The sequence below is a fragment of the Pseudophryne corroboree genome, unplaced genomic scaffold, assembly GCF_028390025.1.
Source record: "Pseudophryne corroboree isolate aPseCor3 unplaced genomic scaffold, aPseCor3.hap2 scaffold_237, whole genome shotgun sequence".
Lineage (NCBI taxonomy): Eukaryota > Metazoa > Chordata > Amphibia > Anura > Myobatrachidae > Pseudophryne > Pseudophryne corroboree.
The window spans coordinates 595181-863301 of NW_026969024.1; the positions used below are offsets into that span (position 1 = coordinate 595181).

General features: G+C 43.9%; 152 non-coding genes and 9 pseudogenes across 152 annotated transcripts; 89 read left to right on the forward strand and 72 right to left on the reverse strand.

The window, feature by feature from the left end:
* Nucleotides 1-10927: 10927 nt before the first annotated feature.
* On the forward strand, nucleotides 10928-11091 carry LOC135010706 (U1 spliceosomal RNA). The gene has a single exon (XR_010210001.1). It is a non-coding gene; the product is annotated as a U1 spliceosomal RNA (small nuclear RNA).
* Nucleotides 11092-11243: 152 nt separating this feature from the next.
* LOC135010757 (U1 spliceosomal RNA) lies at nucleotides 11244-11406 on the forward strand. The gene has a single exon (XR_010210050.1). It is a non-coding gene; the product is annotated as a U1 spliceosomal RNA (small nuclear RNA).
* A 674-nt stretch (nucleotides 11407-12080) lies between these two features.
* LOC135010631 (U1 spliceosomal RNA) lies at nucleotides 12081-12244 on the forward strand. The gene has a single exon (XR_010209927.1). It is a non-coding gene; the product is annotated as a U1 spliceosomal RNA (small nuclear RNA).
* Nucleotides 12245-12395: 151 nt separating this feature from the next.
* Nucleotides 12396-12559, forward strand: LOC135010832 (U1 spliceosomal RNA). Its single transcript, XR_010210118.1, has one exon. It is a non-coding gene; the product is annotated as a U1 spliceosomal RNA (small nuclear RNA).
* A 13230-nt stretch (nucleotides 12560-25789) lies between these two features.
* On the forward strand, nucleotides 25790-25953 carry LOC135010605 (U1 spliceosomal RNA). Its single transcript, XR_010209901.1, has one exon. It is a non-coding gene; the product is annotated as a U1 spliceosomal RNA (small nuclear RNA).
* Nucleotides 25954-26105: 152 nt separating this feature from the next.
* Nucleotides 26106-26268, forward strand: LOC135010856 (U1 spliceosomal RNA). The gene has a single exon (XR_010210137.1). It is a non-coding gene; the product is annotated as a U1 spliceosomal RNA (small nuclear RNA).
* A 9806-nt stretch (nucleotides 26269-36074) lies between these two features.
* On the forward strand, nucleotides 36075-36238 carry LOC135010632 (U1 spliceosomal RNA). The gene has a single exon (XR_010209928.1). It is a non-coding gene; the product is annotated as a U1 spliceosomal RNA (small nuclear RNA).
* A 151-nt stretch (nucleotides 36239-36389) lies between these two features.
* LOC135010722 (U1 spliceosomal RNA) lies at nucleotides 36390-36553 on the forward strand. The gene has a single exon (XR_010210016.1). It is a non-coding gene; the product is annotated as a U1 spliceosomal RNA (small nuclear RNA).
* A 14173-nt stretch (nucleotides 36554-50726) lies between these two features.
* Nucleotides 50727-50889, reverse strand: LOC135010846 (U1 spliceosomal RNA). The gene has a single exon (XR_010210131.1). It is a non-coding gene; the product is annotated as a U1 spliceosomal RNA (small nuclear RNA).
* Nucleotides 50890-51041: 152 nt separating this feature from the next.
* On the reverse strand, nucleotides 51042-51205 carry LOC135010693 (U1 spliceosomal RNA). Its single transcript, XR_010209988.1, has one exon. It is a non-coding gene; the product is annotated as a U1 spliceosomal RNA (small nuclear RNA).
* Nucleotides 51206-51879: 674 nt separating this feature from the next.
* On the reverse strand, nucleotides 51880-52042 carry LOC135010726 (U1 spliceosomal RNA). Its single transcript, XR_010210020.1, has one exon. It is a non-coding gene; the product is annotated as a U1 spliceosomal RNA (small nuclear RNA).
* Nucleotides 52043-52194: 152 nt separating this feature from the next.
* LOC135010647 (U1 spliceosomal RNA) lies at nucleotides 52195-52358 on the reverse strand. The gene has a single exon (XR_010209942.1). It is a non-coding gene; the product is annotated as a U1 spliceosomal RNA (small nuclear RNA).
* Nucleotides 52359-53032: 674 nt separating this feature from the next.
* LOC135010736 (U1 spliceosomal RNA) lies at nucleotides 53033-53195 on the reverse strand. Its single transcript, XR_010210029.1, has one exon. It is a non-coding gene; the product is annotated as a U1 spliceosomal RNA (small nuclear RNA).
* Nucleotides 53196-53344: 149 nt separating this feature from the next.
* Nucleotides 53345-53509, reverse strand: LOC135010803 (U1 spliceosomal RNA). The gene has a single exon (XR_010210090.1). It is a non-coding gene; the product is annotated as a U1 spliceosomal RNA (small nuclear RNA).
* A 670-nt stretch (nucleotides 53510-54179) lies between these two features.
* On the reverse strand, nucleotides 54180-54342 carry LOC135010708 (U1 spliceosomal RNA). The gene has a single exon (XR_010210003.1). It is a non-coding gene; the product is annotated as a U1 spliceosomal RNA (small nuclear RNA).
* Nucleotides 54343-54494: 152 nt separating this feature from the next.
* Nucleotides 54495-54658, reverse strand: LOC135010719 (U1 spliceosomal RNA). Its single transcript, XR_010210014.1, has one exon. It is a non-coding gene; the product is annotated as a U1 spliceosomal RNA (small nuclear RNA).
* Nucleotides 54659-55332: 674 nt separating this feature from the next.
* On the reverse strand, nucleotides 55333-55495 carry LOC135010744 (U1 spliceosomal RNA). Its single transcript, XR_010210037.1, has one exon. It is a non-coding gene; the product is annotated as a U1 spliceosomal RNA (small nuclear RNA).
* Nucleotides 55496-55644: 149 nt separating this feature from the next.
* LOC135010804 (U1 spliceosomal RNA) lies at nucleotides 55645-55809 on the reverse strand. Its single transcript, XR_010210091.1, has one exon. It is a non-coding gene; the product is annotated as a U1 spliceosomal RNA (small nuclear RNA).
* Nucleotides 55810-56479: 670 nt separating this feature from the next.
* Nucleotides 56480-56642, reverse strand: LOC135010709 (U1 spliceosomal RNA). The gene has a single exon (XR_010210004.1). It is a non-coding gene; the product is annotated as a U1 spliceosomal RNA (small nuclear RNA).
* Nucleotides 56643-56794: 152 nt separating this feature from the next.
* Nucleotides 56795-56958, reverse strand: LOC135010637 (U1 spliceosomal RNA). The gene has a single exon (XR_010209932.1). It is a non-coding gene; the product is annotated as a U1 spliceosomal RNA (small nuclear RNA).
* A 972-nt stretch (nucleotides 56959-57930) lies between these two features.
* Nucleotides 57931-58094, reverse strand: LOC135010718 (U1 spliceosomal RNA). Its single transcript, XR_010210013.1, has one exon. It is a non-coding gene; the product is annotated as a U1 spliceosomal RNA (small nuclear RNA).
* Nucleotides 58095-58768: 674 nt separating this feature from the next.
* Nucleotides 58769-58931, reverse strand: LOC135010873 (U1 spliceosomal RNA). The gene has a single exon (XR_010210145.1). It is a non-coding gene; the product is annotated as a U1 spliceosomal RNA (small nuclear RNA).
* Nucleotides 58932-59083: 152 nt separating this feature from the next.
* LOC135010617 (U1 spliceosomal RNA) lies at nucleotides 59084-59247 on the reverse strand. Its single transcript, XR_010209912.1, has one exon. It is a non-coding gene; the product is annotated as a U1 spliceosomal RNA (small nuclear RNA).
* A 671-nt stretch (nucleotides 59248-59918) lies between these two features.
* Nucleotides 59919-60081, reverse strand: LOC135010710 (U1 spliceosomal RNA). The gene has a single exon (XR_010210005.1). It is a non-coding gene; the product is annotated as a U1 spliceosomal RNA (small nuclear RNA).
* A 152-nt stretch (nucleotides 60082-60233) lies between these two features.
* On the reverse strand, nucleotides 60234-60397 carry LOC135010729 (U1 spliceosomal RNA). The gene has a single exon (XR_010210023.1). It is a non-coding gene; the product is annotated as a U1 spliceosomal RNA (small nuclear RNA).
* A 674-nt stretch (nucleotides 60398-61071) lies between these two features.
* On the reverse strand, nucleotides 61072-61234 carry LOC135010835 (U1 spliceosomal RNA). Its single transcript, XR_010210121.1, has one exon. It is a non-coding gene; the product is annotated as a U1 spliceosomal RNA (small nuclear RNA).
* A 152-nt stretch (nucleotides 61235-61386) lies between these two features.
* LOC135010610 (U1 spliceosomal RNA) lies at nucleotides 61387-61550 on the reverse strand. The gene has a single exon (XR_010209906.1). It is a non-coding gene; the product is annotated as a U1 spliceosomal RNA (small nuclear RNA).
* Nucleotides 61551-61694: 144 nt separating this feature from the next.
* Nucleotides 61695-61810, forward strand: LOC135010910 (U5 spliceosomal RNA). Its single transcript, XR_010210177.1, has one exon. It is a non-coding gene; the product is annotated as a U5 spliceosomal RNA (small nuclear RNA).
* A 270-nt stretch (nucleotides 61811-62080) lies between these two features.
* Nucleotides 62081-62197, forward strand: LOC135010953 (U5 spliceosomal RNA). Its single transcript, XR_010210220.1, has one exon. It is a non-coding gene; the product is annotated as a U5 spliceosomal RNA (small nuclear RNA).
* Nucleotides 62198-62483: 286 nt separating this feature from the next.
* LOC135010951 (U5 spliceosomal RNA) lies at nucleotides 62484-62596 on the forward strand. The gene has a single exon (XR_010210218.1). It is a non-coding gene; the product is annotated as a U5 spliceosomal RNA (small nuclear RNA).
* Nucleotides 62597-67409: 4813 nt separating this feature from the next.
* LOC135010956 (U1 spliceosomal RNA) lies at nucleotides 67410-67572 on the reverse strand. The gene has a single exon (XR_010210223.1). It is a non-coding gene; the product is annotated as a U1 spliceosomal RNA (small nuclear RNA).
* A 144-nt stretch (nucleotides 67573-67716) lies between these two features.
* Nucleotides 67717-67832, forward strand: LOC135010920 (U5 spliceosomal RNA). The gene has a single exon (XR_010210186.1). It is a non-coding gene; the product is annotated as a U5 spliceosomal RNA (small nuclear RNA).
* A 270-nt stretch (nucleotides 67833-68102) lies between these two features.
* Nucleotides 68103-68218, forward strand: LOC135010933 (U5 spliceosomal RNA). Its single transcript, XR_010210199.1, has one exon. It is a non-coding gene; the product is annotated as a U5 spliceosomal RNA (small nuclear RNA).
* A 286-nt stretch (nucleotides 68219-68504) lies between these two features.
* Nucleotides 68505-68620, forward strand: LOC135010897 (U5 spliceosomal RNA). The gene has a single exon (XR_010210163.1). It is a non-coding gene; the product is annotated as a U5 spliceosomal RNA (small nuclear RNA).
* Nucleotides 68621-68895: 275 nt separating this feature from the next.
* On the forward strand, nucleotides 68896-69011 carry LOC135010936 (U5 spliceosomal RNA). Its single transcript, XR_010210203.1, has one exon. It is a non-coding gene; the product is annotated as a U5 spliceosomal RNA (small nuclear RNA).
* Nucleotides 69012-75636: 6625 nt separating this feature from the next.
* LOC135010938 (U1 spliceosomal RNA) lies at nucleotides 75637-75800 on the reverse strand. Its single transcript, XR_010210205.1, has one exon. It is a non-coding gene; the product is annotated as a U1 spliceosomal RNA (small nuclear RNA).
* A 671-nt stretch (nucleotides 75801-76471) lies between these two features.
* On the reverse strand, nucleotides 76472-76634 carry LOC135010866 (U1 spliceosomal RNA). The gene has a single exon (XR_010210142.1). It is a non-coding gene; the product is annotated as a U1 spliceosomal RNA (small nuclear RNA).
* A 152-nt stretch (nucleotides 76635-76786) lies between these two features.
* LOC135010657 (U1 spliceosomal RNA) lies at nucleotides 76787-76950 on the reverse strand. The gene has a single exon (XR_010209952.1). It is a non-coding gene; the product is annotated as a U1 spliceosomal RNA (small nuclear RNA).
* A 668-nt stretch (nucleotides 76951-77618) lies between these two features.
* LOC135010815 (U1 spliceosomal RNA) lies at nucleotides 77619-77782 on the reverse strand. The gene has a single exon (XR_010210101.1). It is a non-coding gene; the product is annotated as a U1 spliceosomal RNA (small nuclear RNA).
* A 152-nt stretch (nucleotides 77783-77934) lies between these two features.
* On the reverse strand, nucleotides 77935-78098 carry LOC135010601 (U1 spliceosomal RNA). The gene has a single exon (XR_010209897.1). It is a non-coding gene; the product is annotated as a U1 spliceosomal RNA (small nuclear RNA).
* Nucleotides 78099-78768: 670 nt separating this feature from the next.
* On the reverse strand, nucleotides 78769-78931 carry LOC135010858 (U1 spliceosomal RNA). The gene has a single exon (XR_010210139.1). It is a non-coding gene; the product is annotated as a U1 spliceosomal RNA (small nuclear RNA).
* A 152-nt stretch (nucleotides 78932-79083) lies between these two features.
* Nucleotides 79084-79247, reverse strand: LOC135010621 (U1 spliceosomal RNA). The gene has a single exon (XR_010209917.1). It is a non-coding gene; the product is annotated as a U1 spliceosomal RNA (small nuclear RNA).
* A 702-nt stretch (nucleotides 79248-79949) lies between these two features.
* LOC135010849 (U1 spliceosomal RNA) lies at nucleotides 79950-80084 on the reverse strand (annotated as a pseudogene).
* A 152-nt stretch (nucleotides 80085-80236) lies between these two features.
* Nucleotides 80237-80400, reverse strand: LOC135010690 (U1 spliceosomal RNA). Its single transcript, XR_010209985.1, has one exon. It is a non-coding gene; the product is annotated as a U1 spliceosomal RNA (small nuclear RNA).
* Nucleotides 80401-82761: 2361 nt separating this feature from the next.
* Nucleotides 82762-82917, forward strand: LOC135010881 (U1 spliceosomal RNA). The gene has a single exon (XR_010210149.1). It is a non-coding gene; the product is annotated as a U1 spliceosomal RNA (small nuclear RNA).
* A 674-nt stretch (nucleotides 82918-83591) lies between these two features.
* Nucleotides 83592-83755, forward strand: LOC135010702 (U1 spliceosomal RNA). The gene has a single exon (XR_010209997.1). It is a non-coding gene; the product is annotated as a U1 spliceosomal RNA (small nuclear RNA).
* Nucleotides 83756-83907: 152 nt separating this feature from the next.
* On the forward strand, nucleotides 83908-84070 carry LOC135010817 (U1 spliceosomal RNA). Its single transcript, XR_010210103.1, has one exon. It is a non-coding gene; the product is annotated as a U1 spliceosomal RNA (small nuclear RNA).
* Nucleotides 84071-87376: 3306 nt separating this feature from the next.
* LOC135010609 (U1 spliceosomal RNA) lies at nucleotides 87377-87540 on the reverse strand. The gene has a single exon (XR_010209905.1). It is a non-coding gene; the product is annotated as a U1 spliceosomal RNA (small nuclear RNA).
* Nucleotides 87541-88232: 692 nt separating this feature from the next.
* LOC135010825 (U1 spliceosomal RNA) lies at nucleotides 88233-88374 on the reverse strand (annotated as a pseudogene).
* A 152-nt stretch (nucleotides 88375-88526) lies between these two features.
* LOC135010852 (U1 spliceosomal RNA) lies at nucleotides 88527-88690 on the reverse strand. The gene has a single exon (XR_010210133.1). It is a non-coding gene; the product is annotated as a U1 spliceosomal RNA (small nuclear RNA).
* A 692-nt stretch (nucleotides 88691-89382) lies between these two features.
* LOC135010778 (U1 spliceosomal RNA) lies at nucleotides 89383-89524 on the reverse strand (annotated as a pseudogene).
* A 152-nt stretch (nucleotides 89525-89676) lies between these two features.
* LOC135010898 (U1 spliceosomal RNA) lies at nucleotides 89677-89840 on the reverse strand. The gene has a single exon (XR_010210164.1). It is a non-coding gene; the product is annotated as a U1 spliceosomal RNA (small nuclear RNA).
* Nucleotides 89841-91144: 1304 nt separating this feature from the next.
* TRNAN-AUU (transfer RNA asparagine (anticodon AUU)) lies at nucleotides 91145-91218 on the forward strand. The gene has a single exon. It is a non-coding gene; the product is annotated as a tRNA-Asn (tRNA).
* Nucleotides 91219-96584: 5366 nt separating this feature from the next.
* On the reverse strand, nucleotides 96585-96700 carry LOC135010948 (U5 spliceosomal RNA). Its single transcript, XR_010210215.1, has one exon. It is a non-coding gene; the product is annotated as a U5 spliceosomal RNA (small nuclear RNA).
* Nucleotides 96701-96975: 275 nt separating this feature from the next.
* On the reverse strand, nucleotides 96976-97091 carry LOC135010891 (U5 spliceosomal RNA). The gene has a single exon (XR_010210157.1). It is a non-coding gene; the product is annotated as a U5 spliceosomal RNA (small nuclear RNA).
* A 274-nt stretch (nucleotides 97092-97365) lies between these two features.
* Nucleotides 97366-97481, reverse strand: LOC135010917 (U5 spliceosomal RNA). Its single transcript, XR_010210183.1, has one exon. It is a non-coding gene; the product is annotated as a U5 spliceosomal RNA (small nuclear RNA).
* A 275-nt stretch (nucleotides 97482-97756) lies between these two features.
* On the reverse strand, nucleotides 97757-97872 carry LOC135010927 (U5 spliceosomal RNA). Its single transcript, XR_010210193.1, has one exon. It is a non-coding gene; the product is annotated as a U5 spliceosomal RNA (small nuclear RNA).
* Nucleotides 97873-98146: 274 nt separating this feature from the next.
* Nucleotides 98147-98262, reverse strand: LOC135010895 (U5 spliceosomal RNA). The gene has a single exon (XR_010210161.1). It is a non-coding gene; the product is annotated as a U5 spliceosomal RNA (small nuclear RNA).
* Nucleotides 98263-98526: 264 nt separating this feature from the next.
* LOC135010928 (U5 spliceosomal RNA) lies at nucleotides 98527-98642 on the reverse strand. Its single transcript, XR_010210194.1, has one exon. It is a non-coding gene; the product is annotated as a U5 spliceosomal RNA (small nuclear RNA).
* A 270-nt stretch (nucleotides 98643-98912) lies between these two features.
* LOC135010913 (U5 spliceosomal RNA) lies at nucleotides 98913-99028 on the reverse strand. The gene has a single exon (XR_010210180.1). It is a non-coding gene; the product is annotated as a U5 spliceosomal RNA (small nuclear RNA).
* A 144-nt stretch (nucleotides 99029-99172) lies between these two features.
* Nucleotides 99173-99300, forward strand: LOC135010878 (U1 spliceosomal RNA; annotated as a pseudogene).
* A 593-nt stretch (nucleotides 99301-99893) lies between these two features.
* On the forward strand, nucleotides 99894-100057 carry LOC135010651 (U1 spliceosomal RNA). Its single transcript, XR_010209946.1, has one exon. It is a non-coding gene; the product is annotated as a U1 spliceosomal RNA (small nuclear RNA).
* Nucleotides 100058-100209: 152 nt separating this feature from the next.
* Nucleotides 100210-100372, forward strand: LOC135010766 (U1 spliceosomal RNA). Its single transcript, XR_010210059.1, has one exon. It is a non-coding gene; the product is annotated as a U1 spliceosomal RNA (small nuclear RNA).
* A 675-nt stretch (nucleotides 100373-101047) lies between these two features.
* LOC135010685 (U1 spliceosomal RNA) lies at nucleotides 101048-101211 on the forward strand. The gene has a single exon (XR_010209980.1). It is a non-coding gene; the product is annotated as a U1 spliceosomal RNA (small nuclear RNA).
* Nucleotides 101212-101363: 152 nt separating this feature from the next.
* Nucleotides 101364-101526, forward strand: LOC135010821 (U1 spliceosomal RNA). The gene has a single exon (XR_010210107.1). It is a non-coding gene; the product is annotated as a U1 spliceosomal RNA (small nuclear RNA).
* Nucleotides 101527-110739: 9213 nt separating this feature from the next.
* LOC135010697 (U1 spliceosomal RNA) lies at nucleotides 110740-110903 on the forward strand. Its single transcript, XR_010209992.1, has one exon. It is a non-coding gene; the product is annotated as a U1 spliceosomal RNA (small nuclear RNA).
* Nucleotides 110904-111055: 152 nt separating this feature from the next.
* LOC135010797 (U1 spliceosomal RNA) lies at nucleotides 111056-111218 on the forward strand. The gene has a single exon (XR_010210084.1). It is a non-coding gene; the product is annotated as a U1 spliceosomal RNA (small nuclear RNA).
* Nucleotides 111219-111873: 655 nt separating this feature from the next.
* LOC135010618 (U1 spliceosomal RNA) lies at nucleotides 111874-112037 on the forward strand. Its single transcript, XR_010209914.1, has one exon. It is a non-coding gene; the product is annotated as a U1 spliceosomal RNA (small nuclear RNA).
* A 9617-nt stretch (nucleotides 112038-121654) lies between these two features.
* On the reverse strand, nucleotides 121655-121817 carry LOC135010822 (U1 spliceosomal RNA). Its single transcript, XR_010210108.1, has one exon. It is a non-coding gene; the product is annotated as a U1 spliceosomal RNA (small nuclear RNA).
* A 152-nt stretch (nucleotides 121818-121969) lies between these two features.
* On the reverse strand, nucleotides 121970-122133 carry LOC135010686 (U1 spliceosomal RNA). The gene has a single exon (XR_010209981.1). It is a non-coding gene; the product is annotated as a U1 spliceosomal RNA (small nuclear RNA).
* A 672-nt stretch (nucleotides 122134-122805) lies between these two features.
* LOC135010827 (U1 spliceosomal RNA) lies at nucleotides 122806-122968 on the reverse strand. Its single transcript, XR_010210112.1, has one exon. It is a non-coding gene; the product is annotated as a U1 spliceosomal RNA (small nuclear RNA).
* A 152-nt stretch (nucleotides 122969-123120) lies between these two features.
* On the reverse strand, nucleotides 123121-123284 carry LOC135010662 (U1 spliceosomal RNA). Its single transcript, XR_010209957.1, has one exon. It is a non-coding gene; the product is annotated as a U1 spliceosomal RNA (small nuclear RNA).
* Nucleotides 123285-123877: 593 nt separating this feature from the next.
* On the reverse strand, nucleotides 123878-124005 carry LOC135010879 (U1 spliceosomal RNA; annotated as a pseudogene).
* A 144-nt stretch (nucleotides 124006-124149) lies between these two features.
* Nucleotides 124150-124265, forward strand: LOC135010915 (U5 spliceosomal RNA). The gene has a single exon (XR_010210181.1). It is a non-coding gene; the product is annotated as a U5 spliceosomal RNA (small nuclear RNA).
* Nucleotides 124266-124535: 270 nt separating this feature from the next.
* Nucleotides 124536-124651, forward strand: LOC135010929 (U5 spliceosomal RNA). The gene has a single exon (XR_010210195.1). It is a non-coding gene; the product is annotated as a U5 spliceosomal RNA (small nuclear RNA).
* Nucleotides 124652-124915: 264 nt separating this feature from the next.
* Nucleotides 124916-125031, forward strand: LOC135010902 (U5 spliceosomal RNA). The gene has a single exon (XR_010210168.1). It is a non-coding gene; the product is annotated as a U5 spliceosomal RNA (small nuclear RNA).
* A 274-nt stretch (nucleotides 125032-125305) lies between these two features.
* LOC135010905 (U5 spliceosomal RNA) lies at nucleotides 125306-125421 on the forward strand. The gene has a single exon (XR_010210171.1). It is a non-coding gene; the product is annotated as a U5 spliceosomal RNA (small nuclear RNA).
* A 275-nt stretch (nucleotides 125422-125696) lies between these two features.
* On the forward strand, nucleotides 125697-125812 carry LOC135010918 (U5 spliceosomal RNA). The gene has a single exon (XR_010210184.1). It is a non-coding gene; the product is annotated as a U5 spliceosomal RNA (small nuclear RNA).
* A 274-nt stretch (nucleotides 125813-126086) lies between these two features.
* Nucleotides 126087-126202, forward strand: LOC135010892 (U5 spliceosomal RNA). The gene has a single exon (XR_010210158.1). It is a non-coding gene; the product is annotated as a U5 spliceosomal RNA (small nuclear RNA).
* Nucleotides 126203-126477: 275 nt separating this feature from the next.
* Nucleotides 126478-126593, forward strand: LOC135010942 (U5 spliceosomal RNA). Its single transcript, XR_010210208.1, has one exon. It is a non-coding gene; the product is annotated as a U5 spliceosomal RNA (small nuclear RNA).
* Nucleotides 126594-131958: 5365 nt separating this feature from the next.
* Nucleotides 131959-132032, reverse strand: TRNAN-AUU (transfer RNA asparagine (anticodon AUU)). Its single transcript has one exon. It is a non-coding gene; the product is annotated as a tRNA-Asn (tRNA).
* Nucleotides 132033-133336: 1304 nt separating this feature from the next.
* LOC135010622 (U1 spliceosomal RNA) lies at nucleotides 133337-133500 on the forward strand. Its single transcript, XR_010209918.1, has one exon. It is a non-coding gene; the product is annotated as a U1 spliceosomal RNA (small nuclear RNA).
* Nucleotides 133501-133652: 152 nt separating this feature from the next.
* On the forward strand, nucleotides 133653-133794 carry LOC135010779 (U1 spliceosomal RNA; annotated as a pseudogene).
* A 692-nt stretch (nucleotides 133795-134486) lies between these two features.
* On the forward strand, nucleotides 134487-134650 carry LOC135010627 (U1 spliceosomal RNA). Its single transcript, XR_010209922.1, has one exon. It is a non-coding gene; the product is annotated as a U1 spliceosomal RNA (small nuclear RNA).
* A 152-nt stretch (nucleotides 134651-134802) lies between these two features.
* LOC135010780 (U1 spliceosomal RNA) lies at nucleotides 134803-134944 on the forward strand (annotated as a pseudogene).
* A 692-nt stretch (nucleotides 134945-135636) lies between these two features.
* Nucleotides 135637-135800, forward strand: LOC135010634 (U1 spliceosomal RNA). Its single transcript, XR_010209930.1, has one exon. It is a non-coding gene; the product is annotated as a U1 spliceosomal RNA (small nuclear RNA).
* Nucleotides 135801-139103: 3303 nt separating this feature from the next.
* Nucleotides 139104-139266, reverse strand: LOC135010843 (U1 spliceosomal RNA). Its single transcript, XR_010210128.1, has one exon. It is a non-coding gene; the product is annotated as a U1 spliceosomal RNA (small nuclear RNA).
* A 152-nt stretch (nucleotides 139267-139418) lies between these two features.
* Nucleotides 139419-139582, reverse strand: LOC135010703 (U1 spliceosomal RNA). Its single transcript, XR_010209998.1, has one exon. It is a non-coding gene; the product is annotated as a U1 spliceosomal RNA (small nuclear RNA).
* A 674-nt stretch (nucleotides 139583-140256) lies between these two features.
* LOC135010882 (U1 spliceosomal RNA) lies at nucleotides 140257-140412 on the reverse strand. The gene has a single exon (XR_010210150.1). It is a non-coding gene; the product is annotated as a U1 spliceosomal RNA (small nuclear RNA).
* A 2361-nt stretch (nucleotides 140413-142773) lies between these two features.
* LOC135010639 (U1 spliceosomal RNA) lies at nucleotides 142774-142937 on the forward strand. Its single transcript, XR_010209934.1, has one exon. It is a non-coding gene; the product is annotated as a U1 spliceosomal RNA (small nuclear RNA).
* A 152-nt stretch (nucleotides 142938-143089) lies between these two features.
* On the forward strand, nucleotides 143090-143224 carry LOC135010850 (U1 spliceosomal RNA; annotated as a pseudogene).
* Nucleotides 143225-143926: 702 nt separating this feature from the next.
* Nucleotides 143927-144090, forward strand: LOC135010629 (U1 spliceosomal RNA). The gene has a single exon (XR_010209925.1). It is a non-coding gene; the product is annotated as a U1 spliceosomal RNA (small nuclear RNA).
* Nucleotides 144091-144242: 152 nt separating this feature from the next.
* Nucleotides 144243-144405, forward strand: LOC135010842 (U1 spliceosomal RNA). The gene has a single exon (XR_010210127.1). It is a non-coding gene; the product is annotated as a U1 spliceosomal RNA (small nuclear RNA).
* A 670-nt stretch (nucleotides 144406-145075) lies between these two features.
* Nucleotides 145076-145239, forward strand: LOC135010602 (U1 spliceosomal RNA). The gene has a single exon (XR_010209898.1). It is a non-coding gene; the product is annotated as a U1 spliceosomal RNA (small nuclear RNA).
* A 152-nt stretch (nucleotides 145240-145391) lies between these two features.
* LOC135010816 (U1 spliceosomal RNA) lies at nucleotides 145392-145555 on the forward strand. Its single transcript, XR_010210102.1, has one exon. It is a non-coding gene; the product is annotated as a U1 spliceosomal RNA (small nuclear RNA).
* A 668-nt stretch (nucleotides 145556-146223) lies between these two features.
* LOC135010658 (U1 spliceosomal RNA) lies at nucleotides 146224-146387 on the forward strand. Its single transcript, XR_010209953.1, has one exon. It is a non-coding gene; the product is annotated as a U1 spliceosomal RNA (small nuclear RNA).
* Nucleotides 146388-146539: 152 nt separating this feature from the next.
* LOC135010867 (U1 spliceosomal RNA) lies at nucleotides 146540-146702 on the forward strand. Its single transcript, XR_010210143.1, has one exon. It is a non-coding gene; the product is annotated as a U1 spliceosomal RNA (small nuclear RNA).
* Nucleotides 146703-147373: 671 nt separating this feature from the next.
* LOC135010968 (U1 spliceosomal RNA) lies at nucleotides 147374-147537 on the forward strand. Its single transcript, XR_010210234.1, has one exon. It is a non-coding gene; the product is annotated as a U1 spliceosomal RNA (small nuclear RNA).
* Nucleotides 147538-154165: 6628 nt separating this feature from the next.
* Nucleotides 154166-154281, reverse strand: LOC135010944 (U5 spliceosomal RNA). The gene has a single exon (XR_010210210.1). It is a non-coding gene; the product is annotated as a U5 spliceosomal RNA (small nuclear RNA).
* A 275-nt stretch (nucleotides 154282-154556) lies between these two features.
* Nucleotides 154557-154672, reverse strand: LOC135010899 (U5 spliceosomal RNA). The gene has a single exon (XR_010210165.1). It is a non-coding gene; the product is annotated as a U5 spliceosomal RNA (small nuclear RNA).
* A 286-nt stretch (nucleotides 154673-154958) lies between these two features.
* LOC135010934 (U5 spliceosomal RNA) lies at nucleotides 154959-155074 on the reverse strand. Its single transcript, XR_010210201.1, has one exon. It is a non-coding gene; the product is annotated as a U5 spliceosomal RNA (small nuclear RNA).
* Nucleotides 155075-155344: 270 nt separating this feature from the next.
* On the reverse strand, nucleotides 155345-155460 carry LOC135010907 (U5 spliceosomal RNA). Its single transcript, XR_010210173.1, has one exon. It is a non-coding gene; the product is annotated as a U5 spliceosomal RNA (small nuclear RNA).
* Nucleotides 155461-155604: 144 nt separating this feature from the next.
* LOC135010909 (U1 spliceosomal RNA) lies at nucleotides 155605-155767 on the forward strand. Its single transcript, XR_010210176.1, has one exon. It is a non-coding gene; the product is annotated as a U1 spliceosomal RNA (small nuclear RNA).
* Nucleotides 155768-160582: 4815 nt separating this feature from the next.
* LOC135010952 (U5 spliceosomal RNA) lies at nucleotides 160583-160695 on the reverse strand. Its single transcript, XR_010210219.1, has one exon. It is a non-coding gene; the product is annotated as a U5 spliceosomal RNA (small nuclear RNA).
* A 286-nt stretch (nucleotides 160696-160981) lies between these two features.
* Nucleotides 160982-161098, reverse strand: LOC135010954 (U5 spliceosomal RNA). The gene has a single exon (XR_010210221.1). It is a non-coding gene; the product is annotated as a U5 spliceosomal RNA (small nuclear RNA).
* A 270-nt stretch (nucleotides 161099-161368) lies between these two features.
* Nucleotides 161369-161484, reverse strand: LOC135010925 (U5 spliceosomal RNA). The gene has a single exon (XR_010210191.1). It is a non-coding gene; the product is annotated as a U5 spliceosomal RNA (small nuclear RNA).
* A 144-nt stretch (nucleotides 161485-161628) lies between these two features.
* On the forward strand, nucleotides 161629-161792 carry LOC135010611 (U1 spliceosomal RNA). The gene has a single exon (XR_010209907.1). It is a non-coding gene; the product is annotated as a U1 spliceosomal RNA (small nuclear RNA).
* Nucleotides 161793-161944: 152 nt separating this feature from the next.
* Nucleotides 161945-162107, forward strand: LOC135010836 (U1 spliceosomal RNA). Its single transcript, XR_010210122.1, has one exon. It is a non-coding gene; the product is annotated as a U1 spliceosomal RNA (small nuclear RNA).
* A 674-nt stretch (nucleotides 162108-162781) lies between these two features.
* On the forward strand, nucleotides 162782-162945 carry LOC135010741 (U1 spliceosomal RNA). The gene has a single exon (XR_010210034.1). It is a non-coding gene; the product is annotated as a U1 spliceosomal RNA (small nuclear RNA).
* Nucleotides 162946-163097: 152 nt separating this feature from the next.
* Nucleotides 163098-163260, forward strand: LOC135010711 (U1 spliceosomal RNA). The gene has a single exon (XR_010210006.1). It is a non-coding gene; the product is annotated as a U1 spliceosomal RNA (small nuclear RNA).
* Nucleotides 163261-163931: 671 nt separating this feature from the next.
* LOC135010619 (U1 spliceosomal RNA) lies at nucleotides 163932-164095 on the forward strand. Its single transcript, XR_010209915.1, has one exon. It is a non-coding gene; the product is annotated as a U1 spliceosomal RNA (small nuclear RNA).
* A 152-nt stretch (nucleotides 164096-164247) lies between these two features.
* LOC135010837 (U1 spliceosomal RNA) lies at nucleotides 164248-164410 on the forward strand. Its single transcript, XR_010210123.1, has one exon. It is a non-coding gene; the product is annotated as a U1 spliceosomal RNA (small nuclear RNA).
* Nucleotides 164411-165084: 674 nt separating this feature from the next.
* LOC135010752 (U1 spliceosomal RNA) lies at nucleotides 165085-165248 on the forward strand. Its single transcript, XR_010210045.1, has one exon. It is a non-coding gene; the product is annotated as a U1 spliceosomal RNA (small nuclear RNA).
* Nucleotides 165249-165400: 152 nt separating this feature from the next.
* LOC135010713 (U1 spliceosomal RNA) lies at nucleotides 165401-165563 on the forward strand. Its single transcript, XR_010210008.1, has one exon. It is a non-coding gene; the product is annotated as a U1 spliceosomal RNA (small nuclear RNA).
* Nucleotides 165564-166360: 797 nt separating this feature from the next.
* Nucleotides 166361-166515, forward strand: LOC135010840 (U1 spliceosomal RNA; annotated as a pseudogene).
* Nucleotides 166516-166667: 152 nt separating this feature from the next.
* LOC135010874 (U1 spliceosomal RNA) lies at nucleotides 166668-166830 on the forward strand. Its single transcript, XR_010210146.1, has one exon. It is a non-coding gene; the product is annotated as a U1 spliceosomal RNA (small nuclear RNA).
* Nucleotides 166831-167504: 674 nt separating this feature from the next.
* On the forward strand, nucleotides 167505-167668 carry LOC135010763 (U1 spliceosomal RNA). Its single transcript, XR_010210056.1, has one exon. It is a non-coding gene; the product is annotated as a U1 spliceosomal RNA (small nuclear RNA).
* Nucleotides 167669-168640: 972 nt separating this feature from the next.
* On the forward strand, nucleotides 168641-168804 carry LOC135010643 (U1 spliceosomal RNA). Its single transcript, XR_010209938.1, has one exon. It is a non-coding gene; the product is annotated as a U1 spliceosomal RNA (small nuclear RNA).
* Nucleotides 168805-168956: 152 nt separating this feature from the next.
* LOC135010714 (U1 spliceosomal RNA) lies at nucleotides 168957-169119 on the forward strand. Its single transcript, XR_010210009.1, has one exon. It is a non-coding gene; the product is annotated as a U1 spliceosomal RNA (small nuclear RNA).
* A 670-nt stretch (nucleotides 169120-169789) lies between these two features.
* On the forward strand, nucleotides 169790-169954 carry LOC135010813 (U1 spliceosomal RNA). Its single transcript, XR_010210099.1, has one exon. It is a non-coding gene; the product is annotated as a U1 spliceosomal RNA (small nuclear RNA).
* A 149-nt stretch (nucleotides 169955-170103) lies between these two features.
* On the forward strand, nucleotides 170104-170266 carry LOC135010745 (U1 spliceosomal RNA). The gene has a single exon (XR_010210038.1). It is a non-coding gene; the product is annotated as a U1 spliceosomal RNA (small nuclear RNA).
* Nucleotides 170267-170940: 674 nt separating this feature from the next.
* LOC135010688 (U1 spliceosomal RNA) lies at nucleotides 170941-171104 on the forward strand. Its single transcript, XR_010209983.1, has one exon. It is a non-coding gene; the product is annotated as a U1 spliceosomal RNA (small nuclear RNA).
* A 152-nt stretch (nucleotides 171105-171256) lies between these two features.
* On the forward strand, nucleotides 171257-171419 carry LOC135010812 (U1 spliceosomal RNA). Its single transcript, XR_010210098.1, has one exon. It is a non-coding gene; the product is annotated as a U1 spliceosomal RNA (small nuclear RNA).
* A 671-nt stretch (nucleotides 171420-172090) lies between these two features.
* LOC135010599 (U1 spliceosomal RNA) lies at nucleotides 172091-172254 on the forward strand. Its single transcript, XR_010209895.1, has one exon. It is a non-coding gene; the product is annotated as a U1 spliceosomal RNA (small nuclear RNA).
* A 152-nt stretch (nucleotides 172255-172406) lies between these two features.
* On the forward strand, nucleotides 172407-172569 carry LOC135010826 (U1 spliceosomal RNA). Its single transcript, XR_010210111.1, has one exon. It is a non-coding gene; the product is annotated as a U1 spliceosomal RNA (small nuclear RNA).
* A 671-nt stretch (nucleotides 172570-173240) lies between these two features.
* LOC135010796 (U1 spliceosomal RNA) lies at nucleotides 173241-173404 on the forward strand. Its single transcript, XR_010210083.1, has one exon. It is a non-coding gene; the product is annotated as a U1 spliceosomal RNA (small nuclear RNA).
* A 152-nt stretch (nucleotides 173405-173556) lies between these two features.
* Nucleotides 173557-173719, forward strand: LOC135010868 (U1 spliceosomal RNA). The gene has a single exon (XR_010210144.1). It is a non-coding gene; the product is annotated as a U1 spliceosomal RNA (small nuclear RNA).
* A 671-nt stretch (nucleotides 173720-174390) lies between these two features.
* LOC135010604 (U1 spliceosomal RNA) lies at nucleotides 174391-174554 on the forward strand. The gene has a single exon (XR_010209900.1). It is a non-coding gene; the product is annotated as a U1 spliceosomal RNA (small nuclear RNA).
* Nucleotides 174555-181185: 6631 nt separating this feature from the next.
* On the reverse strand, nucleotides 181186-181301 carry LOC135010943 (U5 spliceosomal RNA). Its single transcript, XR_010210209.1, has one exon. It is a non-coding gene; the product is annotated as a U5 spliceosomal RNA (small nuclear RNA).
* Nucleotides 181302-181576: 275 nt separating this feature from the next.
* LOC135010894 (U5 spliceosomal RNA) lies at nucleotides 181577-181692 on the reverse strand. Its single transcript, XR_010210160.1, has one exon. It is a non-coding gene; the product is annotated as a U5 spliceosomal RNA (small nuclear RNA).
* A 286-nt stretch (nucleotides 181693-181978) lies between these two features.
* Nucleotides 181979-182094, reverse strand: LOC135010924 (U5 spliceosomal RNA). Its single transcript, XR_010210190.1, has one exon. It is a non-coding gene; the product is annotated as a U5 spliceosomal RNA (small nuclear RNA).
* A 270-nt stretch (nucleotides 182095-182364) lies between these two features.
* Nucleotides 182365-182480, reverse strand: LOC135010922 (U5 spliceosomal RNA). Its single transcript, XR_010210188.1, has one exon. It is a non-coding gene; the product is annotated as a U5 spliceosomal RNA (small nuclear RNA).
* Nucleotides 182481-182624: 144 nt separating this feature from the next.
* LOC135010774 (U1 spliceosomal RNA) lies at nucleotides 182625-182788 on the forward strand. Its single transcript, XR_010210066.1, has one exon. It is a non-coding gene; the product is annotated as a U1 spliceosomal RNA (small nuclear RNA).
* A 4818-nt stretch (nucleotides 182789-187606) lies between these two features.
* Nucleotides 187607-187719, reverse strand: LOC135010958 (U5 spliceosomal RNA). The gene has a single exon (XR_010210225.1). It is a non-coding gene; the product is annotated as a U5 spliceosomal RNA (small nuclear RNA).
* A 286-nt stretch (nucleotides 187720-188005) lies between these two features.
* Nucleotides 188006-188122, reverse strand: LOC135010957 (U5 spliceosomal RNA). Its single transcript, XR_010210224.1, has one exon. It is a non-coding gene; the product is annotated as a U5 spliceosomal RNA (small nuclear RNA).
* A 270-nt stretch (nucleotides 188123-188392) lies between these two features.
* On the reverse strand, nucleotides 188393-188508 carry LOC135010926 (U5 spliceosomal RNA). The gene has a single exon (XR_010210192.1). It is a non-coding gene; the product is annotated as a U5 spliceosomal RNA (small nuclear RNA).
* A 144-nt stretch (nucleotides 188509-188652) lies between these two features.
* On the forward strand, nucleotides 188653-188816 carry LOC135010620 (U1 spliceosomal RNA). The gene has a single exon (XR_010209916.1). It is a non-coding gene; the product is annotated as a U1 spliceosomal RNA (small nuclear RNA).
* Nucleotides 188817-188968: 152 nt separating this feature from the next.
* LOC135010838 (U1 spliceosomal RNA) lies at nucleotides 188969-189131 on the forward strand. The gene has a single exon (XR_010210124.1). It is a non-coding gene; the product is annotated as a U1 spliceosomal RNA (small nuclear RNA).
* A 674-nt stretch (nucleotides 189132-189805) lies between these two features.
* Nucleotides 189806-189969, forward strand: LOC135010785 (U1 spliceosomal RNA). Its single transcript, XR_010210072.1, has one exon. It is a non-coding gene; the product is annotated as a U1 spliceosomal RNA (small nuclear RNA).
* A 152-nt stretch (nucleotides 189970-190121) lies between these two features.
* On the forward strand, nucleotides 190122-190284 carry LOC135010715 (U1 spliceosomal RNA). The gene has a single exon (XR_010210010.1). It is a non-coding gene; the product is annotated as a U1 spliceosomal RNA (small nuclear RNA).
* A 671-nt stretch (nucleotides 190285-190955) lies between these two features.
* On the forward strand, nucleotides 190956-191119 carry LOC135010972 (U1 spliceosomal RNA). Its single transcript, XR_010210238.1, has one exon. It is a non-coding gene; the product is annotated as a U1 spliceosomal RNA (small nuclear RNA).
* A 152-nt stretch (nucleotides 191120-191271) lies between these two features.
* On the forward strand, nucleotides 191272-191434 carry LOC135010845 (U1 spliceosomal RNA). The gene has a single exon (XR_010210130.1). It is a non-coding gene; the product is annotated as a U1 spliceosomal RNA (small nuclear RNA).
* Nucleotides 191435-192108: 674 nt separating this feature from the next.
* Nucleotides 192109-192271, forward strand: LOC135010633 (U1 spliceosomal RNA). Its single transcript, XR_010209929.1, has one exon. It is a non-coding gene; the product is annotated as a U1 spliceosomal RNA (small nuclear RNA).
* Nucleotides 192272-193243: 972 nt separating this feature from the next.
* On the forward strand, nucleotides 193244-193407 carry LOC135010644 (U1 spliceosomal RNA). The gene has a single exon (XR_010209939.1). It is a non-coding gene; the product is annotated as a U1 spliceosomal RNA (small nuclear RNA).
* Nucleotides 193408-193559: 152 nt separating this feature from the next.
* LOC135010716 (U1 spliceosomal RNA) lies at nucleotides 193560-193722 on the forward strand. The gene has a single exon (XR_010210011.1). It is a non-coding gene; the product is annotated as a U1 spliceosomal RNA (small nuclear RNA).
* A 670-nt stretch (nucleotides 193723-194392) lies between these two features.
* Nucleotides 194393-194557, forward strand: LOC135010759 (U1 spliceosomal RNA). The gene has a single exon (XR_010210052.1). It is a non-coding gene; the product is annotated as a U1 spliceosomal RNA (small nuclear RNA).
* Nucleotides 194558-194706: 149 nt separating this feature from the next.
* Nucleotides 194707-194869, forward strand: LOC135010746 (U1 spliceosomal RNA). The gene has a single exon (XR_010210039.1). It is a non-coding gene; the product is annotated as a U1 spliceosomal RNA (small nuclear RNA).
* Nucleotides 194870-195543: 674 nt separating this feature from the next.
* LOC135010648 (U1 spliceosomal RNA) lies at nucleotides 195544-195707 on the forward strand. The gene has a single exon (XR_010209943.1). It is a non-coding gene; the product is annotated as a U1 spliceosomal RNA (small nuclear RNA).
* Nucleotides 195708-195859: 152 nt separating this feature from the next.
* Nucleotides 195860-196022, forward strand: LOC135010753 (U1 spliceosomal RNA). The gene has a single exon (XR_010210046.1). It is a non-coding gene; the product is annotated as a U1 spliceosomal RNA (small nuclear RNA).
* A 674-nt stretch (nucleotides 196023-196696) lies between these two features.
* Nucleotides 196697-196860, forward strand: LOC135010649 (U1 spliceosomal RNA). The gene has a single exon (XR_010209944.1). It is a non-coding gene; the product is annotated as a U1 spliceosomal RNA (small nuclear RNA).
* Nucleotides 196861-197012: 152 nt separating this feature from the next.
* On the forward strand, nucleotides 197013-197175 carry LOC135010727 (U1 spliceosomal RNA). The gene has a single exon (XR_010210021.1). It is a non-coding gene; the product is annotated as a U1 spliceosomal RNA (small nuclear RNA).
* A 674-nt stretch (nucleotides 197176-197849) lies between these two features.
* Nucleotides 197850-198013, forward strand: LOC135010694 (U1 spliceosomal RNA). Its single transcript, XR_010209989.1, has one exon. It is a non-coding gene; the product is annotated as a U1 spliceosomal RNA (small nuclear RNA).
* Nucleotides 198014-198165: 152 nt separating this feature from the next.
* LOC135010829 (U1 spliceosomal RNA) lies at nucleotides 198166-198328 on the forward strand. Its single transcript, XR_010210114.1, has one exon. It is a non-coding gene; the product is annotated as a U1 spliceosomal RNA (small nuclear RNA).
* Nucleotides 198329-224193: 25865 nt separating this feature from the next.
* On the reverse strand, nucleotides 224194-224357 carry LOC135010723 (U1 spliceosomal RNA). Its single transcript, XR_010210017.1, has one exon. It is a non-coding gene; the product is annotated as a U1 spliceosomal RNA (small nuclear RNA).
* A 151-nt stretch (nucleotides 224358-224508) lies between these two features.
* Nucleotides 224509-224672, reverse strand: LOC135010630 (U1 spliceosomal RNA). Its single transcript, XR_010209926.1, has one exon. It is a non-coding gene; the product is annotated as a U1 spliceosomal RNA (small nuclear RNA).
* Nucleotides 224673-225346: 674 nt separating this feature from the next.
* LOC135010809 (U1 spliceosomal RNA) lies at nucleotides 225347-225509 on the reverse strand. Its single transcript, XR_010210096.1, has one exon. It is a non-coding gene; the product is annotated as a U1 spliceosomal RNA (small nuclear RNA).
* Nucleotides 225510-225661: 152 nt separating this feature from the next.
* LOC135010606 (U1 spliceosomal RNA) lies at nucleotides 225662-225825 on the reverse strand. The gene has a single exon (XR_010209902.1). It is a non-coding gene; the product is annotated as a U1 spliceosomal RNA (small nuclear RNA).
* Nucleotides 225826-236818: 10993 nt separating this feature from the next.
* On the reverse strand, nucleotides 236819-236982 carry LOC135010724 (U1 spliceosomal RNA). Its single transcript, XR_010210018.1, has one exon. It is a non-coding gene; the product is annotated as a U1 spliceosomal RNA (small nuclear RNA).
* Nucleotides 236983-237132: 150 nt separating this feature from the next.
* LOC135010636 (U1 spliceosomal RNA) lies at nucleotides 237133-237296 on the reverse strand. Its single transcript, XR_010209931.1, has one exon. It is a non-coding gene; the product is annotated as a U1 spliceosomal RNA (small nuclear RNA).
* A 7332-nt stretch (nucleotides 237297-244628) lies between these two features.
* LOC135010810 (U1 spliceosomal RNA) lies at nucleotides 244629-244791 on the reverse strand. The gene has a single exon (XR_010210097.1). It is a non-coding gene; the product is annotated as a U1 spliceosomal RNA (small nuclear RNA).
* Nucleotides 244792-244943: 152 nt separating this feature from the next.
* On the reverse strand, nucleotides 244944-245107 carry LOC135010932 (U1 spliceosomal RNA). The gene has a single exon (XR_010210198.1). It is a non-coding gene; the product is annotated as a U1 spliceosomal RNA (small nuclear RNA).
* Between the last annotated feature and the right edge of the window lie 23014 nt (nucleotides 245108-268121).

Here is a 268121-nt window from a genome sequence, read left to right on the forward strand (position 1 = left end):
CGTCCCTGGGTGGGATTGAACCACCAACCTTTTGATTAATAGCTGAACACACTAACCGATTGCGCCACAGAGACACTTTGCAAAAAGTACATACTGACAAAGACTAATAAGCATTCATCTAGAACGTTTCCTAGAAAAACTTTAAAAAGTCAATAATCTGGAGAGTTTTTGTAAGATGTTTCTTCCAGCAACCAATGAAGAAACACATTGGTACTTTCGCATGATGAGTGAGTGCTTCAGGATCTCTTGCACTTACATGTGCAGCAGAGTACTGCAATGGAAGCATGCTGGGCCCATAACCCAGAGGTAGGCAGATTGAAACTATCCTTTGCTATATGCATTTTTTTTTGTTCATTAAAGTAATCCAAAACTGGGATTGATATTTTAGCTTTTATTTTTACTTAAAGTACAATAACTTTTACCATTTTAATTTGTTTTAATAGTATATTGACAGTATTGTTTTCTTTCAAAAATCCACTTAATTTTCTTTACCCTATTATTAAAATGGTAATTGACAAAAACAAACTACATTGTCACCAGAAGAGCAATACAAAATGTACAAGTGATATATTAAAATCATCTTTCCAGCTTGAATTTCAATGATGCATTGGGGCAACGATTTTGTGAGAAACATCTTCACCCTTAAATAAAGATTTTCTTAATTCCTTACCTGTGTGCTAATTAGATATCACCTTGTTTTCACATTAAACAGACTTCCACATGAGAAAACAGCAAAGATGCAGTGGCGTTAATGTTTCCTGGTGTCAACCTGTATTATTTCCGTAGATATTGAAATGAGGATGCATCTTGCTGCCTTTCCAATGAAGCAAGTTTAATTTAGTAATAGGTGAAAAAACATCCCTACAAAGATGTTAATCAGATACTTGGCTTTGTGGACACTTTTCAGAGAACAAATTTGTTATCATAAAAATAAAGCCAGAAAATGAAGAGCTGTTTAATCACTCAATTGGATTTTTCTGCCAGCATTTTTCTTTTTCTCTGCAACCCACTGCTAAATTGTGCTTCCTAGCTGTTTTTTTATAAAATCACTTAATCAAATCTGATTACATCAGAGAAGGCCAGGTACCCTACACCATAAGAGGGGGTTTGCAATTTTGACTTGTCTACTTAAATATCACCAAAATCTGATTACAAGGTCAATTACGTCCCTGGGTGGGATTGAACCACCAACCTTTTGATTCATAGCTGAACACACTATCCGATTGCGCCACAGAGACACTTTGCGAAAAGTACATACTGACAAAGATTAATAAGCATTCATCTAGAACGTTTCCTAGAAAAACTTTAAAAAGTCAATAATCTGGAGAGTTTTTGTAAGATGTTTCTTCCAGCAACCAATGAAGAAACACATTGGTACTTTCGCATGATGAGTGAGTGCTTCAGGATCTCTTGCACTTACATGTGCAGCAGAGTACTGCAATGGAAGCATGCTGGGCCCATAACCCAGAGGTAGGCAGATTGAAACTATCCTTTGCTATATGCATTTTTTTTTGTTCATTAAAGTAATCCAAAACTGGGGTTGATATTTTAGCTTTTATTTTTACTTAAAGTACAATAACTTTTACCATTTTAATTTGTTTTAGTGCAAATGGCATATCAGCAGTCAGCACTAACTGGTGACATGCCATTTGTACAAGTAAGCCATGTGTGACTAATATATAAACATACTTTATTAAATAACACCTCAAACTATCATACCCAGGATTCAAACCTATAACCTGTTGAATTCTAATCAAACACCCTACCCATGGAGCTACTTGATCCTGCATCTTTTCTAACCTCCAAAAACAGATTCAGTTGCATTTTCCAGCGTGTTTTGTTTGCGCCTTTGCAAATGTCTTACATCGACAAACTTATTTAGTACTATTTTGCAAATAGGGTTACATTGTCGCAACATTGTGTTCCCTAATTGCTTGATTTTTTAAATGCAACAATGCAGACACCTGATAATTGCTCTGTGGAGTCTTATTTTGTGTTTTGTGTTTAGTCTTTAGATCTGAATTTGAATGTACTTGTGAACTAACTTAATTTCCTACTTCTAAATTCATTCCTAAATTCACTACTTACATGAATCCTGTAGTTGGGCATTTTGGGACTTCGATTGTGGGCATTGTTTTGTGTCCAGACCAGCAGCAGGTGGTGTGCATTTGCTGGAAAGGCATCGAAGACCTCCGATATGCTGCATCTCCTGATGTGTGTCTCCCTCAAGTGGCTGTCAGCAAATGCCTGCTAGACACCCCATTCCAAGCTGATTGTGACATCATGGAACATGCATCATAGAACAGGCATGCTAAAACATGGGTCTTCAACCTGCGACCCTCCAGCTGCTGTGGAACTACACATCCCAGCATGCCCTGCCTCAGTTTTAGCATACCTTAATAGCAAAACTGTGGCAGGGCATGCTGGGATGTGTAGTTTCACAGCAGCTGGAGGGCCACAGGATGAAGACCCATGTGCTAGAGCCAAGCCGCAGGTACATTGAATGCTAGCAAGCTGAATATTTAAATCCTTTTTGTTCCGCAGCATTCCAATGCGGAAGATTCCATGGAACCAGAGATCCTTCCATTGAGAAGGACATGCTGCCTGGATGACTACACTGTGCAAATTAAATCACGGAGCCAGTTGGCTTGTGGGTGGCTCTGGTGACTGGGTGGTTGGGTGGGTGGTGTGTCGGAAGTGGAGCGCATGCAAATGATTGTGTATCATCCAGCTAGTGAGAGAGAAAACTCATGCAGGAGTGTGCCTGCTTGTCAGTGGGTTATGCACCTTGCCAGACGTTAAATCTACATAGAGCAGCTGGAGGGGACAAGAGCAGGTTTGCAAAATATAGATAGAAGAGCATATATGCTGGCGCATTCTCCATGATTGTGTCAGCTTATGTTTTGGTGCACTGCACTTTCCTCCACTAAGTTTTAGCCATTTTTGTTAAGCTCAAGTGTAGTTGCTTCTCGGCCTTTTGGCTGTGATCTTGTATCGTGGTTGAAGGGTCTGCTGGAGGGAGGGATTGTTTTCTTCATTGGCGAAAGACCAAAGATATTCCAGGATGGAAGGCTTGGGAACACTATCTGTTTTTCAGTTGTGGAAGAGCACAGAGGTCGGATTGGACTACATTCTATAGTAAAGGATATCTTTCTATTTATTGACCCTCCCCTTATATGTGTCTGTGTTACAATAAAGCTTCGGTTTTGTGAATCCCTCACCCTCTTACACTCCACACCCATAGCCTTATTAACTGTTGTATTATTGTATAGTTTAAATGTATAGTGCAGTTCATGATTTATAGTGTAGACTGGCCTGTGCTGTAGTTCTTGAACTGTACTATACCGTCAGCATTTGTATTGTGTTTTGGCTGTGCTGCAACACTGTATTTATGTGTGCAATGTTTATGTATGTTTTTTTTTATGTCAATAAAGACTGCTTTTTCAAGCCAATATCTGAAAACAATCAATGTTTATCTTTGATGGCAATAAAAGTGGTATGATATTTGATGCTTTTGAAATCCAATATCTGATATGTCCCCTATCTGGGAACCATATATTAAATGGCTTTTCAGAAAAGGGAGATGGGAGAAGAGCTTTCAGTACTTGTAGGACCGATGCACATAAAGAAGCAAAAAAACATACATAAACATTACACACATAAGTACCGCGTTGCGGCACAGCCAAAACACAATAGAAATGCTGATGGTATAGTACAGTTCAAGAACTACAGCACAGGCCAGCCTACACTATAAATCATGAACTGCACTATACATTTAAACTGTACAATAATACAACAGTTAATAAGGCTATGGGTGTGGAGTGTAAGAGGGTGAGGGAATCACAAGCCCGAAGCTTTATTGAAAGACTGACACATATAAGGGGAGGATTAATAAATAGAAAGACATCCTTTACTATAGAATGTAGTCCAATCCGGTCTTTCAACTCTTCCACAATTGAAAAACGGATAGTGTTCCCAAGCCTTCCATCCTGGAATATCTTTGGTCTTTCGCCAATGAAGAAAGCAATCCCTCCCTCCAGCAGACCCTTCAACCACAATACAAGATCACAGCCAAAAGGCCGAGAAGCAACTACACTTGAGCTTAACAAAAATGGCTAAAACTTAGTGGAGGAAAGTGCAGTGCACCAAAACATAAGCTGACACAATCATGGAGAATGCGCCAGCATATATGCTCTTCTATCTATATTTTGCAAACATGCTCTTGTCCCCTCCAGCTGCTCTATGTAGATTTAACGTCTGGCAAGGTGCATAACCCACTGACAAGCAGGCACACTCCTGCATGAGTTTTCACTCTCACTAGCTGGATGATACACAATCATTTGCATGTGCTCCACCTCCGACACACCACCCACCCAACCACCCAGTCACCAGAGCCACCCACAAACCAACTGGCTCCGTGATTTAATTTGCACAGTGTAGTCATCCAGGCAGCATGTCCTTCTCAATGGAAGGATCTCTGGTTCCATGGAATCTTCCGCATTGGAATGCTGCGGAACAAAAAGGATTTAAATATTCAGCTTGCTAGCATTCAATGTACCTGCGGCTTGGCTCTAGCACATGGGTCTTCATCCTGTGGCCCTCCAGCTGCTGTGAAACTACACATCCCAGCATGCCCTGCCACAGTTTTGCTATAAGGTATGCTAAAACTGAGGCAGGGCATGCTGGGATGTGTAGTTCCACAGCAGCTGGAGGGTCGCAGGTTGAAGACCCATGTTTTAGCATGCCTGTTCTATGATGCATGTTCCGTGATGTCACAATCAGCTTGGAATGGGGTGTCTAGCAGGCATTTGCTGACAGCCACTTGAGGGAGACACACATCAGGAGATGCAGCATATCGGAGGTCTTCGATGCCTTTCCAGCAAATGCACACCACCTGCTGCTGGTCTGGACACAAAACAATGCCCACAATCGAAGTCCCAAAATGCCCAACTACAGGATTCATGTAAGTAGTGAATTTAGGAATGAATTTAGAAGTAGGAAATTAAGTTAGTTCACAAGTACATTCAAATTCAGATCTAAAGTCTAGGTAGGCCTCACGTCCTGGCAGCCGCCAGCATTTAAAAATGCCTTGATTAGAGGTACGGAATTAAATGTAGATAAGAAGTAGACACAAAATAAGACTCCGCAGAGCAGTTATCAGGTGTTTTTATCAATTGTTGCATTTAAAAAATCAAGCAATTAGGGAACACAATGTTGCAACAATGTAACCCTATTTGCAAAATAGTACTAAATAAGTTTGTCGATGTAAGACATTTGCAAAGGCGCATCCAAAACACGCTGGAAAATGCTACTGAATCTGTTTTTGGAGGCTAGAATAGGAAATGTGCATCGGTCCTACAAGTACTGAAAGCTCTTCTCCCATCTCCCTTTTCTGAAAAGCCATTTAATATATGGTTCCCAGATAGGGGACATATCAGATATTGCCTTTCAAAAGCAGCAAATATCATACCACTTCTATTGCCATCAAAGATAAACATTGATTGTTTTCAGATATTGGATTGAAAAAGCAGTCTTTATTGACATAAAGAAGCAAAAAAACATACATAAACATTACACACATAAGTACTGTGTTGCAGCACAGCCAAAACACAATACAAATGCTGTCGGTATAGTACAGTTCAAGAACTACAGCACAGGTCAGCCTACACTATAAATCATGAACTGCACTATACATTTAAACAATACAATAGTTAATAAGGCTATGGGTGTGGAGTGTAAGAGGGTGACAGAATCACAAGCCCAAAGCTTTATTGAAAGACAGACACATATAAAGGGAGGATTAATAAATACAAAGATACCCTTTACTATAGAATGTAGTCCAATCCGGTCTTTCAACTCTTCCACAACTGAAAAACGGATAGTGTTCCCAAGCCTTCCATCCTGGAATATCTTCAGTCTCTCGCCAATGAAGAAAACAATCCCTCCAGCAGACTCTTCAACCACAATACAATATCACAGCCAAAAGAGCGAGAAGCAACTACACTTGCGTTTAAACAAAATGGCTAAAACTTAGTGAAAGTGCAGTGCACCAAAACATAAGCTGACACAATCATGGAGAATGCGCCAGCATATATGCTCTTCTGTCTATATTTTCCAAACCTGCTCTTGTCCCCTCCAGTTGCTCCATGTAGATTTGACGTCTGGCAAGGTGCATAACTCACTGACAAGCAGGCACACTCCTGCATGAGTTTTCTCTCTCACTAGCTGGATGATACACATTCATTTGCATGTGCTCCACCTCCGACACACCGCCCACCCAACCACCCAGTCACCAGAGCCACCCACAAGCCAACTGGCTCCGTGATTTAATTTGCACAGTGCAGTCATCCAGGCAGCATGTCCTTCTCAATGGAATAATCTCTGGTTCCATGGAATCTTCCGCATTGGAATGCTGCGGAACAAAAAGGATTTAAACATTCAGCTTGCTAGCATTCAATGTACCTGCGGTTTGGTTCTAGCACATGGGTCTTCATCCTGTTGCCCTCCAGCTGCTGTGAAACTACACATCCCAGCATGCCCTGCTACAGTTTTGCTTTTAAGGTATGCTAAAACTGAGGCAGGGCATGCTGGGATATGTAGTTCCACAGCAGCTGGAGGGTCGCAGGTTTGAAGACCCATGTTCTAGCATGCCTGTTCTATGATGCATGTTCCGTGATGTCACAATCAGCTTGGAATGGGGTGTCTAGCATGCATTTGCTGACAGCCACTTGAGGCAGACACACATCAGGAGATGCAGCATATCGGAGGTCTTCGATGCCTTTCCAGCAAATGCACACCACCAGCTGCTGGTCTGGACACAAAACAATGCCCACAATTGAAGGCTCAAAATGCCCAACTACAGGATTAATGTAAGTAGTGAATTTAGGAATGAATTTAGAAGTAGGAAATTAAGTTAGTTCACAAGTACATTCAAATTCAGATCTAAAGTCTAGGTAGGCCTCACGTCCTGGCAGCCGCCAGCATTTAAAAATGCCTTGATTAGAGGTACGGAATTAAATGTAGATAAGAAGTAGACACAAAATAAGACTCCGCAGAGCAGTTATCAGGTGTTTTTATCAATTGTTGCATTTAAAAAATCAAGCAATTAGGGAACACAATGTTGCAACAATGTAACCCTATTTGCAAAATAGTACTAAATAAGTTTGTCGATGTAAGACATTTGCAAAGGCGCATCCAAAACACGCTGGAAAATGCAACTGAATCTGTTTTTGGAGGCTAGAATAGGAAATGTGCATCGGTCCTACAAGTACTGAAAGCTCTTCTCCCATCTCCCTTTTCTGAAAAGCCATTTAATATATGGTTCCCAGATAGGGGACATATCAGATATTGCCTTTCAAAAGCAGCAAATATCATACCACTTCTATTGCCATCAAAGATAAACATTGATTGTTTTCAGATATTGGATTGAAAAAGCAGTCTTTATTGACATAAAGAAGCAAAAAAACATATATAAACATTACACACATAAGTACTGTGTTGCAGCACAGCCAAATCACAATACAAATGCTGTCGGTATAGTACAGTTCAAGAACTACAGTACAGGTCAGCCTACACTATAAATCATGAACTGCACTATACATTTAAACAATACAATAGTTAATAAGGCTATGGGTGTGGAGTGTAAGAGGGTGACGGAATCACAAGCCCAAAGCTTTATTGAAAGACAGACACATATAAAGGGAGGATTAATAAATACAAAGATACCCTTTACTATAGAATGTAGTCCAATCCGGTCTTTCAACTCTTCCACAACTGAAAAACGGATAGTGTTCCCAAGCCTTCCATCCTGGAATATCTTCAGTCTCTCGCCAATGAAGAAAACAATCCCTCCAGCAGACTCTTCAACCACAATACAATATCACAGCCAAAAGAGCGAGAAGCAACTACACTTGCGTTTAAACAAAATGGCTAAAACTTAGTGGAGGAAAGTGCAGTGCACCAAAACATAAGCTGACACAATCATGGAGAATGCGCCAGCATATATGCTCTTCTGTCTATATTTTCCAAACCTGCTCTTGTCCCCTCCAGTTGCTCCATGTAGATTTGACGTCTGGCAAGGTGCATAACTCACTGACAAACAGGCACACTCCTGCATGAGTTTTCTCTCTCACTAGCTGGATGATACACATTCATTTGCATGTGCTCCACCTCCGACACACCGCCCACCCAACCACCCAGTCACCAGAGCCACCCACAAGCCAACTGGCTCCGTGATTTAATTTGCACAGTGCAGTCATCCAGGCAGCATGTCCTTCTCAATGGAATAATCTCTGGTTCCATGGAATCTTCCGCATTGGAATGCTGCGGAACAAAAAGGATTTAAACATTCAGCTTGCTAGCATTCAATGTACCTGCGGTTTGGTTCTAGCACATGGGTCTTCATCCTGTGGCCCTCCAGCTGCTGTGAAACTACACATCCCAGCATGCCCTGCCACAGTTTTGCTATTAAGGTATGCTAAAACTGAGGCAGGGCATGCTGGGATATGTAGTTCCACAGCAGCTGGAGGGTCGCAGGTTGAAGACCCATGTTCTAGCATGCCTGTTCTATGATGCATGTTCCGTGATGTCACAATCAGCTTGGAATGGGGTGTCTAGCATGCATATGCTGACAGCCACTTGAGGCAGACACACATCAGGAGATGCAGCATATCGGAGGTCTTCGATGCCTTTCCAGCAAATGCACACCACCAGCTGCTGGTCTGGACACAAAACAATGCCCACAATTGAAGGCTCAAAATGCCCAACTACAGGATTAATGTAAGTAGTGAATTTAGGAATGAATTTAGAAGTAGGAAATTAAGTTAGTTCACAAGTACATTCAAATTCAGATCTAAAGACTAGGTAGGCCTCACGTCCTGGCAGCACCCAGCATTTAAAAATGCCTTGATTATAGGTAGGGAATTAAATGTAGATAAGAAGTAGACACAAAAGAAGACTCCACAGAGCAATTATCAGGTGTCTTTATCAATTTTTGCATTTAAAAAATCAAGCAATTAGGGAACACAATGTTGCGACAATGTAACCCTATTTGCAAAATAGTACTAAATTAGTTTGTCGATGTAAGACATTTGCAAAGGCGCAAACAAAACACGCTGGAAAATGCAACTGAATCTGTTATTGGAGGTTAGAATAGATGCAGGATCAAGTAGCTCAATGGGTAGGGTGTTTGATTAGAATTTAACAGGTTATAGGTTTGAATCCTGGGTATGATAGTTTGAGGTGTTATTTAATAAATTATGTTTATATATTAGTCACACATGGCTTACTTGTACAAATGGCATGTCACCAGTTAGTGCTGACTGCTGATATGCCATTTACACAAACATGCCATGTGTGACTGTATATGCATTTAAGGAGGGCACCCCTGCAATACCACAAACCATTGAGTGTCAAGTATACTAGATATATCTTCATATCTCATGTGCTTTCTCTGAGACCAATCTTGTTATGCCCCTTCCCCACAAGGCATGCGCCTTTTGTCCATATTGCAAAAATGGGGGGGAGGGCATATAATTCTCTGTCACAGGGCACCAAAAAGTCTAGTTATGGCTCTGGTATGCATTATGTAATCTGGCAGACCATCTCTCCAACACTGGCTGGTTGGAATAGAAATCCGGTTATCTATGTGAGCAAATGACCATCAACGATTTACTCTCAAACACTAAAAAATGGACAAAAATGGTCCCCTAAACAAATTGGTTAAATTTTGGGTTTAACCAATTTGTGTAATGACCATTTTTGACCACTTTTCTAGTGTTTGGGAGCAAATGGTTAATTGACATTTGCTCCTATACATTACCAGATTTTCATTCCATCCATCCAGACTGGATAGATAGCCTGACAGATAATTGTGTAGTGTACGCCCAGGATAACTGTTAGTCATGCTTTATTTTATGGCGGCACATAAATGGGTGGACAGATCCAGGGCAAGCACTGCCCACTCATGCATAGTTGTCAACTGATGTGAAGTTCCAGGGGGCAATCTCAGTTATAAAGAGAAGTATCTGGAAATTGTCCCTAGTTAAAAAAAAAAAAAAATTTTTTATCAACTCCATTTATTTAGTATGATATCCCAGGTGATAGGATGCCGGCAGTCAGAACAACATACTTTATTAAATAACACATCTCAAACTACCATACCCAGGATTCAAACCTATAACCTGTTGAATTCTAATCAAACACCCTACCTATTGAGCTATTTGATCCTGCATAAAAATTGTGAACATTATATGAAGCTATTGGTACTTTGCAAAAAAAAAGAATCAGCATTACAACGCAGCAGATCCATGCAGTTTGCAGCCACACACTACATGTATCTGCTCAGCCACAATGCTGATTATTTCTTCACAAAGTACAAGGTGAGCTCCAAACAGAATTCTCTAGCTTAGAATTATACCTTTCTTTGCCAAACCTAGAAGTCGGGCCCCCCACCCTGGGATCCCCCAGAGGGAGGCCTGCACCGTCATGCGGCAGGCTTGTCCGTTTTGGAAGCAGGCTGATGGGCAGCCCAGGATTGCTTCAGTCTGGGCTTGGCAGGTCTGGAAACATGAGCTTGCTTTGGGTATGCCTGACCTTGGGTACGCTTTACCTGGAGGATGAAAGGGCCAAGAAAAGTACTTTTAGCCTTCTGCGTGGTAGGAGTCATACTAGGTAGGCAAGCTGTTTTAGCAGTAGCCAGATCAGCTACAATCTTATTGAGGTCTTCTCCAAAAGGAGATTCAACTGAGGCAGCACAAGGGAACTCTCATCTGGGGACAACAACTGCAGGGAGAACACATATTTTCAGATGAACATGGTAGGGCAGAAGGCTGCCTAATACTGAAGCACCCCCAAACAACAAATCAAATGCAACTTACTTGACAGAGATGTGCCTGAGCAACGGCCCTCCCCAGCCCTATCCCAAATCATACTTATTTTGCATAGGAGATACCATGGTCATGAAGATTGTTCTCCCAGGGTGAGGTTCATTCATTGCATTCTGGGTATGCTGACCCCTGTGATTTCCCCAAATGTGGGAAACTCGACTGCATTATTTGTGGTAGTGGGGGACTGTGTTTGTGCTTTCCTCTGGTCAGCTCTGGTAAAATTCAGATTTCTTTGTCTCAGATCTTCCTCTAGCCTTGTTCTTCTTTCGAGAGTTCCCTTGTGCTGCCTCAGTTGGATCTCCTTCACTTGACAGGGGGGTGCCCGAGCAGCGACCCTCCCCAGCTCTAGCCCAACTCCTACTTACCTGCCAGGTGAGATACTATGATCATGAAGGTGCTTCTCCCAGGGCAAGGCTCACCCATTGCACTCTGGGTGTGCTGCCCCTGCGATTTCCCCAAATGTGGGAAACTTGACTGCATAATTTGAGTTTTCCCTGGTCAGCTCTCATGTAATTCAGATCTCTTTGTCTCAGGTCTCTCTCCAGCCTAGTTTGCTGTCTGGTTCCACTTCTTTTTTCTTGAGCCCCTCCCTTCTATACCCTTGTGCACTATCCTGACTTCTCCTCCCGTCTGCTTACTTTGTGCCTCCCAATGCACAATGCAAACTACGGGTAGTGCTGCAGGGCCCACACCCTTTTACTTGCTTTACAGAGCAGCTCTGGAGCTGTTACAGTGCCCAGCTGCAGCAAGAAATCAGCTTGAATGCTTCAGGGGCTGGGGAATGGCCAACATGAGCCCCACACCGAAGGAGGGTGGGGGTGCTTTATGCGAACTAGGGGTCATCCAAGCACCACAAAAGGCCTCCATGCCCTGCACGCTCCTTTTCTCTTTTCATATGCAGACGAGGGTTGAAGCCAACTTTGACCCACTGCTTGGATGACATCACCATATTCAAATCCATCTGCTGCAGGCCATCCCCCAGGAATGCTTGCACTAGTTGTTGCATTTGGTTTGTTGTTTGGGGGTGCTTCAGTATTAGGCAGCCTTCTGCCACCCCATGTTCATCTGAAAATATGTGTTCTCCCTGCAGTTGTTGTCCCCAGATGAGAGTTCCCTTGTGCTGCCTCAGTTGAATCTCCTTTACTTGACAGAGATGTGCCTGAGCAGCGGCCCTCCCCAGCCCTATCCCAAATCATACTTATTTTGCATAGGAGATACTATTGTCATGAAGATTGTTCTCCCAGGGTGAGGTTCATTCATTGCATTCTGGGTATGCTGACCCCTGTGATTTCCCCAAATGTGGGAAACTCGACTGCATTATTTGTGGTAGTGGTGGACTGTGTTTGTGCTTTCCTCTGGTCAGCTCTGGTAAAAGTCAGATTTCTTTGTCTCAGATCTTCCTCTAGCCTTGTTCTTCTTTTGAGAGTTCCCTTGTGCTGCCTCAGTTGGATCTCCTTCACTTGAAAGGTAGTGCCCGAGCAGCGACCCTCCCCAGCTCTAGCCCAACTCCTACTAACCTGCCAGGTGAGATACTATGATCATGAAGGTGCTTCTCCCAGGGCAAGGCTCACCCATTGCACTCTGGGAGTGCTGTCCCTTGCGATTTCCCCAAATGTGGGAAACTTGACTTCATAATTTGTGTTTCCCCTGGACGGCTCTCGTATAATTCAGATCTCTTTGTCTCAGGTCTCTCTCCAGCCTAGTATGCTGTCTGTTTCCACTTCTCTTTTCTTGAGCCCCTCCCTTCTATAACCTTGTGAACTATCCTGACTTCTCCTCCCGTCTGCTTACTTTGTGCCTTCCAATGCACAATGCAAACTACAGGTAGTGCTGCAGGGCCCACACCCTTTTACTTGCCTTACAGAGCAGCTCTGGAGCTGTTACAGTACCCAGCTGCTGCAAGAAATCAGCTTGAATGCTTCAGGGGCTGGGGCATGGCCAACATGAGCCCCACACCGAAGGAGGGTGGGGGTGTTTAATGCGAACTAGGGGTCATCCAAGCGTCGCAAAAGGCCGCCATGCCCTGCATATCCCTTTTCTCTTTTCATAAGCAGACGAGGGTTGAAGCCAACTTTGACCCACTGCTTGGATGACATCACTTGCTGCCTTTCCAATGAAGCAAGTTTAATTTAGTAATAGGTGAAAAACCATCCCTACAAAGGTGTTAATCAGATACTTGGCTTTGTGGACACTTTTCAGAGAACAAATTTGTTAGCATAAAAATAAAGCCAGAAAATGAAGAGCTGTTTAATCACTCAATTGGATTTTTCTGCAAGCGTATTTCTTTTTCTCTGCAACCCACTGCTAAGTTGTGCTTCCTAGCTGTTCTTTTATAAAATCACTTAATCAAATCTAACTCTGATTACATCAGAGAAGGCCAGGTACCCTACACCATAAGAGGGGGTTTGAAATTTTGACTTGTCTACTTAAAGATCACCAAAATCTGATAACAAGGTAAATTACGTCCCTGGGTAGGATTGAACCACCAACCTTTTGGTTAATAACCGAACACGCTAACTGATTGCGCCACAGAGACACATTGCAAAAGTATATACTGACAAAGGCTAATAAGCATTCATCTAGAACGTTTCCTAGAAAAACTTTAAAAAGTCAATAATCTGGAGAGTTTTTGTAAGATGTTTCTTCCATCAACCAATGAAGAAACACATTGGTACTTTCCCATGATGAGTGAGTGCTTCAGGATCTCTTGCACTTACATGTGCAGCAGAGTACTGCAATGGAAGCATGCTGGGCCCATAACCCAGAGGTAGGCAGATTGAAACTATCCTCTGCTATATGCATTTTTTTTTGTTAATTAAAGTAATCCAAAACTGGGATTGATATTTTTGCTCTTTTATTTTTACTTAAAGTACAATAACTTTTATTATTTTAATTTGTTTTAATAGTATATTGACAGTATTGTTTTCTTTCAAAAATCCACTTAATTTTCTTTACCCTATTATTCAAATGGTAATTGACAAAAACAAACTACATTGTCACCAGAAGAGCAATACAAAATGTACAAGTGATATATTAAAATCATCTTTCCAGCTTGAATTTCAATGATGCATTGGGGCAACGATTTTGTGAGAAACCTCTTCACCCTTAAATAAAGATTTTCTTAATTCCTTACCTGTGTGCTAATTAGATATCACCTTGTTTTCACATTAAACAGACTTCCACATGAGAAAGCAGCAAGGATGCAGTGGCGTTAATGTTTCCTGGTGTCAACCTGTATTATTTCAGTAGATATTGAAATGAGGATGCATCTTGCTGCCTTTCCAATGAAGCATGTTTAATTTAGTAATAGGTGAAAAACCATCCCTACAAAGGTGTTAATCAGATACTTGGCTTTGTGGACTCTTTTCAGAGAACAAATTTGTTAGCATAAAAATAAAGCCAGAAAATGAAGAGCTGTTTAATCACTCAATTGGATTTTTCTGCCAGCATATTTCTTTTTCTCTGCAACCCACTGCTAAATTGTGCTTCCTAGCTGTTTTTTTTTATAAAATCACTTAATCAAATCTAACTCTGATTACATCAGAGTAGGCCAGGTACCCTACACCATAAGAGAGGGTTTGAAATTTTGACTTGTCTACTTAAATATCACCAAAATCTGATCACAAGATCAATTACGTCCCTGGGTGGGATTGAACCACCAACTTTTTGGTTAATAGCCGTACACACTAACTGATTGCGCTACAGCGACACTTTGCAAAAGTACATACTGACAAAGGCTAATAAGCATTCATCTAGAACGTTTCCTAGAAAAACTTTAAATAGTCAATAATCTGGAGAGTTTTTGTAAGATGTCTCTTCCATCAACCAATGAAGAAACACATTGGTACTTTCCCATGATGAGTGAGTGCTTCAGGATCTCTTGCACTTACATGTGCAGCAGAGTACTGTAATGGAAGCATGCTGGGTCCATAACCCAGAGGTAGGCAGATTGAAATTATCCTCTGCTATATGCATTTTTTTTTGTTAATTAAAGTAATCCAAAACTGGGATTGATATTTTTGCTCTTTTTATTTTACTTAAAGTACAATAACTTTTACCTTTTTAATTTGTTTTAATAGTATATAGACAGTATTGTTTTCTTTCAAAAATCCACTTAATTTTCTTTACCCGATTATTAAAATGGTAATTGACAAAAACAAACTACATTGTCACCAGAAGAGCAATACAAAATGTACAAGTGATATATTAAAATCATCTTTCCAGCTTGAATTTCAATGATGCATTGGGGCAACGATTTTGTGAGAAACATCTTACCATTAAATAAAGAATTTCTTAATTCCTTACCTGTGTGCTAATTAGATATCACCTTGTTTTCACATTAAACAGACTTCCACATGAGAAAGCAGCAAGGATGCAGTGGCGTTAATGTTTCCTGGTGTCAACCTGTATTATTTCAGTAGATCTTGAAATGAGGATGCATCTTGCTGCCTTTCCAATGAAGCATTTTTAATTTAGTAATAGGTGAAAAACCATCCCTACAAAGGTGTTAATCAGATACTTGTCTTTGTGGACTCTTTTCAGAGAACAAATTTGTTAGCATAAAAATAAAGTCAGAAAATGAAGAGCTGTTTAATCACTCAATTGGATTTTTCTGCCAGCATATTTCTTTTTCTCTGCAACCCACTGCTAAATTGTGCTTCCTAGCTGTTTTTTTTATAAAATCACTTAATCAAATCTAACTCTGATTACATCAGAGTAGGCCAGGTACCCTACACCATAAGAGAGGGTTTGAAATTTTGACTTGTCTACTTAAATATCACCAAAATCTGATCACAAGGTCAATTACGTCCCTGGGTGGGATTGAACCACCAACTTTTTGGTTAATAGCCGTACACACTAACTGATTGCGCTACAGCGACACTTTGCAAAAGTACATACTGACAAAGGCTAATAAGCATTCATCTAGAACGTTTCCTAGAAAAACTTTAAATAGTCAATAATCTGGAGAGTTTTTGTAAGATGTTTCTTCCATCAACCAATGAAGAAACACATTGGTACTTTCCCATGATGAGTGAGTGCTTCAGGATCTCTTGCACTTACATGTGCAGCAGAGTACTGTAATGGAAGCATGCTGGGTCCATAACCCAGAGGTAGGCAGATTGAAATTATCCTCTGCTATATGCATTTTTTTTTGTTAATTAAAGTAATCCAAAACTGGGATTGATATTTTTGCTCTTTTTATTTTACTTAAAGTACAATAACTTTTACCTTTTTAATTTGTTTTAATAGTATATAGACAGTATTGTTTTCTTTCAAAAATCCACTTAATTTTCTTTACCCGATTATTAAAATGGTAATTGACAAAAACAAACTACATTGTCACCAGAAGAGCAATACAAAATGTACAAGTGATATATTAAAATCATCTTTCCAGCTTGAATTTCAATGATGCATTGGGGCAACGATTGTGTGAGAAACATCTTACCCTTAAATAAAGATTTTCTTAATTCCTTACCTGTGTGCTAATTAGATATCACCTTGTTTTCACATTAAACAGACTTCCACATGAGAAAGCAGCAAGGATGCAGTGGCGTTAATGTTTCCTGGTGTCAACCTGTATTATTTCAGTAGATATTGAAATGAGGATGCATCTTGCTGCCTTTCCAATGAAGCAAGTTTAATTTAGTAATAGGTGAAAAACCATCCCTACAAAGATGTTAATCCGATACTTGGCTTTGTGGACACTTTTCAGAGAACAAATTAGTTAGCATAAAAATAAAGCCAGAAAATGAAGAGCTGTTTAATCACTCAATTGGATTTTTCTGCCAGCATATTTCATTTTCTCTGCAACCCACTGCTAAATTGTGCTTCCTAGCTGTTTTTTGATAAAATCACTTAATCAAATCTAACTCTGATTACATCAGAGTAGGCCAGGTACCCTACACCATAAGAGGGGGTTTGAAATTTTGACTTGTCTACTTAAAGATCACCAAAATCTGATGACAAGGTCAATAACATCCCTGGGTGGGATTGAACCACCAACCCTTTGGTTAATAACCAAACACACTAACCGATTGCACCACAGAGACACTTTGCAAAAGTACATACTGACAAAGGCTAATAAGCATTCATCTAGAACGTTTCCTAGAAAACTTTAAAAAGTCAATAATCTGGAGAGTTTTGTAAGATGTTTCTTCCATCAACCAATGAAGAACCGCATTGGTACTTTCCCATGATGAGTGAGTGCTTCAGGATCTCTTGCACTTACATGTGCAGCAGAGTACTGCAATTGAAGCATGCTGGGCCCCTTAACCCAGAGGTAGGCAGATTGAAACTATCCTCTGCTATATGCATTTTTTTTTTGTTAATTAAAGTAATCCAAAACTGGGATTGATATTTTTGCTCTTTTATTTTTACTTAAAGTACAATAACTTTTACCATTTTAATTTGTTTTAATAGTATATTGACAGTATTGTTTTCTTTCAAAAATCCACTTAATTTTCTTTACCCTATTATTAAAATGGTAATTGACAAAAACAAACTACATTGTCACCAGAAGAGCAATACAAAATGTACAAGTGATATATTAAAATCATCTTTCCAGCTTGAATTTCAATGATGCATTGGGGCAACGATTTTGTGAGAAACATCTTCACCCTTAAATAAAGATTTTCTTAATTCCTTACCTGTGTGCTAATTAGATATCACCTTGTTTTCACATTAAACAGACTTCCACATGAGAAAGCAGCAAGGATGCAGTGGCGTTAATGTTTCCTGGTGTCAACCTGTATTATTTCAGTAGATATTGAAATGAGGATGCATCTTGCTGCCTTTCCAATGAAGCAAGTTTAATTTAGTAATAGGTGAAAAACCATCCCTACAAAGATGTTAATCAGATACTTGGCTTTGTGGACACTTTTCAGAGAACAAATTTGTTAGCATAAAAATAAAGCCAGAAAATGAAGAGCTGTTTAATCACTCAATTGGATTTTTTTGCCAGCATATTTCTTTTTCTCTGCAAACCACTGCTAAATTGTGCTTCCTAGCTGTTTTTATAAAATCACTGAATCAAATCTAACTCTGATTACATCAGAGAAGGCCAGGTACCCTACACCATAACAGGGGTTTTTGAAATTTTGACTTGTCTACTTAAAGATCACCAAAATCTGATAACAAGGTCAATTACATCCCTGGGTGGGATTGAACCACCAACCTTTTGGTTAATAGCCGTACACACTAACTGATTGCGCCACAGCGACACTTTGCAAAAGTACATACTGACAAAGGCTAATAAGCATTCATCTAGAACGTTTCCTAGAAAAACTTTAAATAGTCAATAATCTGGAGAGTTTTTGTAAGATGTTTCTTCCATCAACCAATGAAGAAACACATTGGTACTTTCCCATGATGAGTGAGTGCTTCAGGATCTCTTGCAATTACATGTGCAGCAGAGTACTGTAATGGAAGCATGCTGGGTCCATAGCCCAGAGGTAAGCAGATTGAAACTATCCTCTGCTATATGCGTTTTTTTTTGTTAATTCAAGTAATCCAAAACTGGGATTGATATTTTTGCTCTTTTATTTTTACTTAAAGTACAATAACTTTTACCATTTTCATTTGTTTTAGTGCAAATGGCATATCAGCAGTCAGCACTAACTGGTGACATGCCATTTGTACAAGTAAGCCATGTGTGACTAATATATAAACATGCTTTATTAAATAACACCTCAAACTATCATACCCAGGATTCAAACCTATAACCTGTTGAATTTTAATCAAACACCCTACCCATGGAGCTACTTGATCCTACATCTTTTCTAACCTCCAAAAACAGATTCAGTTGCATTTTCCAGCGTGTTTTGTTTGCGCCTTTGCAAATGTCTTACATCGACAAACTTATTTAGTACTATTTTGCAAATAGGGTTACATTGTCGCAACATTGTGTTCCCTAATTGCTTGATTTTTTAAATGCAACAATTGATAAAGACACCTGATAATTGCTCTGTGGAGTCTTATTTTGTGTTTTGTGTTTAGTCTTTAGATCTGAATTTGAATGTACTTGTGAACTAACTTAATTTCCTACTTCTAAATTCATTCCTAAATTCACTACTTACATGAATCCTGTAGTTGGGCATTTTGGGACTTCGATTGTGGGCATTGTTTTGTGTCCAGACCAGCAGCAGGTGGTGTGCATTTGCTGGAAAGGCATCGAAGACCTCCGATATGCTGCATCTCCTGATGTGTGTCTCCCTCAAGTGGCTGTCAGCAAATGCCTGCTAGACACCCCATTCCAAGCTGATTGTGACATCATGGAACATGCATCATAGAACAGGCATGCTAAAACATGGGTCTTCAACCTGCGACCCTCCAGCTGCTGTGGAACTATACATCCCAGCATGCCCTGCCTCAGTTTTAGCATACCTTAATAGCAAAACTGTGGCAGGGCATGCTGGGATGTGTAGTTTCACAGCAGCTGGAGGGCCACAGGATGAAGACCCATGTGCTAGAGCCAAGCCGCAGGTACATTGAATGCTAGCAAGCTGAATATTTAAATCCTTTTTGTTCCGCAGCATTCCAATGCGGAAGATTCCATGGAACCAGAGATCCTTCCATTGAGAAGGACATGCTGCCTGGATGACTACACTGTGCAAATTAAATCACGGAGCCAGTTGGCTTGTGGGTGGCTCTGGTGACTGGGTGGTTGGGTGGGTGGTGTGTCGGAAGTGGAGCGCATGCAAATGATTGTGTATCATCCAGCTAGTGAGAGAGAAAACTCATGCAGGAGTGTGCCTGCTTGTCAGTGGGTTATGCACCTTGCCAGACGTTAAATCTACATAGAGCAGCTGGAGGGGACAAGAGCAGGTTTGCAAAATATAGATAGAAGAGCATATATGCTGGCGCATTCTCCATGATTGTGTCAGCTTATGTTTTGGTGCACTGCACTTTCCTCCACTAAGTTTTAGCCATTTTTGTTAAGCTCAAGTGTAGTTTCTTCTCGGCCTTTTGGCTGTGATCTTGTATCGTGGTTGAAGGGTCTGCTGGAGGGAGGGATTGTTTTCTTCATTGGCGAAAGACCAAAGATATTCCAGGATGGAAGGCTTGGGAACACTATCTGTTTTTCAGTTGTGGAAGAGCACAGAGGTCGGATTGGACTACATTCTATAGTAAAGGATATCTTTCTATTTATTGACCCTCCCCTTATATGTGTCTGTGTTACAATAAAGCTTCGGTTTTGTGAATCCCTCACCCTCTTACACTCCACACCCATAGCCTTATTAACTGTTGTATTATTGTATAGTTTAAATGTATAGTGCAGTTCATGATTTATAGTGTAGACTGGCCTGTGCTGTAGTTCTTGAACTGTACTATACCGTCAGCATTTGTATTGTGTTTTGGCTGTGCTGCAACACTGTATTTATGTGTGCAATGTTTATGTATGTTTTTTTTTATGTCAATAAAGACTGCTTTTTCAAGCCAATATCTGAAAACAATCAATGTTTATCTTTGATGGCAATAAAAGTGGTATGATATTTGATGCTTTTGAAATCCAATATCTGATATGTCCCCTATCTGGGAACCATATATTAAATGGCTTTTCAGAAAAGGGAGATGGGAGAAGAGCTTTCAGTACTTGTAGGACCGATGCACATAAAGAAGCAAAAAAACATACATAAACATTACACACATAAGTACCGCGTTGCGGCACAGCCAAAACACAATAGAAATGCTGACGGTATAGTACAGTTCAAGAACTACAGCACAGGCCAGCCTACACTATAAATCATGAACTGCACTATACATTTAAACTGTACAATAATACAACAGTTAATAAGGCTATGGGTGTGGAGTGTAAGAGGGTGAGGGAATCACAAGCCCGAAGCTTTATTGAAAGACTGACACATATAAGGGGAGGATTAATACATAGAAAGACATCCTTTACTATAGAATGTAGTTCAATCCGGTCTTTCAACTCTTCCACAATTGAAAAACGGATAGTGTTCCCAAGCCTTCCATCCTGGAATATCTTTGGTCTTTCGCCAATGAAGAAAGCAATCCCTCCCTCCAGCAGACCCTTCAACCACAATACAAGATCACAGCCAAAAGGCCGAGAAGCAACTACACTTGAGCTTAACAAAAATGGCTAAAACTTAGTGGAGGAAAGTGCAGTGCACCAAAACATAAGCTGACACAATCATGGAGAATGCGCCAGCATATATGCTCTTCTATCTATATTTTGCAAACCTGCTCTTGTCCCCTCCAGCTGCTCTATGTAGATTTAACGTCTGGCAAGGTGCATAACCCACTGACAAGCAGGCACACTCCTGCATGAGTTTTCACTCTCACTAGCTGGATGATACACAATCATTTGCATGTGCTCCACCTCCGACACACCACCCACCCAACCACCCAGTCACCAGAGCCACCCACAAACCAACTGGCTCCGTGATTTAATTTGCACAGTGTAGTCATCCAGGCAGCATGTCCTTCTCAATGGAAGGATCTCTGGTTCCATGGAATCTTCCGCATTGGAATGCTGCGGAACAAAAAGGATTTAAATATTCAGCTTGCTAGCATTCAATGTACCTGCGGCTTGGCTCTAGCACATGGGTCTTCATCCTGTGGCCCTCCAGCTGCTGTGAAACTACACATCCCAGCATGCCCTGTCACAGTTTTGCTATAAGGTATGCTAAAACTAAGGCAGGGCATGCTGGGATGTGTAGTTCCACAGCAGTTGGAGGGTCGCAGGTTGAAGACCCATGTTTTAGCATGCCTGTTCTATGATGCATGTTCCGTGATGTCACAATCAGCTTGGAATGGGGTGTCTAGCAGGCATTTGCTGACAGCCACTTGAGGGAGACACACATCAGGAGATGCAGCATATCGGAGGTCTTCGATGCCTTTCCAGCAAATGCACACCACCTGCTGCTGGTCTGGACACAAAACAATGCCCACAATCGAAGTCCCAAAATGCCCAACTACAGGATTCATGTAAGTAGTGAATTTAGGAATGAATTTAGAAGTAGGAAATTAAGTTAGTTCACAAGTACATTCAAATTCAGATCTAAAGTCTAGGTAGGCCTCACGTCCTGGCAGCCGCCAGCATTTAAAAATGCCTTGATTAGAGGTACGGAATTAAATGTAGATAAGAAGAAGACACAAAATAAGACTCCGCAGAGCAGTTATCAGGTGTTTTTATCAATTGTTGCATTTAAAAAATCAAGCAATTAGGGAACACAATGTTGCAACAATGTAACCCTATTTGCAAAATAGTACTAAATAAGTTTGTCGATGTAAGACATTTGCAAAGGCGCATCCAAAACACGCTGGAAAATGCAACTGAATCTGTGTTTGGAGGCTAGAATAGGAAATGTGCATCGGTCCTACAAGTACTGAAAGCTCTTCTCCCATCTCCCTTTTCTGAAAAGCCATTTAATATATGGTTCCCAGATAGGGGACATATCAGATATTGCCTTTCAAAAGCAGCAAATATCATACCACTTCTATTGCCATCAAAGATAAACATTGATTGTTTTCAGATATTGGATTGAAAAAGCAGTCTTTATTGACATAAAGAAGCCATAAAACATACATAAACATTACACACATAAGTACTGTGTTGCAGCACAGCCAAAACACAATACAAATGCTGTCGGTATAGTACAGTTCAAGAACTACAGCACAGGTCAGCCTACACTATAAATCATGAACTGCACTATACATTTAAACAATACAATAGTTAATAAGGCTATGGGTGTGGAGTGTAAGAGGGTGACGGAATCACAAGCCCAAAGCTTTATTGAAAGACAGACACATATAAAGGGAGGATTAATAAATACAAAGATACCCTTTACTATAGAATGTAGTCCAATCCGGTCTTTCAACTCTTCCACAACTGAAAAACGGATAGTGTTCCCAAGCCTTCCATCCTGGAATATCTTCAGTCTCTCGCCAATGAAGAAAACAATCCCTCCAGCAGACTCTTCAACCACAATACAATATCACAGCCAAAAGAGCGAGAAGCAACTACACTTGCGTTTAAACAAAATGGCTAAAACTTAGTGGAGGAAAGTGCAGTGCACCAAAACATAAGCTGACACAATCATGGAGAATGCGCCAGCATATATGCTCTTCTGTCTATATTTTCCAAACCTGCTCTTGTCCCCTCCAGTTGCTCCATGTAGATTTGACGTCTGGCAAGGTGCATAACTCACTGACAAGCAGGCACACTCCTGCATGAGTTTTCTCTCTCACTAGCTGGATGATACACATTCATTTGCATGTGCTCCACCTCCGACACACCGCCCACCTAACCACCCAGTAACCAGAGCCACCCACAAGCCAACTGGCTCCGTGATTTAATTTGCACAGTGCAGTCATCCAGGCAGCATGTCCTTCTCAATGGAATAATCTCTGGTTCCATGGAATCTTCCACATTGGAATGCTGCGGAACAAAAAGGATTTAAACGTTCAGCTTGCTAGCATTCAATGTACCTGCGGTTTGGTTCTAGCACATGGGTCTTCATCCTGTGGCCCTCCAGCTGCTGTGAAACTACACATCCCAGCATGCCCTGCCACAGTTTTGCTATTAAGGTATGCTAAAACTGAGGCAGGGCATGCTGGGGTGTCTAGCATGCATTTGCTGACTGCCACTTGAGGCAGACACACATCAGGAGATGCAGCATATCGGAGGTCTTCGATGCCTTTCCAGCAAATGCACACCACCAGCTGCTGGTCTGGACACAAAACAATGCCCACAATTGAAGGCTCAAAATGCCCAACTACAGGATTAATGTAAGTAGTGAATTTAGGAATGAGTTTAGAAGTAGGAAATTAAGTTAGTTCACAAGTACATTCAAATTCAGATCTAAAGACTAGGTAGGCCTCACGTCCTGGCAGCACCCAGCATTTAAAAATGCCTTGATTATAGGTAGGGAATTAAATGTAGATAAGAAGTAGACACAAAAGAAGACTCCACAGAGCAATTATCAGGTGTCTTTATCAATTTTTGCATTTAAAAAATCAAGCAATTAGGGAACACAATGTTGCGACAATGTAACCCTATTTGCAAAATAGTACTAAATAAGTTTGTCGATGTAAGACATTTGCAAAGGCGCAAACAAAACACGCTGGAAAATGCAACTGAATCTGTTTTTGGAGGTTAGAATAGATGCAGGATCAAGTAGCTCAATGGGTAGGGTGTTTGATTAGAATTTAACAGGTTATAGGTTTGAATCCTGGGTATGATAGTTTGAGGTGTTATTTAATAAAGTATGTTTATATATTAGTCACACATGGCTTACTTATACAAATGGCATGTCACCAGTTAGTGCTGACTGCTGATATGCCATTTACACAAACATGCCATGTGTGACTGTATATGCATTTAAGGAGGGCACCCCTGCAATACCACAAACCATTGAGTGTCAAGTATACTAGATATATCTTCATATCTCATGTGCTTTCTCTGAGATCAATCTTGTTATGCCCCTTCCCCACAAGGCATGCGCCTTTTGTCCATATTGCAAAAATGGGGGGGAGGGCATATAATTCTCTGTCACAGGGCACCAAAAAGTCTAGTTATGGCTCTGGTATGCATTATGTAATCTGGCAGACCATCTCTCCAACACTGGCTGGTTGGAATAGAAATCCGGTTATCTATGTGAGCAAATGACCATCAACGATTTACTCTCAAACACTAAAAAATGGACAAAAATGGTCCCCTAAACAAATTGGTTAAATTTTGGGTTTAACCAATTTGTGTAATGACCATTTTTGACCACTTTTCTAGTGTTTGGGAGCAAATGGTTAATTGACATTTGCTCCTATACATTACCAGATTTTCATTCCATCCATCCAGACTGGATAGATAGCCTGACAGATAATTGTGTAGTGTACGCCCAGGATAACTGTTAGTCATGCTTTATTTTATGGCGGCACATAAATGCGTGGACAGATCCAGGGCAAGCACTGCCCACTCATGCATAGTTGTCAACTGATGTGAAGTTCCAGGGGGCAATCTCAGTTATAAAGAGAAGTATCTGGAAATTGTCCCTAGTTAAAAAAAAAAAAAAAAATTTGATCAACTCCATTTATTTAGTATGATATCCCAGGTGATAGGATGCCGGCAGTCAGAACAACATACTTTATTAAATAACACATCTCAAACTACCATACCCAGGATTCAAACCTATAACCTGTTGAATTCTAATCAAACACCCTACCTATTGAGCTATTTGATCCTGCATAAAAATTGTGAACATTATATGAAGCTATTGGTACTTTGCAAAAAAAAAAGAATCAGCATTACAACGCAGCAGATCCATGCAGTTTGCAGCCACACACTACATGTATCTGCTCAGCCACAATGCTGATTATTTCTTCACAAAGTACAAGGTGAGCTCCAAACAGAATTCTCTAGCTTAGAATTATACCTTTCTTTGCCAAACCTAGAAGTCGGGCCCCCCACCCTGGGATCCCCCAGAGGGAGGCCTGCACCGTCATGCGGCAGGCTTGTCCGTTTTGGAAGCAGGCTGATGGGCAGCCCAGGATTGCTTCAGTCTGGGCTTGGCAGGTCTGGAAACATGAGCTTGCTTTGGGTATGCCTGACCTTGGGTACGCTTTACCTGGAGGATGAAAGGGCCAAGAAAAGTACTTTTAGCCTTCTGCGTGGTAGGAGTCATACTAGGTAGGCAAGCTGTTTTAGCAGTAGCCAGATCAGCTACAATCTTATTGAGGTCTTCTCCAAAAGGAGATTCAACTGAGGCAGCACAAGGGAACTCTCATCTGGGGACAACAACTGCAGGGAGAACACATATTTTCAGATGAACATGGTAGGGCAGAAGGCTGCCTAATACTGAAGCACCCCCAAACAACAAATCAAATGCAACTTACTTGACAGAGATGTGCCTGAGCAACGGCCCTCCCCAGCCCTATCCCAAATCATACTTATTTTGCATAGGAGATACCATGGTCATGAAGATTGTTCTCCCAGGGTTAGGTTCATTCATTGCATTCTGGGTATGCTGACCCCTGTGATTTCCCCAAATGTGGGAAACTCGACTGCATTATTTGTGGTAGTGGGGGACTGTGTTTGTGCTTTCCTCTGGTCAGCTCTGGTAAAAGTCAGATTTCTTTGTCTCAGATCTTCCTCTAGCCTTGTTCTTCTTTCGAGAGTTCCCTTGTGCTGCCTCAGTTGGATCTCCTTCACTTGACAGGGGGGTGCCCGAGCAGCGACCCTCCCCAGCTCTAGCCCAACTCCTACTTAGTTGCCAGGTGAGATACTATGATCATGAAGTTGCTTCTCCCAGGGCAAGGCTCACCCATTGCACTCTGGGTGTGCTGCCCCTGCGATTTCCCCAAATGTGGGAAACTTGACTGCATAATTTGAGTTTTCCCTGGTCGGCTCTCATGTAATTCAGATCTCTTTGTCTCAGGTCTCTCTCCAGCCTAGTTTGCTGTCTGGTTCTACTTCTTTTTTCTTGAGCCCCTCCCTTCTATACCCTTGTGCACTATCCTGACTTCTCCTCCCGTCTGCTTACTTTATGCCTCCCAATGCACAATGCAAACTACGGGTAGTGCTGCAGGGCCCACACCCTTTTACTTGCTTTACAGAGCAGCTCTGGAGCTGTTACAGTGCCCAGCTGCTGCAAGAAATCAGCTTGAATGCTTCAGGGGCTGGGGAATGGCCAACATGAGCCCCACACCGAAGGAGGGTGGGGGTGCTTAATGCGAACTAGGGGTCATCCAAGCACCACAAAAGGCCTCCATGCCCTGCACGCTCCTTTTCTCTTTTCATATGCAGACGAGGGTTGAAGCCAACTTTGACCCACTGCTTGGATGACATCACCATATTCAAATCCATCTGCTGCAGGCCATCCCCCAGGAATGCTTGCACTAGTTGTTGCATTTGGTTTGTTGTTTGGGGGTGCTTCAGTATTAGGCAGCCTTCTGCCACCCCATGTTCATCTGAAAATATGTGTTCTCCCTGCAGTTGTTGTCCCCAGATGAGAGTTCCCTTGTGCTGCCTCAGTTGAATCTCCTTTACTTGACAGAGATGTGCCTGAGCAGCGGCCCTCCCCAGCCCTATCCCAAATCAAAAAAACACAAAAACTACCCACACAGGTGTGACCCTCTGTAGGAAATCAGTAGCGCTGTCCCCACCATTTATCGGAGATAATCAATAAATAATTAAAAAATGGCTAATTACTATTAAATTTTAAAACATATAAATCATATTTTATTAACATATATTGCTGCAGCAAAATTGACATACATAAAAATGCATATTGTGTATAGTGGATGCCTTTAATGTAAATGCTCCACATACACAAATGTATATACTTAATTACGTTTATTCTCTGAGGCTTGGATTTTAATAAGCTGACTTCAAAATGTCCACATAGATTAATGATAGACCAATGAGCTCGGCATTTACGGACACTGCTTGCATGAGTATGTCCTTAATTAATTAATGTCCCGAAAAAGATGTGTGCACACATATATCACTTTGAATGGATAGTTACCATGGGCGATAAGTTTTTCATTCACCTCTTTAGAACAGTCTGTTTAGGACCGTCCCAATTGGAAAGACTCCCTCTGCTGGTGCTTGTCCATTTACTGCAGAATATCTGGAGACAATATCCACGGGAATCCGTCCACAGTGCTCCGGCTCCCTCTGCTGGTGGCTAACCACAATTGCAGGTGGACTGGCTGTTTTGTCGTAGCCAGAAGCCGGTGATCGTGTAAAACAAGCAGGAGGTGATAGTCACTGCCAGTAGGTCCTTCGAAAACGCGTTTCTCCGCCTTCCCAGTGCGTTCAGCGGCTTCCTCAGTTCGAATGACCATCATCCCAATGAACACTTTATATAGCCCCACTTATTTGAAATTCCCGCGGCCATTCGCGCATGCGCACTCAAACGTGCGTTCCAAGCCTCAGTCTCATTACAAACTTTAAATAGACTCCAGCGGCCATTTTAGCTGGTTAAAACACACGATCCAAGCCTCATTATCACACCCGGAAGTTGCATCCATCGTTCTTATTAACAATATCAGAATCAAGCCTCGTTTTAAAACATAATTATCTACAACTTCATATTCAATTATACTGAACTCTAATGCAATTTGCTCAACAAGATTACGTCACTTAGTTTAATCATAATTAATTTATCATGATTACAAGTAATCCATGTCTTATTTGACAACATCAGTACAAATATGACCGTATTTAAGAACAATATTAATACTAGTCAACACATCCTATTTTATTAGCACAGGTGATAAATATATTAAATATACTGCTCAACAGTATCATTACTCGGAAATAAAAGGGGACTAATTTTGATTATAATTTGTACTTTATAATTTATAATTTAGATCCCCACACGCCATCTTGTGGTTCAAATACATAATTACATTAAGATCGAAAATGACATCATTATAACAAATACTTTTGTTAAGGAGGTAGATCAAAACCGATATTTACATTACAAAAGTAGTCATTTACAACGATGGAAGGATAATATACCGAAGGGCCAGTTCCTTCGGATAAAAAGGAATTGTTCCACCAAAGAAGGAGCAAGAGAACAAATGGAATCTCTCTATGGGGCGTTTCTTACGCAGGGGTATCCAATATCTGTTCTTGACCAGGCTTGGAAGGAGGTGGAAAATATGGAAAGAGACCATTTATTGGATACCACCAGCAAAAATACTAGAAAGAAAAATAACAAAATGACGGATAGGACAACAATGTTTGTAACTAAGTATAATACTAGTGCATACAAGATCAAGAGGATAATTAAGAAGAACTTTTCTATTCTCAAGTTGGATGAGATGTTGAACTCCAATGTAGTCCTTAGTGAACAGGTAATATTTCGGAAGTCAGATAGTCTGAAGTCCGCACTAGCTCCAAGTTTTTTTAGGAGACCTTGGGAAAAATCCATGGCTCCAGATGCCCAAGGGGGACAAATAGATACATGGATACCCAAACCGCCATTAGGGTTCCATAAGTGTGGTAGACTAAACTGTACAACATGCAAACACACAAAAAAGAAAACCACACAATTTGTCTCATCTGTATCGGGAGAGAAATTCAATATAAAAAGTTTTCTGAATTGTAGATCCATGTATGTTATCTACGTCTTACAGTGTGGTTGTGGAGCACAGTACGTGGGGCGCACCACTCGGGCACTTCACGTTAGGTTCATGGAGCATAAAAGACAGATAGATAAAAAAGTAGGAAACACATACCTATACCGCCATATTTTGGAATGCAATGGAGGGAAAAGTGATAATCTACAAATCATGGCAATTGAACAAGTGGCGGTAACCAGTAGAGGAGGTGATAGGTATAAAAGGTTATGTAAGAAAGAGGCTTTCTGGATCTTTAGCCTAAAAACCTTGATCCCGCAGGGTCTGAATGATACGGTTGAGTTAAATAAAATCTAAGTTCAAATGTTTAATATTTATAATATAAATATTTGATTTTTATAAATATCATTCTTGACATATAATATATGGGGGGGTGGGATAGGATATGGTTCCTTATGATGCTGGATTAAGGAGATGGAGATAACAGGATTATGTATAACAATACGAAGGGGTGTAATTATGTATTTGAACCACAAGATGGCGTGTGGGGATCTAAATTATAAATTATAAAGTACAAATTATAATCAAAATTAGTCCCCTTTTATTTCCGAGTAATGATACTGTTGAGCAGTATATTTAATATATTTATCACCTGTGCTAATAAAATAGGATGTGTTGACTAGTATTAATATTGTTCTTAAATACGGTCATATTTGTACTGATGTTGTCAAATAAGACATGGATTACTTGTAATCATGATAAATTAATTATGATTAAACTAAGTGACGTAATCTTGTTGAGCAAATTGCATTAGAGTTCAGTATAATTGAATATGAAGTTGTAGATAATTATGTTTTAAAACGAGGCTTGATTCTGATATTGTTAATAAGAACGATGGATGCAACTTCCGGGTGTGATAATGAGGCTTGGATCGTGTGTTTTAACCAGCTAAAATGGCCGCTGGAGTCTATTTAAAGTTTGTAATGAGACTGAGGCTTGGAACGCACGTTTGAGTGCGCATGCGCGAATGGCCGCGGGAATTTCAAATAAGTGGGGCTATATAAAGTGTTCATTGGGATGATGGTCATTCGAACTGAGGAAGCCGCTGAACGCACTGGGAAGGCGGAGAAACGTGTTTTCGAAGGACCTACTGGCAGTGACTATCACCTCCTGCTTGTTTTACACGATCACCGGCTTCTGGCTACGACAAAACAGCCAGTCCACCTGCAATTGCGGTTAGCCACCAGCAGAGGGAGCCGGAGCACTGTGGACGGATTCCCGTGGATATTGTCTCCAGATATTCTGCAGTAAATGGACAAGCACCAGCAGAGGGAGTCTTTCCAATTGGGACGGTCCTAAACAGACTGTTCTAAAGAGGTGAATGAAAAACTTATCGCCCATGGTAACTATCCATTCAAAGTGATATATGTGTGCACACATCTTTTTCGGGACATTAATTAATTAAGGACATACTCATGCAAGCAGTGTCCGTAAATGCCGAGCTCATTGGTCTATCATTAATCTATGTGGACATTTTGAAGTCAGCTTATTAAAATCCAAGCCTCAGAGAATAAACGTAATTAAGTATATACATTTGTGTATGTGGAGCATTTACATTAAAGGCATCCACTATACACAATATGCATTTTTATGTATGTCAATTTTGCTGCAGCAATATATGTTAATAAAATATGATTTATATGTTTTAAAATTTAATAGTAATTAGCCATTTTTTAATTATTTATTGATTATCTCCGATAAATGGTGGGGACAGCGCTACTGATTTCCTACAGAGGGTCACACCTGTGTGGGTAGTTTTTGTGTTTTTTTGTTCAATATAGGGATTGCAATTATCCCTGTATCAGGAGCAGCAGTCTCCGCCATTGTCTAAAATCTCCTTGATCCAGCGGGTACTGGCGCCGGAGAGTGTATACTTCTGTCCACACAAGGTTGGTGTGTGGGCGGTTGTGTACACATCCAGTATCATTTATTCTTTGATTTGATTGTCTTAGGTAATTGCATCTCGGGCAGCAGGTAACTTGGGGAACCATTGATATGGCAGCGCTTAAGTGCATAGCTGAACGATTGGAAAGACGCAATGTGTATTTAAGAGGGGGGGAAGATATACAAATTATGGAGAGGGATGAGAATTTGGAGGATATGCATGGTTTATTCAATAGACTAGAAAATCTATGTATAGAGGAAACAAGGCACTGGTGGGACCAGGTGTCCTTACAGAAATATTTAGATCAAGGTTTGATACCCAGGGGATTGAGGATTTTAAAGACCTCTACGTTTAAAGAGGACAAGCAGTTTTCAGAGGAATGGAATAAATTACTAGATAATTGTTCCATAAACCTTATGAAATTGCTTGTCAGATTTAGGGAAGACAAAGTTAGTGTGATACAGAAGGAAATTGAAAAGACCCAGGATTTGTTGAAATCTTTTTCTGAAGACAAAGGATTCAATGAAAGAGATCTGAGAGTAAATCGTAAGGTGGAGGATTTTGAAAAAACCTTAGTCTTCAGAAAAAACAACAAACTAAATCGGGATAAATTAGACTATCAAAAGGGAGAGGTTCACACTTACAATAGAAGGAGGGACAACATCTATGACCAAAAACCCTCTAAAAGGGAATTAGGACCCAGACAAAATCTTGAACATAGATTAGGTCATTACAGGGGACCAAGAACCCCAATTGATCGGAGAGATTCCAGGAGTTTTAGGAATCAGGATGAGGGGAATTGGGAACCAAATACCTATAGGAATAGGCATGATAATTTATTCCAACAATATAGTGTCAAATCCCCAGCCCCATATTCCAAGTGGAGTAGAAGAGACTCTGGAAGGGATGATTGGGTAGATATGGGAGGGAAGAATAGGCAACAGTCGAACACCCATGGTGGCACAAATAATTTTTTGGAGGACAGCCACAGATTCCAAAACCGTCCACAAAGAAAGTACGAAGGAACAGGGTGGTCCGGAAAAAGGCAAAGAGAACAAGAGCCAGAGGAAAGAGAGGAAGAAAGAGTAGGTCAAGTAAAAAACATGAAATTAAAGTGAAGGGAAAAGGGGTTTTTAATTTGTCCTCAAAAAAGTTGGGTCCAGATCAACTGAGATTGCTTGAAAAGGGCTTAAACTTTGCTCCCGCCCAAAAACCCAACTTATTCGATCTATTCGTTGATCTTAATAGATATATCAGAACGCTAAGTAGAAAGCGATATTTCGCGATGAAAAATATGAAGAAAAAAGGTATTGAAGGTAATCCCATTATATTGGATCAGGATGACCAATTAATGGTTGATATATTAGAATCCTTGGCAGATGAATCAACGAATGAGTCGAATAAGGAGGACTATACTAAAATATTTGATGGTAATGGGACAAACAGATTTAAAAATAAGTCTGAGTTTTACCCGCTGACTTATAGAGGGCCCTATATTGAGAGCTTCTATAAGTCAACATTAGAACAATTTAGGGAGATGTGCCAAAAATCAGAGAAACAATCGTTAAAGGATAATTTGAGTACTAAGGAACGATCAGCACTTAAAATCTTGAGGGGGGATCCCTCCTTGACTATTAAACAAGCTGATAAAGGCGGTGGGATTGTGGTAATGGATACAGTGATGTACTTGGCGGAGGCCAATAGACAATTAAACAACGTCCACCTGTATTCAAGACTGACCCACAATCCCACCGCACAGTTTCAAAAGGAATTAAAAATCTTGCTAAATAGGGCAGTGGATTTAGGTGCTATATCCAGAGAAACTCAATGTTTTTTGTTTTCTGATAATCCGGTAATTCCCACGTATTATTGTCTTCCAAAAGTACATAAAACTTTAATTAACCCCCCGGGAAGACCCATTATTGCGGGGGTAGATTCATTGACCAGCAATTTATCTTTTTTTATAGACAGTTTTTTACAGGGTTATGTTGTCAAATTAAAATCACACATTAAGGACACTACACATTTTTTAAATTTAATTAAAAATATTAAATGGCAGTCAACTTATTGTTTTATCACATGTGATGTAGAATCATTATATTCTAACATTGAGCACCAGTTGGGGATTGAGGCAGTGGCATTTTATCTGTTAAGAGACCCTAATATAGGGGAAGAATTGCGGTGGTTGATTTTGGAGAGTATTAGATTTATACTCGAACATAATTATTTTATTTTTGATAAACGATATTATTTACAGACTAGGGGGACGGCCATGGGAACCAGGTTCGCTCCGAGTTTCGCCAACCTGTTTATGGGGCGGTTCGAGGAACAACATGTGTGGACCAGTGATCTCGGGGCGAGCCTGGTTCTTTATGGCCGTTTCATTGATGATTTATTTTTCATTTGGGAGGGGAGCACTGAATCAGCAGAAGAATTTGTTGCCAGTTTGAATTGCAATAATTATGGTTTGAAGTTTACGGGGTACTGCCACCCCACACAGGTCACTTTTTTGGATATAGCACTTAAGATCGAAAATGACATCATTATAACAAATACTTTTGTTAAGGAGGTAGATCAAAACCGATATTTACATTACAAAAGTAGTCATTTACAACGATGGAAGGATAATATACCGAAGGGCCAGTTCCTTCGGATAAAAAGGAATTGTTCCACCAAAGAAGGAGCAAGAGAACAAATGGAATCTCTCTATGGGGCGTTTCTTACGCAGGGGTATCCAATATCTGTTCTTGACCAGGCTTGGAAGGAGGTGGAAAATATGGAAAGAGACCATTTATTGGATACCACCAGCAAAAATACTAGAAAGAAAAATAACAAAATGACGGATAGGACAACAATGTTTGTAACTAAGTATAATACTAGTGCATACAAGATCAAGAGGATAATTAAGAAGAACTTTTCTATTCTCAAGTTGGATGAGATGTTGAACTCCAATGTAGTCCTTAGTGAACAGGTAATATTTCGGAAGTCAGATAGTCTGAAGTCCGCACTAGCTCCAAGTTTTTTTAGGAGACCTGGGGAAAAATCCATGGCTCCAGATGCCCAAGGGGGACAAATAGATACATGGATACCCAAACCGCCATTAGGGTTCCATAAGTGTGGTAGACTAAACTGTACAACATGCAAACACACAAAAAAGAAAACCACACAATTTGTCTCATCTGTATCGGGAGAGAAATTCAATATAAAAAGTTTTCTGAATTGTAGATCCATGTATGTTATCTACGTCTTACAGTGTGGTTGTGGAGCACAGTACGTGGGGCGCACCACTCGGGCACTTCACGTTAGGTTCATGGAGCATAAAAGACAGATAGATAAAAAAGTAGGAAACACCTACCTATACCGCCATATTTTGGAATGCAATGGAGGGAAAAGTGATAATCTACAAATCATGGCAATTGAACAAGTGGCGGTAACCAGTAGAGGAGGTGATAGGTATAAAAGGTTATGTAAGAAAGAGGCTTTCTGGATCTTTAGCCTAAAAACCTTGATCCCGCAGGGTCTGAATGATACGGTTGAGTTAAATAAAATCTAAGTTCAAATGTTTAATATTTATAATATAAATATTTGATTTTTATAAATATCATTCTTGACATATAATATATGGGGGGGTGGGATAGGATATGGTTCCTTATGATGCTGGATTAAGGAGATGGAGATAACAGGATTATGTATAACAATACGAAGGGGTGTAATTATGTATTTGAACCACAAGATGGCGTGTGGGGATCTAAATTATAAATTATAAAGTACAAATTATAATCAAAATTAGTCCCCTTTTATTTCCGAGTAATGATACTGTTGAGCAGTATATTTAATATATTTATCACCTGTGCTAATAAAATAGGATGTGTTGACTAGTATTAATATTGTTCTTAAATACGGTCATATTTGTACTGATGTTGTCAAATAAGACATGGATTACTTGTAATCATGATAAATTAATTATGATTAAACTAAGTGACGTAATCTTGTTGAGCAAATTGCATTAGAGTTCAGTATAATTGAATATGAAGTTGTAGATAATTATGTTTTAAAACGAGGCTTGATTCTAATATTGTTAATAAGAACGATGGATGCAACTTCCGGGTGTGATAATGAGGCTTGGATCGTGTGTTTTAACCAGCTAAAATGGCCGCTGGAGTCTATTTAAAGTTTGTAATGAGACTGAGGCTTGGAACGCACGTTTGAGTGCGCATGCGCGAATGGCCGCGGGAATTTCAAATAAGTGGGGCTATATAAAGTGTTCATTGGGATGATGGTCATTCGAACTGAGGAAGCCGCTGAACGCACTGGGAAGGCGGAGAAACGCGTTTTCGAAGGACCTACTGGCAGTGACTATCACCTCCTGCTTGTTTTACACGATCACCGGCTTCTGGCTACGACAAAACAGCCAGTCCACCTGCAATTGCGGTTAGCCACCAGCAGAGGGAGCCGGAGCACTGTGGACGGATTCCCGTGGATATTGTCTCCAGATATTCTGCAGTAAATGGACAAGCACCAGCAGAGGGAGTCTTTCCAATTGGGACGGTCCTAAACAGACTGTTCTAAAGAGGTGAATGAAAAACTTATCGCCCATGGTAACTATCCATTCAAAGTGATATATGTGTGCACACATCTTTTTCGGGACATTAATTAATTAAGGACATACTCATGCAAGCAGTGTCCGTAAATGCCGAGCTCATTGGTCTATCATTAATCTATGTGGACATTTTGAAGTCAGCTTATTAAAATCCAAGCCTCAGAGAATAAACGTAATTAAGTATATACATTTGTGTATGTGGAGCATTTACATTAAAGGCATCCACTATACACAATATGCATTTTTATGTATGTCAATTTTGCTGCAGCAATATATGTTAATAAAATATGATTTATATGTTTTAAAATTTAATAGTAATTAGCCATTTTTTAATTATTTATTGATTATCTCCGATAAATGGTGGGGACAGCGCTACTGATTTCCTACAGAGGGTCACACCTGTGTGGGTAGTTTTTGTGTTTTTTTGTTCAATATAGGGATTGCAATTATCCCTGTATCAGGAGCAGCAGTCTCCGCCATTGTCTAAAATCTCCTTGATCCAGCGGGTACTGGCGCCGGAGAGTGTATACTTCTGTCCACACAAGGTTGGTGTGTGGGCGGTTGTGTACACATCCAGTATCATCTATCCCAAATCATACTTATTTTGCATAGGAGATACTATTGTCATGAAGATTGTTCTCCCAGGGTGAGGTTCATTCATTGCATTCTGGGTATGCTGACCCCTGTGATTTCCCCAAATGTGGGAAACTCGACTGCATTATTTGTGGTAGTGGTGGACTGTGTTTGTGCTTTCCTCTGGTCAGCTCTGGTAAAAGTCAGATTTCTTTGTCTCAGATCTTCCTCTAGCCTTGTTCTTCTTTTGAGAGTTCCCTTGTGCTGCCTCAGTTGGATCTCCTTCACTTGAAAGGTAGTGCCCGAGCAGCGACCCTCCCCAGCTCTAGCCCAACTCCTACTAACCTGCCAGGTGAGATACTATGATCATGAAGGTGCTTCTCCCAGGGCAAGGCTCACCCATTGCACTCTGGGTGTGCTGCCCCTTGCGATTTCCCCAAATGTGGGAAACTTGACTGCATAATTTGTGTTTCCCCTGGACGGCTCTCGTATAATTCAGATCTCTTTGTCTCAGGTCTCTCTCCAGCCTAGTATGCTGTCTGTTTCCACTTCTCTTTTCTTGAGCCCATCCCTTCTATAACCTTGTGCACTATCCTGACTTCTCCTCCCGTCTGCTTACTTTGTGCCTTCCAATGCACAATGCAAACTACAGGTAGTGCTGCAGGGCCCACACCCTTTTACTTGCCTTACAGAGCAGCTCTGGAGCTGTTACAGTACCCAGCTGCTGCAAGAAATCAGCTTGAATGCTTTAGGGGCTGGGGCATGGCCAACATGAGCCCCACACCGAAGGAGGGTGGGGGTGTTTATTGCGAACTAGGGGTCATCCAAGCGTCGCAAAAGGCCGCCATGCCCTGCATATCCCTTTTCTCTTTTCATAAGCAGACGAGGGATGAAGCCAACTTTGACCCACTGCTTGGATGACATCACTTGCTGCCTTTCCAATGAAGCAAGTTTAATTTAGTAATAGGTGAAAAACCATCCCTACAAAGGTGTTAATCAGATACTTGGCTTTGTGGACACTTTTCAGAGAACAAATTTGTTAGCATAAAAATAAAGCCAGAAAATGAAGAGCTGTTTAATCACTCAATTGGATTTTTCTGCAAGCGTATTTCTTTTTCTCTGCAACCCACTGCTAAGTTGTGCTTCCTAGCTGTTCTTTTATAAAATCACTTAATCAAATCTAACTCTGATTACATCAGAGAAGGCCAGGTACCCTACACCATAAGAGGGGGTTTGAAATTTTGACTTGTCTACTTAAAGATCACCAAAATCTGATAACAAGGTAAATTACGTCCCTGGGTAGGATTGAACCACCAACCTTTTGGTTAATAACCGAACACGCTAACTGATTGCGCCACAGAGACACATTGCAAAAGCATATACTGACAAAGGCTAATAAGCATTCATCTAGAACGTTTCCTAGAAAAACTTTAAAAAGTCAATAATCTGGAGAGTTTTTGTAAGATGTTTCTTCCATCAACCAATGAAGAAACACATTGGTACTTTCCCATGATGAGTGAGTGCTTCAGGATCTCTTGCACTTACATGTGCAGCAGAGTACTGCAATGGAAGCATGCTGGGCCCATAACCCAGAGGTAGGCAGATTGAAACTATCCTCTGCTATATGCATTTTTTTTTTGTTAATTAAAGTAATCCAAAACTGGGATTGATATTTTTGCTCTTTTATTTTTACTTAAAGTACAATAACTTTTATTATTTTAATTTGTTTTAATAGTATATTGACAGTATTGTTTTCTTTCAAAAATCCACTTAATTTTCTTTACCCTATTATTCAAATGGTAATTGACAAAAACAAACTACATTGTCACCAGAAGAGCAATACAAAATGTACAAGTGATATATTAAAATCATCTTTCCAGCTTGAATTTCAATGATGCATTGGGGCAACGATTTTGTGAGAAACCTCTTCACCCTTAAATAAAGATTTTCTTAATTCCTTACCTGTGTGCTAATTAGATATCACCTTGTTTTCACATTAAACAGACTTCCACATGAGAAAGCAGCAAGGATGCAGTGGCGTTAATGTTTCCTGGTGTCAACCTGTATTATTTCAGTAGATATTGAAATGAGGATGCATCTTGCTGCCTTTCCAATGAAGCATGTTTAATTTAGTAATAGGTGAAAAACCATCCCTACAAAGGTGTTAATCAGATACTTGGCTTTGTGGACTCTTTTCAGAGAACAAATTTGTTAGCATAAAAATAAAGCCAGAAAATGAAGAGCTGTTTAATCACTCAATTAGATTTTTCTGCCAGCATATTTCTTTTTCTCTGCAACCCACTGCTAAATTGTGCTTCCTAGCTGTTTTTTTTATAAAATCACTTAATCAAATCTAACTGATTACATCAGAGTAGGCCAGGTACCCTACACTATAAGAGAGGGTTTGAAATTTTGACTTGTCTACTTAAATATCACCAAAATCTGATCACAAGGTCAATTACGTCCCTGGGTGGGATTGAACCACCAACTTTTTGGTTAATAGCCGTACACACTAACTGATTGCGCTACAGCGACACTTTGTGAAAGTACATACTGACAAAGGCTAATAAGCATTCATCTAGAACGTTTCCTAGAAAAACTTTAAATAGTCAATAATCTGGAGAGTTTTTGTAAGATGTTTCTTCCATCAACCAATGAAGAAACACATTGGTACTTTCCCATGATGAGTGAGTGCTTCAGGATCTCTTGCACTTACATGTGCAGCAGAGTACTGTAATGGAAGCATGCTGGGTCCATAACCCAGAGGTAGGCAGATTGAAATTATCCTCTGCTATATGCATTTTTTTTTTGTTAATTAAAGTAATCCAAAACTGGGATTGATATTTTTGCTCTTTTTATTTTACTTAAAGTACAATAACTTTTACCTTTTTAATTTGTTTTAATAGTATATAGACAGTATTGTTTTCTTTCAAAAATCCACTTAATTTTCTTTACCCGATTATTAAAATGGTAATTGACAAAAACAAACTACATTGTCACCAGAAGAGCAATACAAAATGTACAAGTGATATATTAAAATCATCTTTCCAGCTTGAATTTCAATGATGCATTGGGGCAACGATTTTGTGAGAAACATCTTACCCTTAAATAAAGATTTTCTTAATTCCTTACCTGTGTGCTAATTAGATATCACCTTGTTTTCACATTAAACAGACTTCCACATGAGAAAGCAGCAAGGATGCAGTGGCGTTAATGTTTCCTGGTGTCAACCTGTATTATTTCAGTAGATATTGAAATGAGGATGCATCTTGCTGCCTTTCCAATGAAGCAAGTTTAATTTAGTAATAGGTGAAAAACCATCCCTACAAAGATGTTAATCCGATACTTGGCTTTGTGGACACTTTTCAGAGAATAAATTAGTTAGCATAAAAATAAAGCCAGAAAATTAAGAGCTGTTTAATCACTCAATTGGATTTTTCTGCCAGCATATTTCATTTTCTCTGCAAACCACTGCTAAATTGTGCTTCCTAGCTGTTTTTTGATAAAATCACTTAATCAAATCTAACTCTGATTACATCAGAGTAGGCCAGGTACCCTACACCATAAGAGGGGGTTTGAAATTTTGACTTGTCTACTTAAAGATCACCAAAATCTGATGACAAGGTCAATAACATCCCTGGGTGGGATTGAACCACCAACCCTTTGGTTAATAACCAAACACACTAACCGATTGCACCACAGAGACACTTTGCAAAAGTCCATACTGACAAAGGCTAATAAGCATTCATCTAGAACGTTTCCTAGAAAACTTTAAAAAGTCAATAATCTGGAGAGTTTTTGTAAGATGTTTCTTCCATCAACCAATGAAGAAACACATTGGTACTTTCCCATGATGAGTGAGTGCTTCAGAATCTCTTGCACTTACATGTGCAGCAGAGTACTGCAATGGAAGCATGCTGGGCCCCTTAACCCAGCGGTAGGCAGATTGAAACTATCCTCTGCTATATGCATTTTTTTTTTTGTTAATTAAAGTAATCCAAAACTGGGATTGATATTTTTGCTCTTTTATTTTTACTTAAAGTACAATAACTTTTACCATTTTAATTTGTTTTAATAGTATATTGACAGTATTGTTTTCTTTCAAAAATCCACTTAATTTTCTTTACCCTATTATTAAAATGGTAATTGACAAAAACAAACTACATTGTCACCAGAAGAGCAATACAAAATGTACAAGTGATATATTAAAATCATCTTTCCAGCTTGAATTTCAATGATGCATTGGGGCAACGATTTTGTGAGAAACATCTTCACCCTTAAATAAAGATTTTCTTAATTCCTTACCTGTGTGCTAATTAGATATCACCTTGTTTTCACATTAAACAGACTTCCACATGAGAAAGCAGCAAGGATGCAGTGGCGTTAATGTTTCCTGGTGTCAACCTGTATTATTTCCGTAGATATTGAAATGAGGATGCATCTTGCTGCCTTTCCAATAAAGCAAGTTTAATTTAGCAATAGGTGAAAAACCATCCCTACAAAGATGTTAATCAGATACTTGGCTTTGTGGACACTTTTCAGAGAACAAATTTGTTAGCATAAAAATAAAGCCAGAAAATGAAGAGCTGTTTAATCACTCAATTGGATTTTTTTGCCAGCATATTTCTTTTTCTCTGCAAACCGCTGCTAAATTGTGCTTCCTAGCTGTTTTTATAAAATCACTGAATCAAATCTAACTCTGATTACATCAGAGAAGGCCAGGTACCCTACACCATAACAGGGGTTTTTGAAATTTTGACTTGTCTACTTAAAGATCACCGAAATCTGATAACAAGGTCAATTACATCCCTGGGTGGGATTGAACCACCAACCTTTTGGTTAATAGCCGTACACACTAACTGATTGCGCCACAGCGACACTTTGCAAAAGTACATACTGACAAAGGCTAATAAGCATTCATCTAGAACGTTTCCTAGAAAAACTTTAAATAGTCAATAATCTGGAGAGTTTTTGTAAGATGTTTCTTCCATCAACCAATGAAGAAACACATTGGTACTTTCCCATGATGAGTGAGTACTTCAGGATCTCTTGCAATTACATGTGCAGCAGAGTACTGTAATGGAAGCATGCTGGGTCCATAGCCCAGAGGTAGGCAGATTGAAACTATCCTCTGCTATATGCGTTTTTTTTTGTTAATTAAAGTAATCCAAAACTGGGATTGATATTTTTGCTCTTTTATTTTTACTTAAAGTACAATAACTTTTACCATTTTCATTTGTTTTAATAGTATATTGACAGTATTGTTTTCTTTCAAAAATCCACTTAATTTTCTTTACCCGATTATTAAAATGGTAATTGACAAAAACAAACTACATTGTCACCAGAAGAGCAATACAAAATGTACAAGTGATATATTAAAATCATCTTTCCAGCTTGAATTTCAATGATGCATTGGGGCAACGATTTTGTGAGAAACATCTTCACCCTTAAATAAAGATTTTCTTAATTCCTTACCTGTGTGCTAATTAGATATCACCTTGTTTTCACATTAAACAGACTTCCACATGAGAAAGCAGCAAGGATGCAGTGGCGTTAATGTTTCCTGGTGTCAACCTGTATTATTTCAGTAGATATTCAAATGAGGATGCATCTTGCTGCCTTTCCAATGAAGCAAGTTTAATTTAGTAATAGGTGAAAAACCATCCCTACAAAGGTGTTAATCAGAAACTTGGCTTTGTGGACACTTTTCAGAGAACAAATTTGTTAGCATAAAAATAAAGCCAGAAAATGAAGAGCTGTTTAATCACTCAATTGGATTTTTTTGCCAGCATATTTCTTTTTCTCAGCAACCCACTGCTAAATTGTGCTTCCTAGCTGTTTTTATAAAATCACTTAATCAAATCTAACTCTGATTACATCAGAGAAGGCCAGGTACCCTACACCATAAGAGGGGGTTTGAAATTTTGACTTGTCTACATAAAGATCACCAAAATCTGATAACAAGGTCAATTACATCCCTGGGTGGGATTGAACCACCAACCTTTTGGTTAATAGCCTTACACAGTAACTGATTGCGCCACAGCAACACTTTGCAAAAGTCCATACTGACAAAGGCTAATAAGCATTCATCTAGAACGATTCCTAGAAACATTTTAAAAAGTCAATAATGTGGAGAGTTTTTGTAAGATGTTTCTTCCATCAACCAATGAAGAAACACATTGGTACTTTCCCATGATGAGTGAGTGCTTCAGGATCTCTTGCACTTACATGTGCAGCAGAGTACTGTAATGGAAGCATGCTGGGTCCATAACCCAGAGGTAGGCAGATTGAAACTATCCTCTGCTATATGCATTTTTTTTGTTAATTAAAGTAATCTAAAACTGGGATTGATATTTTTGCTCTTTTATTTTTACTTAAAGTACAATAACTTTTACCATTTTAATTTGTTTTAATAGTATATTGACAGTATTGTTTTCTTTCAAAAATCCAATTAATTTTCTTTACCCGATTATTAAAATGGTAATTGACAAAAACAAACTACATTGTCACCAGAAGAGCAATACAAAATGTACAAATGATATATTAAAATCATCTTTCCAGCTTGAATTTAAATGATGCATTGGGGCAACGATTTTGTGAGAAACATCTTCACCCTTAAATAAACATTTTCTTAATTCCTTACCTGTGTGCTAATTAGATATCACCTTGTTTTCACATTAAACAGACTTCCACATGAGAAAGCAGCAAGGATGCAGTGGCGTTAATGTTTCCTGGTGTCAACCTGTATTATTTCAGTAGATATTGAAATGAGGATGCATCTTGTTGCCTTTCCAATGAAGCAAGTTTAATTTAGTAATAGGTGAAAAACCATCCCTACAAAGATGTTAATCAGATACTTGGCTTTGTGGACACTTTTCAGAGAACAAATTTGTTAGCATAAAAATAAAGCCAGAAAATGAAGAGCTATTTAATCACTCAATTGGATTTTTTTGCCAGCATATTTCTTTTTCTCTGCAACCCACTGCTAAATTGTGCTTCCTAGCTGTTTTTATAAAATCACTGAATCAAATCTAACTCTGATTACATCAGAGAAGGCCAGGTACCCTACACCATAACAGGGGTTTTCGAAATTTTGACTTGTCTACATAAAGATCACCAAAATCTGATAACGAGGTCAATTACGTCCCTGGGTGGGATTGAACCACCAACCTTTTGGTTAATAGCCTTACACAGTAACTGATTGCACCACAGCAACACTTTGCAAAAGTCCATACTGACAAAGGCTAATAAGCATTCATCTAGAACGATTCCTAGAAACATTTTAAAAAGTCAATAATGTGGAGAGTTTTTGTAAGATGTTTCTTCCATCAACCAATGAAGAAACACATTGGTACTTTCCCATGATGAGTGAGTGCTTCAGGATCTCTTGCACTTACATGTGCAGCAGAGTACTGTAATGGAAGCATGCTGGGTCCATAACCCAGAGGTAGGCAGATTGAAACTATCCTCTGCTATATGCATTTTTTTTTTGTTAATTAAAGTAATCCAAAACTGGGATTGATATTTTTGCTCTTTTATTTTTACTTAAAGTACAATAACTTTTACCATTTTAATTTGTTTTAATAGTATATTGACAATATTGTTTTCTTTCAAAAATCCACTTAATTTTCTTTACCCGATTATTAAAATGGTAATTGACAAAAACAAACTACATTATCACCAGAAGAGCAATATAAAATGTTCAAGTAATATATTAAAATCATCTTTCCAGCTTGGATTTCAATGATGCATTGGGGCAACGATTTTGTGAGAAACATCTTCACCCTTAAATAAAGATTTTCTTAATTCCTTACCTGTGTGCTAATTAGATATCACCTTGTTTTCACATTAAACAGACTTCCACATGAGAAAACAGCAAAGATGCAGTGGCGTTAATGTTTCATGGTGTCAACCTGTATTATTTCCGTAGATATTGAAATGAGGATGCATCTTGCTGCCTTTCCAATGAAGCAAGTTTAATTTAGTAATAGGTGAAAAACCATCCCTACAAAGATGTTAATCAGATACTTGGCTTTGTGGACACTTTTCAGAGAACAAATTTGTTATCATAAAAATAAAGCCAGAAAATGAAGAGCTGTTTAATCACTCAATTGGATTTTTCTGCCAGCATTTTTCTTTTTCTCTGCAACTCACTGCTAAATTGTGCTTCCTAGCTGTTTTTTTATAAAATCACTTAATCAAATCTAACTCTGATTACATCAGAGAAGGCCAGGTACCCTACACCATAAGAGGGGGTTTGCAATTTTGACTTGTCTACTTAAATATCACCAAAATCTGATCACAAGGTCAATCACGTCCCTGGGTGGGATTGAACCACCAACCTTTTGATTAATAGCTGAACACACTAACCGATTGCGCCACAGAGACACTTTGCAAAAAGTAAATACTGACAAAGACTAATAAGCATTCATCTAGAACGTTTCCTAGAAAAACTTTAAAAAGTCAATAATCTGGAGAGTTTTTGTAAGATGTTTCTTCCAGCAACCAATGAAGAAACACATTGGTACTTTCGCATGATGAGTGAGTGCTTCAGGATCTCTTGCACTTACATGTGCAGCAGAGTACTGTAATGGAAGCATGCTGGGTCCATAACCCAGAGGTAGGCAGATTGAAACTATCCTTTGCTATATGCATTTTTTTTTGTTCATTAAAGTAATCCAAAACTGGGATTGATATTTTAGCATTTATTTTTACTTAAAGTACAATAACTTTTACCATTTTAATTTGTTTTAATAGTATATTGACAGTATTGTTTTCTTTCAAAAATCCACTTAATTTTCTTTACCCTATTATTAAAATGGTAATTGACAAAAACAAACTACATTGTCACCAGAAGAGCAATACAAAATGTACAAGTGATATATTAAAATCATCTTTCCAGCTTGAATTTCAATGATGCATTGGGGCAACGATTTTGTGAGAAACATCTTCACCCTTAAATAAAGATTTTCTTAATTCCTTACCTGTGTGCTAATTAGATATCACCTTGTTTTCACATTAAACAGACGTCCACATGAGAAAGCAGCAAGGATGCAGTGGCGTTAATGTTTCCTGGTGTCAACCTGTATTATTTCAGTAGATATTGAAATGAGGATGCATCTTGCTGCCTTTCCAATGAAGCAAGTTTAATTTAGTAATAGGTGAAAAACCATCCCTACAAAGATGTTAATCAGATATTTGGCTTTGTGGAAACTTTTCAGAGAACAAATTTGTTAGCATAAAAGTAAAGCCAGAAAATGAAGAGCTGTTTAATCACTCAATTGGATTTTTTTGCCAGCATATTTCTTTTTCTCTGCAAACCACTGCTAAATTGTGCTTCCTAGCTGTTTTTATAAAATCACTGAATCAAATCTAACTCTGATTACATCAGAGAAGGCCAGGTACCCTACACCATAAGAGGGGTTTTTGAAATTTTGACTTGTCTACTTAAAGATCACCAAAATCTGATAACAAGGTCAATTACGTCCCTGGGTGGGATTGAACCACCAACCTTTTGGTTAATAGCCTTACACACTAACTGATTGCGCCACAGCGACACTTTGCAAAAGTACATACTGACAAAGGCTGATAAGCATTCATCTAGAACGTTTCCAAGAAAAACTTTAAATAGTCAATAATGTGGAGAGTTTTTGTAAGATGTTTCTTCCATCAACCAATGAAGAAACACATTGGTACTTTCCCATGATGAGTGAGTGCTTCAGGATCTCTTGCAATTACATGTGCAGCAGAGTACTGTAATGGAAGCATGCTGGGTCCATAGCCCAGAGGTAGGCAGATTGAAACTATCCTCTGCTATATGCATTTTTTTTTGTTAATTAAAGTAATCCAAAACTGGGATTGATATTTTTGCTCTTTTATTTTTACTTAAAGTACAATAACTTTTACCATTTTAATTTGTTTTAATAGTATATTGACAGTATTGTTTTCTTTCAAAAATCCACTTAATTTTCTTTACCCGATTATTAAAATGGTAATTGACAAAAATAAACTGATGAGGATACTACTGCAGTCTTTGTTTCGTCTGTACCCGCTGAAAGAGCAGCAAAAGGTGGAGATCTTGATGGGACAGTTGAAAGGGCTTGCACTTAGAGAGGTTACTTCCTGGCCTACTGAAGAGAAGAAGACTGTGGACCAGATCCTCAACAGGCTTGCTACCACATTTGACACAAGGACAGTGTCAGAACTTAAAATGCACTTCTTTGCTCGAAAGCAACAACCAGGAGAGTCACTCACGGGCTATGCCCTCAGCTTTCAGGAAGCACTCAGAGATGTTCAGCAAGCAGACCCTGAGGAAGTGCATGACAAAGAGAAAATGTTATTGGACCAGTTCACTGAAGTTGCAAGGGGCGAATTTGTAAAAACTCAGCTGCGACTATTGAGATTGCAGAAGCCTGGAAGCACATTCCTGGATTTTAAAGAGGCTGCGATTAAAGTTCTAGGCTCCAGTCTTACTTCAGGGGCTGTTCCACAAGAGTCTATTCCAGAGATGCCACGGTATCAAGAGAATTCTGATGCCCAGGAGTCAAGTTTTAAAGGAGCTACTTACCCACCTACAGTAAAAGGAGTGACAGTGCCATGTTCAAAGACATGCATATTTGACTCTTCTAGTGAGTTACGAAGTCTGCTGGCTGAACTGACACGTGGTGTGACAGAGATGCGCAGAGACCTGCAGATTCTGAAGAGACAGCAGGCACTGCTCCATGAAGAAATGGAATGGTGCCAGGAGAGGAGACCACTGAACAGTTCCCAATGGGACCTACATAGAAACAGGGAGACACTTTTTTCCAGCCACTTTGCCTCCCAAAGGCGACCCATTTTTCAAAGCTGTGAAGGAAGCGGACAAATTAAGAGAGAATTTGAGCAGCCAGATCATTTAAACTCCAAATTCATGTGGTTAACCCGTTATGTTAGCCAATGCCCGGTGGTTCAAGTTTGCATCAATGGAGTCTCAATGCCCGCTCTCTTAGACACTGGATCACAAGTGACCACAATACAAGCAACACAGTTTGAGCAGCATTGGACTGAGGAACAGATGTTTCCGTCAACTTCCACATTGATAAACCCGATTGCAAGCAATGGGCACTGCATCCCTTGCAAAGGATACTGGGAAGCTGAAATTCAAATCGGACGAACAGTGCTACCACAGCAAGGCTTCATCATCACCACTGCCCAAGATGATGGATTGCCTCCAGTGATAGTGGGCATGAATGTGTTGCGGAACTGCTGTGAGGAGCTCGTAGCAGCACTCCAAGGAGAGTTTCAAACTGACAAGCTCCAGGAGAAACAAGGCCTTCAACCTGGGATAGCCAAACAAAAGGGAAGAATGATAACAGAATTATCTGTAAGAGAGGAACATGAAAAAAATAAGGCTAGCCAAATAATGATAGAAATGCCCATCTCCAGTGTCCAGATTATCCGAAAGAATGCTTCAATGTTAGGCATGAATAATATAGCATCCAGTTCTAGAAACTGTGAGCAACCTATTCAAGGAACCAGTTTTGACCACCTGCAAGATAAAAGTCAGATGATAAGACACCTCAAAGCCTTACTGAAGATTGGGAAATACCTGACCAAGCGACAAAGGCAAGAATCCTCGCCAGAACTCCTGAAGTTGTTGAGACAGCGAGAAAGGCTGTTTGAAGAGAAAGGACAGTTGGTTCGATGTAGTGTGGATCCTAATACTCATTATAGGATCAGTCAACTTGTAATTCCAAGACAAAGTGCTTGTTATGTGCTTGAAGAATATCACGACAAGTCAGGTCACCCTGGGTGCAAAAGGATGGAAACAAGCATCTGGAAAAAGTTCTTTTGGGTTGAAATGAGGGAAGACATCAAGAGATGGTGCCGAAACTGTCCAACCTGTTCTGTAAGAAGAACCTTGCTGCCTCTTTCTCTCCAGAATCCATTGTCCCAAACCAGCTGTGATACTGAATCCCAAGATGGAATGGAAGAGGCTCATAAAATGTATTTACAGCAGACTAAGGTGGTTTGTCACCGACAAGGAGGCAAGAAGACTAGGGCTTGCAAAACAGAAAACCACCATAGTCAGCTGCAGTTTTGTACAGCATGTCCCAAAGACAGTTTAGAAAGAGTTCAATACTCATCCATGGCAGGGGGGTTGAGGTTTCCTAGACAAACTTTTCAAGACCATATACTGTCCAGATTTCAACCGATTGCTCCAGGAGCATGTGTTAATGTACTATAGCACAAAAGGAATTATACCTATCAGATACTGATGTTAAAAATGTTGATAAATGTTAATGTTTCAGACATAATCTGTGTTCACTAATGAATGTGACTGGATATAGTGAGAAGTTTATATAGGGATAAAACCAAAATGCGTGAGGACACGCATGTTTTGGGGGGGGGGGCACGTGTGATATCCCATAACAACAAGGACATTTTTGACAACAGTGTAGTTGCCTGTGCCATTTTAAATAAAGTTTATTTAAAAGAAAATTGAACAGCAGTTTGAGAAGTCAGTTGGAGCCATGGTGAGGAAAGAGCTGGCGACGCCATTACGCAGAGATGAGCAGCTGAGAGAGGGGAGACAAATAAGCTGAAAATTGCATGAGAGAGTAAGCAGTAGTGCAAAATACAGCAGTGGAAGTGCAGCAATTAACAAGTAAGAACGCCATGACACTCTCAGCCAAGAGAGTGCACAGCAAGTGTCAGAGACAGGAGAGTATAAAGCCTTTATACCAATGCTGACTGGCCTACATCTGAGGGGAAACTGCCTCAGAAACATCTATTGACTGGGTGAGATAAATCCATATTTATACTGAAACCTACTCCACTGCAAAGGACATTATCCTATATTTACTATACCTATGCAGCGATTTACATGGGAAGCAGCTCCAGTTTGTTTTAAACAATCATCTTTACTACACAGAGCTACAATATTTTGTTCACAGCTAAAGGAGACAATAGCTGCATATAACTATGTAACAACATAACCGGGCCCCAACGTGCACATAGAGACTCCCTGCAGTGACACCAATGTTATCTGGGACTTAAATATTGTCTGCATAAGTTGATTTCTATTACTAAGCAACATAGTATTAATCTCAGATTTAGTTATATTACCATTTGTGTAATGACTTAAAGTGTATATGGTGTCTGTGTTTAAGTTGCTTGAATCAAATCTTTCCCTTCCCTACTGTAATCAGTTCCTTTTCTGAGTTATGTGGTAAACCATTTATTCTTTCATACAAAGCCCTGCCTGCCTTTCTTTGTGTCTGGGGAAACCTTGCCTCTCTGCCAGGAATAGAGAAGAGCTTCTGCTGAAGGAGGAATAGTCCATCAAGGTATCCCTGACCTGTTCCACATAGTTTACACACTTGTTATACCGGGGTGTTACATTGTGTGTGACTGACCTTAGGAAGAAACCGGAGCCTCCGCTGCAGTGACCCAGCAACCAGGGCACGGGAGTATACAGTGCCGCTGGGAGTGATGAAGCTGCAGTAAAGATGTCTATTAGACCTAGCCTGCTGCAGCCCTTGTAGATTCTCATAAAAAAAGTTCTTCTTTTCTTGTCAAAATTAATAGCTAAGAATAGGCTGCTTGAGGCAGGCCCCTGTTAAGTGGCCTGCTACTGAAGGCAACAACTACAAACTGAGCTCCCTGTTCATGGAAGCGGGGTTATAGAGGAGAATGCGCTGAGCATCTTGGGAACAGTCAAAAGCATTGAGCCGGTTGGTGCCTCAGATCAAGATCCTACTCTACACCCCAATGTGAATCCTTGTGGAGTCCAGTGTACCCCACAGAAGAAATTAATGTGTCACACCCATTGGCAGCAACCTTAGAATAGCTGCTGATGGGCACAATTGAGAAAGGAAGGGGGGGGACATTTGAATCCAGCACATAGATGCAATTCAAATATGTAATTTGAACCTTCCTATTTTAAAATATAATGGATGAACCTCACCCTGTGAGAACAATCTTCATGATATAGAGATCTCATATGCAAAATAAGTATGAGTTGGGATAGGGCTGGGGAGGGTGGCTGCTCGGGCAGCCCCTCCCCCGTCAAGTTAAGGAGATTCAACTGAGGAAGCACAAGGGAACTCTCGTCTGGGGACAACAACTGCAGGGAGACCACATCTTTTCAGATGAACATGGGAGGGCGGAAGGCTGCCTAATACTGAAGCACCATCAAATATCAAACCATATGCAATAACTAGTACAAGCATTCCTGGGGGAAGGTCTGCAGGAGACGAATTTGCATACGGTGATGTCATCCAAGCAGTGGGCCAAAGTTGGCTGGAACCCTCATCTGCATATGAAAAGAGAAAAGGGTTATGCAGGGCATGGCGGCATTTTGCGGCGCTTGGATGACCCCTAGTTCGCATTAAACACCTCCACCCTCCTTCGGTGTGGGGCTCATGTTGACTATGCCCCAGCCCCTGAAGCATTCAAGCTGATTTCTTGCAGCAGCTGGGCACTGTAACAGCTCCAGAGCTGCTCTGTAAGGCAAATAAAAGGGTGTGGGCCCTGCAGCACTACCTGTAGTTCGCATTGTGCGTTGGAAGGCACAAAGTAAGCAGACGGGAGAAGTCAGGATAGTGCGCAAGGGCATAGAAGGGAGCGGCTCAAGAATAGAGAAGTGGAAACAGACAGCAAACTAGGCTGGAGAGAGACCTGAGACAAAGAGATCTGAATTATACGAGAGCCGACCAGGGGAAACACAAATTATGCAGTCAAGTTTCCCACATTTGGGGAAATCGCAGGGGCAGCACAGCCAGAGTGCAATGGGTGAGCCTTGCCCTGGGAGAAGCACCTTCAAGATCATAGTATCTCACCTGGCAGGTAAATAGGAGTTGGGCTAGAGCTGGGGAGGGTCGCTGCTCGGGCACCCCCCTGTCAAGTGAAGGAGATCCAACTGAGGCAGCACAATGGAACTCTCGAAAGAAGAACAAGGCTAGAGGAAGATCTGAGACAAAGAAATCTGACTTTTACCAGAGCTGACCAGCGGAAAACACAAACACAGTCCCCCACTACCACAAATAATGCAGGCGAGTTTCCCACATTTGGGGAAATCACAGGGGTCAGCATACCCAGAATGCAATGAATGAACCTCACCCTGGGTGAACAATCTTCATGACCATGGTGTCTCCTATGCAAAATAAGTATGATTTGGGATAGGGCTGGGGAGGGCCGCTGCTCAGGCACATCTCTGTCAAGTAAAGGAAATTCAACTGAGGCAGCACAAGGGAACTCTCATCTGGGGACAACAACTGCAGGGAGAACACATATTTTCAGATGAACATGGGAGGGCAGAAGGCTGCCTAATACTGAAGCACCCCCAAACAACAAACCAAATGCAACAACTAGTGCAAGCATTCCTGGGGGAAGGCCTGCAGCAGATGGATTTGCATATGGCGATGTTATCCAAGCAGTGGGTCAAAGTTGGCTTCAACCCTCATCTGCATATGAAAAGAGAAAAGGGGCGTGCAGGGCATGGCGGCCTTTTGCGCTGCTTGGATGACCCCTAGATCGCATTAAACACCCCCACCCTCCTTTGGTGTGGGGCTCATGTTGGCCATGCCCCATCCCATGAAGCATTCAAGCTGATTTCTTGCAGCAGCTGGGCACTGTAACAGCTCCAGAGCTGCTCTGTAAGGCAAGTAAAAGGGTGTGGGCCCTGCAGCACTACCTGTAGTTTGCATTGTGCATTGGAAGGCACAAAGTAAGCAGACGGGAGGAGAAGTCAGGATAGTGCACAAGGGTATAGAAGGGAGGGGCTCAAGAAAATAGAAGTGGAAACAGACAGCAAACTAGGCTGGAGAGAGACCTGAGACAAAGAGATCTGAATTATACGAGAGCCGACCAGGGGAAACACAAATTATGCAGTCAAGTTTCCCACATTTGGGGAAATTGCAGGGGCAGCACACCCAGAGTGCAATGGGTGAGCCTTGCCCTGGGAGAAGCACCTTCATGATCATAGTATCTCACCTGGCAGGTAAGTAGGAGTTGGGCTAGAGCTGGGGAGGGTCGCTGCTCGGGCACCCCCCTGTCAAGTGAAGGAGATCCAACTGAGGCAGCACAAAGGAACTCTCGAAAGAAGAACAAGGCTAGAGGAAGATCTGAGACAAAGAAATCTGACTTTTACCAGAGCTGACCAGAGGAAAGCACAAACACAGTCCACCACTACCACAAATAATGCAGTCGAGTTTCCCACATTTGGGGAAATCACAGGGGTCAGCATACCCAGAGTGCAATGAATGAACCGCACCCTGGGAGAACAATCTTCATAACAATGGTATCTCCTATGCAAAATAAGTATGATTTGGGATAGGGCTGGGGAGGGCCGCTGCTCAGGCACATCTCTGTCAAGTAAAGGAGATTCAACTGAGGCAGCACAAGGGAACTCTCATCTGGGGACAACAACTGCAGGGAGAACACATATTTTCAGATGAACATGGGAGGGCAGAAGGCTGCCTAATACTGAAGCACCCCCAAACAACAAACCAAATGCAACAACTAGTGCAAGCATTCCTGGGGGAAGGCCTGCAGCAGATAGATTTGCATATGGTGATGTCATCCAAGCAGTGGGTCAAAGTTGGCTTCAACCCTCGTCTGCATATGAAAAGAGAAAAGGGGCGTGCAGGGCATGGTGGCCTTTTGCAGCACTTGGCTGACCCCTAGTTTGCATTAAACACCTCCACCCTCCTTCGGTGTGGGGCTCATGTTGGCTATGCCCCAGCCCCTGAAGCATTCAAGCTGATTTCTTGCAGCAGCTGGGCACTGTAACAGCTCCAGAGCTGCTCTGTAAGGCAAGTAAAAGGGTGTGGGCCCTGCAGCACTACCTGTAGTTCGCATTGTGCGTTGGAAGGCACAAAGTAAGCAGAAAGGAGGAGAAGTCAGGATAGTGCGCAAGGGCATAGAAGGGAGCGGCTCAAGAAAAGAGAAGTTGAAACAGACAGCAAACTAGGCTGGAGAGAGACCTGAGACAAAGAGATCTGAATTATACGAGAGCCGACCAGGGGAAACACAAATTATGCAGTCAAGTTTCCCACATTTGGGGAAATCGCAGGGGCAGCACACCCAGAGTGCAATGGGTGAGCCTTGCCCTGGGAGAAGCACCTTCATGATCATAGTATCTCACCTGGCAGGTAAGTAGGAGTTGGGCTAGAGCTGGGGAGGGTCGCTGCTCGGGCACCCCCCTGTCAAGTGAAGGAGATCCAACTGAGGCAGCACAAGGAAACTCTCGAAAGAAGAACAAGGCTAGAGGAAGATCTGAAACAAAGAAATCTGACTTTTACCAGAGATCAGAGGAAAACACAAACACAGTCCCCCACTACCAACAAATAAAGCAGTCACGTTTCCCACATTTGGGGAAATCACAGGGGTCAGCATACCCAGAATGCAATGAATGAACCTCACCCTGGGAGAGTAATCTTCATGACCATGGTATCTCCTATGCAAAATAAGTATGATTTGGGATAGGGCTGGGGAGGGCCGCTGCTCATGCACATCTCTGTCAAGTAAAGGAGATTCAACTGAGGCAGCACAAGGGAACTCTCATCTGGGGACAACAACTGCAGGGAGAACACATATTTTCAGATGAACATGGGAGGGCAGAAGGCTGCCTAATACTGAAGCACCCCCAAACAACAAACCAAATGCAACAACTAGTGCAAGCATTCCTGGGGGAAGTTCTGCAGAAGACGGATTTGCATATGGTGATGTCATCCAAGCAGTGGGTCAAAGTTGGCTTCAACCCTCATCTGCATATGAAAAGAGAAAAGGGGCGTGCAGGGCATGGCGGCCTTTTGCGGTGCTTGGATGACCCCTAGTTCGCATTAAACACCCCACCCTCCTTTGGTGTGGGGCTCATGTTGGCTATGCCCCAGCCCCTGAAGCATTCAAGCTGATTTCTTGCAGCAGCTGGGCACTGTAACAGCTCCAGAGCTGCTCTGTAAGGCAAGTAAAAGGGTGTGGGCCCTGCAGCACTACCTGTAGTTTGCATTGTGCATTGGAAGGCACAAAGTAAGCAGACGGGAGAAGTCAGGATAGTGCGCAAGGGCATAGAAGGGAGCGGCTCAAGAAAAGAGAAGTTGAAACAGACAGCAAACTAGGCTGGAGAGAGACCTGAGACAAAGAGATCTGAATTATACGAGAGCCGACCAGGGGAAACACAAATTATGCAGTCAAGTTTCCCACATTTGGGGAAATCGCAGGAGCAGCACACCCAGAGTGCAATGGGTGAGCCTTGCCCTGGGAGAAGCACCTACATGATCATAGTATCTCACCTGCCAGGTAAGTAGAAGTTGGGCTAGAGCTGGGGAGGGTCGCTGCTCGGGTACCCCCCTGTCAAGTGAAGGAGATCCAACTGAGGCAGCACAAGGGAACTCTCGAAAGAAGAACAAGGCTAAAGGAAGATCTGAGACAAAGAAATCTGACTTTTACCAGAGCTGACCAGAGGAAAGCACAAACACAGTCCCCCACTACCACAAATAAAGCTGTCACGTTTCCCACATTTGGGGAAATCACAGGGGTCAGCATACCCAGAATGCAATGAATGAACCTCACCGTGGGAGAACAATCTTCATGACCATGGTATCTCCTATGCAAAATAAGTATGATTTGGGATAGGGCTGGGGAGGGCCGCTGCTCAGGCACATCTCTGTCAAGTAAAGGAGATTCAACTGAGGCAGCACAAGGGAACTCTCATCTGGGGACAACAACTGCAGGGAGAACACATATTTTCAGATGAACATGGGAGGGTAGAAGGCTGCCTAATACTGAAGCACCCCCAAACAACAAACCAAATGCAACAACTAGTGCAAGCATTCCTGGGGGAAGGCCTGCAGCAGATAGATTTGCATATGGTGATGTCATCCAAGCAGTGGGTCAAAGTTGGCTTCAACCCTCGTCTGCATATGAAAAGAGAAAAGGGGCGTGCAGGGCATGGTGGCCTTTTGCAGCACTTGGCTGACCCCTAGTTTGCATTAAACACCTCCACCCTCCTTCGGTGTGGGGCTCATGTTGGCTATGCCCCAGCCCCTGAAGCATTCAAGCTGATTTCTTGCAGCAGCTGGGCACTGTAACAGCTCCAGAGCTGCTCTGTAAGGCAAGTAAAAGGGTGTGGGCCCTGCAGCACTACCTGTAGTTCGCATTGTGCGTTGGAAGGCACAAAGTAAGCAGAAAGGAGGAGAAGTCAGGATAGTGCGCAAGGGCATAGAAGGGAGCGGCTCAAGAAAAGAGAAGTGGAAACAGACAGCAAACTAGGCTGGAGAGAGACCTGAGACAAAGAGATCTGAATTATACGAGACCTGACCAGGGGAAACACAAATTATGCAGTCAAGTTTCCCACATTTGGGGAAATCGCAGGGGCAGCACACCCAGAGTGCAATGGGTGAGCCTTGCCCTGGGAGAAGCACCTTCATGATCATAGTATCTCACCTGGCAGGTAAGTAGGAGTTGGGCTAGAGCTGGGGAGGGTCGCTGCTCGGGCACCCCCCTGTCAAGTGAAGGAGATCCAACTGAGGCAGCACAAGGAAACTCTCGAAAGAAGAACAAGGCTAGAGGAAGATCTGAAACAAAGAAATCTGACTTTTACCAGAGATCAGAGGAAAACACAAACACAGTCCCCCACTACCAACAAATAAAGCAGTCACGTTTCCCACATTTGGGGAAATCACAGGGGTCAGCATACCCAGAATGCAATGAATGAACCTCACCCTGGGAGAGTAATCTTCATGACCATGGTATCTCCTATGCAAAATAAGTATGATTTGGGATAGGGCTGGGGAGGGCCGCTGCTCATGCACATCTCTGTCAAGTAAAGGAGATTCAACTGAGGCAGCACAAGGGAACTCTCATCTGGGGACAACAACTGCAGGGAGAACACATATTTTCAGATGAACATGGGAGGGCAGAAGGCTGCCTAATACTGAAGCACCCCCAAACAACAAACCAAATGCAACAACTAGTGCAAGCATTCCTGGGGGAAGTTCTGCAGAAGACGGATTTGCATACGGTGATGTCATCCAAGCAGTGGGTCAAAGTTGGCTTCAACCCTCATCTGCATATGAAAAGAGAAAAGGGGCGTGCAGGGCATGGCGGCCTTTTGCGGTGCTTGGATGACCCCTAGTTCGCATTAAACACCCCACCCTCCTTTGGTGTGGGGCTCATGTTGGCCATGCCCCATCCCCTGAAGCATTCAAGCTGATTTATTGCAGCAGCTGGGCACTGTAACAGCTCCAGAGCAGCTCTGAACGGCAAGTAAAAGGGTGTGGGCCCTGCAGCACTACCTGTAGTTTGCACTGTGCATTGGAAGGCACAAAGTAAGCAGACGGGAGAAGTCAGGATAGTGCGCAAGGGCATAGAAGGGAGCGGCTCAAGAAAAGAGAAGTTGAAACAGACAGCAAACTAGGCTGGAGAGAGACCTGAGACAAAGAGATCTGAATTATACGAGAGCCGACCAGGGGAAACACAAATTATGCAGTCAAGTTTCCCACATTTGGGGAAATCGCAGGAGCAGCACACCCAGAGTGCAATGGGTGAGCCTTGCCCTGGGAGAAGCACCTACATGATCATAGTATCTCACCTGCCAGGTAAGTAGAAGTTGGGCTAGAGCTGGGGAGGGTCGCTGCTCGGGTACCCCCCTGTCAAGTGAAGGAGATCCAACTGAGGCAGCACAAGGGAACTCTCGAAAGAAGAACAAGGCTAAAGGAAGATCTGAGACAAAGAAATCTGACTTTTACCAGAGCTGACCAGAGGAAAGCACAAACACAGTCCCCCACTACCACAAATAAAGCAGTTGAGTTTCCCACATTTGGGGAAATCACAGGGGTCAGCATACCCAGAATGCAATGAATGAACCTCACCGTGGGAGAACAATCTTCATGACCATGGTATCTCCTATGCAAAATAAGTATGATTTGGGATAGGGCTGGGGAGGGCCGCTGCTCAGGCACATCTCTGTCAAGTAAAGGAGATTCAACTGAGGCAGCACAAGGGAACTCTCATCTGGGGACAACAACTGCAGGGAGAACACATATTTTCAGATGAACATGGGAGGGCAGAAGGCTGCCTAATACTGAAGCACCCCCAAACAACAAACCAAATGCATCAACTAGTGCAAGCATTCCTGGGGGAAGGCCTGCAGCAGATGGATTTGCATACGGTGATGTCATCCAAGCAGTGGGTCAAAGTTGGCTTCAACCCTCGTCTGCATATGAAAAGAGAAAAGGGGCGTGCAGGGCATGGCGGCCTTTTGCGGCGCTTGGATGACCCCTAGTTCGCATTAAACACCTCCACCCTCCTTCGGTGTGGGGCTCATGTTGGCTATGCCCCAGCCCCTGAAGCATTCAAGCTGATTTCTTGCAGTAGCTGGGCACTGTAACAGCTCCAGAGCTGCTCTGTACGGCAAGTAAAAGGGTGTGGGCCCTGCAGCACTACCTGTAGTTTGCATTGTGCATTGGAAGGCACAAAGTAAGCAGACAGGAGGAGAAGTCAGGATAGTGCACAAGGGTATAAAAGGGAGGGGCTCATGAAAAAAGAAGTGGAAACAGACAGCAAACTAGGCTGGAGAGAGACCTGAGACAAAGAGATCTGAATTATACGAGAGCCGACCAGGGGAAACACAAATTATGCAGTCAAGCTTCCCACATTTGGGGAAATCAGAGTGCAATGGGTGAGCCTTGCCCTGGGAGAAGCACCTTCATGATCATAGTATCTCACCTGGCAGGTAAGTAGGAGTTGGGCTAGAGCTGGGGAGGGTCGCTGCTCGGGCACCCCCCTGTCAAGTGAAAGAGATCCAACTGAGGCAGCACAAGGAAACTCTCGAAAGAAGAACAAGGCTAGAGGAAGATCTGAGACAAATAAATCTGACTTTTACCAGAGCTGACCAGAGGAAAGCACAAACACAGTCCCCCACTACCACAAATAATGCAGTCGAGTTTCCCACATTTGGGGAAATCACAGGGGTCAGCATACCCAGAATGCAATGAATGAACCTCACCCTGGGAGAACAATCTTCATGACCATGGTATCTCCTATGCAAAATAAGTATGATTTGGGATAGGGCTGGGGAGGGCCGCTGCTCAGGCACATCTCTGTCAAGTAAAGGAGATTCAACTGAGGCAGCACAAGGGAACTCTCATCTGGGGACAACAACTGCAGGGAGAACACATATTTTCAGATGAACATGGGAGGGCAGAAGGCTGCCTAATACTGAAGCACCCCCAAACAACAAACCAAATGCAACAACTAGTGCAAGCATTCCTGGGGGAAGGCCTGCAGCAGATGGATTTGCATACGGTGATGTCATCCAAGCAGTGGGTCAAAGTTGGCTTCAACCCTCGTCTGCATATGAAAAGAGAAAAGGGGCGTGCAAGGCATGGCGGCCTTTTGCGGTGCTTGGATGACCCCTAGTTCACATTAAACACCTCCACCCTCCTTCGGTGTGGGGCTCATGTTGGCTGTGCCCCAGCCCCTGAAGCATTCAAGCTGATTTCTTGCAGTAGCTGGGCACTGTAACAGCTCCAGAGCTGCTCTGTACGGCAAGTAAAAGGGTGTGGGCCCTACAGCACTACCTGTAGTTTGCATTGTGCATTGGAAGGCACAAAGTAAGCAGACAGGAGGAGAAGTCAGGATAGTGCACAAGGGTATAAAAGGGAGGGGCTCATGAAAAAAGAAGTGGAAACAGACAGCAAACTAGGCTGGAGAGAGACCTGAGACAAAGAGATCTGAATTATACGAGAGCCGACCAGGGGAAACACAAATTATGCAGTCAAGCTTCCCACATTTGGGGAAATCGCAGGGGCACCACACCCAGAGTGCAATGGGTGAGCCTTGCCCTGGGAGAAGATCCTTCATGATCATAGTATCTCACCTGGCAAGTAAGTAGGAGTTGGGCTAGAGCTGGGGAGGGTCGCTGCTCGGGCACCCCCCTGTCAAGTTAAAGAGATCCAACTGAGGCAGCACAAGGGAACTCTCGAAAGAAGAACAAGGCTAGAGGAAGATCTGAGACAAAGAAATCTGACTTTTACCAGAGCTGTCCAGAGGAAAGCACAAACACAGTCCCCCACTACCACAAATAATGCAGTCGAGTTTCCCACATTTGGGGAAATCACAGGGGTCAGCATACCCAGAATGCAATGAATGAACCTCACCCTGGGAGAACAATCTTCATGACCATGGTATCGCCTATGCAAAATAAGTATGATTTGGGATAGGGTTGGGAAGGGCCGCTGCTCAGGCACATCTCTGTCAAGTAAAGGAGATTCAACTGAGGCAGCACAAGGGAACTCTCATCTGGGGACAACAACTGCAGGGAGAACACATATTTTCAGATAAACATGGGAGGGCAGAAGGCTGCCTAATACTGAAGCACCCCCAAACAACAAACCAAATGCAACAACTAGTACAAGCATTCCTGGGGGAAGGCCTGCAGCAGATGGATTTGCATATAGTGATGTCATCCAAGCAGTGGGTCAAAGTTGGCTTCAACCCTCGTCTGCATATGAAAAGAGAAAAGGGGCGTGCAGGGCATGGCGGCCTTTTGCGGCGCTTGGATGACCCCTAGTTCGCATTAAACACCTCCACCCTCCTTCGGTGTGGGGCTCATGTTGGCTATGCCCCAGCCCCTGAAGCATTCAAGCTGATTTCTTGCAGCAGCTGGGCACTGTAACAGCTCCAGAGCTGCTCTGAACGGCAAGTAAAAGGGTGTGGGCCCTGCAGCACTACCTGTAGTTTGCATTGTGCATTGGAAGGCACAAAGTAAGCAGACGGGAGAAGTCAGGATAGTGCGCAAGGGCATAGAAGGGAGCGGCTCAAGAAAAGAGAAGTTGAAACAGACAGCAAACTAGGCTGGAGAGAGACCTGAGACAAAGAGATCTGAATTATACGAGAGCCGACCAGGGGAAACACAAATTATGCAGTCAAGTTTCCCACATTTGGGGAAATCGCAGGAGCAGCACACCCAGAGTGCAATGGGTGAGCCTTGCCCTGGGAGAAGCACCTACATGATCATAGTATCTCACCTGCCAGGTAAGTAGAAGTTGGGCTAGAGCTGGGGAGGGTCGCTGCTCGGGTACCCCCCTGTCAAGTGAAGGAGATTCAACTGAGGCAGCACAAGGGAACTCTCGAAAGAAGAACAAGGCTAGAGGAAGATCTGAGACAAATAAATCTGACTTTTACCAGAGCTGACCAGAGGAAAGCACAAACACAGTCCCCCACTACCACAAATAATGCAGTCGAGTTTCCCACATTTGGGGAAATCACAGGGGTCAGCATACCCAGAATGCAATGAATGAACCTCACCCTGGGAGAACAATCTTCATGACCATGGTATCTCCTATGCAAAATAAGTATGATTTGGGATAGGGCTGGGGAGGGCCGCTGCTCAGGCACATCTCTGTCAAGTAAAGGAGATTCAACTGAGGCAGCACAAGGGAACTCTCATCTGGGGACAACAACTGCAGGGAGAACACATATTTTCAGATGAACATGGGAGGGCAGAAGGCTGCCTAATAATGAAGCACCCCCAAACAACAAACCAAATGCAACAACTAGTGCAAGCATTCCTGGGGGAAGGCCTGCAGCAGATGGATTTGCATACGGTGATGTCATCCAAGCAGTGGGTCAAAGTTGGCTTCAACCCTCGTCTGCATATGAAAAGAGAAAAGGGGCGTGCAGGGCATAGCGGCCTTTTGCGGCGCTTGGATGACCCCTAGTTCGCATTAAACACCTCCACCCTCCTTCGGTGTGGGGCTCATGTTGGCTATGCCCCAGCCCCTGAAGCATTCAAGCTGATTTCTTGCAGCAGCTGGGCACTGTAACAGCTCCAGAGCTGCTCTGTACGGCAAGTAAAAGGGTGTGGGCCCTGCAGCACTACCTGTAGTTTGCATTGTGCATTGGAAGGCACAAAATAAGCAGACAAGAGGAGAAGTCAGGATAGTGCACAAGGGTATAAAAGGGAGGGGCTCATGAAAAAAGAAGTGGAAACAGACAGCAAACTAGGCTGGAGAGAGACCTGAGACAAAGAGATCTGAATTATACGAGAGCCGACCAGGGGAAACACAAATTATGCAGTCAAGCTTCCCACATTTGGGGAAATCGCAGGGGCACCACACCCAGAGTGCAATGGGTGAGCCTTGCCCTGGGAGAAGCACCTTCATGATCATAGTATCTCACCTGGCAGGTAAGTAGGAGTTAGGCTAGAGCTGGGGAGGGTCGCTACTCGGGCACCCCCCTGTCAAGTGAAAGAGATCCAACTGAGGCAGCACAAGGGAACTCTCGAAAGAAGAACAAGGCTAGAGGAAGATCTGAGACAAATAAATCTGACTTTTACCAGAGCTGACTAGAGGAAAGCACAAACACAGTCCCCCACTACCACAAATAATGCAGTCGAGTTTCCCACATTTGGGGAAATCACAGGGGTCAGCATACCCAGAATGCAATGAATGAACCTCACCCTGGGAGAACAATCTTCATGACCATGGTATCGCCTATGCAAAATAAGTATGATTTGGGATAGGGCTGGGGAGGGCCGCTGCTCAGGCACATCTCTGTCAAGTAAAGGAGATTCAGCTGAGGCAGCACAAGGGAACTCTCATCTGGGGACAACAACTGCAGGGAGAACACATATTTTCAGATAAAAATCTTGGTCATGCTCTGGTTTCTCTTCAGAACGAACAAATCTTTCGCCTCTTACTAAAGATTTCCGTGGAGAGGAGCAAAACCGAGTTTTATCTCAATTTTTGCATGCCCCATCTTTTTGGGGTTTCTTTTACCGGTTTAAAGATAGAATGAGTGTGCTTTAATGTAAGCTCATTTGCATAGAAATGACAGTAAATGTTTATTTATGTTCAAACAGAACTTTCTTGACCATGCTACTTGCTTTAAAGATCTGGGAGCACATGGAATACAGTACAAACCATGCTTATAGCAAGGAGAAGCCAGGTGAGAAATCTGCTTTCTTTCAAATTGGGCGCTCACTTTGATCTGAATGAGGACTGCTGGCACAGCACTCAGGCGACAGGTGGAATCTTGGTCATGCTCTGGTTTCTCTTCAGAATGAACAAATCTTTCGCCTTTTATTAAAGATTATCCGTGGAGAGGAGCAAAACTGAGTTTTATCTCAATTTTTGCATGCCCCATATTATTGGGGTTTCTTTTATCAGTTTAAAGACAGAACAAGTGTGCTTTCTTGTTAGCTTTAATGTAAGTTTATTTGCATAACAATGACAATAAATGTCTGTTTCTTTTCAAGCAGAACTTTCTTCACCATACTAATTGCTTGAAAGATCTGGGAGCACATGGAAAAGAGTACAAACCATGTTTATAGCAAGGGGAAGCCTGGTGAGAAATCTGCTTTCTTTCTTTCAAATTGGGTGCTCACTTTGAGCTGAATGAGGACTGCTGGCATGGCACTCAGGCGACAGGTGGAATCTTGGTCATGCTCTGGTTTCTCTTCAGAACGAACAAATCTTTCGCCTTTTACTAAAGATTTCCGTGGAGAGGAGCAAAACTGAGTTTTATCTCAATTTTTGCATGCCCCATATCATACCTCCCAACTGTCCCGATTTTCGCGGGACAGTCCCGTTTTTTGGGGACTGTCCCGCTGTCCCACCTGCGGGCCGCAGTGTCCCGCGGTGGGGAGGACAGTTGGGAGGCTCTGTCTGTCGCTGCCCTGCTTAGCAGAGCAGCGGTGAATAGTTGCTGTGCGCACAGCGTCTATTCACTGAAGTCAGAGGGAGAGGTGGCATGCCAGCGGCTCACAGAGCGCTGGGCATGCCCCCTCAGTGCCGAAAACGGGGGCGTGACTCGCGATCGCGGGTCCTCCCGCGAAGCCATGCCCCTTTTTACTTAGGCCACGCCCTTTTTGGGAGCGCGTGCGACTTCGCCGCGCGTGTGTCCCTCTTTGCGAGCCGACAAAGTTGGGAGGTATGCCCATATTATTGGGGTTTCTTTTATCAGTTTAAAGACAGAACGAGTGTGCTTTCTGGTTAGCTTTGATGTAAGTTTATTTGCATAACAATGACAGTAAATGTTTGTTTCTTTTCAAACAGAACTTTCTTGACCATGCTACTTGCTTGAAAGATCTGGGAGCACATGGAAAACAGTACAAACCATGCAGTATCACAAGAGCCTTTATTTGATCTTTCATGAAGATAGAGCAGAATTGGGGACACGTCAACAATTTCTGCCGAAGGTGGTTCATCTTTCCACATGGTGCCTTTGGCCACTGACACCTTCGTTGAGTCAAAGTCTCTGGCTGTGGTCAGAACTTTGAAAATTTATGTCACCAGAACGGTTCAGATTAGGAAAACAGAGGCTCTGTTTGTCCTGTATGCTCCCAACAGGATTGGGTGTCCTGCTTCCATGTAGACCATTATGCGCTGGATCTGTGGTAAGATTCAGCATGCTCATTCCATGGCAGGATTGCCGTTACTGAATTAGGTGAAGACCCATTCTACTAGAAAGGTGGGTTCATCCTGGGCAGCTGGTCGGGGAGTCTCGGCATTGCAACTTTGCCGAGCAGCTATTTAGTAAACACTTTTGCTAAGTTTTACAAGTTTGATACCTTGGCCGATGATAACTTCAAGTTGGGTAATTCGGTGCTGCAGAGTCGTACGCACTCTTCCACCCGTTCAAGAGCTTTGGTATAACCCCATGGTTCTTAATGTGACCCCAGCATCCTCTAGGTCGTATGAGAAAATAGGATTTTAATACCTACCGGTAAATCCTTTTCTCTTAGTCTGTAGAGGATGCTGGGCACCCGTCCCAGTCCATACTGTGTCTGCAGTTATTACTTGTGGTTATACACATGTTGTGTTATGGTTCTGGTCAGCTTTTTGCTGCAATTATTCATGCCGTTGGCTTGTGTTCTGTTGAATGCCACGTTCTGCGGCATGCTTAAGGTGTGAGCTGGTAAGATGCTCACCTTAGTTTAACAATAAATCCTTTCCTCGAAATGTCCGTCTCCATGGGCACAGTTCCTATAACTGGAGTCTGGAGGAGGGGCATAGAGGGAGGAGCCAGTTCACACCCTTTGATAGTCTTAAAGTGCCCATGTCTCTTGCGGATCCCGTCTATACCCCATGGTTCTTAATGTGACCCCAGCATCCTCTACGGACTAAGAGAAAAGGATGCCCTTGCGCACTATCCTGACTTCTCCTCCCGTCTGCTTACTTTGTGCCTTCCAACGCACAATGCAAACTACAGGTGGTGCTGCAGGGCCCACACCCTTTTACTTGCCTTACAGAACAGCTCTGGAGCTGTTACAGTGCCCAGCTGCTGCAAGAAATCAGCTTGAATGCTTCAGGGGATGGGGCATGGCCAACATGAGCCCCACACCAAAGGAGGGTGGGGGTGTTTAATGAGAACTAGGGGTCATCCAAGCACTGCAAAAGGCCGCCATGCCCTGCACGCCCCTTTTCTCTTTTCATATGCAGATGAGGGTTCCAGCCAACTTTGGCCCACTGCTTGAATAACATCACTGTATGCAAATCCGTCTGCTGCAGACCTTCCCCCAGGAAGGCTTGTACTAGATGTTGCATATGGTTTGATATTTGATGGTGCTTCAGTATTAGGCAGCCTTCCGCCCTCCCATGTTCATCTGAAAAGATGTGGTCTCCCTGCAGTTGTTGTCCCCAGACGAGAGTTCCCTTGTGCTTCCTCAGTTGAATCTCCTTAACTTGACGGGGGAGGGGCTGCCCGAGCAGCCACCCTCCCCAGCCCTATCCCAACTCATACTTATTTTGCATATGTGATCTCTTGATCATGAAGATTGTTCTCACAGGGTGAGGTTCATCCATTATATTTTAAAATAGGAAGGTACAAATTACATATTTGAATTGCATTTATGTGCTGGATTCAAATGTCCCCCCCCCCCCTTCCTTTCTCAATTGTGCCCGTCAGCAGCTATTCTAAGGTTGCTGCCAATGGGTGTGACACATTAATTTCTTCTGTGGGGTACACTGGACTCCACAAGGATTCACATTGGGGTGTAGAGTAGGATCTTGATCTGAGGCACCAACCGGCTCAAAGCTTTTGACTGTTCCCAAGATGCTCAGTGCATTCTCCTCTATAACCCCGCTTCCATGAACAGGGAGCTCAGTTTGTAGTTGGTGCCTTCAGTAGCAGGCCACTTAACAGGGGCCTGCCTCAGGCAGCCTATTCTTAGCTATAAATTTTGACAAGAAAAGAAGAACTTGTTTTATGAGAATCTACAAGGGCTGCAGCAGGCTAGGTCTAATAGACATCTTTACTGCAGCTTCATCACTCCCAGCGGCGCTGTATACTCCCGTGCCCTGGTTGCTGGGTCACTGCAGCGGAGGGTCCGGTTTCATCCTAAGGTCAGTCACACACACACCACCCTTCCGGATCACGAGGCCGCTGATGAAGGGGAGCGTGGCCGTAGGGGGTGGACCGTGTGCGCACTGGCGTGGACACTGATTACTGGGCAGCCGCTCCACTAGCCACCAGGTACAGTTAAGGAGCACAGGTCTGGGGGTTTTTCTCCTATATTAACCCAATTTTGTACTGCCCGCAGCGCATTGTGATAGGTAATAGGGCCTGATTCAGGTTGGATTGCAATCACAATAAGCGATCCAACTGCAAAAATTGCTAAGAGCATACGCATGTGCCTGCATTTTCTGCGGCACCGCGCAGAGAATGCGATCGCCTCTGCCTGTCAATCGGGGCGGGGGGGGATAGGTGGGTCAGCAACACTCCATTTCCAAGTCAGGGATGGAGCGGTGCGGGGGCAAGGCTTCAAAATGGGGTCTGCAACGGAGTAGACACAGGGGGCGTGGTCACAGCGGCTGTATGACATCACATTCAGCCGCTGTGATCACAAAAATGGTGGCGGCTTCCTGCGCGCACATACAGTCTGCACCAGCAGGAGGCTACACCATTTTTTATGATCACGCTGAACTGCAGTGCGACTGCAATTACAGCATGGTCAAGAAGGGAGGCGTCATGCTGGGTGGCCATGCCCTTTCACTGTGCAGGAGCCAGCACCGCTCACACACTAGTCCCCGGGTGCAGCCCCCAACCCCCGGGACACCCGGAGCAACAAAATGTAGATTCAGGCCACCAGGCCACGCCCCTACCTATGAAACCATGCCTCCTTTTTACCATTGCGCTGCTTATCTGCGCGCACTGCATTACAATCTCCCTCGCCACCTCTCTGGGTGTCACCAGTGATAGTGACACCTCTGCCATGCTTGTAGCAGCTGGTCCTAAGATCTACGCCTCAAGCCCTGAGTGTTTGCCCTTGTGACTTGTTGATCATCATAGCGAAGCAGATGCTTACAGAAAACTGCAGGGTCTTAGATTGAAAATAAAAAAATTGATGGGTATAAGGTAGAGAGGAGCGGGTTCGGTTCTCCGAGAACCGAATTCCCCACGAACGCCACGTTGTTTACACTGGTCCGAGGCAGGCTCGGTTGTTCCCGCCTGACTCGCAAAACCTGAACAAGGGAAAATGTCATCATCCCGCTGTCGGATTCTCGCGAGATTCGGATTCCATATAAAGAGCTGCGCGTTGCCGCCATTTTTACTCGTGCATTGAAGAGAGAGCGGAATGGACGTGGCTATGTTCTCTCAGTGGAAATCTCAATATCAGTGCTCAGTATCAGTGGTTACTTATTGCTGCTCAGTAATACTAGTAGTGTGTCTCTCCTGCTCAGTGTCAGTTCTCAGTAGTATCCTCATCAGTGCTCAGTATCACTGCTCATTGTCTTGTGCTGCATTGTGGTGCTCAGCATACTACAGTACATTACTAATAGTCCAGTGCTGCATCTTGCTGCTCAGTGTCAGTTCTAGTATCCTCATCAGTGCTCACTATCACTGTTCATTGCATTTTGGTTTTCTGTATACTACAGTAACATAGTAATATAGTAACATATAGTAACATAGTTTTTGAGGTTGAATAGAGGCAAATTGCCCATCGTGTTCAACCTGTTTTAAGTTGTGATGATTCTACATACTTGCTGAATAATGTTTTATGACTAGTTAGCTACTATAACTCATGTTACCCCCGGATTAACCATGTTGATATTTTAAGTATTATAACCTTAGATAGCTTTTTCATTCAGAAATGTATCCATTCCTTTTTTAAATCCAATTACAGAGTCCGCCATTACCACCTTCCCTGGCAGGGAATTCCACATCCTGATTGCCCTAACAGTGAAGATCATAGTATCTCACCTGGCAGGTAAGTAGGAGTTGGGCTAGAGCTGTGGAGGATTGCTGCTCGGGCACCCCCTGTCAAGTGAAGGAGATCCAACTGAGGCAGCACAAGGGAACTCTCGAAAGAAGAACAAGGCTAGAGGAAGATCTGAGACAAAGAAATCTGACTTTTACCAGAGCTGACCAGAGGAAAGCACAAACACAGTCCCCCACTACCACAAATAATGCAGTCGAGTTTCCCACGTTGGGGAAATCACAGGGGTCAGCATACCCAGAATGCAATGAATGAACCTCACCCTGGGAGAACAATCTTCATGACCATGGTATCTCCTATGCAAAATAAGTATGATTTGGGATAGGGCTGGGGAGGGCCGCTGCTCAGGCACATCTCTGTCAAGTAAAGGAGATTCAACTGAGGCAGCACAAGGGAACTCTCATCTGGGGACAACAACTGCAGGGAGAACACATATTTTCAGATGAAAATCTTGGTCATGCTCTGGTTTCTCTTCAGAACGAACAAATCTTTCGCCTTTTACTAAAGATTTCCGTGGAGAGGAGCAAAACTGAGTTTTACCTCAATTTTTGCATGCCCCATCTTTTTGGATTTTCTTTTATCGGTTTAAAGATAGAATGAGTGTGCTTTAATGAAAGCTCATTTGCATAGAAATTACAGTAAATGTTTGTTTCTTTTCAAACAGAACTTTCTTGACCATGCTACTTGCTTGAAAGATCTGGGAGCACATGGAATGCAGTACAAACCATGCTTATAGCAAGGAGAAGCCAGGTGAGAAATCTGCTTTCTTTCAAATTGGGCGCTCACTTTGATCTGAATGAGGACTGCTGGCATGGCACTCAGGCGACAGGTGGAATCTTGGTCATGCTCTGGTTTCTCTTCAGAATGAACAAATCTTTCGCCATTTATTAAAGATTTCCGTGGAGAGGAGCAAAACTGAGTTTTATCTCAATTTTTGCATGCCCCATATTATTGGGGTTTCTTTTATCAGTTTAAGGACAGAATGAGTGTGCTTTCTTGTTGGCTTTAATGTAAGTTTATTTGTATAACAATGACAGTAAATGTCTGTTTCTTTTCAAACAGAACTTTCTTGACCATGCTACTTGCTTGAAAGATCTGGGAGCACATGGAAAAGAGTACAAACCATGCTTATAGCAAGGGGAAGCCTGGTGAGAAATCTGCTTTCTTTCTTTCAAATTGGGTGCTCACTTTGAGCTGAATGAGGACTGCTGGCATGGCACTCAGGCGACAGGTGGAATCTTGGTCATGCTCTGGTTTCTCTTCAGAACGAACAAATCTTTCGCCTTTTACTAAAGATTTCCGTGGAGAGGAGCAAAACTGAGTTTTATCTCAAATTTTGCATTCCCCATCTTATTGGGGTTTTATTTTATCTGTTTAAAGATAGAACGAGTGTGCTTTAATGTAAGCTCATTTGCATAGAAATGACAGTAAATGTTTGTTTCTTTTCAAACAGAACTTTCTTGACTATACTAATTGCTTGAAAGATCTGGGAACACATGGAAAAGAGTACAAACCATGTTTATAGCTAGGGGAAGCCTGGTGAGAAATCTGCTATCTTTCTTTCAAATTGGGTGCTCACTTTGAGCTCAATGAGAACTGCTGGCATGGCACTCAGGCGACAGGTGGAATCTTGGTCATGCTCTGGTTTCTCTTCAGAACTAACAAATATTTCGCCTTTTATTAAAGATTTCCGTGGAGAGGAGCAAAACTGAGTTTTATCTCAATTTTTGCATGCCCCATATTTTTGGGGTTTCTTTTATCAGTTTAAAGACAGAACGAGTGTGCTTTCTTGTTAGCTTTAATGTAAGTTGCCATAGATGCAGTGAAACACACGTGTAGGGCACGGCGTGTCCGCGTGTATTTGACTCATGTGAAATGTTATAAAACAAAAATATATGATTATGATGTTAGCTGTTAGTCTCCACTAATAGGGAATAGAAGCTGAGCTATAAGAAAGGAATACACTAGATATGATGTCACTTAGCAGATACAATGTCTAAAGTGCATACAGATAGCTACTAATAACTCTTGATAAGAAAGTATATCAGTGTGGGTATATTTATATGATGGGATATTGGGACTAGTGAATATATATCACTCCTGCTGTCCAGATTGGCAATAACCAGACAATTATGATAAGAGTAGAGATGTCACATGGGCTGCTATAGATATTAATTTAATGCTGTATGTGTCATTTGTTACAAATGGATACATTTTCTATGAGTCAGCCTAGCAGCTGCATGTTCTAACAGAACACTATCCTCACACAGAATCTGCTAACCTTGAGATAACTAAATGACAGTGTGTAACAGTCTCTTTACTATAAGACTGTTACAAAGTAATATATATATTTGAAGTCAGTCTAGCAGCTGTGTGTTCCAGCAGTTTATAAGACAAAGAAAATCTCCTATTGTGGAATCTAGACACATGGGACTGCTGGCCTGTGTCATACTATTTCTATGTAATACCAGTAACATGTATATAACTGTTACATAATTGTTACAAATGGATAAATCTTTGAGTCAGCCTAGCAGCTGCATGTCCTAACAGGACACCATAAATCCTTTACAGTGTAACAAATTGATTGGTAACACTTAAAGGCTGGAGAGCAGTTATATGCCTTACTAGCATACTCAATATACCACATTATTACACCAGTTACCACGATTATTGACAGCGCATTTGATATATTATATTACCCTCACACTGAGTCTGTTTACCTTTAGATAACTAAGTGACCGAATATGTAACAGTTTCTCTATCATAAGACTGTTACAAAGTGAGATAGATATATTTGGAAGTCAGTCAAACAGCTGTGTGTTTCAGCGGTTTATAAGAAAATTCCTCATTGTGGAATCTGGACCACTAAGGGTTATTATATATATAGCACATGGAATTGCCACATCTCCCTATATGATAATTTCATTACACTGTAACATAATAAGAATTAACTCTTTAACAGTGTAAATAGAGAGTAATGAATCTCTGACACATGGAATATATTATTTCTTAGATGAATTGGATAAACCATTATGACAGACACTTTGCTTCCTAATAAGAATTGAGGTGGCTATACCTCTAAGGAAAGCATTATTGCCTACGCCTAGATCAGATTAAATAAGATCTGGCTGAATATATGAAGGAAGGTTGCTATTTATATGAGAATTGGAATTGCTATATTCCTTAAGGCAACCCCACCGATTGATATATGTTGTCAATTAAGTATATCTGAACGGCTATATCTGGACCAGATTTAATAAGATCTGGCTGATTATATGAAGGAGGGCTGCTATTTATATTGGAATTGCCATATTCCTTAAGGCAACCGCACCTGTTGGTATATCTCGCCAATTAACTATATCTAAACAGCTAAATTAAAGCTATTCATCATTTTTTTAGTTTGGATATTAATAAATATGATCTTTCCATGATGCATAGAGATTTCCCTATCAAGTGATTCCTTATCCGATATAGAAAGCTATCCCCCTGTGGTATTGAATTTAGGAATATAGTCTTAGGGGACACAGAGAAATAAGTGATCCCCATCTACCTAAGCACCCCACAAATTGGAGGTTAGCTTACCGGTTATACTCAATCACCCCCACAAATTCGCCAATGGGGATGGCTTCCCGGGAGGTAACCCCTATTGAGTGAAGGGAGTATATAGGATACGACCCAGTGGTACCTGACGACATAGATACTAACAGCTATTTAATAACATTACGCTAGAAAGTGATTATTAGCAACATATATATCTATATAAACAACCCCGCCAGGGTTGTGCCTTCAAAAATAATCACACACGGACACGCTTTTTAAACCTTTTTTTCACATCTCTTTATTCTTCTTATGCACATGTATGTTAGTTCTGTGATTTTAACCTTTATGTTTCACTGCAGTTTGGGATAATAATATTAATATTTATCCAATTTTAATACATACTTAATAAAGGTTATATTTTATGATTCATTCATTCTGTCCAGTGCGTCAACAGTGCAGATTTCTTCTTGTTTTTTCTCCCAAATTCTATAACAATGACAGTAAATGTTGTTTCTTTTCAAACAGAACTTTCTTGACCATGCTACTTGCTTGAAAGATCTGGGAGCACATGGAAAACAGTACAAACCATGCAGTATCACAAGAGCCTTTATTTGATCTTTCATGAAGATAGAGCAGAATTGAGGACACGTCAACAATTTCTGCCGAAGGTGGTTCATCTTTCCACATGGTGCCTTTGGCCACTGACACCTTCGTTGAGTCAAAGTCTCTGGCTGTGGTCAGAACTTTGAAAATTTATGTCACCAGAACGGTTCAGATTAGGAAAACAGAGGCTCTGTTTGTCCTGTATGCTCCCAACAGGATTGGGTGTCCTGCTTCCATGTAGACCATTATGCGCTGGATCTGTGGTAAGATTCAGCATGCTCATTCCATGGCAGGATTGCCGTTACTGAATTAGGTGAAGACCCATTCTACTAGAAAGGTGGGTTCATCCTGGGCAGCTGGTCGGGGAGTCTCGGCATTGCAACTTTGCCGAGCAGCTATTTAGTAAACACTTTTGCTAAGTTTTACAAGTTTGATACCTTGGCTGATGATAACCTCAAGTTGGGTCATTCGGTGCTGCAGAGTCGTACGCACTCTCCCACCCGTTCAAGAGCTTTGGTATAACCCCATGGTTCTTAATGTGACCCCAGCATCCTCTAGGTCGTATGAGAAAATAGGATTTTAATACCTACCGGTAAATCCTTTTCTCTTAGTCCGTAGAGGATGCTGGGCACCCGTCCCAGTCCATACTGTGTCTGCAGTTATTACTTGTGGTTATACACATGTTATGTTATGGTTCTGGTCAGCTTTTTGCTGCAATTGTTCATGCCGTTGGCTTGTGTTCTGTTGAATGCCACGTTCTGCGGCATGCTTAAGGTGTGAGCTGGTAAGATGCTCACCTTAGTTTAACAATAAATCCTTTCCTCGAAATGTCCGTCTCCCTGGGCACAGTTCCTATAACTGGAGTCTGGAGGAGGGGCATAGAGGGAGGAGCCAGTTCACACCCTTTGAAAGTCTTAAAGTGCCCATGTCTCTTGCGGATCCCGTCTATACCCCATGGTTCTTAATGTGACCCCAGCATCCTCTACGGACTAAGAGAAAAGGATGCCCTTGCGCACTATCCTGACTTCTCCTCCCGTCTGCTTACTTTGTGCCTTCCAACGCACAATGCGAACTACAGGTGGTGCTGCAGGGCCCACACCCTTTTACTTGCCTTACAGAACAGCTCTGGAGCTGTTACAGTGCCCAGCTGCTGCAAGAAATCAGCTTGAATGCTTCAGGGGATGGGGCATGGCCAACATGAGCCCCACACCAAAGTAGGGTGGGGGTGTTTAATGCGAACTAGGGGTCATCCAAGCACCGCAAAAGGCCGCCATGCCCTGCATGCCCCTTTTCTCTTTTCATATGCAGATGAGGGTTCCAGCCAACTTTGGCCCACATCTTGGATGACATCACCGTATGCAAATCCGTCTTCTGCAGACCTTCCCCCAGGAATGCTTGTACTAGTTGTTGCATATGGTTTGATATTTGATGGTGCTTCAATATTAGGCAGCCTTCCACCCTCCCATGTTCATCTGAACAGATGTGGTCTCCCTGCAGTTGTTGTCCCCAGACGAGAGTTCCCTTGTGCGTCCTCAGTTGAATCTCCTTAACTTGACGGGGGAGGGGCTGCCCGAGCTGCCACCCTCCCCAGCCCTATCCCAACTCATACTTATTTTGCATATGAGATCTCTTGATCATGAAGATTGTTCTCACAGGGTGAGGTTCATCCATTATATTTTAAAATAGGAAGGTACAAATTACATATTTGAATTGCATCTATGTGCTGGATTCAAATGTCCCCCCCCCCCCTTCCTTTCTCAATTGTGCCCGTCAGCAGCTATTCTAAGGTTGCTGCCAATGGGTGTGACACATTAATTTCTTCTGTTGGGTACACTGGACTCCACAAGGATTCACATTGGGGTGTAGAGTAGGATCTTGATCTGAGGCACCAACCGGCTCAAAGCTTTTGACTGTTCCCAAGATGCTCAGCGCATCCTCCTCTATAACCCCGCTTCCATGAACAGGGAGCTCAGTTTGTAGTTGGTGCCTTCAGTAGCAGGCCACTTAACAGGGGCCTGCCTCAGGCAGCCTATTCTTAGCTATTAATTTTGACAAGAAAAGAAGAACTTGTTTTATGAGAATCTACAAGGGCTGCAGCAGGCTAGGTCTAATAGACATCTTTACTGCAGCTTCATCACTCCCAGCGGCGCTGTATACTCCCGTGCCCTGGTTGCTGGGTCACTGCAGCGGAGGCTCCAGTTTCTTCCTAAGGTCAGTCACACACACACCGCCCTTCCGGATCACGAGGCCGCTGATGAAGGGGAGCGTGGCCGTAGGGGGTGGACCGTGTGCGCACTGGCGTGGACACTGATTACTGGGCAGCCGCTCCACTAGCCACCAGGTACAGTTAAGGAGCACAGGTCTGGGAGTTTTACTCCTATATTAACCCAATTTTGTACTGCCCGCAGCGCATTGTGATAGGTAATAGGGCCTGATTCAGGTTGGAATGCAATCACAATAAGCGATCCAACTGCAAAAATTGCTAACAGCATACGCATGTGCCTGCATTTTCTGCGGCACCCCGCAGAGAATGCGATCGCCTCTGCCTGTCAATCGGGGCGGGGGGGGAGAGGGGGGTCAGCAACACTCCATTTCCAAGTCAGGGATGGAGCGGTGCGGGGGCAAGGCTTCAAAATGGGGTCTGCAACGGAGGAGACACAGGGGGCGTGGTCACAGCGGCTGTATGACATCACATTCAGCCGCTGTGATCACAAAAATGGTGGCGGCTTCCTGCGCGCACATACAGTTTGCACCAGCAGGAGGCTACACCATTTTTTATGATCACGCTGAACTGCAGTGCGACTGCAATTACAGCATGGTCAAGAATGGAGGCGTCATGCTGGGTGGCCATGCCCTGTCACTGTGCAGGAGCCAGCACCGCACACACACTAGTCCCTGGGTGCAGCCCCCAACCCCCGGGACACCCGGAGCAACAAAATGTAGATTCAGGCCACCAGGCCACGCCCCTACCTATGAAACCATGCCTCCTTTTTACCATTGCGCTGCTTATCTGCGCGCACTGCATTACAATCTCCTTCGTCACCTCTCTGGGTGTCACCAGTGATAGTGACACCTCTGCCATGCTTGTAGCAGCTGGTCCTAAGATCTACGCCTCAAGCCCTGAGTGTTTGCCCTTGTGACTTGTTGATCATCATAGCGAAGCAGATGCTTACAGAAAACTGCAGGGGCTTAGATTGAAAATAAAAAATTGATGGGTATAAGGTAGAGAGGAGCGGGTTCGGTTCTCCGAGAACCGAATTCCCGACGAACTCCATGTGGTTTACACTGGTCCGAGGCAGGCTCGGTTGTTCCCGCCTGACTCGGAAAACCTGAACAAGGGAAAATGTCATCATCCCGCTGTCGGATTCTCTCGAGATTCGGATTCCATATAAAGAGCTGCGCGTTGCCGCCATTTTTACTCGTGCATTGAAGAGAGAGCGGAGAGGACGTGGCTATGTTCTCTCAGTGGAAATCTCAATATCAGTGCTCAGTATCAGTGGTTACTTATTGCTGCTCAGTAATACTAGTAGTGTGTCTCTCCTGCTCAGTGTCAGTTCTCAGTAGTATCCTCATCAGTGCTCAGTATCACTGCTCATTGTCTTGTGCTGCATTGTGGTGCTCAGCATACTACAGTACATTACTAATAGTCCAGTGCTGCATCTTGCTGCTCAGTGTCAGTTCTAGTATCCTCATCAGTGCTCACTATCACTGCTCATTACATTGTGGTGTTCTGTATACTACAGTAACATAGTAATATAGTAACATATAGTAACATAGTTTTTGAGGTTGAATAGAGGCAAATTGCCCATCGTGTTCAACCTGTTTTAAGTTGTGATGATTCTACATACTTGCTGAATAATGTTTTATGACTAGTTAGCTACTATAACTCATGTTACCCCCGGATTAACCATGTTGATATTTTAAGTATTATAACCTTGGATAGCTTTTTCATTCAGAAATGTATCCATTCCTTTTTTAAATCCAATTACAGAGTCCGCCATTACCACCTTCCCTGGCAGGGAATTCCACATCCTGATTGCCCTAACAGTGAACATCATAGTATCTCACCTGGCAGGTAAGTAGGAGTTGGGCTAGAGCTGTGGAGGATTGCTGCTCGGGCACCCCCTGTCAAGTGAAGGAGATCCAACTGAGGCAGCACAAGGGAACTCTCGAAAGAAGAACAAGGCTAGAGGAAGATCTGAGACAAAGAAATCTGACTTTTACCAGAGCTGACCAGAGGAAAGCACAAACGCAGTCCCCCACTACCACAAATAATGCAGTCGAGTTTCCCACATTTGGGGAAATCACAGGGGTCAGCATACCCAGAGTGCAATGAATGAACCTCACCCTGGGAGAACAATCTTCATGACCATGGTATCTCCTATGCAAAATAAGTATGATTTGGGATAGGGCTGGGGAGGGCCGCTGCTCAGGCACATCTCTGTCAAGTAAAGGAGATTCAACTGAGGCAACACAAGGGAACTCTCATCTGGGGACAACAACTGCAGGGAGAACACATATTTTCAGATGAACATGGGAGGGCAGAAGGCTGCCTAACACTGAAGCACCCCCAAACAACAAACCAAATGCAACTACTAGTGCAAGCATTCCTGGGGGAAGGCCTGCAGCAGATGGATTTGCATATGGTGATGTCATCCAAGCAGTGGGTCAAAGTTGGCTTCAACCCTCGTCTGCATATGAAAATAAAAAAGGGGTGTGCAGGGCATGGCGGCCTTTTGCGGCGCTTGGATGACCCCTAGTTTGCATTAAACACCTCCACCTTCCTTCGGTGTGGGGCTCATGTTGGCTATGCCCCAGCCCCTGAAGCATTCAAGCTGATTTCTTGCAGCAGCTGGGCACTGTAACAGCTCCAGAGCTGCTCTGTAAAGCAAGTAAAAGGGTGTGGGCCCTGCAGCACTACCTGTAGTTTGCATTGTGCGTTGGAAGGCACAAAGTAAGCAGACGGGAGAAGTCAGGATAGTGCACAAGGGCATAGAAGGGAGCGGCTCAAGAAAAGAGAAGTGGAAACAGACAGCAAACTAGGCTGGAGAGAGACCTGAGACAAAGAGATCTGAATTATACGAGAGCCGACCAGAGGAAACACAAATTATGTAATCAAGTGTCCCACATTTGGGGAAATCGTAGGAGCAGCACACCCAGAGTGCATTGGGTGAGCCTTGCCCTGGGAGAAGCACCTTCCTGATCATAGTATCTCACCTGGCAGGTAAGTAGGAGTTGGGCTAGAGCTGGGGAGGGTCGCTGTTCGGGCACCCCCCTGTCAAGTGAAGGAGATCCAACTGAGGCAGCACAAGGAAACTCTCGAAAAAAGAACAAGGCTAGAGGAAGATCTGAGACAAAGAAATCTGACTTTTACCAGAGCTGACCAGAGGAAAGCACAAACACAGTCCCCCACTACCACAAATAATGCAGTCGAGTTTCCCACATTTGGGGAAATGACAGGGGTCAGCATACCCAGAATGCAATGAATGAACCTCACCCTGGGAGAACAATCTTCATGACAATGGTATCTCCTATGCAAAATAAGTATGATTTGGGATAGGGCTGGGGAGGGCCGCTGCTCAGGCACATCCCTGTCAAGTAAAGGAGATTCAACTGAGGCAGCACAAGGGAACTCTCATCTGGGGACAACAACTGCAGGGAGAACACATATTTTCAGATGAACATGGGAGAGCAGAAGGCTGCCTAATACTGAAGCACCCCCAAACAACAAACCAAATGCAACAACTAGTACAAGCATTCCTGGGAAAAGGTCTGCAGAAGACGGATTTGCATACGGTGATGTCATCCAAGCAGTGGGCCAAAGTTGGCTGGAACCCTCATCTGCATATGAAAAGAGAAAAGGGGTATGCAGGGCATGGCGGCCTTTTGCGGCGCTTGGATGACCCTTAGTTCGCATTAAACACCTCCACCCTCCGTCGGTGTGGGGCTCATGTTGGCTATGCCCCAGCCCCTGAAGCATTCAAGCTGATTTCTTGCAGCAGCTGGGCACTGTAACAGCTCCAGAGCTGCTCTGTAAGGCAAGTAAAAGGGTGTTGGCCCTGCAGCACTACCTGTAGTTTGCATTGTGCGTTGGAAGGCACAAAGTAAGCAGACAGGAGAAGTCAGGAGAGTGCACAAGGGCAAGGGCAGGGGCTCAAGAAAAGAGAAGTGGAAACAGACAGCAAACTAGGCTGGAGAGAGACCTGAGACAAAGAGATCTGAATTATACGAGTAGCCGACCAGAGGAAACACAAATTATGTAGTCAAGTGTCCCACATTTGGGGAAATCGTAGGAGCAGCACACCCAGAGTGCAATGGGTGAGCCTTGCCCTGGGAGAAGCACCTTCCTGATCATAGTATCTCACCTGGCAGGTAAGTAGGAGTTGGGCTAGAGCTGGGGAGGGTCGCTGCTCAGGCACCCCCCTGTCAAGTGAAGGAAATCCAACTGAGGCAGCACAAGGAAACTCTCAAAAAAAGAACAAGGCTAGAGGAAGATCTGAGACAAAGAAATCTGACTTTTACCAGAGCTGACCAGAGGAAAGCACAAACACAGTCCCCCACTACCACAAATAATGCAGTCGAGTTTCCCACATTTGGGGAAATCACAGGGGTCAGCATACCCAGAATGCAATGAATGAACCTCACCCTGGAAGAACAATCTTCATGACCATGGTATCTCCTATGCAAAATAAGTATGATTTGGGATAGGGCTGGGGATGGCCGCTGCTCAGGCACATCTCTGTCAAGTAAAGGAGATTCAACTGAGGCAGCACAAGAGAACTCTCATCTGGGGACAACAACTGCAGGGAGAACACATATTTTCAGATGAACATGGGAGAGCAGAAGGCTGCCTAATACTGAAGCACCCCAAACAACAAACCAAATGCAACAACTAGTACAAGCATTCCTGGGGGAAGGTCTGCAGAAGACGTATTTGCATACGGTGATGTCATCCAAGCAGTGGGCCAAAGTTGGCTGGAACCCTCATCTGCATATGAAAAGAGAAAAGGGGTATGCAGGGCATGGCGGCCTTTTGCGGCGCTTGGATGACCCTTAGTTCGCATTAAACACCTCCACCCTCCGTCGGTGTGGGGCTCATGTTGGCTATGCCCCAGCCCCTGAAGCATTCAAGCTGATTTCTTGCAGCAGCTGGGCACTGTAACAGCTCCAGAGCTGCTCTGAAAGGCAAGTAAAAGGGTGTGGGCCCTGCAGCACTACCTGTAGTTTGCATTGTGCGTTGGAAGGCACAAAGTAAGCAGACAGGAGAAGTCAGGAGAGTGCACAAGGGCATAGAAGGCAGCGGCTCAAGAAAAGAGAAGTGGAAACAGACAGCAAACTAGGCTGGAGAGAGACCTGAGACAAAGAGTTCTGAATTATACGAGAGCCGACCAGGGGAAACGCAAATTATGCAGTCAAGTTTCCCACATTTGGGGAAATCGCAGGAGCAGCACACCCAGAGTGCAATGGGTGAGCCTTGCCCTGGGAGAAGCACCTTCATGATCATAGTATCTCACCTGGCAGTTATGTAGGAGTTGGGCTAGAGCTGGGGAGGGTCGCTGCTCGGGTACCCCCCTGTCAAGTGAAGGAGATCAAACTGAGGCAGCACAATGGAACTCTCGAAAGAAGAACAAGGCTAGAGGAAGATCTGAGACAAAGAAATCTGACTTTTACCAGAGCTGACCAGAGGAAAACACAAACACAGTCCCCCACTACCACAAATAATGCAGTTGAGTTTCCCACATTTGGGGAAATCACAGGGGTCAGCATACCCAGAATGCAATGAATGAACCTCACCCTGGGAGAACAATTTTTATGACCATGGTATCTCCTATGCAAAATAAGTATGATTTGGGATAGGGCTGGGGAGGGCCGCTGCTCAGGCACATCTCTGTCAAGTAAAGGAGATTCAACTGAGGCAGCACAAGGGAACTCTCATCTGGGGACAACAACTGCCGGGAGAACACATATTTTCAGATGAACATGGGAGGGCAGAAGGCTGCCTAATACTGAAGCACCCCCAAACAACAAACCAATTGCAACAACTAGTACAAGCATTCCTGGGGGAAGGTCTGCAGAAGACGGATTTGCATACAGTGATGTCATCCAAGCAGTGGGCCAAAGTTGGCTGGAACCCTCATCTGCATATGAAAAGAGAAAAGGGGTATGCAGGGCATGGCGGCCTTTTGCGGCGCTTGGATGACCCTTAGTTCGCATTAAACACCCCCACCCTACTTCGGTGTGGGGCTCATGTTGGCCATGCCCCAGCCCCTGAAGCATTCAAGCTGATTTCTTGCAGCAGCTTGGCACTGTAACAGCTCCAGAGCTGCTCTGTAAGGCAAGTAAAAGGGTGTGGGCCCTGCAGCACTACCTGTAGTTTGCATTGTGCATCGGAAGGCACAAAGTAAGCAGACAGGAGGAGAAGTCAGGATAGTGCACAAGGGTATAGAAGGGAGGGGCTCAAGAAAAAAGAAGTGGAAACAGACAGCAAACTAGGCTGGAGAGAGACCTGAGACAAAGAGATCTGAATTATATGAGAGCCGACTAGGGGAAACACAAATTATGCAATCAAGTTTCCCATATTTGGGGAAATCGCAGGGGCAGCACACCCAGAGTGCAATGGGTGAGCCTTGCCCTGGGAGAAGCAACTTCATGATCATAGTATCTCACCTGGCAGGTAAGTAGGAGTTGGGCTAGAGCTGGGGAGGGTCGCTGCTCGGGCACCCCCCTGTCAAGTGAAGGAGATCCAACTGAGGCAGCACAAGGGAACTCTTGAAAGAAGAACAAGGCTAGAGGAAGATCTGAGACAAAGAAATCTGACTTTTACCAGAGCTGACCAGAGTAAAGCACAAACACAGTCCCCCACTACCACAAATAATGCAGTTGAGTTTCCCACATTTGGGGAAATCACAGAGGTCAGCATACCCAGAACGCAATGAATGAACCTAACCCTGGGAGAACAATCTTCATGACCATGGTATCTCCTATGCAAAATAAGTATGATTTGGGATAGGGCTGGGGAGGGCCGCTGCTCAGGCACATCTCTGTCAAGTAAAGGAGATTCAACTGAGGCAGCACAAGGGAACTCTCATCTGGGGACAACAACTGCAGGGAGAACACATATTTTCAGATGAACATGGGAGGGCAGAAGGCTGCCTAATACTGAAGCACCCCCAAACAACAAACCAAATGCAACAACTAGTGCAAGCATTCCTGGGGGAAGGCCTGCCGCAGATGGATTTGCATATGGTGCTGTCATCCAAGCAGTGGGTCAAAGTTGGCTTCAACCCTCGTCTGCATATGAAAAGAGAAAAGGGGCATGCAGGGCATGGCGGCCTTTTGCGGCGCTTGGCTGACCCCTAGTTTGCATTAAACACCTCCACCCTCCGTCGGTGTGGGGCTCATGTTGGCTATGCCCCAGCCCCTGAAGCATTCAAGCTGATTTCTTGCTGCAGCTGGGCACTGTAACAGCTCCAGAGCTGCTCTGTAAGGCAAGTAAAAGGGTGTGGGCCCTGCAGCACTACCTGTAGTTTGCATTGTGCGTTGGAAGGCACAAAGTAAGCAGACAGGAGAAGTCTGGAGAGTGCACAAGGGCATAGAAGGCAGCGGCTCAAGAAAAGAGAAGTGGAAACAGACAGCAAACTAGGCTGGAGAGAGACCTGAGACAAAGAGATCTGAATTATACGAGAGCCGACCAGGGGAAACACAAATTATGCAGTCAAGTTTCCCACAGGAGTATATAGGATACGACCCAGTGGTACCTGACGACATAGATACTAACAGCTATTTAATAACATTACGCTAGAAAGTGATTATTAGCAACATATATATCTATATAAACAACCCCGCCAGGGTTGTGCCTTCAAAAATAATCACACACGGACACGCTTTTTAAACCTTTTTTTCACATCTCTTTATTCTTCTTATGCACATGTATGTTAGTTCTGTGATTTTAACCTTTATGTTTCACTGCAGTTTGGGATAATAATATTAATATTTATCCAATTTTAATACATACTTAATAAAGGTTATATTTTATGATTCATTCATTCTGTCCAGTGCGTCAACAGTGCAGATTTCTTCTTGTTTTTTCTCCCAAATACTATAACAATGACAGTAAATGTTGTTTCTTTTCAAACAGAACTTTCTTGACCATGCTTCTTGCTTGAAAGATCTGGGAGCACATGGAAAACAGTACAAACCATGCAGTATCACAAGAGCCTTTATTTGATATTTCATGAAGATAGAGCAGAATTGAGGACACGTCAACTATTTCTGCCGAAGGTGGTTCATCTTTCCACATGGTGCCTTTGGCCACTGACACCTTCGTTGAGTCAAAGTCTCTGGCTGTGGTCAGAACTTTGAAAATTTATGTCACCAGAACGGTTCAGATTAGGAAAACAGAGGCTCTGTTTGTCCTGTATGCTCCCAACAGGATTGGGTGTCCTGCTTCCATGTAGACAATTATGCGCTGGATCTGTGGTAAGATTCAGCATGCTCATTCCACGGCAGGATTGCCGTTACTGAATTAGGTGAAGACCCATTCTACTAGAAAGGTGGGTTCATCCTGGGCAGCTGGTCGGGGAGTCTCGGCATTGCAACTTTGCCGAGCAGCTATTTAGTAAACACTTTTGCTAAGTTTTACAAGTTTTAGAGTAAAGGAGATTCAACTGAGGCAGCACAAGGGAACTCTCATCTGGGGACAACAACTGCAGTGAGAACACATATTTTCAGATGAACATGGGAGGGCAGAAGGCTGCCTAATACTGAAGCACCCCCAAACAACAAACCAAATGCAACAACTAGTACAAGCATTCCTGGGGGAAGGTCTGCAGAAGACGGATATGCATATAGTGATGTCATCCAAGCAGTGGGCCAAAGTTGGCTGGAACCCTCATCTGCATATGAAAAGAGAAAAGGGGTATGCAGGGCATGGCGGCCTTTTGCGGCGCTTGGATGACCCTTAGTTCGCATTAAACACCCCCACCCTCCTTCGGTGTGGGGCTCATGTTGGCCATGCCCCAGCCCCTGAAGCATTCAAGCTGATTTCTTGCAGCAGCTTGGCACTGTAACAGCTTCAGAGCTGCTCTGTAAGGCAAGTAAAAGGGTGTGGGCCCTGCAGCACTACCTGTAGTTTGCATTGTGCATTGGAAGGCACAAATTAAGCAGACAGGAGGAGAAGTCAGGATATTCCACAAGGGTATAGAAGGGAGGGGCTCAAGAAAAAAGAAGTGGAAACAGACAGCAAACTAGGCTGGAGAGAGACCTGAGACAAAGAGATCTGAATTATATGAGAGCCGACCAGGGGAAACACAAATTATGCAGTCAAGTTTCCCACATTTGGGGAAATCGCAGGGGCAGCACACCCAGGTGAGATACTATAATCAGGAAGGTGCTTCTCCCAGGGCAAGGCTCACCCATTGCACACTGGGTGTGCTGCTCCTACGATTTCCCCAAATGTGGGACACTTGACTGCATAATTTGTGTTTCCTCTGGTCGGCTCTCGTATAATTCAGATCTCTTTGTCTCAGGTCTCTCTCCAGCCTAGTTTGCTCTCTGTTTCCACTTCTTTTTTCTTGAGCCCCTCCCTTCTATACCCTTGTGCACTATCCTGACTTCTCCTCCCGTCTGCTTACTTTGTGCCTTCCAATGCACAATGCAAACTACAGGTAGTGCTGCAGGGCCCACACCCTTTTACTTGCCTTACAGAGCAGCTCTGGAGCTGTTACAGTGCCCAGCTGCTGCAAGAAATCAACTTGAATGCTTCATGGGATGGGGCATGGCCAACATGAGCCCCACACCAAAGGAGGGTGGGGGTGTTTAATGCGATCTAGGGGTCATCCAAGCACCGCAAAAGGCCGCCATGCCCTGCACGCCCCTTTTCTCTTTTCATATGCAGATGAGGGTTGAAGCCAACTTTGACCCACTGCTTGGATAACATCACCATATGCAAATCCATCTGCTGCAGGCCTTCCCCCAGGAATGCTTGCACTAGTTGTTGCATTTGGTTTGTTGTTTGGGGGTGCTTCAGTATTAGGCAGCCTTCTGCCCTCCCATGTTCATCTGAAAATATGTGTTCTCCCTGCAGTTGTTGTCCCCATATGAGAGTTCCCTTGTGCTGCCTCAGTTGAATCTCCTTTACTTGACAGAGATGTGCCTGAGCAGCGGCCCTCCCCAGCCCTATCCCAAATCATACTTATTTTGCATAGGAGACACCATGGTCATGAAAATTGTTCACCCAGGGTGAGGTTCATTCATTGCATTCTGGGTATGCTGACCCCTGTGATTTACCCAAATGTGGGAAACTCGCCTGCATTATTTGTGGTAGTTGGGGACTGTGTTTGTGTTTTCCGCTGGTCAGCTCTGGTAAAAGTCAGATTTCTTTGTCTCAGATCTTCCTCTAGCCTTGTTCTTCTTTCGAGAGTTCCATTGTGCTGCCTCAGTTGGATCTCCTTCACTTGACAGGGGGGTGCCCGAGCAGCGACCCTCCCCAGCTCTAGCCCAACTCCTACTTACCTGCCAGGTGAGATACTATGATCTTGAAGGTGCTTCTCCCAGGGCAAGGCTCAACCATTGCACTCTGGGTGTGCTGCCCCTGCGATTTCCCCAAATATGGGAAACTTGACTGCATAATTTGTGTTTCCTCTGGTCGGCTCTCGTATAATTCAGATCTCTTTGTCTCAGGTCTCTCTCCAGCCTAGTTTGCTCTCTGTTTCCACTTCTTTTTTCTTGAGCCCCTCCCTTCTATACCCTTGTGCACTATCCTGACTTCTCCTCCCGTCTGCTTACTTTGTGCCTTCCAATGCACAATGCGAACTACAGGTAGTGCTGCAGGGCCCACACCCTTTTATTTGCCTTACAGAGCAGCTCTGGAGCTGTTACAGTGCCCAGCTGCTGCAAGAAATCAGCTTGAATGCTTCAGGGGCTGGGGCATAGCCAACATGAGCCCCACACCGAAGGAGGGTGGAGGTGTTTAATGCGAACTAGGGGTCATCCAAGCGCCGCAAAAGGCCGCCATGCCCTGCATAACCCTTTTCTCTTTTCATATGCAGATGAGGGTTCCAGCCAACTTTGGCCCACTGCTTGGATGACATCACCGTATGCAAATTCGTCTCCTGCAGACCTTCCCCCAGGAATGCTTGTACTAGTTATTGCATATGGTTTGATATTTGATGGTGCTTCAGTATTAGGCAGCCTTCCGCCCTCCCATGTTCATCTGAAAAAATGTGGTCTCCCTGCAGTTGTTGTCCCCAGACGAGAGTTTCCTTGTGCTTCCTCAGTTGAATCTCCTTAACTTGACGGGGGAGGGGCTTGCCCGAGCAGCCACCCTCCCCAGCCCTATCCCAACTCATACTTATTTTGCATATGAGATCTCTATATCATGAAGATTGTTATCACAGGGTGAAGTTCATCCATTATATTTTAAAATAGGAAGGTTCAAATTACATATTTGAATTGCATCTATGTGCTGGATTCAAATGTCCCCCCCCCTTCCTTTCTCAATTGTGCCCGTCAGCAGCTATTCTAAGGTTGCTGCCAATGGGTGTGACACATTAATTTCTTCTGTGGGGTACACTGGACTCCACAAGGATTCACATTGGGGTGTAGAGTAGGATCTTGATCTGAGGCACCAACCGGCTCAAAGCTTTTGACTGTTCCCAAGATGCTCAGCGCATTCTCCTCTATAACCCCGCTTCCATGAACAGGGAGCTCAGTTTGTAGTTGGTGCCTTCAGTAGCAGGCCACTTAACAGGGGCCTGCCTCAGGCAGCCTATTCTTAGCTATTAATTTTGACAAGAAAATAAGAACTTTTTTTATGAGAATCTACAAGGGCTGCAGCAGGCTAGGTCTAATAGACATCTTTACTGCAGCTTCATCACTCCCAGCGGCGCTGTATACTCCCGTGCCCTGGTTGCTGGGTCACTGCAGCGGAGGCTCCGGTTTCTTCCTAAGGTCAGTCACACACGCACCGCCCTTCCGGATCACGAGGCCGCTGATGAAGGGGAGCGTGGCCGTAGGGGGTGGACCGTGTGCGCACTGGCGTGGACACTGATTACTGGGCAGCCGCTCCACGAGCCACCAGGTACAGTTAAGGAGCACAGGTCTGGGGTTTTTTCTCCCATATTAAACCAATTTTGTACTGCCCGCAGCGCATTGTGATAGGTAATAGGGCCTGATTCAGGTTGGATTGCAATCACAGTAAGCGATCCAACTGCAAAAATTGCTAAGAGCATACGCATGTGCCTGCATTTTCTGCGGCACCCCGCAGAGAATGCGATCGCCTCTGCCTGTCAATCGGGGCAGGGGGGGAGAGGGGGGTCAGCAACACTCCATTTCCAAGTCAGGGATGGAGCGGTGCGGGGGCAAGGCTTCAAAATGGGGTCTGCAACGGAGGAGACACAGGGGGCGTGGTCACAGCGGCTGTATGACATCACATTCAGCCGCTGTGATCACAAAAATGGTGGCGGCTTCCTGCGCGCACATACAGTCTGCACCAGCAGGAGGCTACACCATTTTTTATGATCACGCTGAACTGCAGTGCGACTGCAATTACAGATTGGTCAAGAAGGGAGGCGTCATGCTGGGTGGCCATGTCCTGTCACTGTGCAGGAGCCAGCACCGCTCACACACTAGTCCCCGGGTGCAGCCCCCAACCCCCGGGACACCCGGAGCAACAAAATGTAGATTCAGGCCACCAGGCCACGCCCCTACCTATGAAACCATGCCTCCTTTTTACCATTGCGCTGCTTATCTGCGCGCACTGCATTACAATCTCCTTCGCCACCTCTCTGGGTGTCACCAGTGATAGTGACACCTCTGCCATGCTTGTAGCAGCTGGTCCTAAGATCTACGCCTCAAGCCCTGAGTGTTTGCCCTTGTGACTTGTTGATCATCATAGCGAAGCAGATGCTTACAGAAAACTGCAGGGGCTTAGATTGAAAATAAAAAAATATATGGGTATAAGGTAGAGAGGAGCGGGTTCGGTTCTCCGAGAACCGAATTCCCCACGAACTCCACGTGGTTTACACTGGTCCGAGGCAGGCTCGGTTGTTCCCGCCTGACTCGGAAAACCTGAACAAGGGAAAATGTCATCATCCCGCTGTCGGATTCTCGCGAGATTCGGATTTCATATAAAGAGCTGCGCGTTGCCGCCATTTTTACTCGTGCATTGAAGAGGGAGCGGAGAGGACGTGGCTATGTTCTCTCAGTGGAAATCTCAATATCAGTGCTCAGTATCAGTGGTTACTTATTGCTGCTCAGTAATACTAGTAGTGTGTCTCTCCTGCTCAGTGTCAGTTCTCAGTAGTATCCTCATCAGTGCTCAGTATCACTGCTCATTGTCTTGTGCTGCATTGTGGTGCTCAGCATACTACAGTACATTAGTAATAGTCCAGTGCTGCATCTTGCTGCTCAGTGTCAGTTCTAGTATCCTCATCAGTGCTCACTATCACTGCTCATTACATTGTGGTGTTCTGTATACTACAGTAACATAGTAATATAGTAACATATAGTAATATAGTTTTTGAGGTTGAAAAGAGGCAAATTGCCCATCGTGTTCAACCTGTTTTAAGTTGTGATGATTCTACATACTTGCTGAATAATGTTTTATGACTAGTTAACTACTACAACTCATGTTACCCCCGGATTAACCATGTTGATATTTTAAGTATTATAACCTTGGATAGCTTTTTCATTCAGAAATGTATCCATTCCTTTTTTAAATCCAATTACAGAGTCCGCCATTACCACCTTCCCTGGCAGGGAATTCCACATCCTGATTGCCCTCACAGTGAAGATCATAGTATCTCACCTGGCAGGTAAGTAGGAGTTGGGCTAGAGCTGTGGAGGATTGCTGCTTGGGCACCCCCTGTCAAGTGAAGGAGATCCAACTGAGGCAGCACAAGGGAACTCTCGAAAGAAGAACAAGGCTAGAGGAAGATCTGAGACAAAGAAATCTGACTTTTACCAGAGCTGACCAGAGGAAAGCACAAACACAGTCCCCCACTACCACAAATAATGCAGTCGAGTTTCCCACATTTGGGGAAATCACAGGGGTCAGCATACCCAGAATGCAATGAATGAACCTCACCCTGGGAGAACAATCTTCATGACCAAGGTATCTCCTATGCAAAATAAGTATGATTTGGGATAGGGCTGGGGAGGGCCGCTGCTCATGCACATCTCTGTCAAGTAAAGGAGATTCAACTGAGGCAGCACAAGGGAACTCTCATCTGGGGACAACAAGTGCAGGGAGAACACATATTTTCAGATGAACATGGGAGGGCAGAAGGCTGCCTAAAACTGAAGCACCCCCAAACAACGAACCAAATGCAACTACTAGTGCAAGCATTCCTGGGGGAAGGCCTGCAGCAGATGGATTTGCATATGGTGATGTCATCCAAGCAGTGGGTCAAAGTTGGCTTCAACCCTCGTCTGCATATGAAAAGAAAAAAGGGGTGTGCAGGGCATGGCGGCCTTTTGCGGCGCTTGGATGACCCCTAGTTCGCATTAAACACCTCCACCCTCCTTCGGTGTGGGGCTCATGTTGGCTATGCCCCAGCCCCTGAAGCATTCAAGCTGATTTCTTGCAGCAGCTGGGCACTGTAACAGCTCCAGAGCTGCTCTGTAAAGCAAGTAAAAGGGTGTGGGCCCTGCAGCACTACCTGTAGTTTGCATTGTGCGTTGGAAGGCACAAAGTAAGCAGATGGGAGAAGTCAGGATAGTGCACAAGGGTATAGAAGGGAGGGGCTCAAGAAAAAAGAAGTGGAAACAGACAGCAAACTAGGCTGGAGAGAGACCTGAGACAAAGAGATCTGAATTATATGAGAGCCGACCAGGGGAAACACAAATTATGCAGTCAAGTTTCCCACATTTGGGGAAATCGCAGGGGCAGCACAGCCAGAGTGCAATGGGTGAGCCTTGCCCTGGGAGAAGCATCTTCATGATCATAGTATCTCACCTGGCAGGTAAGTAGGAGTTGGGCTAGAGCTGGGGAGGGTCGCTGCTCGGGCACCCCCCTGTCAAGTGAAGGAGATCCAACTGAGGCAGCACAAGGGAACTCTCGAAAGAAGAACAAGGCTAGAGGAAGATCTGAGACAAAGAAATCTGACTTTTACCAGAGCTGACCAGAGGAAAGCACAAACACAGTCCCCCACTACCACAAATAATGCAGTTGAGTTTCCCACATTTGGGGAAATCACAGGGGTCAGCATACCCAGAATGCAATGAATGAACCTAACCCTGGGAGAACAATCTTCATGACCATGGTATCTCCTATGCAAAATAAGTATGATTTGGGATAGGGCTGGGGAGGGCCGCTGCTCAGGCACATCTCTGTCAAGTAAAGGAGATTCAACTGAGGCAGCACAAGGGAACTCTCATCTGGGGACAACAACTGCAGGGAGAACACATATTTTCAGATGAACATGGGAGGGCAGAAGGCTGCCTAATACTGAAGCACCCCCAAACAACAAACCAAATGCAACAACTAGTGCAAGCATTCCTGGGGGAAGGCCTGCAGCAGATGGATTTGAATATGGTGATGTCATCCAAGCAGTGGGTCAAAGTTGGCTTCAACCCTCGTCTGCATATGAAAAGAATAAAGGGGTGTGCAGGGCATGGCGGCCTTTTGCGGCGCTTGGATGACCCCTAGTTCGCATTAAACACCTCCACCCTCCTTCGGTGTGGGGCTCATGTTGGCTATGCCCCAGCCCCTGAAGCATTCAAGCTGATTTCTTGCAGCAGCTGGGCACTGTAACAGCTCCAGAGCTGCTCTGTAAAGCAAGTAAAAGGGTGTGGGCCCTGCAGCACTACCTGTAGTTTGTATTGTGCGTTGGAAGGCACAAAGTAAGCAGACGGGAGAAGTCAGGATAGTGCACAAGGGTATAGAAGGGAGGGGCTCAAGAAAAAAGAAGTGGAAACAGACAGCAAACTAGGCTGGAGAGAGACCTGAGACAAAGAGATCTGAATTATATGAGAGCCGACCAGGGGAAACACAAATTATGCAGTCAAGTTTCCCACATTTGGGGAAATCGCAGGGGCAGCACACCCAGAGTGCAATGGGTGAGCCTTGCCCTGGGAGAAGCATCTTCATGATCATAGTATCTCACCTGGCAGGTAAGTAGGAGTTGGGCTAGAGCTGGGGAGGGTCGCTGCTCGGGCACCCCCCTGTCAAGTGAAGGAGATCCAACTGAGGCAGCACAAGGGAACTCTCGAAAGAAGAACAAGGCTAGAGGAAGATCTGAGACAAAGAAATCTGACTTTTACCAGAGCTGACCAGAGGAAAGCACAAACACAGTCCCCCACTACCACAAATAATGCAGTTGAGTTTCCCACATTTGGGGAAATCACAGGGGTCAGCATACCCAGAATGCAATGAATTAACCTAACCCTGGGAGAACAATCTTCATGACCATGGTATCTCCTATGCAAAATAAGTATGATTTGGGATAGGGCTGGGGAGGGCCGCTGCTCAGGCACATCTCTGTCAAGTAAAGGAGATTCAACTGAGGCAGCACAAGGGAACTCTCATCTGGGGACAACAACTGCAGGGAGAACACATATTTTCAGATGAACATGGGAGGGCAGAAGGCTGCCTAATACTGAAGCACCCCCAAACAACAAACCAAATGCAACAACTAGTGCAAGCATTCCTGGGGGAAGGCCTGCCGCAGATGGATTTGCATATGGTGATGTCATCCAAGCAGTGGGTCAAAGTTGGTTCAAACACCTTTGCAAAGTTCTATAAGTTTGATACCCTGGCTGAGGAGGACCTCCTGTTTGCTCAATCGGTGCTGCAAAGTCATCCGCACTCTCCTGCCCGTTTGGGAGCTTTGGTATAATCCCCATGGTCCTTACTGAGTCCCCAGCATCCTCTAGGACGTAAGAGAAAATAAGATTTTAAACCTACCGGTAAATCTTTTTCTCGTAGTCCGTAGAGGATGCTGGGTGCCCGTCCCAAGTGCGGTCTACTTCTGCAAGACTTGTATATAGTTATTGCTTACATAAGGGTTATATGTTAGTTTTCATCGGTCTTGGACTGATGCTATGTTGTTTTCATACTGTTAACTGGGTAGTATATCACAAGTTATATGGTGTGATTGGTGTGGCTGGTATGAATCTTGACCTTGGATTAACAAAAATCCTTTCCTCGTACTGTCCGTCTCCTCTGGGCACAGTTTCTCTAACTGAGGTATGGAGGAGGGGCATAGAGGGAGGAGCCAGTGCACACCCAGATCTAAAGTCTTTCTTAAAGTGCCCATGTCTGCTGCGGAGCCCGTCTATCCCCCATGGTCCTTACGGAGTCCCCATCATCCTCTACGGACTACGAGAAAAAAAAATTACCGGTAGGTTTAAAATGTTATTTTTTTCTCTGCAACCCACTGCTAAATTGTGCTTCCTAGCTGTTTTTTATAAAATCACTTAATTAAATCTAACTCTGATTACGTCAGAGAAGGCCAGGTACCCTACACCATAACAGGGGGTTTGAAATTTTGACTTGTCTACTTAAAGATCACCAAAATCTGATGACAAGGTCAATTACATCCCTGGGTGGGATTGAACCACCAACCTTTTGGTTAATAGCCCATGTAAGTGCAAGAAATCCTGAAGCACTCACTCATCATGGGAAAGTACCAATGTGTTTCTTACAAAAATTCTCCAGATTATTGACTTTTTAAAGTTTTTCTAGGAAACGTTCTAGATGAATGCTTATTAGCCTTTGTCAGTATTGACTTTTGCAAGGTGTCTCTGTGGCGCAATCGGTTAGCATGTTTGGCTATTAACCAAAAGGTTGGTGGTTCAATCCCACCCAGGGATGTAATTGACCTTGTAATCAGATTTTGGTGATCTTTAAGTAGACAAGTCAAAATTTCAAAAACCCCCCTTATGGTGTAGGGTACCTGGCCTTCTCTGATGTAATCAGAGTTAGATTTGATTAAGTGATTTTATAAAAAAACAGCTAGGAAGCACAATTTAGCAGTGAGTTGCAGAGAAAAAAAATTATGCTGGCAGAAAAGTCCAATTGAGTGATTAAACAGCTCTTCATTTTCTGATTTTATGTTTATGCTAACAAATTTGCTCTCTGAAAAGTGTCCACAAAGCCAAGTCTCTGATTAACACCTTTGTAGGAATGGTTTTTCACCTATTACTGAATTAAACTTGCTTCATTGGAAAGGCATCAAAGATGCATCCTCATTTCAATGTCTACTGAAATAATACAGGTTGACACCAGGAAACGTCACTGCATCCTTGCTGCTTCCTCATGGGGAAGTCTGTTTAATGTGAAAACAAGGTGATATCTAATCAGCACACAGGTAAGGAATTAAGAAAATCTTTCTTTATGGGTGAAGATGTTTCTCACAAATTGTTGTCCCAATGCATCATTGAAATTCAAGATGGAAGATGATTTTCATATATCACTTGTACATTTTGCATTGCTCTTCTGGTGACAATGTAGTTTGTTTTTGTCAATTACCATTTCAGTAATAGGGTAAAGAAAATTAAGTGGATTTTTTAAAGAAAACAATGCTGTCAATATACTATTAAAACAAATTAAAATGATAAAAGTTATTGTACTTTAAGTAAAAATAAAAGTGCCAAAATATCAATCCCAGTTTTTGATTACTTTAATTATAAAAAAAAAAATGCACATAGCAGAGGATAGTTTCGATCAATCGACCTCTGGGTTATGGGCCCAGCATGCTTCCATTGCACTACTCTGCTGCTCATGGAAGTGTCAGAGATCCTGAAGACTAAATTGATTAAAGGCCTTAAAGTACTGGACTATAAGGAAAGACTTACTAGGCTGAATATTTATACACTAGAAAAGAGGTGCCTAAGAGGAGATATTATTAATATCTTCAAATATGTAAAGATACATAACAAAGAGTTATCAGAGGAATTATTTATTAAAAGAACACGTGGTCACTCGCTGCGACTGGAGGAAAGTTCAGAACGCAATGGAGGAAAGGTTTCTTCACTGTTAGGGCAATCAGGATGTGGAATTCCCTGCCAGGGAAGGTGGTAATGGCGGACTCTGTAATTGGATTTAAAAAAGGAATGGATACATTTCTGAATGAAAAAGCTATCCAAGGTTATAATACTTAAAATATCAACATGGTTAATCCGGGGGTAACATGAGTTATAGTAGCTAACTAGTCATAAAACATTATTCAGCAAGTATGTAGAATCATCACAACTTAAAACAGGTTGAACACGATGGGCAATTTGCCTCTATTCAACCTCAAAAACTATGTTACTATATTACTATGTTATTGTAGTATACAGAACACCACAATGCAATGAGCAGTGATAGTGAGCACTGATGAGGATACTAGAACTGACACTGAGCAGCAAGATGCAGCACTGGACTATTAGTAATGTACTGTATTATGCTGAGCAACACAATGCAGCACAAGACAATGAACAGTGATACTGAGCACTGATGAGGATACTACTGAGAACTGACACTGAGCAGGAGAGACACACTACTAGTATTACTGAGCAGCAATAAGTAACCACTGATACTGAGCACTGATATTGAGATTTCCACTGAGAGAACATAGCCACGTCCTCTCCGCTCTCTCTTCAATGCACGAGTAAAATTGGCAGCAACGCGCAGCTCTTTATATGGAATCCGAATCTCGCGAGAATCCGACAGCGGGATGATGACATTTTCCCTTGTTCAGGTTTTCCGAGTCAGGCGGGAACAACCGAGCCTGCCTCGGACCAGTGTAAACCACGTGGAGTTCGTGGGGAATTCGGTTCTCGGAGAACCGAACCCGCTCCTCTCTACCTTATACCCTATCAATTTTTTTATTTTCAATCTAAGCCCCTGCAGTTTTCTGTAAGCATCTGCTTCGCTATGATGATCAACAAGTCACAAGGGCAAACACTCAGGGTTTGAGGCGTAGATCTTAGGACCAGCTGCTACAAGCATGGCAGAGGTGTCACTATCACTGGTGACACCCAGAGAGGTGGCGAGGGAGATTGTAATGCAGTGCGCGCAGATAAGCAGTGCAATGGTAAAAAGGAGGCATGGTTTCATAGGTAGGGGCGTGGCCTGGTGGCCTGAATCTACATTTTGTTGCTCCGGGTGTCCCGGGGGTTGGGGGCTGCACCCGGGGACTAGTGTGTGAGCGGTGCTGGCTCCTGCAAAGTGACAGGGCATGGCCACCCAGCATGACGCCTCCCTTCTTGACCATGCTGTAATTGCAGTCGCACTGCAGTTCAGCGTGATCATAAAAAATGGTGTAGGCTCCTGCTGGTGCAGACTGTATGTGCGCGCAGGAAGCCGCCACCATTTTTGTGATCACAGCGGCTGAATGTGATGTCATACAGTCGCTGTGACCACGCCCCCTGTGTCTCCTCCGTTGCAGACCCCATTTTGAAGCCTTGCCCCCGCACCGCTCCATCCCTGACTTGGAAATGGAGTGTTGCTGACCCACCTCTCCCCCCCTTCCCCGCCCCGATTGACAGGCAGAGGCGATCACATTCTCTGCGGGGTGCCGCAGAAAATGCAGGCACATGCGTATGCTCTTAGCAATTTTTGCAGTTGGATCGCTTATTGTGATTGCAATCCAACCTGAATCAGGCCCTATTACCTATCACAATGCGCTGCGGGCAGTACAAAATTGGGTTAATATAGGAGAAAAACCCCCAGACCTGTGCTCCTTAACTGTACCTGGTGGCTAGTGGAGCGGCTGCCCAGTAATCAGTGTCCACCGCAGTGCGCACACGGCCCACCCCCTACGGCCTCGCTCCCCTTCAGCAGCGGCCTCGTGATCCGGAAGGGTGGTGTGTGTGTGACTGACCTTAGGATGAAACCGGAGCCTCCGCTGCAGTGACCCAGCAACCAGGGCACGGGAGTATACAGCGCCGCTGGGAGTGATGAAGCTGCAGTAAAGATGTCTATTAGACCTAGCCTGCTGCAGCCCTTGTAGATTCTCATAAAACAAGTTCTTCTTTTCTTGTCAAAATTAATAGCTAAGAATAGGCTGCCTGAGGCAGGCCCCTGTTAATTGGCCTGCTACTGAAGGCACCAACTACAAACTGAGCTCCCTGTTCATGGAAGCGGGGTTATAGAGGAGAATGCACTGAGCTTCTTGGGAACAGTCAAAAGCTTTGAGCCGGTTGGTGCCTCAGATCAAGATCCTACTCTACACCCCAATGTGAATCCTTGTGGAGTCCAGTGTACCCCACAGAAGAAATTAATGTGTCACACCCATTGGCAGCAACCTTAGAATAGCTGCTGACGGGCACAATTGAGAAAGGAAGGGGGGGGGGGACATTTGAATCCAGCACATAGATGCAATTCAAATATGTAATTCGTACCTTCCTATTTTAAAATATAATGGATGAACCTCACCCTGTGAGAACAATCTTCATGATCAAGAGATCTCATATGCAAAATAAATATGAGTTGGGATAGGGCTGGGGAGGGCTGCTCGGGCAGCACCTCCCCCGTCAAGTTAAGGAGATTCAACTGAGGAAGCACAAGGGAACTCTCGTCTGGGGACAACAACTGCAGGGAGACCACATCTTTTCAGATGAACATGGGAGGGCGGAAGGCTGCCTAATACTGAAGCACCATATGCAACAACTAGTACAAGCATTCCTGGGGGAAGGTCTGCAGCAGACGGATTTGCATACGGTGATGTTATCCAAGCAGTGGGCCAAAGTTGACTGGAACCCTCATCTGCATATGAAAAGAGAAAAGGGGCATGCAGGGCATGGCGGCCTTTTGCAGTGCTTGGATGACCCCTAGTTCACATTAAACACCCCCACCCTCCTTTGGTGTGGGGCTCATGTTGGCCATGCCCCATCCCCTGAAGCATTCAAGCTGATTTCTTGCAGCAGCTGGGCACTGTAACAGCTCCAGAGCTGTTCTGTAAGGCAAGTAAAAGGGTGTGGGCCCTGCAGCACCACCTGTAGTTCGCATTGTGCGTTGGAAGGCACAAAGTAAGCAGACGGGAGGAGAAGTCAGGATAGTGCGCAAGGGCATTCTTTTCTCTTAGTCCGTAGAGGATGCTGGGGTCACATTAAGAACCATGGGGTATAGACGGGATCCGCAAGAGACATGGGCACTTTAAGACTTTCAAAGGGTGTGAACTGGCTCCTCCCTCTATGCCCCTCCTCCAGACTCCAGTTATAGGAACTGTGCCCAGGGAGACGGACATTTCGAGGAAAGGATTTATTGTTAAACTAAGGTGAGCATCTTACCAGCTCACACCTTAAACATGCCGCAGAACGTGGCATTCAACAGAACACAAGCCAACGGCATGAACAATTGCAGCAAAAAGCTGACCAGAACCATAACACAACATGTGTATAACCACAAGTAATAACTGCAGACACAGTATGGACTGGGACGGGTGCCCAGCATCCTCTACAGACTAAGAGAAAAGGATTTACCGGTAGGTATTAAAATCCTATTTTCTCATACGACCTAGAGGATGCTGGGGTCACATTAAGAACCATGGGGTTATACCAAAGCTCTTGAACGGGTGGGAGAGTGCGTACGACTCTGCAGCACCGAATGACCCAACTTAAGGTTATCATCAGCCAAGGTATCAAACTTGTAAAACTTAGCAAAAGTGTTTACTAAATAGCTGCTCGGCAAAGTTGCAATGCCGAGACTCCCCGACCAGCTGCCAAGGATGAACCCACCTTTCTAGTAGAATGGGTCTTCACCTACTTCAGTAACGGCAATCCTGCCGTGGAACGAGCATGCTGAATCTTACCACAGATCCAGCGCATAATGGTCTGCATGGAAGCAGGACACCAAATCCTGTTGGGAGCATACAGGACAAACAGAGCCTCTGTTTTCCTAATCTGAACCGTTCTGGTGACATACATTTTCAAAGTTCTGACCACAGCCAGAGACTTTGACTCAACGAAGGTGTCAGTGGCCAAAGGCACCATGTGGAAAGATGAACCACCTTCGGCAGAAATTGTTGACGTGTCCTCAATTCTGCTCTATCTTCATGAAAGATCAAATAAAGGCTCTTGTGATACTGCATGGTTTGTACTGTTTTCCATGTGCTCCCAGACCTTTAAGCAAGTAGCATGGTCAAGAAAGTTCTGTTTGAAAAGAAACAACATTTACTGTCATTGTTATGCAAATAAACTTACATTAAAGCTAACAAGAAAGCACACTCGTTCTGTCTTTAAACTGATAAAAGAAACCCCAATATTATGGGGCATGCAAAAATTGAGATAAAACTCAGTTTTGCTCCTCTCCACGGAAATCTTTAATAAAAGGCGAAATATTTGTTAGTTCTGAAGAGAAACCAGAGCATGACCAAGATTCCACCTGTCGCCTGAGTGCCATGCCAGCAGTTCTCATTCAGCTGAAAGTGAGCACCCAATTTGAATGAAAGAAAGCAGATTTCTCACCAGGCTTCCCCTTGCTATAAACATGGTTTGTACTCTTTTCCATGTGCTCCCAGATCTTTCAAGCAATTAGTGTGGTCAAGAAAGTTCTGTTTGAAAAGAAACAAACATTTACTGTCATTTCTATGCAAATGAGCTTACATTAAAGCACACTCATTCTATCTTTAAACCGATAAAATAAAACCCCAATAAGATGGGGCATGCAAAAATTGAGATAAAACTCAGTTTTGCTCCTCTCCACGGAAATCTTTAGTAAAAGGCGAAAGATTTGTTCGTTCTGAAGAGAAACCAGAACATGACCAAGATTCCACCTGTCGCCTGAGTGCCATGCCAGCAGTCCTCATTCAGCTCAAAGTGAGCACCCAATTTGAAAGAAAGAAAGCAGATTTCTCACCAGGCTTCCCCTTGCTATAAACATGGTTTGTACTCTTTTCCATGTGCTCCCAGATCTTTCAAGCAATTAGTATAGTCAAGAAAGTTCTGTTTGAAAAGAAACAAACATTTACTGTCATTTCTATGCAAATGAGCTTACATTAAAGCACACTCGTTCTATCTTTAAACCGATAAAAGAAACCCCAATAAGACGGAGCATGCAAAAATTGAGATAAAACTCAGTTTTGCTCCTCTCCACGGAAATCTTTAGTAAAAGGCGAAAGATCTGTTCGTTTTGAAGAGAAACCAGAGCATGACCAAGATTCCACCTGTCGCCTGAGTGCCATGCCAGCAATCCTCATTCAGCTCAAAGTGAGCACCCAATTTGAAAGAAAGAAAGCAGATTTCTCACCAGGCTTCCCCTTGCTATAAACATGGTTTGTACTCTTTTCCATGTGCTCCCAGATCTTTCAAGCAATTAGTGTGGTCAAGAAAGTACTGTTTGAAAAGAAACAAACATTTACTGTCATTTCTATGCAAATGAGCTTACATTAAAGCACACTCGTTCTATCTTTAAACCGATAAAATAAAATCACAATAAGATGGGGCATGCAAAAATTGAGATAAAACTCAGTTTTGCTCCTCTCCACGGAAATCTTTAGTAAAAGGCGAAAGATTTGTTCGTTCTGAAGAGAAACCAGAACATGACCAAGATTCCACCTGTCGCCTGAGTGCCATGCCAGCAGTCCTCATTCAGCTCAAAGTGAGCACCCAATTTGAAAGAAAGAAAGCAGATTTCTCACCAGGCTTCCCCTTGCTATAAACATGGTTTGTACTCTTTTCCATGTGCTCCCAGATCTTTCAAGCATTTAGTATAGTCAAGAAAGTTCTGTTTGAAAAGAAACAAACATTTACTGTCATTTCTATGCAAATGAGCTTACATTAAAGCACACTCGTTCTATCTTTAAACCGATAAAAGAAACCCCAATAAGACGGAGCATGCAAAAATTGAGATAAAACTCAATTTTGCTCCTCTCCACGGAAATCTTTAGTAAAAGGCGAAAGATCTGTTCGTTTTGAAGAGAAACCAGAGTATGACTAAGATTCCACCTGTCGCCTGAGTGCCATGCCAGCAGTCCTCATTCAGCGCAAAGTGAGCACCCAATTTGAAAGAAAGAAAGCAGATTTCTCACCAGGCTTCCCCTTGCTATAAGCATGGTTTGTACTCTTTTCCATGTGCTCCCAGATCTTTCAAGCAATTAGAATGGTCAAGAAAGTTCTGCTTGAAAAGAAACAGACATTTATAGTCATTGTTATGCAAATAAACTTACATTAAAGCTAACAAGAAACTGATAAAAGAAACCCCAATAATATGGGGCATGCAAAAATTGAGATAAAACTCAGTTTTGCTCCTCTCCACAGAAATCTTTAATAAAAGGCGAAAGATTTGTTCGTTCTGAAGAGAAACCAGAGCATGACCAAGATTCCACCTGTCGCCTAAATGCTGTGCCAGCAGTCCTCATTCAGATCAAAGTGAGCGCCCAACTTGAAAGTAAGCAGATTTCTCACCTGGCTTCTCCTTGCTATAAGCATGGTTTGTACTGTATTCCATGTGCTCCCAGATCTTTCAAGCAAGTAGCATGGTCAAGAAAGTTCTGTTTGAAAAGAAACAAACATTTACTGTCATTTCTATGCAAATGAGCTTACATTAAAGCACACTCATTCTATCTTTAAACCGATAAAAGAAACCCCAAAAAGATGGGGCATGCAAAAATTGAGATAAAACTCGGTTTTGCTCCTCTCCACGGAAATCTTTAATAAAAGGCGAAAGATTTGTTCGTTCTGAAGAGAAACCAGAGCATGACCAAGATTTTTATCTGAAAATATGTGTTCTCCCTGCAGTTGTTGTCCCCAGATGAGAGTTCCCTTGTGCTGCCTCAGTTGAATCTCCTTTACTTGACAGAGATGTGCCTGAGCAGCGGCCCTCCCCAGCCCTATCCCAAATCATACTTATTTTGCATAGGAGATACCATGGTCATGAAGATTGTTCTCCCAGGGTGAGGTTCATTCATTGCATTCTGGGTATGCTGACCCCTGTGATTTTCCCAAATGTGGGAAACTCGCTTTTATACCCTTGTGCACTATCCTGACTTCTCCTCCTGTCTGCTTACTTTGTGCCTTCCAATGCACAATGCAAACTACAGGTAGTGCTGCAGGGCCCACACCCTTTTACTTGCCTTACAGAGCAGCTCTGGAGCTGATACAGTGCCAAGCTGCTGCAAGAAATCAGCTTGAATGCTTCAGGGGATGGGGCATGGCCAACATGAGCCCCACACCGAAGGAGGGTGGGGGTGTTTAATGCGAACTAAGGGTCATCCAAGCGCCGCAAAAGGCCGCCATGCCCTGCATACCCCTTTTCTCTTTTCATATGCAGATGAGGGTTCCAGCCAACTTTGGCCCACTGCTTGGATGACATCACCGTATGCAAATCCGTCTTCTGCAGAACTTCCCCCAGGAATGCTTGCACTAGTTGTTGCATTTGGTTTGTTGTTTGGGGGTGCTTCAGTATTAGGCAGCCTTCTGCCCTCCCATGTTCATCTGAAAATATGTGTTCTCCCTGCAGTTGTTGTCCCCAGATGAGAGTTCCCTTGTGCTGCCTCAGTTGAATCTCCTTTACTTGACAGAGATGTGCATGAGCAGCGGCCCTCCCCAGCCCTATCCCAAATCATACTTATTTTGCATAGGAGATACCATGGTCATGAAGATTGTTCTCCCAGGGTGAGGTTCATTCATTGCATTTTGGGTATGCTGACCCCTGTGATTTACCCAAATGTGGGAAACTCGACTGCATTATTTGTGGTAGTGGGGGACTGTGTTTGTGCTTTCCTCTGGTCAGCTCTGTTAAAACTCAGATTTCTTTGTCTCAGATTTTCCTCTAGCCTTGTTCTTCTTTCGAGAGTTCCCTTGTGCTGCCTCAGGTGGATCTCCTTCACTTGACAGGGGGGTGCCCGAGCAGCGACCCTCCCCAGCTCTAGCCCAACTCCTACTTACCTGCCAGGTGAGATACTATGATCAGGAAGGTGCTTCTCCCAGGGCAAGGCTCACCCATTGCACTCTGGGTGTGCTGCTCCTACGATTTCCCCAAATGTGGGACACTTGACTGCATAATTTGTGTTTCCTCTGGTCGGCTCTCGTATAATTCAGATCTCTTTGTCTCAGGTCTTTCTCCAGCCTAGTTTGCTGTCTGTTTCCACTTCTTTTATCTTGAGCCCCTCCCTTCTATACCCTTGTGCACTATCCTGACTTCTCCTCCCGTCTGCTTACTTTGTGCCTTCCAATGCACAATGCAAACTACAGGTAGTGCTGCAGGGCCCACACAATCTTTTACTTGCCTTAAAGAGCAGCTCTGGAGCTGTTACAGTGCCCAGCTGCTGCAAGAAATCAGCTTGAATGCTTCAGGGGATGGGGCATGGCCAACATGAGCCCCACACCAAAGGTGGGTGGGGGTGTTTAATGCGAACTAGGGGTAATCCAAGCACCGCAAAAGGCCGCCATGCCCTGCACGCCCCTTTTCTCTTTTCATATGCAGATGAGGGTTGAAGCCAACTTTGACCCACTGCTTGGATGACATCACCATATGCAAATCCATCTGCTGCAGGCCTTGCCCCAGGAATGCTTGCACTAGTTGTTGCATTTGGTTTGTTGTTTGGGGGTGCTTCAGTATTAGGCAGCCTTCTGCCCTCCCATGTTCATCTGAAAATATGTGTTCTCCCTGCAGTTGTTGTCCCCAGATGAGAGTTCCCTTGTGCTGCCTCAGTTGAATCTCCTTTACTTGACAGAGATGTGCCTGAGCAGCGGCCCTCCCAGCCCTATCCCAAATCATACTTATTTTGCATAGGAGACACCATGGTCATGAAGATTGTTCACCCAGGGTGAGGTTCATTCATTGCATTCTGGGTATGCTGACCCCTGTGATTTCCCCAAATGTGGGAAACTCGCCTGCATTTTTTGTGGTAGTGGGGGACTGTGTTTGTGTTTTCCTCTGGTCAGCTCTGGTAAAAGTCAGATTTCTTTGTCTCATATATTCCTCTAGCCTTGTTCTTCTTTCGAGAGTTCCCTTGTGCTGCCTCAGTTGGATCTCCTTCACTTGACAGGGGGGTGCCCGAGCAGTGACCCTCCCCAGCTCTAGCCCAACTCCTACTTACCTGCCAGGTGAGATACTATGATCATGAAGGTGCTTCTCCCAGGGCAAGGCTCACCCATTGCACTCTGGGTGTGCTGCTCCTGTGATTTCCCCAAATGTGGGAAACTTGATTGCATAATTTGTGTTTCCCCTGGTCGGCTCTCGTATAATTCAGATCTCTTTGTCTCAGGTCTCTCTCCAGCCTAGTTTGCTGTCTGTTTCCACTTCTCTTTTCTGGAGCCACTCCCTTCTATGCCCTTGCGCACTATCCTGACTTCTCCCGTCTGCTTACTTTGTGCCTTCCAACGCACAATGCGAACTACAGGTAGTGCTGCAGGGCCCACACCCTTTTAGTTGCCTTACAGAGCAGCTCTGGAGCTGTTACAGTGCCCAGCTGCTGCAAGAAATCAGCTTGAATGCTTCAGGGGCTGGGGCATAGCCAACATGAGCCCCACACCAAAGGAGGGTGGGGGTGTTTAATGCGAACTAGGGGTCATCCAAGCACCGCAAAAGGCCGCCATGCCCTGCATGCCCCTTTTCTCTTTTCATATGCAGATGAGGGTTCCAGCCAACTTTGGCCCACTGCTTGGATGACATCACCGTATGCAAATCCGTCTGCTGCAGACCTTCCCCCAGGAATGCTTGTACTAGTTGTTGCATATGGTTTGATATTTGATGGTGCTTCAGTATTAGGCAGCCTTCCGCCCTCCCATGTTCATCTGAAAAGATGTGGTCTCCCTGCAGTTGTTGTCCCCAGACGAGAGTTCCCTTGTGCTTCCTCAGTTGAATCTCCTTAACTTGATGGGGGAGGGGCTGCCCGAGCAGCCACCCTCCCCAGCCCTATCCCAACTCATACTTATTTTGCATATGAGATCTCTTGATCATGAAGATTGTTCTCACAGGGTGAAGTTCATCCATTATATTTTAAAATAGGAAGGTACAAATTACATATTTGAATTGCATCTATGTGCTGGATTCAAATGTCCCCCCCCCCTTCCTTTCTCAATTGTGCCCATCAGCAACTATTCTAAGGTTGCTGCCAATGGGTGTGACACATTAATTTCTTCTGTGGGGTACACAGGACTCCACAAGGATTCACATTGGGGTGTAGAGTAGGATCTTGATCTGAGGCACCAACCGACTCAAAGCTTTTGACTGTTCCCAAGATGCTCAGCGCATCCTCCTCTATAACCCCGCTTCCATGAACAGGGAGCTCAGTTTGTAGTTGGTGCCTTCAGTAGCAGGCCACTTAACAGGGGCCTGCCTCAGGAAGCCAATTCTTAGCTATTCATTTTGACAAGAAAAGAAGAACTTGTTTTATGAGAATCTACAAGGGCTGCAGCAGGCTAGGTCTAATAGACATCTTTACTGCAGCTTCATCACTCCCAGCGGCGCTGTATACTCCCGTGCCCTGGTTGCTGGGTCACTGCAGCGGAGGCTCCGGTTTCTTCCTAAGGTCAGTCACACACACACCGCCCTTCCGGATCACGAGGCCGCTGATGAAGGGGAGCGTGGCCGTAGGGGGTGGACCGTGTGCGCACTGGCGTGGACACTGATTACTGGGCAGCCGCTCCACTAGCCACCAGGTACAGTTAAGGAGCACAGGTCTGGGGGTTTTTCTCCTATATTAAACCAATTTTGTACTGCCCGCAGCGCATTGTGATAGGTAATAGGGCCTGATTCAGGTTGGATTGCAATCACAATAAGTGATCCAACTGCAAAAATTGCTAAGAGCATACGCATGTGCCTGCATTTTCTGCGGCACCCCGCAGAGAATGCGATCGCCTCTGCCTGTCAATCGGGGCAGGGGGGGAGAGGGGGGTCAGCAACACTCCATTTCCAAGTCAGGGATGGAGCGGTGCGGGGGCAAGGCTTCAAAATGGGGTCTGCAATGGAGGAGACACAGGGGGCGTGGTCACAGCAGCTGTATGACATCACATTCAGCCGCTGTGATCACAAAAATGGTGGCGGCTTCCTGCGCGCACATACAGTCTGCACCAGCAGGAGGCTACACCATTTTTTATGATCACGCTGAACTGCAGTGCGACTGCAATTACAGCATGGTCAAGAAGGGAGGCGTCATGCTGGGTGGCCATAAGAGATGAGCGGGTTCGGTTCCTCGGAATCCGAACCCGCCCGAACTTCACCCTTTTTTGCTCGGGTCCGAGCAGACTCGGATCCTCTCGCCTTGCTCGGTTAACCCGAGCGCGCCCGAACGTCATCATCCCGCTGTAGGATTCTCACGAGACTTGGATTCTATATAAGGAGCCGCGCGTCGCCGCCATTTTCACACGTGCATTGAGATTGATAGGGAGAGGACGTGGCTGGCGTCCTCTCCGTTTAGATTAGAAGATAGAGACGAGTGACATTTGATTTACTACTAATTTGGGGAGCAGTTGAACTTGTCAGGAGTACTCAGTAGTGCAGAGTTTTGCTGATAGTGACCACCAGTTTTATTATTTATAATCCGTTCTCTGCCTGAAAAAAAACGATACACATACCATATCTGTGCTCAGCCTCAGTGTGCTGCATGATATATCATCTATGTATATCTGACTGTGCTGAGTGCTCACTGCTCACACAGCTTAATTGTGGGGGAGACTGGGGAGCAGTTATAGCAGGAGTACAGTGCACACTTTTGCTGCCAGTGTGACCACCAGTATATTGTCTGCCTGAAAAAGTTAAACACTCCTGTGGTGTTTTTTTTTTATTCTATAAATGCATTCTGCTGACAGTGTCCAGCAGGTCCGTCATACATATATTATATAAATATTTACCTGCAGTAGTGTTATATTTTTTTTTTCATCTTTATCATCTCTATATTAGCAGACGCAGTACGGTAGTCCACGGCTGTGGCTATCTCTGTGTCGTCAGTGCTCGTCCATAATTGTATACCTACCTACCTGTGGTGGTTTTTTTTTTTCTATCTTCTTCATACTAGTAGTTTAGGAGTCTACTGACAGTGTCCACCAGGTCCATCATTATATTATATACCTACAGTAGTAATATATTTATTATATTATCTATACTAGCAGACGCAGTACGGTAGTCCACGGCTGTGGCTATCTCTGTGTCGTCAGTGCTCGTCCATAATTGTATACCTACCTACCTGTGGTGGGGTTTTTTTTTTATCTTCTTCATACAAGCAGTTTAGCAGTCTGCTGACAGTGTCCACCAGGTCCGTCATTATATTATATACCTACAGTAGTAATATATTTATTATATTATCTATACTAGCAGATGCAGTACGGTAGTCCACGGCTGTACCTACCTCTGTGTCGTCAGTGCTCGTCCATAATTGTATACCTACCTGTGGTGGGTTTTTTTTTTCTATCTTCTTCATACTAGTAGTTTAGGAGTCTGCTGACAGTGTCCACCAGGTCCGTCATTATATTATATACCTACAGTAGTAATATATTTAGTATATTATCTATATTAGCAGACGCAGTACGGTAGTCCACGGCTGTACCTACCTCTGTGTCGTCACTCGTCCATAATTGTATACCTAACTGTGGTGGTTTTTTTTTTCTATCTTCTTCATACTAGTAGTTTAGCAGTCTGCTGACAGTGTCCACCAGGTCCGTCATTATATTATATATACCTACAGTAGTTATATATATTTTTTTTTATATCATTAATTATCATCTCTATACTAGCAGACGCAGTACGGTAGGCCACGGCTGTGGCTATCTCTGTGTCGTCAGTGCTCGTCCATAATTGTATACCTACCTACCTGTGGTGGAAGTTTTTTTCTATCTTCTTCATACTAGTAGTTTAGCAGTCTGCTGACAGTGTCCACCAGGTCCGTCATTATATTATATATACCTACAGTAGTTATATATATATTTTTTTTTATATCATTAATTATCATCTCTATACTAGCAGACGCAGTACGGTAGTCCACGGCTGTAGCTACCTCTGTGTCGTCAGTCACTCGTCATCCATAAGTATACTAGTATCCATCCATCTCCATTGTTTACCTGAGGTGCCTTTTAGTTGTGCCTATTAAAATATGGAGAACAAAAATGTTGAGGTTCCAAAAATAGGGAAAGATCAAGATCCACTTCCACCTCGTGCTGAAGCTGCTGCCACTAGTCATGGCCGAGACGATGAAATTCCATCAACGTCGTCTGCCAAGGCCGATGCCCAATGTCATAGTACAGAGCATGTAAAATCCAAAACACAAAAGATCAGTAAAAAAATGACTCAAAAATCTAAATAAAAATCGTCGGAGGAGAAGCGTAAACTTGCCAATATGCCATTTACCACACGGAGTGGCAAGGAACGGCTGAGGCCCTGGCCTATCTTCATGGCTAGTGGTTCAGCTTCACATGAGGATGGAAGCACTCAGCCTCTCGCTAGAAAAATGAAAAGACTTAAGCTGGCAAAAGCACAGCAAAGAACTGTGCGTTCTTCAAAATCACAAATCCACAAGGAGAGTCCAATTGTGTCGGTTGCGATGCCTGACCTTCCCAACACTGGACGTGAAGAGCATGCACCTTCCACCATTTGCACGCCCCCTGCAAGTGCTGGAAGGAGCACCCGCAGTCCAGTTCCTGATAGTCAGATTGAAGATGTCAGTGTTGAAGTACACCAGGATGAGGAGAATATGGGTGTTGCTGGCGCTGGGGAGGAAATTGACAAGGAGGATTCTGATGGTGAGGTGGTTTGTTTAAGTCAGGCACCCGGCGAGACACCTGTTGTCCGTGGGAGGAATATGGCCATTGACATGCCTGGTGAAAATACCAAAAAAATCAGCTCTTCGGTGTGGAAGTATTTCAACAGAAATGCGGACAACAGGTGTCAAGCCGTGTGTTGCCTTTGTCAAGCTGTAATAAGTAGGGGTAAGGACGTTAACCACCTCGGAACATCCTCCCTTATACGTCACCTGCAGCGCATTCATCATAAGTCAGTGACAAGTTCAAAAACTTTGGGCGACAGCGGAAGCAGTCCACTGACCAGTAAATCCCTTCCTCTTGTAACCAAGCTCACGCAAACCACCCCACCAACTCCCTCAGTGTCAATTTCCTCCTTCCCCAGGAATGCCAATAGTCCTGCAGGCCATGTCACTGGCAATTCTGACGAGTTCTCTCCTGCCTGGGATTCCTCCGATGCATCCTTGAGTGTAACGCCTACTGCTGCTGGCGCTGCTGTTGTTGCTGCTGGGAGTCGATGGTCATCCCAGAGGGGAAGTCGTAAGACCACTTTTACTACTTCCACCAAGCAATTGACTGTCCAACAGTCCTTTGCGAGGAAGATGAAATATCACAGCAGTCATCCTGCTGCAAAGCGGATAACTGAGGCCTTGGCATCCTGGGCAGTGAGAAACGTGGTTCCGGTATCCATCATTACTTCAGAGCCAACTATAGACTTGATTGAGGTACTGTGTCCCCGGTACCAAATACTATCTAGGTTCCATTTCTCTAGGCAGGCGATACCGAAAATGTACACAGACCTCAGAAAAAGACTCACCAGTGTCCTAAAAAATGCAGTTGTACCCAATGTCCACTTAACCACGGACATGTGGACAAGTGGAGCAGGGCAGACTCAGGACTATATGACTGTGACAGCCCACTGGGTAGATGTATTGACTCCCGCCGCAAGAACAGCAGCGGCGGCACCAGTAGCAGCATCTCGCAAACGCCAACTCTTTCCTAGGCAGGCTACGCTTTGTATCACCGCTTTCCAGAATACGCACACAGATGAAAACCTCTTACGGCAACTGAGGAAGATCATCACAGAATGGCTTACCCCAATTGGACTCTCCTGTGGATTTGTGGCATCGGACAACGCCAGCAATATTGTGCGTGCATTATATCTGGGCAAATTCCAGCACGTCCCATGTTTTGCACATACCTTGAATTTGGTGGTGCAGAATTATTTAAAAAACGACAGGGGCGTGCAAGAGATGCTGTCGGTGGCCACAAGAATTGCGGGACACTTTCGGCGTACAGGCACCACGTACAGAAGACTGGAGCAACACCAAAAACGCCTGAACCTGCCCTGCCATCATCTGAAGCAAGAAGTGGAAACGAGGTGGAATTCAACCCTCTATATGCTTCAGAGGATGGAGGAGCAGCAAAAGGCCATTCAAGCCTATACATCTGACCACGATATAGGAGGTGGAATGCACCTGTCTCAAGCGCAGTGGAGAATGATTTCAACGTTGTGCAAGGTTCTGCAACCTTTTGAACTTGCCACACGTGAAGTCAGTTCAGACACTGCCAGCCTGAGTCAGGTCATTCCCGTCATCAGGCTTTTGCAGAAGAAGCTGGAGACATTGAAGGAGGAGCTAAGACAGAGCGATTCCGCTAGGCATGTGGGACTTGTGGATGGAGCCCTTCATTCGCTTAACCAGGATTCACGGGTGGTCAATCTGTTGAAATCAGAGCACTACATTTTGGCCACCGTGCTCGATCCTAGATTTAAAACCTACGTTGTATCTCTCTTTCCGGCAGACACAAGTCTGCAGGGGTTCAAAGACCTGCTGGTGAGAAAATTATCAAGTCAAGCGGAACTTGATCGGTCAACAGCTCCTCCTTCACAGTCTCCCGCAATTGGGGGTGCGAGGAAAAGGCTCAGAATTCCGAGCCCACCCGCTGGCGGTGATGCAGGGCAGTCTGGAGCGACTGCTGATGCTGACATCTGGTCCGGACTGAAGGACCTGCCAACGATTACGGACATGTCGTCTACTGTCACTGCATATGATTCTCTCACCATTGAAAGAATGGTGGAGGATTATATGAGTGACCGCATCCAAGTAGGCACGTCAGACAGTCCGTACGTATACTGGCAGGAAAAAGAGGCAATTTGGAGGCCCTTGCACAAACTGGCTTTATTCTACCTAAGTTGCCCTCCCACAAGTGTGTACTCCGAAAGAGTGTTTAGTGCCGCCGCTCACCTTGTCAGCAATCGGCGTACGAGGTTACTTCCAGAAAATGTGGAGAAGATGATGTTCATTAAAATGAATTATAATCAATTGCTCCGTGGAGACATTGACCAGCAGCAATTGCCTCCACAAAGTATACAGGGAGCTGAGATGGTGGATTCCAGTGGGGACGAATTGATAATCTGTGAGGAGGGGGATGTACACGGTGATGAATCGGAGGATGATGATGAGGTGGACATCTTGCCTCTATAGAGCCAGTTTGTGCAAGGAGAGATTTATTGCTTCTTTTTTGGTGGGGGTCCAAACCAACCCGTCATTTCAGTCACAGTCGTGTGGCAGACCCTGTCACTGAAATGATGGGTTGGTTAAAGTGTGCATGTCCTGTTTATACAACATAAGGGTGGGTGGGAGGGCCCAAGGCAATTCCACCTTGCACCTCTTTTTTCTTTTATTTTTCTTTGCGTCATGTGCTGTTTGGGGAGTGTTTTTTGGAAGGGCCATCCTGCGTGACACTGCAGTGCCACTCCTAGATGGGCCAGGTGTTTGTGTCGGCCACTTGGGTCGCTGAGCTTAGTCACACAGCTACCTCATTGCGCCTCTTTTTTTCTTTGCGTCATGTGCTGTTTGGGGAGTGTTTTTTGGAAGGGCCATCCTGCGTGACACTGCAGTGACACTCCTAGATGGGCCAGGTGTTTGTGTCGTCCACTTGGGTCGCTGAGCTTAGTCACACAGCTACCTCATTGCGCCACTTTTTTTCTTTGCGTCATGTGCTGTTTGGGGAGTGTTTTTTGGAAGGGCCATCCTGCGTGACACTGCAGTGCCACTCCTAGATGGGCCAGGTGTTTGTGTCGGCCACTTGGGTCGCTGAGCTTAGTCACACAGCTACCTCATTGCGCCTCTTTTTTTCTTTGCGTCATGTGCTGTTTGGGGAGTGTTTTTGGAAGGGCCATCCTGCGTGACACTGCAGTGCCACTCCTAGATGGGCCAGGTGTTTGTGTCGGCCACTTGGGTCGCTGAGCTTAGTCACACAGCTACCTCATTGCGCCTCTTTTTTTCTTTGCGTCATGTGCTGTTTGGGGAGTGTTTTTTGGAAGGGCCATCCTGCGTGACACTGCAGTGCCACTCCTAGATGGGCCAGGTGTTTGTGTCGGCCACTTGGGTCGCTGAGCTTAGTCACACAGCTACCTCATTGCGCCTCTTTTTTTCTTTGCGTCATGTGCTGTTTGGGGAGTGTTTTTTGGAAGGGCCATCATGCGTGACACTGCAGTGCCACTCCTAGATGGGCCAGGTGTTTGTGTCGGCCACTTGGGTCACTGAGCTTAGTCATCCAGCGACCTCGGTGCAAATTTTAGGACTAAAAATAATATTGTGAGGTGTGAGGTGTTAAGAATAGACTGAAAATTAGTGGAAATTATGGTTATTGAGGTTAATAATACTTTGGGATCAAAATGACTCCCAAATTCTATGATTTAAGCTGTTTTTTAGGGTTTTTTGAAAAAAACACCCGAATCCAAAACACACCCGAATCCGACAAAAAAAATTCGGTGAGGTTTAGCCAAAATGCGTTCGAACACAAAACACGGCCGCGGAACCGAACCCAAAACCAAAACACAAAACCCGAAAAATTTCCGGTGCACATCTCTAGTGGCCATGCCATGTCACTGTGCAGGAGCCAGCACCGCTCACACACTAGTCCCCGGTGCAGCCCCCAACCCCCGGGACACCCGGAGCAACAAAATGTAGATTCAGGCCACCAGGCCACGCCCCTACCTATGAAACCATGCCTCCTTTTTACCATTGCGCTGCTTATCTGCGCGCACTGCATTACAATCTCCCTCGCCACCTCTCTGGGTGTCACCAGTGATAGTGACACCTCTGCCATGCTTGTAGCAGCTGGTCCTAAGATCTACACCTCAAGCCCTGAGTGTTTGCCCTTGTGACTTGTTGATCATCATAGCAAAGCAGATGCTTACAGAAAACTGCAGGGGCTTAGATTGAAAATAAAAAAAATTGATGGGTATAAGGTAGAGAGGAGCGGGTTCGGTTCTCCGAGAACCGAATTCCCCACGAACCCCACGAACTCCTCCTCCGAGGCAGGCTCGGTTGTTCCCGCCTGCCTCGGAAAACCTGAACAAGGGAAAATGTCATCATCCCGCTGTCGGATTCTCGCGAGATTCGGATTTCATATAAAGAGTGCAAGCATTCCTGGGGGAAGGCCTGCAGCAGATGGATTTGCATATGGTGATGTCATCCAAGCAGTGGGTCAAAGTTGGCTTCAGAAACAAACAGGAATGCTTGCACTAGTTGTTGCATTTGGTTTGTTGTTTGGGGGTGCTTCAGTATTAGGCAGCCTTCTGCCCTCCCATGTTCATCTGAAAATATGTGTTCTCCCTGCAGTTGTTGTCCCCAGATGAGAGTTCCCTTGTGCTGCCTCAGTTGAATCTCCTTTACTTGACAGAGATGTGCCTGAGCAGCGGCCCTCCCCAGCCCTATCCCAAATCATACTTATTTTGCATATGAGATACCATGGTCATGAAGATTATTCTCCCAGGGTGAGGTTCATTCATTGCATTCTGGGTATGCTGACCCCTGTGATTTCCCCAAATGTGGGTAACTCGACTGCATTATTTGTGGTAGTGGGGGACTGTGTTTGTGTTTTCCTCTGGTCAGCTCTGGTAAAAGTCAGATTTCTTTGTTTCAGATCTTCCTCTAGCCTTGTTCTTCTTTCGAGAGTTCCCTTGTGCTGCCTCAGTTGGATCTCCTTCACTTGACAGGGGGGTGCCCGAGCAGCGACCCTCCCCAGCTCAAGCCCAACTCCTACTTACCTGCCAGGTGAGATACTATGATCATGAAGGTGCTTCTTCCAGGGCAAGGCTCACCCATTGCACTCTGGGTGTGCTGCCCCTGCGATTTCCCCAAATGTGGGAAACTTGACTGCATAATTTGTGTTTCCCCTGGTCGGCTCTCGTATAATTCAGATCTCTTTGTCTCAGGTCTCTCTCCAGCCTAGTTTGCTGTCTGTTTCCACTTCTTTTTTCTTGAGCCCCTCCCTTTTATACCCTTGTGCACTATCCTGACTTCTCCTCCTGTCTGCTTACTTTGTGCCTTCCAATGCACAATGCAAACTACACACCCTTTTACTTGCCTTACAGAGCAGCTCTGGAGCTGTTACAGTGCCAAGCTGCTGTAAGAAATCAGCTTGAATGCTTCAGGGGCTGGGGCATTGTCAACATGAGCCCCACACCGAAGGAGGGTGGGGGTGTTTAATGCGAACTAAGGGTCATCCAAGCGCCGCAAAAGGCCGCCATGCCCTGCATACCCCTTTTCTCTTTTCATATGCAGATGAGGGATCCAGCCAACTTTGGCCCACTGCTTGGATGACATCACCGTATGCAAATCCGTCTTCTGCAGAACTTCCCCCAGGAATGCTTGTACTAGTTGTTGCATTTGGTTTGTTGTTTGGGGGTGCTTCAGTATTAGGCAGCCTTCTGCCCTCCCATGTTCATCTGAAAATATGTGTTCTCCCTGCAGTTGTTGTCCCCAGATGAGAGTTCCCTTGTGCTGCCTCAGTTGAATCTCCTTTACTTGACAGAGATGTGCCTGAGCAGCGGCCCTCCCCAGCCCTATCCCAAATCATACTTATTTTGCATAGGCGATACCATGGTCATGAAGATTGTTCTCCCAGGGTGAGGTTCATTCATTGCATTCTGGGTATGCTGACCCCTGTGATTTCCCCAAATGTGGGAAACTCGACTGCATTATTTGTGGTAGTGGGGGACTGTGTTTGTGCTTTCCTCTGGTCAGCTCTGGTAAAAGTCAGATTTCTTTGTCTCAGATCTTCCTCTAGCCTTGTTCTTCTTTCGAGAGTTCCCTTGTGCTGCCTCAGTTGGATCTCCTTCATTTGACAGGGGGTGCCCGAGCAGCAATCCTCCACAGCTCTGGCCCAACTCCTACTTACCTGCCAGGTGAGATACTATGATCTTCACTGTTAGGGCAATCAGGATGTGGAATTCCCTGCCAGGGAAGGTGGTAATGGCGGACTCTGTAATTGGATTTAAAAAAGGAATGGATACATTTCTGAATGAAAAAGCTATCCAAGGTTATAATACTTAAAATATCAACATGGTTAATCCGGGGGTAACATGAGTTGTAGTAGCTAACTAGTCATAAAACATTATTCAGCAAGTATGTAGAATCATCACAACTTAAAACAGGTTGAACACGATGGGCAATTTGCCTCTATTCAACCTCAAAAACTATGTTACTATATGTTACTCTATTACTATGTTACTGTAGTATACAGAACACCACAATGCAATGAGCAGTGATAGTGAGCACTGATGAGGATACTAGAACTGACACTGAGCAGCAAGATGCAGCACTGGACTATTAGTAATGTACTGTAGTATGCTGAGCACAACAATGCAGCACAAGACAATGAGCAGTGATACTGAGCACTGATGAGGATACTACTGAGAACTGACACTGAGCAGGAGAGACACACTACTAGTATTACTGAGCAGCAATAAGTGTCCACTAATACTGAGCACTGATATTGAGATTTCCACTGAGAGAACATAGCCACGTCCTCTCCGCTCTCTCTTCAATGCACGAGTAAAAATGGCGGCAACGCGCAGCTCTTTATATGGAATCCGAATCTCGCGAGAATCCGACAGCGGGATGATGACATTTTCCCTTGTTCAGGTTTTCCGAGTCAGGCGGGAACAACCGAGCCTGCCTCGGAGGAGGAGTTCGTGGGGTTCGTGGGGAATTCGGTTCTCGGAGAACCGAACCCGCTCCTCTCTACCTTATACCCATCAATTTTTTTTATTTTCAATCTAAGCCCCTGCAGTTTTCTGTAAGCATCTGCTTTGCTATGATGATCAACAAGTCACAAGGGCAAACACTCAGGGCTTGAGGTGTAGATCTTAGGACCAGCTGCTACAAGCATGGCAGAGGTGTCACTATCACTGGTGACACCCAGAGAGGTGGCGAGGGAGATTGTAATGCAGTGCGCGCAGATAAGCAGCGCAATGGTAAAAAGGAGGCATGGTTTCATAGGTAGGGGCGTGGCCTGGTGGCCTGAATCTACATTTTGTTGCTCCGGGTGTCCCGGGGGTTGGGGGCTGCACCGGGGACTAGTGTGTGAGCGGTGCTGGCTCCTGCACAGTGACATGGCATGGCCACTAGAGATGTGCACCGGAAATTTTTCGGGTTTTGTGTTTTGGTTTTGGGTTCGGTTCCGCGGCCGTGTTTTGGGTTCGAACGCGTTTTGGCTAAACCTCACCGAATTTTTTTTGTCGGATTCGGGTGTGTTTTGGATTCGGGTGTTTTTTTCAAAAAACCCTAAAAAACAGCTTAAATCATAGAATTTGGGAGTCATTTTGATCCCAAAGTATTATTAACCTCAATAACCATAATTTCCACTAATTTTCAGTCTATTCTTAACACCTCACACCTCACAATATTATTTTTAGTCCTAAAATTTGCACCGAGGTCGCTGGATGACTAAGCTCAGTGACCCAAGTGGCCGACACAAACACCTGGCCCATCTAGGAGTGGCACTGCAGTGTCACGCATGATGGCCCTTCCAAAAAACACTCCCCAAACAGCACATGACGCAAAGAAAAAAAGAGGCGCAATGAGGTAGCTGTGTGACTAAGCTCAGCGACCCAAGTGGCCGACACAAACACCTGGCCCATCTAGGAGTGGCACTGCAGTGTCACGCAGGATGGCCCTTCCAGAAACACTCCCCAAACAGCACATGACGCAAAGAAAAAAAGAGGCGCAATGAGGTAGCTGTGTGACTAAGCTCAGCGACCCAAGTGGCCGACACAAACACCTGGCCCATCTAGGAGTGGCACTGCAGTGTCACGCAGGATGGCCCTTCCAAAAAACACTCCCCAAACAGCACATGACGCAAAGAAAAAAAGTGGCGCAATGAGGTAGCTGTGTGACTAAGCTCAGCGACCCAAGTGGACGACACAAACACCTGGCCCATCTAGGAGTGTCACTGCAGTGTCACGCAGGATGGCCCTTCCAAAAAACACTCCCCAAACAGCACATGACGCAAAGAAAAAAAGAGGCGCAATGAGGTAGCTGTGTGACTAAGCTCAGCGACCCAAGTGGCCGACACAAACACCTGGCCCATCTAGGAGTGGCACTGCAGTGTCACGCAGGATGGCCCTTCCAAAAAACACTCCCCAAACAGCACATGACGCAAAGAAAAATAAAAGAAAAAAGAGGTGCAAGGTGGAATTGCCTTGGGCCCTCCCACCCACCCTTATGTTGTATAAACAGGACATGCACACTTTAACCAACCCATCATTTCAGTGACAGGGTCTGCCACACGACTGTGACTGAAATGACGGGTTGGTTTGGACCCCCACCAAAAAAGAAGCAATAAATCTCTCCTTGCACAAACTGGCTCTATAGAGGCAAGATGTCCACCTCATCATCATCCTCCGATTCATCACCGTGTACATCCCCCTCCTCACAGATTATCAATTCGTCCCCACTGGAATCCACCATCTCAGCTCCCTGTATACTTTGTGGAGGCAATTGCTGCTGGTCAATGTCTCCACGGAGCAATTGATTATAATTCATTTTAATGAACATCATCTTCTCCACATTTTCTGGAAGTAACCTCGTACGCCGATTGCTGACAAGGTGAGCGGCGGCACTAAACACTCTTTCGGAGTACACACTTGTGGGAGGGCAACTTAGGTAGAATAAAGCCAGTTTGTGCAAGGGCCTCCAAATTGCCTCTTTTTCCTGCCAGTATACGTACGGACTGTCTGACGTGCCTACTTGGATGCGGTCACTCATATAATCCTCCACCATTCTTTCAATGGTGAGAGAATCATATGCAGTGACAGTAGACGACATGTCCGTAATCGTTGGCAGGTCCTTCAGTCCGGACCAGATGTCAGCATCAGCAGTCGCTCCAGACTGCCCTGCATCACCGCCAGCGGGTGGGCTCGGAATTCTGAGCCTTTTCCTCGCACCCCCAATTGCGGGAGACTGTGAAGGAGGAGCTGTTGACCGATCAAGTTCCGCTTGACTTGATAATTTTCTCACCAGCAGGTCTTTGAACCCCTGCAGACTTGTGTCTGCCGGAAAGAGAGATACAACGTAGGTTTTAAATCTAGGATCGAGCACGGTGGCCAAAATGTAGTGCTCTGATTTCAACAGATTGACCACCCGTGAATCCTGGTTAAGCGAATGAAGGGCTCCATCCACAAGTCCCACATGCCTAGCGGAATCGCTCTGTCTTAGCTCCTCCTTCAATGTCTCCAGCTTCTTCTGCAAAAGCCTGATGACGGGAATGACCTGACTCAGGCTGGCAGTGTCTGAACTGACTTCACGTGTGGCAAGTTCAAAGGTTGCAGAACCTTGCACAACGTTGAAATCATTCTCCACTGCGCTTGAGACAGGTGCATTCCACCTCCTATATCGTGGTCAGATGTATAGGCTTGAATGGCCTTTTGCTGCTCCTCCATCCTCTGAAGCATATAGAGGGTTGAATTCCACCTCGTTTTCACTTCTTGCTTCAGATGATGGCAGGGCAGGTTCAGGCGTTTTTGGTGTTGCTCCAGTCTTCTGTACGTGGTGCCTGTACGCCGAAAGTGTCCCGCAATTCTTGTGGCCACCGACAGCATCTCTTGCACGCCCCTGTCGTTTTTTAAATAATTCTGCACCACCAAATTCAAGGTATGTGCAAAACATGGGACGTGCTGGAATTTGCCCAGATATAATGCACGCACAATATTGCTGGCGTTGTCCGATGCCACAAATCCACAGGAGAGTCCAATTGGGGTAAGCCATTCTGTGATGATCTTCCTCAGTTGCCGTAAGAGGTTTTCATCTGTGTGCGTATTCTGGAAAGCGGTGATACAAAGCGTAGCCTGCCTAGGAAAGAGTTGGCGTTTGCGAGATGCTGCTACTGGTGCCGCCGCTGCTGTTCTTGCGGCGGGAGTCAATACATCTACCCAGTGGGCTGTCACAGTCATATAGTCCTGAGTCTGCCCTGCTCCACTTGTCCACATGTCCGTGGTTAAGTGGACATTGGGTACAACTGCATTTTTTAGGACACTGGTGAGTCTTTTTCTGAGGTCTGTGTACATTTTCGGTATCGCCTGCCTAGAGAAATGGAACCTAGATAGTATTTGGTACCGGGGACACAGTACCTCAATCAAGTCTATAGTTGGCTCTGAAGTAATGATGGATACCGGAACCACGTTTCTCACTGCCCAGGATGCCAAGGCCTCAGTTATCCGCTTTGCAGCAGGATGACTGCTGTGATATTTCATCTTCCTCGCAAAGGACTGTTGGACAGTCAATTGCTTGGTGGAAGTAGTAAAAGTGGTCTTACGACTTCCCCTCTGGGATGACCATCGACTCCCAGCAGCAACAACAGCAGCGCCAGCAGCAGTAGGCGTTACACTCAAGGATGCATCGGAGGAATCCCAGGCAGGAGAGAACTCGTCAGAATTGCCAGTGACATGGCCTGCAGGACTATTGGCATTCCTGGGGAAGGAGGAAATTGACACTGAGGGAGTTGGTGGGGTGGTTTGCGTGAGCTTGGTTACAAGAGGAAGGGATTTACTGGTCAGTGGACTGCTTCCGCTGTCGCCCAAAGTTTTTGAACTTGTCACTGACTTATGATGAATGCGCTGCAGGTGACGTATAAGGGAGGATGTTCCGAGGTGGTTAACGTCCTTACCCCTACTTATTACAGCTTGACAAAGGCAACACACGGCTTGACACCTGTTGTCCGCATTTCTGTTGAAATACTTCCACACCGAAGAGCTGATTTTTTTGGTATTTTCACCAGGCATGTCAATGGCCATATTCCTCCCACGGACAACAGGTGTCTCGCCGGGTGCCTGACTTAAACAAACCACCTCACCATCAGAATCCTCCTTGTCAATTTCCTCCCCAGCGCCAGCAACACCCATATTCTCCTCATCCTGGTGTACTTCAACACTGACATCTTCAATCTGACTATCAGGAACTGGACTGCGGGTGCTCCTTCCAGCACTTGCAGGGGGTGTGCAAATGGTGGAAGGTGCATGCTCTTCACGTCCAGTGTTGGGAAGGTCAGGCATCGCAACCGACACAATTGGACTCTCCTTGTGGATTTGTGATTTTGAAGAACGCACAGTTCTTTGCTGTGCTTTTGCCAGCTTAAGTCTTTTCATTTTTCTAGCGAGAGGCTGAGTGCTTCCATCCTCATGTGAAGCTGAACCACTAGCCATGAAGATAGGCCAGGGCCTCAGCCGTTCCTTGCCACTCCGTGTGGTAAATGGCATATTGGCAAGTTTACGCTTCTCCTCCGACGATTTTTATTTAGATTTTTGAGTCATTTTTTTACTGATCTTTTGTGTTTTGGATTTTACATGCTCTGTACTATGACATTGGGCATCGGCCTTGGCAGACGACGTTGATGGAATTTCATCGTCTCGGCCATGACTAGTGGCAGCAGCTTCAGCACGAGGTGGGGCAGCAGCTTCAGCACGAGGTGGAAGTGGATCTTGATCTTTCCCTATTTTTGGAACCTCAACATTTTTGTTCTCCATATTTTAATAGGCACAACTAAAAGGCACCTCAGGTAAACAATGGAGATGGATGGATACTAGTATACTTATGGATGACGAGTGACTGACGACACAGAGGTAGCTACAGCCGTGGACTACCGTACTGCGTCTGCTAGTATAGAGATGATAATTAATGATATAAAAAAAAATATATATATAACTACTGTAGGTATATATAATATAATGACGGACCTGGTGGACACTGTCAGCAGACTGCTAAACTACTAGTATGAAGAAGATAGAAAAAAACTTCCACCACAGGTAGGTAGGTATACAATTATGGACGAGCACTGACGACACAGAGATAGCCACAGCCGTGGCCTACCGTACTGCGTCTGCTAGTATAGAGATGATAATTAATGATATAAAAAAATATATATATAACTACTGTAGGTATATATAATATAATGACGGACCTGGTGGACACTGTCAGCAGACTGCTAAACTACTAGTATGAAGAAGATAGAAAAAAAAACCCACCACAGTTAGGTATACAATTATGGACGAGTGACGACACAGAGGTAGGTACAGCCGTGGACTACCGTACTGCGTCTGCTAGTATAGATAATATACTAAATATATTACTACTGTAGGTATATAATATAATGACGGACCTGGTGGACACTGTCAGCAGACTCCTAAACTACTAGTATGAAGAAGATAGAAAAAAAAACCCCACCACAGGTAGGTATACAATTATGGACGAGCACTGACGACACAGAGGTAGGTACAGCCGTGGACTACCGTACTGCATCTGCTAGTATAGATAATATAATAAATATATTACTACTGTAGGTATATAATATAATGACGGACCTGGTGGACACTGTCAGCAGACTGCTAAACTACTAGTATGAAGAAGATAAAAAAAAAAACCCACCACAGGTAGGTAGGTATACAATTATGGACGAGCACTGACGACACAGAGATAGCCACAGCCGTGGACTACCGTACTGCGTCTGCTAGTATAGATAATATAATAAATATATTACTACTGTAGGTATATAATATAATGATGGACCTGGTGGACACTGTCAGTAGACTCCTAAACTACTAGTATGAAGAAGATAGAAAAAAAAAAACCACCACAGGTAGGTAGGTATACAATTATGGACGAGCACTGACGACACAGAGATAGCCACAGCCGTGGACTACCGTACTGCGTCTGCTAATATAGAGATGATAAAGATGAAAAAAAAAATATAACACTACTGCAGGTAAATATTTATATAATATATGTATGACGGACCTGCTGGACACTGTCAGCAGAATGCATTTATAGAATAAAAAAAAAACACCACAGGAGTGTTTAACTTTTTCAGGCAGACAATATACTGGTGGTCACACTGGCAGCAAAAGTGTGCACTGTACTCCTGCTATAACTGCTCCCCAGTCTCCCCCACAATTAAGCTGTGTGAGCAGTGAGCACTCAGCACAGTCAGATATACATAGATGATATATCATGCAGCACACTGAGGCTGAGCACAGATATGGTATGTGTATCGTTTTTTTTCAGGCAGAGAACGGATTATAAATAATAAAACTGGTGGTCACTATCAGCAAAACTCTGCACTACTGAGTACTCCTGATAAGTTCAACTGCTCCCCAAATTAGTAGTAAATCAAATGTCACTCGTCTCTATCTTCTAATCTAAACGGAGAGGACGCCAGCCACGTCCTCTCCCTATCAATCTCAATGCACGTGTGAAAATGGCGGCGACGCGCGGCTCCTTATATAGAATCCAAGTCTCGTGAGAATCCTACAGCGGGATGATGACGTTCGGGCGCGCTCGGGTTAACCGAGCAAGGCGAGAGGATCCGAGTCTGCTCGGACCCGAGCAAAAAAGGGTGAAGTTCGGGCGGGTTCGGATTCCGAGGAACCGAACCCGCTCATCTCTTATGGCCACCCAGCATGACGCCTCCCTTCTTGACCATGCTGTAATTGCAGTCGCACTGCAGTTCAGCGTGATCATAAAAAATGGTGTAGCCTCCTGCTGGTGCAGACTGTATGTGCGCGCAGGAAGCCGCCACCATTTTTGTGATCACAGCGGCTGAATGTGATGTCATACAGCTGCTGTGACCACGCCCCCTGTGTCTCCTCCATTGCAGACCCCATTTTGAAGCCTTGCCCCCGCACCGCTCCATCCCTGACTTGGAAATGGAGTGTTGCTGACCCCCCTCTCCCCCCCTGCCCCGATTGACAGGCAGAGGCGATCGCATTCTCTGCGGGGTGCCGCAGAAAATGCAGGCACATGCGTATGCTCTTAGCAATTTTTGCAGTTGGATCACTTATTGTGATTGCAATCCAACCTGAATCAGGCCCTATTACCTATCACAATGCGCTGCGGGCAGTACAAAATTGGTTTAATATAGGAGAAAAACCCCCAGACCTGTGCTCCTTAACTGTACCTGGTGGCTAGTGGAGCGGCTGCCCAGTAATCAGTGTCCACGCCAGTGCGCACACGGTCCACCCCCTACGGCCACGCTCCTCTTCATCAGCGGCCTCGTGATCCGGAAGGGCGGTGTGTGTGTGACTGACCTTAGGAAGAAACCGGAGCCTCCGCTGCAGTGACCCAGCAACCAGGGCACGGGAGTATACAGCGCCGCTGGGAGTGATGAAGCTGCAGTAAAGATGTCTATTAGACCTAGCCTGCTGCAGCCCTTGTAGATTCTCATAAAACAAGTTCTTCTTTTCTTGTCAAAATGAATAGCTAAGAATTGGCTTCCTGAGGCAGGCCCCTGTTAAGTGGCCTGCTACTGAAGGCACCAACTACAAACTGAGCTCCCTGTTCATGGAAGCGGGGTTATAGAGGAGGATGCGCTGAGCATCTTGGGAACAGTCAAAAGCTTTGAGTCGGTTGGTGCCTCAGATCAAGATCCTACTCTACACCCCAATGTGAATCCTTGTGGAGTCCTGTGTACCCCACAGAAGAAATTAATGTGTCACACCCATTGGCAGCAACCTTAGAATAGCTGCTGATGGGCACAATTGAGAAAGGAAGGGGGGGGGGACATTTGAATCCAGCACATAGATGCAATTCAAATATGTAATTTGTACCTTCCTATTTTAAAATATAATGGATGAACTTCACCCTGTGAGAACAATCTTCATGATCAAGAGATCTCATATGCAAAATAAGTATGAGTTGGGATAGGGCTGGGGAGGGTGGCTGCTCGGGCAGCCCCTCCCCCATCAAGTTAAGGAGATTCAACTGAGGAAGCACAAGGGAACTCTCGTCTGGGGACAACAACTGCAGGGAGACCACATCTTTTCAGATGAACATGGGAGGGCGGAAGGCTGCCTAATACTGAAGCACCATCAAATATCAAACCATATGCAACAACTAGTACAAGCATTCCTGGGGGAAGGTCTGCAGCAGACGGATTTGCATACGGTGATGTCATCCAAGCAGTGGGCCAAAGTTGGCTGGAACCCTCATCTGCATATGAAAAGAGAAAAGGGGCATGCAGGGCATGGCGGCCTTTTGCGGTGCTTGGATGACCCCTAGTTCGCATTAAACACCCCCACCCTCCTTTGGTGTGGGGCTCATGTTGGCTATGCCCCAGCCCCTGAAGCATTCAAGCTGATTTCTTGCAGCAGCTGGGCACTGTAACAGCTCCAGAGCTGCTCTGTAAGGCAACTAAAAGGGTGTGGGCCCTGCAGCACTACCTGTAGTTCGCATTGTGCGTTGGAAGGCACAAAGTAAGCAGACGGGAGAAGTCAGGATAGTGCGCAAGGGCATAGAAGGGAGTGGCTCCAGAAAAGAGAAGTGGAAACAGACAGCAAACTAGGCTGGAGAGAGACCTGAGACAAAGAGATCTGAATTATACGAGAGCCGACCAGGGGAAACACAAATTATGCAATCAAGTTTCCCACATTTGGGGAAATCACAGGAGCAGCACACCCAGAGTGCAATGGGTGAGCCTTGCCCTGGGAGAAGCACCTTCATGATCATAGTATCTCACCTGGCAGGTAAGTAGGAGTTGGGCTAGAGCTGGGGAGGGTCACTGCTCGGGCACCCCCCTGTCAAGTGAAGGAGATCCAACTGAGGCAGCACAAGGGAACTCTCGAAAGAAGAACAAGGCTAGAGGAATATATGAGACAAAGAAATCTGACTTTTACCAGAGCTGACCAGAGGAAAACACAAACACAGTCCCCCACTACCACAAAAAATGCAGGCGAGTTTCCCACATTTGGGGAAATCACAGGGGTCAGCATACCCAGAATGCAATGAATGAACCTCACCCTGGGTGAACAATCTTCATGACCATGGTGTCTCCTATGCAAAATAAGTATGATTTGGGATAGGGCTGGGAGGGCCGCTGCTCAGGCACATCTCTGTCAAGTAAAGGAGATTCAACTGAGGCAGCACAAGGGAACTCTCATCTGGGGACAACAACTGCAGGGAGAACACATATTTTCAGATGAACATGGGAGGGCAGAAGGCTGCCTAATACTGAAGCACCCCCAAACAACAAACCAAATGCAACAACTAGTGCAAGCATTCCTGGGGGATGGCCTGCAGCAGATGGATTTGCATATGGTGATGTCATCCAAGCAGTGGGTCAAAGTTGGCTTCAACCCTCATCTGCATATGAAAAGAGATTAGGGGCGTGCAGGGCATGGCGGCCTTTTGCGGTGCTTGGATTACCCCTAGTTCGCATTAAACACCCCCACCCACCTTTGGTGTGGGGCTCATGTTGGCCATGCCCCATCCCCTGAAGCATTCAAGCTGATTTCTTGCAGCAGCTGGGCACTGTAACAGCTCCAGAGCTGCTCTTTAAGGCAAGTAAAAGATTGTGTGGGCCCTGCAGCACTACCTGTAGTTTGCATTGTGCATTGGAAGGCACAAAGTAAGCAGACGGGAGAAGTCAGGATAGTGCGCAAGGGCATAGAAGGGAGTGGCTCCAGAAAAGAGAAGTGGAAACAGACAGCAAACTAGGCTGGAGAGAGACCTGAGACAAAGAGATCTGAATTATACGAGAGCCGACCAGGGGAAACACAAATTATGCAATCAAGTTTCCCACATTTGGGGAAATCACAGGAGCAGCACACCCAGAGTGCAATGGGTGAGCCTTGCCCTGGGAGAAGCACCTTCCTGATCATAGTATCTCACCTGGCAGGTAAGTAGGAGTTGGGCTAGAGCTGGGGAGGGTCGCTGCTCGGGCACCCCCCTGTCAAGTGAAGGAGATCCACCTGAGGCAGCACAAGGGAACTCTCGAAAGAAGAACAAGGCTAGAGGAAAATCTGAGACAAAGAAATCTGAGTTTTAACAGAGCTGACCAGAGGAAAGCACAAACACAGTCCCCCACTACCACAAATAATGCAGTCGAGTTTCCCACATTTGGGTAAATCACAGGGGTCAGCATACCCAAAATGCAATGAATGAACCTCACCCTGGGAGAACAATCTTCATGACCATGGTATCTCCTATGCAAAATAAGTATGATTTGGGATAGGGCTGGGGAGGGCCGCTGCTCATGCACATCTCTGTCAAGTAAAGGAGATTCAACTGAGGCAGCACAAGGGAACTCTCATCTGGGGACAACAACTGCAGGGAGAACACATATTTTCAGATGAACATGGGAGGGCAGAAGGCTGCCTAATACTGAAGCACCCCCAAACAACAAACCAAATGCAACAACTAGTGCAAGCATTCCTGGGGGAAGTTCTGCAGAAGACGGATTTGCATACGGTGATGTCATCCAAGCAGTGGGCCAAAGTTGGCTGGAACCCTCATCTGCATATGAAAAGAGAAAAGGGGTATGCAGGGCATGGCGGCCTTTTGCGGCGCTTGGATGACCCTTAGTTCGCATTAAACACCCCCACCCTCCTTCGGTGTGGGGCTCATGTTGGCCATGCCCCATCCCCTGAAGCATTCAAGCTGATTTCTTGCAGCAGCTTGGCACTGTATCAGCTCCAGAGCTGCTCTGTAAGGCAAGTAAAAGGGTGTGGGCCCTGCAGCACTACCTGTAGTTTGCATTGTGCATTGGAAGGCACAAAGTAAGCAGACAGGAGGAGAAGTCAGGATAGTGCACAAGGGTATAAAAGCGAGTTTCCCACATTTGGGAAAATCACAGGGGTCAGCATACCCAGAATGCAATGAATGAACCTCACCCTGGGAGAACAATCTTCATGACCATGGTATCTCCTATGCAAAATAAGTATGATTTGGGATAGGGCTGGGGAGGGCCGCTGCTCAGGCACATCTCTGTCAAGTAAAGGAGATTCAACTGAGGCAGCACAAGGGAACTCTCATCTGGGGACAACAACTGCAGGGAGAACACATATTTTCAGATAAAAATCTTGGTCATGCTCTGGTTTCTCTTCAGAACGAACAAATCTTTCGCCTTTTATTAAAGATTTCCGTGGAGAGGAGCAAAACCGAGTTTTATCTCAATTTTTGCATGCCCCATCTTTTTGGGGTTTCTTTTATCGGTTTAAAGATAGAATGAGTGTGCTTTAATGTAAGCTCATTTGCATAGAAATGACAGTAAATGTTTGTTTCTTTTCAAACAGAACTTTCTTGACCATGCTACTTGCTTGAAAGATCTGGGAGCACATGGAATACAGTACAAACCATGCTTATAGCAAGGAGAAGCCAGGTGAGAAATCTGCTTACTTTCAAGTTGGGCGCTCACTTTGATCTGAATGAGGACTGCTGGCACAGCATTTAGGCGACAGGTGGAATCTTGGTCATGCTCTGGTTTCTCTTCAGAACGAACAAATCTTTCGCCTTTTATTAAAGATTTCTGTGGAGAGGAGCAAAACTGAGTTTTATCTCAATTTTTGCATGCCCCATATTATTGGGGTTTCTTTTATCAGTTTCTTGTTAGCTTTAATGTAAGTTTATTTGCATAACAATGACTATAAATGTCTGTTTCTTTTCAAGCAGAACTTTCTTGACCATTCTAATTGCTTGAAAGATCTGGGAGCACATGGAAAAGAGTACAAACCATGCTTATAGCAAGGGGAAGCCTGGTGAGAAATCTGCTTTCTTTCTTTCAAATTGGGTGCTCACTTTGCGCTGAATGAGGACTGCTGGCATGGCACTCAGGCGACAGGTGGAATCTTAGTCATACTCTGGTTTCTCTTCAAAACGAACAGATCTTTCGCCTTTTACTAAAGATTTCCGTGGAGAGGAGCAAAACTGAGTTTTATCTCAATTTTTGCATGCTCCGTCTTATTGGGGTTTCTTTTATCGGTTTAAAGATAGAACGAGTGTGCTTTAATGTAAGCTCATTTGCATAGAAATGACAGTAAATGTTTGTTTCTTTTCAAACAGAACTTTCTTGACTATACTAAATGCTTGAAAGATCTGGGAGCACATGGAAAAGAGTACAAACCATGTTTATAGCAAGGGGAAGCCTGGTGAGAAATCTGCTTTCTTTCTTTCAAATTGGGTGCTCACTTTGAGCTGAATGAGGACTGCTGGCATGGCACTCAGGCGACAGGTGGAATCTTGGTCATGTTCTGGTTTCTCTTCAGAACGAACAAATCTTTCGCCTTTTACTAAAGATTTCCGTGGAGAGGAGCAAAACTGAGTTTTATCTCAATTTTTGCATGCCCCATCTTATTGGGATTTTATTTTATCGGTTTAAAGATAGAACGAGTGTGCTTTAATGTAAGCTCATTTGCATAGAAATGACAGTAAATGTTTGTTTCTTTTCAAACAGAACTTTCTTGACCACACTAATTGCTTGAAAGATCTGGGAGCACATGGAAAAGAGTACAAACCATGTTTATAGCAAGGGGAAGCCTGGTGAGAAATCTGCTTTCTTTCTTTCAAATTGGGTGCTCACTTTGAGCTGAATGAGGATTGCTGGCATGGCACTCAGGCGACAGGTGGAATCTTGGTCATGCTCTGGTTTCTCTTCAAAACGAACAGATCTTTCGCCTTTTACTAAAGATTTCCGTGGAGAGGAGCAAAACTGAGTTTTATCTCAATTTTTGCATGCTCCGTCTTATTGGGGTTTCTTTTATCGGTTTAAAGATAGAACGAGTGTGCTTTAATGTAAGCTCATTTGCATAGAAATGACAGTAAATGTTTGTTTCTTTTCAAACAGAACTTTCTTGACTATACTAATTGCTTGAAAGATCTGGGAGCACATGGATAAGAGTACAAACCATGTTTATAGCAAGGGGAAGCCTGGTGAGAAATCTGCTTTCTTTCTTTCAAATTGGGTGCTCACTTTGAGCTGAATGAGGACTGCTGGCATGGCACTCAGGCGACAGGTGGAATCTTGGTCATGTTCTGGTTTCTCTTCAGAACGAACAAATCTTTCGCCTTTTACTAAAGATTTCCGTGGAGAGGAGCAAAACTGAGTTTTATCTCAATTTTTGCATGCCCCATCTTATTGGGGTTTTATTTTATCGGTTTAAAGATAGAACGAGTGTGCTTTAATGTAAGCTCATTTGCATAGAAATGACAGTAAATGTTTGTTTCTTTTCAAACAGAACTTTCTTGACCACACTAATTGCTTGAAAGATCTGGGAGCACATGGACAAGAGTACAAACCATGTTTATAGCAAGGGGAAGCCTGGTGAGAAATCTGCTTTCTTTCATTCAAATTGGGTGCTCACTTTCAGCTGAATGAGAACTGCTGGCATGGCACTCAGGCGACAGGTGGAATCTTGGTCATGCTCTGGTTTCTCTTCAGAACTAACAAATATTTCGCCTTTTATTAAAGATTTCCGTGGAGAGGAGCAAAACTGAGTTTTATCTCAATTTTTGCATGCCCCATATTATTGGGGTTTCTTTTATCAGTTTAAAGACAGAACGAGTGTGCTTTCTTGTTAGCTTTAATGTAAGTTTATTTGCATAACAATGACAGTAAATGTTGTTTCTTTTCAAACAGAACTTTCTTGACCATGCTACTTGCTTAAAGGTCTGGGAGCACATGGAAAACAGTACAAACCATGCAGTATCACAAGAGCCTTTATTTGATCTTTCATGAAGATAGAGCAGAATTGAGGACACGTCAACAATTTCTGCCGAAGGTGGTTCATCTTTCCACATGGTGCCTTTGGCCACTGACACCTTCGTTGAGTCAAAGTCTCTGGCTGTGGTCAGAACTTTGAAAATGTATGTCACCAGAACGGTTCAGATTAGGAAAACAGAGGCTCTGTTTGTCCTGTATGCTCCCAACAGGATTTGGTGTCCTGCTTCCATGCAGACCATTATGCGCTGGATCTGTGGTAAGATTCAGCATGCTCGTTCCACGGCAGGATTGCCGTTACTGAAGTAGGTGAAGACCCATTCTACTAGAAAGGTGGGTTCATCCTTGGCAGCTGGTCGGGGAGTCTCGGCATTGCAACTTTGCCGAGCAGCTATTTAGTAAACACTTTTGCTAAGTTTTACAAGTTTGATACCTTGGCTGATGATAACCTTAAGTTGGGTCATTCGGTGCTGCAGAGTCGTACGCACTCTCCCACCCGTTCAAGAGCTTTGGTATAACCCCATGGTTCTTAATGTGACCCCAGCATCCTCTAGGTCGTATGAGAAAATAGGATTTTAATACCTACCGGTAAATCCTTTTCTCTTAGTCTGTAGAGGATGCTGGGCACCCGTCCCAGTCCATACTGTGTCTGCAGTTATTACTTGTGGTTATACACATGTTGTGTTATGGTTCTGGTCAGCTTTTTGCTGCAATTGTTCATGCCGTTGGCTTGTGTTCTGTTGAATGCCACGTTCTGCGGCATGTTTAAGGTGTGAGCTGGTAAGATGCTCACCTTAGTTTAACAATAAATCCTTTCCTCGAAATGTCCGTCTCCCTGGGCACAGTTCCTATAACTGGAGTCTGGAGGAGGGGCATAGAGGGAGGAGCCAGTTCACACCCTTTGAAAGTCTTAAAGTGCCCATGTATCTTGCGGATCCCGTCTATACCCCATGGTTCTTAATGTGACCCCAGCATCCTCTACGGACTAAGAGAAAAGAATGCCCTTGCGCACTATCCTGACTTCTCCTCCCGTCTGCTTACTTTGTGCCTTCCAACGCACAATGCGAACTACAGGTGGTGCTGCAGGGCCCACACCCTTTTACTTGCCTTACAGAACAGCTCTGGAGCTGTTACAGTGCCCAGCTGCTGCAAGAAATCAGCTTGAATGCTTCAGGGGATGGGGCATGGCCAACATGAGCCCCACACCAAAGGAGGGTGGGGGTGTTTAATGTGAACTAGGGGTCATCCAAGCACTGCAAAAGGCCGCCATGCCCTGCATGCCCCTTTTCTCTTTTCATATGCAGATGAGGGTTCCAGTCAACTTTGGCCCACTGCTTGGATAACATCACCGTATGCAAATCCGTCTGCTGCAGACCTTCCCCCAGGAATGCTTGTACTAGTTGTTGCATATGGTGCTTCAGTATTAGGCAGCCTTCCGCCCTCTCATGTTCATCTGAAAAGATGTGGTCTCCCTGCAGTTGTTGTCCCCAGATGAGAGTTCCCTTGTGCTTCCTCAGTTGAATCTCCTTAACTTGACGGGGGAGGTGCTGCCCGAGCAGCCCTCCCCAGCCCTATCCCAACTCATATTTATTTTGCATATGAGATCTCTTGATCATGAAGATTGTTCTCACAGGGTGAGGTTCATCCATTATATTTTAAAATCGGAAGGTTCGAATTACATATTTGAATTGCATCTATGTGCTGGATTCAAATGTCCCCCCCCCCTTCCTTTCTCAATTGTGCCCGTCAGCAGCTATTCTAAGGTTGCTGCCAATGGGTGTGACACATTAATTTCTTCTGTGGGGTACACTGGACTCCACAAGGATTCACATTGGGGTGTAGAGTAGGATCTTGATCTGAGGCACCAACCGGCTCAAAGCTTTTGACTGTTCCCAAGAAGCTCAGTGCATTCTCCTCTATAACCCCGCTTCCATGAACAGGGAGCTCAGTTTGTAGTTGGTGCCTTCAGTAGCAGGCCAATTAACAGGGGCCTGCCTCAGGCAGCCTATTCTTAGCTATTAATTTTGACAAGAAAAGAAGAACTTGTTTTATGAGAATCTACAAGGGCTGCAGCAGGCTAGGTCTAATAGACATCTTTACTGCAGCTTCATCACTCCCAGCGGCGCTGTATACTCCCGTGCCCTGGTTGCTGGGTCACTGCAGCGGAGGCTCCGGTTTCATCCTAAGGTCAGTCACACACACACCACCCTTCCGGATCACGAGGCCGCTGCTGAAGGGGAGCGAGGCCGTAGGGGGTGGGCCGTGTGCGCACTGCGGTGGACACTGATTACTGGGCAGCCGCTCCACTAGCCACCAGGTACAGTTAAGGAGCACAGGTCTGGGGGTTTATCTCCTATATTAACCCAATTTTGTACTGCCCGCAGCGCATTGTGATAGGTAATAGGGCCTGATTCAGGTTGGATTGCAATCACAATAAGCGATCCAACTGCAAAAATTGCTAAGAGCATACGCATGTGCCTGCATTTTCTGCGGCACCCCGCAGAGAATGTGATCGCCTCTGCCTGTCAATCGGGGCGGGGAAGGGGGGGAGAGGTGGGTCAGCAACACTCCATTTCCAAGTCAGGGATGGAGCGGTGCGGGGGCAAGGCTTCAAAATGGGGTCTGCAACGGAGGAGACACAGGGGGCGTGGTCACAGCGACTGTATGACATCACATTCAGCCGCTGTGATCACAAAAATGGTGGCGGCTTCCTGCGCGCACATACAGTCTGCACCAGCAGGAGCCTACACCATTTTTTATGATCACGCTGAACTGCAGTGCGACTGCAATTACAGCATGGTCAAGAAGGGAGGCGTCATGCTGGGTGGCCATGCCCTGTCACTTTGCAGGAGCCAGCACCGCTCACACACTAGTCCCCGGGTGCAGCCCCCAACCCCCGGGACACCCGGAGCAACAAAATGTAGATTCAGGCCACCAGGCCACGCCCCTACCTATGAAACCATGCCTCCTTTTTACCATTGCACTGCTTATCTGCGCGCACTGCATTACAATCTCCCTCGCCACCTCTCTGGGTGTCACCAGTGATAGTGACACCTCTGCCATGCTTGTAGCAGCTGGTCCTAAGATCTACGCCTCAAACCCTGAGTGTTTGCCCTTGTGACTTGTTGATCATCATAGCGAAGCAGATGCTTACAGAAAACTGCAGGGGCTTAGATTGAAAATAAAAAAATTGATAGGGTATAAGGTAGAGAGGAGCGGGTTCGGTTCTCCGAGAACCGAATTCCCCACGAACTCCACGTGGTTTACACTGGTCCGAGGCAGGCTCGGTTGTTCCCGCCTGACTCGGAAAACCTGAACAAGGGAAAATGTCATCATCCCGCTGTCGGATTCTCGCGAGATTCGGATTCCATATAAAGAGCTGCGCGTTGCTGCCATTTTTACTCGTGCATTGAAGAGAGAGCGGAGAGGACGTGGCTATGTTCTCTCAGTGGAAATCTCAATATCAGTGCTCAGTATCAGTGGTTACTTATTGCTGCTCAGTAATACTAGTAGTGTGTCTCTCCTGCTCAGTGTCAGTTCTCAGTAGTATCCTCATCAGTGCTCAGTATCACTGTTCATTGTCTTGTGCTGCATTGTGTTGCTCAGCATAATACAGTACATTACTAATAGTCCAGTGCTGCATCTTGCTGCTCAGTGTCAGTTCTAGTATCCTCATCAGTGCTCACTATCACTGCTCATTGCATTGTGGTGTTCTGTATACTACAATAACATAGTAATATAGTAACATAGTTTTTGAGGTTGAATAGAGGCAAATTGCCCATCGTGTTCAACCTGTTTTAAGTTGTGATGATTCTACATACTTGCTGAATAATGTTTTATGACTAGTTAGCTACTATAACTCATGTTACCCCCGGATTAACCATGTTGATATTTTAAGTATTATAACCTTGGATAGCTTTTTCATTCAGAAATGTATCCATTCCTTTTTTAAATCCAATTACAGAGTCCGCCATTACCACCTTCCCTGGCAGGGAATTCCACATCCTGATTGCCCTAACAGTGAAGAAACCTTTCCTCCATTGCGTTCTGAACTTTCCTCCAGTCGCAGCGAGTGACCACGTGTTCTTTTAATAAATAATTCCTCTGATAACTCTTTGTTATGTATCTTTACATATTTGAAGATATTAATAATATCTCCTCTTAGGCACCTCTTTTCTAGTGTATAAATATTCAGCCTAGTAAGTCTTTCCTTATAGTCCAGTACTTTAAGGCCTTTAATCAATTTAGTCTTCAGGATCTCTGACACTTCCATGAGCAGCAGAGTAGTGCAATGGAAGCATGCTGGGCCCATAACCCAGAGGTCGATTGATCGAAACTATCCTCTGCTATGTGCATTTTTTTTTTTATAATTAAAGTAATCAAAAACTGGGATTGATATTTTGGCACTTTTATTTTTACTTAAAGTACAATAACTTTTATCATTTTAATTTGTTTTAATAGTATATTGACAGCATTGTTTTCTTTAAAAAATCCACTTAATTTTCTTTACCCTATTACTGAAATGGTAATTGACAAAAACAAACTACATTGTCACCAGAAGAGCAATGCAAAATGTACAAGTGATATATGAAAATCATCTTCCATCTTGAATTTCAATGATGCATTGGGACAACAATTTGTGAGAAACATCTTCACCCATAAAGAAAGATTTTCTTAATTCCTTACCTGTGTGCTGATTAGATATCACCTTGTTTTCACATTAAACAGACTTCCCCATGAGGAAGCAGCAAGGATGCAGTGACGTTTCCTGGTGTCAACCTGTATTATTTCAGTAGACATTGAAATGAGGATGCATCTTTGATGCCTTTCCAATGAAGCAAGTTTAATTCAGTAATAGGTGAAAAACCATTCCTACAAAGGTGTTAATCAGAGACTTGGCTTTGTGGACACTTTTCAGAGAGCAAATTTGTTAGCATAAACATAAAATCAGAAAATGAAGAGCTGTTTAATCACTCAATTGGACTTTTCTGCCAGCATAATTTTTTTTCTCTGCAACTCACTGCTAAATTGTGCTTCCTAGCTGTTTTTTTATAAAATCACTTAATCAAATCTAACTCTGATAACATCAGAGAAGGCCAGGTACCCTACACCATAAGGGGGTTTTTTGAAATTTTGACTTGTCTACTTAAAGATCACCAAAATCTGATTACAAGGTCAATTACATCCCTGGGTGGGATTGAACCACCAACCTTTTGGTTAATAGCCAAACATGCTAACCGATTGCGCCACAGAGACACCTTGCGAAAGTCAATACTGACAAAGGCTAATAAGCATTCATCTAGAACGTTTCCTAGAAAAACTTTAAAAAGTCAATAATCTGGAGAATTTTTGTAAGAAACACATTGGTACTTTCCCATGATGAGTGAGTGCTTCAGGATTTCTTGCACTTACATGGGCTATTAACCAAAAGGTTGGTGGTTCAATCCCACCCAGGGATGTAATTGACCTTGTCATCAGATTTTGGTGATCTTTAAGTAGACAAGTCAAAATTTCAAACCCCCTCTTATGGTGTAGGGTACCTGGCCTTCTCTGACGTAATCAGAGTTAGATTTAATTAAGTGATTTTATAAAAAACAGCTAGGAAGCACAATTTAGCAGTGGGTTGCAGAGAAAAAAATAAAATTTTAAACCTACCGGTAATTTTTTTTTCTCGTAGTCCGTAGAGGATGATGGGGACTCCGTAAGGACCATGGGGGATAGACGGGCTCCGCAGCAGACATGGGCACTTTAAGAAAGACTTTAGATCTGGGTGTGCACTGGCTCCTCCCTCTATGCCCCTCCTCCATACCTCAGTTAGAGAAACTGTGCCCAGAGGAGACGGACAGTACGAGGAAAGGATTTTTGTTAATCCAAGGTCAAGATTCATACCAGCCACACCAATCACACCATATAACTTGTGATATACTACCCAGTTAACAGTATGAAAACAACATAGCATCAGTCCAAGACCGATGAAAACTAACATATAACCCTTATGTAAGCAATAACTATATACAAGTCTTGCAGAAGTAGACCGCACTTGGGACGGGCACCCAGCATCCTCTACGGACTACGAGAAAAAGATTTACCGGTAGGTTTAAAATCTTATTTTCTCTTACGTCCTAGAGGATGCTGGGGACTCCGTAAGGACCATGGGGATTATACCAAAGCTCCCAAACGGGCAGGAGAGTGCGGATGACTTTGCAGCACCGATTGAGCAAACAGGAGGTCCTCCTCAGCCAGGGTATCAAACTTATAGAACTTTGCAAAGGTGTTTGAACCAACTTTGACCCACTGCTTGGATGACATCACCATATGCAAATCCATCTGCGGCAGGCCTTCCCCCAGGAATGCTTGCACTAGTTGTTGCATTTGGTTTGTTGTTTGGGGGTGCTTCAGTATTAGGCAGCCTTCTGCCCTCCCATGTTCATCTGAAAATATGTGTTCTCCCTGCAGTTGTTGTCCCCAGATGAGAGTTCCCTTGTGCTGCCTCAGTTGAATCTCCTTTACTTGACAGAGATGTGCCTGAGCAGCGGCCCTCCCCAGCCCTATCCCAAATCATACTTATTTTGCATAGGAGATACCATGGTCATGAAGATTGTTCTCCCAGGATTAGGTTAATTCATTGCATTCTGGGTATGCTGACCCCTGTGATTTCCCCAAATGTGGGAAACTCAACTGCATTATTTGTGGTAGTGGGGGACTGTGTTTGTGCTTTCCTCTGGTCAGCTCTGGTAAAAGTCAGATTTCTTTGTCTCAGATCTTCCTCTAGCCTTGTTCTTCTTTCGAGAGTTCCCTTGTGCTGCCTCAGTTGGATCTCCTTCACTTGACAGGGGGGTGCCCGAGCAGCGACCCTCCCCAGCTCTAGCCCAACTCCTACTTACCTGCCAGGTGAGATACTATGATCATGAAGATGCTTCTCCCAGGGCAAGGCTCACCCATTGCACTCTGGGTGTGCTGCCCCTGCGATTTCCCCAAATGTGGGAAACTTGACTGCATAATTTGTGTTTCCCCTGGTCGGCTCTCATATAATTCAGATCTCTTTGTCTCAGGTCTCTCTCCAGCTTAGTTTGCTGTCTGTTTCCACTTCTTTTTTCTTGAGCCCCTCCCTTCTATACCCTTGTGCACTATCCTGACTTCTCCCGTCTGCTTACTTTGTGCCTTCCAACGCACAATACAAACTACAGGTAGTGCTGCAGGGCCCACACCCTTTTACTTGCTTTACAGAGCAGCTCTGGAGCTGTTACAGTGCCCAGCTGCTGCAAGAAATCAGCTTGAATGCTTCAGGGGCTGGGGCATAGCCAACATGAGCCCCACACCGAAGGAGGGTGGAGGTGTTTAATGCGAACTAGGGGTCATCCAAGCGCCGCAAAAGGCCGCCATGCCCTGCACACCCCTTTATTCTTTTCATATGCAGACGAGGGTTGAAGCCAACTTTGACCCACTGCTTGGATGACATCACCATATTCAAATCCATCTGCTGCAGGCCTTCCCCCAGGAATGCTTGCACTAGTTGTTGCATTTGGTTTGTTGTTTGGGGGTGCTTCAGTATTAGGCAGCCTTCTGCCCTCCCATGTTCATCTGAAAATATGTGTTCTCCCTGCAGTTGTTGTCCCCAGATGAGAGTTCCCTTGTGCTGCCTCAGTTGAATCTCCTTTACTTGACAGAGATGTGCCTGAGCAGCGGCCCTCCCCAGCCCTATCCCAAATCATACTTATTTTGCATAGGAGATACCATGGTCATGAAGATTGTTCTCCCAGGGTTAGGTTCATTCATTGCATTCTGGGTATGCTGACCCCTGCGATTTCCCCAAATGTGGGAAACTCAACTGCATTATTTGTGGTAGTGGGGGACTGTGTTTGTGCTTTCCTCTGGTCAGCTCTGGTAAAAGTCAGATTTCTTTGTCTCAGATCTTCCTCTAGCCTTGTTCTTCTTTCGAGAGTTCCCTTGTGCTGCCTCAGTTGGATCTCCTTCACTTGACAGGGGGGTGCCCGAGCAGCGACCCTCCCCAGCTCTAGCCCAACTCCTACTTACCTGCCAGGTGAGATACTATGATCATGAAGATGCTTCTCCCAGGGCAAGGCTCACCCATTGCACTCTGGGTGTGCTGCCCCTGCGATTTCCCCAAATGTGGGAAACTTGACTGCATAATTTGTGTTTCCCCTGGTCGGCTCTCATATAATTCAGATCTCTTTGTCTCAGGTCTCTCTCCAGCCTAGTTTGCTGTCTGTTTCCACTTCTTTTTTCTTGAGCCCCTCCCTTCTATACCCTTGTGCACTATCCTGACTTCTCCCATCTGCTTACTTTGTGCCTTCCAACGCACAATGCAAACTACAGGTAGTGCTGCAGGGCCCACACCCTTTTACTTGCTTTACAGAGCAGCTCTGGAGCTGTTACAGTGCCCAGCTGCTGCAAGAAATCAGCTTGAATGCTTCAGGGGCTGGGGCATAGCCAACATGAGCCCCACACCGAAGGAGGGTGGAGGTGTTTAATGCGAACTAGGGGTCATCCAAGCGCCGCAAAAGGCCGCCATGCCCTGCACACCCCTTTTTTCTTTTCATATGCAGACGAGGGTTGAAGCCAACTTTGACCCACTGCTTGGATGACATCACCATATGCAAATCCATCTGCTGCAGGCCTTCCCCCAGGAATGCTTGCACTAGTAGTTGCATTTGGTTCGTTGTTTGGGGGTGCTTCAGTTTTAGGCAGCCTTCTGCCCTCCCATGTTCATCTGAAAATATGTGTTCTCCCTGCAGTTGTTGTCCCCAGATGAGAGTTCCCTTGTGCTGCCTCAGTTGAATCTCCTTTACTTGACAGAGATGTGCCTGAGCAGCGGCCCTCCCCAGCCCTATCCCAAATCATACTTATTTTGCATAGGAGATACCTTGGTCATGAAGATTGTTCTCCCAGGGTGAGGTTCATTCATTGCATTCTGGGTATGCTGACCCCGGTGATTTCCCCAAATGTGGGAAACTCGACTGCATTATTTGTGGTAGTGGGGGACTGTGTTTGTGCTTTCCTCTGGTCAGCTCTGGTAAAAGTCAGATTTCTTTGTCTCAGATCTTCCTCTAGCCTTGTTCTTCTTTCGAGAGTTCCCTTGTGCTGCCTCAGTTGGATCTCCTTCACTTGACAGGGGGTGCCCAAGCAGCAATCCTCCACAGCTCTAGCCCAACTCCTACTTACCTGCCAGGTGAGATACTATGATCTTCACTGTTAGGGCAATCAGGATGTGGAATTCCCTGCCAGGGAAGGTGGTAATGGCGGACTCTGTAATTGGATTTAAAAAAGGAATGGATACATTTCTGAATGAAAAAGCTATCCAAGGTTATAATACTTAAAATATCAACATGGTTAATCCGGGGGTAACATGAGTTGTAGTAGTTAACTAGTCATAAAACATTATTCAGCAAGTATGTAGAATCATCACAACTTAAAACAGGTTGAACACGATGGGCAATTTGCCTCTTTTCAACCTCAAAAACTATATTACTATATGTTACTATATTACTATGTTACTGTAGTATACAGAACACCACAATGTAATGAGCAGTGATAGTGAGCACTGATGAGGATACTAGAACTGACACTGAGCAGCAAGATGCAGCACTGGACTATTAATAATGTACTGTAGTATGCTGAGCACCACAATGCAGCACAAGACAATGAGCAGTGATACTGAGCACTGATGAGGATACTACTGAGAACTGACACTGAGCAGGAGAGACACACTACTAGTATTACTGAGCAGCAATAAGTAACCACTGATACTGAGCACTGATATTGAGATTTCCACTGAGAGAACATAGCCACGTCCTCTCCGCTCCCTCTTCAATGCACGAGTAAAAATGGCGGCAACGCGCAGCTCTTTATATGAAATCCGAATCTCGCGAGAATCCGACAGCGGGATGATGACATTTTCCCTTGTTCAGGTTTTCCGAGTCAGGCGGGAACAACCGAGCCTGCCTCGGACCAGTGTAAACCACGTGGAGTTCGTGGGGAATTCGGTTCTCGGAGAACCGAACCCGCTCCTCTCTACCTTATACCCATATATTTTTTTATTTTCAATCTAAGCCCCTGCAGTTTTCTGTAAGCATCTGCTTCGCTATGATGATCAACAAGTCACAAGGGCAAACACTCAGGGCTTGAGGCGTAGATCTTAGGACCAGCTGCTACAAGCATGGCAGAGGTGTCACTATCACTGGTGACACCCAGAGAGGTGGCGAAGGAGATTGTAATGCAGTGCGCGCAGATAAGCAGCGCAATGGTAAAAAGGAGGCATGGTTTCATAGGTAGGGGCGTGGCCTGGTGGTGTGAATCTACATTTTGTTGCTCCGGGTGTCCCGGGGGTTGGGGGCTGCACCCGGGGACTAGTGTGTGAGCGGTGCTGGCTCCTGCACAGTGACAGGACATGGCCACCCAGCATGACGCCTCCCTTCTTGACCAATCTGTAATTGCAGTCGCACTGCAGTTCAGCGTGATCATAAAAAATGGTGTAGCCTCCTGCTGGTGCAGACTGTATGTGCGCGCAGGAAGCCGCCACCATTTTTGTGATCACAGCGGCTGAATGTGATGTCATACAGCCGCTGTGACCACGCCCCCTGTGTCTCCTCCGTTGCAGACCCCATTTTGAAGCCTTGCCCCCGCACCGCTCCATCCCTGACTTGGAAATGGAGTGTTGCTGACCCCCCTCTCCCCCCCTGCCCCGATTGACAGGCAGAGGCGATCGCATTCTCTGCGGGGTGCCGCAGAAAATGCAGGCACATGCGTATGCTCTTAGCAATTTTTGCAGTTGGATCGCTTACTGTGATTGCAATCCAACCTGAATCAGGCCCTATTACCTATCACAATGCGCTGCGGGCAGTACAAAATTGGTTTAATATGGGAGAAAAAACCCCAGACCTGTGCTCCTTAACTGTACCTGGTGGCTCGTGGAGCGGCTGCCCAGTAATCAGTGTCCACGCCAGTGCGCACACGGTCCACCCCCTACGGCCACGCTCCCCTTCATCAGCGGCCTCGTGATCCGGAAGGGCGGTGCGTGTGTGACTGACCTTAGGAAGAAACCGGAGCCTCCGCTGCAGTGACCCAGCAACCAGGGCACGGGAGTATACAGCGCCGCTGGGAGTGATGAAGCTGCAGTAAAGATGTCTATTAGACCTAGCCTGCTGCAGCCCTTGTAGATTCTCATAAAAAAAGTTCTTATTTTCTTGTCAAAATTAATAGCTAAGAATAGGCTGCCTGAGGCAGGCCCCTGTTAAGTGGCCTGCTACTGAAGGCACCAACTACAAACTGAGCTCCCTGTTCATGGAAGCGGGGTTATAGAGGAGAATGCGCTGAGCATCTTGGGAACAGTCAAAAGCTTTGAGCCGGTTGGTGCCTCAGATCAAGATCCTACTCTACACCCCAATGTGAATCCTTGTGGAGTCCAGTGTACCCCACAGAAGAAATTAATGTGTCACACCCATTGGCAGCAACCTTAGAATAGCTGCTGACGGGCACAATTGAGAAAGGAAGGGGGGGGGGCATTTGAATCCAGCACATAGATGCAATTCAAATATGTAATTTGAACCTTCCTATTTTAAAATATAATGGATGAACTTCACCCTGTGATAACAATCTTCATGATATAGAGATCTCATATGCAAAATAAGTATGAGTTGGGATAGGGCTGGGGAGGGTGGCTGCTCGGGCAAGCCCCTCCCCCGTCAAGTTAAGGAGATTCAACTGAGGAAGCACAAGGGAACTCTCGTCTGGGGACAACAACTGCAGGGAGACCACATTTTTTCAGATGAACATGGGAGGGCGGAAGGCTGCCTAATACTGAAGCACCATCAAATATCAAACCATATGCAATAACTAGTACAAGTATTCCTGGGGGAAGGTCTGCAGGAGACGAATTTGCATACGGTGATGTCATCCAAGCAGTGGGCCAAAGTTGGCTGGAACCCTCATCTGCATATGAAAAGAGAAAAGGGTTATGCAGGGCATGGCGGCCTTTTGCGGCGCTTGGATGACCCCTAGTTCGCATTAAACACCTCCACCCTCCTTCGGTGTGGGGCTCATGTTGGCTATGCCCCAGCCCCTGAAGCATTCAAGCTGATTTCTTGCAGCAGCTGGGCACTGTAACAGCTCCAGAGCTGCTCTGTAAGGCAAATAAAAGGGTGTGGGCCCTGCAGCACTACCTGTAGTTCGCATTGTGCGTTGGAAGGCACAAAGTAAGCAGACGGGAGAAGTCAGGATAGTGCGCAAGGGCATAGAAGGGAGCGGCTCAAGAAAAGAGAAGTGGAAACAGACAGCAAACTAGGCTGGAGAGAGACCTGAGACAAAGAGATCTGAATTATACGAGAGCCGACCAGGGGAAACACAAATTATGCAGTCAAGTTTCCCATATTTGGGGAAATCGCAGGGGCAGCACACCCAGAGTGCAATGGTTGAGCCTTGCCCTGGGAGAAGCACCTTCAAGATCATAGTATCTCACCTGGCAGGTAAGTAGGAGTTGGGCTAGAGCTGGGGAGGGTCGCTGCTCGGGCACCCCCCTGTCAAGTGAAGGAGATCCAACTGAGGCAGCACAATGGAACTCTCGAAAGAAGAACAAGGCTAGAGGAAGATCTGAGACAAAGAAATCTGACTTTTACCAGAGCTGACCAGCGGAAAACACAAACACAGTCCCCAACTACCACAAATAATGCAGGCGAGTTTCCCACATTTGGGTAAATCACAGGGGTCAGCATACCCAGAATGCAATGAATGAACCTCACCCTGGGTGAACAATTTTCATGACCATGGTGTCTCCTATGCAAAATAAGTATGATTTGGGATAGGGCTGGGGAGGGCCGCTGCTCAGGCACATCTCTGTCAAGTAAAGGAGATTCAACTGAGGCAGCACAAGGGAACTCTCATATGGGGACAACAACTGCAGGGAGAACACATATTTTCAGATGAACATGGGAGGGCAGAAGGCTGCCTAATACTGAAGCACCCCCAAACAACAAACCAAATGCAACAACTAGTGCAAGCATTCCTGGGGGAAGGCCTGCAGCAGATGGATTTGCATATGGTGATGTTATCCAAGCAGTGGGTCAAAGTTGGCTTCAACCCTCATCTGCATATGAAAAGAGAAAAGGGGCGTGCAGGGCATGGCGGCCTTTTGCGGTGCTTGGATGACCCCTAGATCGCATTAAACACCCCCACCCTCCTTTGGTGTGGGGCTCATGTTGGCCATGCCCCATCCCATGAAGCATTCAAGCTGATTTCTTGCAGCAGCTGGGCACTGTAACAGCTCCAGAGCTGCTCTGTAAGGCAAGTAAAAGGGTGTGGGCCCTGCAGCACTACCTGTAGTTTGCATTGTGCATTGGAAGGCACAAAGTAAGCAGACGGGAGGAGAAGTCAGGATAGTCCACAAGGGTATAGAAGGGAGGGGCTCAAGAAAAAAGAAGTGGAAACAGAGAGCAAACTAGGCTGGAGAGAGACCTGAGACAAAGAGATCTGAATTATACGAGAGCCGACCAGAGGAAACACAAATTATGCAGTCAAGTGTCCCACATTTGGGGAAATCGTAGGAGCAGCACACCCAGTGTGCAATGGGTGAGCCTTGCCCTGGGAGAAGCACCTTCCTGATTATAGTATCTCACCTGGGTGTGCTGCCCCTGCGATTTCCCCAAATGTGGGAAACTTGACTGCATAATTTGTGTTTCCCCTGGTCGGCTCTCATATAATTCAGATCTCTTTGTCTCAGGTCTCTCTCCAGCCTAGTTTGCTGTCTGTTTCCACTTCTTTTTTCTTGAGCCCCTCCCTTCTATACCCTTGTGGACTATCCTGACTTCTCCTCCTGTCTGCTTACTTTGTGCCTTCCAATGCACAATGCAAACTACAGGTAGTGCTGCAGGGCCCACACCCTTTTACTTGCCTTACAGAGCAGCTCTGGAGCTGTTACAGTGCCAAGCTGCTGCAAGAAATCAGCTTGAATGCTTCAGGGGCTGGGGCATGGCCAACATGAGCCCCACACCGAAGGAGGGTGGGGGTGTTTAATGCGAACTAAGGGTCATCCAAGCGCCGCAAAAGGCCGCCATGCCCTGCATACCCCTTTTCTCTTTTCATATGCAGATGAGGGTTCCAGCCAACTTTGGCCCACTGCTTGGATGACATCACTATATGCATATCCGTCTTCTGCAGACCTTCCCCCAGGAATGCTTGTACTAGTTGTTGCATTTGGTTTGTTGTTTGGGGGTGCTTCAGTATTAGGCAGCCTTCTGCCCTCCCATGTTCATCTGAAAATATGTGTTCTCACTGCAGTTGTTGTCCCCAGATGAGAGTTCCCTTGTGCTGCCTCAGTTGAATCTCCTTTACTCTAAAACTTGTAAAACTTAGCAAAAGTGTTTACTAAATAGCTGCTCGGCAAAGTTGCAATGCCGAGACTCCCCGACCAGCTGCCCAGGATGAACCCACCTTTCTAGTAGAATGGGTCTTCACCTAATTCAGTAACGGCAATCCTGCCGTGGAATGAGCATGCTGAATCTTACCACAGATCCAGCGCATAATTGTCTACATGGAAGCAGGACACCCAATCCTGTTGGGAGCATACAGGACAAACAGAGCCTCTGTTTTCCTAATCTGAACCGTTCTGGTGACATAAATTTTCAAAGTTCTGACCACAGCCAGAGACTTTGACTCAACGAAGGTGTCAGTGGCCAAAGGCACCATGTGGAAAGATGAACCACCTTCGGCAGAAATAGTTGACGTGTCCTCAATTCTGCTCTATCTTCATGAAATATCAAATAAAGGCTCTTGTGATACTGCATGGTTTGTACTGTTTTCCATGTGCTCCCAGATCTTTCAAGCAAGAAGCATGGTCAAGAAAGTTCTGTTTGAAAAGAAACAACATTTACTGTCATTGTTATAGAATTTGGGAGAAAAAACAAGAAGAAATCTGCACTGTTGACGCACTGGACAGAATGAATGAATCATAAAATATAACCTTTATTAAGTATGTATTAAAATTGGATAAATATTAATATTATTATCCCAAACTGCAGTGAAACATAAAGGTTAAAATCACAGAACTAACATACATGTGCATAAGAAGAATAAAGAGATGTGAAAAAAAGGTTTAAAAAGCGTGTCCGTGTGTGATTATTTTTGAAGGCACAACCCTGGCGGGGTTGTTTATATAGATATATATGTTGCTAATAATCACTTTCTAGCGTAATGTTATTAAATAGCTGTTAGTATCTATGTCGTCAGGTACCACTGGGTCGTATCCTATATACTCCTGTGGGAAACTTGACTGCATAATTTGTGTTTCCCCTGGTCGGCTCTCGTATAATTCAGATCTCTTTGTCTCAGGTCTCTCTCCAGCCTAGTTTGCTGTCTGTTTCCACTTCTCTTTTCTTGAGCCGCTGCCTTCTATGCCCTTGTGCACTCTCCAGACTTCTCCTGTCTGCTTACTTTGTGCCTTCCAACGCACAATGCAAACTACAGGTAGTGCTGCAGGGCCCACACCCTTTTACTTGCCTTACAGAGCAGCTCTGGAGCTGTTACAGTGCCCAGCTGCAGCAAGAAATCAGCTTGAATGCTTCAGGGGCTGGGGCATAGCCAACATGAGCCCCACACCGACGGAGGGTGGAGGTGTTTAATGCAAACTAGGGGTCAGCCAAGCGCCGCAAAAGGCCGCCATGCCCTGCATGCCCCTTTTCTCTTTTCATATGCAGACGAGGGTTGAAGCCAACTTTGACCCACTGCTTGGATGACATCACCATATGCAAATCCATCTGCGGCAGGCCTTCCCCCAGGAATGCTTGCACTAGTTGTTGCATTTGGTTTGTTGTTTGGGGGTGCTTCAGTATTAGGCAGCCTTCTGCCCTCCCATGTTCATCTGAAAATATGTGTTCTCCCTGCAGTTGTTGTCCCCAGACGAGAGTTCCCTTGTGCTGCCTCAGTTGAATCTCCTTTACTTGACAGAGATGTGCCTGAGCAGCGGCCCTCCCCAGCCCTATCCCAAATCATACTTATTTTGCATAGGAGATACCATGGTCATGAAGATTGTTCTCCCAGGGTTAGGTTCATTCATTGCGTTCTGGGTATGCTGACCTCTGTGATTTCCCCAAATGTGGGAAACTCAACTGCATTATTTGTGGTAGTGGGGGACTGTGTTTGTGCTTTCCTCTGGTCAGCTCTGGTAAAAGTCAGATTTCTTTGTCTCAGATCTTCCTCTAGCCTTGTTCTTCTTTCAAGAGTTCCCTTGTGCTGCCTCAGTTGGATCTCCTTCACTTGACAGGGGGGTGCCCGAGCAGCGACCCTCCCCAGCTCTAGCCCAACTCCTACTTACCTGCCAGGTGAGATACTATGATCATGAAGTTGCTTCTCCCAGGGCAAGGCTCACCCATTGCACTCTGGGTGTGCTGCCCCTGCGATTTCCCCAAATATGGGAAACTTGATTGCATAATTTGTGTTTCCCCTAGTCGGCTCTCATATAATTCAGATCTCTTTGTCTCAGGTCTCTCTCCAGCCTAGTTTGCTGTCTGTTTCCACTTCTTTTTTCTTGAGCCCCTCCCTTCTATACCCTTGTGCACTATCCTGACTTCTCCTCCTGTCTGCTTACTTTGTGCCTTCCGATGCACAATGCAAACTACAGGTAGTGCTGCAGGGCCCACACCCTTTTACTTGCCTTACAGAGCAGCTCTGGAGCTGTTACAGTGCCAAGCTGCTGCAAGAAATCAGCTTGAATGCTTCAGGGGCTGGGGCATGGCCAACATGAGCCCCACACCGAAGTAGGGTGGGGGTGTTTAATGCGAACTAAGGGTCATCCAAGCGCCGCAAAAGGCCGCCACGCCCTGCATACCCCTTTTCTCTTTTCATATGCAGATGAGGGTTCCAGCCAACTTTGGCCCACTGCTTGGATGACATCACTGTATGCAAATCCGTCTTCTTCAGACCTTCCCCCAGGAATGCTTGTACTAGTTGTTGCATTTGGTTTGTTGTTTGGGGGTGCTTCAGTATTAGGCAGCCTTCTGCCCTCCCATGTTCATCTGAAAATATGTGTTCTCCCGGCAGTTGTTGTCCCCAGATGAGAGTTCCCTTGTGCTGCCTCAGTTGAATCTCCTTTACTTGACAGAGATGTGCCTGAGCAGCGGCCCTCCCCAGCCCTATCCCAAATCATACTTATTTTGCATAGGAGATACCATGGTCATAAAGATTGTTCTCCCAGGGTTAGGTTCATTCATTGCATTCTGGGTATGCTGACCCCTGTGATTTCCCCAAATGTGGGAAACTCAACTGCATTATTTGTGGTAGTGGGGGACTGTGTTTGTGTTTTCCTCTGGTCAGCTCTGGTAAAAGTCAGATTTCTTTGTCTCAGATCTTCCTCTAGCCTTGTTCTTCTTTCGAGAGTTCCATTGTGCTGCCTCAGTTTGATCTCCTTCACTTGACAGGGGGGTACCCGAGCAGCGACCCTCCCCAGCTCTAGCCCAACTCCTACATAACTGCCAGGTGAGATACTATGATCATGAAGGTGCTTCTCCCAGGGCAAGGCTCACCCATTGCACTCTGGGTGTGCTGCTCCTGCGATTTCCCCAAATGTGGGAAACTTGACTGCATAATTTGTGTTTCCCCTGGTCGGCTCTTGTATAATTCAGATCTCTTTGTCTCAGGTCTCTCTCCAGCCTAGTTTGCTGTCTGTTTCCACTTCTCTTTTCTTGAGCCGCTGCCTTCTATGCCCTTGTGCACTCTCCTGACTTCTCCTGTCTGCTTACTTTGTGCCTTCCAACGCACAATGCAAACTACAGGTAGTGCTGCAGGGCCCACACCCTTTTACTTGCCTTTCAGAGCAGCTCTGGAGCTGTTACAGTGCCCAGCTGCTGCAAGAAATCAGCTTGAATGCTTCAGGGGCTGGGGCATAGCCAACATGAGCCCCACACCGACGGAGGGTGGAGGTGTTTAATGCGAACTAAGGGTCATCCAAGCGCCGCAAAAGGCCGCCATGCCCTGCATACCCCTTTTCTCTTTTCATATGCAGATGAGGGTTCCAGCCAACTTTGGCCCACTGCTTGGATGACATCACCGTATGCAAATACATCTTCTGCAGACCTTCCCCCAGGAATGCTTGTACTAGTTGTTGCATTTGGTTTGTTGTTTGGGGTGCTTCAGTATTAGGCAGCCTTCTGCTCTCCCATGTTCATCTGAAAATATGTGTTCTCCCTGCAGTTGTTGTCCCCAGATGAGAGTTCTCTTGTGCTGCCTCAGTTGAATCTCCTTTACTTGACAGAGATGTGCCTGAGCAGCGGCCCTCCCCAGCCCTATCCCAAATCATACTTATTTTGCATAGGAGATACCATGGTCATGAAGATTGTTCTTCCAGGGTGAGGTTCATTCATTGCATTCTGGGTATGCTGACCCCTGTGATTTCCCCAAATGTGGGAAACTCGACTGCATTATTTGTGGTAGTGGGGGACTGTGTTTGTGCTTTCCTCTGGTCAGCTCTGGTAAAAGTCAGATTTCTTTGTCTCAGATCTTCCTCTAGCCTTGTTCTTTTTTTGAGAGTTTCCTTGTGCTGCCTCAGTTGGATTTCCTTCACTTGACAGGGGGGTGCCCGAGCAGCGACCCTCCCCAGCTCTAGCCCAACTCCTACTTACCTGCCAGGTGAGATACTATGATCAGGAAGGTGCTTCTCCCAGGGCAAGGCTCACCCATTGCACTCTGGGTGTGCTGCTCCTACGATTTCCCCAAATGTGGGACACTTGACTACATAATTTGTGTTTCCTCTGGTCGGCTACTCGTATAATTCAGATCTCTTTGTCTCAGGTCTCTCTCCAGCCTAGTTTGCTGTCTGTTTCCACTTCTCTTTTCTTGAGCCCCTGCCCTTGCCCTTGTGCACTCTCCTGACTTCTCCTGTCTGCTTACTTTGTGCCTTCCAACGCACAATGCAAACTACAGGTAGTGCTGCAGGGCCAACACCCTTTTACTTGCCTTACAGAGCAGCTCTGGAGCTGTTACAGTGCCCAGCTGCTGCAAGAAATCAGCTTGAATGCTTCAGGGGCTGGGGCATAGCCAACATGAGCCCCACACCGACGGAGGGTGGAGGTGTTTAATGCGAACTAAGGGTCATCCAAGCGCCGCAAAAGGCCGCCATGCCCTGCATACCCCTTTTCTCTTTTCATATGCAGATGAGGGTTCCAGCCAACTTTGGCCCACTGCTTGGATGACATCACCGTATGCAAATCCGTCTTCTGCAGACCTTTTCCCAGGAATGCTTGTACTAGTTGTTGCATTTGGTTTGTTGTTTGGGGGTGCTTCAGTATTAGGCAGCCTTCTGCTCTCCCATGTTCATCTGAAAATATGTGTTCTCCCTGCAGTTGTTGTCCCCAGATGAGAGTTCCCTTGTGCTGCCTCAGTTGAATCTCCTTTACTTGACAGAGATGTGCCTGAGCAGCGGCCCTCCCCAGCCCTATCCCAAATCATACTTATTTTGCATAGGAGATACCATTGTCATGAAGATTGTTCTCCCAGGGTGAGGTTCATTCATTGCATTCTGGGTATGCTGACCCCTGTCATTTCCCCAAATGTGGGAAACTCGACTGCATTATTTGTGGTAGTGGGGGACTGTGTTTGTGCTTTCCTCTGGTCAGCTCTGGTAAAAGTCAGATTTCTTTGTCTCAGATCTTCCTCTAGCCTTGTTCTTTTTTCGAGAGTTTCCTTGTGCTGCCTCAGTTGGATCTCCTTCACTTGACAGGGGGGTGCCCGAACAGCGACCCTCCCCAGCTCTAGCCCAACTCCTACTTACCTGCCAGGTGAGATACTATGATCAGGAAGGTGCTTCTCCCAGGGCAAGGCTCACCCAATGCACTCTGGGTGTGCTGCTCCTACGATTTCCCCAAATGTGGGACACTTGATTACATAATTTGTGTTTCCTCTGGTCGGCTCTCGTATAATTCAGATCTCTTTGTCTCAGGTCTCTCTCCAGCCTAGTTTGCTGTCTGTTTCCACTTCTCTTTTCTTGAGCCGCTCCCTTCTATGCCCTTGTGCACTATCCTGACTTCTCCCGTCTGCTTACTTTGTGCCTTCCAACGCACAATGCAAACTACAGGTAGTGCTGCAGGGCCCACACCCTTTTACTTGCTTTACAGAGCAGCTCTGGAGCTGTTACAGTGCCCAGCTGCTGCAAGAAATCAGCTTGAATGCTTCAGGGGCTGGGGCATAGCCAACATGAGCCCCACACCGAAGGAAGGTGGAGGTGTTTAATGCAAACTAGGGGTCATCCAAGCGCCGCAAAAGGCCGCCATGCCCTGCACACCCCTTTTTTATTTTCATATGCAGACGAGGGTTGAAGCCAACTTTGACCCACTGCTTGGATGACATCACCATATGCAAATCCATCTGCTGCAGGCCTTCCCCCAGGAATGCTTGCACTAGTAGTTGCATTTGGTTTGTTGTTTGGGGGTGCTTCAGTGTTAGGCAGCCTTCTGCCCTCCCATGTTCATCTGAAAATATGTGTTCTCCCTGCAGTTGTTGTCCCCAGATGAGAGTTCCCTTGTGTTGCCTCAGTTGAATCTCCTTTACTTGACAGAGATGTGCCTGAGCAGCGGCCCTCCCCAGCCCTATCCCAAATCATACTTATTTTGCATAGGAGATACCATGGTCATGAAGATTGTTCTCCCAGGGTGAGGTTCATTCATTGCACTCTGGGTATGCTGACCCCTGTGATTTCCCCAAATGTGGGAAACTCGACTGCATTATTTGTGGTAGTGGGGGACTGCGTTTGTGCTTTCCTCTGGTCAGCTCTGGTAAAAGTCAGATTTCTTTGTCTCAGATCTTCCTCTAGCCTTGTTCTTCTTTCGAGAGTTCCCTTGTGCTGCCTCAGTTGGATCTCCTTCACTTGACAGGGGGTGCCCGAGCAGCAATCCTCCACAGCTCTAGCCCAACTCCTACTTACCTGCCAGGTGAGATACTATGATGTTCACTGTTAGGGCAATCAGGATGTGGAATTCCCTGCCAGGGAAGGTGGTAATGGCGGACTCTGTAATTGGATTTAAAAAAGGAATGGATACATTTCTGAATGAAAAAGCTATCCAAGGTTATAATACTTAAAATATCAACATGGTTAATCCGGGGGTAACATGAGTTATAGTAGCTAACTAGTCATAAAACATTATTCAGCAAGTATGTAGAATCATCACAACTTAAAACAGGTTGAACACGATGGGCAATTTGCCTCTATTCAACCTCAAAAAATATGTTACTATATGTTACTATATTACTATGTTACTGTAGTATACAGAACACCACAATGTAATGAGCAGTGATAGTGAGCACTGATGAGGATACTAGAACTGACACTGAGCAGCAAGATGCAGCACTGGACTATTAGTAATGTACTGTAGTATGCTGAGCACCACAATGCAGCACAAGACAATGAGCAGTGATACTGAGCACTGATGAGGATACTACTGAGAACTGACACTGAGCAGGAGAGACACACTACTAGTATTACTGAGCAGCAATAAGTAACCACTGATACTGAGCACTGATATTGAGATTTCCACTGAGAGAACATAGCCACGTCCTCTCCGCTCTCTCTTCAATGCACGAGTAAAAATGGCGGCAACGCGCAGCTCTTTATATGGAATCCGAATCTCGAGAGAATCCGACAGCGGGATGATGACATTTTCCCTTGTTCAGGTTTTCCGAGTCAGGCGGGAACAACCGAGCCTGCCTCGGACCAGTGTAAACCACGTGGAGTTCGTCGGGAATTCGGTTCTCGGAGAACCGAACCCGCTCCTCTCTACCTTATACCCATCAATTTTTTTATTTTCAATCTAAGCCCCTGCAGTTTTCTGTAAGCATCTGCTTCGCTATGATGATCAACAAGTCACAAGGGCAAACACTCAGGGCTTGAGGCGTAGATCTTAGGACCAGCTGCTACAAGCATGGCAGAGGTGTCACTATCACTGGTGACACCCAGAGAGGTGGCGAAGGAGATTGTAATGCAGTGCGCGCAGATAAGCAGCGCAATGGTAAAAAGGAGGCATGGTTTCATAGGTAGGGGCGTGGCCTGGTGGCCTGAATCTACATTTTGTTGCTCCGGGTGTCCCGGGGGTTGGGGGCTGCACCCGGGGACTAGTGTGTGTGCGGTGCTGGCTCCTGCACAGTGACAGGGCATGGCCACCCATCATGACACCTCCATTCTTGACCATGCTGTAATTGCAGTCGCACTGCAGTTCAGCGTGATCATAAAAAATGGTGTAGCCTCCTGCTGGTGCAGACTGTATGTGCGCGCAGGAAGCCGCCACCATTTTTGTGATCACAGCGGCTGAATGTGATGTCATACAGCCGCTGTGACCACGCCCCCTGTGTCTCCTCCGTTGCAGACCCCATTTTGAAGCCTTGCCCCCGCACCGCTCCATCCCTGACTTGGAAATGGAGTGTTGCTGACCCCCCTCTCCCCCCCCCCCGCCCCGATTGACAGGCAGAGGCGATCGCATTCTCTGCGGGGTGCCGCAGAAAATGCAGGCACATGCGTATGCTGTTAGCAATTTTTGCAGTTGGATCGCTTATTGTGATTGCATTCCAACCTGAATCAGGCCCTATTACCTATCACAATGCGCTGCGGGCAGTACAAAATTGGGTTAATATAGGAGTAAAACTCCCAGACCTGTGCTCCTTAACTGTACCTGGTGGCTAGTGGAGCGGCTGCCCAGTAATCAGTGTCCACGCCAGTGCGCACACGGTCCACCCCCTACGGCCACGCTCCCCTTCATCAGCGGCCTCGTGATCCGGAAGGGCGGTGTGTGTGTGACTGACCTTAGGAAGAAACTGGAGCCTCCGCTGCAGTGACCCAGCAACCAGGGCACGGGAGTATACAGCGCCGCTGGGAGTGATGAAGCTGCAGTAAAGATGTCTATTAGACCTAGCCTGCTGCAGCCCTTGTAGATTCTCATAAAACAAGTTCTTCTTTTCTTGTCAAAATTAATAGCTAAGAATAGGCTGCCTGAGGCAGGCCCCTGTTAAGTGGCCTGCTACTGAAGGCACCAACTACAAACTGAGCTCCCTGTTCATGGAAGCGGAGTTATAGAGGAGGATGCGCTGAGCATCTTGGGAACAGTCAAAAGCTTTGAGCCGGTTGGTGCCTCAGATCAAGATCCTACTCTACACCCCAATGTGAATCCTTGTGGAGTCCAGTGTACCCCACAGAAGAAATTAATGTGTCACACCCATTGGCAGCAACCTTAGAATAGCTGCTGACGGGCACAATTGAGAAAGGAAGGGGGGGGGGGACATTTGAATCCAGCACATAGATGCAATTCAAATATGTAATTTGTACCTTCCTATTTTAAAATATAATGGATGAACCTCACCCTGTGAGAACAATCTTCATGATCAAGAGATCTCATATGCAAAATAAGTATGAGTTGGGATAGGGCTGGGGAGGGTGGCTGCTCGGGCAGCCCCTCCCCCGTCAAGTTAAGGAGATTCAACTGAGGACGCACAAGGGAACTCTCGTCTGGGGACAACAACTGCAGGGAGACCACATCTGTTCAGATGAACATGGGAGGGTGGAAGGCTGCCTAATATTGAAGCACCATCAAATATCAAACCATATGCAACAACTAGTACAAGCATTCCTGGGGGAAGGTCTGCAGAAGACGGATTTGCATACGGTGATGTCATCCAAGATGTGGGCCAAAGTTGGCTGGAACCCTCATCTGCATATGAAAAGAGAAAAGGGGCATGCAGGGCATGGCGGCCTTTTGCGGTGCTTGGATGACCCCTAGTTCGCATTAAACACCCCCACCCTCCTTTGGTGTGGGGCTCATGTTGGCCATGCCCCATCCCCTGAAGCATTCAAGCTGATTTCTTGCAGCAGCTGGGCACTGTAACAGCTCCAGAGCTGTTCTGTAAGGCAAGTAAAAGGGTGTGGGCCCTGCAGCACCACCTGTAGTTCGCATTGTGCGTTGGAAGGCACAAAGTAAGCAGACGGGAGGAGAAGTCAGGATAGTGCGCAAGGGCATCCTTTTCTCTTAGTCCGTAGAGGATGCTGGGGTCACATTAAGAACCATGGGGTATAGACGGGATCCGCAAGAGACATGGGCACTTTAAGACTTTCAAAGGGTGTGAACTGGCTCCTCCCTCTATGCCCCTCCTCCAGACTCCAGTTATAGGAACTGTGCCCAGGGAGACGGACATTTCGAGGAAAGGATTTATTGTTAAACTAAGGTGAGCATCTTACCAGCTCACACCTTAAGCATGCCGCAGAACGTGGCATTCAACAGAACACAAGCCAACGGCATGAACAATTGCAGCAAAAAGCTGACCAGAACCATAACATAACATGTGTATAACCACAAGTAATAACTGCAGACACAGTATGGACTGGGACGGGTGCCCAGCATCCTCTACGGACTAAGAGAAAAGGATTTACCGGTAGGTATTAAAATCCTATTTTCTCATACGACCTAGAGGATGCTGGGGTCACATTAAGAACCATGGGGTTATACCAAAGCTCTTGAACGGGTGGGAGAGTGCGTACGACTCTGCAGCACCGAATGACCCAACTTGAGGTTATCATCAGCCAAGGTATCAAACTTGTAAAACTTAGCAAAAGTGTTTACTAAATAGCTGCTCGGCAAAGTTGCAATGCCGAGACTCCCCGACCAGCTGCCCAGGATGAACCCACCTTTCTAGTAGAATGGGTCTTCACCTAATTCAGTAACGGCAATCCTGCCATGGAATGAGCATGCTGAATCTTACCACAGATCCAGCGCATAATGGTCTACATGGAAGCAGGACACCCAATCCTGTTGGGAGCATACAGGACAAACAGAGCCTCTGTTTTCCTAATCTGAACCGTTCTGGTGACATAAATTTTCAAAGTTCTGACCACAGCCAGAGACTTTGACTCAACGAAGGTGTCAGTGGCCAAAGGCACCATGTGGAAAGATGAACCACCTTCGGCAGAAATTGTTGACGTGTCCTCAATTCTGCTCTATCTTCATGAAAGATCAAATAAAGGCTCTTGTGATACTGCATGGTTTGTACTGTTTTCCATGTGCTCCCAGATCTTTCAAGCAAGTAGCATGGTCAAGAAAGTTCTGTTTGAAAAGAAACAACATTTACTGTCATTGTTATAGAATTTGGGAGAAAAAACAAGAAGAAATCTGCACTGTTGACGCACTGGACAGAATGAATGAATCATAAAATATAACCTTTATTAAGTATGTATTAAAATTGGATAAATATTAATATTATTATCCCAAACTGCAGTGAAACATAAAGGTTAAAATCACAGAACTAACATACATGTGCATAAGAAGAATAAAGAGATGTGAAAAAAAGGTTTAAAAAGCGTGTCCGTGTGTGATTATTTTTGAAGGCACAACCCTGGCGGGGTTGTTTATATAGATATATATGTTGCTAATAATCACTTTCTAGCGTAATGTTATTAAATAGCTGTTAGTATCTATGTCGTCAGGTACCACTGGGTTGTATCCTATATACTCCCTTCACTCAATAGGGGTTACCTCCCGGGAAGCCATCCCCATTGGCGAATTTGTGGGGGTGATTGAGTATAACCGGTAAGCTAACCTCCAATTTGTGGGGTGCTTAGGTAGATGGGGATCACTTATTTCTCTGTGTCCCCTAAGACTATATTCCTAAATTCAATACCACAGGGGGATAGCTTTCTATATCGGATAAGGAATCACTTGATAGGGAAATCTCTATGCATCATGGAAAGATCATATTTATTAATATCCAAACTAAAAAAATGATGAATAGCTTTAATTTAGCTGTTTAGATATAGTTAATTGGCGAGATATACCAACAGGTGCGGTTGCCTTAAGGAATATGGCAATTCCAATATAAATAGCAGCCCTCCTTCATATAATCAGCCAGATCTTATTAAATCTGGTCCAGATATAGCCGTTCAGATATACTTAATTGACAACATATATCAATCGGTGGGGTTGCCTTAAGGAATATAGCAATTCCAATTCTCATATAAATAGCAACCTTCCTTCATATATTCAGCCAGATCTTATTTAATCTGATCTAGGCGTAGGCAATAATGCTTTCCTTAGAGGTATAGCCACCTCAATTCTTATTAGGAAGCAAAGTGTCTGTCATAATGGTTTATCCAATTCATCTAAGAAATAATATATTCCATGTGTCAGAGATTCATTACTCTCTATTTACACTGTTAAAGAGTTAATTCTTATTATGTTACAGTGTAATGAAATTATCATATAGGGAGATGTGGCAATTCCATGTGCTATATATATAATAACCCTTAGTGGTCCAGATTCCACAATGAGGAATTTTCTTATAAACCGCTGAAACACACAGCTGTTTGACTGACTTCCAAATATATCTATCTCACTTTGTAACAGTCTTATGATAGAGAAACTGTTACATATTCGGTCACTTAGTTATCTAAAGGTAAACAGACTCAGTGTGAGGGTAATATAATATATCAAATGCGCTGTCAATAATCGTGGTAACTGGTGTAATAATGTGGTATATTGAGTATGCTAGTAAGGCATATAACTGCTCTCCAGCCTTTAAGTGTTACCAATCAATTTGTTACACTGTAAAGGATTTATGGTGTCCTGTTAGGACATGCAGCTGCTAGGCTGACTCAAAGATTTATCCATTTGTAACAATTATGTAACAGTTATATACATGTTACTGGTATTACATAGAAATAGTATGACACAGGCCAGCAGTCCCATGTGTCTAGATTCCACAATAGGAGATTTTCTTTGTCTTATAAACTGCTGGAACACACAGCTGCTAGACTGACTTCAAATATATATATTACTTTGTAACAGTCTTATAGTAAAGAGACTGTTACACACTGTCATTTAGTTATCTCAAGGTTAGCAGATTCTGTGTGAGGATAGTGTTCTGTTAGAACATGCAGCTGCTAGGCTGACTCATAGAAAATGTATCCATTTGTAACAAATGACACATACAGCATTAAATTAATATCTATAGCAGCCCATGTGACATCTCTACTCTTATCATAATTGTCTGGTTATTGCCAATCTGGACAGCAGGAGTGATATATATTCACTAGTCCCAATATCCCATCATATAAATATACCCACACTGATATACTTTCTTATCAAGAGTTATTAGTAGCTATCTGTATGCACTTTAGACATTGTATCTGCTAAGTGACATCATATCTAGTGTATTCCTTTCTTATAGCTCAGCTTCTATTCCCTATTAGTGGAGACTAACAGCTAACATCATAATCATATATTTTTGTTTTATAACATTTCACATGAGTCAAATACACGCGGACACGCCGTGCCCTACACGTGTGTTTCACTGCATCTATGGCAACTTACATTAAAGCTAACAAGAAAGCACACTCGTTCTGTCTTTAAACTGATAAAAGAAACCCCAATAATATGGGGCATGCAAAAATTGAGATAAAACTCAGTTTTGCTCCTCTCCACGGAAATCTTTAATAAAAGGCAAAATATTTGTTAGTTCTGAAGAGAAACCAGAGCATGACCAAGATTCCACCTGTCGCCTGAGTGCCATGCCAGCAGTTCTCATTGAGCTCAAAGTGAGCACCCAATTTGAAAGAAAGATAGCAGATTTCTCACCAGGCTTCCCCTAGCTATAAACATGGTTTGTACTCTTTTCCATGTGTTCCCAGATCTTTCAAGCAATTAGTATAGTCAAGAAAGTTCTGTTTGAAAAGAAACAAACATTTACTGTCATTTCTATGCAAATGAGCTTACATTAAAGCACACTCGTTCTATCTTTAAACAGATAAAATAAAACCCCAATAAGATGGGGAATGCAAAATTTGAGATAAAACTCAGTTTTGCTCCTCTCCACGGAAATCTTTAGTAAAAGGCGAAAGATTTGTTCGTTCTGAAGAGAAACCAGAGCATGACCAAGATTCCACCTGTCGCCTGAGTGCCATGCCAGCAGTCCTCATTCAGCTCAAAGTGAGCACCCAATTTGAAAGAAAGAAAGCAGATTTCTCACCAGGCTTCCCCTTGCTATAAGCATGGTTTGTACTCTTTTCCATGTGCTCCCAGATCTTTCAAGCAAGTAGCATGGTCAAGAAAGTTCTGTTTGAAAAGAAACAGACATTTACTGTCATTGTTATACAAATAAACTTACATTAAAGCCAACAAGAAAGCACACTCATTCTGTCCTTAAACTGATAAAAGAAACCCCAATAATATGGGGCATGCAAAAATTGAGATAAAACTCAGTTTTGCTCCTCTCCACGGAAATCTTTAATAAATGGCGAAAGATTTGTTCATTCTGAAGAGAAACCAGAGCATGACCAAGATTCCACCTGTCGCCTGAATGCCATGCCAGCAGTCCTCATTCAGATCAAAGTGAGCGCCCAATTTGAAAGAAAGCAGATTTCTCACCTGGCTTCTCCTTGCTATAAGCATGGTTTGTACTGTATTCCATGTGCTCCCAGATATTTCAAGCAAGTAGCATGGTCAAGAAAGTTCTGTTTGAAAAGAAACAAACATTTACTGTAATTTCTATGCAAATGAGCTTTCATTAAAGCACACTCATTCTATCTTTAAACCGATAAAAGAAAATCCAAAAAGATGGGGCATGCAAAAATTGAGGTAAAACTCAGTTTTGCTCCTCTCCACGGAAATCTTTAGTAAAAGGCGAAAGATTTGTTCGTTCTGAAGAGAAGCCAGAGCATGACCAAGATTTTCATCTGAAAATATGTGTTCTCCCTGCAGTTGTTGTCCCCAGATGAGAGTTCCCTTGTGCTGCCTCAGTTGAATCTCCTTTACTTGACAGAGATGTGCCTGAGCAGCGGCCCTCCCCAGCCCTATCCCAAATCATACTTATTTTGCATAGGAGATACCATGGTCATGAAGATTGTTCTCCCAGGGTGAGGTTCATTCATTGCATTCTGGGTATGCTGACCCCTGTGATTTCCCCAATGTGGGAAACTCGACTGCATTATTTGTGGTAGTGGGGGACTGTGTTTGTGCTTTCCTCTGGTCAGCTCTGGTAAAAGTCAGATTTCTTTGTCTCAGATCTTCCTCTAGCCTTGTTCTTCTTTCGAGAGTTCCCTTGTGCTGCCTCAGTTGGATCTCCTTCACTTGACAGGGGGTGCCCGAGCAGCAATCCTCCACAGCTCTAGCCCAACTCCTACTTACCTGCCAGGTGAGATACTATGATCTTTACTGTTAGGGCAATCAGGATGTGGAATTCCCTGCCAGGGAAGGTGGTAATGGCGGACTCTGTAATTGGATTTAAAAAAGGAATGGATACATTTCTGAATGAAAAAGCTATCTAAGGTTATAATACTTAAAATATCAACATGGTTAATCCGGGGGTAACATGAGTTATAGTAGCTAACTAGTCATAAAACATTATTCAGCAAGTATGTAGAATCATCACAACTTAAAACAGGTTGAACACGATGGGCAATTTGCCTCTATTCAACCTCAAAAACTATGTTACTATATGTTACTATATTACTATGTTACTGTAGTATACAGAAAACCAAAATGCAATGAACAGTGATAGTGAGCACTGATGAGGATACTAGAACTGACACTGAGCAGCAAGATGCAGCACTGGACTATTAGTAATGTACTGTAGTATGCTGAGCACCACAATGCAGCACAAGACAATGAGCAGTGATACTGAGCACTGATGAGGATACTACTGAGAACTGACACTGAGCAGGAGAGACACACTACTAGTATTACTGAGCAGCAATAAGTAACCACTGATACTGAGCACTGATATTGAGATTTCCACTGAGAGAACATAGCCACGTCCATTCCGCTCTCTCTTCAATGCACGAGTAAAAATGGCGGCAACGCGCAGCTCTTTATATGGAATCCGAATCTCGCGAGAATCCGACAGCGGGATGATGACATTTTCCCTTGTTCAGGTTTTGCGAGTCAGGCGGGAACAACCGAGCCTGCCTCGGACCAGTGTAAACAACGTGGAGTTCGTGGGGAATTCGGTTCTCGGAGAACCGAACCCGCTCCTCTCTACCTTATACCAATCAATTTTTTTATTTTCAATCTAAGCCCCTGCAGTTTTCTGTAAGCATCTGCTTCGCTATGATGATCAACAAGTCACAAGGGCAAACACTCAGGGCTTGAGGCGTAGATCTTAGGACCAGCTGCTACAAGCATGGCAGAGGTGTCACTATCACTGGTGACACCCAGAGAGGTGGCGAGGGAGATTGTAATGCAGTGCGCGCAGATAAGCAGCGCAATGGTAAAAAGGAGGCATGGTTTCATAGGTAGGGGCGTGGCCTGGTGGCCTGAATCTACATTTTGTTGCTCCGGGTGTCCCGGGGGTTGGGGGCTGCACCCGGGGACTAGTGTGTGAGCGGTGCTGGCTCCTGCACAGTGAAAGGGCATGGCCACCCAGCATGACGCCTCCCTTCTTGACCATGCTGTAATTGCAGTCGCACTGCAGTTCAGCGTGATCATAAAAAATGGTGTAGCCTCCTGCTGGTGCAGACTGTATGTGCGCGCAGGAAGCCGCCACCATTTTTGTGATCACAGCGGCTGAATGTGATGTCATACAGCCGCTGTGACCACGCCCCCTGTGTCTACTCCGTTGCAGACCCCATTTTGAAGCCTTGCCCCCGCACCGCTCCATCCCTGACTTGGAAATGGAGTGTTGCTGACCCACCTATCCCCCCCCGCCCCGATTGACAGGCAGAGGCGATCGCATTCTCTGCGGGGTGCCGCAGAAAATGCAGGCACATGCGTATGCTCTTAGCAATTTTTGCAGTTGGATCGCTTATTGTGATTGCAATCCAACCTGAATCAGGCCCTATTACCTATCACAATGCGCTGCGGGCAGTACAAAATTGGGTTAATATAGGAGAAAAACCCCCAGACCTGTGCTCCTTAACTGTACCTGGTGGCTAGTGGAGCGGCTGCCCAGTAATCAGTGTCCACGCCAGTGCGCACACGGTCCACCCCCTACGGCCACGCTCCCCTTCATCAGCGGCCTCGTGATCCGGAAGGGTGGTGTGTGTGTGACTGACCTTAGGATGAAACCGGACCCTCCGCTGCAGTGACCCAGCAACCAGGGCACGGGAGTATACAGCGCCGCTGGGAGTGATGAAGCTGCAGTAAAGATGTCTATTAGACCTAGCCTGCTGCAGCCCTTGTAGATTCTCATAAAACAAGTTCTTCTTTTCTTGTCAAAATTTATAGCTAAGAATAGGCTGCCTGAGGCAGGCCCCTGTTAAGTGGCCTGCTACTGAAGGCACCAACTACAAACTGAGCTCCCTGTTCATGGAAGCGGGGTTATAGAGGAGAATGCACTGAGCATCTTGGGAACAGTCAAAAGCTTTGAGCCGGTTGGTGCCTCAGATCAAGATCCTACTCTACACCCCAATGTGAATCCTTGTGGAGTCCAGTGTACCCCACAGAAGAAATTAATGTGTCACACCCATTGGCAGCAACCTTAGAATAGCTGCTGACGGGCACAATTGAGAAAGGAAGGGGGGGGGGGGGGACATTTGAATCCAGCACATAAATGCAATTCAAATATGTAATTTGTACCTTCCTATTTTAAAATATAATGGATGAACCTCACCCTGTGAGAACAATCTTCATGATCAAGAGATCTCATATGCAAAATAAGTATGAGTTGGGATAGGGCTGGGGAGGGTGGCTGCTCGGGCAGCCCCTCCCCCGTCAAGTTAAGGAGATTCAACTGAGGAAGCACAAGGGAACTCTCGTCTGGGGACAACAACTGCAGGGAGACCACATCTTTTCAGATGAACATGGGAGGGCGGAAGGCTGCCTAATACTGAAGCACCATCAAATATCAAACCATATGCAACATCTAGTACAAGCCTTCCTGGGGGAAGGTCTGCAGCAGACGGATTTGCATACAGTGATGTTATTCAAGCAGTGGGCCAAAGTTGGCTGGAACCCTCATCTGCATATGAAAAGAGAAAAGGGGCGTGCAGGGCATGGCGGCCTTTTGCAGTGCTTGGATGACCCCTAGTTCTCATTAAACACCCCCACCCTCCTTTGGTGTGGGGCTCATGTTGGCCATGCCCCATCCCCTGAAGCATTCAAGCTGATTTCTTGCAGCAGCTGGGCACTGTAACAGCTCCAGAGCTGTTCTGTAAGGCAAGTAAAAGGGTGTGGGCCCTGCAGCACCACCTGTAGTTTGCATTGTGCGTTGGAAGGCACAAAGTAAGCAGACGGGAGGAGAAGTCAGGATAGTGCGCAAGGGCATCCTTTTCTCTTAGTCCGTAGAGGATGCTGGGGTCACATTAAGAACCATGGGGTATAGACGGGATCCGCAAGAGACATGGGCACTTTAAGACTATCAAAGGGTGTGAACTGGCTCCTCCCTCTATGCCCCTCCTCCAGACTCCAGTTATAGGAACTGTGCCCATGGAGACGGACATTTCGAGGAAAGGATTTATTGTTAAACTAAGGTGAGCATCTTACCAGCTCACACCTTAAGCATGCCGCAGAACGTGGCATTCAACAGAACACAAGCCAACGGCATGAATAATTGCAGCAAAAAGCTGACCAGAACCATAACACAACATGTGTATAACCACAAGTAATAACTGCAGACACAGTATGGACTGGGACGGGTGCCCAGCATCCTCTACAGACTAAGAGAAAAGGATTTACCGGTAGGTATTAAAATCCTATTTTCTCATACGACCTAGAGGATGCTGGGGTCACATTAAGAACCATGGGGTTATACCAAAGCTCTTGAACGGGTGGAAGAGTGCGTACGACTCTGCAGCACCGAATGACCCAACTTGAAGTTATCATCGGCCAAGGTATCAAACTTGTAAAACTTAGCAAAAGTGTTTACTAAATAGCTGCTCGGCAAAGTTGCAATGCCGAGACTCCCCGACCAGCTGCCCAGGATGAACCCACCTTTCTAGTAGAATGGGTCTTCACCTAATTCAGTAACGGCAATCCTGCCATGGAATGAGCATGCTGAATCTTACCACAGATCCAGCGCATAATGGTCTACATGGAAGCAGGACACCCAATCCTGTTGGGAGCATACAGGACAAACAGAGCCTCTGTTTTCCTAATCTGAACCGTTCTGGTGACATAAATTTTCAAAGTTCTGACCACAGCCAGAGACTTTGACTCAACGAAGGTGTCAGTGGCCAAAGGCACCATGTGGAAAGATGAACCACCTTCGGCAGAAATTGTTGACGTGTCCTCAATTCTGCTCTATCTTCATGAAAGATCAAATAAAGGCTCTTGTGATACTGCATGGTTTGTACTGTTTTCCATGTGCTCCCAGATCTTTCAAGCAAGTAGCATGGTCAAGAAAGTTCTGTTTGAAAAGAAACAAACATTTACTGTCATTGTTATGCAAATAAACTTACATTAAAGCTAACCAGAAAGCACACTCGTTCTGTCTTTAAACTGATAAAAGAAACCCCAATAATATGGGCATACCTCCCAACTTTGTCGGATCGCAAAGAGGGACACACGCGCGGCGAAGTCGCACGCGCTCCCAAAAAGGGCGTGGCCTAAGTAAAAAGGGGCATGGCTTCGCGGGAGGACCCGCGATCGCGAGTCACGCCCCCGTTTTCGGCACTGAGGGGGCATGCCCAGCGCTCTGTGAGCCGCTGGCATGCCACCTCTCCCTCTGACTTCAGTGAATAGACGCTGTGCGCACAGCGACTATTCACCGCTGCTCTGCTAAGCAGGGCAGCGACAGACAGAGCCTCCCAACTGTCCTCCCCACCGCGGGACACTGCGGCCCGCAGGTGGGACAGCGGGACAGTCCCCAAAAAACGGGACTGTCCCGCGAAAATCGGGACAGTTGGGAGGTATGATATGGGGCATGCAAAAATTGAGATAAAACTCAGTTTTGCTCCTCTCCACGGAAATCTTTAGTAAAAGGCGAAAGATTTGTTCGTTCTGAAGAGAAACCAGAGCATGACCAAGATTCCACCTGTCGCCTGAGTGCCATGCCAGCAGTCCTCATTCAGCTCAAAGTGAGCACCCAATTTGAAAGAAAGAAAGCAGATTTCTCACCAGGCTTCCCCTTGCTATAAACATGGTTTGTACTCTTTTCCATGTGCTCCCAGATCTTTCAAGCAATTAGTATGGTCAAGAAAGTTCTGCTTGAAAAGAAACAGACATTTATTGTCATTGTTATGCAAATAAACTTACATTAAAGCTAACAAGAAAGCACACTCGTTCTGTCTTTAAACTGATAAAAGAAACCCCAATAATATGGGGCATGCAAAAATTGAGATAAAACTCAGTTTTGCTCCTCTCCACGGATAATCTTTAATAAAAGGCGAAAGATTTGTTCATTCTGAAGAGAAACCAGAGCATGACCAAGATTCCACCTGTCGCCTGAGTGCTGTGCCAGCAGTCCTCATTCAGATCAAAGTGAGCGCCCAATTTGAAAGAAAGCAGATTTCTCACCTGGCTTCTCCTTGCTATAAGCATGGTTTGTACTGTATTCCATGTGCTCCCAGATCTTTAAAGCAAGTAGCATGGTCAAGAAAGTTCTGTTTGAACATAAATAAACATTTACTGTCATTTCTATGCAAATGAGCTTACATTAAAGCACACTCATTCTATCTTTAAACCGGTAAAAGAAACCCCAAAAAGATGGGGCATGCAAAAATTGAGATAAAACTCGGTTTTGCTCCACTCCACGGAAATCTTTAGTAAGAGGCGAAAGATTTGTTCGTTCTGAAGAGAAACCAGAGCATGACCAAGATTTTTATCTGAAAATATGTGTTCTCCCTGCAGTTGTTGTCCCCAGATGAGAGTTCCCTTGTGCTGCCTCAGCTGAATCTCCTTTACTTGACAGAGATGTGCCTGAGCAGCGGCCCTCCCCAGCCCTATCCCAAATCATACTTATTTTGCATAGGCGATACCATGGTCATGAAGATTGTTCTCCCAGGGTGAGGTTCATTCATTGCATTCTGGGTATGCTGACCCCTGTGATTTCCCCAAATGTGGGAAACTCGACTGCATTATTTGTGGTAGTGGGGGACTGTGTTTGTGCTTTCCTCTAGTCAGCTCTGGTAAAAGTCAGATTTATTTGTCTCAGATCTTCCTCTAGCCTTGTTCTTCTTTCGAGAGTTCCCTTGTGCTGCCTAAGTTGGATCTCTTTCACTTGACAGGGGGGTGCCCGAGTAGCGACCCTCCCCAGCTCTAGCCCAACTCCTACTTACCTGCCAGGTGAGATACTATGATCATGAAGGTGCTTCTCCCAGGGCAAGGCTCACCCATTGCACTCTGGGTGTGGTGCCCCTGCGATTTCCCCAAATGTGGGAAGCTTGACTGCATAATTTGTGTTTCCCCTGGTCGGCTCTCGTATAATTCAGATCTCTTTGTCTCAGGTCTCTCTCCAGCCTAGTTTGCTGTCTGTTTCCACTTCTTTTTTCATGAGCCCCTCCCTTTTATACCCTTGTGCACTATCCTGACTTCTCCTCTTGTCTGCTTATTTTGTGCCTTCCAATGCACAATGCAAACTACAGGTAGTGCTGCAGGGCCCACACCCTTTTACTTGCCGTACAGAGCAGCTCTGGAGCTGTTACAGTGCCCAGCTGCTGCAAGAAATCAGCTTGAATGCTTCAGGGGCTGGGGCATAGCCAACATGAGCCCCACACCGAAGGAGGGTGGAGGTGTTTAATGCGAACTAGGGGTCATCCAAGCGCCGCAAAAGGCCGCTATGCCCTGCACGCCCCTTTTCTCTTTTCATATGCAGACGAGGGTTGAAGCCAACTTTGACCCACTGCTTGGATGACATCACCGTATGCAAATCCATCTGCTGCAGGCCTTCCCCCAGGAATGCTTGCACTAGTTGTTGCATTTGGTTTGTTGTTTGGGGGTGCTTCATTATTAGGCAGCCTTCTGCCCTCCCATGTTCATCTGAAAATATGTGTTCTCCCTGCAGTTGTTGTCCCCAGATGAGAGTTCCCTTGTGCTGCCTCAGTTGAATCTCCTTTACTTGACAGAGATGTGCCTGAGCAGCGGCCCTCCCCAGCCCTATCCCAAATCATACTTATTTTGCATAGGAGATACCATGGTCATGAAGATTGTTCTCCCAGGGTGAGGTTCATTCATTGCATTCTGGGTATGCTGACCCCTGTGATTTCCCCAAATGTGGGAAACTCGACTGCATTATTTGTGGTAGTGGGGGACTGTGTTTGTGCTTTCCTCTGGTCAGCTCTGGTAAAAGTCAGATTTATTTGTCTCAGATCTTCCTCTAGCCTTGTTCTTCTTTCGAGAGTTCCCTTGTGCTGCCTCAGTTGAATCTCCTTCACTTGACAGGGGGGTACCCGAGCAGCGACCCTCCCCAGCTCTAGCCCAACTTCTACTTACCTGGCAGGTGAGATACTATGATCATGTAGGTGCTTCTCCCAGGGCAAGGCTCACCCATTGCACTCTGGGTGTGCTGCTCCTGCGATTTCCCCAAATGTGGGAAACTTGACTGCATAATTTGTGTTTCCCCTGGTCGGCTCTCGTATAATTCAGATCTCTTTGTCTCAGGTCTCTCTCCAGCCTAGTTTGCTGTCTGTTTCAACTTCTCTTTTCTTGAGCCGCTCCCTTCTATGCCCTTGCGCACTATCCTGACTTCTCCCGTCTGCTTACTTTGTGCCTTCCAATGCACAATGCAAACTACAGGTAGTGCTGCAGGGCCCACACCCTTTTACTTGCCGTTCAGAGCAGCTCTGGAGCTGTTACAGTGCCCAGCTGCTGCAAGAAATCACCTTGAATGCTTCAGGGGCTGGGGCATAGCCAACATGAGCCCCACACCGAAGGAGGGTGGAGGTGTTTAATGCGAACTAGGGGTCATCCAAGCGCCGCAAAAGGCCGCCATGCCCTGCACGCCCCTTTTCTCTTTTCATATGTAGACGAGGGTTGAAGCCAACTTTGACCCACTGCTTGGATGACATCACTATATGCAAATCCATCTGCTGCAGGCCTTCCCCCAGGAATGCTTGTACTAGTTGTTGCATTTGGTTTGTTGTTTGGGGGTGCTTCAGTATTAGGCAGCCTTCTGCCCTCCCATGTTTATCTGAAAATATGTGTTCTCCCTGCAGTTGTTGTCCCCAGATGAGAGTTCCCTTGTGCTGCCTCAGTTGAATCTCCTTTACTTGACAGAGATGTGCCTGAGCAGCGGCCCTCCCCAACCCTATCCCAAATCATACTTATTTTGCATAGGCGATACCATGGTCATGAAGATTGTTCTCCCAGGGTGAGGTTCATTCATTGCATTCTGGGTATGCTGACCCCTGTGATTTCCCCAAATGTGGGAAACTCGACTGCATTATTTGTGGTAGTGGGGGACTGTGTTTGTGCTTTCCTCTGGACAGCTCTGGTAAAAGTCAGATTTATTTGTCTCAGATCTTCCTCTAGCCTTGTTCTTCTTTCGAGAGTTCCCTTGTGCTGCCTAAGTTGGATCTCTTTCACTTGACAGGGGGGTGCCCGAGTAGCGACCCTCCCCAGCTCTAGCCCAACTCCTACTTACCTGCCAGGTGAGATACTATGATCATGAAGGTGCTTCTCCCAGGGCAAGGCTCACCCATTGCACTCTGGGTGTGGTGCCCCTGCGATTTCCCCAAATGTGGGAAGCTTGACTGCATAATTTGTGTTTCCCCTGGTCGGCTCTCGTATAATTCAGATCTCTTTGTCTCAGGTCTCTCTCCAGCCTAGTTTGCTGTCTGTTTCCACTTCTTTTTTCATGAGCCCCTCCCTTTTATACCCTTGTGCACTATCCTGACTTCTCCTCTTGTCTGCTTATTTTGTGCCTTCCAATGCACAATGCAAACTACAGGTAGTGCTGCAGGGCCCACACCCTTTTACTTGCCGTACAGAGCAGCTCTGGAGCTGTTACAGTGCCCAGCTGCTGCAAGAAATCAGCTTGAATGCTTCAGGGGCTGGGGCATAGCCAACATGAGCCCCACACCGAAGGAGGGTGGAGGTGTTTAATGCGAACTAGGGGTCATCCAAGCGCCGCAAAAGGCCGCTATGCCCTGCACGCCCCTTTTCTCTTTTCATATGCAGACGAGGGTTGAAGCCAACTTTGACCCACTGCTTGGATGACATCACCGTATGCAAATCCATCTGCTGCAGGCCTTCCCCCAGGAATGCTTGCACTAGTTGTTGCATTTGGTTTGTTGTTTGGGGGTGCTTCATTATTAGGCAGCCTTCTGCCCTCCCATGTTCATCTGAAAATATGTGTTCTCCCTGCAGTTGTTGTCCCCAGATGAGAGTTCCCTTGTGCTGCCTCAGTTGAATCTCCTTTACTTGACAGAGATGTGCCTGAGCAGCGGCCCTCCCCAGCCCTATCCCAAATCATACTTATTTTGCATAGGAGATACCATGGTCATGAAGATTGTTCTCCCAGGGTGAGGTTCATTCATTGCATTCTGGGTATGCTGACCCCTGTGATTTCCCCAAATGTGGGAAACTCGACTGCATTATTTGTGGTAGTGGGGGACTGTGTTTGTGCTTTCCTCTGGTCAGCTCTGGTAAAAGTCAGATTTATTTGTCTCAGATCTTCCTCTAGCCTTGTTCTTCTTTCGAGAGTTCCCTTGTGCTGCCTCAGTTGAATCTCCTTCACTTGACAGGGGGGTACCCGAGCAGCGACCCTCCCCAGCTCTAGCCCAACTTCTACTTACCTGGCAGGTGAGATACTATGATCATGTAGGTGCTTCTCCCAGGGCAAGGCTCACCCATTGCACTCTGGGTGTGCTGCTCCTGCGATTTCCCCAAATGTGGGAAACTTGACTGCATAATTTGTGTTTCCCCTGGTCGGCTCTCGTATAATTCAGATCTCTTTGTCTCAGGTCTCTCTCCAGCCTAGTTTGCTGTCTGTTTCAACTTCTCTTTTCTTGAGCCGCTCCCTTCTATGCCCTTGCGCACTATCCTGACTTCTCCCGTCTGCTTACTTTGTGCCTTCCAATGCACAATGCAAACTACAGGTAGTGCTGCAGGGCCCACACCCTTTTACTTGCCGTTCAGAGCAGCTCTGGAGCTGTTACAGTGCCCAGCTGCTGCAAGAAATCACCTTGAATGCTTCAGGGGCTGGGGCATAGCCAACATGAGCCCCACACCGAAGGAGGGTGGAGGTGTTTAATGCGAACTAGGGGTCATCCAAGCGCCGCAAAAGGCCGCCATGCCCTGCACGCCCCTTTTCTCTTTTCATATGCAGACGAGGGTTGAAGCCAACTTTGACCCACTGCTTGGATGACATCACTATATGCAAATCCATCTGCTGCAGGCCTTCCCCCAGGAATGCTTGTACTAGTTGTTGCATTTGGTTTGTTGTTTGGGGGTGCTTCAGTATTAGGCAGCCTTCTGCCCTCCCATGTTTATCTGAAAATATGTGTTCTCCCTGCAGTTGTTGTCCCCAGATGAGAGTTCCCTTGTGCTGCCTCAGTTGAATCTCCTTTACTTGACAGAGATGTGCCTGAGCAGCGGCCCTCCCCAACCCTATCCCAAATCATACTTATTTTGCATAGGCGTATCGCCTATGCAAAATAAGTATGATTTGGGATAGGGTTGGGGAGGGCCGCTGCTCAGGCACATCTCTGTCAAGTAAAGGAGATTCAACTGAGGCAGCACAAGGGAACTCTCATCTGGGGACATGGTCATGAAGATTGTTCTCCCAGGGTGAGGTTCATTCATTGCATTCTGGGTATGCTGACCCCTGTGATTTCCCCAAATGTGGGAAACTCGACTGCATTATTTGTGGTAGTGGGGGACTGTGTTTGTGCTTTCCTCTGGACAGCTCTGGTAAAAGTCAGATTTCTTTGTCTCAGATCTTCCTCTAGCCTTGTTCTTCTTTCGAGAGTTCCCTTGTGCTGCCTCAGTTGGATCTCTTTAACTTGACAGGGGGGTGCCCGAGCAGCGACCCTCCCCAGCTCTAGCCCAACTCCTACTTACTTGCCAGGTGAGATACTATGATCATGAAGGATCTTCTCCCAGGGCAAGGCTCACCCATTGCACTCTGGGTGTGGTGCCCCTGCGATTTCCCCAAATGTGGGAAGCTTGACTGCATAATTTGTGTTTCCCCTGGTCGGCTCTCGTATAATTCAGATCTCTTTGTCTCAGGTCTCTCTCCAGCCTAGTTTGCTGTCTGTTTCCACTTCTTTTTTCATGAGCCCCTCCCTTTTATACCCTTGTGCACTATCCTGACTTCTCCTCCTGTCTGCTTACTTTGTGCCTTCCAATGCACAATGCAAACTACAGGTAGTGCTGTAGGGCCCACACCCTTTTACTTGCCGTACAGAGCAGCTCTGGAGCTGTTACAGTGCCCAGCTACTGCAAGAAATCAGCTTGAATGCTTCAGGGGCTGGGGCACAGCCAACATGAGCCCCACACCGAAGGAGGGTGGAGGTGTTTAATGTGAACTAGGGGTCATGCAAGCACCGCAAAAGGCCGCCATGCCCTGCACGCCCCTTTTCTCTTTTCATATGCAGACGAGGGTTGAAGCCAACTTTGACCCACTGCTTGGATGACATCACCGTATGCAAATCCATCTGCTGCAGGCCTTCCCCCAGGAATGCTTGCACTAGTTGTTGCATTTGGTTTGTTGTTTGGGGGTGCTTCAGTATTAGGCAGCCTTCTGCCCTCCCATGTTCATCTGAAAATATGTGTTCTCCCTGCAGTTGTTGTCCCCAGATGAGAGTTCCCTTGTGCTGCCTCAGTTGAATCTCCTTTACTTGACAGAGATGTGCCTGAGCAGCGGCCCTCCCCAGCCCTATCCCAAATCATACTTATTTTGCATAGGAGATACCATGGTCATGAAGATTGTTCTCCCAGGGTGAGGTTCATTCATTGCATTCTGGGTATGCTGACCCCTGTGATTTCCCCAAATGTGGGAAACTCGACTGCATTATTTGTGGTAGTGGGGGACTGTGTTTGTGCTTTCCTCTGGTCAGCTCTGGTAAAAGTCAGATTTATTTGTCTCAGATCTTCCTCTAGCCTTGTTCTTCTTTCGAGAGTTTCCTTGTGCTGCCTCAGTTGGATCTCTTTCACTTGACAGGGGGGTGCCCGAGCAGCGACCCTCCCCAGCTCTAGCCCAACTCCTACTTACCTGCCAGGTGAGATGCTATGATCATGAAGGTGCTTCTCCCAGGGCAAGGCTCACCCATTGCACTCTGATTTCCCCAAATGTGGGAAGCTTGACTGCATAATTTGTGTTTCCCCTGGTCGGCTCTCGTATAATTCAGATCTCTTTGTCTCAGGTCTCTCTCCAGCCTAGTTTGCTGTCTGTTTCCACTTCTTTTTTCATGAGCCCCTCCCTTTTATACCCTTGTGCACTATCCTGACTTCTCCTCCTGTCTGCTTACTTTGTGCCTTCCAATGCACAATGCAAACTACAGGTAGTGCTGCAGGGCCCACACCCTTTTACTTGCCGTACAGAGCAGCTCTGGAGCTGTTACAGTGCCCAGCTGCTGCAAGAAATCAGCTTGAATGCTTCAGGGGCTGGGGCATAGCCAACATGAGCCCCACACCGAAGGAGGGTGGAGGTGTTTAATGCGAACTAGGGGTCATCCAAGCGCCGCAAAAGGCCGCCATGCCCTGCACGCCCCTTTTCTCTTTTCATATGCAGACGAGGGTTGAAGCCAACTTTGACCCACTGCTTGGATGACATCACCGTATGCAAATCCATCTGCTGCAGGCCTTCCCCCAGGAATGCTTGCACTAGTTGATGCATTTGGTTTGTTGTTTGGGGGTGCTTCAGTATTAGGCAGCCTTCTGCCCTCCCATGTTCATCTGAAAATATGTGTTCTCCCTGCAGTTGTTGTCCCCAGATGAGAGTTCCCTTGTGCTGCCTCAGTTGAATCTCCTTTACTTGACAGAGATGTGCCTGAGCAGCGGCCCTCCCCAGCCCTATCCCAAATCATACTTATTTTGCATAGGAGATACCATGGTCATGAAGATTGTTCTCCCACGGTGAGGTTCATTCATTGCATTCTGGGTATGCTGACCCCTGTGATTTCCCCAAATGTGGGAAACTCGACTGCTTTATTTGTGGTAGTGGGGGACTGTGTTTGTGCTTTCCTCTGGTCAGCTCTGGTAAAAGTCAGATTTCTTTGTCTCAGATCTTCCTTTAGCCTTGTTCTTCTTTCGAGAGTTCCCTTGTGCTGCCTCAGTTGGATCTCCTTCACTTGACAGGGGGGTACCCGAGCAGCGACCCTCCCCAGCTCTAGCCCAACTTCTACTTACCTGGCAGGTGAGATACTATGATCATGTAGGTGCTTCTCCCAGGGCAAGGCTCACCCATTGCACTCTGGGTGTGCTGCTCCTGCGATTTCCCCAAATGTGGGAAACTTGACTGCATAATTTGTGTTTCCCCTGGTCGGCTCTCGTATAATTCAGATCTCTTTGTCTCAGGTCTCTCTCCAGCCTAGTTTGCTGTCTGTTTCAACTTCTCTTTTCTTGAGCCGCTCCCTTCTATGCCCTTGCGCACTATCCTGACTTCTCCCGTCTGCTTACTTTGTGCCTTCCAATGCACAATGCAAACTACAGGTAGTGCTGCAGGGCCCACACCCTTTTACTTGCCGTTCAGAGCTGCTCTGGAGCTGTTACAGTGCCCAGCTGCTGCAATAAATCAGCTTGAATGCTTCAGGGGATGGGGCATGGCCAACATGAGCCCCACACCAAAGGAGGGTGGGGTGTTTAATGCGAACTAGGGGTCATCCAAGCACCGCAAAAGGCCGCCATGCCCTGCACGCCCCTTTTCTCTTTTCATATGCAGATGAGGGTTGAAGCCAACTTTGACCCACTGCTTGGATGACATCACCGTATGCAAATCCGTCTTCTGCAGAACTTCCCCCAGGAATGCTTGCACTAGTTGTTGCATTTGGTTTGTTGTTTGGGGGTGCTTCAGTATTAGGCAGCCTTCTGCCCTCCCATGTTCATCTGAAAATATGTGTTCTCCCTGCAGTTGTTGTCCCCAGATGAGAGTTCCCTTGTGCTGCCTCAGTTGAATCTCCTTTACTTGACAGAGATGTGCATGAGCAGCGGCCCTCCCCAGCCCTATCCCAAATCATACTTATTTTGCATAGGAGATACCATGGTCATGAAGATTACTCTCCCAGGGTGAGGTTCATTCATTGCATTCTGGGTATGCTGACCCCTGTGATTTCCCCAAATGTGGGAAACGTGACTGCTTTATTTGTTGGCAGTGGGGGACTGTGTTTGTGTTTTCCTCTGATCTCTGGTAAAAGTCAGATTTCTTTGTTTCAGATCTTCCTCTAGCCTTGTTCTTCTTTCGAGAGTTTCCTTGTGCTGCCTCAGTTGGATCTCCTTCACTTGACAGGGGGGTGCCCGAGCAGCGACCCTCCCCAGCTCTAGCCCAACTCCTACTTACCTGCCAGGTGAGATACTATGATCATGAAGGTGCTTCTCCCAGGGCAAGGCTCACCCATTGCACTCTGGGTGTGCTGCCCCTGCGATTTCCCCAAATGTGGGAAACTTGACTGCATAATTTGTGTTTCCCCTGGTCAGGTCTCGTATAATTCAGATCTCTTTGTCTCAGGTCTCTCTCCTGCATAGTTTGCTGTCTGTTTCCACTTCTCTTTTCTTGAGCCGCTCCCTTCTATGCCCTTGCGCACTATCCTGACTTCTCCTCCTTTCTGCTTACTTTGTGCCTTCCAACGCACAATGCGAACTACAGGTAGTGCTGCAGGGCCCACACCCTTTTACTTGCCTTACAGAGCAGCTCTGGAGCTGTTACAGTGCCCAGCTGCTGCAAGAAATCAGCTTGAATGCTTCAGGGGCTGGGGCATAGCCAACATGAGCCCCACACCGAAGGAGGGTGGAGGTGTTTAATGCAAACTAGGGGTCAGCCAAGTGCTGCAAAAGGCCACCATGCCCTGCACGCCCCTTTTCTCTTTTCATATGCAGACGAGGGTTGAAGCCAACTTTGACCCACTGCTTGGATGACATCACCATATGCAAATCTATCTGCTGCAGGCCTTCCCCCAGGAATGCTTGCACTAGTTGTTGCATTTGGTTTGTTGTTTGGGGGTGCTTCAGTATTAGGCAGCCTTCTGCCCTCCCATGTTCATCTGAAAATATGTGTTCTCCCTGCAGTTGTTGTCCCCAGATGAGAGTTCCCTTGTGCTGCCTCAGTTGAATCTCCTTTACTTGACAGAGATGTGCCTGAGCAGCGGCCCTCCGCAGCCATATCCCAAATCATACTTATTTTGCATAGGAGATACCATTGTTATGAAGATTGTTCTCCCAGGGTGCGGATCATTCATTGCACTCTGGGTATGCTGAACCCTGTGATTTCCCCAAATGTGGGAAACTCGACTGCATTATTTGTGGTAGTGGTGGACTGTGTTTGTGCTTTCCTCTGGTCAGCTCTGGTAAAAGTCAGATTTCTTTGTCTCAGATCTTCCTCTAGCCTTGTTCTTCTTTCGAGAGTTCCTTTGTGCTGCCTCAGTTGGATCTCCTTCACTTGACAGGGGGGTGCCCGAGCAGCGACCCTCCCCAGCTCTAGCCCAACTCCTACTTACCTGCCAGGTGAGATACTATGATCATGAAGGTGCTTCTCCAAGGGCAAGGCTCACCCATTGCACTCTGGGTGTGCTGCTCCTGCGATTTCCCCAAATGTGGGAAACTTGACTGCATAATTTGTGTTTCCCCTGGTCAGGTCTCGTATAATTCAGATATCTTTGTCTCAGGTCTCTCTCCAGCCTAGTTTGCTGTCTGTTTCCACTTCTCTTTTCTTGAGCCGCTCCCTTCTATGCCCTTGCGCACTATCCTGACTTCTCCTTTCTGCTTACTTTGTGCCTTCCAACGCACAATGCGAACTACAGGTAGTGCTGCAGGGCCCACACCCTTTTACTTGCCTTACAGAGCAGCTCTGGAGCTGTTACAGTGCCCAGCTGCTGCAAGAAATCAGCTTGAATGCTTCAGGGGCTGGGGCATAGCCAACATGAGCCCCACACCGAAGGAGGGTGGAGGTGTTTAATGCAAACTAGGGGTCAGCCAAGTGCCGCAAAAGGCCACCATGCCCTGCACGCCCCTTTTCTCTTTTCATATGCAGACGAGGGTTGAAGCCAACTTTGACCCACTGCTTGGATGACATCACCATATGCAAATCTATCTGCTGCAGGCCTTCCCCCAGGAATGCTTGCACTAGTTGTTGCATTTGGTTTGTTGTTTGGGGGTGCTTCAGTATTAGGCAGCCTTCTGCTCTCCCATGTTCATCTGAAAATATGTGTTCTCCCTGCAGTTGTTGTCCCCAGATGAGAGTTCCCTTGTGCTGCCTCAGTTGAATCTCCTTTACTTGACAGAGATGTGCCTGAGCAGCGGCCCTCCCCAGCCCTATCCCAAATCATACTTATTTTGCATAGGAGATACCATGGTCATAAAGATTGTTCTCCCAGGGTGAGGTTCATTCATTGCATTCTGGGTATGCTGACCCCTGTGATTTCCCCAAATGTGGGAAACTCAACTGCATTATTTGTGGTAGTGGGGGACTGTGTTTGTGTTTTCCTCTGGTCAGCTCTGGTAAAAGTCAGATTTCTTTGTCTCAGATCTTCCTCTAGCCTTGTTCTTCTTTCGAGAGTTCCATTGTGCTGCCTCAGTTTGATCTCCTTCACTTGACAGGGGGGTACCCGAGCAGCGACCCTCCCCAGCTCTAGCCCAACTCCTACATACCTGCCAGGTGAGATACTATGATCATGAAGGTGCTTCTCCCAGGGCAAGGCTCACCCATTGCACTCTGGGTGTGCTGCTCCTGTGATTTCCCCAAATGTGGGAAACTTGACTGCATAATTTGTGTTTCCCCTGGTCGGCTCTCGTATAATTCAGATCTCTTTGTCTCAGGTCTCTCTCCAGCCTAGTTTGCTGTCTGTTTCCACTTCTCTTTTCTTGAGCCGCTGCCTTCTATGCCCTTGTGCACTCTCCTGACTTCACCTGTCTGCTTACTTTGTGCCTTCCAACGCACAATGCAAACTACAGGTAGTGCTGTAGGGCCAACACCCTTTTACTTGCCTTACAGAGCAGCTCTGGAGCTGTTACAGTGCCCAGCTGCTGCAAGAAATCAGCTTGAATGCTTCAGGGGCTGGGGCATAGCCAACATGAGCCCCACACCGACGGAGGGTGGAGGTGTTTAATGCTAACTAAGGGTCATCCAAGCGCCGCAAAAGGCCGCCATGCCCTGCATACCCCTTTTCTCTTTTCATATGCAGATGAGGGTTCCAGCCAACTTTGGCCCACTGCTTGGATGACATCACCGTATGCAAATCCGTCTTCTGCAGACCTTTTCCCAGGAATGCTTGTACTAGTTGTTGCATTTGGTTTGTTGTTTGGGGGTGCTTCAGTATTAGGCAGCCTTCTGCTCTCCCATGTTCATCTGAAAATATGTGTTCTCCCTGCAGTTGTTGTCCCCAGATGAGAGTTCCCTTGTGCTGCCTCAGTTGAATCTCCTTTACTTGACAGAGATGTGCCTGAGCAGCGGCCCTCCCCAGCCCTATCCCAAATCATACTTATTTTGCATAGGAGATACAATTGTCATGAAGATTGTTCTCCCAGGGTGAAGTTCATTCATTGCATTCTGGGTATGCTGACCCCTGTGATTTCCCCAAATGTGGGAAATTCGACTGCATTATTTGTGGTAGTGGGGGACTGTGTTTGTGCTTTCCTCTGGTCAGCTCTGGTAAAAGTCAGATTTCTTTGTCTCAGATCTTCCTCTAGCCTTGTTCTTTTTTCGAGAGTTTCCTTGTGCTGCCTCAGTTGGATCTCGTTCACTTGACAGGGGGGTGCCCGAACAGCGACCCTCCCCAGCTCTAGCCCAACTCCTACTTACCTGCCAGGTGAGATACTATGATCAGGAAGGTGCTTCTCCCAGGGCAAGGCTCACCCAATGCACTCTGGGTGTGCTGCTCCTACGATTTCCCCAAATGTGGGACACTTGATTACATAATTTGTGTTTCCTCTGGTCGGCTCTCGTATAATTCAGATCTCTTTGTCTCAGGTCTCTCTCCAGCCTAGTTTGCTGTCTGTTTCCACTTCTCTTTTCTTGAGCCGCTCCCTTCTATGCCCTTGTGCACTATCCTGACTTCTCCCGTCTGCTTACTTTGTGCCTTCCAACGCACAATGCAAACTACAGGTAGTGCTGCAGGGCCCACACCCTTTTACTTGCTTTACAGAGCAGCTCTGGAGCTGTTACAGTGCCCAGCTGCTGCAAGAAATCAGCTTGAATGCTTCAGGGGCTGGGGCATAGCCAACATGAGCCCCACACCGAAGGAAGGTGGAGGTGTTTAATGCGAACTAGGGGTCATCCAAGCGCCGCAAAAGGCCGCCATGCCCTGCACACCCCTTTTTTATTTTCATATGCAGACGAGGGTTGAAGCCAACTTTGACCCACTGCTTGGATGACATCACCATATGCAAATCCATCTGCTGCAGGCCTTCCCCCAGGAATGCTTGCACTAGTAGTTGCATTTGATTTGTTGTTTGGGGGTGCTTCAGTATTAGGCAGCCTTCTGCCCTCCCATGTTCATCTGAAAATATGTGTTCTCCCTGCAGTTGTTGTCCCCAGATGAGAGTTCCCTTGTGTTGCCTCAGTTGAATCTCCTTTACTTGACAGAGATGTGCCTGAGCAGCGGCCCTCCCCAGCCCTATCCCAAATCATACTTATTTTGCATAGGAGATACCATGGTCATGAAGATTGTTCTCCCAGGGTGAGGTTCATTCATTGCACTCTGGGTATGCTGACCCCTGTGATTTCCCCAAATGTGGGAAACTCGACTGCATTATTTGTGGTAGTGGGGGACTGCGTTTGTGCTTTCCTCTGGTCAGCTCTGGTAAAAGTCAGATTTCTTTGTCTCAGATCTTCCTCTAGCCTTGTTCTTCTTTCGAGAGTTCCCTTGTGCTGCCTCAGTTGGATCTCCTTCACTTGACAGGGGGTGCCCGAGCAGCAATCCTCCACAGCTCTAGCCCAACTCCTACTTACCTGCCAGGTGAGATACTATGATCTTCACTGTTAGGGCAATCAGGATGTGGAATTCCCTGCCAGGGAAGGTGGTAATGGCGGACTCTGTAATTGGATTTAAAAAAGGAATGGATACATTTCTGAATGAAAAAGCTATCCAAGGTTATAATACTTAAAATATCAACATGGTTAATCCGGGGGTAACATGAGTTATAGTAGCTAACTAGTCATAAAACATTATTCAGCAAGTATGTAGAATCATCACAACTTAAAACAGGTTGAACACGATGGGCAATTTGCCTCTATTCAACCTCAAAAACTATGTTACTATATGTTACTATATTACTATGTTACTGTAGTATACAGAACACCACAATGTAATGAGCAGTGATAGTGAGCACTGATGAGGATACTAGAACTGACACTGAGCAGCAAGATGCAGCACTGGACTATTAGTAATGTACTGTAGTATGCTGAGCACCACAATGCAGCACAAGACAATGAGCAGTGATACTGAGCACTGATGAGGATACTACTGAGAACTGACACTGAGCAGGAGAGACACACTACTAGTATTACTGAGCAGCAATAAGTAACCACTGATACTGAGCACTGATATTGAGATTTCCACTGAGAGAACATAGCCACGTCCTCTCCGCTCTCTCTTCAATGCACGAGTAAAAATGGCGGCAACGCGCAGCTCTTTATATGGAATCCGAATCTCGCGAGAATCCGACAGCGGGATGATGACATTTTCCCTTGTTCAGGTTTTCCGAGTCAGGCGGGAACAACCGAGCCTGCCTCGGACCAGTGTAAACCACGTGGAGTTCGTCGGGAATTCGGTTCTCGGAGAACCGAACCCGCTCCTCTCTACCTTATACCCATCAATTTTTTTATTTTCAATCTAAGCCCCTGCAGTTTTCTGTAAGCATCTGCTTCGCTATGATGATCAACAAGTCACAAGGGCAAACACTCAGGGCTTGAGGCGTAGATCTTAGGACCAGCTGCTACAAGCATGGCAGAGGTGTCACTATCACTGGTGACACCCAGAGAGGTGGCGAGGGAGATTGTAATGCAGGGCGCGCAGATAAGCAGTGCAATGGTAAAAAGGAGGCATGGTTTCATAGGTAGGGGCGTGGCCTGGTGGCCTGAATCTACATTTTGTTGCTCCGGGTGTCCCGGGGGTTGGGGGCTGCACCCGGGGACTAGTGTGTGTGCGGTGCTGGCTCCTGCACAGTGACAGGGCATGGCCACCCAGCATGACGCCTCCATTCTTGACCATGCTGTAATTGCAGTCGCACTGCAGTTCAGCGTGATCATAAAAAATGGTGTAGCCTCCTGCTGGTGCAGACTGTATGTGCGCGCAGGAAGCCGCCACCATTTTTGTGATCACAGCGGCTGAATGTGATGTCATACAGCCGCTGTGACCACGCCCCCTGTGTCTCCTCCGTTGCAGACCCCATTTTGAAGCCTTGCCCCCGCACCGCTCCATCCCTGACTTGGAAATGGAGTGTTGCTGACCCCCCTCCCCCCCCCCCCCCGCCCCGATTGACAGGCAGAGGCGATCGCATTCTCTGCGGGGTGCCGCAGAAAATGCAGGCACATGCGTATGCTGTTAGCAAATTTTGCAGTTGGATCGCTTATTGTGATTGCATTCCAACCTGAATCAGGCCCTATTACCTATCACAATGCGCTGCGGGCAGTACAAAATTGGGTTAATATAGGAGTAAAACTCCCAGACCTGTGCTCCTTAACTGTACCTGGTGGCTAGTGGAGCGGCTGCCCAGTAATCAGTGTCCACGCCAGTGCGCACACGGTCCACCCCCTACGGCCACGCTCCCCTTCATCAGCGGCCTCGTGATCCGGAAGGGCGGTGTGTGTGTGACTGACCTTAGGAAGAAACTGGAGCCTCCGCTGCAGTGACCCAGCAACCAGGGCACGGGAGTATACAGCGCCGCTGGGAGTGATGAAGCTGCAGTAAAGATGTCTATTAGACCTAGCCTGCTGCAGCCCTTGTAGATTCTCATAAAACAAGTTCTTCTTTTCTTGTCAAAATTAATAGCTAAGAATAGGCTGCCTGAGGCAGGCCCCTGTTAAGTGGCCTGCTACTGAAGGCACCAACTACAAACTGAGCTCCCTGTTCATGGAAGCGGGGTTATAGAGGAGGATGCGCTGAGCATCTTGGGAACAGTCAAAAGCTTTGAGCCGGTTGGTGCCTCAGATCAAGATCCTACTCTACACCCCAATGTGAATCCTTGTGGAGTCCAGTGTACCCCACAGTAGAAATTAATGTGTCACACCCATTGGCAGCAACCTTAGAATAGCTGCTGACGGGCACAATTGAGAAAGGAAGGGGGGGGGGGGGACATTTGAATCCAGCACATAGATGCAATTCAAATATGTAATTTGTACCTTCCTATTTTAAAATATAATGGATGAACCTCACCCTGTGAGAACAATCTTCATGATCAAGAGATCTCATATGCAAAATAAGTATGAGTTGGGATAGGGCTGGGGAGGGTGGCTGCTCGGGCAGCCCCTCCCCCGTCAAGTTAAGGAGATTCAACTGAGGACGCACAAGGGAACTCTCGTCTGGGGACACCAACTGCAGGGAGACCACATCTGTTCAGATGAACATGGGAGGGTGGAAGGCTGCCTAATATTGAAGCACCATCAAATATCAAACCATATGCAACAACTAGTACAAGCATTCCTGGGGGAAGGTCTGCAGAAGACGGATTTGCATACGGTGATGTCATCCAAGATGTGGGCCAAAGTTGGCTGGAACCCTCATCTGCATATGAAAAGAGAAAAGGGGCATGCAGGGCATGGCGGCCTTTTGCGGTGCTTGGATGACCCCTAGTTCGCATTAAACACCCCCACCCTCCTTTGGTGTGGGGCTCATGTTGGCCATGCCCCATCCCCTGAAGCATTCAAGCTGATTTCTTGCAGCAGCTGGGCACTGTAACAGCTCCAGAGCTGTTCTGTAAGGCAAGTAAAAGGGTGTGGGCCCTGCAGCACCACCTGTAGTTCGCATTGTGCGTTGGAAGGCACAAAGTAAGCAGACGGGAGGAGAAGTCAGGATAGTGCGCAAGGGCATCCTTTTCTCTTAGTCCGTAGAGGATGCTGGGGTCACATTAAGAACCATGGGGTATAGACGGGATCCGCAAGAGACATGGGCACTTAAAGACTTTCAAAGGGTGTGAACTGGCTCCTCCCTCTATGCCCCTCCTCCAGACTCCAGTTATAGGAACTGTGCCCAGGGAGACGGACATTTCGAGGAAAGGATTTATTGTTAAACTAAGGTGAGCATCTTACCAGCTCACACCTTAAGCATGCCGCAGAACGTGGCATTCAACAGAACACAAGCCAACGGCATGAACAATTGCAGCAAAAAGCTGACCAGAACCATAACATAACATGTGTATAACCACAAGTAATAACTGCAGACACAGTATGGACTGGGACGGGTGCCCAGCATCCTCTACGGACTAAGAGAAAAGGATTTACCAGTAGGTATTAAAATCCTATTTTCTCATACGACCTAGAGGATGCTGGGGTCACATTAAGAACCATGGGGTTATACCAAAGCTCTTGAACGGGTGGGAGAGTGCGTACGACTCTGCAGCACCGAATGACCCAACTTGAGGTTATCATCAGCCAAGGTATCAAACTTGTAAAACTTAGCAAAAGTGTTTACTAAATAGCTGCTCGGCAAAGTTGCAATGCCGAGACTCCCCGACCAGCTGCCCAGGATGAACCCACCTTTCTAGTAGAATGGGTCTTCACCTAATTCAGTAATGGCAATCCTGCCATGGAATGAGCATGCTGAATCTTACCACAGATCCAGCGCATAATGGTCTACATGGAAGCAGGACACCCAATCCTGTTGGGAGCATACAGGACAAACAGAGCCTCTGTTTTCCTAATCTGAACCGTTCTGGTGACATAAATTTTCAAAGTTCTGACCACAGCCAGAGACTTTGACTCAACGAAGGTGTCAGTGGCCAAAGGCACCATGTGGAAAGATGAACCACCTTCGGCAGAAATTGTTGACCTGTCCTCAATTCTGCTCTATCTTCATGAAAGATCAAATAAAGGCTCTTGTGATACTGCATGGTTTGTACTGTTTTCCATGTGCTCCCAGATCTTTCAAGCAAGTAGCATGGTCAAGAAAGTTCTGTTTGAAAAGAAACAACATTTACTGTCATTGTTATAGAATTTGGGAGAAAAAACAAGAAGAAATCTGCACTGTTGACGCACTGGACAGAATGAATGAATCATAAAATATAACCTTTATTAAGTATGTATTAAAATTGGATAAATATTAATATTATTATCCCAAACTGCAGTGAAACATAAATGTTAAAATCACAGAACTAACATACATGTGCATAAGAAGAATAAAGAGATGTGAAAAAAAGGTTTAAAAAGCGTGTCCGTGTGTGATTATTTTTGAAGGCACAACCCTGGCGGGGTTGTTTATATAGATATATATGTTGCTAATAATCACTTTCTAGCGTAATGTTATTAAATAGCTGTTAGTATCTATGTCGTCAGGTACCACTGGGTCGTATCCTATATACTCCCTTCACTCAATAGGGGTTACCTCCCGGGAAGCCATCCCCATTGGCGAATTTGTGGGGGTGATTGAGTATAACCGGTAAGCTAACCTCCAATTTGTGGGGTGCTTAGGTAGATGGGGATCACTTATTTCTCTGTGTCCCCTAAGACTATATTCCTAAATTCAATACCACAGGGGGATAGCTTTCTATATCGGATAAGGAATCACTTGATAGGGAAATCTCTATGGATCATGGAAAGATCATATTTATTAATATCCAAACTAAAAAAATGATGAATAGCTTTAATTTAGCTGTTTAGATATAGTTAATTGGCGAGATATACCAACAGGTGCGGTTGCCTTAAGGAATATGGCAATTCCAATATAAATAGCAGCCCTCCTTCATATAATCAGCCAGATCTTATTAAATCTGGTCCAGATATAGCCGTTCAGATATACTTAATTGACAACATATATCAATCGGTGGGGTTGCCTTAAGGAATATAGCAATTCCAATTCTCATATAAATAGCAACCTTCCTTCATATATTCAGCCAGATCTTATTTAATCTGATCTAGGCGTAGGCAATAATGCTTTCCTTAGAGGTATAGCCACCTCAATTCTTATTAAGAAGCAAAGTGTCTGTCATAATGGTTTATCCAATTCATCTAAGAAATAATATATTCCATGTGTCAGAGATTCATTACTCTCTATTTACACTGTTAAAGAGTTAATTCTTATTATGTTACAGTGTAATGAAATTATCATATAGGGAGATGTGGCAATTCCATGTGCTATATATATAATAACCCTTAGTGGTCCAGATTCCACAATGAGGAATTTTCTTATAAACCGCTGAAACACACAGCTGTTTGACTGACTTCCAAATATATCTATCTCACTTTGTAACAGTCTTATGATAGAGAAACTGTTACATATTCGGTCACTTAGTTATCTAAAGGTAAACAGACTCAGTGTGAGGGTAATATAATATATCAAATGCGCTGTCAATAATCGTGGTAACTGGTGTAATAATGTGGTATATTGAGTATGCTAGTAAGGCATATAACTGCTCTCCAGCCTTTAAGTGTTACCAATCAATTTGTTACACTGTAAAGGATTTATGGTGTCCTGTTAGGACATGCAGCTGCTAGGCTGACTCAAAGATTTATCCATTTGTAACAATTATGTAACAGTTATATACATGTTACTGGTATTACATAGAAATAGTATGACACAGGCCAGCAGTCCCATGTGTCTAGATTCCACAATAGGAGATTTTCTTTGTCTTATAAACTGCTGGAACACACAGCTGCTAGACTGACTTCAAATATATATATTACTTTGTAACAGTCTTATAGTAAAGAGACTGTTACACACTGTCATTTAGTTATCTCAAGGTTAGCAGATTCTGTGTGAGGATAGTGTTCTGTTAGAACATGCAGCTGCTAGGCTGACTCATAGAAAATGTATCCATTTGTAACAAATGACACATACAGCATTAAATTAATATCTATAGCAGCCCATGTGACATCTCTACTCTTATCATAATTGTCTGGTTATTGCCAATCTGGACAGCAGGAGTGATATATATTCACTAGTCCCAATATCCCATCATATAAATATACCCACACTGATATACTTTCTTATCAAGAGTTATTAGTAGCTATCTGTATGCACTTTAGACATTGTAATTGCTAAGTGACATCATATCTAGTGTATTCCTTTCTTATAGCTCAGCTTCTATTCCCTATTAGTGGAGACTAACAGCTAACATCATAATCATATATTTTTGTTTTATAACATTTCACATGAGTCAAATACACGCGGACACGCCGTGCCCTACACATGTGTTTCACTGCATCTATGGCAACTTACATTAAAGCTAACAAGAAAGCACACTCGTTCTGTCTTTAAACTGATAAAAGAAACCCCAATAATATGGGGCATGCAAAAATTGAGATAAAACTCAGTTTTGCTCCTCTCCACGGAAATCTTTAATAAAAGGCGAAATATTTGTTAGTTCTGAAGAGAAACCAGAGCATGACCAAGATTCCACCTGTCGCCTGAGTGCCATGCCAGCAGTTCTCATTGAGCTCAAAGTGAGCACCCAATTTGAAAGAAAGAAAGCAGATTTCTCACCAGGCTTCCCCTAGCTATAAACATGGTTTGTACTCTTTTCCATGTGTTCCCAGATCTTTCAAGCAATTAGTATAGTCAAGAAAGTTCTGTTTGAAAAGAAACAAACATTTACTGTCATTTCTATGCAAATGAGCTTACATTAAAGCACACTTGTTCTATCTTTAAACAGATAAAATAAAACCCCAATAAGATGGGGCATGCAAAATTTGAGATAAAACTCAGTTTTGCTCCTCTCCACGGAAATCTTTAGTAAAAGGCGAAAGATTTGTTCGTTCTGAAGAGAAACCAGAGCATGACCAAGATTCCACCTGTCGCCTGAGTGCCATGCCAGCAGTCCTCATTCAGCTCAAAGTGAGCACCCAATTTGAAAGAAAGAAAGCAGATTTCTCACCAGGCTTCCCCTTGCTATAAGCATGGTTTGTACTCTTTTCCATGTGCTCCCAGATCTTTCAAGCAAGTAGCATGGTCAAGAAAGTTCTGTTTGAAAAGAAACAGACATTTACTATCATTGTTATACAAATAAACTTACATTAAAGCCAACAAGAAAGCACACTCGTTCTGTCTTTAAACTGATAAAAGAAACCCCAATAATATGGGGCATGCAAAAATTGAGATAAAACTCAGTTTTGCTCCTCTCCACGGAAATCTTTAATAAAAGGCGAAAGATTTGTTCATTCTGAAGAGAAACCAGAGCATGACCAAGATTCCACCTGTCGCCTGAGTGCCATGCCAGCAGTCCTCATTCAGATCAAAGTGAGCGCCCAATTTGAAAGAAAGCAGATTTCTCACCTGGCTTCTCCTTGCTATAAGCATGGTTTGTACTGTATTCCATGTGCTCCCAGATCTTTCAAGCAAGTAGCATGGTCAAGAAAGTTCTGTTTGAAAAGAAACAAACATTTACTGTAATTTCTATGCAAATGAGCTTTCATTAAAGCACACTCATTCTATCTTTAAACCGATAAAAGAAAATCCAAAAAGATGGGGCATGCAAAAATTGAGGTAAAACTCAGTTTTGCTCCTCTCCACGGAAATCTTTAGTAAAAGGCGAAAGATTTGTTCGTTCTGAAGAGAAACCAGAGCATGACCAAGATTTTCATCTGAAAATATGTGTTCTCCCTGCAGTTGTTGTCCCCAGATGAGAGTTCCCTTGTGCTGCCTCAGTTGAATCTCCTTTACTTGACAGAGATGTGCCTGAGCAGCGGCCCTCCCCAGCCCTATCCCAAATCATACTTATTTTGCATAGGAGATACCATGGTCATGAAGATTGTTCTCCCAGGGTGAGGTTCATTCATTGCATTCTGGGTATGCTGACCCCTGTGATTTCCCCAAATGTGGGAAACTCGACTGCATTATTTGTGGTAGTGGGGGACTGTGTTTGTGCTTTCCTCTGGTCAGCTCTGGTAAAAGTCAGATTTCTTTGTCTCAGATCTTCCTCTAGCCTTGTTCTTCTTTCGAGAGTTCCCTTGTGCTGCCTCAGTTGGATCTCCTTCACTTGACAGGGGGTGCCCGAGCAGCAATCCTCCACAGCTCTAGCCCAACTCCTACTTACCTGCCAGGTGAGATACTATGATCTTCACTGTTAGGGCAATCAGGATGTGGAATTCCCTGCCAGGGAAGGTGGTAATGGCGGACTCTGTAATTGGATTTAAAAAAGGAATGGATACATTTCTGAATGAAAAAGCTATCTAAGGTTATAATACTTAAAATATCAACATGGTTAATCCGGGGGTAACATGAGTTATAGTAGCTAACTAGTCATAAAACATTATTCAGCAAGTATGTAGAATCATCACAACTTAAAACAGGTTGAACACGATGGGCAATTTGCCTCTATTCAACCTCAAAAACTATGTTACTATATGTTACTATATTACTATGTTACTGTAGTATACAGAAAACCAAAATGCAATGAACAGTGATAGTGAGCACTGATGAGGATACTAGAACTGACACTGAGCAGCAAGATGCAGCACTGGACTATTAGTAATGTACTGTAGTATGCTGAGCACCACAATGCAGCACAAGACAATGAGCAGTGATACTGAGCACTGATGAGGATACTACTGAGAACTGACACTGAGCAGGAGAGACACACTACTAGTATTACTGAGCAGCAATAAGTAACCACTGATACTGAGCACTGATATTGAGATTTCCACTGAGAGAACATAGCCACGTCCATTCCGCTCTCTCTTCAAAGCACGAGTAAAAATGGCGGCAACAAGCAGCTCTTTATATGGAATCCGAATCTCGCGAGAATCCGACAGCGGGATGATGACATTTTCCCTTGTTCAGGTTTTCCGAGTCAGGCGGGAACAACCGAGCCTGCCTCGGACCAGTGTAAACAACGTGGAGTTCGTGGGGAATTCGGTTCTCGGAGAACCGAACCCGCTCCTCTCTACCTTATACCCATCAATTTTTTTATTTTCAATCTAAGCCCCTGCAGTTTTCTGTAAGCATCTGCTTCGCTATGATGATCAACAAGTCACAAGGGCAAACACTCAGGGCTTGAGGCGTAGATCTTAGGACCAGCTGCTACAAGCATGGCAGAGGTGTCACTATCACTGGTGACACCCAGAGAGGTGGCGAGGGAGATTGTAATGCAGTGCGCGCAGATAAGCAGCGCAATGGTAAAAAGGAGGCATGGTTTCATAGGTAGGGGCGTGGCCTGGTGGCCTGAATCTACATTTTGTTGCTCCGGGTGTCCCGGGGGTTGGGGGCTGCACCCGGGGACTAGTGTGTGAGCAGTGCTGGCTCCTGCACAGTGAAAGGGCATGGCCACCCAGCATGACGCCTCCCTTCTTGACCATGCTGTAATTGCAGTCGCACTGCAGTTCAGCGTGATCATAAAAAATGGTGTAGCCTCCTGCTGGTGCAGACTGTATGTGCGCGCAGGAAGCCGCCACCATTTTTGTGATCACAGCGGCTGAATGTGATGTCATACAGCCGCTGTGACCACGCCCCCTGTGTCTCCTCCGTTGCAGACCCCATTTTGAAGCCTTGCCCCCGCACCGCTCCATCCCTGACTTGGAAATGGAGTGTTGCTGACCCACCTATCCCCCCCCCGCCCCGATTGACAGGCAGAGGCGATCGCATTCTCTGCGGGGTGCCGCAGAAAATGCAGGCACATGCGTATGCTCTTAGCAATTTTTGCAGTTGGATCGCTTATTGTGATTGCAATCCAACCTGAATCAGGCCCTATTACCTATCACAATGCGCTGCGGGCAGTACAAAATTGGGTTAATATAGGAGAAAAACCCCCAGACCTGTGCTCCTTAACTGTACCTGGTGGCTAGTGGAGCGGCTGCCCAGTAATCAGTGTCCACGCCAGTGCGCACACGGTCCACCCCCTACGGCCACGCTCCCCTTCATCAGCGGCCTCGTGATCCGGAAGGGTGGTGTGTGTGTGACTGACCTTAGGATGAAACCGGACCCTCCGCTGCAGTGACCCAGCAACCAGGGCACGGGAGTATACAGCGCCGCTGGGAGTGATGAAGCTGCAGTAAAGATGTCTATTAGACCTAGCCTGCTGCAGCCCTTGTAGATTCTCATAAAACAAGTTCTTCTTTTCTTGTCAAAATTTATAGCTAAGAATAGGCTGCCTGAGGCAGGCCCCTGTTAAGTGGCCTGCTACTGAAGGCACCAACTACAAACTGAGCTCCCTGTTCATGGAAGCGGGGTTATAGAGGAGAATGCACTGAGCATCTTGGGAACAGTCAAAAGCTTTGAGCCGGTTGGTGCCTCAGATCAAGATCCTACTCTACACCCCAATGTGAATCCTTGTGGAGTCCAGTGTACCCCACAGAAGAAATTAATGTGTCACACCCATTGGCAGCAACCTTAGAATAGCTGCTGACGGGCACAATTGAGAAAGGAAGGGGGGGGGGACATTTGAATCCAGCACATAAATGCAATTCAAATATGTAATTTGTACCTTCCTATTTTAAAATATAATGGATGAACCTCACCCTGTGATAACAATCTTCATGATCAAGAGATCTCATATGCAAAATAAGTATGAGTTGGGATAGGGCTGGGGAGGGTGGCTGCTCGGGCAGCCCCTCCCCCGTCAAGTTAAGGAGATTCAACTGAGGAAGCACAAGGGAACTCTCGTCTGGGGACAACAACTGCAGGGAGACCACATCTTTTCAGATGAACATGGGAGGGCGGAAGGCTGCCTAATACTGAAGCACCATCAAATATCAAACCATATGCAACATCTAGTACAAGCCTTCCTGGGGGAAGGTCTGCAGCAGACGGATTTGCATACAGTGATGTTATTCAAGCAGTGGGCCAAAGTTGGCTGGAACCCTCATCTGCATATGAAAAGAGAAAAGGGGCGTGCAGGGCATGGCGGCCTTTTGCAGTGCTTGGATGACCCCTAGTTCTCATTAAACACCCCCACCCTCCTTTGGTGTGGGGCTCATGTTGGCCATGCCCCATCCCCTGAAGCATTCAAGCTGATTTCTTGCAGCAGCTGGGCACTGTAACAGCTCCAGAGCTGTTCTGTAAGGCAAGTAAAAGGGTGTGGGCCCTGCAGCACCACCTGTAGTTTGCATTGTGCGTTGGAAGGCACAAAGTAAGCAGACGGGAGGAGAAGTCAGGATAGTGCGCAAGGGCATCCTTTTCTCTTAGTCCGTAGAGGATGCTGGGGTCACATTAAGAACCATGGGGTATAGACGGGATCCGCAAGAGACATGGGCACTTTAAGACTATCAAAGGGTGTGAACTGGCTCCTCCCTCTATGCCCCTCCTCCAGACTCCAGTTATAGGAACTGTGCCCATGGAGACGGACATTTCGAGGAAAGGATTTATTGTTAAACTAAGGTGAGCATCTTACCAGCTCACACCTTAAGCATGCCGCAGAACGTGGCATTCAACAGAACACAAGCCAACGGCATGAACAATTGCAGCAAAAAGCTGACCAGAACCATAACACAACATGTGTATAACCACAAGTAATAACTGCAGACACAGTATGGACTGGGACGGGTGCCCAGCATCCTCTACAGACTAAGAGAAAAGGATTTACCGGTAGGTATTAAAATCCTATTTTCTCATACGACCTAGAGGATGCTGGGGTCACATTAAGAACCATGGGGTTATACCAAAGCTCTTGAACGGGTGGAAGAGTGCGTACGACTCTGCAGCACCGAATGACCCAACTTGAAGTTATCATCGGCCAAGGTATCAAACTTGTAAAACTTAGCAAAAGTGTTTACTAAATAGCTGCTCGGCAAAGTTGCAATGCCGAGACTCCCCGACCAGCTGCCCAGGATGAACCCACCTTTCTAGTAGAATGGGTCTTCACCTAATTCAGTAACGGCAATCCTGCCATGGAATGAGCATGCTGAATCTTACCACAGATCCAGCGCATAATGGTCTACATGGAAGCAGGACACCCAATCCTGTTGGGAGCATACAGGACAAACAGAGCCTCTGTTTTCCTAATCTGAACCGTTCTGGTGACATAAATTTTCAAAGTTCTGACCACAGCCAGAGACTTTGACTCAACGAAGGTGTCAGTGGCCAAAGGCACCATGTGGAAAGATGAACCACCTTCGGCAGAAATTGTTGACGTGTCCTCAATTCTGCTCTATCTTCATGAAAGATCAAATAAAGGCTCTTGTGATACTGCATGGTTTGTACTGTTTTCCATGTGCTCCCAGATCTTTCAAGCAAGTAGCATGGTCAAGAAAGTTCTGTTTGAAAAGAAACAAACATTTACTGTCATTGTTATGCAAATAAACTTACATTAAAGCTAACAAGAAAGCAAACTCGTTCTGTCTTTAAACTGATAAAAGAAACCCCAATAATATGGGCATACCTCCCAACTTTGTCTGCTCGCAAAGAGGGACACACGCGCGGCGAAGTCGCGCGCGCTCCCAAAAAGGGTGTGGCCTAAGTAAAAGGGGGCGTGGCTTCGCGGGAGGACCCGCGATCGCGAGTCACGCCCCCGTTTTCGGCACTGAGCGGGCATGCCCAGCGCTCTGTGAGCCGCTGGCATGCCACCTCTCCCTCTGACTTCAGTGAATAGACGCTGTGCGCATGCGCACAGCGTCTATTCACCGCTGCTCTGCTAAGCAGGGCAGCGACAGACAGAGCCTCCCAATTGTCCTCCCCACCGCGGGACACTGCGGCCCGCAGGTGGGACAGCGGGACAGTCCCCAAAAAACGGGACTGTCCCGCGAAAATCGGGACAGTTGGGAGGTATGATATGGGGCATGCAAAAATTGAGATAAAACTCAGTTTTGCTCCTCTCCACGGAAATCTTTAGTAAAAGGCGAAAGATTTGTTTGTTCTGAAGAGAAACCAGAGCATGACCAAGATTCCACCTGTCGCCTGAGTGCCATGCCAGCAGTCCTCATTCAGCTCAAAGTGAGCACCCAATTTGAAAGAAAGAAAGCAGATTTCTCACCAGGCTTCCCCTTGCTATAAACATGGTTTGTACTCTTTTCCATGTGCTCCCAGATCTTTCAAGCAATTAGTATGGTCAAGAAAGTTCTGCTTGAAAAGAAACAGACATTTATTGTCATTGTTATGCAAATAAACTTACATTAAAGCTAACAAGAAAGCACACTCGTTCTGTCTTTAAACTGATAAAAGAAACCCCAATAATATGGGGCATGCAAAAATTGAGATAAAATTCAGTTTTGCTCCTCTCCACGGATAATCTTTAATAAAAGGCGAAAGATTTGTTCGTTCTGAAGAGAAACCAGAGCATGACCAAGATTCCACCTGTCGCCTGAGTGCTGTGCCAGCAGTCCTCATTCAGATCAAAGTGAGTGCCCAATTTGAAAGAAAGCAGATTTCTCACCTGGCTTCTCCTTGCTATAAGCATGGTTTGTACTGTATTCCATGTGCTCCCAGATCTTTAAAGCAAGTAGCATGGTCAAGAAAGTTCTGTTTGAACATAAATAAACATTTACTGTCATTTCTATGCAAATGAGCTTACATTAAAGCACACTCATTCTATCTTTAAACCGGTAAAAGAAACCCCAAAAAGATGGGGCATGCAAAAATTGAGATAAAACTCGGTTTTGCGCCTCTCCACGGAAATCTTTAGTAAGAGGCGAAAGATTTGTTCGTTCTGAAGAGAAACCAGAGCATGACCAAGATTTTTATATGAAAATATGTGTTCTCCCTGCAGTTGTTGTCCCCAGATGAGAGTTCCCTTGTGCTGCCTCAGCTGAATCTCCTTTACTTGACAGAGATGTGCCTGAGCAGCGGCCCTCCCCAGCCCTATCCCAAATCATACTTATTTTGCATAGGCGATACCATGGTCATGAAGATTGTTCTCCCAGGGTGAGGTTCATTCATTGCATTCTGGGTATGCTGACCCCTGTGATTTCCCCAAATGTGGGAAACTCGACTGCATTATTTGTGGTAGTGGGGGACTGTGTTTGTGCTTTCCTCTGGTCAGCTCTGGTAAAAGTCAGATTTCTTTGTCTCAGATCTTCCTCTAGCCTTGTTCTTCTTTCGAGAGTTCCCTTGTGCTGCCTCAGTTGGATCTCTTTCACTTGACAGGGGGGTGCCCGAGTAGCGACCCTCCCCAGCTCTAGCCCAACTCCTACTTACCTGCCAGGTGAGATACTATGATCATGAAGGTGCTTCTCCCAGGGCAAGGCTCACCCATTGCACTCTGGGTGTGGTGCCCCTGCGATTTCCCCAAATGTGGGAAGCTTGACTGCATAATTTGTGTTTCCCCTGGTCGGCTCTCGTATAATTCAGATCTCTTTGTCTCAGGTCTCTCTCCAGCCTAGTTTGCTGTCTGTTTCCACTTCTTTTTTCATGAGCCCCTCCCTTTTATACCCTTGTGCACTATCCTGACTTCTCCTCTTGTCTGCTTACTTTGTGCCTTCCAATGCACAATGCAAACTACTGGTAGTGCTGCAGGGCCCACACCCTTTTACTTGCCGTACAGAGCAGCTCTGGAGCTGTTACAGTGCCCAGCTGCTGCAAGAAATCAGCTTGAATGCTTCAGGGGCTGGGGCATAGCCAACATGAGCCCCACACCGAAGGAGGGTGGAGGTGTTTAATGCGAACTAGGGGTCATCCAAGCGCCGCAAAAGGCCGCTATGCCCTGCACGCCCCTTTTCTCTTTTCATATGCAGACGAGGGTTGAAGCCAACTTTGACCCACTGCTTGGATGACATCACCGTATGCAAATCCATCTGCTGCAGGCCTTCCCCCAGGAATGCTTGCACTAGTTGTTGCATTTGGTTTGTTGTTTGGGGGTGCTTCATTATTAGGCAGCCTTCTGCCCTCCCATGTTCATCTGAAAATATGTGTTCTCCCTGCAGTTGTTGTCCCCAGATGAGAGTTCCCTTGTGCTGCCTCAGTTGAATCTCCTTTACTTGACAGAGATGTGCCTGAGCAGCGGCCCTCCCCAGCCCTATCCCAAATCATACTTATTTTGCATAGGAGATACCATGGTCATGAAGATTGTTCTCCCAGGGTGAGGTTCATTCATTGCATTCTGGGTATGCTGACCCCTGTGATTTCCCCAAATGTGGGAAACTCGACTGCATTATTTGTGGTAGTGGGGGACTGTGTTTGTGCTTTCCTCTGGTCAGCTCTGGTAAAAGTCAGATTTATTTGTCTCAGATCTTCCTCTAGCCTTGTTCTTCTTTCGAGAGTTCCCTTGTGCTGCCTCAGTTGAATCTCCTTCACTTGACAGGGGGGTACCCGAGCAGCGACCCTCCCCAGCTCTAGCCCAACTTCTACTTACCTGGCAGGTGAGATACTATGATCATGTAGGTGCTTCTCCCAGGGCAAGGCTCACCCATTGCACTCTGGGTGTGCTGCTCCTGCGATTTCCCCAAATGTGGGAAACTTGACTGCATAATTTGTGTTTCCCCTGGTCGGCTCTCGTATAATTCAGATCTCTTTGTCTCAGGTCTCTCTCCAGCCTAGTTTGCTGTCTGTTTCAACTTCTCTTTTCTTGAGCCGCTCCCTTCTATGCCCTTGCGCACTATCCTGACTTCTCCCGTCTGCTTACTTTGTGCCTTCCAATGCACAATGCAAACTACAGGTAGTGCTGCAGGGCCCACACCCTTTTACTTGCCGTTCAGAGCAGCTCTGGAGCTGTTACAGTGCCCAGCTGCTGCAAGAAATCAGCTTGAATGCTTCAGGGGCTGGGGCATAGCCAACATGAGCCCCACACCGAAGGAGGGTGGAGGTGTTTAATGCGAACTAGGGGTCATCCAAGCGCCGCAAAAGGCCGCCATGCCCTGCACGCCCCTTTTCTCTTTTCATATGCAGACGAGGGTTGAAGCCAACTTTGACCCACTGCTTGGATGACATCACCATATGCAAATCCATCTGCTGCAGGCCTTCCCCCAGGAATGCTTGTACTAGTTGTTGCATTTGGTTTGTTGTTTGGGGGTGCTTCAGTATTAGGCTGCCGTCTGCCCTCCCATGTTTATCTGAAAATATGTGTTCTCCCTGCAGTTGTTGTCCCCAGATGAGAGTTCCCTTGTGCTGCCTCAGTTGAATCTCCTTTACTTGACAGAGATGTGCCTGAGCAGCGGCCCTCCCCAGCCCTATCCCAAATCATACTTATTTTGCATAGGCGATACCATGGTCATGAAGATTGTTCTCCCAGGGTGAGGTTCATTCATTGCATTCTGGGTATGCTGACCCCTGTGATTTCCCCAAATGTGGGAAACTCAACTGCATTATTTGTGGTAGTGGGGGACTGTGTTTGTGCTTTCCTCTGGACAGCTCTGGTAAAAGTCAGATTTATTTGTCTCAGATCTTCCTCTAGCCTTGTTCTTCTTTCGAGAGTTCCCTTGTGCTGCCTCAGTTGGATCTCTTTCACTTGACAGGGGGGTGCCCGAGCAGCGACCCTCCCCAGCTCTAGCCCAACTCCTACTTACTTGCCAGGTGAGATACTATGATCATGAAGGTGCTTCTCCCAGGGCAAGGCTCACCCATTGCACTCTGGGTGTGGTGCCCCTGCGATTTCCCCAAATGTGGGAAGCTTGACTGCATAATTTGTGTTTCCCCTGGTCGGCTCTCGTATAATTCAGATCTCTTTGTCTCAGGTCTCTCTCCAGCCTAGTTTGCTGTCTGTTTCCACTTCTTTTTTCATGAGCCCCTCCCTTTTATACCCTTGTGCACTATCCTGACTTCTCCTCCTGTCTGCTTACTTTGTGCCTTCCAATGCACAATGCAAACTACAGGTAGTGCTGTAGGGCCCACACCCTTTTACTTGCCGTACAGAGCAGCTCTGGAGCTGTTACAGTGCCCAGCTACTGCAAGAAATCAGCTTGAATGCTTCAGGGGCTGGGGCACAGCCAACATGAGCCCCACACCGAAGGAGTGTGGAGGTGTTTAATGTGAACTAGGGGTCATCCAAGCGCCGCAAAAGGCCGCCATGCCCTGCACGCCCCTTTTCTCTTTTCATATGCAGACGAGGGTTGAAGCCAACTTTGACCCACTGCTTGGATGACATCACCGTATGCAAATCCATCTGCTGCAGGCCTTCCCCCAGGAATGCTTGCACTAGTTGTTGCATTTGGTTTGTTGTTTGGGGGTGCTTCAGTATTAGGCAGCCTTCTGCCCTCCCATGTTCATCTGAAAATATGTGTTCTCCCTGCAGTTGTTGTCCCCAGATGAGAGTTCCCTTGTGCTGCCTCAGTTGAATCTCCTTTACTTGACAGAGATGTGCCTGAGCAGCGGCCCTCCCCAGCCCTATCCCAAATCATACTTATTTTGCATAGGAGATACCATGGTCATGAAGATTGTTCTCCCAGGGTGAGGTTCATTCATTGCATTCTGGGTATGCTGACCCCTGTGATTTCCAAAATGTGGGAAACTCGACTGCATTATTTGTGGTAGTGGGGGACTGTGTTTGTGCTTTCCTCTGGTCAGCTCTGGTAAAAGTCAGATTTATTTGTCTCAGATCTTCCTCTAGCCTTGTTCTTCTTTCGAGAGTTTCCTTGTGCTGCCTCAGTTGGATCTCTTTCACTTGACAGAGGGGTGCCCGAGCAGCGACCCTCCCCAGCTCTAGCCCAACTCCTACTTACCTGCCAGGTGAGATACTATGATCATGAAGGTGCTTCTCCCAGGGCAAGGCTCACCCATTGCACTCTGATTTCCCCAAATGTGGGAAGCTTGACTGCATAATTTGTGTTTCCCCTGGTCGGCTCTCGTATAATTCAGATCTCTTTGTCTCAGGTCTCTCTCCAGCCTAGTTTGCTGTCTGTTTCCACTTCTTTTTTCATGAGCCCCTCCCTTTTATACCCTTGTGCACTATCCTGACTTCTCCTCCTGTCTGCTTACTTTGTGCCTTCCAATGCACAATGCAAACTACAGGTAGTGCTGCAGGGCCCACACCCTTTTACTTGCCGTACAGAGCAGCTCTGGAGCTGTTACAGTGCCCAGCTGCTGCAAGAAATCAGCTTGAATGCTTCAGGGGCTGGGGCATAGCCAACATGAGCCCCACACCGAAGGAGGGTGGAGGTGTTTAATGCGAACTAGGGGTCATCCAAGCGCCGCAAAAGGCCGCCATGCCCTGCACGCCCCTTTTCTCTTTTCATATGCAGACGAGGGTTGAAGCCAACTTTGACCCACTGCTTGGATGACATCACCGTATGCAAATCCATCTGCTGCAGGCCTTCCCCCAGGAATGCTTGCACTAGTTGTTGCATTTGGTTTGTTGTTTGGGGGTGCTTCAGTATTAGGCAGCCTTCTGCCCTCCCATGTTCATCTGAAAATATGTGTTCTCCCTGCAGTTGTTGTCCCCAGATGAGAGTTCCCTTGTGCTGCCTCAGTTGAATCTCCTTTACTTGACAGAGATGTGCCTGAGCAGCGGCCCTCCCCAGCCCTATCCCAAATCATACTTATTTTGCATAGGAGATACCATGGTCATGAAGATTGTTCTCCCACGGTGAGGTTCATTCATTGCATTCTGGGTATGCTGACCCCTGTGATTTCCCCAAATGTGGGAAACTCGACTGCTTTATTTGTGGTAGTGGGGGACTGTGTTTGTGCTTTCCTCTGGTCAGCTCTGGTAAAAGTCAGATTTCTTTGTCTCAGATCTTCCTTTAGCCTTGTTCTTCTTTCGAGAGTTCCCTTGTGCTGCCTCAGTTGGATCTCCTTCACTTGACAGGGGGGTACCCGAGCAGCGACCCTCCCCAGCTCTAGCCCAACTTCTACTTACCTGGCAGGTGAGATACTATGATCATGTAGGTGCTTCTCCCAGGGCAAGGCTCACCCATTGCACTCTGGGTGTGCTGCTCCTGCGATTTCCCCAAATGTGGGAAACTTGACTGCATAATTTGTGTTTCCCCTGGTCGGCTCTCGTATAATTCAGATCTCTTTGTCTCAGGTCTCTCTCCAGCCTAGTTTGCTGTCTGTTTCAACTTCTCTTTTCTTGAGCCGCTCCCTTCTATGCCCTTGCGCACTATCCTGACTTCTCCCGTCTGCTTACTTTGTGCCTTCCAATGCACAATGCAAACTACAGGTAGTGCTGCAGGGCCCACACCCTTTTACTTGCCGTTCAGAGCAGCTCTGGAGCTGTTACAGTGCCCAGCTGCTGCAATAAATCAGCTTGAATGCTTCAGGGGATGGGGCATGGCCAACATGAGCCCCACACCAAAGGAGGGTGGGGTGTTTAATGCGAACTAGGGGTCATCCAAGCACCGCAAAAGGCCGCCATGCCCTGCACGCCCCTTTTCTCTTTTCATATGCAGATGAGGGTTGAAGCCAACTTTGACCCACTGCTTGGATGACATCACCGTATGCAAATCCGTCTTCTGCAGAACTTCCCCCAGGAATGCTTGCACTAGTTGTTGCATTTGGTTTGTTGTTTGGGGGTGCTTCAGTATTAGGCAGCCTTCTGCCCTCCCATGTTCATCTGAAAATATGTGTTCTCCCTGCAGTTGTTGTCCCCAGATGAGAGTTCCCTTGTGCTGCCTCAGTTGAATCTCCTTTACTTGACAGAGATGTGCATGAGCAGCGGCCCTCCCCAGCCCTATCCCAAATCATACTTATTTTGCATAGGAGATACCATGGTCATGAAGATTACTCTCCCAGGGTGAGGTTCATTCATTGCATTCTGGGTATGCTGACCCCTGTGATTTCCCCAAATGTGGGAAACGCGACTGCTTTATTTGTTGGTAGTGGGGGACTGTGTTTGTGTTTTCCTCTGCTCTCTGGTAAAAGTCAGATTTCTTTGTTTCAGATCTTCCTCTAGCCTTGTTCTTCTTTCGAGAGTTTCCTTGTGCTGCCTCAGTTGGATCTCCTTCACTTGACAGGGGGGTGCCCGATCAGCGACCCTCCCCAGCTCTAGCCCAACTCCTACTTACCTGCCAGGTGAGATACTATGATCATGAAGGTGCTTCTCCCAGGGCAAGGCTCACCCATTGCACTCTGGGTGTGCTGCCCCTGCGATTTCCCCAAATGTGGGAAACTTGACTGCATAATTTGTGTTTCCCCTGGTCAGGTCTCGTATAATTCAGATCTCTTTGTCTCAGGTCTCTCTCCAGCCTAGTTTGCTGTCTGTTTCCACTTCTCTTTTCTTGAGCCGCTCCCTTCTATGCCCTTGCGCACTATCCTGACTTCTCCTCCTTTCTGCTTACTTTGTGCCTTCCAACGCACAATGCGAACTACAGGTAGTGCTGCAGGGCCCACACCCTTTTACTTGCCTTACAGAGCAGCTCTGGAGCTGTTACAGTGCCCAGCTGCTGCAAGAAATCAGCTTGAATGCTTCAGGGGCTGGGGCATAGCCAACATGAGCCCTACACCGAAGGAGGGTGGAGGTGTTTAATGCAAACTAGGGGTCAGCCAAGTGCCGCAAAAGGCCACCATGCCCTGCACGCCCCTTTTCTCTTTTCATATGCAGACGAGGGTTGAAGCCAACTTTGACCCACTGCTTGGATGACATCACCATATGCAAATCTATCTGCTGCAGGCCTTCCCCCAGGAATGCTTGCACTAGTTGTTGCATTTGGTTTGTTGTTTGGGGGTGCTTCAGTATTAGGCAGCCTTCTGCCCTCCCATGTTCATCTGAAAATATGTGTTCTCCCTGCAGTTGTTGTCCCCAGATGAGAGTTCCCTTGTGCTGCCTCAGTTGAATCTCCTTTACTTGACAGAGATGTGCCTGAGCAGCGGCCCTCCCCAGCCATATCCCAAATCATACTTATTTTGCATAGGAGATACCATTGTTATGAAGATTGTTCTCCCAGGGTGCGGTTCATTCATTGCACTCTGGGTATGCTGACCCCTGTGATTTCCCCAAATGTGGGAAACTCGACTGCATTATTTGTGGTAGTGGTGGACTGTGTTTGTGCTTTCCTCTGGTCAGCTCTGGTAAAAGTCAGATTTCTTTGTCTCAGATCTTCCTCTAGCCTTGTTCTTCTTTCGAGAGTTCCTTTGTGCTGCCTCAGTTGGATCTCCTTCACTTGACAGGGGGGTGCCCGAGCAGCGACCCTCCCCAGCTCTAGCCCAACTCCTACTTACCTGCCAGGTGAGATACTATGATCATGAAGGTGCTTCTCCCAGGGCAAGGCTCACCCATTGCACTCTGGGTGTGCTGCTCCTGCGATTTCCCCAAATGTGGGAAACTTGACTGCATAATTTGTGTTTCCCCTGGTCAGGTCTCGTATAATTCAGATCTCTTTGTCTCAGGTCTCTCTCCAGCCTAGTTTGCTGTCTGTTTCCACTTCTCTTTTCTTCAGCAGCTCCCTTCTATGCCCTTGCGCACTATCCTGACTTCTCCTCCTTTCTGCTTACTTTGTGCCTTCCAACGCACAATGCGAACTACAGGTAGTGCTGCAGGGCCCACAACCTTTTACTTGCCTTACAGAGCAGCTCTGGAGCTGTTACAGTGCCCAGCTGCTGCAAGAAATCAGCTTGAATGCTTCAGGGGCTGGGGCATAGCCAACATGAGCCCCACACCGAAGGAGGGTGGAGGTGTTTAATGCAAACTAGGGGTCAGCCAAGTGCCGCAAAAGGCCACCATGCCCTGCACGCCCCTTTTCTCTTTTCATATGCAGACGAGGGTTGAAGCCAACTTTGACCCACTGCTTGGATGACATCACCATATGCAAATCTATCTGCTGCAGGCCTTCCCCCAGGAATGCTTGCACTAGTTGTTGCATTTGGTTTGTTGTTTGGGGGTGCTTCAGTATTAGGCAGCCTTCTGCCCTCCCATGTTCATCTGAAAATATGTGTTCTCCCTGCAGTTGTTGTCCCCAGATGAGAGTTCCCTTGTGCTGCCTCAGTTGAATCTCCTTTACTTGACAGAGATGTGCCTGAGCAGCGGCCCTCCCCAGCCATATCCCAAATCATACTTATTTTGCATAGGAGATACCATTGTTATGAAGATTGTTCTCCCAGGGTGCGGTTCATTCATTGCACTCTGGGTATGCTGACCCCTGTGATTTCCCCAAATGTGGGAAACTCGACTGCATTATTTGTGGTAGTGGTGGACTGTGTTTGTGCTTTCCTCTGGTCAGCTCTGGTAAAAGTCAGATTTCTTTGTCTCAGATCTTCCTCTAGCCTTGTTCTTCTTTCGAGAGTTCCTTTGTGCTGCCTCAGTTGGATCTCCTTCACTTGACAGGGGGGTGTCCGAGCAGCGACCCTCCCCAGCTCTAGCCCAACTCCTACTTACCTGCCAGGTGAGATACTATGATCATGAAGGTGCTTCTCCCAGGGCAAGGCTCACCCATTGCACTCTGGGTGTGCTGCCCCTGCAATTTCCCCAAATGTGGGAAACTTGACTGCATAATTTGTGTTTCCCCTGGTCGGCTCTCGTATAATTCAGATCTCTTTGTCTCAGGTCTCTCTCCAGCCTAGTTTGCTGTCTGTTTCCACTTCTCTTTTCTTGAGCCCCTCCCTTCTATACCCTTGTGCACTATCCTGACTTCTCCTCCCGTCTGCTTACTTTGTGCCTTCCAATGCACAATGCAAACTACAGGTAGTGCTGCAGGGCCCACACCCTTTTACTTGCCTTACAGAGCAGTTTTGGAGCTGTTACAGTGCCCAGCTGCTGCAAGAAATCAGCTTGAATGCTTCATGGGATGGGGCATGGCCAACATGAGCCCCACACCAAAGGAGGGTGGGGGTGTTTAATGCGATCTAGGGGTCATCCAAGCGCCGCAAAAGGCCGCCATGCCCTGCACGCCCCTTTTCTCTTTTCATATGCAGATGAGGGTTGAAGCCAACTTTGACCCACTGCTTGGATAACATCACCATATGCAAATCCATCTGCTGCAGGCCTTCCCCCAGGAATGCTTGCACTAGTTGTTGCATTTGGTTTGTTGTTTGGGGGTGCTTAAGTATTAGGCAGCCTTCTGCCCTCCCATGTTCATCTGAAAATATGTGTTCTCCCTGCAGTTGTTGTCCCCAGATGAGAGTTCCCTTGTGCTGCCTCAGTTGAATTAACTTTACTTGACAGAGATGTGCCTGAGCAGCGGCCCTCCCCAGCCCTATCCCAAATCATACTTATTTTGCATAGGAGACACCATGGTCATGAAGATTGTTCACCCAGGGTGAGGTTCATTCATTGCATTCTGGGTATGCTGACCCCTGTGATTTCCCCAAATGTGGGAAACTCGCCTGCATTATTTGTGGTAGTGGGGGACTGTGTTTGTGTTTTCCGCTGGTCAGCTCTGGTAAAAGTCAGATTTCTTTGTCTCAGATCTTCCTCTAGCCTTGTTCTTCTTTCGAGAGTTCCATTGTGCTGCCTCAGTTGGATCTCCTTCACTTGACAGGGGGGTGCCCGAGCAGCGACCCTCCCCAGCTCTAGCCCAACTCCTACTTACCTGCCAGGTGAGATACTATGATCTTGAAGGTGCTTCTCCCAGGGCAAGGCTCACCCATTGCACTCTGGCTGTGCTGCCCCTGCGATTTCCCCAAATGTGGGAAACTTGACTGCATAATTTGTGTTTCCCCTGGTCGGCTCTCGTATAATTCAGATCTCTTTGTCTCAGGTCTCTCTCCAGCCTAGTTTGCTGTCTGTTTCCACTTCTCTTTTCTTGAGCCGCTCCCTTCTATGCCCTTGCGCACTATCCTGACTTCTCCCGTCTGATTACTTTGTGCCTTCCAACGCACAATGCGAACTACAGGTAGTGCTGCAGAGCCCACACCCTTTTATTTGCCTTACAGAGCAGCTCTGGAGCTGTTACAGTGCCCAGCTGCTGCAAGAAATCAGCTTGAATGCTTCAGGGGCTGGGGCATAGTCAACATGAGCCCCACACCGAAGGAGGGTGGAGGTGTTTAATGCGAACTAGGGGTCATCCAAGCGCCGCAAAAGGCCGCCATGCCCTGCATAACCCTTTTCTCTTTTCATATGCAGATGAGGGTTCCAGCCAACTTTGGCCCACTGCTTGGATGACATCACCGTATGCAAATTCGTCTCCTGCAGACCTTCCCCCAGGAATGCTTGTACTAGTTATTGCATATGGTTTGATATTTGATGGTGCTTCAGTATTAGGCAGCCTTCCGCCCTCCCATGTTCATCTGAAAAGATGTGGTCTCCCTGCAGTTGTTGTCCCCAGACGAGAGTTCCCTTGTGCTTCCTCAGTTGAATCTCCTTAACTTGACGGGGGAGGGGCTGCCCGAGCAGCCACCCTCCCCAGCCCTATCCCAACTCATACTTATTTTGCATATGAGATCTCTATATCATGAAGATTGTTCTCACAGGGTGAGGTTCATCCATTATATTTTAAAATAGGAAGGTTCAAATTACATATTTGAATTGCATCTATGTGCTGAATTCAAATGTCCCCCCCCCTTCCTTTCTCAATTGTGCCCGTCAGCAGCTATTCTAAGGTTGCTGCCAATGGGTGTGACACATTAATTTCTTCTGTGGGGTACACTGGACTCCACAAGGATTCACATTGGGGTGTAGAGTAGGATCTTGATCTGAGGCACCAACCGGCTCAAAGCTTTTGACTGTTCCCAAGATGCTCAGCGCATTCTCCTCTATAACCCCGCTTCCATGAACAGGGAGCTCAGTTTGTAGTTGTTGCCTTCAGTAGCAGGCCACTTAACAGGGGCCTGCCTCAAGCAGCCTATTCTTAGCTATTAATTTTGACAAGAAAAGAAGAACTTTTTTTATGAGAATCTACAAGGGCTGCAGCAGGCTAGGTCTAATAGACATCTTTACTGCAGCTTCATCACTCCCAGCGGCACTGTATACTCCCGTGCCCTGGTTGCTGGGTCACTGCAGCGGAGGCTCCGGTTTCTTCCTAAGGTCAGTCACACACAATGTAACACCCCGGTATAACAAGTGTGTAAACTATGTGGAACAGGTCAGGGATACCTTGATGGACTATTCCTCCTTCAGCAGCAGCTCTTCTCTATTCCTGGCAGAGAGGCAAGGTTTCCCCAGACACAAAGAAAGGCAGGCAGGGCTTTGTATGAAAGAATAAATGGTTTACCACATAACTCAGAAAAGGAACTGATTACAGTAGGGAAGGGAAAGATTTGATTCAAGCAACTTAAACACAGACACCATATACACTTTAAGTCATTACACAAATGGTAATATAACTAAATCTGAGATTAATACTATGTTGCTTAGTAATAGAAATCAACTTATGCAGACAATATTTAAGTCCCAGATAACATTGGTGTCACTGCAGGGAGTCTCTATGTGCACGTTGGGGCCCGGTTATGTTGTTACATAGTTATATGCAGCTATTGTCTCCTTTAGCTGTGAACAAAATATTGTAGCTCTGTGTAGTAAAGATGATTGTTTAAAACAAACTGGAGCTGCTTCCCATGTAAATCGCTGCATAGGTATAGTAAATATAGGATAATGTCCTTTGCAGTGGAGTAGGTTTCAGTATAAATATGGATTTATCTCACCCAGTCAATAGATGTTTCTGAGGCAGTTTCCCCTCAGATGTAGGCCAGTCAGCATTGGTATAAAGGCTTTATACTCTCCTGTCTCTGACACTTGCTGTGCACTCTCTTGGCTGAGAGTGTCATGGCGTTCTTACTTGTTAATTGCTGCACTTCCACTGCTGTATTTTGCACTACTGCTTACTCTCTCATGCAATTTTCAGCTTATTTGTCTCCCCTCTCTCAGCTGCTCATCTCTGCGTAATGGCGTCGCCAGCTCTTTCCTCACCATGGCTCCAACTGACTTCTCAAACTGCTGTTCAATTTTCTTTTAAATAAACTTTATTTAAAATGGCACAGGCAACTACACTGTTGTCAAAAATGTCCTTGTTGTTATGGGATATCACACGTGCCCCCCCCCCCCAAAACATGCGTGTCCTCACGCATTTTGGTTTTATCCCTATATAAACTTCTCACTATATCCAGTCACATTCATTAGTGAACACAGATTATGTCTGAAACATTAACATTTATCAACATTTTTAACATCAGTATCTGATAGGTATAATTCCTTTTGTGCTATAGTACATTAACACATGCTCCTGGAGCAATCGGTTGAAATCTGGACAGTATATGGTCTTGAAAAGTTTGTCTAGGAAACCTCAACCCCCCTGCCATGGATGAGTATTGAACTCTTTCTAAACTGTCTTTGGGACATGCTGTACAAAACTGCAGCTGACTATGGTGGTTTTCTGTTTTGCAAGCCCTAGTCTTCTTGCCTCCTTGTCGGTGACAAACCACCTTAGTCTGCTGTAAATACATTTTATGAGCCTCTTCCATTCCATCTTGGGATTCAGTATCACAGCTGGTTTGGGACAATGGATTCTGGAGAGAAAGAGGCAGCAAGGTTCTTCTTACAGAACAGGTTGGACAGTTTCGGCACCATCTCTTGATGTCTTCCCTCATTTCAACCCAAAAGAACTTTTTCCAGATGCTTGTTTCCATCCTTTTGCACCCAGGGTGACCTGACTTGTCGTGATATTCTTCAAGCACATAACAAGCACTTTGTCTTGGAATTACAAGTTGACTGATCCTATAATGAGTATTAGGATCCACACTACATCGAACCAACTGTCCTTTCTCTTCAAACAGCCTTTCTCGCTGTCTCAACAACTTCAGGAGTTCTGGCGAGGATTCTTGCCTTTGTCGCTTGGTCAGGTATTTCCCAATCTTCAGTAAGGCTTTGAGGTGTCTTATCATCTGACTTTTATCTTGCAGGTGGTCAAAACTGGTTCCTTGAATAGGTTGCTCACAGTTTCTAGAACTGGATGCTATATTATTCATGCCTAACATTGAAGCATTCTTTCGGATAATCTGGACACTGGAGATGGGCATTTCTATCATTATTTGGCTAGCCTTATTTTTTTCATGTTCCTCTCTTGCAGATAATTCTGTTATCATTCTTCCCTTTTGTTTGGCTATCCCAGGTTGAAGGCCTTGTTTCTCCTGGAGCTTGTCAGTTTGAAACTCTCCTTGGAGTGCTGCTACGAGCTCCTCACAGCAGTTCCGCAACACATTCATGCCCACTATCACTGGAGGCAATCCATCATCTTGGGCAGTGGTGATGATGAAGCCTTGCTGTGGTAGCACTGTTCGTCCGATTTGAATTTCAGCTTCCGAGTATCCTTTGCAAGGGATGCAGTGCCCATTGCTTGCAATCGGGTTTATCAATGTGGAAGTTGACGGAAACCTCTGTTCCTCAGTCCAATGCTGCTCAAACTGTGTTGCTTGTATTGTGGTCACTTGTGATCCAGTGTCTAAGAGAGCGGGCATTGAGACTCCATTGATGCAAACTTGAACCACCGGGCTTTGGCTAACATAACGGGTTAACCACATGAATTTGGAGTTTAAATGATCTGGCTGCTCAAATTCTCTCTTAATTTGTCCGCTTCCTTCACAGCTTTGAAAAATGGGTCGCCTTTGGGAGGCAAAGTGGTTGGAAAAAAGTGTCTCCCTGTTTCTATGTAGGTCCCATTGGGAACTGTTCAGTGGTCTCCTCTCCTGGCACCATTCCATTTCTTCATGGAGCAGTGCCTGCTGTCTCTTCAGAATCTGCAGGTCTCTGCGCATCTCTGTCACACCACGTGTCAGTTCAGCCAGCAGACTTCGTAACTCACTAGAAGAGTCAAATATGCATGTCTTTGAACATGGCACTGTCACTCCTTTTACTGTAGGTGGGTAAGTAGCTCCTTTAAAACTTGACTCCTGGGCATCAGAATTCTCTTGATACCGTGGCATCTCTGGAATAGACTCTTGTGGAACAGCCCCTGAAGTAAGACTGGAGCCTAGAACTTTAATCGCAGCCTCTTTAAAATCCAGGAATGTGCTTCCAGGCTTCTGCAATCTCAATAGTCGCAGCTGAGTTTTACAAATTCGCCCCTTGCACCTTCAGTGAACTGGTCCAATAACATTTTCTCTTTGTCATGCACTTGCTCAGGGTCTGCTTGCTGAACATCTCTGAGTGCTTCCTGCAAGCTGAGGGCATAGCCCCGTAGTGACTCTCCTGGTTGTTGCTTTCGAGCAAAGAAGTGCATTTTAAGTTCTGACACTGTCCTTGTGTCAAATGTGGTAGCAAGCCTGTTGAGGATCTGGTCCACAGTCTTCTTCTCTTCAGTAGGCCAGGAAGTAACCTCTCTAAGTGCAAGCCCTTTCAACTGTTCCATCAAGATCTCCACCTTTTGCTGCTCTTTCAGCGGGTACAGACGAAACAAAGACTGCAGTAGTATCCTCATCAGTTTATTTTTGTCAATTACCATTTTAATAATCGGGTAAAGAAAATTAAGTGGATTTTTGAAAGAAAACAATACTGTCAATATACTATTAAAACAAATTAAAATGGTAAAAGTTATTGTACTTTAAGTAAAAATAAAAGAGCAAAAATATCAATCCCAGTTTTGGATTACTTTAATTAACAAAAAAAAATGCATATAGCAGAGGATAGTTTCAATCTGCCTACCTCTGGGCTATGGACCCAGCATGCTTCCATTACAGTACTCTGCTGCACATGTAATTGCAAGAGATCCTGAAGCACTCACTCATCATGGGAAAGTACCAATGTGTTTCTTCATTGGTTGATGGAAGAAACATCTTACAAAAACTCTCCAGATTATTGACTATTTAAAGTTTTTCTTGGAAACGTTCTAGATGAATGCTTATCAGCCTTTGTCAGTATGTACTTTTGCAAAGTGTCGCTGTGGCGCAATCAGTTAGTGTGTACGGCTATTAACCAAAAGGTTGGTGGTTCAATCCCACCCAGGGACGTAATTGACCTTGTTATCAGATTTTGGTGATCTTTAAGTAGACAAGTCAAAATTTCAAAAACCCCTGTTATGGTGTTGGGTACCTGGCCTTCTCTGATGTAATCAGAGTTAGATTTGATTCAGTGATTTTATAAAAACAGCTAGGAAGCACAATTTAGCAGTGGTTTGCAGAGAAAAAGAAATATGCTGGCAAAAAAATCCAATTGAGTGATTAAACAGCTCTTCATTTTCTGGCTTTACTTTTATGCTAACAAATTTGTACTCTGAAAAGTGTCCACAAAGCCAAATATCTGATTAACATCTTTGTAGGAATGGTTTTTCACCTATTACTAAATTAAACTTGCTTCATTGGAAAGGCAGCAAGATGCATCCTCATTTCAATATCTACTGAAATAATACAGGTTGACACCAGGAAACATTAACGCCACTGCATCCTTGCTGCTTTCTCATGTGGAAGTCTGTTTAATGTGAAAACAAGGTGATATCTAATTAGCACACAGGTAAGGAATTAAGAAAATCTTTATTTAAGGGTGAAGATGTTTCTCACAAAATCGTTGCCCCAATGCATCATTGAAATTCAAGCTGGAAAGATGATTTTAATACATCACTTGTACATTTTGTATTGCTCTTCTGGTGACAATGTAGTTTGTTTTTGTCAATTACCATTTTAATAATCGGGTAAAGAAAATTAAGTGGATTTTTGAAAGAAAACAATACTGTCAATATACTATTAAAACAAATTAAAATGGTAAAAGTTATTGTACTTTAAGTAAAAATAAAAGCTAAAATATCAATCCCAGTTTTGGATTACTTTAATTAACAAAAAAAAATGCATATAGCAGAGGATAGTTTCAATCTGCCTACCTCTGGGTTATGGACCCAGCATGCTTCCATTACAGTACTCTGCTGCACATGTAAGTGCAAGAGATCCTGAAGCACTCACTCATCATGGGAAAGTACCAATGTGTTTCTTCATTGGTTGATGGAAGAAACATCTTACAAAAACTCTCCACATTATTGACTTTTTAAAATGTTTCTAGGAATCGTTCTAGATGAATGCTTATTAGCCTTTGTCAGTATGGACTTTTGCAAAGTGTTGCTGTGGCGCAATCAGTTACTGTGTAAGGCTAATAACCAAAAGGTTGGTGGTTCAATCCCACCCAGGGACGTAATTGACCTTGTTATCAGATTTTGGTGATCTTTATGTAGACAAGTCAAAATTTCAAACCCCCTCTTATGGTGTAGGGTACCTGGCCTTCTCTGATGTAATCAGAGTTAGATTTGATTCAGTGATTTTATAAAAACAGCTAGGAAGCACAATTTAGCAGTGGGTTGCAGAGAAAAAGAAATATGCTGGCAAAAAAATCCAATTGAGTGATTAAACAGCTCTTCATTTTCTGGCTTTATTTTTATGCTAACAAATTTGTTCTCTGAAAAGTGTCCACAAAGCCAAGTTTCTGATTAACACCTTTGTAGGGATGGTTTTTCACCTATTACTAAATTAAACTTGCTTCATTGGAAAGGCTGCAAGATGCATCCTCATTTGAATATCTACTGAAATAATACAGGTTGACACCAGGAAACATTAACGCCACTGCATCCTTGCTGCTTTCTCATGTGGAAGTCTGTTTAATGTGAAAACAAGGTGATATCTAATTAGCACACAGGTAAGGAATTAAGAAAATCTTTATTTAAGGGTGAAGATGTTTCTCACAAAATCGTTGCCCCAATGCATCATTGAAATTCAAGCTGGAAAGATTATTTTAATATATCACTTGTACATTTTGTATTGCTCTTCTGGTGACAATGTAGTTTGTTTTTGTCAATTACCATTTTAATAATCGGGTAAAGAAAATTAAGTGGATTTTTGAAAGAAAACAATACTGTCAATATATTATTAAAACAAATGAAAATGGTAAAAGTTATTGTACTTTAAGTAAAAATAAAAGAGCAAAAATATCAATCCCAGTTTTGGATTACTTTAATTAACAAAAAAAAACGCATATAGCAGAGGATAGTTTCAATCTGCCTACCTCTGGGCTATGGACCCAGCATGCTTCCATTACAGTACTCTGCTGCACATGTAATTGCAAGAGATCCTGAAGTACTCACTCATCATGGGAAAGTACCAATGTGTTTCTTCATTGGTTGATGGAAGAAACATCTTACAAAAACTCTCCAGATTATTGACTACTTAAAGTTTTTCTAGGAAACGTTCTAGATGAATGCTTATTAGCCTTTGTCAGTATGTACTTTTGCAAAGTGTCGCTGTGGCGCAATCAGTTAGTGTGTACGGCTATTAACCAAAAGGTTGGTGGTTCAATCCCACCCAGGGATGTAATTGACCTTGTTATCAGATTTTGGTGATCTTTAAGTAGACAAGTCAAAATTTCAAAAACCCCTGTTATGGTGTTGGGTACCTGGCCTTCTCTGATGTAATCAGAGTTAGATTTGATTCAGTGATTTTATAAAAACAGCTAGGAAGCACAATTTAGCAGTGGTTTGCAGAGAAAAAGAAATATGCTGGCAAAAAAATCCAATTGAGTGATTAAACAGCTCTTCATTTTCTGGCTTTATTTTTATGCTAACAAATTTGTTCTCTGAAAAGTGTCCACAAAGCCAAGTATCTGATTAACATCTTTGTAGGGATGGTTTTTCACCTATTACTAAATTAAACTTGCTTCATTGGAAAGGCAGCAAGATGCATCCTCATTTCAATATCTACTGAAATAATACAGGTTGACACCAGGAAACATTAACGCCACTGCATCCTTGCTGCTTTCTCATGTGGAAGTCTGTTTAATGTGAAAACAAGGTGATATCTAATTAGCACACAGGTAAGGAATTAAGAAAATCTTTATTTAAGGGTGAAGATGTTTCTCACAAAATCGTTGCCCCAATGCATCATTGAAATTCAAGCTGGAAAGATGATTTTAATATATCACTTGTACATTTTGTATTGCTCTTCTGGTGACAATGTAGTTTGTTTTTGTCAATTACCATTTTAATAATAGGGTAAAGAAAATTAAGTGGATTTTTGAAAGAAAACAATACTGTCAATATACTATTAAAACAAATTAAAATGGTAAAAGTTATTGTACTTTAAGTAAAAATAAAAGAGCAAAAATATCAATCCCAGTTTTGGATTACTTTAATTAACAAAAAAAAATGCATATAGCAGAGGATAGTTTCAATCTGCCTACCTCTGGGTTAAGGGGCCCAGCATGCTTCCATTGCAGTACTCTGCTGCACATGTAAGTGCAAGAGAACCTGAAGCACTCACTCATCATGGGAAAGTACCAATGCGTTTCTTCATTGGTTGATGGAAGAAACATCTTACAAAAACTCTCCAGATTATTGACTTTTTAAAGTTTTCTAGGAAACGTTCTAGATGAATGCTTATTAGCCTTTGTCAGTATGTACTTTTGCAAAGTGTCTCTGTGGTGCAATCGGTTAGTGTGTTTGGTTATTAACCAAAGGGTTGGTGGTTCAATCCCACCCAGGGATGTTATTGACCTTGTCATCAGATTTTGGTGATCTTTAAGTAGACAAGTCAAAATTTCAAACCCCCTCTTATGGTGTAGGGTACCTGGCCTACTCTGATGTAATCAGAGTTAGATTTGATTAAGTGATTTTATCAAAAAACAGCTAGGAAGCACAATTTAGCAGTGGTTTGCAGAGAAAATGAAATATGCTGGCAGAAAAATCCAATTGAGTGATTAAACAGCTCTTCATTTTCTGGCTTTATTTTTATGCTAACTAATTTGTTCTCTGAAAAGTGTCCACAAAGCCAAGTATCGGATTAACATCTTTGTAGGGATGGTTTTTCACCTATTACTAAATTAAACTTGCTTCATTGGAAAGGCAGCAAGATGCATCCTCATTTCAATATCTACTGAAATAATACAGGTTGACACCAGGAAACATTAACGCCACTGCATCCTTGCTGCTTTCTCATGTGGAAGTCTGTTTAATGTGAAAACAAGGTGATATCTAATTAGCACACAGGTAAGGAATTAAGAAAATCTTTATTTAAGGGTAAGATGTTTCTCACAAAATCGTTGCCCCAATGCATCATTGAGATTCAAGCTGGAAAGATGATTTTAATATATCATTTGTACATTTTGTATTGCTCTTCTGGTGACAATGTAGTTTGTTTTTGTCAATTACCATTTTAATAATCGGGTAAAGAAAATTAATTGGATTTTTGAAAGAAAACAATACTGTCAATATACTATTAAAACAAATTAAAATGGTAAAAGTTATTGTACTTTAAGTAAAAATAAAAGAGCAAAAATATCAATCCCAGTTTTGGATTACTTTAATTAACAAAAAAAAATGCATATAGCAGAGGATAGTTTCAATCTGCCTACCTCTGGGTTATGGACCCAGCATGCTTCCATTACAGTACTCTGCTGCACATGTAAGTGCAAGAGATCCTGAAGCACTCACTCATCATGGGAAAGTACCAATGTGTTTCTTCATTGGTTGATGGAAGAAACATCTTACAAAAACTCTCCACATTATTGACTTTTTAAAATGTTTCTAGGAATCGTTCTAGATGAATGCTTATTAGCCTTTGTCAGTATGGACTTTTGCAAAGTGTTGCTGTGGCGCAATCAGTTACTGTGTAAGGCTATTAACCAAAAGGTTGGTGGTTCAATCCCACCCAGGGACGTAATTGACCTTGTTATCAGATTTTGGTGATCTTTATGTAGACAAGTCAAAATTTCAAACCCCCTCTTATGGTGTAGGGTACCTGGCCTTCTCTGATGTAATCAGAGTTAGATTTGATTCAGTGATTTTATAAAAACAGCTAGGAAGCACAATTTAGCAGTGGGTTGCAGAGAAAAAGAAATATGCTGGCAAAAAAATCCAATTGAGTGATTAAACAGCTCTTCATTTTCTGGCTTTATTTTTATGCTAACAAATTTGTTCTCTGAAAAGTGTCCACAAAGCCAAGTTTCTGATTAACACCTTTGTAGGGATGGTTTTTCACCTATTACTAAATTAAACTTGCTTCATTGGAAAGGCAGCAAGATGCATCCTCATTTGAATATCTACTGAAATAATACAGGTTGACACCAGGAAACATTAACGCCACTGCATCCTTGCTGCTTTCTCATGTGGAAGTCTGTTTAATGTGAAAACAAGGTGATATCTAATTAGCACACAGGTAAGGAATTAAGAAAATCTTTATTTAAGGGTGAAGATGTTTCTCACAAAATCGTTGCCCCAATGCATCATTGAAATTCAAGCTGGAAAGATGATTTTAATATATCACTTGTACATTTTGTATTGCTCTTCTGGTGACAATGTAGTTTGTTTTTGTCAATTACCATTTTAATAATCGGGTAAAGAAAATTAAGTGGATTTTTGAAAGAAAACAATACTGTCAATATACTATTAAAACAAATGAAAATGGTAAAAGTTATTGTACTTTAAGTAAAAATAAAAGAGCAAAAATATCAATCCCAGTTTTGGATTACTTTAATTAACAAAAAAAAACGCATATAGCAGAGGATAGTTTCAATCTGCCTACCTCTGGGCTATGGACCCAGCATGCTTCCATTACAGTACTCTGCTGCACATGTAATTGCAAGAGATCCTGAAGTACTCACTCATCATGGGAAAGTACCAATGTGTTTCTTCATTGGTTGATGGAAGAAACATCTTACAAAAACTCTCCAGATTATTGACTACTTAAAGTTTTTCTAGGAAACGTTCTAGATGAATGCTTATTAGCCTTTGTCAGTATGTACTTTTGCAAAGTGTCACTGTGGCGCAATCAGTTAGTGTGTACGGCTATTAACCAAAAGGTTGGTGGTTCAATCCCACCCAGGGATGTAATTGACCTTGTTATCAGATTTTGGTGATCTTTAAGTAGACAAGTCAAAATTTCAAAAACCCCTGTTATGGTGTAGGGTACCTGGCCTTCTCTGATGTAATCAGAGTTAGATTTGATTCAGTGATTTTATAAAAACAGCTAGGAAGCACAATTTAGCAGTGGTTTGCAGAGAAAAAGAAATATGCTGGCAAAAAAATCCAATTGAGTGATTAAACAGCTCTTCATTTTCTGGCTTTATTTTTATGCTAACAAATTTGTTCTCTGAAAAGTGTCCACAAAGCCAAGTATCTGATTAACATCTTTGTAGGGATGGTTTTTCACCTATTACTAAATTAAACTTGCTTCATTGGAAAGGCAGCAAGATGCATCCTCATTTCAATATCTACTGAAATAATACAGGTTGACACCAGGAAACATTAACGCCACTGCATCCTTGCTGCTTTCTCATGTGGAAGTCTGTTTAATGTGAAAACAAGGTGATATCTAATTAGCACACAGGTAAGGAATTAAGAAAATCTTTATTTAAGGGTGAAGATGTTTCTCACAAAATCGTTGCCCCAATGCATCATTGAAATTCAAGCTGGAAAGATGATTTTAATATATCACTTGTACATTTTGTATTGCTCTTCTGGTGACAATGTAGTTTGTTTTTGTCAATTACCATTTTAATAATCGGGTAAAGAAAATTAATTGGATTTTTGAAAGAAAACAATACTGTCAATATACTATTAAAACAAATTAAAATGGTAAAAGTTATTGTACTTTAAGTAAAAATAAAAGAGCAAAAATATCAATCCCAGTTTTGGATTACTTTAATTAACAAAAAAAAATGCATATAGCAGAGGATAGTTTCAATCTGCCTACCTCTGGGTTATGGACCCAGCATGCTTCCATTACAGTACTCTGCTGCACATGTAAGTGCAAGAGATCCTGAAGCACTCACTCATCATGGGAAAGTACCAATGTGTTTCTTCATTGGTTGATGGAAGAAACATCTTACAAAAACTCTCCACATTATTGACTTTTTAAAATGTTTCTAGGAATCGTTCTAGATGAATGCTTATTAGCCTTTGTCAGTATGGACTTTTGCAAAGTGTTGCTGTGGCGCAATCAGTTACTGTGTAAGGCTATTAACCAAAAGGTTGGTGGTTCAATCCCACCCAGGGACGTAATTGACCTTGTTATCAGATTTTGGTGATCTTTATGTAGACAAGTCAAAATTTCAAACCCCCTCTTATGGTGTAGGGTACCTGGCCTTCTCTGATGTAATCAGAGTTAGATTTGATTCAGTGATTTTATAAAAACAGCTAGGAAGCACAATTTAGCAGTGGGTTGCAGAGAAAAAGAAATATGCTGGCAAAAAAATCCAATTGAGTGATTAAACAGCTCTTCATTTTCTGGCTTTATTTTTATGCTAACAAATTTGTTCTCTGAAAAGTGTCCACAAAGCCAAGTTTCTGATTAACACCTTTGTAGGGATGGTTTTTCACCTATTACTAAATTAAACTTGCTTCATTGGAAAGGCAGCAAGATGCATCCTCATTTGAATATCTACTGAAATAATACAGGTTGACACCAGGAAACATTAACGCCACTGCATCCTTGCTGCTTTCTCATGTGGAAGTCTGTTTAATGTGAAAACAAGGTGATATCTAATTAGCACACAGGTAAGGAATTAAGAAAATCTTTATTTAAGGGTGAAGATGTTTCTCACAAAATCGTTGCCCCAATGCATCATTGAAATTCAAGCTGGAAAGATGATTTTAATATATCACTTGTACATTTTGTATTGCTCTTCTGGTGACAATGTAGTTTGTTTTTGTCAATTACCATTTTAATAATCGGGTAAAGAAAATTAAGTGGATTTTTGAAAGAAAACAATACTGTCAATATACTATTAAAACAAATGAAAATGGTAAAAGTTATTGTACTTTAAGTAAAAATAAAAGAGCAAAAATATCAATCCCAGTTTTGGATTACTTTAATTAACAAAAAAAAATGCATATAGCAGAGGATAGTTTCAATCTGCCTACCTCTGGGTTATGGACCCAGCATGCTTCCATTACAGTACTCTGCTGCACATGTAAGTGCAAGAGATCCTGAAGCACTCACTCATCATGGGAAAGTACCAATGTGTTTCTTCATTGGTTGATGGAAGAAACATCTTACAAAAACTCTCCACATTATTGACTTTTTAAAATGTTTCTAGGAATCGTTCTAGATGAATGCTTATTAGCCTTTGTCAGTATGGACTTTTGCAAAGTGTTGCTGTGGCGCAATCAGTTACTGTGTAAGGCTATTAACCAAAAGGTTGGTGGTTCAATCCCACCCAGGGACGTAATTGACCTTGTTATCAGATTTTGGTGATCTTTATGTAGACAAGTCAAAATTTCAAACCCCCTCTTATGGTGTAGGGTACCTGGCCTTCTCTGATGTAATCAGAGTTAGATTTGATTCAGTGATTTTATAAAAACAGCTAGGAAGCACAATTTAGCAGTGGGTTGCAGAGAAAAAGAAATATGCTGGCAAAAAAATCCAATTGAGTGATTAAACAGCTCTTCATTTTCTGGCTTTATTTTTATGCTAACAAATTTGTTCTCTGAAAAGTGTCCACAAAGCCAAGTTTCTGATTAACACCTTTGTAGGGATGGTTTTTCACCTATTACTAAATTAAACTTGCTTCATTGGAAAGGCAGCAAGATGCATCCTCATTTGAATATCTACTGAAATAATACAGGTTGACACCAGGAAACATTAACGCCACTGCATCCTTGCTGCTTTCTCATGTGGAAGTCTGTTTAATGTGAAAACAAGGTGATATCTAATTAGCACACAGGTAAGGAATTAAGAAAATCTTTATTTAAGGGTGAAGATGTTTCTCACAAAATCGTTGCCCCAATGCATCATTGAAATTCAAGCTGGAAAGATGATTTTAATATATCACTTGTACATTTTGTATTGCTCTTCTGGTGACAATGTAGTTTGTTTTTGTCAATTACCATTTTAATAATCGGGTAAAGAAAATTAAGTGGATTTTTGAAAGAAAACAATACTGTCAATATACTATTAAAACAAATGAAAATGGTAAAAGTTATTGTACTTTAAGTAAAAATAAAAGAGCAAAAATATCAATCCCCGTTTTGGATTACTTTAATTAACAAAAAAAAACGCATATAGCAGAGGATAGTTTCAATCTGCCTACCTCTGGGCTATGGACCCAGCATGCTTCCATTACAGTACTCTGCTGCACATGTAATTGCAAGAGATCCTGAAGTACTCACTCATCATGGGAAAGTACCAATGTGTTTCTTCATTGGTTGATGGAAGAAACATCTTACAAAAACTCTCCAGATTATTGACTACTTAAAGTTTTTCTAGGAAACGTTCTAGATGAATGCTTATTAGCCTTTGTCAGTATGTACTTTTGCAAAGTGTCACTGTGGCGCAATCAGTTAGTGTGTACGGCTATTAACCAAAAGGTTGGTGGTTCAATCCCACCCAGGGATGTAATTGACCTTGTTATCAGATTTTGGTGATCTTTAAGTAGACAAGTCAAAATTTCAAAAACCCCTGTTATGGTGTAGGGTACCTGGCCTTCTCTGATGTAATCAGAGTTAGATTTGATTCAGTGATTTTATAAAAACAGCTAGGAAGCACAATTTAGCAGTGGTTTGCAGAGAAAAAGAAATATGCTGGCAAAAAAATCCAATTGAGTGATTAAACAGCTCTTCATTTTCTGGCTTTATTTTTATGCTAACAAATTTGTTCTCTGAAAAGTGTCCACAAAGCCAAGTATCTGATTAACATCTTTGTAGGGATGGTTTTTCACCTATTACTAAATTAAACTTGCTTCATTGGAAAGGCAGCAAGATGCATCCTCATTTCAATATCTACTGAAATAATACAGGTTGACACCAGGAAACATTAACGCCACTGCATCCTTGCTGCTTTCTCATGTGGAAGTCTGTTTAATGTGAAAACAAGGTGATATCTAATTAGCACACAGGTAAGGAATTAAGAAAATCTTTATTTAAGGGTGAAGATGTTTCTCACAAAATCGTTGCCCCAATGCATCATTGAAATTCAAGCTGGAAAGATGATTTTAATATATCACTTGTACATTTTGTATTGCTCTTCTGGTGACAATGTAGTTTGTTTTTGTCAATTACCATTTTAATAATAGGGTAAAGAAAATTAAGTGGATTTTTGAAAGAAAACAATACTGTCAATATACTATTAAAACAAATTAAAATGGTAAAAGTTATTGTACTTTAAGTAAAAATAAAAGAGCAAAAATATCAATCCCAGTTTTGGATTACTTTAATTAACAAAAAAAAAATGCATATAGCAGAGGATAGTTTCAATCTGCCTACCTCTGGGTTAAGGGGCCCAGCATGCTTCCATTGCAGTACTCTGCTGCACATGTAAGTGCAAGAGATCCTGAAGCACTCACTCATCATGGGAAAGTACCAATGCGTTTCTTCATTGGTTGATGGAAGAAACATCTTACAAAAACTCTCCAGATTATTGACTTTTTAAAGTTTTCTAGGAAACGTTCTAGATGAATGCTTATTAGCCTTTGTCAGTATGTACTTTTGCAAAGTGTCTCTGTGGTGCAATCGGTTAGTGTGTTTGGTTATTAACCAAAGGGTTGGTGGTTCAATCCCACCCAGGGATGTTATTGACCTTGTCATCAGATTTTGGTGATCTTTAAGTAGACAAGTCAAAATTTCAAACCCCCTCTTATGGTGTAGGGTACCTGGCCTACTCTGATGTAATCAGAGTTAGATTTGATTAAGTGATTTTATCAAAAAACAGCTAGGAAGCACAATTTAGCAGTGGTTTGCAGAGAAAATGAAATATGCTGGCAGAAAAATCCAATTGAGTGATTAAACAGCTCTTCATTTTCTGGCTTTATTTTTATGCTAACTAATTTGTTCTCTAAAAAGTGTCCACAAAGCCAAGTATCGGATTAACATCTTTGTAGGGATGGTTTTTCACCTATTACTAAATTAAACTTGCTTCATTGGAAAGGCAGCAAGATGCATCCTCATTTCAATATCTACTGAAATAATACAGGTTGACACCAGGAAACATTAACGCCACTGCATCCTTGCTGCTTTCTCATGTGGAAGTCTGTTTAATGTGAAAACAAGGTGATATCTAATTAGCACACAGGTAAGGAATTAAGAAAATCTTTATTTAAGGGTAAGATGTTTCTCACAAAATCGTTGCCCCAATGCATCATTGAAATTCAAGCTGGAAAGATGATTTTAATATATCACTTGTACATTTTGTATTGCTCTTCTGATGACAATGTAGTTTGTTTTTGTCAATTACCATTTTAATAATCGGGTAAAGAAAATTAAGTGGATTTTTGAAAGAAAACAATACTGTCAATATACTATTAAAACAAATTAAAATGGTAAAAGTTATTGTACTTTAAGTAAAAATAAAAGAGCAAAAATATCAATACCAGTTTTGGATTACTTTAATTAACAAAAAAAAATGCATATAGCAGAGGATAGTTTCAATCTGCCTACCTCTGGGTTATGGACCCAGCATGCTTCCATTACAGTCCTCTGCTGCACATGTAAGTGCAAGAGATCCTGAAGCACTCACTCATCATGGGAAAGTACCAATGTGTTTCTTCATTGGTTGATGGAAGAAACATCTTACAAAAACTCTCCACATTATTGACTTTTTAAAATGTTTCTAGGAATCGTTCTAGATGAATGCTTATTAGCCTTTGTCAGTATGGACTTTTGCAAAGTGTTGCTGTGGCGCAATCAGTTACTGTGTAAGGCTATTAACCAAAAGGTTGGTGGTTCAATCCCACCCAGGGATGTAATTGACCTTGTTATCAGATTTTGGTGATCTTTATGTAGACAAGTCAAAATTTCGAAAACCCCTGTTATGGTGTAGGGTACCTGGCCTTCTCTGATGTAATCAGAGTTAGATTTGATTCAGTGATTTTATAAAAACAGCTAGGAAGCACAATTTAGCAGTGGGTTGCAGAGAAAAAGAAATATGCTGGCAAAAAAATCCAATTGAGTGATTAAACAGCTCTTCATTTTCTGGCTTTATTTTTATGCTAACAAATTTGTTCTCTGAAAAGTGTCCACAAAGCCAAGTATCTGATTAACATCTTTGTAGGGATGGTTTTTCACCTATTACTAAATTAAACTTGCTTCATTGGAAAGGCAGCAAGATGCATCCTCATTTCAATATCTACTGAAATAATACAGGTTGACACCAGGAAACATTAACGCCACTGCATCCTTGCTGCTTTCTCATGTGGAAGTCTGTTTAATGTGAAAACAAGGTGATATCTAATTAGCACACAGGTAAGGAATTAAGAAAATCTTTATTTAAGGGTGAAGATGTTTCTCACAAAATCGTTGCCCCAATGCATCATTGAAATTCAAGCTGGAAAGATGATTTTAATATATCATTTGTACATTTTGTATTGCTCTTCTGGTGACAATGTAGTTTGTTTTTGTCAATTACCATTTTAATAATCGGGTAAAGAAAATTAATTGGATTTTTGAAAGAAAACAATACTGTCAATATACTATTAAAACAAATTAAAATGGTAAAAGTTATTGTACTTTAAGTAAAAATAAAAGAGCAAAAATATCAATCCCAGTTTTGGATTACTTTAATTAACAAAAAAAATGCATATAGCAGAGGATAGTTTCAATCTGCCTACCTCTGGGTTATGGACCCAGCATGCTTCCATTACAGTACTCTGCTGCACATGTAAGTGCAAGAGATCCTGAAGCACTCACTCATCATGGGAAAGTACCAATGTGTTTCTTCATTGGTTGATGGAAGAAACATCTTACAAAAACTCTCCAGATTATTGACTATTTAAAGTTTTTCTAGGAAACGTTCTAGATGAATGCTTATTAGCCTTTGTCAGTATGTACTTTTGCAAAGTGTCGCTGTGGCGCAATCAGTTAGTGTGTACGGCTATTAACCAAAAGGTTGGTGGTTCAATCCCACCCAGGGATGTAATTGACCTTGTTATCAGATTTTGGTGATCTTTAAGTAGACAAGTCAAAATTTCAAAAACCCTTGTTATGGTGTAGGGTACCTGGCCTTCTCTGATGTAATCAGAGTTAGATTTGATTCAGTGATTTTATAAAAACAGCTAGGAAGCACAATTTAGCAGTGGTTTGCAGAGAAAAAGAAATATGCTGGCAAAAAAATCCAATTGAGTGATTAAACAGCTCTTCATTTTCTGGCTTTATTTTTATGCTAACAAATTTGTTCTCTGAAAAGTGTCCACAAAGCCAAGTATCTGATTAACATCTTTGTAGGGATGGTTTTTCACCTATTACTAAATTAAACTTGCTTCATTGGAAAGGCAGCAAGATGCATCCTCATTTCAATATCTACTGAAATAATACAGGTTGACACCAGGAAACATTAACGCCACTGCATCCTTGCTGCTTTCTCATGTGGAAGTCTGTTTAATGTGAAAACAAGGTGATATCTAATTAGCACACAGGTAAGGAATTAAGAAAATCTTTATTTAAGGGTAAGATGTTTCTCACAAAATCGTTGCCCCAATGCATCATTGAAATTCAAGCTGGAAAGATGATTTTAATATATCACTTGTACATTTTGTATTGCTCTTCTGGTGACAATGTAGTTTGTTTTTGTCAATTACCATTTTAATAATCGGGTAAAGAAAATTAAGTGGATTTTTGAAAGAAAACAATACTGTCAATATACTATTAAAACAAATTAAAATGGTAAAAGTTATTGTACTTTAAGTAAAAATAAAAGAGCAAAAATATCAATACCAGTTTTGGATTACTTTAATTAACAAAAAAAAAATGCATATAGCAGAGGATAGTTTCAATCTGCCTACCTCTGGGTTATGGACCCAGCATGCTTCCATTACAGTCCTCTGCTGCACATGTAAGTGCAAGAGATCCTGAAGCACTCACTCATCATGGGAAAGTACCAATGTGTTTCTTCATTGGTTGATGGAAGAAACATCTTACAAAAACTCTCCACATTATTGACTTTTTAAAATGTTTCTAGGAATCGTTCTAGATGAATGCTTATTAGCCTTTGTCAGTATGGACTTTTGCAAAGTGTTGCTGTGGCGCAATCAGTTACTGTGTAAGGCTATTAACCAAAAGGTTGGTGGTTCAATCCCACCCAGGGATGTAATTGACCTTGTTATCCGATTTTGGTGATCTTTATGTAGACAAGTCAAAATTTCGAAAACCCCTGTTATGGTGTAGGGTACCTGGCCTTCTCTGATGTAATCAGAGTTAGATTTGATTCAGTGATTTTATAAAAACAGCTAGGAAGCACAATTTAGCAGTGGGTTGCAGAGAAAAAGAAATATGCTGGCAAAAAAATCCAATTGAGTGATTAAATAGCTCTTCATTTTCTGGCTTTATTTTTATGCTAACAAATTTGTTCTCTGAAAAGTGTCCACAAAGCCAAGTATCTGATTAACATCTTTGTAGGGATGGTTTTTCACCTATTACTAAATTAAACTTGCTTCATTGGAAAGGCAGCAAGATGCATCCTCATTTCAATATCTACTGAAATAATACAGGTTGACACCAGGAAACATTAACGCCACTGCATCCTTGCTGCTTTCTCATGTGGAAGTCTGTTTAATGTGAAAACAAGGTGATATCTAATTAGCACACAGGTAAGGAATTAAGAAAATCTTTATTTAAGGGTGAAGATGTTTCTCACAAAATCGTTGCCCCAATGCATCATTGAAATTCAAGCTGGAAAGATGATTTTAATATATCATTTGTACATTTTGTATTGCTCTTCTGGTGACAATGTAGTTTGTTTTTGTCAATTACCATTTTAATAATCGGGTAAAGAAAATTAATTGGATTTTTGAAAGAAAACAATACTGTCAATATACTATTAAAACAAATTAAAATGGTAAAAGTTATTGTACTTTAAGTAAAAATAAAAGAGCAAAAATATCAATCCCAGTTTTGGATTACTTTAATTAACAAAAAAAAATGCATATAGCAGAGGATAGTTTCAATCTGCCTACCTCTGGGTTATGGACCCAGCATGCTTCCATTACAGTACTCTGCTGCACATGTAAGTGCAAGAGATCCTGAAGCACTCACTCATCATGGGAAAGTACCAATATGTTTCTTCATTGGTTGATGGAAGAAACATCTTACAAAAACTCTCCACATTATTGACTTTTTAAAATGTTTCTAGGAATCGTTCTAGATGAATGCTTATTAGCCTTTGTCAGTAAGGACTTTTGCAAAGTGTTGCTGTGGCGCAAACAGTTACTGTGTAAGGCTATTAACCAAAAGGTTGGTGGTTCAATCCCACCCAGGGACGTAATTGACCTTGTTATCAGATTTTGGTGATCTTTATGTAGACAAGTCAAAATTTCAAACCCCCTCTTATGGTGTAGGGTACCTGGCCTTCTCTGATGTAATCAGAGTTAGATTTGATTCAGTGATTTTATAAAAACAGCTAGGAAGCACAATTTAGCAGTGGGTTGCAGAGAAAAAGAAATATGCTGGCAAAAAAATCCAATTGAGTGATTAAACAGCTCTTCATTTTCTGGCTTTATTTTTATGCTAACAAATTTGTTCTCTGAAAAGTGTCCACAAAGCCAAGTTTCTGATTAACACCTTTGTAGGGATGGTTTTTCACCTATTACTAAATTAAACTTGCTTCATTGGAAAGGCAGCAAGATGCATCCTCATTTGAATATCTACTGAAATAATACAGGTTGACACCAGGAAACATTAACGCCACTGCATCCTTGCTGCTTTCTCATGTGGAAGTCTGTTTAATGTGAAAACAAGGTGATATCTAATTAGCACACAGGTAAGGAATTAAGAAAATCTTTATTTAAGGGTGAAGATGTTTCTCACAAAATCGTTGCCCCAATGCATCATTGAAATTCAAGCTGGAAAGATGATTTTAATATATCACTTGTACATTTTGTATTGCTCTTCTGGTGACAATGTAGTTTGTTTTTGTCAATTACCATTTTAATAATCGGGTAAAGAAAATTAAGTGGATTTTTGAAAGAAAACAATACTGTCAATATACTATTAAAACAAATGAAAATGGTAAAAGTTATTGTACTTTAAGTAAAAATAAAAGAGCAAAAATATCAATCCCAGTTTTGGATTACTTTAATTAACAAAAAAAAACGCATATAGCAGAGGATAGTTTCAATCTGCCTACCTCTGGGCTATGGACCCAGCATGCTTCCATTACAGTACTCTGCTGCACATGTAATTGCAAGAGATCCTGAAGTACTCACTCATCATGGGAAAGTACCAATGTGTTTCTTCATTGGTTGATGGAAGAAACATCTTACAAAAACTCTCCAGATTATTGACTATTTAAAGTTTTTCTAGGAAACGTTCTAGATGAATGCTTATTAGCCTTTGTCAGTATGTACTTTTGCAAAGTGTCACTGTGGCGCAATCAGTTAGTGTGTACGGCTATTAACCAAAAGGTTGGTGGTTCAATCCCACCCAGGGATGTAATTGACCTTGTTATCAGATTTTGGTGATCTTTAAGTAGACAAGTCAAAATTTCAAAAACCCCTGTTATGGTGTAGGGTACCTGGCCTTCTCTGATGTAATCAGAGTTAGATTTGATTCAGTGATTTTATAAAAACAGCTAGGAAGCACAATTTAGCAGTGGTTTGCAGAGAAAAAGAAATATGCTGGCAAAAAAATCCAATTGAGTGATTAAACAGCTCTTCATTTTCTGGCTTTATTTATATGCTAACAAATTTGTTCTCTGAAAAGTGTCCACAAAGCCAAGTATCTGATTAACATCTTTGTAGGGATGGTTTTTCACCTATTACTAAATTAAACTTGCTTCATTGGAAAGGCAGCAAGATGCATCCTCATTTCAATATCTACTGAAATAATACAGGTTGACACCAGGAAACATTAACGCCACTGCATCCTTGCTGCTTTCTCATGTGGAAGTCTGTTTAATGTGAAAACAAGGTGATATCTAATTAGCACACAGGTAAGGAATTAAGAAAATCTTTATTTAAGGGTGAAGATGTTTCTCACAAAATCGTTGCCCCAATGCATCATTGAAATTCAAGCTGGAAAGATGATTTTAATATATCACTTGTACATTTTGTATTGCTCTTCTGGTGACAATGTAGTTTGTTTTTGTCAATTACCATTTTAATAATAGGGTAAAGAAAATTAAGTGGATTTTTGAAAGAAAACAATACTGTCAATATACTATTAAAACAAATTAAAATGGTAAAAGTTATTGTACTTTAAGTAAAAATAAAAGAGCAAAAATATCAATCCCAGTTTTGGATTACTTTAATTAACAAAAAAAAAATGCATATAGCAGAGGATAGTTTCAATCTGCCTACCTCTGGGTTAAGGGGCCCAGCATGCTTCCATTGCAGTACTCTGCTGCACATGTAAGTGCAAGAGATCCTGAAGCACTCACTCATCATGGGAAAGTACCAATGCGTTTCTTCATTGGTTGATGGAAGAAACATCTTACAAAAACTCTCCAGATTATTGACTTTTTAAAGTTTTCTAGGAAACGTTCTAGATGAATGCATATTAGCCTTTGTCAGTATGTACTTTTGCAAAGTGTCTCTGTGGTGTAATCGGTTAGTGTGTTTGGTTATTAACCAAAGGGTTGGTGGTTCAATCCCACCCAGGGATGTTATTGACCTTGTCATCAGATTTTGGTGATCTTTAAGTAGACAAGTCAAAATTTCAAACCCCCTCTTATGGTGTAGGGTACCTGGCCTACTCTGATGTAATCAGAGTTAGATTTGATTAAGTGATTTTATCAAAAAACAACTAGGAAGCACAATTTAGCAGTGGTTTGCAGAGAAAATGAAATATGCTGGCAGAAAAATCCAATTGAGTGATTAAACAGCTCTTCATTTTCTGGCTTTATTTTTATGCTAACTAATTTGTTCTCTGAAAAGTGTCCACAAAGCCAAGTATCGGATTAACATCTTTGTAGGGATGGTTTTTCACCTATTACTAAATTAAACTTGCTTCATTGGAAAGGCAGCAAGATGCATCCTCATTTCAATATCTACTGAAATAATACAGGTTGACACCAGGAAACATTAACGCCACTGCATCCTTGCTGCTTTCTCATGTGGAAGTCTGTTTAATGTGAAAACAAGGTGATATCTAATTAGCACACAGGTAAGGAATTAAGAAAATCTTTATTTAAGGGTAAGATGTTTCTCACAAAATCGTTGCCCCAATGCATCATTGAAATTCAAGCTGGAAAGATGATTTTAATATATCACTTGTACATTTTGTATTGCTCTTCTGGTGACAATGTAGTTTGTTTTTGTCAATTACCATTTTAATAATCGGGTAAAGAAAATTAAGTGGATTTTTGAAAGAAAACAATACTGTCTATATACTATTAAAACAAATTAAAAAGGTAAAACTTATTGTACTTTAAGTAAAATAAAAAGAGCAAAAATATCAATCCCAGTTTTGGATTACTTTAATTAACAAAAAAAATGCATATAGCAGAGGATAATTTCAATCTGCCTACCTCTGGGTTATGGACCCAGCATGCTTCCATTACAGTACTCTGCTGCACATGTAAGTGCAAGAGATCCTGAAGCACTCACTCATCATGGGAAAGTACCAATGTGTTTCTTCATTGGTTGATGGAAGAAACATCTTACAAAAACTCTCCAGATTATTGACTATTTAAAGTTTTTCTAGGAAACGTTCTAGATGAATGCTTATTAGCCTTTGTCAGTATGGACTTTCACAAAGTGTCGCTGTAGCGCAATCAGTTAGTGTGTACGGCTATTAACCAAAAAGTTGGTGGTTCAATCCCACCCAGGGACGTAATTGACCTTGTGATCAGATTTTGGTGATATTTAAGTAGACAAGTCAAAATTTCAAACCCTCTCTTATGGTGTAGGGTACCTGGCCTACTCTGATGTAATCAGTTAGATTTGATTAAGTGATTTTATGAAAAAAAACAGCTAGGAAGCACAATTTAGCAGTGGGTTGCAGAGAAAAAGAAATATGCTGGCAGAAAAATCCAATTGAGTGATTAAACAGCTCTTCATTTTCTGGCTTTATTTTTATGCTAACAAATTTGTTCTCTGAAAAGAGTCCACAAAGCCAAGTATCTGATTAACACCTTTGTAGGGATGGTTTTTCACCTATTACTAAATTAAACATGCTTCATTGGAAAGGCAGCAATATGCATCCTCATTTCAATATCTACTGAAATAATACAGGTTGACACCAGGAAACATTAACGCCACTGCATCCTTGCTGCTTTCTCATGTGGAAGTCTGTTTAATGTGAAAACAAGGTGATATCTAATTAGCACACAGGTAAGGAATTAAGAAAATCTTTATTTAAGGGTGAAGAGGTTTCTCACAAAATCGTTGCCCCAATGCATCATTGAAATTCAAGCTGGAAAGATGATTTTAATATATCACTTGTACATTTTGTATTGCTCTTCTGGTGACAATGTAGTTTGTTTTTGTCAATTACCATTTGAATAATAGGGTAAAGAAAATTAAGTGGATTTTTGAAAGAAAACAATACTGTCAATATACTATTAAAACAAATTAAAATAATAAAAGTTATTGTACTTTAAGTAAAAATAAAAGAGCAAAAATATCAATCCCAGTTTTGGATTACTTTAATTAACAAAAAAAAATGCATATAGCAGAGGATAGTTTCAATCTGCCTACCTCTGGGTTATGGGCCCAGCATGCTTCCATTGCAGTACTCTGCTGCACATGTAAGTGCAAGAGATCCTGAAGCACTCACTCATCATGGGAAAGTACCAATGTGTTTCTTCATTGGTTGATGGAAGAAACATCTTACAAAAACTCTCCAGATTATTGACTTTTTAAAGTTTTTCTAGGAAACGTTCTAGATGAATGCTTATTAGCCTTTGTCAGTATATACTTTTGCAATGTGTCTCTGTGGCGCAATCAGTTAGCGTGTTCGGTTATTAACCAAAAGGTTGGTGGTTCAATCCTACCCGGGGACGTAATTTACCTTGTTATCAGATTTTGGTGATCTTTAAGTAGACAAGTCAAAATTTCAAACCCCCTCTTATGGTGTAGGGTACCTGGCCTTCTCTGATGTAATCAGAGTTAGATTTGATTAAGTGATTTTATAAAAGAACAGCTAGGAAGCACAACTTAGCAGTGGGTTGCAGAGAAAAAGAAATACGCTTGCAGAAAAATCCAATTGAGTGATTAAACAGCTCTTCATTTTCTGGCTTTATTTTTATGCTAACAAATTTGTTCTCTGAAAAGTGTCCACAAAGCCAAGTATCTGATTAACACCTTTGTAGGGATGGTTTTTCACCTATTACTAAATTAAACTTGCTTCATTGGAAAGGCAGCAAGTGATGTCATCCAAGCAGTGGGTCAAAGTTGGCTTCATCCCTCGTCTGCTTATGAAAAGAGAAAAGGGATATGCAGGGCATGGCGGCCTTTTGCAACGCTTGGATGACCCCTAGTTCGCATTAAACACCCCCACCCTCCTTCGGTGTGGGGCTCATGTTGGCCATGCCCCAGCCCCTAAAGCATTCAAGCTGATTTCTTGCAGCAGCTGGGTACTGTAACAGCTCCAGAGCTGCTCTGTAAGGCAAGTAAAAGGGTGTGGGCCCTGCAGCACTACCTGTAGTTTGCATTGTGCATTGGAAGGCACAAAGTAAGCAGACGGGAGGAGAAGTCAGGATAGTGCACAAGGTTATAGAAGGGATGGGCTCAAGAAAAGAGAAGTGGAAACAGACAGCATACTAGGCTGGAGAGAGACCTGAGACAAAGAGATCTGAATTATACGAGAGCCGTCCAGGGGAAACACAAATTATGCAGTCAAGTTTCCCACATTTGGGGAAATCGCAAGGGGCAGCACACCCAGAGTGCAATGGGTGAGCCTTGCCCTGGGAGAAGCACCTTCATGATCATAGTATCTCACCTGGCAGGTTAGTAGGAGTTGGGCTAGAGCTGGGGAGGGTCGCTGCTCGGGCACTACCTTTCAAGTGAAGGAGATCCAACTGAGGCAGCACAAGGGAACTCTCAAAAGAAGAACAAGGCTAGAGGAAGATCTGAGACAAAGAAATCTGACTTTTACCAGAGCTGACTAGAGGAAAGCACAAACACAGTCCACCACTACCACAAATAATGCAGTCGAGTTTCCCACATTTGGGGAAATCACAGGGGTCAGCATACCCAGAATGCAATGAATGAACCTCACCCTGGGAGAACAATCTTCATGACAATAGTATCTCCTATGCAAAATAAGTATGATTTGGGATAGGGCTGGGGAGGGCCGTTGCTCAGGCACATCTCTGTCAAGTAAAGGAGATTCAACTGAGGCAGCACAAGGGAACTCTCATCTGGGGACAACAACTGCAGGGAGAACACATATTTTCAGATGAACATGGGGTGGCAGAAGGCTGCCTAATACTGAAGCACCCCCAAACAACAAACCAAATGCAACAACTAGTGCAAGCATTCCTGGGGGATGGCCTGCAGCAGATGGATTTGAATATGGTGATGTCATCCAAGCAGTGGGTCAAAGTTGGCTTCAACCCTCGTCTGCATATGAAAAGAGAAAAGGAGCGTGCAGGGCATGGAGGCCTTTTGTGGTGCTTGGATGACCCCTAGTTCACATTAAGCACCCCCACCCTCCTTCGGTGTGGGGCTCATGTTGGCCATTCCCCAGCCCCTGAAGCATTCAAGCTGATTTCTTGCAGCAGCTGGGCACTGTAACAGCTCCAGAGCTGCTCTGTAAAGCAAGTAAAAGGGTGTGGGCCCTGCAGCACTACCCGTAGTTTGCATTGTGCATTGGGAGGCACAAAGTAAGCAGACGGGAGGAGAAGTCAGGATAGTGCACAAGGGTATAGAAGGGAGGGGCTCAAGAAAAAAGAAGTGGAACCAGACAGCAAACTAGGCTGGAGAGAGACCTGAGACAAAGAGATCTGAATTACATGAGAGCCGACCAGGGAAAACTCAAATTATGCAGTCAAGTTTCCCACATTTGGGGAAATCGCAGGGGCAGCACACCCAGAGTGCAATGGGTGAGCCTTGCCCTGGGAGAAGCAACTTCATGATCATAGTATCTCACCTGGCAGGTAAGTAGGAGTTGGGCTAGAGCTGGGGAGGGTCGCTGCTCGGGCACCCCCCTGTCAAGTGAAGGAGATCCAACTGAGGCAGCACAAGGGAACTCTCGAAAGAAGACAAAGGCTAGAGGAAGATCTGAGACAAAGAAATCTGACTTTTACCAGAGCTGACCAGAGGAAAGCACAAACACAGTCCCCCACTACCACAAATAATGCAGTCGAGTTTCCCACATTTGGGGAAATCACAGGGGTCAGCATACCCAGAATGCAATGAATGAACCTAACCCTGGGAGAACAATCTTCATGACCATGGTATCTCCTATGCAAAATAAGTATGATTTGGGATAGGGCTGGGGAGGGCCGTTGCTCAGGCACATCTCTGTCAAGTAAGTTGCATTTGATTTGTTGTTTGGGGGTGCTTCAGTATTAGGCAGCCTTCTGCCCTACCATGTTCATCTGAAAATATGTGTTCTCCCTGCAGTTGTTGTCCCCAGATGAGAGTTCCCTTGTGCTGCCTCAGTTGAATCTCCTTTTGGAGAAGACCTCAATAAGATTGTAGCTGATCTGGCTACTGCTAAAACAGCTTGCCTACCTAGTATGACTCCTACCACGCAGAAGGCTAAAAGTACTTTTCTTGGCCCTTTCATCCTCCAGGTAAAGCGTACCCAAGGTCAGGCATACCCAAAGCAAGCTCATGTTTCCAGACCTGCCAAGCCCAGACTGAAGCAATCCTGGGCTGCCCATCAGCCTGCTTCCAAAACGGACAAGCCTGCCGCATGACGGTGCAGGCCTCCCTCTGGGGGATCCCAGGGTGGGGGACCCGACTTCTAGGTTTGGCAAAGAAAGGTATAATTCTAAGCTAGAGAATTCTGTTTGGAGCTCACCTTGTACTTTGTGAAGAAATAATCAGCATTGTGGCTGAGCAGATACATGTAGTGTGTGGCTGCAAACTGCATGGATCTGCTGCGTTGTAATGCTGATTCTTTTTTTTTGCAAAGTACCAATAGCTTCATATAATGTTCACAATTTTTATGCAGGATCAAATAGCTCAATAGGTAGGGTGTTTGATTAGAATTCAACAGGTTATAGGTTTGAATCCTGGGTATGGTAGTTTGAGATGTGTTATTTAATAAAGTATGTTGTTCTGACTGCCGGCATCCTATCACCTGGGATATCATACTAAATAAATGGAGTTGATCAAATTTTTTTTTTTTTTTTTAACTAGGGACAATTTCCAGATACTTCCCTTTATAACTGAGATTGCCCCCTGGAACTTCACATCAGTTGACAACTATGCATGAGTGGGCAGTGCTTGCCCTGGATCTGTCCACCCATTTATGTGCCGCCATAAAATAAAGCATGACTAACAGTTATCCTGGGCGTACACTACACAATTATCTGTCAGGCTATCTATCCAGTCTGGATGGTTGGAATGAAAATCTGGTAATGTATAGGAGCAAATGTCAATTAACCATTTGCTCCCAAACACTAGAAAAGTGGTCAAAAATGGTCATTACACAAATTGGTTAAACCCAAAATTTAACCAATTTGTTTAGGGGACCATTTTTGTCCATTTTTTAGTGTTTGAGAGTAAATCGTTGATGGTCATTTGCTCACATAGATAACCGGATTTCTATTCCAACCAGCCAGTGTTGGAGAGATGGTCTGCCAGATTACATAATGCATACCAGAGCCATAACTAGACTTTTTGGTGCCCTGTGACAGAGAATTATATGCCCTCCCCCCCATTTTTGCAATATGGACAAAAGGCGCATGCCTTGTGGGGAAGGGGCATAACAAGATTGGTCTCAGAGAAAGCACATGAGATATGAAGATATATCTAGTATACTTGACACTCAATGGTTTGTGGTATTGCAGGGGTGCCCTCCTTAAATGCATATACAGTCACACATGGCATGTTTGTGTAAATGGCATATCAGCAGTCAGCACTAACTGGTGACATGCCATTTGTACAAGTAAGCCATGTGTGACTAATATATAAACATACTTTATTAAATAACACCTCAAACTATCATACCCAGGATTCAAACCTATAACCTGTTAAATTCTAATCAAACACCCTACCCATTGAGCTACTTGATCCTGCATCTATTCTAACCTCCAAAAACAGATTCAGTTGCATTTTCCAGCGTGTTTTGTTTGCGCCTTTGCAAATGTCTTACATCGACAAACTTATTTAGTACTATTTTGCAAATAGGGTTACATTGTCGCAACATTGTGTTCCCTAATTGCTTGATTTTTTAAATGCAAAAATTGATAAAGACACCTGATAATTGCTCTGTGGAGTCTTCTTTTGTGTCTACTTCTTATCTACATTTAATTCCCTACCTATAATCAAGGCATTTTTAAATGCTGGGTGCTGCCAGGACGTGAGGCCTACCTAGTCTTTAGATCTGAATTTGAATGTACTTGTGAACTAACTTAATTTCCTACTTCTAAACTCATTCCTAAATTCACTACTTACATTAATCCTGTAGTTGGGCATTTTGAGCCTTCAATTGTGGGCATTGTTTTGTGTCCAGACCAGCAGCTGGTGGTGTGCATTTGCTGGAAAGGCATCGAAGACTTCCGATATGCTGCATCTCCTGATGTGTGTCTGCCTCAAGTGGCTGTCAGCAAATGCATGCTAGACACCCCATTCCAAGCTGATTGTGACATCACGGAACATGCATCATAGAACAGGCATGCTAGAACATGGGTCTTCAACCTGCGACCCTCCAGCTGCTGTGGAACTACATATCCCAGCATGCCCTGCCTCAGTTTTAGCATACCTTAATAGCAAAACTGTGGCAGGGCATGCTGGGATGTGTAGTTTCACAGCAGCTGGAGGGCCACAGGATGAAGACCCATGTGCTAGAACCAAACCGCAGGTACATTGAATGCTAGCAAGCTGAATGTTTAAATCCTTTTTGTTCCGCAGCATTCCAATGCGGAAGATTCCATGGAACCAGAGATTATTCCATTGAGAAGGACATGCTGCCTGGATGACTGTACTGTGCAAATTAAATCACGGAGCCAGTTGGCTTGTGGGTGGCTCTGGTGACTGGGTGGTTGGGTGGGCGGTGTGTCGGAGGTGGAGCACATGCAAATGAATGTGTATCATCCAGCTAGTGAGAGAGAAAACTCATGCAGGAGTGTGCCTGCTTGTCAGTGAGTTATGCACCTTGCCAGACGTCAAATCTACATGGAGCAACTGGAGGGGACAAGAGCAGGTTTGGAAAATATACACAGAAGAGCATATATGCTGGCGCATTCTCCATGATTGTGTCAGCTTATGTTTTGGTGCACTGCACTTTCCTCCACTAAGTTTTAGCCATTTTGTTTAAACGCAAGTGTAGTTGCTTCTCGCTCTTTTGGCTGTGATATTGTATTGTGGTTGAAGAGTCTGCTGGAGGGATTGTTTTCTTCATTGGCGAGAGACTGAAGATATTCCAGGATGGAAGGCTTGGGAACACTATCCGTTTTTCAGTTGTGGAAGAGTTGAAAGACCGGATTGGACTACATTCTATAGTAAAGGGTATCTTTGTATTTATTAATCCTCCCTTTATATGTGTCTGTCTTTCAATAAAGCTTTGGGCTTGTGATTCCGTCACCCTCTTACACTCCACACCCATAGCCTTATTAACTATTGTATTGTTTAAATGTATAGTGCAGTTCATGATTTATAGTGTAGGCTGACCTGTACTGTAGTTCTTGAACTGTACTATACCGACAGCATTTGTATTGTGTTTTGGCTGTGCTGCAACACAGTACTTATGTGTGTAATGTTTATGTATGTTTTTTTGCTTCTTTATGTCAATAAAGACTGCTTTTTCAATCCAATATCTGAAAACAATCAATGTTTATCTTTGATGGCAATAGAAGTGGTATGATATTTGCTGCTTTTGAAAGGCAATATCTGATATGTCCCCTATCTGGGAACCATATATTAAATGGCTTTTCAGAAAAGGGAGATGGGAGAAGAGCTTTCAGTACTTGTAGGACCGATGCACATTTCCTATTCTAGCCTCCAAAAACAGATTCAGTTGCATTTTCCAGCGTGTTTTGGATGCGCCTTTGCAAATGTCTTACATCGACAAACTTATTTAGTACTATTTTGCAAATAGGGTTACATTGTTGCAACATTGTGTTCCCTAATTGCTTGATTTTTTAAATGCAACAATTGATAAAAACACCTGATAACTGCTCTGCGGAGTCTTATTTTGTGTCTACTTCTTATCTACATTTAATTCCGTACCTCTAATCAAGGCATTTTTAAATGCTGGCGGCTGCCAGGACGTGAGGCCTACCTAGACTTTAGATCTGAATTTGAATGTACTTGTGAACTAACTTAATTTCCTACTTCTAAATTCATTCCTAAATTCACTACTTACATGAATCCTGTAGTTGGGCATTTTGGGACTTCGATTGTGGGCATTGTTTTGTGTCCAGACCAGCAGCAGGTGGTGTGCATTTGCTGGAAAGGCATGAAAGACCTCCGATATGCTGCATCTCCTGATGTGTGTCTCCCTCAAGTGGCTGTCAGCAAATGCCTGCTAGACACCCCATTCCAAGCTGATTGTGACATCACGGAACATGCATCATAGAACAGGCATGCTAAAACATGGGTCTTCAACCTGCGACCCTCCAGCTGCTGTGGAACTACACATCCCAGCATGCCCTGCCTCAGTTTTAGCATACCTTATAGCAAAACTGTGGCAGGGCGTGCTGGGATGTGTAGTTTCACAGCAGCTGGAGGGCCACAGGATGAAGACCCATGTGCTAGAGCCAAGCCGCAGGTACATTGAATGCTAGCAAGCTGAATATTTAAATCCTTTTTGTTCCGCAGCATTCCAATGCGGAAGATTCCATGGAACCAGAGATCCTTCCATTGAGAAGGACATGCTGCCTGGATGACTACACTGTGCAAATTAAATCACGGAGCCAGTTGGTTTGTGGGTGGCTCTGGTGACTGGGTGGTTGGGTGGGTGGTGTGTCGGAGGTGGAGCACATGCAAATGATTGTGTATCATCCAGCTAGTGAGAGTGAAAACTCATGCAGGAGTGTGCCTGCTTGTCAGTGGGTTATGCACCTTGCCAGACGTTAAATCTACATAGAGCAGCTGGAGGGGACAAGAGCATGTTTGCAAAATATAGATAGAAGAGCATATATGCTGGCGCATTCTCCATGATTGTGTCAGCTTATGTTTTGGTGCACTGCACTTTCCTCCACTAAGTTTTAGCCATTTTTGTTAAGCTCAAGTGTAGTTGCTTCTCGGCCTTTTGGCTGTGATCTTGTATTGTGGTTGAAGGGTCTGCTGGAGGGAGGGATTGCTTTCTTCATTGGCGAAAGACCAAAGATATTCCAGGATGGAAGACTTGGGAACACTATCTGTTTTTCAGTTGTGGAAGAGCACAGAGGTCGGATTGGACTACATTCTATAGTAAAGGATGTCTTTCTATTTATTAAACCTCCCCTTATATGTGTCAGTCTTTCAATAAAGCTTCGGGCTTGTGATTCCCTCACCCTCTTACACTCCACACCCATAGCCTTATTAACTGTTGTATTATTGTACAGTTTAAATGTATAGTGCAGTTCATGATTTATAGTGTAGGCTGGCCTGTGCTGTAGTTCTTGAACTGTACTATACCATCAGCATTTCTATTGTGTTTTGGCTGTGCCGCAACGCGGGTACTTATGTGTGTAATGTTTATGTATGTTTTTTTGCTTCTTTATGTGCATCGGTCCTACAAGTAATGAAAGCTCTTCTCCCATCTCCCTTTTCTGAAAAGCCATTTAATATATGGTTCCCAGATAGGGGACATATCAGATATTGGATTTCAAAAGCATCAAATATCATACCACTTTTATTGCCATCAAAGATAAACATTGATTGTTTTCAGATATTGGCTTGAAAAAGCAGTCTTTATTGACATAAAAAAAAAACATACATAAACATTGCACACATAAATACAGTGTTGCAGCACAGCCAAAACACAATACAAATGCTGACGGTATAGTACAGTTCAAGAACTACAGCACAGGCCAGTCTACACTATAAATCATGAACTGCACTATACATTTAAAGTATACAATAATACAACAGTTAATAAGGCTATGGGTGTGGAGTGTAAGAGGGTGAGGGATTCACAAAACCGAAGCTTTATTGTAACACAGACACATATAAGGGGAGGGTCAATAAATAGAAAGATATCCTTTACTATAGAATGTAGTCCAATCCGACCTCTGTGCTCTTCCACAACTGAAAAACAGATAGTGTTCCCAAGCCTTCCATCCTGGAATATCTTTGGTCTTTCGCCAATGAAGAAAACAATCCCTCCCTCCAGCAGACCCTTCAACCACGATACAAGATCACAGCCAAAAGGCTGAGAAGCAACTACACTTGAGCTTAACAAAAATGGCTAAAACTTAGTGGAGGAAAGTGCAGTGCACCAAAACATAAGCTGACACAATCATGGAGAATGCGCCAGCATATATGCTCTTCTATCTATATTTTGCAAACCTGCTCTTGTCCCCTCCAGCTGCTCTATGTAGATTTAACGTCTGGCAAGGTGCATAACCCACTGACAAGCAGGCACACTCCTGCATGAGTTTTCTCTCTCACTAGCTGGATGATACACAATCATTTGCATGCGCTCCACTTCCGACACACCACCCACCCATCCACCCAGTCACCAGAGCCACCCACAAGCCAACTGGCTCCGTGATTTAATTTGCACAGTGTAGTCATCCAGGCAGCATGTCCTTCTCAATGGAAGGATCTCTGGTTCCATGGAATCTTCCGCATTGGAATGCTGCGGAACAAAAAGGATTTAAATATTCAGCTTGCTAGCATTCAATGTACCTGCGGCTTGGCTCTAGCACATGGGTCTTCATCCTGTGGCCCTCCAGCTGCTGTGAAACTACACATCCCAGCATGCCCTGCCACAGTTTTGCTATTAAGGTATGCTAAAACTGAGGCAGGGCATGCTGGGATGTGTAGTTCCACAGCAGCTGGAGGGTCGCAGGTTGAAGACCCATGTTTTAGCATGCCTGTTCTATGATGCATGTTCCATGATGTCACAATCAGCTTGGAATGGGGTGTCTAGCAGGCATTTGCTGACAGCCACTTGAGGGAGACACACATCAGGAGATGCAGCATATCGGAGGTCTTCGATGCCTTTCCAGCAAATGCACACCACCTGCTGCTGGTCTGGACACAAAACAATGCCCACAATCGAAGTCCCAAAATGCCCAACTACAGGATTCATGTAAGTAGTGAATTTAGGAATGAATTTAGAAGTAGGAAATTAAGTTAGTTCACAAGTACATTCAAATTCAGATCTAAAGACTAAACACAAAACACAAAATAAGACTCCACAGAGCAATTATCAGGTGTCTTTATCAATTGTTGCATTTAAAAAATCAAGCAATTAGGGAGCACAATGTTGCGACAATGTAACCCTATTTGCAAAATAGTACTAAATAAGTTTGTCGATGTAAGACATTTGCAAAGGCGCAAACAAAACACGCTGGAAAATGCAACTGAATCTGTTTTTGGAGGTTAGAAAAGATGCAGGATCAAGTAGCTCCATGGGTAGGGTGTTTGATTAGAATTCAACAGGTTATAGGTTTGAATCCTGGGTATGATAGTTTGAGGTGTTATTTAATAAAGCATGTTTATATATTAGTCACACATGGCTTACTTGTACAAATGGCATGTCACCAGTTAGTGCTGACTGCTGATATGCCATTTGCACTAAAACAAATTAAAATGGTAAAAGTTATTGTACTTTAAGTAAAAATAAAAGCTAAAATATCAATCCCAGTTTTGGATTACTTTAATGAACAAAAAAAAAATGCATATAGCAAAGGATAGTTTCAATCTGCCTACCTCTGGGTTATGGACCCAGCATGCTTCCATTACAGTACTCTGCTGCACATGTAAGTGCAAGAGATCCTGAAGCACTCACTCATCATGGGAAAGTACCAATGTGTTTCTTCATTGGTTGATGGAAGAAACATCTTACAAAAACTCTCCACATTATTGACTTTTTAAAATGTTTCTAGGAATCGTTCTAGATGAATGCTTATTAGCCTTTGTCAGTATGGACTTTTACAAAGTGTTGCTGTGGCGCAATCAGTTACTGTGTAAGGCTATTAACCAAAAGGTTGGTGGTTCAATCCCACCCAGGGACGTAATTGACCTTGTTATCAGATTTTGGTGATCTTTATGTAGACAAGTGAAAATTTCAAACCCCCTCTTATGGTGTAGGGTACCTGGCCTTCTCTGATGTAATCAGAGTTAGATTTGATTCAGTGATTTTATAAAAACAGCTAGGAAGCACAATTTAGCAGTGGGTTGCAGAGAAAAAGAAATATGCTGGCAAAAAAATCCAATTGAGTGATTAAACAGCTTTTCATTTTCTGGCTTTATTTTTATGCTAACAAATTTGTTCTCTGAAAAGTGTCCACAAAGCCAAGTTTCTGATTAACACATTTGTAGGGATGGTTTTTAACCTATTACTAAATTAAACTTGCTTCATTGGAAAGGCAGCAAGATGCATCCTCATTTCAATATCTACTGAAATAATACAGGTTGACACCAGGAAACATTAACGCCACTGCATCCTTTGTGCTTTCTCATGTGGAAGTCTGTTTAATGTGAAAACAAGGTGATATCTAATTAGCACACAGGTAAGGAATTAAGAAAATATTTATTTAAGGGTGAAGATGTTTCTCACAAAATCGTTGCCCCAATGCATCATTGAAATTCAAGCTGGAAAGATGATTTTAATATATCACTTGTACATTTTGTATTGCTCTTCTGGTGACAATGTAGTTTGTTTTTGTCAATTACCATTTTAATAATCGGGTAAAGAAAATTAAGTGGATTTTTGAAAGAAAACAATACTGTCAATATACTATTAAAACAAATGAAAATGGTAAAAGTTATTGTACTTTAAGTAAAAATAAAAGAGCAAAAATATCAATCCCAGTTTTGGATTACTTTAATTAACAAAAAAAAAACGCATATAGCAGAGGATAGTTTCAATCTGCCTACCTCTGGGCTATGGACCCAGCATGCTTCCATTACAGTACTCTGCTGCACATGTAATTGCAAGAGATCCTGAAGCACTCACTCATCATGGGAAAGTACCAATGTGTTTCTTCATTGGTTGATGGAAGAAACATCTTACAAAAACTCTCCAGATTATTGACTATTTAAAGTTTTTCTAGGAAACGTTCTAGATGAATGCTTATTAGCCTTTGTCAGTATGTACTTTTGCAAAGTGTCGCTGTGGCGCAATCAGTTAGTGTGTACAGCTATTAACCAAAAGGTTGGTGGTTCAATCCCACCCAGGGATGTAATTGACCTTGTTATCAGATTTTGGTGATCTTTAAGTAGACAAGTCAAAATTTCAAAAACCCCTGTTATGGTGTAGGGTACCTGGCCTTCTCTGATGTAATCAGAGTTAGATTTGATTCAGTGATTTTATAAAAACAGCTAGGAAGCACAATTTAGCAGTGGTTTGCAGAGAAAAAGAAATATGCTGGCAAAAAAATCAAATTCAGTGATTAAACAGCTCTTCATTTTCTGGCTTTATTTTTATGCTAACAAATTTGTTCTCTGAAAAGTGTCCACAAAGCCAAGTATCTGATTAACATCTTTGTAGGGATGGTTTTTCACCTATTACTAAATTAAACTTGCTTCATTGGAAAGGCAGCAAGATGCATCCTCATTTCAATATCTACTGAAATAATACAGGTTGACACCAGGAAACATTAACGCCACTGCATCCTTGCTGCTTTCTCATGTGGAAGTCTGTTTAATGTGAAAACAAGGTGATATCTAATTAGCACACAGGTAAGGAATTAAGAAAATCTTTATTTAAGGGTGAAGATGTTTCTCACAAAATCGTTGCCCCAATGCATCATTGAAATTCAAGCTGGAAAGATGATTTTAATATATCACTTGTACATTTTGTATTGCTCTTCTGGTGACAATGTAGTTTGTTTTTGTCAATTACCATTTTAATAATAGGGTAAAGAAAATTAAGTGGATTTTTGAAAGAAAACAATACTGTCAATATACTATTAAAACAAATTAAAATGGTAAAAGTTATTGTACTTTAAGTAAAAATAAAAGAGCAAAAATATCAATCCCAGTTTTGGATTACTTTAATTAACAAAAAAAAAATGCATATAGCAGAGGATAGTTTCAATCTGCCTACCTCTGGGTTAAGGGGCCCAGCATGCTTCCATTGCAGTACTCTGCTGCACATGTAAGTGCAAGAGATCCTGAAGCACTCACTCATCATGGGAAAGTACCAATGCGTTTCTTCATTGGTTGATGGAAGAAACATCTTACAAAAACTCTCCAGATTATTGACTTTTTAAAGTTTTCTAGGAAACGTTCTAGATGAATGCTTATTAACCTTTGTCAGTATGTACTTTTGCAAAGTGTCTCGGTGGTGCAATCGGTTAGTGTGTTTGGTTATTAACCAAAGGGTTGGTGGTTCAATCCCACCCAGGGATGTTATTGACCTTGTCATCAGATTTTGGTGATCTTTAAGTAGACAAGTCAAAATTTCAAACCCCCTCTTATGGTGTAGGGTACCTGGCCTTCTCTGATGTAATCAGAGTTAGATTTGATTAAGTGATTTTATAAAAGAACAGCTAGGAAGCACAACTTAGCAGTGGGTTGCAGAGAAAAAGAAATACGCTTGCAGAAAAATCCAATTGAGTGATTAAACAGCTCTTCATTTTCTGGCTTTATTTTTATGCTAACTAATTTGTTCTCTGAAAAGTGTCCACAAAGCCAAGTATCTGATTAACACCTTTGTAGGGATGGTTTTTCACCTATTACTAAATTAAACTTGCTTCATTGGAAAGGCAGCAAGTGATGTCATCCAAGCAGTGGGTCAAAGTTGGCTTCAACCCTCGTCTGCTTATGAAAAGAGAAAAGGGATATGCAGGGCATGGCGGCCTTTTGCGACGCTTGGATGACCCCTAGTTTGCATTAAACACCCCCACCCTCCTTCGGTGTGGGGCTCATGTTGGCCATGCCCCAGCCCCTGAAGCATTCAAGCTGATTTCTTGCAGCAGCTGGGTACTGTAACAGCTCCAGAGCTGCTCTGTAAGGCAAGTAAAAGGGTGTGGGCCCTGCAGCACTACCTGTAGTTTGCATTGTGCATTGGAAGGCACAAAGTAAGCAGACGGGAGGAGAAGTCAGGATAGTGCACAAGGTTATAGAAGGGAGGGGCTCAAGAAAAGAGAAGTGGAAACAGACAGCATACTAGGCTGGAGAGAGACCTGAGACAAAGAGATCTGAATTATACGAGAGCCGTCCAGGGGAAACACAAATTATGCAGTCAAGTTTCCCACATTTGGGGAAATCGCAAGGGGCAGCACACCCAGAGTGCAATGGGTGAGCCTTGCCCTGGGAGAAGCACCTTCATGATCATAGTATCTCACCTGGCAGGTTAGTAGGAGTTGGGCTAGAGCTGGGGAGGGTCGCTGCTCGGGCACTACCTTTCAAGTGAAGGAGATCCAACTGAGGCAGCACAAGGGAACTCTCAAAAGAAGAACAAGGCTAGAGGAAGATCTGAGACAAAGAAATCTGACTTTACCAGAGCTGACCAGAGGAAAGCACAAACACAGTCCACCACTACCACAAATAATGCAGTCGAGTTTCCCACATTTGGGGAAATCACAGGGGTCAGCATACCCAGAATGCAATGAATGAACCTCACCCTGGGAAAACAATCTTCATGACAATAGTATCTCCTATGCAAAATAAGTATGATTTGGGATAGGGCTGGGGAGGGCCGCTGCTCAGGCACATCTCTGTCAAGTAAAGGAGATTCAACTGAGGCAGCACAAGGGAACTCTCATCTGGGGACAACAACTGCAGGGAGAACACATATTTTCAGATGAACATGGGGTGGCAGAAGGCTGCCTAATACTGAAGCACCCCCAAACAACAAACCAAATGCAACAACTAGTGCAAGCATTCCTGGGGGATGGCCTGCAGCAGATGGATTTGAATATGGTGATGTCATCCAAGCAGTGGGTCAAAGTTGGCTTCAACCCTTGTCTGCATATGAAAAGAGAAAAGGAGCGTGCAGGGCATGGAGGCCTTTTGTGGTGCTTGGATGACCCCTAGTTCGCATTAAGCACCCCCACCCTCCTTCGGTGTGGGGCTCATGTTGGCCATTCCCCAGCCCCTGAAGCATTCAAGCTGATTTCTTGCAGCAGCTGGGCACTGTAACAGCTCCAGAGCTGCTCTGTAAAGCAAGTAAAAGGGTGTGGGCCCTGCAGCACTACCCGTAGTTTGCATTGTGCATTGGGAGGCACAAAGTAAGCAGACGGGAGGAGAAGTCAGGATAGTGCACAAGGGTATAGAAGGGAGGTGTCACGATCCGGGTATCTGGACGCCATTACTTACCCTTCAGATGCCTCCTAAGGCGGGCTCAGCGTTCCAGGACCAGATTCCGCTGTTCCTGAGTTTCCACATGCAGAGTGTCAGAGTGGTGTTTTCATCAGCCGCGGCCTCCGCTGTGCCCGCGTGGTTAAATGTGCATCTATCAGCCTGGCGTCTCCTGTCTCCGGTGGCCGGCGCCGCCATTACTGTTTCCCAGACCACATGGATTACAAACCAAACTTCCCTCCAAGTGTCTGCATGGGCGCAGCCATCTTGGATTCTGTCATCTGATCATTTCCACCAATCTGCTGTTTGTATTGTTGATTTGCATAATTGCCTAGCCAACCCCTTCCTTGCTGCAGGTATAAGTAAGCTGTGCCTGAGCAAGGAAGACGTCAGTGCTTTGGTTGTCAAACCTAGTTCCTGTTTGTCTCTCTTCTATGATTGTCTTCCAGGTTCCAGCTCCTGTCTCAAGACTTCCACCATAGAGACCCGCACCAGCATTCCACCTGCGGTGTAGCCTGACTCTCCAATCCATTGTGGATTCATCTGTTTCCAGCTACAACACTACCTGCTTCCAGCCTCAGCTTCCAGCAGAATACAGCTTCCCTTAAAGGGCCGGTGTCCTTTCTACACTTTACCACTCTCCACCGGAATTATTATTTCTCCGCTCTCAAGTTCTACATTTCAGTTCACATTTCATCGCTCCCAAAGTTCATTTATTATTTAACTGGTTCCAGCCAGTATCCACTCCGTGCTAACAACAGTCTGGTTCCAGCCAGTATCCACAGCAGCTGTTTTACCTTCAGCAACCCAGCTCTTCCTGGAACACCAGCTGGTACAATCCTGGGTTATCTCCATTGCTACAGCCGGGCCTGGTAAGGACTTTCCATCTAGAAGATCATAAGAACTATCTCACACTACCAGTGCCCTGTGGCTCCTGCCATGCTGTAGTACTCAGGAACTGTATTTATTCTTTGCTGACTTTTACGTTTTCCTTTATTGCTGCTGTGATGCGGAGTTGTCATAATAAACATCATTGACTTTTATCTAAGTTGTCGTGGTCACGCCTTCGGGCAGTTATTATGTTACTTACATGTCCAGGGGTCTGATACAACCTCCCAGGTTCCGGTACATCTCAGCCCCTACAACTGAGGCTGCCTCCCGTCAGCTCAGGCCCTCAGTTGTGACAGTAAGCACTGACCTAATGAATCCAGCCGGAGACCAGGATCAAGCGGCCAGGCCGATGCAAGAACTGGCAGCCCGACTAGAACATCAGGAGGCTGCACAGGGCCACATCATCCGCTGTCTCCAGGATCTCTCTACTCGGCTGGATGGGATTCAGACCACTCTCCGTGGATCAGGCGCGTCTGGTGCGTCAACCACAGTGACTCCAGCTATAACCCCACCCACCTTACCCATTCCTGCTCCACGTCTTCATCTTCCAACGCCAGCAAAATTTGACGGATCTCCAAGATTCTGCAGGGGATTTCTCAACCAGTGTGAGATTCAGTTTGAGCTACAACCTGGCAATTTCCCCAGTGACCGTACAAAAATTGCCTACATTATTTCTCTTCTCAGTGGCTCAGCCCTCGATTGGGCATCACCGTTATGGGAGAGGTCCGACACCCTGCTATCTTCTTACACTGCATTCGTGTCAACATTCAGGCGCATCTTCGACGAGCCAGGCCGGGTAACTTCAGCTTCGTCTGAGATTCTCCGTTTACGCCAGGGATCACGTACTGTAGGACAATATCTTATACAGTTCCAGATCCTGGCATCCGAACTGGCATGGAACGACGAGGCCCTGTATGCTGCATTCTGGCATGGTTTATCCGAGCGTATTAAAGATGAGTTAGCTACCAGAGACTTACCCTCCAAGTTAGATGAGTTAATCTCACTTTGTACGAAAGTTGACTTACGTTTCAGAGAGAGAGCAACTGAGCGTGGAAGATCATCTGCTCCAAAATCTTCTGCTCCTCCTCCTCGCCAACTGTCACCAACTAAAGATGAACCCATGCAAATTGGCCGTTCCCGTTTAACTCCTGCTGAGCGCCGAAGACGTCTCTCCGAGTTTCTCTGTTTGTACTGTGCAGCTCCGTCTCACACCATTAATGCCTGTCCCAAACGTCCGGGAAACTCCAAATCCTAGCTCGCCAAGGAGAGGGCCGGCTAGGAGTAATGATCTCCTCTCCATCTCCTCAAGATTGTAACCTCCCAGTCTCGCTTCAAGTTGCTCAACGTTATCAGAACGTCATTGCCCTCCTGGATTCCGGAGCAGCTGGGAACTTTATTACCGAAGCCTATGTTAAACGGTGGTCCCTACCCACCGAGAGACTTCCTTCGTCCTTTTCCTTAACTGCTGTGGATGGCAGTAAAATTTTTGATACAGTTATTTCTCTAAGGACTCTACCAGTTCGTCTGAGAGTGGGAGTTCTTCATTCCGAACTTATTTCACTTTTAGTGATTCCAAGAGCCACACATCCTGTGGTCCTGGGCCTTCCATGGCTCCGTCTTCACAATCCTACAATTGATTGGACGACTACGCAAATCCTGGCATGGGGTTCCTCCTGTACTAAGACATGTTTGTTTAAAGTGTTGCCTGTCTGTTCCTCTTCCCCCAGGTCGTCTGATGTTCCACCTCCTCCTTATCAAGATTTCACGGATGTGTTCAGTAAAGCTTCTGCTGATATCCTTCCCCCTCATAGAGAATGGGACTGCCCGATTGATCTCGTTCCAGGGAAGGTTCCACCTCGAGGCCGAACTTATCCGTTGTCTCTCCCCGAGACGCATTCTATGGAGGAATATATAAAAGAGAACCTAGCAAAGGGGTTCATTCGACCTTCTTCTTCTCCAGCCGGCGCAGGCTTCTTTTTTGTAAAGAAGAAAGATGGTGGTCTGCGGCCGTGCATCGACTACAGAGGTTTGAACGACATTACCATCAAGAACCGCTATCCTTTACCCCTGATTACTGAGCTCTTTGACAGAGTTAGCGGAGCTACCATCTTTACAAAGCTGGACCTGAGAGGTGCATACAATCTCATCCGGATCCGTGAGGGTGACGAGTGGAAGACCGCATTTAACACCCGTGACGGACATTATGAGTACCTCGTCATGCCCTTCGGATTGAGCAATGCTCCAGCTGTCTTCCAGCATTTCGTCAATGAGATCTTCAGAGACATTCTATACCGTCATGTCGTGGTCTATCTAGATGATATCCTCATTTTTGCCAACAATTTAGAGGAACATCGTTTCTGGGTAAAGGAGGTTCTGTCCCGTCTCCGTGTCAATCATCTCTACTGCAAATTAGAGAAATGCGTCTTTGAAGTCAAGTCCATTCCGTTTCTAGGGTACATTGTGTCCGGTTCCGGACTAGAGATGGATCCTGAGAAACTACAAGCAATCCAGAATTGGCCAGTACCCTTAACCCTCAAAGGGGTCCAGAGGTTCTTAGGGTTCGCCAATTATTACCGAAAGTTTATACGAGACTTTTCCACCATTGTGGCGCCTATTACTGCTTTCACCAAGAAGGGTGCTAACCCGTCCAAGTGGTCTGAAGAAGCCATGCAAGCTTTTCATCTTTTAAAACAGAGGTTCATCTCTGCACCTGTCCTGAAACAGCCTGACGTCGACTCTCCTTTCATCTTAGAGGTGGATGCCTCCTCCGTTGGAGTAGGAGCGGTGTTATCTCAGAGGGCTAAAGATGGTCATTTACATCCTTGCAGTTTCTTCTCACGGAAGTTCTCCCCAGCGGAGCGCAACTATGCCATTGGCGACCAGGAGTTGCTAGCCATCAAGCTCGCTCTAGAGGAGTGGAGATATCTGTTGGAGGGAGCTTCTCATTCAATCACCATCCTTACAGACCACAAGAACCTTCTATATCTAAAAGGCGCACAATGTCTCAACCCTCGTCAGGCCAGATGGGCACTTTTCTTTTCCAGGTTCGACTTTAAACTCCAGTTCTGTCCGGGCTCTCAGAATCGCAAGGCCGATGCCCTTTCCCGCTCATGGGAGCAAGAAAATGAGTCAGAGTCTTCAGACAAGCATCCTATTATAAATCCGTTGGCATTCTCCACGGTAGGGATGGACTCTACGCCCCCATCAGGGAAAAGTTTTGTGAAGCCGACACTAAGGAAGAAGCTCATGCATTGGGCCCATGCTTCCCGTTTTGCCGGACATACAGGTATCCAAAAAACCCTGGAGTTTATCTCTAGGTCCTATTGGTGGCCAACTCTGAAAAAGGACGTTTTGGAGTTTATTGCATCTTGCCCAAAGTGTGCTCAACATAAAGTATCCCGCCAGTCGCCTGCGGGGCAACTGGTTCCACTATCTGTTCCCCGTCGACCATGGACCCATTTGTCGATGGATTTTATTACAGATTTGCCCATGTGCAACAAGTTCAATACCATCTGGGTGGTAGTTGACCGGTTCACCAAGATGGCACACTTCATTCCTCTCACCGGTCTTCCGTCAGCTTCCAAGTTGGCTCAAGTATTCATACAAGAGATCTTCCGACTCCACGGTCTTCCTGAAGAAATTATCTCAGATCGAGGAGTTCAATTCACAGCCAAATTCTGGCGAAGTTTATGTCAAGTCCTCCAAGTCAAGTTAAAGTTTTCCACGGCTTACCATCCTCAGACCAATGGTCAAACTGAGAGGGTGAATCAGGACTTGGAGGCCTTCCTCCGCATCTATGTGTCCTCCTCTCAAGATGACTGGGTTCAATTACTTCCCTGGGCCGAGTTCTGTCATAACAACCAGTATCATTCTTCATCTTCTTCAACACCATTCTTCACCAACTTTGGATTCCACCCTAAAGTCCCTGAGTTCCAACCGCTTCCAGCAACTTCTGTTCCCGCAGTGGATATCACCTTGCATCAGTTTGCCAATATCTGGAAGAGCGTACGATCAGCTCTGCTCAAGGCATCGTTCAGGTACAAGAAGTTTGCGGATAAGAAGCGTCGAGCAGTTCCTGCTCTCAAGGTGGGTGATCGGGTATGGTTATCCACGAAGAATTTGAGGTTAAGAGTTCCCAGTATGAAGTTTGCACCTCGCTACATCGGTCCTTTTAAAATTGATCAAGTCATCAATCCTGTTGCTTACAGACTCCAGTTACCTCCCTTCTTAAAAATACCCAGGACATTCCATGTTTCCCTGTTGAAACCGCTAATCTTGAATCGGTTTCATTCCTCACTTCCACCAACTCCGAAAGTCCAAACTCAACGAGGCGTTGAGTATGAAGTGGCCAAGATCCTGGACTCACGTCACCGTTACGGTCAACTTCAGTATCTCATTGACTGGAAGGGCTATGGTCCTGAAGAACGCTCTTGGACCAATGCCTCTGACGTCCATGCTCCTGCCTTGGTCCGAAATTTCCACGCAAAGTTTCCTTTAAAGCCTAAGAAGTGTCCTGGGGCCACTCCTAAAGGGGGGGGTGCTGTCACGATCCGGGTATCTGGACGCCATTACTTACCCTTCAGATGCCTCCTAAGGCGGGCTCAGCGTTCCAGGACCAGATTCCGCTGTTCCTGAGTTTCCACATGCAGAGTGTCAGAGTGGTGTTTTCATCAGCCGCGGCCTCCGCTGTGCCCGCGTGGTTAAATGTGCATCTATCAGCCTGGCGTCTCCTGTCTCCGGTGGCCGGCGCCGCCATTACTGTTTCCCAGACCACATGGATTACAAACCAAACTTCCCTCCAAGTGTCTGCATGGGCGCAGCCATCTTGGATTCTGTCATCTGATCATTTCCACCAATCTGCTGTTTGTATTGTTGATTTGCATAATTGCCTAGCCAACCCCTTCCTTGCTGCAGGTATAAGTAAGCTGTGCCTGAGCAAGGAAGACGTCAGTGCTTTGGTTGTCAAACCTAGTTCCTGTTTGTCTCTCTTCTATGATTGTCTTCCAGGTTCCAGCTCCTGTCTCAAGACTTCCACCATAGAGACCCGCACCAGCATTCCACCTGCGGTGTAGCCTGACTCTCCAATCCATTGTGGATTCATCTGTTTCCAGCTACAACACTACCTGCTTCCAGCCTCAGCTTCCAGCAGAATACAGCTTCCCTTAAAGGGCCGGTGTCCTTTCTACACTTTACCACTCTCCACCGGAATTATTATTTCTCCGCTCTCAAGTTCTACATTTCAGTTCACATTTCATCGCTCCCAAAGTTCATTTATTATTTAACTGGTTCCAGCCAGTATCCACTCCGTGCTAACAACAGTCTGGTTCCAGCCAGTATCCACAGCAGCTGTTTTACCTTCAGCAACCCAGCTCTTCCTGGAACACCAGCTGGTACAATCCTGGGTTATCTCCATTGCTACAGCCGGGCCTGGTAAGGACTTTCCATCTAGAAGATCATAAGAACTATCTCACACTACCAGTGCCCTGTGGCTCCTGCCATGCTGTAGTACTCAGGAACTGTATTTATTCTTTGCTGACTTTTACGTTTTCCTTTATTGCTGCTGTGATGCGGAGTTGTCATAATAAACATCATTGACTTTTATCTAAGTTGTCGTGGTCACGCCTTCGGGCAGTTATTATGTTACTTACATGTCCAGGGGTCTGATACAACCTCCCAGGTTCCGGTACATCTCAGCCCCTACAACTGAGGCTGCCTCCCGTCAGCTCAGGCCCTCAGTTGTGACAGGAGGGGCTCAAGAAAAAAAGAAGTGGAACCAGACAGCAAACTAGGCTGGAGAGAGACCTGAGACAAAGAGATCTGAATTACATGAGAGCCGACCAGGGAAAACTCAAATTATGCAGTCAAGTTTCCCACATTTGGGGAAATCGCAGGGGCAGCACACCCAGAGTGCAATGGGTGAGCCTTGCCCTGGGAGAAGCAACTTCATGATCATAGTATCTCACCTGGCAGGTAAGTAGGAGTTGGGCTAGAGCTGGGGAGGGTCGCTGCTCGGGCACCCCCCTGTCAAGTGAAGGAGATCCAACTGAGGCAGCACAAGGGAACTCTCGAAAGAAGAACAAGGCTAGAGGAAGATCTGAGACAAAGAAATCTGAATTTTACCAGAGCTGACCAGAGGAAAGCACAAATACAGTCCCCCACTACCACAAATAATGCAGTCGAGTTTCCCACATTTGGGGAAATCACAGGGGTCAGCATACCCAGAATGCAATGAATGAACCTAACCCTGGGAGAACAATCTTCATGACCATGGTATCTCCTATGCAAAATAAGTATGATTTGGGATAGGGCTGGGGAGGGCCGTTGCTCAGGCACATCTCTGTCAAGTAAGTTGCATTTGATTTGTTGTTTGGGGGTGCTTCAGTATTAGGCAGCCTTCTGCCCTACCATGTTCATCTGAAAATATGTGTTCTCCCTGCAGTTGTTGTCCCCAGATGAGAGTTCCCTTGTGCTGCCTCAGTTGAATCTCCTTTTGGAGAAGACCTCAATAAGATTGTAGCTGATCTGGCTACTGCTAAAACAGCTTGCCTACCTAGTATGACTCCTACCACGCAGAAGGCTAAAAGTACTTTTCTTGGCCCTTTCATCCTCCAGGTAAAGCGTACCCAAGGTCAGGCATACCCAAAGCAAGCTCATGTTTCCAGACCTGCCAAGCCCAGACTGAAGCAATCCTGGGCTGCCCATCAGCCTGCTTCCAAAACGGACAAGCCTGCCGCATGACGGTGCAGGCCTCCCTCTGGGGGATCCCAGGGTGGGGGACCCGACTTCTAGGTTTGGCAAAGAAAGGTATAATTCTAAGCTAGAGAATTCTGTTTGGAGCTCACCTTGTACTTTGTGAAGAAATAATCAGCATTGTGGCTGAGCAGATACATGTAGTGTGTGGCTGCAAACTGCATGGATCTGCTGCGTTGTAATGCTGATTCTTTTTTTTTGCAAAGTACCAATAGCTTCATATAATGTTCACAATTTTTATGCAGGATCAAATAGCTCAATAGGTAGGGTGTTTGATTAGAATTCAACAGGTTATAGGTTTGAATCCTGGGTATGGTAGTTTGAGATGTGTTATTTAATAAAGTATGTTGTTCTGACTGCCGGCATCCTATCACCTGGGATATCATACTAAATAAATGGAGTTGATCAAAATTTTTTTTTTTTTTTTAACTAGGGACAATTTCCAGATACTTCCCTTTATAACTGAGATTGCCCCCTGGAACTTCACATCAGTTGACAACTATGCATGAGTGGGCAGTGCTTGCCCTGGATCTGTCCACCCATTTATGTGCCGCCATAAAATAAAGCATGACTAACAGTTATCCTGGGCGTACACTACACAATTATCTGTCAGGCTATCTATCCAGTCTGGATGGTTGGAATGAAAATCTGGTAATGTATAGGAGCAAATGTCAATTAACCATTTGCTCCCAAACACTAGAAAAGTGGTCAAAAATGGTCATTACACAAATTGGTTAAACCCAAAATTTAACCAATTTGTTTAGGGGACCATTTTTGTCCATTTTTTAGTGTTTGAGAGTAAATCGTTGATGGTCATTTGCTCACATAGATAACCGGATTTCTATTCCAACCAGCCAGTGTTGGAGAGATGGTCTGCCAGATTACATAATGCATACCAGAGCCATAACTAGACTTTTTGGTGCCCTGTGACAGAGAATTATATGCCCTCCCCCCCATTTTTGCAATATGGACAAAAGGCGCATGCCTTGTGGGGAAGGGGCATAACAAGATTGGTCTCAGAGAAAGCACATGAGATATGAAGATATATCTAGTATACTTGACACTCAATGGTTTGTGGTATTGCAGGGGTGCCCTCCTTAAATGCATATACAGTCACACATGGCATGTTTGTGTAAATGGTATATATGCAGTCAGCACTAACTGGTGACATGCCATTTGTACAAGTAAGCCATGTGTGACTAATATATAAACATACTTTATTAAATAACACCTCAAACTATCATACCCAGGATTCAAACCTAAAACCTGTTAAATTCTAATCAAACACCCTACCCATTGAGCTACTTGATCCTGCATCTATTCTAACCTCCAAAAACAGATTCAGTTGCATTTTCCAGCGTGTTTTGTTTGCGCCTTTGCAAATGTCTTACATCGACAAACTTATTTAGTACTATTTTGCAAATAGGGTTACATTGTCGCAACATTGTGTTCCCTAATTGCTTGATTTTTTAAATGCAAAAATTGATAAAGACACCTGATAATTGCTCTGTGGAGTCTTCTTTTGTGTCTACTTCTTATCTACATTTAATTCCCTACCTATAATCAAGGCATTTTTAAATGCTGGGTGCTGCCAGGACGTGAGGCCTACCTAGTCTTTAGATCTGAATTTGAATGTACTTGTGAACTAACTTAATTTCCTACTTCTAAATTCATTCCTAAATTCACTACTTACATTAATCCTGTAGTTGGGCATTTTGAGCCTTCAATTGTGGGCATTGTTTTGTGTCCAGACCAGCAGCTGGTGGTGTGCATTTGCTGGAAAGGCATCGAAGACCTCCGATATGCTGCATCTCCTGATGTGTGTCTGCCTCAAGTGGCTGTCAGCAAATGCATGCTAGACACCCCATTCCAAGCTGATTGTGACATCACGGAACATGCATCATAGAACAGGCATGCTAGAACATGGGTCTTCAACCTGCGACCCTCCAGCTGCTGTGGAACTACATATCCCAGCATGCCCTGCCTCAGTTTTAGCATACCTTAAAAGCAAAACTGTGGCAGGGCATGCTGGGATGTGTAGTTTCACAGCAGCTGGAGGGCCACAGGATGAAGACCCATGTGCTAGAACCAAACCGCAGGTACATTGAATGCTAGCAAGCTGAATGTTTAAATCCTTTTTGTTCCGCAGCATTCCAATGCGGAAGATTCCATGGAACCAGAGATTATTCCATTGAGAAGGACATGCTGCCTGGATGACTGCACTGTGCAAATTAAATCACGGAGCCAGTTGGCTTGTGGGTGGCTCTGGTGACTGGGTGGTTGGGTGGGCGGTGTGTCGGAGGTGGAGCACATGCAAATGAATGTGTATCATCCAGCTAGTGAGAGAGAAAACTCATGTAGGAGTGTGCCTGCTTGTCAGTGAGTTATGCACCTTGCCAGACGTCAAATCTACATGGAGCAACTGGAGGGGACAAGAGCAGGTTTGGAAAATATAGACAGAAGAGCATATATGCTGGCGCATTCTCCATGATTGTGTCAGCTTATGTTTTGGTGCACTGCACTTTCCTCCACTAAGTTTTAGCCATTTTGTTTAAACGCAAGTGTAGTTGCTTCTCGCTCTTTTGGCTGTGATATTGTATTGTGGTTGAAGAGTCTGCTGGAGGGATTGTTTTCTTCATTGGCGAGAGACTGAAGATATTCCAGGATGGAAGGCTTGGGAACACTATCCGTTTTTCAGTTGTGGAAGAGTTGAAAGACCGGATTGGACTACATTCTATAGTAAAGGGTATCTTTGTATTTATTAATCCTCCCTTTATATGTGTCTGTCTTTCAATAAAGCTTTGGGCTTGTGATTCCGTCACCCTCTTACACTCCACACCCATAGCCTTATTAACTATTGTATTGTTTAAATGTATAGTGCAGTTCATGATTTATAGTGTAGGCTGACCTGTGCTGTAGTTCTTGAACTGTACTATACCGACAGCATTTGTATTGTGTTTTGGCTGTGCTGCAACACAGTACTTATGTGTGTAATGTTTATGTATGTTTTTTTGCTTCTTTATGTCAATAAAGACTGCTTTTTCAATCCAATATCTGAAAACAATCAATGTTTATCTTTGATGGCAATAGAAGTGGTATGATATTTGCTGCTTTTGAAAGGCAATATCTGATATGTCCCCTATCTGGGAACCATATATTAAATGGCTTTTCAGAAAAGGGAGATGGGAGAAGAGCTTTCAGTACTTGTAGGACCGATGCACATTTCCTATTCTAGCCTCCAAAAACAGATTCAGTTGCATTTTCCAGCGTGTTTTGGATGCGCCTTTGCAAATGTCTTACATCGACAAACTTATTTAGTACTATTTTGCAAATAGGGTTACATTGTTGCAACATTGTGTTCCCTAATTGCTTGATTTTTTAAATGCAACAATTGATAAAAACACCTGATAACTGCTCTGCGGAGTCTTATTTTGTGTCTACTTCTTATCTACATTTAATTCCGTACCTCTAATCAAGGCATTTTTAAATGCTGGCGGCTGCCAGGACGTGAGGCCTACCTAGACTTTAGATCTGAATTTGAATGTACTTGTGAACTAACTTAATTTCCTACTTCTAAATTCATTCCTAAATTCACTACTTACATGAATCCTGTAGTTGGGCATTTTGGGACTTCGATTGTGGGCATTGTTTTGTGTCCAGACCAGCAGCAGGTGGTGTGCATTTGCTGGAAAGGCATCGAAGACCTCCGATATGCTGCATCTCCTGATGTGTGTCTCCCTCAAGTGGCTGTCAGCAAATGCCTGCTAGACACCCCATTCCAAGCTGATTGTGACATCACGGAACATGCATCATAGAACAGGCATGCTAAAACATGGGTCTTCAACCTGCGACCCTCCAGCTGCTGTGGAACTACACATCCCAGCATGCCCTGCCTCAGTTTTAGCATACCTTATAGCAAAACTGTGGCAGGGCATGCTGGGATGTGTAGTTTCACAGCAGCTGGAGGGCCACAGGATGAAGACCCATGTGCTAGAGCCAAGCCGCAGGTACATTGAATGCTAGCAAGCTGAATATTTAAATCCTTTTTGTTCCGCAGCATTCCAATGCGGAAGATTCCATGGAACCAGAGATCCTTCCATTGAGAAGGACATGCTGCCTGGATGACTACACTGTGCAAATTAAATCACGGAGCCAGTTGGTTTGTGGGTGGCTCTGGTGACTGGGTGGTTGGGTGGGTGGTGTGTCGGAGGTGGAGCACATGCAAATGATTGTGTATCATCCAGCTAGTGAGAGTGAAAACTCATGCAGGAGTGTGCCTGCTTGTCAGTGGGTTATGCACCTTGCCAGACGTTAAATCTACATAGAGCAGCTGGAGGGGACAAGAGCAGGTTTGCAAAATATAGATAGAAGAGCATATATGCTGGCGCATTCTCCATGATTGTGTCAGCTTATGTTTTGGTGCACTGCACTTTCCTCCACTAAGTTTTAGCCATTTTTGTTAAGCTCAAGTGTAGTTGCTTCTCGGCCTTTTGGCTGTGATCTTGTATTGTGGTTGAAGGGTCTGCTGGAGGGAGGGATTGCTTTCTTCATTGGCGAAAGACCAAAGATATTCCAGGATGGAAGGCTTGGGAACACTATCCGTTTTTCAATTGTGGAAGAGTTGAAAGACCGGATTGGACTACATTCTATAGTAAAGGATGTCTTTCTATTTATTAATCCTCCCCTTATATGTGTCAGTCTTTCAATAAAGCTTCGGGCTTGTGATTCCCTCACCCTCTTACACTCCACACCCATAGCCTTATTAACTGTTGTATTATTGTACAGTTTAAATGTATAGTGCAGTTCATGATTTATAGTGTAGGCTGGCCTGTGCTGTAGTTCTTGAACTGTACTATACCGTCAGCATTTCTATTGTGTTTTGGCATTGCCGCAACGCGGTACTTATGTGTGTAATGTTTATGTATGTTTTTTTGCTTCTTTATGTGCATCGGTCCTACAAGTACTGAAAGCTCTTCTCCCATCTCCCTTTTCTTAAAAGCCATTTAATATATGGTTCCCAGATAGGGGACATATCAGATATTGCCTTTCAAAAGCATCAAATATCATACCACTTTTATTGCCATCAAAGATAAACATTGATTGTTTTCAGATATTGGCTTGAAAAAGCAGTTTTTATTGACATTAAAAAAACATACATAAACATTACACACATAAGTACAGTGTTGCAGCACAGCCAAAACACAATACAAATGCTGACGGTATAGTACAGTTCCAGAACTACAGCACAGGCCAGCCTACACTATAAATCATGAACTGCACTATACATTTAAACTATACAATAATACAACAGTTAATAAGGCTATGGGTGTGGAGTGTAAGAGGGTGAGGGATTCACAAAACCGAAGCTTTATTGTAACACAGACACATATAAGGGGAGGGTCAATAAATAGAAAGATATCCTTTACTATAGAATGTAGTCCAATCCGACCTCTGTGCTCTTCCACAACTGAAAAACAGATAGTGTTCCCAAGCCTTCCATCCTGGAATATCTTTGGTCTTTCGCCAATGAAGAAAACAATCCCTCCCTCCAGCAGACCCTTCAACCACGATACAAGATCACAGCCAAAAGGCCGAGAAGCAACTACACTTGAGCTTAACAAAAATGGCTAAAACTTAGTGGAGGAAAGTGCAGTGCACCAAAACATAAGCTGACACAATCATGGAGAATGCGCCAGCATATATGCTCTTCTATCTATATTTTGCAAACCTGCTCTTGTCCCCTCCAGCTGCTCTATGTAGATTTAACGTCTGGCAAGGTGCATAACCCACTGACAAGCAGGCACACTCCTGCATGAGTTTTCTCTCTCACTAGCTGGATGATACACAATCATTTGCATGCGCTCCACTTCCGACACACCACCCACCCAACCACCCAGTCACCAGAGCCACCCACAAGCCAACTGGCTCCGTGATTTAATTTGCACAGTGTAGTCATCCAGGCAGCATGTCCTTCTCAATGGAAGGATCTCTGGTTCCATGGAATCTTCCGCATTGGAATGCTGCGGAACAAAAAGGATTTAAATATTCAGCTTGCTAGCATTCAATGTACCTGCGGCTTGGCTCTAGCACATGGGTCTTCATCCTGTGGCCCTCCAGCTGCTGTGAAACTACACATCCCAGCATGCCCTGCCACAGTTTTGCTATTAAGGTATGCTAAAACTGAGGCAGGGCATGCTGGGATGTGTAGTTCCACAGCAGCTGGAGGGTCGCAGGTTGAAGACCCATGTTTTAGCATGCCTGTTCTATGATGCATGTTCCATGATGTCACAATCAGCTTGGAATGGGGTGTCTAGCAGGCATTTGCTGACAGCCACTTGAGGGAGACACACATCAGGAGATGCAGCATATCGGAGGTCTTCGATGCCTTTCCAGCAAATGCACACCACCTGCTGCTGGTCTGGACACAAAACAATGCCCACAATCGAAGTCCCAAAATGCCCAACTACAGGATTCATGTAAGTAGTGAATTTAGGAATGAATTTAGAAGTAGGAAATTAAGTTAGTTCACAAGTACATTCAAATTCAGATCTAAAGACTAAACACAAAACACAAAATAAGACTCCACAGAGCAATTATCAGGTGTCTTTATCAATTGTTGCATTTAAAAAATCAAGCAATTAGGGAACACAATGTTGCGACAATGTAACCCTATTTGCAAAATAGTACTAAATAAGTTTGTCGATGTAAGACATTTGCAAAGGCGCAAACAAAACACGCTGGAAAATGCAACTGAATCTGTTTTTGGAGGTTAGAAAAGATGCAGGATCAAGTAGCTCCATGGGTAGGGTGTTTGATTAGAATTCAACAGGTTATAGGTTTGAATCCAGGGTATGATAGTTTGAGGTGTTATTTAATAAAGTATGTTTATATATTAGTCACACATGGCTTACTTGTACAAATGGCATGTCACCAGTTAGTGCTGACTGCTGATATGCCTTTTGCACTAAAACAAATTAAAATGGTAAAAGTTATTGTACTTTAAGTAAAAATAAAAGCTAAAATATCAATCCCAGTTTTGGATTACTTTAATGAACAAAAAAAAAATGCATATAGCAAAGGATAGTTTCAATCTGCCTACCTCTGGGTTATGGGCCCAGCATGCTTCCATTGCAGTACTCTGCTGCACATGTAAGTGCAAGAGATCCTGAAGCACTCACTCATCATGCGAAAGTACCAATGTGTTTCTTCATTGGTTGCTGGAAGAAACATCTTACAAAAACTCTCCAGATTATTGACTTTTTAAAGTTTTTCTAGGAAACGTTCTAGATGAATGCTTATTAATCTTTGTCAGTATGTACTTTTTGCAAAGTGTCTCTGTGGCGCAATCGGTTAGTGTGTTCAGCTATTAATCAAAAGGTTGGTGGTTCAATCCCACCCAGGGACGTAATTGACCTTGTAATCAGATTTTGGTGATATTTAAGTAGACAAGTCAAAATTGCAAACCCCCTCTTATGGTGTAGGGTACCTGGCCTTCTCTGATGTAATCAGAGTTAGATTTGATTAAGTGATTTTATAAAAAAACAGCTAGGAAGCACAATTTAGCAGTGGGTTGCAGAGAAAAAGAAAAATGCTGGCAGAAAAATCCAATTGAGTGATTAAACAGCTCTTCATTTTCTGGGTTTATTTTTATGATAACAAATTTGTTCTCTGAAAAGTGTCCACAAAGCCAAGTATCTGATTAACATCTTTGTAGGGATGTTTTTTCACCTATTACTAAATTAAACTTGCTTCATTGGAAAGGCAGCAAGATGCATCCTCATTTCAATATCTACGGAAATAATACAGGTTGACACCAGGAAACATTAACGCCACTGCATCTTTGCTGTTTTCTCATGTGGAAGTCTGTTTAATGTGAAAACAAGGTGATATCTAATTAGCACACAGGTAAGGAATTAAGAAAATCTTTATTTAAGGGTGAAGATGTTTCTCACAAAATCGTTGCCCCAATGCATCATTGAAATTCAAGCTGGAAAGATGATTTTAATATATCACTTGTACATTTTGTATTGCTCTTCTGGTGACAATGTAGTTTGTTTTTGTCAATTACCATTTTAATAATCGGGTAAAGAAAATTAATTGGATTTTTGAAAGAAAACAATACTGTCAATATACTATTAAACAAATTAAAATGGTAAAAGTTATTGTACTTTAAGTAAAAATAAAAGAGCAAAAATATCAATCCCAGTTTTGGATTAATTTAATTAACAAAAAAAAATGCATATAGCAGAGGATAGTTTCAATCTGCCTACCTCTGGGTTATGGACCCAGCATGCTTCCATTACAGTACTCTGCTGCACATGTAAGTGCAAGAGATCCTGAAGCACTCACTCGTCATGGGAAAGTACCAATGTGTTTCTTCATTGGTTGATGGAAGAAACATCTTACAAAAACTCTCCACATTATTGACTTTTTAAAATGTTTCTAGGAATCGTTCTAGATGAATGCTTATTAGCCTTTGTCAGTATGTACTTTTGCAAAGTGTCGCTGTGGCGCAATCAGTTAGTGTGTAAGGCTATTAACCAAAAGGTTGGTGGTTCAATCCCACCCAGGGACTTAATTGACCTTGTTATCAGATTTTGGTGATCTTTAAGTAGACAAGTCAAAATTTCAAACCCCCTGTTATGGTATAGGGTACCTGGCCTTCTCTGATGTAATCAGAGTTAGATTTGATTAAGTGATTTTATAAAAAATCAGCTAGGAAGCACAATTTAGCAGTGGGTTGCAGAGAAAAAGAAAAATGCTGGCAGAAAAATCCAATTGAGTGATTAAACAGCTCTTCATTTTCTGGCTTTATTTTTATGATAACAAATTTGTTCTCTGAAAAGTGTCCACAAAGCCAAGTATCTGATTAACATCTTTGTAGGGATGGTTTTTCACCTATTACTAAATTAAACTTGCTTCATTGGAAAGGCAGCAAGATGCATCCTCATTTCAATATCTACGGAAATAATACAGGTTGACACCAGGAAACATTAACGCCACTGCATCTTTGCTGTTTTCTCATGTGGAAGTCTGTTTAATGTGAAAACAAGGTGATATCTAATTAGCACACAGGTAAGGAATTAAGAAAATCTTTATTTAAGGGTGAAGATGTTTCTCACAAAATCGTTGCCCCAATGCATCATTGAAATTCAAGCTGGAAAGATGATTTTAATATATCACTTGTACATTTTGTATTGCTCTTCTGGTGACAATGTAGTTTGTTTTTGTCAATTACCATTTTAATAATCGGGTAAAGAAAATTAATTGGATTTTTGAAAGAAAACAATACTGTCAATATACTATTAAAACAAATTAAAATGGTAAAAGTTATTGTACTTTAAGTAAAAATAAAAGAGCAAAAATATCAATCCCAGTTTTGGATTACTTTAATTAACAAAAAAAATGCATATAGCAGAGGATAGTTTCAATCTGCCTACCTCTGGGTTATGGACCCAGCATGCTTCCATTACAGTACTCTGCTGCACATGTAAGTGCAAGAGATCCTGAAGCACTCACTCATCATGGGAAAGTACCAATGTGTTTCTTCATTGGTTGATGGAAGAAACATCTTACAAAAACTCTCCACATTATTGACTTTTTAAAATGTTTCTAGGAATCGTTCTAGATGAATGCTTATTAGCCTTTGTCAGTATATAGTTTTGCAAAGTGTCGCTGTGGCGCAATCAGTTAGTGTGTAAGGCTATTAACCAAAAGGTTGGTGGTTCAATCCCACCCAGGGACTTAATTGACCTTGTGATCAGATTTTGGTGATCTTTAAGTAGACAAGTCAAAATTTCAAACCCCCTGTTATGGTGTAGGGTACCTGGCCTTCTCTGATGTAATCAGAGTTAGATTTGATTCAGTGATTTTATAAAAACAGCTAGGAAGCACAATTTAGCAGTGGGTTGCAGAGAAAAAGAAATATGCTGGCAGAAAAATCCAATTGAGTGATTAAACAGCTCTTCATTTTCTGGCTTTATTTTTATGCTAACTAATTTGTTCTCTGAAATGTGTCCACAAAGCCAAGTATCTGATTAACATATTTGTAGTGATGGTTTTTCACCTATTACTAAATTAAACTTGCTTCATTGGAAAGGCAGCAAGATGCATCCTCATTTCAATATCTACTGAAATAATACAGGTTGACACCAGGAAACATTAACGCCACTGCATCCTTGCTGCTTTCTCATGTGGAAGTCTGTTTAATGTGAAAACAAGGTGATATCTAATTAGCACACAGGTAAGGAATTAAGAAAATCTTTATTTAAGGGTGAAGATGTTTCTCACAAAATCGTTGCCCCAATGCATCATTGAAATTCAAGCTGGAAAGATGATTTTAATATATCACTTGTACATTTTGTATTGCTCTTCTGGTGACAATGTAGTTTGTTTTTGTCAATTACCATTTTAATAATCGGGTAAAGAAAATTAATTGGATTTTTGAAAGAAAACAATACTGTCAATATACTATTAAAACAAATTAAAATGGTAAAAGTTATTGTACTTTAAGTAAAAATAAAAGCTAAAATATCAATCCCAGTTTTGGATTACTTTAATGAACAAAAAAAAATGCATATAGCAAAGGATAGTTTCAATCTGCCTACCTCTGGGTTATGGGCCCAGCATGCTTCCAGTGCAGTACTCTGCTGCACATGTAAGTGCAAGAGATCCTGAAGCACTCACTCATCATGCGAAAGTACCAATGTGTTTCTTCATTGGTTGCTGGAAGAAACATCTTACAAAAACTCTCCAGATTATTGACTTTTTAAAGTTTTTCTAGGAAACGTTCTAGATGAATGCTTATTAGTCTTTGTCAGTATGTACTTTTTGCAAAGTGTCTCTGTGGCGCAATCGGTTAGTGTGTTCAGCTATTAATCAAAAGGTTGGTGGTTCAATCCCACCCAGGGACGTAATTGACCTTGTGATCAGATTTTGGTGATATTTAAGTAGACTAGTCAAAATTTCGAAAACCCCTGTTATGGTGTAGGGTACCTGGCCTTCTCTGATGTAATCAGAGTTAGATTTGATTCAGTGATTTTATAAAAACAGCTAGGAAGCACAATTTAGCAGTGGGTTGCAGAGAAAAAGAAATATGCTGGCAAAAAAATCCAATTGACTGATTAAACAGCTCTTCATTTTCTGGCTTTATTTTTATGCTAACAAATTTGTTCTCTGAAAAGTGTCCACAAAGCCAAGTATCTGATTAACATCTTTGTAGGGATGGTTTTTCACCTATTACTAAATTAAACTTGCTTCATTGGAAAGGCAGCAAGATGCATCCTCATTTCAATATCTACTGAAATAATACAGGTTGACACCAGGAAACATTAACGCCACTGCATCCTTGCTGCTTTCTCATGTGGAAGTCTGTTTAATGTGAAAACAAGGTGATATCTAATTAGCACACAGGTAAGGAATTAAGAAAATCTTTATTTAAGGGTGAAGATGTTTCTCACAAAATCGTTGCCCCAATGCATCATTGAAATTCAAGCTGGAAAGATGATTTTAATATATCACTTGTACATTTTGTATTGCTCTTCTGGTGACAATGTAGTTTGCTTTTGTCAATTACCATTTTAATAATCGGGTAAAGAAAATTAATTGGATTTTTGAAAGAAAACAATACTGTCAATATACTATTAAAACAAATTAAAATGGTAAAAGTTATTGTACTTTAAGTAAAAATAAAAGAGCAAAAATATCAATCCCAGTTTTGGATTACTTTAATTAACAAAAAAAAATGCATATAGCAGAGGATAGTTTCAATCTGCCTACCTCTGGGTTATGGACCCAGCATGCTTCCATTACAGTACTCTGCTGCACATGTAAGTGCAAGAGATCCTGAAGCACTCACTCATCATGGGAAAGTACCAATGTGTTTCTTCATTGGTTGATGGAAGAAACATCATACAAAAACTCTCCACATTATTGACTTTTTAAAATGTTTCTAGGAATCGTTCTAGATGAATGCTTATTAGCCTTTGTCAGTATGTACTTTTGCAAAGTGTCGCGGTGGCGCAATCAGTTAGTGTGTAAGGCTATTAACCAAAAGGTTGGTGGTTCAATCCCACCCAGGGACTTAATTGACCTTGTTATCAGATTTTGGTGATCTTTAAGTAGACAAGTCAAAATTTCAAACCCCCTGTTATGGTGTAGGGTACCTGGCCTTCTCTGATGTAATCAGAGTTAGATTTGATTCAGTGATTTTATAAAAACAGCTAGGAAGCACAATTTAGCAGTGGGTTGCAGAGAAAAAGAAAAATGCTGGCAGAAAAATCCAATTGAGTGATTAAACAGCTCTTCATTTTCTGGCTTTATTTTTATGCTAACTAATTTGTTCTCTGAAAAGTGTCCACAAAGCCAAGTATCTGATTAACATATTTGTAGGGATGGTTTTTCACCTATTACTAAATTAAACTTGCTTCATTGGAAAGGCAGCAAGATGCATCCTCATTTCAATATCTACTGAAATAATACAGGTTGACACCAGGAAACATTAACGCCACTGCATCCTTGCTGCTTTCTCATGTGGAAGTCTGTTTAATGTGAAAACAAGGTGATATCTAATTAGCACACAGGTAAGGAATTAAGAAAATCTTTATTTAAGGGTGAAGATGTTTCTCACAAAATCGTTGCCCCAATGCATCATTGAAATTCAAGCTGGAAAGATGATTTTAATATATCACTTGTACATTTTGTATTGCTCTTCTGGTGACAATGTAGTTTGTTTTTGTCAATTACCATTTTAATAATAGGGTAAAGAAAATTAAGTGGATTTTTGAAAGAAAACAATACTGTCAATATACTATTAAAACAAATTAAAATGGTAAAAGTTATTGTACTTTAAGTAAAAATAAAAGCTAAAATATCAATCCCAGTTTTGGATTACTTTAATGAACAAAAAAAAATGCATATAGCAAAGGATAGTTTCAATCTGCCTACCTCTGGGTTATGGACCCAGCATGCTTCCATTGCAGTACTCTGCTGCACATGTAAGTGCAAGAGATCCTGAAGCACTCACTCATCATGCGAAAGTACCAATGTGTTTCTTCATTGGTTGCTGGAAGAAACATCTTACAAACACTCTCCAGATTATTGACTTTTTAAAGTTTTTCTAGGAAACGTTCTAGATGAATGCTTATTAGTCTTTGTCAGTATATACTTTTTGCAAAGTGTCTCTGTGGCGCAATCGGTTAGTGTGTTCAGCTATTAATCAAAAGGTTGGTGGTTCAATCCCACCCAGGGACGTAATTGACCTTGTGATCAGATTTTGGTGATATTTAAGTAGACAAGTCAAAATTGCAAACCCCCTCTTATGGTGTAGGGTACCTGGCCTTCTCTGATGTAATCAGAGTTAGATTTGATTCAGTGATTTTATAAAAACAGCTAGGAAGCACAATTTAGCAGTGGGTTGCAGAGAAAAAGAAATATGCTGGCAGAAAAATCCAATTGAGTGATTAAACAGCTCTTCATTTTCTGGCTTTATTTTTATGCTAACTAATTTGTTCTCTGAAAAGTGTCCACAAAGCCAAGTATCTGATTAACATATTTGTAGTGATGGTTTTTCACCTATTACTAAATTAAACTTGCTTCATTGGAAAGGCAGCAAGATGCATCCTCATTTCAATATCTACTGAAATAATACAGGTTGACACCAGGAAACATTAACGCCACTGCATCCTTGCTGCTTTCTCATGTGGAAGTCTGTTTAATGTGAAAACAAGGTGATATCTAATTAGCACACAGGTAAGGAATTAAGAAAATCTTTATTTAAGGGTGAAGATGTTTCTCACAAAATCGTTGCCCCAATGCATCATTGAAATTCAAGCTGGAAAGATGATTTTAATATATCACTTGTACATTTTGTATTGCTCTTCTGGTGACAATGTAGTTTGTTTTTGTCAATTACCATTTTAATAATCGGGTAAAGAAAATTAATTGGATTTTTGAAAGAAAACAATACTGTCAATATACTATTAAAAAAAATTAAAATGGTAAAAGTTATTGTACTTTAAGTAAAAATAAAAGCTAAAATATCAATCCCAGTTTTGGATTACTTTAATGAACAAAAAAAAATGCATATAGCAAAGGATAGTTTCAATCTGCCTACCTCTGGGTTATGGGCCCAGCATGCTTCCAGTGCAGTACTCTGCTGCACATGTAAGTGCAAGAGATCCTGAAGCACTCACTCATCATGCGAAAGTACCAATGTGTTTCTTCATTGGTTGCTGGAAGAAACATCTTACAAAAACTCTCCAGATTATTGACTTTTTAAAGTTTTTCTAGGAAACGTTCTAGATGAATGCTTATTAGTCTTTGTCAGTATGGACTTTTTGCAAAGTGTCTCTGTGGTGCAATCGGTTAGTGTGTTCAGCTATTAATCAAAAGGTTGGTGGTTCAATCCCACCCAGGGACGTAATTGACCTTGTGATCAGATTTTGGTGATATTTAAGTAGACAAGTCAAAATTTCGAAAACCCCTGTTATGGTGTAGGGTACCTGGCCTTCTCTGATGTAATCAGAGTTAGATTTGATTCAGTGATTTTATAAAAACAGCTAGGAAGCACAATTTAGCAGTGGGTTGCAGAGAAAAAGAAATATGCTGGCAAAAAAATCCAATTGACTGATTAAACAGCTCTTCATTTTCTGGCTTTATTTTTATGCTAACAAATTTGTTCTCTGAAAAGTGTCCACAAAGCCAAGTATCTGATTAACATCTTTGTAGGGATGGTTTTTCACCTATTACTAAATTAAACTTGCTTCATTGGAAAGGCAGCAAGATGCATCCTCATTTCAATATCTACTGAAATAATACAGGTTGACACCAGGAAACATTAACGCCACTGCATCCTTGCTGCTTTCTCATGTGGAAGTCTGTTTAATGTGAAAACAAGGTGATATCTAATTAGCACACAGGTAAGGAATTAAGAAAATCTTTATTTAAGGGTGAAGATGTTTCTCACAAAATCGTTGCCCCAATGCATCATTGAAATTCAAGCTGGAAAGATGATTTTAATATATCACTTGTACATTTTGTATTGCTCTTCTGGTGACAATGTAGTTTGCTTTTGTCAATTACCATTTTAATAATCGGGTAAAGAAAATTAATTGGATTTTTGAAAGAAAACAATACTGTCAATATACTATTAAAACAAATTAAAATGGTAAAAGTTATTGTACTTTAAGTAAAAATAAAAGAGCAAAAATATCAATCCCAGTTTTGGATTACTTTAATTAACAAAAAAAAAATGCATATAGCAGAGGATAGTTTCAATCTGCCTACCTCTGGGTTATGGACCCAGCATGCTTCCATTACAGTACTCTGCTGCACATGTAAGTGCAAGAGATCCTGAAGCACTCACTCATCATGGGAAAGTACCAATGTGTTTCTTCATTGGTTGATAGAAGAAACATCATACAAAAACTCTCCACATTATTGACTTTTTAAAATGTTTCTAGGAATCGTTCTAGATGAATGCTTATTAGCCTTTGTCAGTATGTACTTTTGCAAAGTGTCGCGGTGGCGCAATCAGTTAGTGTGTAAGGCTATTAACCAAAAGGTTGGTGGTTCAATCCCACCCAGGGACTTAATTGACCTTGTTATCAGATTTTGGTGATCTTTAAGTAGACAAGTCAAAATTTCAAACCCCCTGTTATGGTGTAGGGTACCTGGCCTTCTCTGATGTAATCAGAGTTAGATTTGATTCAGTGATTTTATAAAAACAGCTAGGAAGCACAATTTAGCAGTGGGTTGCAGAGAAAAAGAAAAATGCTGGCAGAAAAATCCAATTGAGTGATTAAACAGCTCTTCATTTTCTGGCTTTATTTTTATGCTAACTAATTTGTTCTCTGAAAAGTGTCCACAAAGCCAAGTATCTGATTAACATATTTGTAGGGATGGTTTTTCACCTATTACTAAATTAAACTTGCTTCATTGGAAAGGCAGCAAGATGCATCCTCATTTCAATATCTACTGAAATAATACAGGTTGACACCAGGAAACATTAACGCCACTGCATCCTTGCTGCTTTCTCATGTGGAAGTCTGTTTAATGTGAAAACAAGGTGATATCTAATTAGCACACAGGTAAGGAATTAAGAAAATCTTTATTTAAGGGTGAAGATGTTTCTCACAAAATCGTTGCCCCAATGCATCATTGAAATTCAAGCTGGAAAGATGATTTTAATATATCACTTGTACATTTTGTATTGCTCTTCTGGTGACAATGTAGTTTGTTTTTGTCAATTACCATTTTAATAATAGGGTAAAGAAAATTAAGTGGATTTTTGAAAGAAAACAATACTGTCAATATACTATTAAAACAAATTAAAATGGTAAAAGTTATTGTACTTTAAGTAAAAATAAAAGCTAAAATATCAATCCCAGTTTTGGATTACTTTAATGAACAAAAAAAAATGCATATAGCAAAGGATAGTTTCAATCTGCCTACCTCTGGGTTATGGGCCCAGCATGCTTCCAGTGCAGTACTCTGCTGCACATGTAAGTGCAAGAGATCCTGAAGCACTCACTCATCATGCGAAAGTACCAATGTGTTTCTTCATTGGTTGCTGGAAGAAACATCTTACAAAAACTCTCCAGATTATTGACTTTTTAAAGTTTTTCTAGGAAACGTTCTAGATGAATGCTTATTAGTCTTTGTCAGTATGTACTTTTTGCAAAGTGTCTCTGTGGCGCAATCGGTTAGTGTGTTCAGCTATTAATCAAAAGGTTGGTGGTTCAATCCCACCCAGGGACGTAATTGACCTTGTGATCAGATTTTGGTGATATTTAAGTAGACAAGTCAAAATTTCGAAAACCCCTGTTATGGTGTAGGGTACCTGGCCTTCTCTGATGTAATCAGAGTTAGATTTGATTCAGTGATTTTATAAAAACAGCTAGGAAGCACAATTTAGCAGTGGGTTGCAGAGAAAAAGAAATATGCTGGCAAAAAAATCCAATTGACTGATTAAACAGCTCTTCATTTTCTGGCTTTATTTTTATGCTAACAAATTTGTTCTCTGAAAAGTGTCCACAAAGCCAAGTATCTGATTAACATCTTTGTAGGGATGGTTTTTCACCTATTACTAAATTAAACTTGCTTCATTGGAAAGGCAGCAAGATGCATCCTCATTTCAATATCTACTGAAATAATACAGGTTGACACCAGGAAACATTAACGCCACTGCATCCTTGCTGCTTTCTCATGTGGAAGTCTGTTTAATGTGAAAACAAGGTGATATCTAATTAGCACACAGGTAAGGAATTAAGAAAATCTTTATTTAAGGGTGAAGATGTTTCTCACAAAATCGTTGCCCCAATGCATCATTGAAATTCAAGCTGGAAAGATGATTTTAATATATCACTTGTACATTTTGTATTGCTCTTCTGGTGACAATGTAGTTTGCTTTTGTCAATTACCATTTTAATAATCGGGTAAAGAAAATTAATTGGATTTTTGAAAGAAAACAATACTGTCAATATACTATTAAAACAAATTAAAATGGTAAAAGTTATTGTACTTTAAGTAAAAATAAAAGAGCAAAAATATCAATCCCAGTTTTGGATTACTTTAATTAACAAAAAAAAATGCATATAGCAGAGGATAGTTTCAATCTGCCTACCTCTGGGTTATGGACCCAGCATGCTTCCATTACAGTACTCTGCTGCACATGTAAGTGCAAGAGATCCTGAAGCACTCACTCATCATGGGAAAGTACCAATGTGTTTCTTCATTGGTTGCTGGAAGAAACATCTTACAAAAACTCTCCAGATTATTGACTTTTTAAAGTTTTTCTAGGAAACGTTCTAGATGAATGCTTATTAGTCTTTGTCAGTATGGACTTTTTGCAAAGTGTCTCTGTGGCGCAATCGGTTAGTGTGTTCAGCTATTAGTCAAAAGGTTGGTGGTTCAATCCCACCCAGGGACGTAATTGACCTTGTGATCAGATTTTGGTGATATTTAAGTAGACAAGTCAAAATTGCAAACCCCCTCTTATGGTGTAGGGTACCTGGCCTTCTCTGATGTAATCAGAGTTAGATTTGATTAAGTGATTTTATAAAAAATCAGCTAGGAAGCACAATTTAGCAGTGGGTTGCAGAGAAAAAGAAAAATGCTGGCAGAAAAATCCAATTGAGTGATTAAACAGCTCTTCATTTTCTGGCTTTATTTTTATGATAACAAATTTGTTCTCTGAAAAGTGTCCACAAAGCCAAGTATCTGATTAACATCTTTGTAGGGATGGTTTTTCACCTATTACTAAATTAAACTTGCTTCATTGGAAAGGCAGCAAGATGCATCCTCATTTCAATATCTACGGAAATAATACAGGTTGACACCAGGAAACATTAACGCCACTGCATCTTTGCTGTTTTCTCATGTGGAAGTCTGTTTAATGTGAAAACAAGGTGATATCTAATTAGCACACAGGTAAGGAATTAAGAAAATCTTTATTTAAGGGTGAAGATGTTTCTCACAAAATCGTTGCCCCAATGCATCATTGAAATTCAAGCTGGAAAGATGATTTTAATATATCACTTGTACATTTTGTATTGCTCTTCTGGTGACAATGTAGTTTGTTTTTGTCAATTACCATTTTAATAATCGGGTAAAGAAAATTAATTGGATTTTTGAAAGAAAACAATACTGTCAATATACTATTAAAACAAATTAAAATGGTAAAAGTTATTGTACTTTAAGTAAAAATAAAAGAGCAAAAATATCAATCCCAGTTTTGGATTACTTTAATTAACAAAAAAAATGCATATAGCAGAGGATAGTTTCAATCTGCCTACCTCTGGGTTATGGACCCAGCATGCTTCCATTACAGTACTCTGCTGCACATGTAAGTGCAAGAGATCCTGAAGCACTCACTCATCATGGGAAAGTACCAATGTGTTTCTTCATTGGTTGATGGAAGAAACATCTTACAAAAACTCTCCAGATTATTGACTTTTTAAAGTTTTTCTAGGAAACGTTCTAGATGAATGCTTATTAGTCTTTGTCAGTATGTACTTTTTGCAAAGTGTCTCTGTGGCGCAATCGGTTAGTGTGTTCAGCTATTAATCAAAAGGTTGGTGGTTCAATCCCACCCAGGGACGTAATTGACCTTGTGATCAGATTTTGGTGATATTTAAGTAGACAAGTCAAAATTTCAAACCCCCTGTTATGGTGTAGGGTACCTGGCCTTCTCTGATGTAATCAGAGTTAGATTTGATTCAGTGATTTTATAAAAACAGCTAGGAAGCACAATTTAGCAGTGGGTTGCAGAGAAAAAGAAATATGCTGGCAAAAAAATCCAATTGACTGATTAAACAGCTCTTCATTTTCTGGCTTTATTTTTATGCTAACAAATTTGTTCTCTGAAAAGTGTCCACAAAGCCAAGTATCTGATTAACATCTTTGTAGGGATGGTTTTTCACCTATTACTAAATTAAACTTGCTTCATTGGAAAGGCAGCAAGATGCATCCTCATTTCAATATCTACTGAAATAATACAGGTTGACACCAGGAAACATTAACGCCACTGCATCCTTGCTGCTTTCTCATGTGGAAGTCTGTTTAATGTGAAAACAAGGTGATATCTAATTAGCACACAGGTAAGGAATTAAGAAAATCTTTATTTAAGGGTGAAGATGTTTCTCACAAAATCGTTGCCCCAATGCATCATTGAAATTCAAGCTGGAAAGATGATTTTAATATATCACTTGTACATTTTGTATTGCTCTTCTGGTGACAATGTAGTTTGCTTTTGTCAATTACCATTTTAATAATCGGGTAAAGAAAATTAATTGGATTTTTGAAAGAAAACAATACTGTCAATATACTATTAAAACAAATTAAAATGGTAAAAGTTATTGTACTTTAAGTAAAAATAAAAGAGCAAAAATATCAATCCCAGTTTTGGATTACTTTAATTAACAAAAAAAAATGCATATAGCAGAGGATAGTTTCAATCTGCCTACCTCTGGGTTATGGACCCAGCATGCTTCCATTACAGTACTCTGCTGCACATGTAAGTGCAAGAGATCCTGAAGCACTCACTCATCATGGGAAAGTACCAATGTGTTTCTTCATTGGTTGCTGGAAGAAACATCTTACAAAAACTCTCCAGATTATTGACTTTTTAAAGTTTTTCTAGGAAACGTTCTAGATGAATGCTTATTAGTCTTTGTCAGTATGGACTTTTTGCAAAGTGTCTCTGTGGCGCAATCGGTTAGTGTGTTCAGCTATTAGTCAAAAGGTTGGTGGTTCAATCCCACCCAGGGACGTAATTGACCTTGTGATCAGATTTTGGTGATATTTAAGTAGACAAGTCAAAATTGCAAACCCCCTCTTATGGTGTAGGGTACCTGGCCTTCTCTGATGTAATCAGAGTTAGATTTGATTAAGTGATTTTATAAAAAATCAGCTAGGAAGCACAATTTAGCAGTGGGTTGCAGAGAAAAAGAAAAATGCTGGCAGAAAAATCCAATTGAGTGATTAAACAGCTCTTCATTTTCTGGCTTTATTTTTATGATAACAAATTTGTTCTCTGAAAAGTGTCCACAAAGCCAAGTATCTGATTAACATCTTTGTAGGGATGGTTTTTCACCTATTACTAAATTAAACTTGCTTCATTGGAAAGGCAGCAAGATGCATCCTCATTTCAATATCTACGGAAATAATACAGGTTGACACCAGGAAACATTAACGCCACTGCATCTTTGCTGTTTTCTCATGTGGAAGTCTGTTTAATGTGAAAACAAGGTGATATCTAATTAGCACACAGGTAAGGAATTAAGAAAATCTTTATTTAAGGGTGAAGATGTTTCTCACAAAATCGTTGCCCCAATGCATCATTGAAATTCAAGCTGGAAAGATGATTTTAATATATCACTTGTACATTTTGTATTGCTCTTCTGGTGACAATGTAGTTTGTTTTTGTCAATTACCATTTTAATAATCGGGTAAAGAAAATTAATTGGATTTTTGAAAGAAAACAATACTGTCAATATACTATTAAAACAAATTAAAATGGTAAAAGTTATTGTACTTTAAGTAAAAATAAAAGAGCAAAAATATCAATCCCAGTTTTGGATTACTTTAATTAACAAAAAAAATGCATATAGCAGAGGATAGTTTCAATCTGCCTACCTCTGGGTTATGGACCCAGCATGCTTCCATTACAGTACTCTGCTGCACATGTAAGTGCAAGAGATCCTGAAGCACTCACTCATCATGGGAAAGTACCAATGTGTTTCTTCATTGGTTGATGGAAGAAACATCTTACAAAAACTCTCCACATTATTGACTTTTTAAAATGTTTCTAGGAATCGTTCTAGATGAATGCTTATTAGCCTTTGTCAGTATATAGTTTTGCAAAGTGTCGCTGTGGCGCAATCAGTTAGTGTGTAAGGCTATTAACCAAAAGGTTGGTGGTTCAATCCCACCCAGGGACTTAATTGACCTTGTTATCAGATTTTGGTGATCTTTAAGTAGACAAGTCAAAATTTCAAACCCCCTGTTATGGTGTAGGGTACCTGGCCTTCTCTGATGTAATCAGAGTTAGATTTGATTCAGTGATTTTATAAAAACAGCTAGGAAGCACAATTTAGCAGTGGGTTGCAGAGAAAAAGAAATATGCTGGCAGAAAAATCCAATTGAGTGATTAAACAGCTCTTCATTTTCTGGCTTTATTTTTATGCTAACTAATTTGTTCTCTGAAAAGTGTCCACAAAGCCAAGTATCTGATTAACATATTTGTAGTGATGGTTTTTCACCTATTACTAAATTAAACTTGCTTCATTGGAAAGGCAGCAAGATGCATCCTCATTTCAATATCTACTGAAATAATACAGGTTGACACCAGGAAACATTAACGCCACTGCATCCTTGCTGCTTTCTCATGTGGAAGTCTGTTTAATGTGAAAACAAGGTGATATCTAATTAGCACACAGGTAAGGAATTAAGAAAATCTTTATTTAAGGGTGAAGATGTTTCTCACAAAATCGTTGCCCCAATGCATCATTGAAATTCAAGCTGGAAAGATGATTTTAATATATCACTTGTACATTTTGTATTGCTCTTCTGGTGACAATGTAGTTTGTTTTTGTCAATTACCATTTTAATAATCGGGTAAAGAAAATTAAGTGGATTTTTGAAAGAAAACAATACTGTCAATATACTATTAAAACAAATTAAAATGGTAAAAGTTATTGTACTTTAAGTAAAAATAAAAGCTAAAATATCAATCCCAGTTTTGGATTACTTTAATGAACAAAAAAAAAATGCATATAGCAAAGGATAGTTTCAATCTGCCTACCTCTGGGTTATGGGCCCAGCATGCTTCCAGTGCAGTACTCTGCTGCACATGTAAGTGCAAGAGATCCTGAAGCACTCACTCATCATGCGAAAGTACCAATGTGTTTCTTCATTGGTTGCTGGAAGAAACATCTTACAAAAACTCTCCAGATTATTGACTTTTTAAAGTTTTTCTAGGAAACGTTCTAGATGAATGCTTATTAGTCTTTGTCAGTATGTACTTTTTGCAAAGTGTCTCTGTGGCGCAATCGGTTAG